Consider the following 288,358-nt stretch of genomic DNA (forward strand, 5'->3'; position numbering starts at 1 on the left):
TTTGTCCAAACATCACGCAAATTGGTACACAGTCTCTCTAGAGCCATTCAACGAAACCGGTCTTTCAGATTTCTCAGACTCCATCCTGATTGGTTCAGATTGGCTTCCAAAGTTCACAGGAGTGCTCAGTTTCAAACAAAATGCTGCAAATCATGAACACATCGCGTGATTTCCGTGAAATTGTGCACCCACATTCCCACTAGGCCGAGGACGAAATGCCACATGAACAATTTCAACTCAGACTCAAGGTGGTGCTATAACTGGCCCAAAAGTGTTTTTACCTCTAACTGCACGGATCTGTGGATAACTTTGTATGCCAACTCCCTAGAGGCCAAGGAAAAACCTTTGCCTGGAATTTTTCACATCTGCTCTTTATAGCGCCACCAGGAGGCCCACATATGTAAAACACATTTTCTATTATTACTCCTTCAGATTTTATCCAAATTTCACGCAAATCGGTATACACTATCTCCATAGTCATGTGATCAACACGGAGCGGCACCATTTCCCATCTTCCATCCTGATTGGCTAAGATTGGCTTCCAAAGCTCACACGATTCGTCCATTTCGAAAAAAGCCCACAAATCACAAACACAGTGTGCAATTTCCGATAAATTATACACGCACATTTTCACTAGGCCGAGGACGACATGCCACAATTTTTTCCTCAAAATCAGCCTCACGGTGGCGCTATAACAGGCCAATTCCTGATTTTAGCTATAACTGCATCGATCTGTATACAACTTATGTATGCACACATGGAAAAACATTGTACCTGCATCCCTCCAACACGAACCTCCGGCCCAAATCTTCCTCAACAGCCTGTTATAGCGCCACCATGAGGCCACAACCTGACCTGCCCTGGTGGAGACCTGTGCCGATTGGCACTTTGTCTAGTTTCAATATAATTTTATATTTTGCCCCTTGTTTTCAGCCATGGCTAGGCATTTGTCAACATTTAGGAAGCTGTCTGAAACACCTGTCCGTGCATGAAAGAACACCATCTCTTTGTCATTTGTAAATTGTAACGGTCAAGATTGCAATTCAGCAGTTCTTATAGCCCTAAACTTGCGGTGCGAGCGCAACGTATTGTAATTTCAGCCTCCGGCCCAACTCAGAGCCTCTGGTCCCTGCCTGCTTTGTCATGTTGAACATAAGGCGCAGCAGACCTGCTGCAACAGAAGCTAATAATGTTGAGCAGCTGTATGGCAAGTGGGGACGCTGACAGCTGGAGCTCCAGCACATTACCTGGTCTGCATGCAAATGGACCTCTGGTGGAGCCCACTCAGCCCAGACATGGCTGCATTGCAGAGGGTGCAGGGTGGACAGTATATGTGGTACTTCCCCTGGCTCATGGCCAGATGGAACAGAATTCCCCCCCAACGTACGTGCTTATCATACTGTCTGCATTCATGTGCAACGGCAGGTGCAAATTTGGGTTTAAGCTCACACGCACAGAAAGACATGGGTTACTGACATTTGAAGTACTAAAATACAAAATTTAAAACAAGTTATTTAAAGCTACTCATTTTTATATTTGATTCAAAATCAGCCCTTTCTGTATACTTTATGATGATTTTGTCATAAATTACACTCTAAAACAGTCATTCTGTAATACAATATATAAAACATCGATTCTGAGAGGGTTTACAGTATATAGGCTATATGATGATACCATATGCATGCAGGCAAACACTCCCAAATACACACACTCTCAAATCACTGTGCCAGACAAGCCCTGCAGTAACAGCAAGGTACCAAAGCAGAGCTCTGCTAGTACTGTACATTCCCTCATCCTTCCCTCTGTCTCCTAGTGTTCTGTTTTGCACAGTCTCTCTACGTTTAAGCACTGCTGTCCCAGAGAGTGCAATCGATACCAACCCTCCAAACAGACGGAACACATATCTGCTGCTGAGCCCACTGCAGCCCCGAGAACAGTACAAAAGCTCAGAGCTGGACCTACCAGTATCTGATCTGCTCTGACTATCTGATCTGCCCAGTATGTATAGGCTAGGGCCTATAGCCACTATAGGCTACATTCCACATGGCACAGTCAAAACAAATCCCTTGCCAGAGGTGCATTGATGTTTAGTCCACTGTCTGTTGAAACATGAGGATTAGGGAATTTGCTTACTGTGAAATTTGAAAGGACTTGCCCATAGACTCTTACTGTAAAATCAGAAAGGACTTGCCCATAGACTCTTACTGTGAAATCAGAATGGACTTGCCCATAGACTCTTACTGTGGAATCAGAATGGACTAACCCATAGACACTTACTGTGAAATCAGAAAGGACTTGCCCATAGACTCTTACTGTGAAATCAGAAAGGACTTGCCCATAGACTCTTACTGTGAAATCAGAAAGGATCAAATGACTTGCCCATAGACTCTTACTGTGAAATCAGAATGGACTTGCCCACAGACTCTTACTGTGAAATCAGAATGGACTTGCCCATACACTCCTGCTGAAGATGAGTTTGTTTGTAGCTCTAGTAGTCGTGTAAAGGTGTTTGCAAGGTCAAGAAGTCAGGGGATATCATTTTTGGTTTTGTGGTCAAGGGGAAGTGCGTTTTCTATTGATTTGCTGGGCGGCAGCCACAGTGAACTCTGCTGAATCCACAATATTTGTAGATGTTTGACAAGAATGAAGAAGATAGATATAAGCTCAGCTCTCTGTCTCTAATGCTGCATTCACATGGAATCAGGCAAAACGGCAAAACTTGCTGGACGGCACGGAACGGTATTAAAAAGATGAAATATTTTAGCATTGATGCCGTCTATCGTTACCGTCACCGGTTCTGGCTGCCGTGCCGTCCTGTTCTGTTTACTGTCCTGCTCCCGTCCACTAAAAAGACATCCGGTTTGCCGTCTACCTGATCCCATGTGAATGCAGCATTAGAGTTGTAACTATCGATTAATTTCGATTTATATCTTTGTCAAAACAAATATCATATTTCAATGCCCAAAAACTAAAAAGAATAACATGCCATTTCCCCCCTTTCTTTCTTGTTTTGTTCAAGCATCAACAAAACAAGGACACAATTGAGAAGCACAAACACTGTGACGTAAAACGTAAAACAAACTAAACTAAACAAAATACTGTTGATTATTTTTATTAACAATTGTTCTACTGATTACTTTTTCAATTAAGCAATACTTAAAAGATCAACAAATCCCATACAAACCACTTAAGCCCCATACGCCAGTAATGCCAGTGTTGTCCAAAAACAGCCAGTTAAACAGTGAAAATAACTAATGTACAAGCGCACAACATCTGATAATTTCACTATTTTACACAGTGGAACTTGCACCCCTAGTTTCTGTCTCTCTCTCTCTCTCTCTCTCTCTCTCTCTCTCTCTCTCTCTCTCTCTCTCTCTAAAGCCCTAGCATACTCCAGTTTTAGGTGATAAGGTGACCACCGAAAACTACAACATGACGTCACGCCACGGTGGTATAATGTGACTCACAACAACACATCTCTCTGTTTTTACTAACCACCGTTTCGGTTGTCACCTTATCACCTAAAACTGGAGTTTGAATAGGACGTATCTCTCTCTTTCCACAGCGCACACAGGGAGTGAGGGAGATGCACACGCCGTCTAAGGGCACTTGCACTTAGCAGCACCAACTCATACTCAGTGCACACATTTTGACCAGCACCAGCAGCAGTATACTGCCTCTCCCTTTGAAACATCATTCCCACGTGAACGCACACTCTGCAGCACAGTTTTGTGCTGAAGTGTCCCGATCTCAATAAAACATGAGTGGACATATCAGAAAATAACTTTGCTGCGTCCAGGTGGAGCTCTAATGGTATTGTGCTAGCCTATGTGTTTTATGAACCGGGATCAGCACCTATATATATATATATATATATATATATATATATATAGTCAGACCCCTGAGAATCACAGTCAGTGATTCCTCTCTGCAACATTTTCATGAGGGGGACTCTGAGAGAATAATGTTTGTGAGAGAAAAGCCTCCCAAGCTTAAGTGTGATGATGCGCTTATACTGTAGGTCACGTTTACAGCAAGCGTGGCAAAATGAAGGGCTGAGAGGAGGAAGGGGAAGGCGGTTTACCACTGAATGAAAAAGACAATTTTGCCGCTGCCAAAAGCCAATTACACGACACTGGTGGAGGGAGCTTCTGCATCAGGATTCTCTTTAAATCCTAACAGTTTTCTGAAAAACCTGTTTCTATGTCAGTGGTTCTCAAACCTTTTCATGTCAAGTAGGACCCGCAGAATTATATGTATTTGGCCACCGACCCCCATCTCAAAATATTTTGTATGGTATCACCAGTTGGTTTGGGAACCTAACTGTAAAATACAAATCTGAGATCCTTAGATTAGCCAAAATGGCAGGGAAGATCATGGGTATGTCTACACCTCCGATCACCCCTGGTCATCTTTGAGCAGGCCACCATTGGACAGGTTAAGAAAATTGTGTCTGACCCCTCCCACGTACTATACCCTGAGTATCGGCTAATGCCATCAGGTAGGAGGTACGAGGTCCATGCGTGCAAGTATAATGGGTACAAGCTTTCCTTTGTCCCTCTGTCAATCACACTCCATAACAGAGTCCTTGCAGAGGGCAGACAGGGTAGGGGTCGATGGTTTTGAGGTGATGTTCTTCCTCTTTTGCACTAGGTATGGTGGTGTGTGGTTTTCTAATGTTGTACCGGTCACTGTGTGCCTTTGTTGTATTGTGTATTGTATTGTATTGTATTGTCCGGGCAGAGGCCTATTTGGGGCGGTTCTGGACAACCGTGGGTCCGACTGACTCGACTGGCACTGCACCCCCTGCTGTGGTGTGGAATGCGCGTGTCGAATTTGAAGTTGGTGTGGCTAAGGGTTCTCGAGTTACGTGGATTTACACACAGACATACATACAGACAGAGACTTGGTGCATTTATAGATACCTGTAGATAGAAGATAGATAGATAGAAGATAGCAGATCTACAAGCTTGTAGTGCAGCACTTGTAGCTTGTAGTGCTGCTTTATTTATTTGAAAGCCTAGCAGTGTGTTGTGAATTAATATTGCCTGATATGTGGTGGTAAGTTGTAAATATCTGCAACCAGTCTATGTTGCTGTGTGGCCTACTGAAGTAGGATCTTCAATACTTCACATCATATACTGTATACTTTGTCATACGATGAAGGGGGAGAGGGGTGGGGAACGATCAGCAACCTCACAATGCATCATGATGCAATTTGTTGTGAGCCTTGTAGATCGATATATTAGAAAATTATTAAAAGTTTTTTTTAATCTAAATATTTTCACCTATCATGACTAGGAACGCCAGGTTTAAAGTGAATGAAATAACCACCGAAAATAACGCCCCCCAGTATTATTAATGGTGAGTACCGATATCAGAGAAAGGCTATTTCTTGGTTGTATGCAGCTCCCATGGTGCACTGATCCTTACGGCCATTTCTGCTGACTGGCTTTACAGACTGGGAGCGCTTTCAGTGCTGCTGCTGCTGCAATCCTTGGACTGAATTCAATCAAAACTGCATTGCAGCTTTGCAGCTGTCTGTCAACAATTAATGTTGTCCTATAGAGGGGTCACCTCTCCCAGCACAATGATGCAATCATACCTGTACACTGTACAGTATGTGTTTGAGCAGAGACTTTCTTTTTTTTTTACACATAAGTTGTATTGGTTTGATGACATATTACAGTCGCCTCTCACCACTAATATGATAGACATTTCACTATTGGTATTTACTTTAGTATAAACGAAGCACTGCATCAGGTGCTTATTTTGTTATGCAAATACCCCTTTCCTGGCACAGATTAGTGTCATATTATATTGATATCATGTTATCCTTGCACTCAATTTTGCACATTTCAGCATCGAAACTGCAATACTTCACTGCCAGTCATGTTGCATTTGAGAGTAAGCATTGCAGCTGGTCAGCAGCACTGTATCCACGCACGCACGCATGCACGCACGCACGCACGCACACGCGCCCACATACACACACACTCACACGCACACAGCCCCAGTAGATGTTGAGTCCTGCATGATGAGCATAGTAGTGGTTGTGAGTTGGCAGTGTGCTTCGTGGGCTGTGAGAAGAACTCCTGCATGGGTGTGAAGTGGTTACATAACGCAGCACTACCTTCGCCTGAGACCACGAGATATTGGTGTTAACGTCTGCTTAGTCCCGAATGGGCCGGAGGCTAACAGAGCTCTCCAGCTGATATTAGGTATATATCTCACACATTCTGTAGTGTGGTCTCAAAGGTATACAGGGAAACACATAAGAGACAACTTCAGATATTTTTTACATACTCTAGTCCATATCTAGCCAACAATGACAGTTTCTTAAAAAATATGAATTATGGAAATGGCTTAAAATGAGAAATGGTCCTCCATTAGTGCTGAAAAAGCAGATGTCCGGTTATGAATCATGATTCATGACATGATATACTTGCAATGCTTTGGGAGCCTCTCTACTGCTATTCACTGAAATTAAATGTACTATTGATATCCTTAGAAGTTAGAGAGCTTTGATGAGTTTACCTCCTTCCACGTCTGACACCACAAAGGCTTATAGTCCGACAGTCGGTGGTGGAGTGGGAAACTTGGTATATTGTCTTTTTTATTGGCCTAAAATATTGTCTATATATTATACATTCATGAATCCACCTGCTGACCGGCTGTCAGAATTGAGCAATCAAAAATATCAAACTTGAATCCATTCCAAGCATTAATTTTGCACAAAAAACGGCCATAGCCACTTGCCCAAATGTGCCCAAAATGTGCTGACCTCATCACATTTGTGATCACGGCTATGGCCGTTTTCAGCCCAAAAAGTGTTTTTTGTGCAAAACTAATGCTTGGAATGGATTCGGAATCATGAAAATCCCCTAGTTTGACATGTCAGATGCTACTTAAAGCCTTATATAGGATGTTAATGGCAGGACCACATATAAACCAATATAAAATAAATTGCTCAATGCTGACAGCTGGTCAGCAAGTGGATCAAGTGGATTCATGAATGTATGTATATTGACAATATTTTAGACCAATAAAAAAGACAAAATTTTGCACTTTAAACAAAAGAAGCCTGTTGGCTGCCGGACGATTATATTTACTGGATGTGTCCTGTATGTGAGGGTAGTGTGGGGAGATTTGCTGTTCATGCTGTACAATTTTTCCACATTATTTCCACAACTAAATAAATAATAATAAAAAGCCACATTGCTGCCTGTCACCCTCCATCAGCATGCCTGCAGCACTGTTTCTCAATTACGGTAGCAATCTACAGTAAATGGAAAAATCCCAAACAGCTAGACTTGAAAAGGCAGCCTATATCATATGGTACTGAGATGTAGGTGAAGCAGCTTTGATGCTTAACTCCGAGAGAGACTAAATATGACTTCAGTGGCAAATGAGACTATGTTGATCCTTTTTGATACATATAAGTTAGACTGCAGTTATTCTGTTACTAAGCAGGTATGACTGCTGCTGAGGTCAATATGCATTAATTCCCAGTGCTTTCCTGTGGCTCATGGAAATCACAATATGACTTCCTGAACATTGCGGTCAGAGGAGAACGTTGAAAGAAAATCTTGAAAGATGAAGAAAGATGTTTGATATAAAAATGGAGAGTTTGTGTTGGTGGGGAAGGAATGTTTGAGCTTCTCCCATGGAGCATTAGTGCCCTCTGGTGGAATAACACATTGACAACAGCACATGGATACACGTATTGTTCTCCTTAGCCACAGATATGTATGTTTTATGGACAGAGAATGGGGTGATATGCAGGCTGCATGCAACTCAGATATTAAAAACCACATGAACCACAATAAAGTGGACTGCAATCTAGCAGTGTGCACCTTGTTTTAAATTGACCAAAGATTCATGGAGTTTAGTTTGCCTCTATAGTTTATTCTCATTATTATGTAACAGTGTATGCTTCCTGCAACTTTGAAATGAAAGGCTTTGTGAAACAAGACTTTTTGTATTCAGATTTTATTTTACATTTATTTCGGGTGCATTTTAGTCACAACAGACTTTCTCATCTATCTATAAATGCACCAAGTCTGTGTGTGTGTGTACTGTTCCAATATAATCCACGTATAACTCGAGAACCGTTTCGCCCCGACTTCAAATTCGACACACACGTTCCACACCACCACAGGGAGTGTGTGTCAAGTCGGTCGGACCCACGGTTGTCCAGAACCACCCCAAAAAGGCCTCTGAACGGGCTCTGGACAGGGCCCCTGCCCAATGACCATATATGGAGCTGGCCTGCTCTGACATTCTGACATCTACATAGACTCCATATTTGGGTATACCTGACAGAGAACTCCATATATGGGCATAAAAGGGACACAGACATAATATCTGGGTGGGGCATGCATTTCCAACTTGCATCGTTCCAAGTAGGCCAGTGCCTAACGGGCACAGCTGTAGAGGGCAGGCTCCAATGGGCACCGCTCTAGTATTTAATCATTTCTGCATTTAAAAAAGGCATAAACTAACCACACTGTTGACGTAAGAAAAAGTCAAGATTTGAAGTGTTTATGCTATTTTTAAGCATGTTTTGTGCGTATAGTTTTTATACCATACAGCACAAAGGGTGTCACGTGGGCTTATGATACAGAACTTAAAGGACCACTTGACCACTTTTCAACCGGAATGTCAAAATATCCACCGTGGTGGCTGAGACCAGAGCCATTGAGTAATGGTTGAGACAAAGCAGTGAAGGGTCCTGAAAGATACATAATTTCAGTCTTACCCAATACCCAATCTTTCTGTTTTATACCTCATACTAAGCATTTAAAGTATGAGGTATAAAGTACAGCAGCCTTGTGTTAATAAAACAGAAATATTTGGTATTGGGTAAGACTTGCGTTATGTATCTTTCACTGCTTTGTCTCAACCATTACTGAATGGCTCTGGTCTCAGCCACAACGGTGGATATTTTGACATTCCGTTTTTCTTTTTTTTTGATGTTGCCACTACTGTTGGAGCAGCCATAAACTACACAGGTTCATCTCGATGTTCTGGGCATCGTAATGTTAGTGTTAGTAAAAAAGCAGGTAAAGGAGTAAAGTTTGAGGCAAACTAACATCAGTCACTCTGCCGTTGACTGTAGTGGAAGAGGTGCGCCTGGTGAGGGTTTTACCCCTGCAGCTACGCCGAGTCCGCCTACAGGAAATACGTAGGCTGCGACCATGAGACCCGCTACGGAATCGGTCTATAGGGGCGGGTGAAGTCTGGCTGTGCCAGGCTAGCAATCACGCAACCCGTTCAGAGAAAAGCTACTTGTGTTGGAAAATGTGGGAACCTTGAACATTTCTTTTTCCCGTTGTGCACCCGAAGGGCCTGTTTTCTTTTAAACGTCTTGTGACATCTAAAGCATTTATATGGCCTTTCCCCTGTATGGACCGCCATAAAGTGACTCTTCAGTTCACCATTTAACCTAAAAGCTTTGCTGCAAACATCACACACAAAGGGCCGCAGTCTGAGGTGCTTGGCTCGATGGTGAGAAATCAAATCTTTCTGTGTTTTGTAACACACACCACAGTCTTCACACTTGAATGGTCGCCCTTCTGTATGCTGAACCATGTGTAACTTGAGTTGAGCTGCAGTTGGCCAGCCCTTCCCACACGTATCACAGAGATATGAATATTTCCCAGTGTGTTTCAGTTGATGCCATTTGAGGTATGTCATCTGATTGAACTTCTTCCCACATGTTGGACATGGGTACCCACCGGTGTGTCTCACCATGTGTGCTTTCAGGCCATCTTTTCTGTTGAACTGTTTATCACAATAGGAGCAAATCCAAGGCTGTGGCTCTCTGTGGCTCTTCTGATGCAAATCTAAATGGGCCAAAGTCTTGAAGCTCTTCCTGCACGTTTCGCAGGTGTAGTTACACACGTCCTTGTGCTTATTCAGCAGCTCGAGCTTTGTGAAACAGAGCGTACAAGAGGAGCACTGGTACAGTTTCTGGTCTGCAGAGAATGTTCTATTCTCCTCTAGGTGGTTTTCGTGGGGTTGATCCGTGGACTGGAAATGACACGCAGCAATGACAAAATGATTTGGGTGGACCGGGTCGGCCCGTGTCTTTCTTTGGGGCTCGTCAGGGTCTGACGAGGCTTGGGATGAAGAGCTTGACGAGAAGGCTCGCCGTTGATTCCTTTTAGATGAGCTGCCCGAGGATTTCTCCTGTGCAAAGTCAGTTTTTGTTTGTGGGTGTGGATTTGACACCCTGCATTCATTTTCACAGTGTTTGTGCATTTCACGCTCACAGTCTTCATCGTGCTCAAAGTCTTTCCCACAGGTACACGGGTAAAGGCTCTGTTCGGTGTGACCTCTCATATGCTTTGTCAAGTCATGGCAACTAGTAAAGATCTCCCTACATATAGAGCATGTTTTGACACGGCTGCTTCTTTTATACATTGGTTCCTCTGATGGCTCATGAGATAATGAATGCTCAGGTAATGGATTCACTTGTTCAGTGGGTGAACACCCCTTGTCCTTTTCAAGAGGCTGGGATAAGGGATTGTGAGGTAAGGCTGCAGAACTCTTTAGATCTGTCCGTTTATCCATTTTATTCATGACAACACATGACTTCTGGTGTTTGTCGAAGCTCTTCGGGTAAGTGAAGGTCTTGTCACAGCCGCGACAAATTAGACTGTCATGTCCATTCGACGGCTCTATGTTTGGAATCATTGATGACTCATGGGTTGCAGCTGTGCTTGCCAACAAATGAAGGTCTTTCTCAGTTCTCATTAATATGATGGGCTCAACATCAGTCTGTGGTTGAGGATGCACATCAGTTTTCTCAAAAAGGCTACTTTGGCTGGTAGACTGCTTTAAGTCAGAGTGCTTTTTACCCATGATGCTGTTCATCAGGCAACATCCCTCAGCCATCTGATGCCTCTCAAGTGTGCTAAAGGAGCTAAAACCCTGGCTACAAACATGACACTTAAAGCTTGCAGATGCTGCTCCACTGACTTTGTCTGATTCGATATCACTAGAATCATTTTGATCATGTTGAGGCTCTGCTTCAACAGAATGATCTGGATCTTTATTTGAACCATGCCTCTCTTCACCTCCAACCACATTCCAAGTGGTCTCATGCCATTTCTCAACTGTTGTGGAATCGTCGTCAATAATTGGACATTGCCAACCTTCAGCGGCAGACATGGACACAGAATTGGCAGGTGTGTTACTTGTGCCAGTGTTCGCCTGCTGAAAGTGATGAGACAAGCTGGAAAGAATGCAGTCTTCACCAGATGATGCCTTCTGAAAGTGGTGAGACAGACTGGAAAGGATGCAGTCTTCACCAGATGATGACAAACCTGGAATAATAAGAAAAATTCAACAATTTAAGAAACAGATAACTAAGAAGAAAGGTAGTACTACAGCCTGACCGATGCCAGATTTTTGGGTCTGATGCTAATCCATCCTGATTTGGGATCAGTCCAGACCAGTGATTATGGATGTTTTGACCGATATTATCTTATAAGCAAAAGAAAATGTTAATAGAAATTATAAAATAACTTTGATTTTATTGAACCAGTTAAAAGGGAAATACCACTCATTTTCAACATTGAACAATGTCATTTATAAGTAATTTATATACCCTTAGAGCTGTTGTGTAGCCTAGATTCAGCCCCTGAATTGCAAGCCATGGCAATTTTAAAAATCACACTAGTGTGAAGTGAGAGGCGCTCTCATACATCATATGCATTCGGTGCTCATCCAATCAAATAATTTCCGTGGTACAAACACACAAAGCTGGCCATAGGAGGGGCTAGCGACCCTCACGAATATGTTCTGGCTCTGGTCCACAGCATTAGAAGGACCAAAAGACATGAGTAAAACTAAAAACATCTATTGGTTGGGGGTCAACCAATCGCCGAAGAGACTGCTGCTTTGGCAACGCTCGTCCCAGAAACGGCTGCAGTGGGAAGGGCTTTCAGTCTGAATAATGAAGTGAAACTAAATGAAAATTCAGTGTCAGGCTTTCTGAAAGAATCACACCCGTGTGAACTGAGTGGTGCAATTCCCCCCCACCTCTCTCATTAGCAGGCAGCAGGCACAGCACTATCCCTCTCTCTGTTTCTGGCGCCCCCTACTGGTACTAATAAGTCATATACTCGTGCTCATGGCCACATACGGACATTGCTGGTTGTAGGAGTGGTTGCACCACTCAAAAACTTCAGACCAGTCTGAAGTGAGTGGTCCAACAGTGCCCCCGTTGGTACTCTAAACATTGCCCCCTGTTGGTATTCAAAACATAGGGACATTGCTGTTCCTTGGAGTGGATGCACCACTCAAAAGACTCAAAAATAAAATAAAAGTCCCCACTACCCTTCTGTGTTGCCTAGTCTAGTCACCAGGAATGTGCTGTTTTTTTAATGCACTGAGTGGTCACTTCAGAGTGCACAGTGTGGCTTATTTACGAACGACCAGTTAAAACTGGTTGTTTTAACCAGTTAAAACACGGACCAAGGTAAATGATGAACACTTATTGTGTATGGTGTATGCTTGCTTGCCTTGCTAGCTTGGCTTTCGCCCCCGGGAAGTGGTGCATCAGATTATCGAACGACAACATTTCCAGTGTACTGAATAAACAAACGAGAAGAGGGCACATCAGTGTGAATTTCTGAACACACCCTAAAACTAAATAAAAATTCGCAAACTTAACCCTCAACACAGTAGTACCTTTAAGGACCAAATGCCCATGACGTTTGTGATGCTGAATAAGTGTATTCAACGGCTGTGGCTGGTTCAGGAACTCCACACTCTCCTTCAGGATAGAGGGGGAGAGGCTGAGCCAATCAGCTGTCTGTGAACACAACACATTGTTAAATCAGCTCTGAAAGCATGAGGCAGGCTTTGCATTTTTATCATTACTTTGACCGTGCAATGTCTTTTTTCAGCTATACGGTATCCAGTCTACTTCCATCACACCTTTGTGTGAGTAGGGTTACTGGCACAGTCGCCTCGGAAACCCAGACGTTTGTATTGGCACAGTGACACCTACCTGTTCAAGGTTTGGAACGGGAAACAGCTTCTGCAGGCTGGAGAGGAATTTCATCATCAGAGTCTCCAGGGCCGAGTCATATTTGGGACCAAACACTGTTGGGAAAATGTTCTAAAGAGGAACAAAGAGAAAGGTCCACATTCCATTCCACATTGAGTAGAGTAATAGAGCCATATTTCAACTTTTCTTTTAAATGGATGCCCTAGTTTATCGTACAACAGTATCACACTGCGCACATTGTGTATTTGTATTGTATGTAATGTTAAGAGGCTATCCTTTCAATAAATTCTAACCAAGTTCTGACCACAAAAGAAGCAAATGCAATGTTAGGTCGCATCCTGAGATAGCTTTTCTGCAAGAGCTATAATATGTGGAAGAGTGGAAGCAGACAGGTGTGCTAGAGGTTAGATATTGTCTGTACTCTGTAAGTAAAACAATTAAAAATAAAAATCATTAAAAAACAGCTTCAATCCCTGCAACAGCTATGCCATCAAAGTGTCCTAGCGCAAGAAAGTGACAGGTGGACTAAAAAGACACATGGAGGTGTGAAAATGTACAATAACAAAATAAATAGTTAATGATAATGTTAGCTGTTGCTATTGGATTAGTCGAACATGATTCAAATAATAATATTAGCATCATATAAAGCAGCATAGCATTGATTTCAGTCATTGTACTACTGTACAATGACGGTATTAGTACTGTATCTGAATATTCAAATGTATCATTCTGACCTGATAAAAAGCATCTCTTTGGCCTGGATGATCCACAAGAGAGTTAACAAGCTGAGAGAAGTTGGTCATCGATGTCTTGACCTCTAAATCAGAACTCTCTGATCTCTGAAAAAAAAAAGAAAAAAAAAGCAGAAATTAAATACCACATCAGTGAATTTAAAATAAATTAGTATAAATCCTCCTGGTCGATTTAAGTAGAATGTAAAAGTGTAAACTACGCTTTACTGTAGTAAAATTCACCAGGGACCTCTTTATTGGTCTTTGTGATGTGGGTTTTTATTCTGGTCAAATGAGTCTGGACGGTGTGAGGGCTGGGTAATTCATCAGTTCTGCACAGCTCCAGCACCACCTGTTGACACATTTATAAACAGGTAAAATTCCTCTCCACAGAGTTATGGGGTCCTTTAAATTAAGTTTGATTGAGAACCTGGTCTGGTCTCAAACCTTTGGAACCCAGAACATCGAGATGAACCTGTGTAGTTTATGGCTGCTCCAACAGTAGTGGCAACATAAAAAATTAAATAAAACGGAATGTCTAATATCCACCGCGGTGGCTGAGACCAGAGCCATTGAGTAATGGTTGAGACGAAGCAGGGAAAGATACATATCGCCAGTCTTACCCAATACCAAATCTTTCTGTTTTATGAACACAAGGCTGCTGTATTTTATACCTCATACTAAGCATTTAAAGTATGAGGTATAAAGTACACTGGCGTTATGTATCTTTCACTGCTTCGTCTCAACCATTACTCAATGGCTCTGGTCTCAGCCACCGCGGTGGATATTAGACATTCCGTTTTATTTTATTTTTTATGTTGCCATTACTGTTGGAGCAGCCATAAACTACACAGGTTCATCTCGATGTTCTGGGCATCTTTGTAATGTTAGTGTTAGTAAAAAAGCAGGTAAAGGAGTAAAGTTTGAGGCAAACTAACATCAGTCACTCTGCCGTTCACTGTAGTGGAAGAGGTGCGCCTGGTGAGGGTTTTATCCCCGCAGCTACGTCGAGTCCGCCTACAGGAAATACGTAGGCTGCGACCTAGCCCTGGAACATGACTGCCATGATAATTATCATGACAGTCATGCAGTAACTTTGCCCTGTTTTTTGCAGCCGCTGCATTTACAAGATTTCCGTATATTTAAACATTCAGATTTCAAATATAAAGTACTCACAAAGTTTCCCACGGGTGTTAGTTAGTAGCAGCGCGAGCGATTAGAATTGCTGCGTCCCGCGTTCTTTAATAAAATGCATTTTTGTCCGAGCTCTCCGGCTACTTTTTTCAAACGGGGTTCGTTTGGGAAATCCACAGTTGCACACCGAGAGCGCACTCGCCTATTAGTCTGTATTGGCAGGGCGGTCAGCATACCTATATCGAACACACCGAGTGCCACCATCCTCCCGACCGATAGGGGCGCGTAGTTGAAAGCCAATGGCAAAATAACACCTCGGATAAAAATGCTTTTTATTAAACAACGCGGGATGCAGAAATTCTAATCGCTCGCGCTGCTACTAACTAACACCCGTGGGAAACTTTGTGAGTACTTTATATTTGAAATGCGAATGTTTATATATTTTAATTATTTGTAAATGTAGCGTCTGCAAAGACCAGGGTGAAGTTACGTCATGACCCTCGTATGAATACGAGGGTCATGTTTACAGGGCTAGCTGCGACCATGAGACCAGCTACGGAATCGGTCTATATGTACCAAGGCTCAGTATGGGTGTAAGCACACTTGGGCTTCCATGCACGGCATTTTTAGACAGCTGGTGGATGGAAAGGAAGCTCCACCCACGCGGCAGAATGCCCCGACGGCCAGATTCCCGGAAACGATTGCCCCTGCTGCATTCTTCCACGTGCGTGGAACTTCATTTCCATCCACCAGCTGTCAGGAAGAGACAACTGCTCTGAGCAGAAAATTGCAGCGCCTAGACACCTAGGTGTGGAAACAGCTTTAGGCGTCTAGGCGCGGCAGTTTTCCGCTCGTGGCAGGCATCTCTTCCTGGTTTTTAGCCAAGGAAGCTTAGAGAAGGAAGTGTCATGGTCACGTGACTGTGCTGCGCCATGACACTTTCATGGGAGCCAAATCTCGCACCGATAGTTACATGAATACAAAGCAGTGAATGGAGCAAGCTTGACCAGCTCATAACGAAAATTATGTATGAACCATTGAGACCTGTGTAATCGGTTCAGGCATATAAAAGAAGACATATCACAGTTTGTTTTCTAATCACTTGCTTTTCAATGTGCACAGAGTGCACAGTACATCATTTTATTTGAGGATTTAAACAGCAACAGGTATCGTTTCTGTTCTGGGGGTATCGCGAGTGGACAGTCTCGCTAAGTGTGGAAACAGCTAGAGTGTGCCTGCGCTGACAAGTGATGTAATAATATAATTGACATTGTACTGAAGTGGAAAAGACAACAATATTTTCAGTGCAGTTTGACAACACCTCACTTTTGTTTTTAGGTTAGGCCACTAAGGCCAGGGTTAACCATTTTTGGCTTTGAAAATCTGTCTAGAGCCACACAAACATAATTAATTAATACATTCTGGAGGAAAAAAAAAAGAAAGCAAAAAAGATTCTTTCTTCATTCTTTAGCATCTCCATAACAGTAACTATTACTACCAGTATGTGGACAAGATCATATCATATGGAAAATTGCACAACATGCTTCAATGTCCACCACTGTATTTTCTTCACAGTAGCCTACTTGTAGACAGGGACGGTACTCATATAATGGACTATTGCCACCTGCATAAATGCTTAGTTACCCGTGCACGGAGGCCCATAACAAGCTGGGCTCCCTCCCTGTACGTCAACAGGTCGGGGACCGTTTCCAGCACGGTGCTAACAAACTCCTCCAGCATGCCATAGTGCATCACTGCTCCCTTCTTCACTATCTCCAGCAAAGCTGCAGACACGAGCTGCAGAGGCGGCACGATGAGGCGCAGAGAGGAGAGTGGAAGATGAAGGAGGGGCGAGCTGGAGGTCGGAGTTGATGAACGTCTGGGACTGGGAGACGATTCTTCCAGGTTCCCATAAATCCCATTATCCTCCTCCTGGACCAGGCTCCCAGTCTGAGTCTCCTGGTCCTCCACTACCTCCAGGCTCCCAGTCTCGGTACCGGTGTCGAGGGGCCGCGTGGCAGGAGGCGACCCGCCACCCCAGATCTCTGAACACAGCTCAAAGAACAAGTACACGTGACGTCCATTGCTCGTCTTCTTCTTTTTACGCCCAGCGTGCACCGCCGCCCTGTATTTAGTTCGGATGCTCTTTATCTTGGCGACGAGCTGGGGTTTTGATCTGGCGTTAAACACGTGAGGGAAATCCTCCCTGTTTGTTGTTGTCGGCTCCCTCGGATACTGTGCCACAAATGCGTCTATTATATCGCCATATTTGGAAAGGCAGGTCTCCCAGTCGACATTCTTCCGCAGTTTGGTCTTCTTGTAGTTGAGTATGATCCGAAGCAGAAGTTCTGCCTCGCTGTCAGTAAACACTGTTCGCAGACGCATAATAGAAATGTATTTTTTTGAGGAGAAATAATGGAGTCTCCCTAAACTCGCGTCGCCAGGCTTTAGTCTCCCCGATTTTCTTCAGCTGTTTTGCTTACGCTCTTTACGTCTGTACGCTCTGGCGCGGTGGCGCCGTACGCACGGCATCATTCTTTGTACACTGAGGTGGTGGTGGAAAGGAAAGCCTGGTGAGGCGAGGTTAATACAAACAGACCCAGAGTGACCACTAGATGGTAGCATTGCAACGGATACATTTCATAACCATCCATTAAAGATGTCAATGTTACTTTTTTCTTTCTTCTTTTTTCCCATAGGCCTACCATAACAAAAAATAGGTTCCTCCCAGATCATAATTGTATAATTATCCGCAATGGCCTACAACAAAATAGAATAAAAGGAGAGCCAAAACTATCACATTTTGCCATCTTGTTAATTTCCTTTCCAATTTGTGTGTGTGTGTGTGTGTGTGTGTGTGTGTGTGTGTGTGTGTGTGTGTGTGTGTGTGTGTGTGTGTGTGTGTGTGTGTGTGTGTGTGTGTGTGTGTGTGTGAATTCAATGCAACTTCAATGACAACAGATCAAGAGTTGTGAAATTTGAGAGACAGTGTCTTGGATGTGGCCAATTAAGCACTACAGTCACAGACACCCAATCATAGCAGCTGCATCAGCCAGACTGTATAGCAGCAAGCAAGTGTTGTGGGCAAATACTTGGATGCCAAACATCTTTCTGTAGATAGATGATGCATTGCTTACATTGACAGTATAGTCTAGCTATGCTGCCTGAGCTGCAAGATTATGAAATTGCACTTGCAGAAATCATCTGAAGAAATTAGATATTTTGCATCTTAATTTAAAAGTGTGTAAATGTGTATATTTTGTGGCTAACCAAGCCTATAACCTTTAACAGGTATTTTCATAGGCTGTCTCATAGTATTAGGCCAATTGTTATTTGTATGTGGGCTATAGCCTATATATTATTTGTATTTTCACTCATTCACCACAGGCCTTGTCAAATGTTCTCATTGTTTTAGCCAGAGCAACCTTTGCTCTGTTCTGTTCATCACTTCTAGGCTACATTGTCATACATGGATTTGTAGCCTACTAATTTACTCCACTAGGCTGTATAGCCTATATGGTGGATAAATAATGATCTTGAAAAACCATGGGGCCTAAACATTCATTACTTGCGCAAGCAGAGCGTGCAAGTAATGTTTTCGCCCGGTCTCCTTCGTCGTGACAGCTGTTCCGCATTTCGATGCTTACGCAGAAAAACATCAAATCTGTGCCTGTGTTGCTGGACCAAATGACCACAAATGACCATATCTCTTACGTCATCATTTAGAGCTAGTCATACGTATACTATATACATAATCAGTAAAAATAAAATAGCAAATTGTGCCTGATCTGCTGGGACCAGAGTACGTGGTGTGTATGTGTATGACTAGCTCTTAATGATGATGTAAGAAATATGGTCATTTGTGGTCATTTGGTCCCAGCAAACCAGGCACAGATTTGCTGTTTTCTTGCATAAACATCAAATGGCGGAACAGCTGTCACGGTTTTTGGCGCAAAGTAACCACAGTATACCGCTAATCAACTTACAACTACACACTTTATACAGTATAGAGTATAGAGTATATATGTATACGTATATAGTATATGCCTATATACTATATATATACTATATATATTTCTTATGTCATCATTTAGAGCTAGTCATACGTATACTATATACATAATCAGTAAAAAATAAAATAGCAAATTGTGCCTGATCTGCTGGGACCAGAGTACGTGGTGTGTATGTGTATGACTAGCTCTAAATGATGACGTAAGAAATATGGTCATTTCGTCATCATTGGTCCAGCAACACAGGCACAGATTTGATGTTTTTCTGCGTAAGCCTCAAATGGCGGAACAGCTGTCACGGTTTTTGGCGCAAAGTAACCACAGTATACCGCTAATCAACTTACAACTACACACTTTATACAGTATAGAGTATAGAGTATATATGTATACATATATAGTATATGCCTATATACTATATATATACTATATATATTTCTTACGTCATCATTTAGAGCTAGTCATACGTATACTATATACATAATCAGTAAAAAATAAAATAGCAAATTGTGCCTGATCTGCTGGGACCAGAGTACGTGGTGTGTATGTGTATGACTAGCTCTTAATAATGACGTAAGAAATATGGTCATTTGGTCCAGCAACACAGGCACAGATTTGATGTTTTTCTGCGTAAGCATCAAATGGCGGAACAGCTGTCACGGTTTTTGGCGCAAAGTAACCACAGTATACCGCTAATCAACTTACAACTACACACTTTATACACTCTATACTGTATAAAGTGTGTAGTTGTAAGTTGATTAGCGGTATACTGTGGTTACTTTGCGCTAAATGATGACGTAAGAAATATATATAGTATATATATAGTATATAGGCATATACTATATACGTATATACATATATACTCTATACTCTATACTATAGAGTATATATGTATATACGTATATAGTATATGCCTATATACTATATATATACTATATATATTTCTTACGTCATCATTTAGCTAGTCATACGTATACTATATACATAATCAGTAAAAAATAAAATAGCTAATTGACGTAAGAAATATGGTAATTTGTGGTCATTTGGTCCAGCAACACAGGCACAGATTTGATGTTTTTCTGCGTAAGCATCAAATGGCGGAACAGCTGTCACGGTTTTTGGCGCAAAGTAGCCACAGTATACCGCTAATCAACTTCACACTTTATACAGTATAGAGTATATATGTATACGTATATAGTATATGCCTATATACTATATATATTTCTTGAATCATACTTAATAATACTAGATGTTTATATGTATAAAGTAGGTAGCAAATAGTTACATCTAAACATTAATCATTTCAAACGTTCCTTCACAGAGATTTGACATTTTACAGCGGTCGAAAGGACTTGCGCGCTCTGCTTGCGCACTAGTTGGCCATTTATGGCCTACTAGTGTGCAACAAGCAAGTATGCACTCGACAGAGTGCAGTTCTAGTTTAATAATGTTTTTGTATGGCTGCCTTTTTAGTTCAATTATTATTATGTTACAATTAAGACCACAGGCACAGGGTACTCTGTGGGCTGTGGTTAATGACCAGTCATGTGCGTGCCTCTCAAAGGTGCTAGAAGGTGGTGGAAGATTAGCTAGGCTGTATAGCTCAATAAAGTTTGTACTGTAAGTGTAAAATATATTAACGAATGTTGCATGTTTAGTCTAAGATTTAGACTATCATAGATGTATTGATTTTGACATTTTCATATGTCAAAATCGCCTGCTCTGACATTCTGACATCTAAATAGACTCCATATTTGGGTATACCTGACAGAGAACTCCATATATGGGCATAAAAGGGACACAGGCATAATATCTGGGTGGGGCATGCATTTCCAATTTGCATCGTTCCAAGTAGGCCAGTGCATAACGGGCACCGCTGTTACTGTAGAGGGCAGGCTCCAACGGGCACCGCTCTAGTATTTAATAATTTCTGCATTTAAAAAGCCTAACTAATGGCCCAGGCCGTAGCGTAACGGTCTGGGCACCGGACTGGTGATCCAGTCGCGGTGTGCCGCGGGTTCGACTCCCGAACCCGACACGGCCTTTACCGCATGTCATCCCCCCATCTCTCTCCCGTTTCCTGTCAGCCTACTATCTGTCCCTTAAAAAATCAATAAAAGGCGTAAGCCGCAAAAAAAATATCTTAAAAAAAAAAAAAAAAAAAAAGCCTAACTAACTAACCACACTGTTGACGTAACAAAAAGTCAAGATTTGAAGTGCTATTTTTAAGCATGTTTTGTGCATATAGCTTTTATACCATACAGCAGCACAAAGGGTGTCACGTGGGCTTATGTTACAGACGTTTCCACACATCTTTTCCAATGAATTTCCAAAACCTTTACAGAATATTGAACCCAATTACTCCTATGTAACATGACCAAAAACAGACAGTGTAGCAAAAATAAAGCATATAATCTAGAATGGTATAATTCCATTCCAAATTCCCCAGGCATTGTGCATACTAGTTCAACTGATCATTGACGAATGACAATTCACGTGTTGCTTTCAGAGTTAGGTTGCACAGCAACCGGGGCAGCGGTGGCCGAACGGTTTGCGGAGCAGTCTTGATATCGGAAGGTCGCTAGTTCGTATCCCCAGACCGGCACGTTAAAATTACCATCGTTGAAATGCCCTTGAGCAAGGCATTGAACCCCTACCATGAAATGTTCTATGAGCAGGGCCTGGCTGTAAACAAGTTATTGAGCTTAGTCCAGTTACCCTGGGTAAACATGGTAACTTTGCTTTGCTTTGCTTAGCACAGGTTGGTGTCACGTGACAAAGGAACAGATCTACACACCAACTACACGTCACGCTGAAGAATGTTGTGAGCCTGTAGATCTGTTCTTTTTGTCACGTCCAGTACACATTAGGCTGCAATCACGCAACCCGTTCAGAGGAAAACTACTTATGTTACATATTTTGTTTTGGAAAATGTAATTACCGGTATTATTATTTTTGAGTGGTGCAACCATTCCCTTACGGAGCTATGTGTGTGGGTGGCTGGGTGCCTGGGACTGAGGACGAAAACAGCATGGTTGTTTTTCACCACTCAAACTAACACACGCACATATTAACTGTATATGATGATTTCTGGTGTGCCAGTACAGTACAGTGCAGTACAGAGTAGAGGGTACAGTAGTCAACTTTTTCAGACACGGGGTGGCACGCCGGAACCGGGCCAGCACCCGTTTTTTTTCCCTTTGTGCACCTGAAGGTGATATCTTCTTTTAAACGTCTTGTGACATCTAAAGCATTTATATGGCCTTTCCCCTGAATGGACCACCATAAAGTGCCTCTTCAGTTCACCATTTAACCTAAAAGCTTTGCTGCAAACTTCACACACAAAGGGCCGCAGCCTGAGGTGCTTAGCTCGACGGTGAGCCATCAACTCAATCTGTCTTTTGTAACACAAACCACAGTCTTCACACTTGAATGGTCGCCCTTCTGTATGCTTAACCATGTGTAACTTGAGTTGAGCTGCAGTTGGCCAGCCCTTTCCACACGTATCACAGAGATATGAATATTTCCCAGTGTGTTTCAGTTGATGCCATTTGAGGTATGTCATCTGATTGAACTTCTTCCCACATGTTGGACATGGGTACCCACCGGTGTGTCTCACCATGTGTGCTTTCAGGCCATCTTTTCTGTTGAACTGTTTATCACAATAGGAGCAAATCCAGGGCTGTGGCTCTCTGTGGCTCTTCTGATGCAAATCTAAATGGGCCAAAGTCTTGAAGCTCTTCCTGCACGTTTCGCAGGTGTAGTTACACACGTCCTTGTGCTTATTCAGCAGCTCGAGCTTTGTGAAACAGAGCGTACAAGAGGAGCACTGGTACAGTTTCTGGTTTTGATGGTGTCTCACCAGTTCACACAGCCTCCCGAAGGTTCTCTTACACAGAGGGCATGGGTATGAGCCTCTTGGTACTTTGTGTGATTGCCAGTAGTGTCTTCTCATAACCAAAATTTGCACAAAGTTCTTGTCACACATGGTACACATGATGACTCCACCAGGCTTTCTTTGGTGGTCCTCTGTGAGGTCTGCAGAGAATGTGGGCCTTCCATTCTCCTCTAGGTGCTTTTCATGGGGTTGATCCGTGGACTGGAAATTACACGCAGCAATGACAAAATTATTTGGGTGGACCGGGTCCGCCCGCGTCTTTCTTTGGGGCTCGTCAGGGTCTGACGAGGCTTGGGATGAAGAGCTTGACGAGAAGGCTCGCCGTTGATTCCTTTTAGATGAGCTGCCCGAGGATTTCTCCTGTGCAAAGTCCGTTTTTGTTTGTGTATGTGGATTTGACGCCCTGCATTCTTTTTCACAGTGTCGCTCACAGTCTTCATCGTGATCAAAGTCTTTCCCACAGGAACACGGGTCAGAGCTCTGTTCGATGTGACCTCTCATATGCTTTGTCAAGTCATGGCAACTAGTAAAGATCTCCCTACATATAGAGCATATTTTGTTACGGCTGCTTCTTTTATACATTGGCTCCTCTGATGGCTCAGGAGATAATGAATGCTCAGGTAATGGATTCACTTGTTCAGTGGGTGAACACCCCTTGTCCTTTTCAAGAGGCTTGGATAAGGGATTGTGAGGTAAGGCTGCAGAACTCTTTAGATCTGTCCGTTTATCCATTTTATTCATGACAACACATGACTTCTGGTGTTTGTCGAAGTTCTTCGGGTAAGTGAAGGTCTTGTCACAGTGGCGACAAATTAGACTGTCATGTCCATTCGACGGCTCTATGTTTGGAATCATTGATGATGACTCATAGGTTGCAGTGCTTGCCAACAAAGGAAGGTCTTTCTCAGTTCTCATTAATATGATGGTCTCAACATCAGTCTGTGGTTGAGGATGCACATCAGTTTTCTCAAAAAGGCTACTTTGGCTGGTAGACTGCTTTAAGTCAGAGTGCTCTTGTTTTTTACCCATGATGCTGTTCATCAGGCAACATCCCTCAGCCATCTGATGCCTCTCAAGTGTGCTAAAGGAGCTAAAACCCTGGCTACAAACATGACACTTAAAGCTTACAGATGCTGCTCCACTGACTTTGTCTGATTCGATATCACTAGAATAATTTTGATCATGTTGAGGCTCTGCTTCAACAGAATGATCTGGATCTTTATTTGAATCATGCCTCTCTTCACCTCCAACCACATTCCAAGTGGTCTCATGCCATTTCTCAACTATTGTGGAATCGTCGTCAATAATTGGACATTGCCAACCTTCAGCGGCAGACATGGACCCAGGTGTGTTACTTGTGCCAGTGTTCGCCTTCTGAAAGTGATGAGACAAACTGGAAAGGATGGAGTCTTCACCAGATGATGCCTTCTGAAAGTTGTGAGATAGGCTGGAAAGGATGCAGTCTTCACCAGATGATGACAACCCTGAAATAATTTGAGAAAAATCCAACAATTTAAAAAACAGATAACTAAGCAGAAAGATAGTACGTTAAAAATAACTTATTTCATTGAACCAGTTAAAAGGGAAATAACACTCATTTTCAACATTGAACAATGTCATTTATAAGTAATGTATATACCCTTAGAGCTGTTGTGTAGCCTAGATTCAGCCCCTGAATTGCAAGCCATGGCAATTAAAAGAAATTACACTTGTGTGAAGTGAGAGCTCTCATTATCATACATCACATTCGGTGCTCATCCAATCTAACTATTTTCAGCAGGCAGGACAAGTGTAAAATCAGTCATTACGACGCCATCAAGGCTTGCTATAATAATGTTTTGTCGACAAAACCAACTGTATTTATTCGACCAAAAATCGGACCAAAACTTAAACATTTCAGATGACAAAAATATGAATAATACGAAGTGAATTTTTATTCAAGAGACTATGACAGAGGGTGCTTTCGGATATGCGCACCGGGAATGTGCTCAGTTTTTTTAGTGCGCTGAGTGGTCACCTCACAGAGTGTGGCTTATTTACGAACGACCAGTTAAAACTGATTGTTTTAACCAATTAAAACATGGACCAAGGTGAATGATTTCATTGATTTGTATGGTGATGTACTAAATGCATGCCTTGCTAGCTTAGCTTCCGCCTCCGGGGAGTGCTCGAGACACCGCTGTGAGGCAATCACACTGAACAACCCCAACTTCTGAGTAGGGTTGGTCAGTGCGGGCACATCCGGGGGACCACACCACGCACCAGATTTTCGAATGACAACACACCCAGTGCACTGAATACATGAACAAGAAGAGGGCACATCAGTGCAAATTTCCGAATGCATCCTAAAACTAAATCAAAATTCGCTGTCAAAATTAACACTGACGTCAACACAGTAGTACCTTTAAGGACCAAATGCCCATGACGTTTGTGATGCTGAATAAGTGTATTCAATGGCTGTGGCTGGTTCAGGAACTCCACACACTCCTTCGGGATAGAGGGGGAGAGGCTGAGCCAATCAGCTGTCTGTGAACACAACACATTAAATCAGATCTGAAAGCATGAGGCAGGCTTTGCATTTTTATCATTACTTTGACCGTGCAATGTCTTTTTTCAGCTATACGGTATCCAGTCTACTTCCATCACACCTTTGTGTGAGTAGGGTTACTGGCACAGTCGCCTCGGAAACTCAGACGTTTGTATTGGCACAGTGACACCTACCTGTTCAAGGTTTGGAACAGGCAACAGCTTCTGCAGACTGGAGAGGAATTTCATCATCAGAGTCTCCAGGGCCGAGTCATATTTGGGACCAAACACTGTTGGGAAAATGTTCTAAAGAGGAACAAAGAGAAAGGTCCACATTCCATTCCACATTGAGTAGAGTAATAGAGCTCCTATAAAGGTCATATTTCAACTTTTTTTCTTAAATGGATGCCCTATTTTATCGTACAACAGTATCGCACTGCGCACATTGTGTATTGTATGTAATGTTAAGGGGCTATCCTTTCAATAAATTCTGACCACAAAAGAAGCAAAGATAGCTGACCTACAAGCTCTCAGTGCGTCGCATTGTGATGTGAAAGTGGTTAATTCTCTGTCTGTGGGTTTTATGTAATATTTAACCAATGAAACTAGAGCTTGTGACCAACTATATTGGATCAATTTTTTTTAATTCCTGAAAAGTAACAGTTTTAGACATACAGGTTTCCACCGGACAGCGGCGATATATGCATAAGGCCGTGCTATTCAGGCAACAAACTACAAAGTAGAAGGAAGTAAAGCCTGCACAATGAATGCTCTCAATACCCTTAAATTCATAAGCAATGTTAGGTCGCATCCTGAGATTGCTTTTCTGCAAGAGCTATAATATGAGTGGAAGCAGATATTGTCTGTAAGTAAAACAATAAAAAATAAAAAACAGTGCCTGAGGTGTGAAAATGTACAATAACAAAGAAAATAGTTAATGATAATGTTAGCTGTTGCTATTGGATTAGTCGAACATGATTCAAATAATAATATTAGCATCATATAAAGCAGTAGCCCTGTAAACATGACTCTCGTATTCATACGAGAGTCATGACGCAACTTCACCCTGGTTTTTGCAGACGCTACATTTACAAATAATTAAAATATATAAACATTCGCATTTCAAATATAAAGTACTCACAAAGTGTCCCACGGGTGTTAGTTAGTAGCAGCGCCAGCGATTAGAATTTCTGCATCCCGCGTTGTTTAATAAAAAGCATTTTTATCCGAGGTGTTATTTTGCCATTGGCTTTCAACTACGCGCCCCTATCGGTCGGGAGGAGGGTGGCACTCGGTGTGTTCGATATAGGTACGCTGACCGCCCTGCCAATACAGACTAATAGGCGAGTGCGCTCCCGGTGTGCAACTGCGAATTTTCCCAAACGAACCCCGTTTGAAAAAAGTAGCCGGAGAGCTCGGACAAAAATGCTTTTTATTAAAGAACGCGGGACGCAGCAATTCTAATCGCTCGCGCTGCTACTAACTAACACCCGTGGGACACTTTGTGAGTACTTTATATTTGAAATCTGAATGTTTTTATATACGGAAATCTTGTAAATGCAGCGACTGCAAAAAACAGGGCAAAGTTACTGCATGACTGTCATGATAATTATCATGGCAGTCATGTTCCAGGGCTAATAAAGCAGCATAGCATTTCAGTCATTGTACTACTGTACAATGACAGTATTAGTACTGTATCTGAATATTCAAATGTATCATTCTGACCTGATAAAAAGCATCTCTTTGGCCTGGATGATCCACAAGAGAGTTAACAAGCTGAAAGAAGTTGGTCATCGATGTCTTGACCTCTAAATCAGAACTCTCAGATATCTTAAAAAACAAAGCAGAAATTAATATCACAACAGTGAATTTAAATGAATTACGAGTATAAATATAATCAGGGGCGGCGGTGGCTCAGGGCTTTATGGGAACCGCAAGGTTGCCAGTTCGAACCGGGGCTCCCCTTAGTGTCGAAGCGTCCTTGAGCAAGACACTGAACCCCTAATGCTCCTGATGTGTGGTTGGTGCCTTGCATGGTTTCCTCTGCCATCGCCCATCGGTGTACGAATTGGTGAATTGATGCACAATCTATGTAGAGCGCCTTGGATAAAAGCGCTATATAAATGCACCATTTACAAATCCTCTGGGTCGTTTTTTATGTAAAACTGTGAAATGAACACTGCATTTTTACTGTAGAAAAGTGTGTATGTTGTGAGAATTCACCAGGGACCTCTTTATTGGTCTTTGTAATGTGGGTTTTTATTCTGGTCAAATGAGTCTGGACGGTGTGAGGGCTGGGTAATTCATCAGTTCTGCACAGCTCCAGCACCACCTGTTGACACAAATATAAACAGGTCAAATTCCTCTCTCCACAGAGTTATGGGGTCCTTTAAATGTTTTAAAGTGGAAAAGAGTGCAGTTTGATAACATCTCACTTCAGGGTTAGACCAGGGTTAACCCTAACCTTTCTTACCAATTTTTGGCCCAAAGGTTTTTTGAAAATCTGTCTAGAGCCACAAAACATGTTTGGGGCATTACATTGTTTATTTAGCATATAACTATCTGGAACCATATCATATGGTTATGGTATTTTCTTTACATTTTTCACACACTCCCTGGATGCCAACGATGATTTGAACCTCTGCCCCAAATTTTCCACAGCGGCCAGGACTCCCAGGAGTCAGACCGACTTTTGAAAAACACATTTTTTTATTATTACTCTGTCTGATATTTCATATTCCATCTTGGCTAACATTGGCTTTCAAAGTTTGCAGGATTGGCCCGTTTTGAACAAAAAGCCACAAATCATGAACGCAGCGTGCAATTTACGTGAACGGGCTTTCCTACTAGGCTGAGGAATATATCCCACCCTTTTCACATTGGCCTGTTATAGCGCCACCAATAGGTGGATTTGTGCAAAAAACATTTTTGGAACAAAATGCCTCAAATCATCCAAATGCCATCCGAAAGAAGAAATGGCACCATTTTCACATTGGCCTATTATAGCGCCACCAGGAGGCCACAACCTGCTCTGCCCTGGTGGACACCTGTGCCCCGAGGGGCATGCACTTTATCTAGTTACAAATGGGCCACTGCATTTTCTTTATACAGTAGTAGACAGTAGCCACCTGCATAAATGCTTAGTTACCCGTGCACGGAGGCCCATAACAAGCTGGGCTCCCTCCCTGTACGTCAACAGGTCAGGGACCGTTTCCAGCACGGTGCTAACAAACTCCTCCAGCATGCCATAGTGCATCACTGCTCCCTTCTTCACTATCTCCAGCAAAACTGCAGACACGAGCTGCAGAGGCGGCACGATGAGGCGCAGAGAGGAGAGTGGAAGATGAAGAAGGGGCGAGCTGGAGGTCGGAGTTGATGAACGTCTGGGACTGGGAGACGATTCTTCCAGGTTCCCATAAATCCCATTATCCTCCTCCTGGACCAGGCTCCCAGTCTGAGTCTCCTGGTCCCCCACTACCTCCAGGCTCCCAGTCTGAGTCTCCTGGTCCTCCAGGCTCCCAGTCTGAGTCTCCTGGTCCTCCACTACCTCCAGGCTGAGGCTCCCAGTCTGAATCTCCTGGTCCTCCACTACCTCCAGGCTGAGGCTCCCAGTCGGAGTCTCCTGGTCCCCCACTACCTCCAGGCTCCCAGTCTCGGTACCGGTGTCGAGGGGCCGCGTGGCATGAGGCGACCCGCCACCCCAGATATCTGAACACAGCTCAAAAAACAAGTACACATGGCCAACACGGCCCTTCTTACGCCCAGCGCCCAGCGATGCCCTGTATCTATTTCGGATGTACTTTATCTTGGCGACGAGCTGGGGTTTTGATCTGGCGTTAAACACGTGAGGGAAATCCTCCCTGTTTGTTGTTGTCGGCTCCCTCGGATACTGTGCCACAAATTCGTCTATTATATCGCCATATTTGGAAAGGCAGGTCTCCCAGTCGACATTCTCCCGCAGTTTGGTCTTCTTGTAATTGAGTATGATCCGAAGCAGAAGTTCTACCTCGCGGGCAGTAAACACAAATTGTGGCATAATTGAAAAGTATTTTGTGTCCCGTTTATAAATGGAGTTTGCAGCTGCTTACGCTCTCTTACGTCCGTACGCTACGCTCTGGCGCGGGCAATGCAAGCCTCAGCCTGGGACCACGCTGGCTGGCTAGTGGCATCCTTTGTTAGACTCAGAGTGACCACTAGATGGTAGCATTGCAACGGATACGTTTCATAGCCATCCATTAAAGATGTCAAGGTTACTTTTTGTCTTTTTTTTCTCCATATATCATAACAAAAAAAATCGGTTCCTCCCAGATCATAATTGTATAATTATCCGCAATGGCCTACAGCAAAATAGAATAAAGGAGAGCCAAAACTATCACATTTTTCCATCTTGTTCATTTCATTTCCAATTTGTGTGTGTGTGTGTGTGTGTGTGTGTGTGTGTGTGTGTGTGTGTGTGTGTGTGTGTGTGTGTGTGTGTGTGTGTGTGTGTGTGTGTGTGTGTGTGTGTGTGTGTGTGTGTGTGTGTGTGTGTGTGTGTGTGTGTGTGTGTGTGTGTGTGTGTGTGAGAGAGAGAGAGAGAGAGAGATGTGAAATTTGAGAGGTAGGCTTAGATGCGGCCAATTAAGCACTACAGTCACAGACACCCACCAAATCGTAGCATCAGCCAGAATGTATAGCAGCAAGCAAGTGATGTGGGCAAATACTTGGATGTCAAACATCTTTCTGTAGATAGATGATGCATTGCTTACCGTACATTGACATAGTTATATTAAAGTCTACTCGTGAATCAATTCACTAAGGGTTATGTCCATTCTTGGACGTAAGACAGAAGAAATCTTATACACTCACGTTCTAATGGTATTAGAACGGGCTTTACGTCATGACGCAGTGCAAGTCCCTCCCCCGAGGGTATAAGTGCCTGCGCTGCTGTCTGGACGTCATTCGTTTTCTTCTTCTGCGTTAAGACAGACGTCAGACAAGCTAAATCACTAAAGAAAGGCCCAACTTCCTTATATATCTCAACAGGACGAGTGGCCTCGGTTGCTCGGTACCACGAGGTGGAATTGGTGTTTTTTCTTAGTGTAAGCTACACTCGCGAAGAAAAAATAAGCTGTTTTTGTTTCCGTGATAGCCCTAGAAGCTCCGGACTAAACCAACAACTCAGCTTTCCAACGCAGGTAGGCAAAGCTAGGAGCAGCTAACCTGATAGCTAACGCTAGCCAGTTTGCAACAGGCTAACAGTTAGCATTCTATTGTCCAGGCGCTAGGAGCCCACAGAGACAATTTCCAACACAGGCAAAGCTAGGAACAGCTAACCTGATAACTAACGCTAGCCAGTTTGCAACAGGCTAACAATTAGCATTCTACTGTCCAGGAGCTAGAAGCCCACAGACAGTTTTCCAACACAGGTAAGTAAACTAGCAAAGCTAGTAGCGGCTAACCTGATAGCTAAAGCTAACCAGTTTGCAACAGGCTAACAATTGGCATCCTACTGTCGAGGCACTAGATGCCCACAGAGACAATTTCTTTCTTTGCTGTGAACGTAGAATTCCGCAAGAAAATGGCAGAAAAGACGACGAAGTCTCGAGCGGCGGCCCGCCGCCAACGTAGCGGGGCCGTTTTCCTGCCACAGAAGCAATGCCGAGTAGACCACTGTGGCAACGCTATGTCAAGGATGGACCCGCACGACACGTGCGTCTACTGTACATCATTTTTGTTCTGATTGTATTGATGTATTGTTGTATTGTTTGTTTTCTGCTTTGGCAATGTAAACGTTCTCTCAAACGTATGTTTTCTCATGACAATAAAGCCATTTGAAATGAATTGAAAATTGACTACAAGCAGGCCGAGGAGGCGCTGAGCGTCCCTGACCAATGCCAGAAATGTGTGGCCATAGACCACCACATTAAACTAAGGCGCGGAGACGTCGAGTTTCGTTCATTTTCCCAGTGTTCTTTTGCCCAGGCACGGCGTAGTGGCCACAGGCCTCACGCCGAGAGGACGTTAAGGTTAGCACCGGACTCGAATGTTCATACTGCTTTACCTCTAAGAGGAGATGCTGTTGCACCGCATTTTAAATAATGTGTCGCTGAATGCTTTGCCTCCCATGTTCCCTCCCTTGGTTCAGATACATGTGTGCAGAACGAATCAGCTGAATCATTGCCTGTACCCCTGTGTTAACATGCGGGATATGAGCCCACTGCCGCGCCGATCGTTAAAACGATCAGCGGCAGTGAGACAATACAACACGATGACAAAACCTCCAGCAGGTTTTGCCATCGTGGGACGTGGCCGCCACGCCAAAATTCTCAAAAGCATGATGGCAGAGCCTCTAACCAGAGGCACTGCCATCATGAGACGGGGCCACCACGCCAAAATTCTCAAAAGCGTGATGGCAGAGCCTCTAACCAGAGGCACTGCCGTCATGAGACGGGGCCACCACGCCGAAAATTTCAAAAGCATGATGGCAGAGCCTCTATTTAGAGGCACTGCCATCATGAGACGGGATCACCACGCCAAAATCTTTGGCACGGTGCCCTCCAAAGTGGCTAGAATGCGTAGCACACCCATGGGTGCTGAGCACTACAAAGTGGGCACAAGCCGCAATTCACTGCGGAACTACCCACGTTCGAGAAAGTAATATTCTCTCATGCGGGTGGGCAGGCGGCCGAGATCCTTCGGACCGAAATACTCTCCCTATTAGGCAAGAATGCCACTCGGGAAGTCCCCCTAAATCAACCGCTTTCCCAGACCCAAAGAACAGGGCGTTTTCAGCCTCGCTCAAACGGATCTACGACCACCTTGTGACCGTGGCAAGAGCCCTGAATGCCGATGCCCTCTTGCAGGGCTCCCTCACAGTGCTGACGGAGCTCATTGCTGTCGGTAAGAACAGCGGGAGGAATGCGGAGGGGCTGCGTCAACTACTACTAGAACCAGCCCCACCATATCGTCCGCCAACGGCGGGGTCCAGCAAGACCCGTGCGGAGCGAGGACAGGCTCGTGCTTAGCCTGCAGACAGAGCGGCAGCTGGCTGCGCTCGCAACCAGCCACGAGAGTACGTCCCCCAGAGGACTTCTCGTGGCAGAGGCTCTTACCGTGGATGGCGACGCGGACACGATAGATAGCATGAAAGAACTGCCCAAAGGTTCGAACCCGATTCCGATCGTAGAGGCCACGGGCCCCACGTCGGAACCGACGGTAAGGAGGAGGAAAATGTTAATGCCTACCGCAGAGCGGGAAAGAGACTACGAACATTTCTCTAGAACAAAAGTTGTTGCTGTGTTGAATGCCGCTGTAAAAATGCTGCTGTGCACAAACCACAAATGTACAAAATGTTTAATAAAGCGCTTGATTGCATCGATGCCTCTTATATTAAAAACAAAACACAATGAAACAACAACTTTGAACCCACATGACACGGGCATTATGAAATATGAGCCCACCGCAGAAAGAGTCACCAGGCCTCTCGACAGCGGTGGGACGGACGGTGCTTCGGCCTGTAGCGAGCAAAAGCTCGCCGTAGGCTGGAGACGTCACGACCGCAAAACGCTCCTCGCCAGCCCGATTAGGCGAGGAGAGGCTCCTAGGACAGGAGCACCGCGACAGTTACATCCCCAAGCCACTAGGGAATGCTGCCGCTCCACTAACAATGAACCCCATGCTAGAGAGCTCGTGTTTTTTCCAACAATGGAAGTTATGTGGCGCGTCCCCCTGGGTATTACTCACAGTGAAGACGGGTTACAGACTGCGATTTGCACAGTCACCACCCAAGTTCGAGAAGATAATTCTCTCTCAAGTGGGGGGGCAGGCAGCGGAAGTACTTCGGGCCGAGACCTTCAAATTACTAGCCAAAATAAATAAAATAGAAAAAAGCTGTCAGAGAGGTTCCCTTTTTTAGACCAACAACACGACTGTTTCTACAGCCGCTATTTTCTGGTCAAAAAAAGAAGGGGGGGGGGGACTACGATCTCCTGGATCTCAGAGCTCTCAACAAATACCTCAGAATTTTCAAATTCAAAATTCTGACAGCAGCGACCCTACTACGCTCTCTGCGCCAGGGCGACCGGTTCACCAGTATCGATCTCAAAGACGTTTTTTTCCATATCCCTATCTATCCACCACACAGGAAATTCCTGCGCTCTGGAGTCACTATCCCCCAGGGTATTCGTGAAATGCACTCAGGCGACACTAGCTCCTCTGTGTCGCCAAGGGGCTCGTACTGTCTCCTCTATCTCCTGCTGTGCGCAAGTTCGCCAGCAGAGGCGCTGCCTCACACGAAACTCGTGGTGGATCAGCTATCCTCCCTGGGTTTTTACTATAAATCATGCGAAGAGCACGATGACGCCTACCCAATGGATAGATTACATAGGCATAACGTTGAATTCTCTCTCCTTCTCAGCCAGGCTGAGCCAGGAGGGTGGAACTGTTTCTCAAATGTGTGACACTTTTTAGAATAGGGCACAGGGTGCCGTTCAGCATATTTCTACGAATGACAGGGCTCATGGCGTCCGCCATTTCACTAAATACGTCTAGGCAGACTACATATGAGGCCATTCCAAGAATGGATGCGGTCTCTACGTTTCATTTTTCGCACAGACGAAATGAAAGCCTGGGTATCGAGGCTAGTCTCTACGTATTCCTACCAACCGCCGACATCAGGAGTCAGAGTGACGGTGGGGTGCGTTCAGGCACTCAAATGGTGGGAAAACAGAGCCACGCTTACAAGAGGGCGTCCCTATGGGAATAAACACTTCCGGGAAAGTGGTTACTACGGACGCCAGCATGTCAGGGTGGGGTGCCACTCTCCACGAAATGGCAACCAGGGGGTGTGGGACGGCGCTCTGAGGAACGCCCACATCAATTACCCCGAACTGATGGCAGTATTACTGACACTGCGTCAGTTCAAACCATTTGTTCATGGCCGCCATGTCCTAGTAAGGACGGACAACACTACTACGATGTGTTATATCAACAAGCAGGGCGGACTCAAGTCCAAGACCCTGCATCTACTAGCCTACAGACTAGTCACGTGGTGCCACACACACCTCCCTTCGATCAGAGCCTGTCACGTCCCAGGGCTCCTGAATGCAGGAGTGGACCTGCTATCCAGGGGCTAGCTCCGCTACGCGGATTGGTCTCTCCACCAAGAGGTGGCCGCTCAGTTATGGGACAGGTTCTGGCATAGCCAAGGTGGACCTGTTTGAATCGGAAGAGAACACGAAGTGCCGTCTGTTCTTCTTCATCAAAGGGTGCTCGTCACTGGGACTGGATGCACTAACTCACAAGTGGCCGCGGGGCCTGTTTTTCCTCCCCTGTCACTAATACGACCCACCTTGGACAGAGTGAGAACTCAGGGCCTGGAGGTGGCTCTCATAGCTCCGGCATGGGGGTCTTGGAGGTCAGAGATATCCTCCCTCCTATACGACCAGGCGTGGCAGCTTCCACTGTGGAAGGATCTGCTCACATAGACTGGATAAGGGATTTTTCACCCTTGCCCTCAGACCCTTGATCTATGGGCCTGGCCCATGAAAGGAACAATTTAAGTGCTGAGGGGTTGCCCCCGAACATGATGGCCACAATTCAGGGGCTAGGGCCCAGTCCACTAGGAGACAATACAATATTGCCTGGAAGGGTTTCGAGCGATGGTGCGCAGCGGAACCAGACCAGGAATTACCATTCCAGGCCTCAGTGATAACGGTTCTGACCTTCCTACAGGGCTTGCTGGATGACGGATAGTCCCAATCATCAACCAAGGTCAATCTGGCAGCTATATCAGCATGTTATACTGGCATGGGAGATAAAGCCCTGGGTGAACACCCGCTCATACGACAGTACATGAGAGGGGTTCGGAAGGCCCGCCCGGTTACTCGGTATCTGATTCCTTCCTGGGACCTTTCCTTAGTGCTGAACGCTCTAACAAAGGCACCTTTCGAGCCACTGGACTCAGGAGGATGGAAATTCTTAACTTTAAAAGCCGTCCTTCTATTGGCTCTCACTACAGTTAAAAAAATATATATATATATATATATATATATATATATATATATATATATTTATATATATATATATATATATACTGCATGTATATATATAGATAGATATATATAGCGATCTACAGGCGCTCTTGGTGAGCCCTGATTGCACTATCTTTAGTGGGGATAGAATGCGGGTCACCAAACCCGGCCTTCATGCCCAAGAATTCCAACCTGGCTAGTGTTCCGGTGGACCTAAGGTCGTTCTATCCACCTCCATTTAGATGGAGGAGGACGAGAGGTTGTTTTGTCTATGTCCAGTGCGGGCCCTACGAGTGCACATGGACAGGGTGGCTCCCTTCAGGAAGGGCAGCCAGATGTTTGTGGCCTGGGGTGCTAGCGTAAAGGGAATGACGGTCACTAAGGTGCGGTCGTCCCGATGGATCGTGGAGGCCATACAGATGGCTTACTCCACGGCTGGAGTAGTGCCACCAGTGGGGTTAAGGGCACACTCCACCAGAGGTATTTCGGCATCCTGGGCGCTCTACAAAGGTATCTCGATACAGGATGCCTGTACGACGGCAAGTTGGCCCTCGCCTTCGACTTTTGCTAGGTTCTATAACCTGGATGTAACAGAACCAACTGTGGCACATGCGGTTGTGCAGGTTGCTTCCCGCTGAGGCATGTCCTTTAAGATATATATATATATATATATATAAATAAAGGAAGTGAGTATATAATATAGATGTATATGTACATATATATGTATATATGTAAATACATAAATGAATTAACAGTCGACCTAGCTCTATATACCTTGAAGCCTGTATATTAGCGACTAGGATAAGACTCTAAAGACTGAGGCCAGAACTCATGAGACGGTTGGGACCGTCGGTGGTTAGGCCTCGGGGCACGTAAGATGACGTGGTTCATCGGCTCCTTAAGGTAGGAACAGGGACCGTGTGGACAGGGGGTCCATTTGGTCCCACCTCTTATCAAGTCAAAGGGTCGGTGACCTTTTGACCTCAGAATGGTTGTCTCATAGGGGACGTGGCCGTCACGCCTGTGACGTCACAGTCCGGGGGGACACATGAGGACGGGTGCGTACTTCAGTGATTTGAAGGGAGTTTATTAGGTCTCCCATAGTGAATTGATTCACGAGTAGACTTTAATATAACTGGAGGTTATGCAATAACCATGGTTATATAAAGGATATGAGTGAATCAATTCACCAAATTGCCCTTCTAGCTTGTTAACGGCAGAAGGAGAAAGTATTACCGAATGACGTCCAGACAGCAGCGCAGGCACTTATACCCTCGGGGGAGGGACTTGCACTGCGTCATGACGTAAAGCCCGTTCTAATACCATTAGAACGTGAGTGTATAAGATTTCTTCTGTCTTACGTCCAAGAATGGACATAACCCTTAGTGAATTGATTCACTCATATCCTTTATATAACCATGGTTATTGCATAACCTCCAGTTTTATAGCCTATGAGCTATGCTGCCTGAGCTGCAGATTATGACATTTCTCTGTTCTGTTCATCACTTGGGGCGGCGGTGGCTCAGGGGTAGAGTGCCTGGATGGCAACCGCAAGGTTGCCAGTTCGAACCCGGGCTCCCCCAGAGTTACTGTCGAAGTGTCCTTGAGCAAGACACTGAACCCCTAATTGCTCCTGATGTGCTGGTTGGTACCTTGCATGGTTTCCGCTGCCATCGGTGTATGAATGTGTGTGTGAATGGGTGAATGTAATGCACAATCTCTGTAAAGCGCCTTGGATGAAGGCGCTATATAAATGCACCATTTACCACTTCTAGGCTACATTGTCATACATGGATTTGTAGCCTACTAATTTACTCCACTAGGCTGTATGGTGGATAAATAATGATCTTGAAACCATGGGGCCTAACCATTAATTCAATAATGTTATCCTCAATAAATAAATAAATATCAAATCAAAATGTATTTATAGAGCACATTTACAAAGACCAGAAGGTCAACCAAAGTGCTGTACACGATCATAAAACAAGCATACAATCAACACAAATACCATAGTAAAAACAACATCGAAGCAACACAAGTTGCGAACGCAGTGAGCCACTTACTATGACAGCAAGGGCTGAATGTCTGTCTGTGTGTGTGTCTGTGTGTGTGTGTGTCTGTCCCGCTGTTACACCACCCACCCGCCACCAGAGGGCGCAGCTGTAGCACACACACACACACACACACACACACACACACACACAGGGCGCAGCTGTAGCACACACACACACACACAACCACACACACACGAGCTGCGTTCGCTCCCCGCGTTTGCGCGTCTTACTTGTAACATGTACTAAAAGTTTGAAATTCAACTCCTGTGGGAAATTGAGTTATTAGCATAATATGTGACCATACCCATAACATCCTATATAAGGCCAAAAAGTCCAAATTTCATCATTCTTTAAGTAGCATGTGACATACTGTATGAAACTAGGGGTTTTTCATGATTCTGAATCCATTCCAAGTATTAGTTTTGCACAAAAAACACTCCTTGGGCTAAATTAGGCCATATCCACTTGTGACTTGTGACCTCATCACGTTTGTGATGACGGCTATGGCCGTTTTCCTCCCAAGGAGTGTTTTTTGTGCAAAACTAATGCTTGGAATGGATTCAGAATCATGAAAACCCCCTAGTTTCATATGTCACATGCTACTGAAAGAATGATGAAATTTGGACTTTTTGGCCTTATATAGGATGTTATGGGTATGGTCTCATATTATGCTAATAACTCAATTTCCAACAGGAGTTGAATTTCAAACTTTTAGTACATATTATTAGACACCTTTAGAAACACATTGGTGAAGAAATCTCTTGGTAACGATTTAGTTCCCAGATTGGTCAAATACCTGATAAAATGCCCTTACTATAAGGAGCAGGCAGACAGTTCCAGTAGGCGGGCCTATGTTTTTGATCAGCTGCTGTTGTATGGACGATCAACGATGCTTGCTTTCTTTTTATTATTATTATTATTATTATTATTATTAGGTAACCGGGTAACCACATGGTACCCTGTGGTTAATGACCAGTCAATGACAAACATAAAATCGAACGACACCCTCATCACTGACAAACTACTTAAACATCTTCTTTACAAACATTGCAACAACGCTGCTTACCAAACTGCCCTCCCACTCTGGGCGCTTTGGTGTGTAGAGCACATCAAAGCCTTCTACAAAAACCTAGGTGTTTTATGATTTTAAGCTGACAATGGTAACAACTGAGGAGGTACTTAAAAACAAGGCCATGACGATATTCCCCCAAATTTCTCAGAGACTCTGCAATCTCTATAGCTCCAATCATCACCCACATAATAAACCTCTCCATCAAACAGGGACAGGTCCCCCAAGATTTCAAACTGGCCAAAGTAACCCCCCTGCACAAGAAAGGGAGCAAATTAGACCCCGGCAACTATACCGCCCTATTTCTATTCTTGGCTCCATCTCGAAAGTGATGGAAAAAATAGTCTATGAGGTGGATGCTGGCAAAAATGCGGCATGGTCATGCTGGACAATTGGTTTTGATAGCACATCAGTGAGCTGGATGCAATCCTACCTGGAGGGGAGAGAACAGATGGTGGAGGTGAACGGAACACTGTCCCCCCTCCCCTCCCAGTGAGCTGTGGTGTTCCACAAGGAAGCATACTAGGGACTTTACTGTTTCTAATATATGTAAATGACATGACATCAGCTTGTGACTGCAACTTGTTCCTGTTCGCAGATGACTCAGCGCTGCTGGTTTCGGACAAGAACAAACTGCAGGTTGAAAAGGCCCTCAGCTCTGAACTTGGTAGAATCTGCACCTGGCTCGCTGATAACAAGCTACAGTATCTTTACACCTGGGAAAAACTGAATCCATTATTTTTGGATAAAATAGTAATCTCAGCAAGGCAGATGGCTTCTTGGTTAAGGTGGGTGACAAATACCAACAATATTATCACACGAAAAGATGAAATTACCTAGGTTCCATCATGGAGGCAAATATTTCCGGTGATAAAATGGCCACCAACGTAATCAAAAAAGTCAACCAAAGAACAAGATTCCTATACACGATCTCCTTACTGGTCAACAAAAACACCTTGAAGACCTTAACAGGAGCCCTCGTACAAGGTTTCTTCGACTATGCATGCACCTTAAAACAAGGCTCCAGACTTACCAAAACAAACTTGGTTCTATACTGGGCCTCACCCCCTGAACCCACCTCACCCCTGCCCACTTTGACAGGCTGGAAGGGTTGAGTAGGCTACAGCATCTCGCAATGGGTCTGTTCCACAAGATTCGATATACCACAAAGATACCCATGTACCTGCTAAATACTTCCTTAATGTCAATGAAGTCCACACCCACAACACCAGAGGCAGTTCAACAAACCATGTGCAACCCAGATTCGGCACAAACAAGGGACTAAATTAATTTCGCTCCTATGCCACAAAATTGTGGAACGCCCTACCAACTGTCATTAAGACTGTCGTGAATCCCATGACTCCTTCAAAACCGCTCTCAAAGGGCACTTACGATGGCTGCAATTCTAAACTGGCCCCCGTAAAATCTGAATCCCCCACCTACCCCCTTTTCCCCTCACTGTGGCCCCTTTTCCACCGGTTCAGTTATTTTTGGTTCCATAAAAACATACCTATATTAGATTGTTATCATCATGAAACTTCCCCAATTGAGTACTTACACGAAGACAATGATTTATTGTATTACAAATTTTACATTTTTAAATATGCAAATGAGGCATTGTGTAGGGAAATATGAAAAAGTTACTACTGTGGAAGGGTTATCATGTATTAATTTACGTGTATTGATCCTATAAACAATTTAATATAGGTCTAGTTTTTCCCACCAATTTTGGAGATCTGTCTCCAAAAAGAACTGAACCGGTTCCCATTGGGAACCAACCGGTGGAAAGGGGGTCTGAATATGTTTTTCCCCCCTTTATGATGATTTCCTGTTTTTGTACGTCTATAAATGTTATGATGAATGAATGCTTTATGGTGTCGTCCACTCACAGAACAGTTTTTGTATTGAGTTGTGCTTGAATGTATAGCCTACTGTATGTAGGCCTACTATAATTCTGCAAACTGTTAATAAATACTTCAATCAATCAAAGTCATATGTACGTGCCTCTCAAAGGTGCCAGAAGGTGGTGGAATATTAGCTAGGCTGTAGGCCTATATCCCAATAAAGTTGGTAGGCCTACTGTAAAATACATTAACGGTATTCTGGAGAATGCTGCATGTTTAGCCTAAGACTCTCGTAGATGTATTTTATCGATACAATACGAATACACTAGCCTAGCCTACTAGTCGAGAGTCTAAATGTTAGGATACTACTGCATGTTGTGCAGTTCTGCAAAATAGTACATAATACATAGTGTAGTGTAGGTAGCCGGCTACAATAAACCAAACAGACCAAATTTAACAACTCATTTGAAGTCGACCGTGTATTGGCCATTCTGGAGGAGCGCACAGTCCAGCCAATCACACGCGTTCTGCGTTTTGAGCACTAATCGCGGATTAGACTGCAGGTTTGAGATTCTGGGGGAGAGAGACAGTCAGAGACAGAGGCAGAGGCAGCCAGCCAGTCAGTCATTACTATTCAAACAAACAGTCACACATTTTAGCATCTCGTTGAGAGCTCGCAGTGCTGCTTGCTCACTCCACCACGCCATGCGCAATCTGCTGCTAGTCTAGTCACTGGAATCTCAGGTGCGAGTGTGGAAATAAATAGATGGGTGAGAAGAAATGGTGGAAGCTGGCTAAATCAGGTGGGAATCATTTGACGGACCCTTAAAATCTCGAAGAAGCTCGCCTCGCTCATCATCACCGTGTTGTGTGTGTGCGCACACCGCAGAGTAGAGACCAGACCGCGCGTCCGACCGTTTTCGCGTGTCCATGTACAAGACGGCCAGTTACCCCCCGGTGGATCCCGCACCCTCCTCCATCATGCACGGGACTTGGCTTACAACGGGGTGTAGTAGAGAATTACACACGCCCGTGGCGGTGGAGAGACCCAACAACAAGAAGAAAACGTTCAGCCTGGTCAAAATGATGTCTCTCAGCAGCAGCAGCGGCAGCAACAAGAAGAAGAAGCAGCAACAAAGCAAGCGCCAGCACCACAATAATAACATGCCGTTTACGATCCACTGTCACATCGGGAAAGAGATAAAGCACATTTGCAGCAACTGCAGCCGCGGGAACGATACACAGGATGGTGAGTGGAGCTGCTCGTTTGGCCCATATAGACCTGCAGTGTAGGCTGGTGGCTGTACCGCTGTTCATGATGCGCTTTCACATATTGCATCTGCAATGATATGATATAATGCACATTCATTTGACGATCAATCTTTGCGCCGTAGGATTGTGCTTCATGTGCTTTGACCTGTCGTTCTTTGTGGATTTATCTGGTGGTCTTGTGTGAATAGACTGTATAGAGACAATGAATGCAAATGCACACATACCACACACCAGGTGTAGGCTGGCCTGCCCAGGCATACTGTATAGCGTAGGCTACACAGCCACACCGAAGGAATTCCGTAGAGCGATATGGCTAGTAGCCTACATTGGATTGCCTGCTAAAAATAAACGACATCAGAGCTTTAGATTCGCTCTACTCTGCGAGCAATACTGGATCGAAATAATTTGTATTGTAGATTAATTTGTTCTGAAAGAGTAATGGCGTGGTTTCAGTTTCCATGATCGGGTCCTGATGTAGACTAAACGTGGGCAATAAAGATGAACAAGCTATTTAAATGGCATTTGACTAACATTCTCATATCGTATCATGAACACCATTTAACAATAATTCAGCCTTTTTCAAGGATCATTACATCACCCCCCCAGCCATCTTGGCCACCAAACAACAGGTGATTGCAATTGAACAATAACATGCAGTTACAAACAATGGGGATGTAGCTGTAGGCCTATTATGGAAAGTATTAGGCATACTGCTGCTTGTATACCACAATTTCTTACTGGCATGATGCATGAAATATAGTATCATCAATGACTGAATAACAACAACACAAATGTGTTTGATCTGATTCAGAATCGGACTGCTGCTGTTCATTGTAGTACAGCTGTTTTCTTTTACATGTTATAATTGACAATATTGTCAATTTATATTCTACTTAAAACAGATTTTGAAAGGCTGCTTTTGAGAAGGGCTGCAGGCTGTGCTACCTGGAATGTAAGCTTTGTGTCACCATTGCTCATGAAGCACTACTAGTTAGTAGGCCTACACCACTGAGATTTGCAGTAAGCAGCCAACATGTCAACATGTTTAAAAAAAAAAGGTAGAACGTTCCTTACCTAAAGCCCCCCCCCCCCCCCATTTGACTTATTTTGATGTAGCATTGCACTATGCACCAATTATTTGTTGTGGTAGGCCTAGCAGTCAAATCCATAGGGCAGATGTGGTCATTTTTGCCATCTTCTGCCATTTGTTGGTTTCCCTTTTGCTAGCCCAGCCAGGATACCAGGTGACACTATTGGGACATATGCTGTGATTTAGGCCTGTAAAAGCCTTAGATTGTTATTTCTGTGACTGCACGTCTTGGATTTATGCTGTAGCGAAGAAATGTATGTTGTGCTCGACTGCTAATGTACTCGAGAACATTACAACAAAAAACATGTCTAAATGTCTGAAGACTGCTGCTGGCTTTATTCATGCACTTCCTCTAAAGTGATGTTTGTGTGCTGTTATTTCTGTGTGCATCAAAGTCTCCAGTTTAATTGCCTCTTATGATCGTCCCTCCTGACTTAATATAATAAGTCCGCAAGCAATTCTAAACTGTTTTGATCAAATGGACTAATTGTGTCACTGTGAGATAACAGATGGATTTGTGGTTTTGTGTATTATTGGGGGGGGACTTGGACAGCATATATTATGTAGTTAATGAATTCACACCTAAGTTTGTATGAAAAATGTGTGACATTCTTTGCTTTTGATGTCATAAGCATGTGTATAATGTTAAAAAGCTGTGCATGGTAGTAGGGCTGCATGCCTGATGAAGGTCTGACGACCGAAACGTTGCTCAATAAAATCTAAACTCAAGTGAAGACAGTGTGCGGGATTCTTTTGCTCTACTTATCAGGGCTGCATGCCTAAAATAACAATATATATTATTAATCGTGATTATTGTTCAGGGGTTGACTCGGAGGCACTGGCCCGGCAAGTACAGGTCATGTTCTACTTGCCCAAAGGTCATGCCCACTTGACCGAAAAGTAAATTATAAGTGAATTAAATTATAAAATGAATTACCGTTCAATTGAACACAATGTTGTGTTAGTTTACGTGCACAAACAGTGAAAACGGCACATGATAGGTAAACAGTGCTGTTATTTTACATTGCACAGACCAGAACAGGGAGCACTCCATGTTCAGGTGTTTAAACAATATCTCGTGTTTATAGATAGTTGCATATCCTCTCAAGTTAGCACTTGACGGGTCGGGCAACCTGAAAGCAAACTCCACCTGTCCTTACATTTTATTTACCTGCCAGTAGCAGGTGGGCAACCCTTAGTATCAACACCTGTTGTTGTTACTGTCATTTCCTTAAAGCCTTTGTTGCTCATTGTGCTTATCGGTGCTATACTGTATTTGTGGTCAGTTAGTATGAAGGGCCTCTGAAGTTGTTGTGCCTCTCTGAGCTTGATGTGGAGATGGGTTGTAAATGTTCTGTTTATTAATCGTTTGTGTAAAGGTGAGGAGATGAGGGCAAAGTGCAATATAGCTGACCAAATAAGGTGTTTAAAATACATTTCCAAGTGAGTTTCATGATTACATAAGTGTGAAACACAATCATTCAGTGTTCAATTAACTTTGCATTTGCAACCCTACTTGGTGAATATTTAGAAAGTTGAAGGAAAATGTACCCCAAACAAGGTGCTTAAACTAAAGCTTCATTTATATAGTCCACCATCACACAACGGTCACTTACCCACAAAATGGTCTTTCTTGTCGCCAAGCGACACATCATACTTCAGAGTATATTTAAATTTAGCATTCTGTACATAGAGATAGCTGCCAAACTAGCACAAACAAACCAATCAGTGTGATCTAGCCTCACACAGCTCAGACTTTATGCAGCCTCTGTAGTCTCTGGAAGAGACGGCTTGCTTCTTTTTTCATTTATTTATTTTGTGGCCAAGCATTGGTGTCTCATTCCCTATCCATTCTCCTGCAAGACTACCATAACACATTTTGACATTCCTGACCTACATTTTGACGGCCCTTGTTTTTGATCTCCTTAACAGCTGAGGAAGTTGAGAGGTTGGCTGCCATGCGCTCCGAGTCCCTTGTCCCGGGGACCCACACTCCTCCCATCCGGCGTCGCAGCAAATTTGCCACTCTGGGACGTCTCCTGAAGCCCTGGAAGTGGAGGAAGAAGAAGAGTGAGAAGTTCAAGCAGACCTCTGCTGGTATGAAACTCCCATTTGGTAGTTCAAACAAAATTACACGGTAAAACCTTGAGTGTTAATATAACAGTCAAGAATGAATGTAACTGTGTGTGTGTGTGTGCGCTCCGCGAGCATATTGTTAACAAATGGCTCCTGAAATGACATGCCAGTGTGTGTGGTGAATTTTCCCTTGGCCAGTCAGGGGCAGAAAAGAGCTAGGTTTCAGACTTCAAGCTAATAGAAATTGTTACAAATTGACTGAGTGAAAGTGCAGTTTTTCTGTTTGGCTTTTTGAGCTTAAGGTCCCTTTACTCCTGGGGCCAGTGAAGGACATGCTCCCGGCGTTGGATATGGCTGCATGTATTTGTATTTTACGTGGTTGTTTATGGTGTCTGAGCTATTGTGGATGTCTGAACATACGGTAGGAGACGCTTTGGCACACTGACTGCACCTTTTTAGATGATGTCCAGAGCTGATAGTCACCCTCTGAATATTCATTGCAGGTATGTTACTTTGGTAGACTCTTTCAAATGTATCTTTATGTCCACCTGTTGGTGTTTTTCAGATTCACATTTTTATGTTGTAGAAAGAACAATCTATGGTGCACGTTCTTTACAAAACACCACCACCCGACGAGAAAACTAAAGGGGAATATTGCTTTTACTTAGGTGGGAACTTGTGTGAAAGTGACATACGCACACCTGAACCTGGATTGGACAGGACAGGCTTCGTTAATGCAGCATTGGTGTCTGCTGTGAGATTTAGATGAATCAGTATCTGTCTGACCTCATAGCGTTCGCCATCAGGCCACACTGACCACTACAGTGTGCCTTTCAGATTACTGGTCTTGTTCATTCGATCCCCAGTATGCCATGATAACGAATACTGTTATTTTCTAACAAAAGCAAGGAATGCTGCTTCTTTTCACCTTTTAATAATTGTTTTATATTTTGTATGGAGGGGGCCTGATATTGCCCTTTCCTCATGGTTTTTGACTGTTGCTTTCCCTCAAGGATATTTGGCACAAGCTTGTATTTCTGGCCCTACTCTCTTGCCCCTGGCCCTGCAATCCCTGTTGAGTAAGTGATATTTTTAGTATCCCTCATCCAAAACGCTGATGCTGATATTTCAGAACTCTTCTAAACGGCTGGCTGCTGTCCTTTTGATCATTCTTTTAAATCCACCAGGCGATGATTATGAAACTTTTTTCACCTCCAGTCTTCTTTTTTTTTTGTGAAGGACGAACCGATGAGAATAAAAGGTTTTGTATTTTCATTTTTTGAAACTGCTGTTAATCAGTGGAGGCCCATGGATGAGCTTAGAGCTCATCCATTGTTTTGTAGCTACCATGTTCAGCTCATGTACATTGTCCTAGCAAATCCTCTTTAATATCGGCATTATACATTTGTGACCTACACTCATCTCCCATTGGCTCTCTAGGCTTATGCTTTGTACTTCAAGAGCCTTTATTTGTATATTTTTGTATGGGTTGTGAAAATGTGTTTTTTTTGTTTGGTTGGAACAATGCACTTTTATTTTGGTAACTTTAAATTCTCCACTGGTACCGGTAATTGGTTCACTTTTGTTTGATCAAACTGAGGGGCCACGGTGGCCATGGCCTCCATGCAATTCCTGTCATGCTTAATACTGCAACTGCAGAACTTTAGTAATCATTTTTTTAACGTTATGGAACACTTTCTTTTGGTTTGCATATCATTTGATTTATAGCGTACCGTCAGTCATCTAAAGATCAGGGACCTGAGCTGTCCTGCAGTGTTGTTCATGCTCTTATCGCTGCAGTGGTTTATCTGGTGCCCTGATGTTGTTCATACTTCCTCTGCCAGTAGGGAGCAGACCAGCTGCTGGGCTGCCTATGCAGATGTTCATGCAGGTAATTGGACACTGAGCACAGTAGAGTAGAGGATTATGGATGGCGTGTTGTGATATTCCAGGCGGATAAAAGCTAGCTCCAAGGGACTTTACTCCTTATCTCAGGAAGATGGCAAGGTCTGGCACGTTATCGTGTCACATCCTGTCTGTCCACCATGCAGCTTACAGTGCAGTGTTGAAGGACCCCTACTAGTAGTGATCTGAGCATCTCCTAGTGGGTGTTCCTGCTGTCATTACCCTATGACCACGCTTTGAAGCGCATGTAAAATGAGTACCGTAAGTGTAAATGATGCTGCTGTGGTCCAGTAAACATTTTGAAGTGGAACTAGGAACCAGATTTCGGTGGTATGGCATAGGCCCTACCACCAAAATCTGGTGGTATGCCATACCACTGGAACCGGTTTTCCAAAAGATACAATATTTCCATGTTTTTGAACGACGTTCCTCCGCCCACTTTTCGACTATCGCCTCTTCGTCTCCTATCGGCAGTAGTTGCTGGGTCCCATAGAGTAGACTAGTAATAACGCACTTTGGAAAATACGCCAGGCTGTCGCCTGCTGTTAAAACTCACCGTCTGTGTTATAGCTTAGCTTTATCCCTCCTGGTTTCCCCATATAAACGGCAGACAGAATTGACAGGCTTCTTTTTTTTTCTTTCCTCCTAACACCAGTGTGCCCTTAATGTTGTATCTGTCAAAGTCTCATTGGTGCAACCACATCTAAAAAAAAAACTTCTTTCACTGATAATGAAAGTTTTAAATAATATTTTTTCTGAGACAAAGGCTGACTGAATAGATTTGGTAAAAGCCTCCACTTTGAGATACCAGGCCTTAGGGTTGGTTTGAGAGTGTTCAGTCTATCTGGGTCACTTCACAGTGGAATACGTCTCTAAAACCATGCTCATTGCAGTCTGTATTCAGTTATGCCAGTTTCATTTAATATGCTCTTAGCTTGGTCTCTCAGATGAATTGGTTATCGTCATCTTCGGTAAAGATCATGAGTGGCTGGAGTACATGATCAAGATTAGTGTAGTAGGGTAATTTTACTACTAAAATAATATGCAGTTAGGGAAATATCTACAAGCTCATATGAGCCTGTAGTTCTGGTGGTCACAATACCATACTGATCGTCTGGCATGTTTAGACCATTGTGTCCGACTCAGTCCCAATATATTTGACAATAGAGCGCCAATGTCCTGACGTCACTCGCTCATCCCCTGGTTCTGCCTGGTTCACAGAATTAATTTCTCTATGGAGAATAACATGGGGTCATCTTAAAATCCTTTCATGTAAGCATTGTGGTCCAAAAATAAACAAGCTGTCTCTGCGTTCTTGTCAGGGAGTTGTCTCTGTATCGTTTGCAACAGTCAGTCACTCATGATACAGTCTGTTTCTAGCGAAAATATAACTAATTCAGTAGCAGTAACAATAGCGTTTTCTCTCAGTCAGTTGATTCTTCTTATCCATATGAGTGAAACGGCAGGGGTGACATGTTTATTTTTCAAACGCATGCAGTTCTTATTTGAGGTGATCTAAAAATACCCCTATGGGGATTACAATGTAAATAAAAACTACATACATTCAGACTTCGGTGCTCCATCTATACTGCCCACCATTTCCCAAAGCATACTTTAGTGTAGATCAATGTTTCTCATACTCGTTGATTTTTCTTTCAGCTAATTACACCATACCATACCATTACACCTTACGTGTGTGTGTGTGTGTGTGTGTGTGTGTGTGTGTGTGTGTGTGTGTGTGTGTGTGTGTGTGTGTGTGTGTGTGTGTGTGTGTGTGTGTGTGTGTGTGTGCGCGCGCGCGCATTTGAATCAGTTAATTTCAGCATGCTAACTTGCTGAGTAATTCAACAAACTAAATATCATTCCATTCATTCTTTGTTAATTTTGTATTTATATGGAGTTATTTTCCTTCCTCCAATTTAGATGTTATGCCAATTCTCAATCTCATGCACACACAGTTGGCCGGTTCAAGACTTGTAGGTCAAGGCAAAGTCTGCTGTTATAGCGCCACCATGAGGATGATTGTAGTCTACCGAGAGTGTAAAATTCATGATTGTGCAAAACGTGTCCCTCTCACAAACTTTGAAAGCCAATCTGAAAAATATGACTACAGAGATAGGCCTGATGTGTGATGCAAATATAAATAAATATGCATTATGCAATAAATACTTGTAGATTACTACATGTTACTGAACATTACTGCTATGAGCCCTTTCTGCCCCATGATACGCTTGTATATTATATTTGTGGAAATTAATACTTTAGGAAAATCGCATTCATATTTTTTGGTTAGAATTTCAATTTCAATTCACCATATCCTGAGGTCTATATAAATGATGAGCCTCTGCTGGAATATTTTGGAACATATTGATGTTTCCTACTCAGCAGCTAATGCTTGGCCTGAAGCTGCTCTGAGATGACAACTTGAGCATGGAGAGTGATGCTGAACAACATCTGGTATCCTGGAGGAACTTGTAGTGGAGCATAGTGTTTGACATTTTATAACCTAAAAGCACAAAGTATCGTGACATTATGGACAGTTTTCTGGTGAGACTTTGCTTCAAATCTGAGAGCATTGGGTTTTAAATAATCCATGGTGTTTTTATGACTGAAGCACAAGGTCAGGCTGTCATAAGTCTAGGAGGAGGAGGTTTTAGCTTTGGGGACATCGACTATCTTGGGTCAGGGAAGGGCAGCACTATCTTGTGTCGGGGGAAGGGCGACACTCCAGGGTCCTACACATGTAACGCACGCACGCACACAAGCTGTGGTCTCCTTCTCCTTGAAGCAGGAGCCACTGGCCTGCAGGGAGATTGTTGTGCAGGGGTCTCGCTGATCCTAATTTCACAATCTTAATTGGGTCCTTTGCAGGGGTAGATTTTTAAATGACTAGCGTGACGTTTAACCACCTCCTCTCAGCCCAGCGACAGAAAATGAAATCTAAAGATGGCTACAGGCATCTAAAGATAGCTACAAGCAGTAGCTTTGGGACATGTCCGCTTGTACATAATGCATTACTATAGGAGGTGTAATTTTAGCTTTGCTCATATGGAGCGGCAGCCTTTTGATTGGAATGATCGGTGGATGTGATCTTTAACAATTTCATTCATTTAATTACGTTTAAATTCAGAGCTTAAAGGTTAAGTGAATGAAATATCCTATTCATTTTGCAGATGGTAATAGTACTCATTTCTACATTCCTCCACAGAATTGTAGGTCTAATTTGGCTGGTTACATTAATAATTCATAATGAATTTTAAAATATGATGAATATTCATGAGACTACTCTTAAGTTTATAACCATGTTGCCTAAGGCCTTTCTGTGTGGTCCTTACTGGGAATCTGCTGATGAAATCAAACGTTTTTCCTTTTCTTTCAGCTTTGGAAAGGAAGATGTCGGTGAGACAGAGCAGGGAGGAGTTGATCAAGAGAGGTGTGCTGAAGGAGATTTTTGAAAAAGGTAAGAATATGAAATGTTTGAGTTTCTTATTGCGACCGAAGGTTACAGTTAACTATGGAATCGTGCATTTCCCGTCAGTGTGTTGGTCGGGCACGTGACATCATCAGGGATATATGGGATTAATATTAAGCCCATATATGGAGATCCCTGATGTCATCAATATTGGCCAGCAACTACTACATCTGACCTCAAACCCTTAGATCTCCATATATGGAGCTGACCTGTTCAGACATTCCATATGTAAGTCATCTTACAGTTATGACTTTAAGCTGTGAGAGGAGAAGATATGCTGTTAAATTACACAGCCTTGAGTTAATCTATTAACATGTTTAACCCAGGGGGGCAGTCAGCCAGATATTTCGTGAAGCCTCATTTGAAATCGGTAGTTCATATAATGGCCTGTTGTGGCGCTGGACTGGACCCAAAAAGCCCCATAGCTCCATAGAGGCCCATGTATTTTGGCCCAACTTCACCTAGACTGTATTACCTTAATAAACATGGTCATGAATACTTTCTTCTTCCAGTCACTAGTTTAAAGTCTCATTTCTAATGTCATAATATTCTTTTTGGAAAATTATGGTCCCATTAATTAAAAAAATGACCATAAAGAAAAAAAAACATACCGTTACAGTATATGATCGGGATTCCCCTCCCACTCGAGTCAAAATAAAAACCAAAGGAGAAGAAGGGGGGAAGTCCCGCCTCGTTGTCTGGGCAGCCAATGGCCAGCTGGTCCAAAACGGAGCCAGCCAATGGCCAGCTGGTACCAAACGGATCTAGAAAGATGGCGACTTACATCAGGAATTACCATATTATTACAGGCTTCATTTTACGTTCATGTTAGACCCGGCGAACGCTTTGTCCATATTTTTTACAGTCTATGGTTTAACCACATGAACCCCTGGGGGACCCCACCCTGGTAAACTATGTATTTAGGGTTTAAATGTTTCAAGTGCTGCCAGTGGTTGGTGCAGATACAAGACTAAGACTTACTATTGGTCATCTAGAGATATGACTTCCAAGTTAAGTTTTAGAAACTATTTTGCCTGACGGGTTGTGGAGAAAGTTGTTCCAAGTCATATGCCTGTCAATCTGCCATCTGATAATGCTCTAAATGGAAGTGATGTGCGAGAGAGGGGCGGGGATTATAAATCCCATTATGGCAAAAAATATATAAATCTTTCATCTCATTGGCCACTGGAGTATAATCGGCTTTGAGCTGGCTGACACCCTTAACTGGCACGCAACACACCAGCCAAACCCTGTCTAGCACTGGATAGAATGAAAAGCAGCACACCAATCCTTCTACACGTTCCTGGGGGTCTTGATGTTCCGGGGACCCCCACACGGTAACTCTATCATTTCTCGACCGTTTCGGACGCGGGGCGGCTTGCCGGAACCGGGCCGTCACCCTGGCTGTGTTCCTGTGGGTCTGGAACTTCCAGGGACCCCCACACGGAGTTGCACCACTCACTTCACGCGGGTGTGATTTAAAAAAAAACCCAACCTTTTTCATTCAACTGGGTGAACGCCAAACCCAAATCCCAAATCAAATGGCACATGCCTTTTGGTTTGTTTCCATCAATCACAAATGTAGGGCTTGTCACCATAATTCCATCAGGCCTCCAAAACTACAGGAGGATACTGGTCTCTGTGTTGAAATGAGTCATGTCTTCTTTTTACCAATTGGATGCCTCAGGTGGCAACCAGAAAACAAGAAGCCTGTTGCTACTGCTGTCATGGTAGAATCAGTTGATGGAAAAATGCTCACACACATGCAGATGGCTGACAAATTAAAGGAAAAAGCTGAATAAATGACTGGAGAAACAAAACGATACCATACTGTATGGTTTCATACAGGTACTGCATGAGATGATAAACTTAATGAAACGTTTGACATCATGCTCTCTGACATGTTGACATGCTGAGCAGGCATTTTCCTGGCATGTCTTTGATCCATAGGACTTCTTAGGGAGGGTTGGGTCACTGCAAAGTTATTCTGATTGATCTCCTTTATCCTTTGATGAATCATTTATATCCTGGGAATGGTCTCTTTTTCAAGATGACAATGCCCCCATGCCTTATCCAGTACTAGGGTGCTATGGATTTTTTTGTTATCGCGGTACCGACAGTATGGTGGTATTGCGTTATTGAGTGATACCTCAAAAAGTAATATAATATATATATATATATATATATATATATATAATCATTATAATGATAATATAAGGGGCACAGTAAGTGACCTGCTCACTCCTCAATCATGCATTGAAGTAAGCATGAACTCAGTTCAGGGGTTTCCCCAGGCTGGCAGAGGGAGAGTAGTGGTCAGGATTACAGTTTAGGCAATTGCCAAAAATTTCACCAGTTTAATTTTTTTTCCACCTGCACCTTTGTAGTCGCTATTAGCAGTGGGCCGGTAATGCGTAAAGTTGTGTGTCCCGGGTGTGTTCTCACGGGTAGCACAGGCCTCTCCTAGAATCGGAGGGGCCACACCAGGTGCCACACTGCCATGCCATTAGACACTTTGAAAGTACACTCAGACCGTATTTCAACTGAATTCAATTAACAGCTGGAATGTGTGTAACTAATAGCATTTAGAGCATTTGTGGGGAAAGTGATTTGCCTTATTGAGTCATAATCAGACTAAAGAAAGAAAAGCAGGTGCGCTTCCTCTGGAAACCGCCCTTGGTTGAGGCAGTGGGTGCTCAGCTTTGAAAATAACTTGACTCATAAACCAACTAAGTGGAAAAAGCGGCACTCCAAAAGAAAAGATGCAAGACAGGCTCTGATGTAATTTTTCATGTTTATTTGAGAACACTGACTCGTTCGGCAAACGGCATTCTTCAATCAGAGCAGATTAAAAAGACTAACTTTCTTTTTATTGTTTCTCATCAGCAACTGTTGAATTCCGATCTTCAATGGATGGCAGGGTCTGCACTCAGGACCACCACTCTCTGAAGTCTTCTATGATTATGCCCAGCAAGAAGTCTTTTACATACCCAGGTGACTTTCAGGGTACCCCTGCCAAGCCCCCATTGTACCACAAACAGCCTCCTGCCCTCCCTCCAAAGCCTTTCTCCAGGAACCACAGCACAGGTGAGTTATCTATGTTCCTGAACACTCTCAAACAGTGGTGGAAGAATTAGCTGCACCCTGTTGCACTTTAAAGTCATGCATCCACCATTTTACTTCATATGCTTTGATTGTAATGATCTCAGCCACGCCGAAAGGCTGAAAAGCAGATGTTTTAGCGGCTAAAATATCTGCTTCCTGGATTAGCAGTAAACCGATATACAAGGACGAAAATTTGCCTCTGTCCTTTTGTGTCTGTGTACTGTGTGCTGCTAATCTTGGACACTGCTGGACTGATCAGCGTGAAACATTGCAACCTCCGCCCCAAATGTTTCAAATCGGCCTCATGGTTGTTTTACAAAGGACAGCTTGACATTTGTGCGTGTAACTCTTGAACTGTAGCTTGTAAAAAGAATACCAACGTTTTCAAATAATTGCAGTGGAGTAAACGGTCACATTACCTGTAGCATTACCTTGGCCTAGTTGGCTTGTTCCCACCACTCAAATCAACACTGAGCCCAGCTCAGCCCACTGAGTTTGTGTACTGGCCTCGTCATGTGGCCAGGGCCGTGCTTTGCTGTAGGCGAACTAGGAGGCCTCTTGGGGAACCAAACACTCAGGGGACTCCTTTTTTAATTTATATTTAGCTTTCTAATCCATACAGGGCTAATTTGGCGAAATATAATGGCCACATGATGTGGCTGTTGGGCAGAAACATCATATCTCCATATTTCATTTTTTTATTTCTATTCTTGTACATTAATGCCTAATGCCTTACTTCGTCATATTACAGTGTCAGTGAAAATGGTAATTTTATTAACCCATTAACTGCCCCATTTACCTGCTTTCTTGACAAAACAAACAAATCTACTATTACTTAGATTTACTTAGATTTAATATGCTGAGATGATTTACACTCTACAGCAAGCAAAGTTACCGTCGCGGAATATGAAGCAATACACTGTAAATACAAGCTTCAACTTACTGCGTCTATATTGCATGTGTCCTACTAATGTACACCAAAAGACACATTGAAATTATCTTAGAAAAGCTTTACAAACATAAAACAGCCAACAGTCGAGCCTAAACCTGTGACCCATAGAAAGGTGTTACCTTAGGTGCATTCGTTTTCACAGCAGACCCATAGACTCAGGAGACCTGCATGTGAATACAGGTTTGCCAATTTCATACGTGGTCGCATGACTGTGTCGCACACCTACAAGCTCACAATGCGTTGCTTATGAAACTAATAATGTTCATAAGTATTAAGCCATGGGGGGGGGGGCAGCGCAGTTAAATGCATGTAGGGGAAACACTAATGTAATGGTTCTAAACAAAACTGCAGAGTTTCCTGTAGTGCATCACTTGAAACGTTCTTCATCTCTCCTTGATGCTCTCTCTTTCTGCAGACTCTTTCCAGCCCATGAAGCTACCCTGCATGCTCGGCGGGAGGCTCTCTCCTCCTCTACCTCCCAAGAAGGTGATGATTTGTGTGCCTACGGGGGGGCGGGGAACCCCCTCTCCGTCCCCCAACCCCCTCAGCACCTTCGCCCAAAAGTGTCCGCCACCTCAGGGCGTGCCCCCGCACCACGGCGGCACCCTGTTGCCGTCCCAGCTCACGTGTCTGACCACGAGCCTCCGCCAGAGCCACGGCCACCCGCTTCAGCTCCAGTACGGCAGCATGCACCACCCCAGCCGCATCATCGAGGAGCTCAACAAAACCCTGGCGCTGTCCATGCAGAGGTTTGAAAGGTTGGTTACACGTAAATCTTAGTTATGACGTTTAATATAATACATTTGCAGAGGTCGCTTAAACCTAGCTGGAAAATATTAGTCATGAGTCATGACTGAGGGAGCTAAGCAGGATGGGATATGAATAAGCACACAAGAAGAGAACATGATGTTGAAGAAAGCGGATGGATCACTGGTACTTTGAACAGTGTCATCCTGTATCCCTGAGCCTGCAGCAGCCTGATAAAGCTGCACACATGATGGCGTCACAAACATAGTGTTGCTGTCGGGCAGAAATCTTGTATCTCTTCAACTGAACGTGTTTTTAAAGTGAAAGTGATTAAGTCTATCTGTGGCTTTTATAAATATTTTAACCAATGAGAAGTATTAAAAATGTTTGACTACATCATGGCTATTATATTGGATTCACTGGAGCACAAATTGTTTTGCCCATTTCCTGAAAAGTAACCGTTTTGGACATGCAAGATTTCTTCCCAATAGCCACTATTTATGTACTTCAGATGCTCTGAGAGTGAATGGGTATTGTTGTACAACAAAATGATCATACTGTACTTGACAGGCGGTGCGTGTCAAACCTCCAATATATTCTAACATTTACTCGGCTGTATACCTTACCTCTCACATTATCTCTTATTTCTGTTGGATGAGCTGACGGTTCTTGTGTCACTCTGTGCTGCAGGGTGATTTTAAAAATCCCCACAGATACATTATAGATATAAAAGTCTTGAACCTTTTAGAAAAGATGCTAGTATGATGCTCTGCTTCTGACAAACAAAGATCTGTGCTAGAACACTCGGTTCCGTAAAGCATGGCCTAGTTTTGTTTGTCTTTGAAGTGTTTTTTGCTTCTTTCTTTTTCTTTTTTTTTAAGGAAGGGACAGGGTAGGGTATTGAACATTATTTAATAAACCTAAACCATCACTTAACAATCGGTCTGAAATTGTCATTGGTTTAGCACTTGATATCATACTGATGTACATTTGAATGGTAGTGCTAAGCCGTAGTTTGTGTTATACAAGCTGTGTAAATAGTTTTTCCTGCTGTTCATCATAGTTAAAACTAAAAGGCTTGCAAGGGATTTTGTAGGATTTGTACAATTTTTTTTTAAATGTGTATTTGTGCTCTTCTTGTAGTTAAATACTGTATTGTGATCCCAATTCCCGCCACATACAGTAGCTCCTCCACAAAGGCACACGTTTCCATTCTCGTCTTCCTGGCCCTCTCAATACTTATTTAATGAGCTTGCATAGTTTCCCTGTGTCAATTTCTCAGCAGGGAATTGTGGGTATTCACGTTGTGATGCTCTCTGATAACATGGATTAAAACCCACTCCACTGGACTATTCATGTATTTAATATACCAGCAGCCTCTTGCCCCAATTAAAGTTAGTGTAAGTGATAGTGTTTTTTGAGTGGTGCAACCACTCCAAGGAACAGCAATGTCCGTGATGTTCACCTATGTGTTCACCTGCTATGTGTTGGTTAATGAGCACCAGTTTGAGTACCAGTAGGGGCGCTGTTTGCCAGAAACAGAGAGACACTGTTGCCTGCTAATGAGAGAGAGAGAGAGAGGGGGAGGGGGAGGGAGGGAGGGAGAGAGGGGGGGGAGTTGCACCACTCTGTTCACAGGGGTGTGATTCTTTTCTTTTTTGCCGCACCAGAATTCGAACAAGCCTTCACACCTGCAAAACAGAAAATAAATGTTCAAGTGTATTTCATTAACTCGTTAATAAGGCAGATGTTCCTCTTATCTTCCAGCTCTGCCTTACATGGTGGTGGACAGTGTGCTCTAATGGACAGGAGGGACATCCCGCCTGCGATCATAGACTGTGACGATGACAAGGAGAACATGCCAAACGAGAGCGACTACGAGGACCTGCCCAGCATGTATAAAGACGAAGAGGATGATGACACCGATGACGACGAAGATGATGACGACATATTTACAAGTAAGCCATATTACCAAGGGGTGGTCGTTTTGGTGGATTTCTATTTGACTACTTGAACCCCAGCATCCATAGTCTGGGCGGAAACATTAACCAAACATAGTTGAGCTACAAGCTCACAAGCTTGTGGCAAAGAGATTAGGTGTGGACGGAAAGAAGCTGTCCAAGTACAGTGACAACTCTCTACAGTTTACCAAGTCGAGTGGGTTTAAGTGGTCATTGTGACACAGCAAGATTATGTTGGCGGTATTTAAGCGGTCACTGCAGAATGATAGTTTTTAAGCTATCGAACGAGGAGTAATCACAGTAGCCTACTTTGTTCTCTAAAAACAACGTGTAATGCATGTGTATATCAGTCCTTGCTAATGCTCCCCCCCCCCCCCCCCCCCCCCATATCAAACAAATGTTTGGTCAAACCATGTGACTCCCATTGGAAGCATTCTGGTGGCCTAAAAAAGTTACCAAACATTTGATTGATATGTGTTTGATACGTGTGAATGAGGCATGAGAGTGTACAAATGGAACCAAATGATTGGAGTCCCAGAGCTAATTAAAATAAAACGGGGGTACGCAACATGCACATCAAACTTGGAGGTCTGTGGGAACAAGGCAGAGAATCACTGGTTTTGCAAATGTTGGTGTCCCTGCACCAAGCTCTCCCGCAGTGACTGTGATTGACTGTCCATTTTGTAGGTCGGTTGGCTGTGAAGGTGCTGAGGAAGGACTCTCTGGCCATCAAGCTGAGCAACCGTCCGTCCAAGAGAGATTTGGAGGAGAAGAACATCCTGCCCATGCAGACGGACGAGGAGAGGCTGGAGTCCAGGCAGCAGATAGGCACCAAACTCACACGGTGAGTGGGACGCATTTTCTCTCTCTCTCTCTCTCTCTCTCTCTCACACACACACACACACACACACACACACACACACACACACACACACACACACACACACACACACACACACACACATTGTTCATTTATCGGAAATGGTTGATCTACAAGCTCACAATGTTTCACGGATGTGTTAAAGAGGAATTCCGGACTAGCCGTTTTTGAATTCTGATGTAATCTGTACCACTTGTGTAACCAGTGCAACAATTGAGGCTTTTACTGTGCACCCGCTTGCACGTAATCTTTATTAAAAAATGTAGTTTTCTTGTAAGCCAATTGAATGTTACACTGCAGCCAACTGCTGCGCTGTAGTTTTGGAACAAGTGCTGCGCTCAAAGCCAAACAAGACCTGTTTTTGAACGGCGGTTTGATAATGGGCTGATGTTCCAGCTGACAGCACTGACTCTGATTGTGTCGGGCCAAAAGCAACTGCACTCGTCAACTTCTCACTGTCTGATAGCACTTTTACGTCATTTAAATGTTCCCCTTCCGTGTCCGATAACGATAAGCCCTCCATCTCGTTAAAGAGAGCCTCTGAAGATGGGAGCTGACCTAATTTCGGCGACGCATCATCTCTCTCTCTCCCTCCCACTCTTGCACACACTCTGAATCTTTCTCTCTCCCTCCCACTCTCTTTCTCTGTGTCTCTCTCTCTCTCTCTCTCTCTCTCTCTCTCTCTCTCTCTCGCTCTGTCTCTCTGTGTGTGTGTGTCTCTCTCTCTCTCTCCCCCTCCCACTGGCTGCCTTCCTCCCTCGCTCACTGAGTCACCACAGTTGATGTATGTGTGTGCCAAATTATCACCACTCGACTCCTCCACAAAACCGTTGCATATTTGCTTGTCCATACTGAGACACACACACACACACACACACACACAGTACAGTACAGTTATTGTACGTCACAAACAATTCAACAGTGCTTACACACGGACACAGAAAAAATCAACACATGCTTTCTGACAGTTTGTGAATTCAGTGGATCACATACTGTGCCTGTGGATCATATTTCTTCATCCACACTTTCCGCTTTCCTCGGTGCGTTCTCACCCTATGAGAGGAAAGATGAGCTAGGGACTCGGGAGGAGAGGACATGATGTGTAGAACCCATAGTGGGGCTATGGAGCGATATGGGTAAAATCACTATTTTAAAGATTTTTTTTGGGGCATTTTTTGCCTTTATTGATAAGGTACAATAATTAGACAGGCAAAGGCCGTCGGGCTCGGAAGTCGAACCCGTGGCACGGTAACCGTCCGGGCCAAATGTCACTATTTTTGACCAAATACTTCTATCCGTATTGTGATTATTTATTTATGCGAATATAGCATCTACAAGCTCACATGTTTTTTCACATTTCTGTTTTCTTTTGTATACAATAACCATTAAGTGATTTAAAACTTTACATTTAAAAAACAACACTTCGGATGACATCCAGACTCGTGCGATTTTGGATATCGTAATATGAGTCCTATAACCACAGCCCAGCCCTACCCCATAACTAATCCCATCAGCAGAAATAAATGGAAGGATAATGCGAATGGAGGCACGGGAAATGTGGTTGCTAGGAAGGGGAAGCGAGAGTGTCATTGGCACGCTAGCCTCTGTTCCCCCCACTGCGTCTGAAACGAGCTGTGTTCCCAGAAGGCCCGCCCGCCTGCCCGTCCGTCCGCCTGCCTGGCTGGCTGTCGTATTCCCAAAAAAGCCCTGCCCCACTCTCCTTTCTCCAGTGTCATCACCACCAGACACGTTCATTATTCACAATTTTGTACTATTTGTCCACCAGCACAGTCCTTGGTGTTCAGCCAATCAAAGCTGATCACGATAAATAAATCCTGCTGTAGGACGTTCTGACCTGTCCTCTTGTCCTTGTTGTCCCCCATGGGGAAACGCATGGAAATGTAACGTATTTACCATCCATCAAATGTTTTTTTTTATCATATTGGCCTTTTCATAAAAGCTTGTAATTCCTTGCATAATGCCATTATGGCCTGGGTCCTGTGACCTCGTACACACAGACTGCCGCTTTGTTGCATAATGAAGATGACAACCATGATTCGTATGGAGATTAAATTGGTGGAAATTGTTAATAGCCCATTTTGGGCGGGAGCCCCTTTTGGTTTTAGCATTATGTTATGCTTTAGCTATTGAAAAATAGCAGATCTACAAGCTCATAGCTGATCACGAGCTTGTAGGTCTGCTATTTTCAGAAAACTGTCAGGATGTAGAAGACATTTTTTTAATCTGATCTCAGGTCAAAATGGGTTAGGCAGGGGCAGTCGGTGTGTGTGCGTGGGTGTGTGCGTGTGTGCGTGCATGCATGCATGCACAGGGATGGACAGACATTGATCAGATGTTGTACAGCCTGTTTTGGGAAGCGAAGGACTCCCATGCAGTCCCCTCCCTCCCCATCTTGTTTCTCTCCTGAGTGGGTGCACTCGAGCAGGAAAAGGCATGATGGGAGCAAGGGCGAGACAAGCAACTCTTTATTCTGATTTATACTGTGGCGCGTGCTGATCTACAAGCTCACCGTATATTTTCTGAATTGGGGTGTGTGTGTGTGTGTGTCAGTGACACAGCAGTTAAAAACGTAATGGGTTAAGAAGATGAGTGTTAATTTGCGCAAAACACAACCAAATCAATGTTCTCAGGTTGGCACTAGTCACAAAATTATATATATATATTTTTTCTTTTTTACAGGCAATAAAAAGTAATGTCCAGTTTACATGAACATAACATATTTGTTTCCTTTGGGACTAACTGTCTATTTACATCGAACTGAAAATATGTCAGCCTGGCGCGAAATGTCAGTTTTGCTGACGGGCAGTCAGTCAAACTGTCTGTTGGATAACAGGTCTAGGATGGATGGTGTTATGCTAAAGAGAAGTGTCATTACAGGAAATGACTTTAACCGGCAAAGAAAAACGCTTAGGAAGATAAACCAGCCTAGCTTCCTCTGAAGTGCATGTGACCACAGAGGCAGCGACTCTGTGGATTATTTATGACCGTTTTCAAACTATTTATGACTGTTTAAACTATGCTAGCTGAGGGTTTCTGTTGGACGATGGCAATTGGCAGTGACATCACCATTGTACAGTAGGTTGATATTTATTGAAGTGACTTCTACTACCTGGCCCGGCTGACAGGGACCTGTTCTCTGAGGGGAACATTTTTCTATTTATTATTTGTTTTGTTTATCCATCATTTTTAGTGATGCAGCAAAGGGTTCAGCCGACCGGGAATTGAACTGGGGACTTTTGAGCCCAGTGGTATGCGCCCTAACAACTCTGCTATCGGGTCACCCCTATCTTTTTTTTTAAAATGTTTTCATCTGTTCTGGGGTAGTTATATTTGTCTAGCCTTGCTGATGGTGCATTATTGTCGTACAAGGCTGTGCTGACCATGGCTGTATGTCTGCTGACCATGATGGGTCTGCGATGTGTGTGTGCTGACCATGAGTGTGTTTTTCTGCAGGCGGTTGAGTCAGAGGCCCACGGCTGAAGAGCTGGAACAGCGGAACATCCTGAAACGTGAGTCGTTTGCTTTTCGTAGCTAAAGCCGCATCATTATGCTGCCAATGTCAATTTTCACGTGATCATAATGAATCGACCAGGTTTCTCTCCTTTTTTATTTATTTACAACCTCCTTTTTTGTGTTCAGTGCCTTGCTCAAGGGCACTTCAAATATTTGAGGCAGGCGAACAGCAGGGAAGCCCCCTGAAGAATCATATCCAAGCTTCTCAACCCAATCACAGTCAGTTCTGTAGCATGGAACTCTCTTCAGATTTTTGAGCGGTGCTAGTCGCTCCCAACAGTGACTTTGTGTGTGTGTGTGTGGGTCTGTCTGAGCATGACCTACACAGTATAGTGAGTAGGACTCAAGGAGGGGTCTTTACTAGCCTCCTGTTTAAGTCAACAACTGTGCTCCTGATTGGGACACACACACAGGCCAGGGAGGAGGGCTTTCACAATCTTGAGTGGGGGTGTCTTCTCTCACCAGTTACAGTACGAATTACGTATAGTTGCACCGCTCGGTTCACACGGGTGTGATTTTTAGTAAGCAGTTCCTCCTGTTTGATAGGCAGTGTCACTCCAGAGTGACATCCACACACACACGGTTAAACAAAAAGGTGGCTTCATTTTAACTTTTGCACTCGGTTACATTTACACTGGGGATGGTGCTACACGGGATTCTGTAGCTAGCTATATATTTAGCACAGACATTAGTGCATTCATTGTGACTGCTGAAGGCCTTGTTATTTGGGCCAGTGTCCTGGTCTTCCAGTAAGTTTTACTTTTTAACTCCACTCTAAGCTTGGGTTTTTTTTCCTTCTTCCTGGTAATTGGTTTGGAATCCACCCAGTACTAGGATCCTCTAGTGAAATGTAAGCATTTTGCCTGAGAAAGATCACGTTATTTGACCACAGCAAACTACGGAGTTGGATCACAGCAAACAGGGAGTTTGTCTGTCTAGATAAGTGATGTTAAAGCAAATTTGTCATTTTATTTTGGAGAACAAAATGTTATTTTTGTCCAATCTGTCTAACTTATATAGTCATACAATTGGGGTAGTTATATTTGTTTTCTCCGCTCTTCTATTGAGACAACCTTTTAGCTAAGTGGTAAACATCCAGCACTTGCACAGCAGACCAGGGTTCAAATCCGGGGTAGGTTACATAGTGCAGCTTTAACAATCATACAAGAAAAGGAAGTTTCGAAATAATTTAAGGCTTGTTCTAAAAGCAAGATGCAGAATCACATAACTGCATGTCTTCTTGTGCCATTTAAAAAGCTTTCAGACAGTTTGTTAAATTAATTATCTGGCTTCATTACAACTTACATGTTCATCTACATCTTAAAATATGAGTTGCAAACATGTCTTTGATCTTGCTGTAATGGGAGAATTGCTTTCCTTAATCCTTTTACATTGTCTACAGTGATATGCATAGATCTCTTGAATAATGCATACAAATCAGCATATATCTTGAATAATGCATACAAATCACGTGATGATGTGCTCAGTTTATTTGCGCGCTAACATTGATAATTGGCCTTTGGAGCTTGGCTTAGTGGTTCATTGTATCCATATGGATGTGTGAGTTTTGCTGTGATTATTGGTCTATTGTCATGGGGACGGATAACGAGATAGATGTATTGCATTTTAATCGATCATATTATGCAGATTAAGTTTATTATTCTTTCAAATATATTTTTATTGATTTTCGAAATTAAGATGACGTTTTTTAATTCTTGCCAGCCTTTAATGTTTTCCCAAGCAGCCACTAAGCTCATGTGCTGCATGCCGTACAACACCGTGCAAAGCTAGACATGTGTGTGTTTTTCTGCAGCACGCAATGAGCTGGAGGAGCTGGAGGAGAAGAGGGAGCTTAAACGAAGACTGTCGCGAAAGGTAAAGCCCCCAAAAATAGCTTGACAAAATTCCACAGCATCACAGGATCTGCACAGGTGAACCGCAGGCCAGCTCTCCGGGATTTTACAATGTGTTGTTTGGGTCACACATACTAGTGTTCACCTGGCAAACACGAACTCGGAGCAAATGAGTCATCTGAGATGAGAAGTGAAATCAGCGGCAGTCCTACTGTTTCAGCTCTTACATCTCCGCAGGGGGGGGGGGGGGGGGGGGTCATGTCCTCTGTGCCCTTGACTGTTCAGTGGGGTTGTGGCCAGGACTTCACCGCCCCATCTGGAGGTGTTGCGCATGTTCCTATCACCCTCAGTAAGCATGGTAGCACTTTGCACACACCTGAAGGCCATTGTGCCAGGAATTAGTTTGACCTTTTATTCCTCCTTAAGCTGGCAGCAAGTTCTCAGGGGATGAAATTGTCTATACTCTTTTGAAATTGTCTATATGGCTGCTCTGCTCGTGAGTGTTGTGGTTTGGACAGCGGGATCTTCTCCACTGTGTTTTCAATCAAACCCCTCCAAACGTGCTTTGACATTTGTCTGAGATTTTCGCCATTTCTGCCTACAGACGTGTGCTCTCCATTAATTAATTGCCATCTGGTTTCTGTTTGTAGTCCTTCGGCGGGATTACAGAGGCTTATGCCGCCTAACCTGATTACAGAAATAAAACAAATGAACGTAAATCACAGTGGATTTTCACATTGGTCTTTCTGCGGTGAGGTCTTTCAGCTCGTTAGGAAATGTTGGAGGTGCGAGAACTGCCAAAAAGGACGTAAGACATGTGGCCGAAATACAGTGGGTGCCCCTCACTTTACGTGTGTGACACAAACGAGTCCATTCAATTGCTTTCCAGACAGGGAGGGAGAGAGAGAGAGAGAGAGAGAGCGCGCGCGCGTGCATTCCATTAATAGTTTTCCGTTGTATCCTACTCACGGCCCTCTCGGAGACAGTCCACGTCCAAATCCAAGTTGATGTTCAATGCCTCCGTTGTTGCAAATTCCAAGCCATATTGTAGTATAGGCTAATCCGCAGTGAAATGATCATCCCCTGGGCTTGTCATCCCACTGTAATTGATCCACACAGTGTCTTTAGTCTTTTGAGTTTAACTAATAATGTGGCTTTTCGATCGAATTTTATCCAGTTCTTGATCAGGGGTTGTAGTCTCGTGCCTTGCTTTTAGGCTACAATTAATCGTGGAGATCCAAGAAGTTGCATCTATCACTAATAGGGATGCGTAAATGTGTCCAAAATGAAAATCGTGAAATGAAATTCAATATTAACGATTAGTCGTTTGAACCCTACAAATACAAAATTCTTCCCTCCTAAGCCAAAAAAGTTTGGGAACCCCTGATGTAGATGATCAACAATGATTTTAACTCTTGAGAGTTAATGAGGGTCCATTTGGTTACTAACTCCATCTTTTGGATGAGGACCACCTGGAACCCCCTCAAGGACTACTGGTGGTCCCTGGACCAGTGTTGAGCAAATTGATCACCATTAGCAACCCCAGCCTATAGACCTGATTAGGTTAATTCCCAACACCTGCTAAATCCTCCAAACATGTATCTTGATTGGAATCAATCTCCACTCACACTCAGTCACTCACACTCCTCTCAGTCATGCAGCTACACAGACACATCCCAGGCACACTTTGGTAGGCCTATAGTCCTGTCCTGTTTGGATGACTATTGCCTTTCCAACAGATTTTCATTAAAGAAAAACGATTATCGATTAATCGGACCCATCCCTAATCACTAATATATTTTGCAGGGTCACATGATCAACCAAGCACAGTCAGCTGGTGTCACTCAATGACATGACAGCAGATGCGGAGACCACCAAACGATCAAATGACCAAATAGGGTATGAGCGACCGAACGGAACCATATTCAGCACTAGGTAATATGCCTACAAGTTCACTTTAGCTCAGTCAGGGGAGTGAATGATGAGACAGTTCATCTTTTTTCCTGTTTGTAATTGTGTATGAGAGAACATGAAATGATAGATAGCTTACAGGGAGTGTCCTACACATTCAAAGATAAAGTTGACATGCATACAGACACATCATGGGTGTAGCTGTGCATAATTGATCAAATAAGCAAGACCATTGAGCACAAGATAAGATGAGTCCAGGAGGAGAGGGAGTGCCAGACTCGCACACAGTAACTCACCCCACAATAACGCATCTGCCCGCCCCGCCGTTCAACCCGTGGGACCTGACCTGAGTAGCCGACATGAGTACTGTATACGAGTATCAATTTAGACTGCAAATGGGATGGCCTGGCTGTTGTCTGTCTGTTGTAATGATTTGATTGTGTCGTTTTCAGCTAAGCCAGAGGCCCACCGTAGAGGAGTTGAGACAGGCCAAGATCCTCATCCAGTTCAGTGACTACGTGGACGTGTCCGAGTCTGAGGACTACGACCGACGGGCAGACAAGCCCTGGACCCGGCTCACCGCAGCCGACAAGGCCAGTACCACCAGTGGGACCCCAGAATATATTCACTTCATCATTTAGATTTAGTTGATTTCGTTGACTAAATTAAACTAAATTATAACTAGATAAAAACTAAGCAATGCTGACTAAAAACTAAATATAAATTAAATATATTGACAGTTTTGTCAACAAATAAAAGGTAGAAGCGTTGTGAGCTTGTAGATCGGCTATTTTCTGCATGTGACCCTACAATGCAATCAAGGAATTTTAGTCTAACTAAATCAACTGTAGATTTAGTCAACTAAAATCGTAACGATATAAACTAGACTAACGCTGAAACATTTCAATTCACTAAAATGTGACTAAAACTAAATCCAAGATTTGCTGTCAAAATCAACACTACAAAACACTTTACTAGTGTATCGTTGCCGTCGAGCACAAACCTTGTATCTCCATATCTCAGCTCTGTGGGTTCCCGCGAATGAATGCCCTGCTTCGTCATAGTATAAGATTGTCGCACAAAAGTAGTGAAAATAGCGGATCAAGCTTGTAGATCAGCTATTTGCACTATTTTTAAATGTTTTTAAAATAACAAAGGGAATGATTTTAAACATTCATGCTTTCCTGTCGGGTTCCTCACAGACCCTTGTTGCTGTTCTGAGGGACACGAACATCATGTACTACTAGTTTCTAACCATGTAGTAGTGAATGAATTCCATGGGGTATAGCCTACTGTCAAGATTATTCTTGGCTTGTTGTTAGTTGGTTCTTCACGTAGAATTATCCATCCCTACCCCCACTGTAGCTGATACCAAAATAGCAGCAATATTCTTCAGAATCAAGACATTCATAATCATAATGCAGAAGAATGGTCGTTGGGGGATTAGTTGCCCATTTATGGCATTTCCTCCTCAACCACGTTGTGTAAAGACCCCCGCCCCCCCCATTCCTCCAAGCAGTTATGTTGCTCACTATCCAATGATAATTAATTTATAATTATATAGCCCATTTCCAGACATAGTCACAAAGTGCTTTACAGAGCAGGGTAAAAGAAAGCAACATAATAAAAAGACAGAATAGCAGAATAGAATAGCAGGCCCAAAATGTAGACTAATAACATACACACATAATCAACGAGACAAACTTTGCAAGAGGAATTTAAGAAAAGGCAACGGTCCATGCTCTTAATGACTGACTCTTAATGAGCTCAAACACAGTCTCTGCTGTACACGTGACGTGCAGCCCAGAACATCACACCTGGGGACTGAAAACACGGAGAATCGGCAAAGGCTTACGCAACAGTCCTTTCGCCGCCCTTATATAAGGCCGTAATTGGACAGACAGTGCCCCAGGACCCTCTCCAACCTCGGTACAGCTCTGCTGACGTTGGCTCTGTTCCTACACTAGTCACATTTTGCCTGTGTATCATCTTAAGGCCGGCCTGGGTATCGGTTGTTTTCCGCTGGGGCAAGGCCTGGCTTTGTGACCGGGGCCTGCGATGTCCCCTTGAGTCATACGAAATTACAAATTGAATTGACGCAACCGGATAGATGCGGTTTGCACATGACATCACACAGACTTCAGGCTGTTAAAGAGACCTGAGCCACTGATTTGATAATTGGACGTTTGACTCTGTCTGCAAGGCATGAAATCAATCAATAACGTAATACTAATCAGATCTTCACTAAGTTCCAAGGTCATTTTCTAATCATCTGGGTGTGGGGATTAGAAATGAGTAGTGCTTATCATACTGAAGTGAGGGGCGCTCTTATCATCATACATCACATTACGTTTATTTTTTGAGGGGCACTAGCCCCTCCTATACACAGCTTTGTGTGTTTGTACCACGGTATGTGATGATTTGATTGGCTGAGTACGGAATGTGATGAAGTATGATAAGAGCGCCCCTCACTTCACATGAGAGATTTTATTGGCTTCTGGGGCACATCCTCCTTTTTGTGTTAAACAGGAACTCGGTAGATTCTCCTGCTAGCAGTCTTGACGGATGACCCTGACTATAACGATGAAAATAAATCTGTATTTTCACTATTTTAAGCTATGAAGTCTTCTTGGAATCTGTCAAGATACTTCGTATTCCAAGTTCTGCCATCCTTTTCATGTCGCTCAAGAACGTAGGTGATCATATCAAGTTTAATTTGTACCTTAAGGTGAAAATGTAGTCAGTCATTTTGAAGCCATTATTAATTTAAACTACTAAATTGACCAGTAAATGCGTGGGGTACCTGGTGGTTCAGCTAGTTGGTGAACGGCTGATTTTTAACAATTTAGTATGGCATTTCTTCTTTGGCTTGGTATGTGCATGCAAAATGTCACGGCGTTCATTATTTGAGGCATTTTGTTCCAAACGAACCACTTTAGAAGTCAATCTTCGCCAATTAGGATGGAATATGAAAAATCTGACAGATATGTCTTAATCACATGGAGAGGCTGTTAGAGATCCATCTCAATTTTTCTGTTCCGTTTCTCTGCAGGCTGCTATACGGAAGGAACTCAATGATTTCAAGAGCAACGAGATGGAAGTGCACGAATCAAGCCGACATTTAACCAGGTACTGCTCACTCGCATGCATCTGTTGGCAGCCATTAAATCTGAATCTATGCTCCATAGTACAATGGTGGAAGAAAAGGCACACCCATTTTCAACCTTATCCTCATCAAATTGTTCCGCACTAAAGCTCATTATAAGATTTCTGTCTACTTTCTCTACGTCTCAGAGCTGGGCTGTGATCATTCAAAAACCTTCCTGGCAAAGGAATGGCTATATGAAAATGCAGGTTCGATATTGCATGCAGCAATGATGGCCAGGAATGTATGTACTGTAGATAAACTATTTTGACATGTCCAGAATAGGGTTCACGTGACATACGGCTGGCTTACTGTAAATCAGGGATGGGCAACATTGAAAATGGAGATGGCCACTATAGTTCCACTCCAGAGGGCCACATTGCATAATACTGTACTGTTGTAGCAAAAATAGCAGATCTACAAGCTCAAAACGCGTTGCACTCTTTGATGTGTTTTGAGCATGTAGATCTGCTATTTTTTATATTTTTGAATTGGAATCCTGAAAAGCAAAATGTTTGTTTAATTTCAAATGCATTTAGTTATAGGTTGCTTGCGTTAACTTTATGAACTTAAATGCAATTACATTGGACATTAAAAAGACTAGACAGCTACTAATATAGACTGAAGTAATTAAAGCGCTTCATGTTTGGAATTGTAACAGCTGATATAAATAATATGTCAATGTTCGGATATTAACCTGCGGGGCCACATTAAGTGAAGGTGGGGGCTGCATGTGGCCTCCAGTTGCCCATGTATGCTGTAAATGACAAAGTTATCTCTTGAGATGAAGTACTCGTACAGTACATGATTTCTGTCCCCATGTTTCTCCTTAAGGTTTCACAGACCGTAGTCGACCACCACTGTCTCTAGCAACGCCGGACTGTCACTCTCCTCCACTGAGAACATTGAGTGCTGGCAGGCACAATAAGGCCATGTCTTCTGAAAATGCCTTTTTTCAAGACCCACACAGCTGAGTCGGTAGTACTACGCCCCCAAGATACAGACTCCCCTCTACTTCACACAGTAGCAGCACACGACGGCTCGGACTGACTCCCACCAGTCCCTCTGTGGAGTCCATAAACCCCTCACGCTGTGAGTCTAGTCTGTACTCTGTACCCTGCAGATGGGACAGCGGAGAAGGTTTTGGGGTTTTGAATTTGGCATTCTCTGGTGTGTCATGGGCTACCAATGCCCCTCTTCCATAATATGCGTTCCCTCAGTGACGCCCGTGGACTTGATTTCGACTCCTGCTCTCAGTGGACAGTACTACTAACTGCTGGTTGAAGCCTTCCCTTTACATGTGTTGTCGTTGGAGGTCCTCCGACACCGTGGTCCCAGTGGAATATGGACGTCTCAGTGAGCGGGTGCAGGATCGGCTTTGATGAACTCACTGTCGGCTAGAGATGCAACTTTGCTGGTCTCCTCGTGGACTTTTAGAAATGGCTTACAGGGACACGTGAAAGGGAGGGATCCAACACTCAAATCATGTGCAATATTTTCTCTCTGCTCTTCTTAGATCACAGTGCCCCCTGGAGGTCCCTCTGTATCATGACAACGTAGTCCTAATTAGTCACAACTCTTTCTTGCTTTATTGTGCAATTTCCCCACTTGTACCGACCAATGTTGATCTAATTGCTAACTGTGAATTTGGGAGTTAGGGCGATGTCTGCGCTCTCTCCAAAAATGTACATTTTGTTTATACCTAGGTAGACAAGTTGACATTTAAAGAAAACTGAATATGTTCAATTTCATGTCAGGATTTAGACATTTTTAAAAATGCAACAAGATTTATTCTGCATACAATGTGTGCAACAATTTACTGAATTTATTTTATTGTGTCATTTGTTTTTAATTGTGGGACTTTGATTTTAAATAGTTAACTTATGTCTTCAGGGGATGTCACAGCTCCGTGTGGCTTAAATATAAAATTAATAGAAGATCTTAGAACCAAGAGCTGGGCTCATCATATTGATATTCACATGGTTCTTTTTATTTTTTCCATCTTGTTTTGCAGCTATATAGAGAATTACCTTTACTCAACCTGTACATTGTATTTGCATACTGTACATTTTTCAACCATACTTGTTTTTTTTTTAGCTTTTGAATAAGCAATACTCCTCCTGTTGGTAGAGAAAAAGGTACAAGTTACTTTAGTAACTTAGTTTACTCTGCTTGTACACTATTCTATTTCTCACTTCAGGGTTTTTAATTTTCTTTTATATTTAATAAATTATTTAGAACAATGGTCTTTCACTATATTCTGCCGAAGGGCAACGAGGCTGACGGGCCAACTCTGTATGAGGAAACGCAGTCATGCATTCTCACGTCTGTTGGAAGTCAGTCACAGGTTTTGGTGGATTCATGGAGATGTGAGATTTTTGTTAATTTAATCTTTTGCTTTGTTTTTTGTTAATTTAATCTTTTGCTTTGTTTGTCTTTTTATATGTCCATTGTTTTTGAGGACTCTTATGCATCCAGTATTGTACACTGTAATATCCGTGTTAATTTATCTCTTGGGTGTACAAATGTAACAAAATTAACCCTTCCGGGTCCATTTGGTTACATTTGTATACCAAGTGTTAAATGAACACTGAGGATTTAACAGTGTAAGAGCTCTTATCTTTTTTTTCCTTGACATTACTGCTCATGTACCTTGATCACTTATCCTAGACCAGTGCCCTTGTGCTTATAGGCTTTATACAGATCCAAATGATTTTAAATTATTTAACACAATATACATTTATTTTCTTGTCATTAGACAATTACAAAATGGAAAGGTTCTGTTTGTCTTGACTGAAAGGAACAATGTATCCTCCCCACAATTTGAAGGACTCCAGCAGCAGAGGCTAGAATAGATGACCCAGTATACACTGATAAGTGGGACACAAAAGGTTTATGCACTTATGGTTTATATATATATGAACAAACGGGGGTTTTGATGAGACTTGGAACAGAATAGGTTTCACAGATTGTCCCAGTTTTTGTTAGTTCTCAGTTTCACTGGGTTATCTAATCTGAGTCCTTGAAAGATGAGGGGCTCCGTGCTAGAACCTGCTCCCTTTGGATTCCAGCATCATGTCATGTTTGGGAATTTGACACACTGTTAACTCTCGAACATAACATAAATGCAATTATCCAATCTAGGCCCTAGAGCGACATTTAAAATCTGTTGACATCTGTTGTTTGAGCCAGTGAGCCAAGCATGAGGTTATCATTTCGCTGGAATCAAGCAAAGGAAAATTAATTTCAGCAATAACCCGTTTCCTTTGTTAATTGGGGGGTTGACTGAATTTTAAAGTGATGTTCTTTTTTTTAGAATGCCATGTAAACGATGCAACATGTCTATTAAATTCCATTTCTGAATGCATCTGTATTGTGTTAATAATAAAATCACTAAAGTGAGAAAAGGTGGAACTTAAAACTAAAAAAAACAAGTGTATCTGTTATCATACTTTGTTGTGCTAAAACAATGACTAATGTCAGCCTCAGAATATGGAATGTTTATATTTTCACCAGGAATAATTTCAGATTCAAAGATCAATATTTGCAAATCTCATATACACTTGGTAACACCACTATACCCCTACAATTGCCAATAACAATCGTAGCGGTGGGCTGGGAGTTTCCACACAGTAAAAGGTACGTTTTTCAGTCCAAAATCAAGCTGTTGAAGTGATCCTCAATGGCGTCCTCCTTTTTTTTTATTGGTGCTTTACCAATGTAGAATTAAGCCACAGTTGGTAGTGCTGTCGCCTCACAGCTAGAAGGTCCTGGGTTCAATTCCCACTGGGGGTGTGTTCTCTCCTCCGCTTCCCCATCAGTGCCCATACCCAAGGTGGGTTTGGCAAAAGGGCCCTTCTGTGTGGAGTTTGCTTGTTCTCCTAGGGTTGTTGTCCCCTAGGGTAGGTACCCTCACAAAAAAAGAAAACTTGCTGTAATCCTGGTCTCTAAACTGCCTCCCCCTGGCTAGTCGGGGGGCCTGATGGAGGGGAAAGGAACAGGTTGGAATAACGTGTTCCTTCCACGCGCTACGTCCAACTGGGGAAACATTGAAGGAAGAATGAGGTCAGTAGAGCCCTAATACATCCTACATTTTAAAATGTTGGGAAAATCACACCTGTGTGAACTGAGCGGTGCAACTATACATTTATGGTTATAGTTACTGTACTCTACTGTGCTCTGTACTGTATTGTAGTGTACTGTACAGGGGTCCCCGGAACATCCAGACCCCCAGGAACGCGCCATGGGCCCGGTTCCGGCAAGCCTCCCCGTGTCCAAAACGGTTGAGAACGTCCAGACCCCCAGGAAGGAACGCGGTTCTGGCGAGCCTCCGCGCGTCCAAAACGGTCGAGAAATGACCGAGTTACCGTGTAGGGGTCCCCGGGGGGTGCCCGGAACATCCAATGGCCCAGGGCTCGTACTGTATGTACTCTGTGCTGTACAGTGTACTCTACTGGCCACTTTAGGTGTTGCAGCTTTCTGTGCTCAGACATACATACTGTACATACATACAACATGGTAAGTATTATAGTATGTATACATACATGCATACATACTGTACATACATGCATACAGTACATAGACACACACAGACATTTGGGACATGCATAGCTCCGTAATGAAATAACGGAGCTAAATAAAATAACTGTTTACTGCACACCAACTGGCTGAAATGCTACTTTACAAGTAGTATTCACCTGCTACAACACATCAAAGCCCGATTTGTAATTTGTTTGACCGAGCATTTAAGCATATTAACGTCACATTGGTCAATAGACCTTCTTGGAATGGTTCCTCCTTTGCTGACTTTGTAGAAAATGTAATGGACGGTTGTAGTGACATTTGATCTATCCTGTGTGCCAAACTGAGTTACATTTAAAAATCGCAGGCCTTTTGTGGTGGGTTTCACTTCAATCATGTTCTGTAGAGATTAGAAACGTTATCAGGAGGAATCATTGTCACATCCTGTATGCTGAACCCTATGCTCCAAGGCAACGGTTTGTAACGGTATCTTTGATCTACCGGTAGATCGAGGGACACTTTGAAAAACCCAGACAAATTATGTAGATAGATTTGTATTAATATGAAATGTGTTTGACTTATTTTGTGCATTATTCTTACAAGTAGCCTATAATATGATTATTTCCACCCAGAAAAGATCCCTGCTCCAAGGGGGGTCATGAATCATGATGTGGTCTACAGCCCAAAACGAATCATTCCCACTGGCTTACATCACTGAAAGGTAACTTTAGCTGTGAAAACTGTGCAATGTACTGTAATGCATATAGGACCTACAGCATTATTGCAAAAAAAAAAGAAAACATTACAGAACATGTTTCACATTGTAACTCCACACATTAAGTTACGTGTTGATCTGTCTCTGTGGAAAGGCTTAGATATGACAAACCAATATAGCCTACTCTTAAATTATACATTTCAGGGCACAAAACTGCCATCAGAAGAGGACATTTTTACTCACTGGCCAAACTTTACACAGATGCCAAACAAGCCCATGACCTTCATCTCAATGTTTGACAGGCAGAGGAAAAAGTTACTCATCAGTGGGCGTTTTTGATATAATAGGACAATGTTCCCCAATAAAGTATAGTTTTATTGATATTTTTATATGTTATTTTATGGTTTATAATATTAGCCTACTAATGGACTTTAGTACTTATTTTCTGTACTGATGATATAAGGATGATGTCGTCTCGTCTGATTTTTTGTACTGTCAACTTTGGGTGTTTTTTCCTGCACTTTTCATTGGCCGTGGTTTGTTGTACACATAAATGACCTGCTGTCACATAACCCATGAGGAAGGCCTTGACAGAAACATGTTAGCATGTATTTAGCACAATAAAGTTTGAAAATACACACATGAGCGTCATGTCCTTTTTTATTGAGTTCTGCCTGTTCTCATTTTGGGAGTTTTATTGTATTAGTATTTCTTTAGGCAGAGCACTCGGTGGAATGATTGGAAACACTTGATTTCTCTCCTTTTCTTGTGAATTTTAACTTTTAGGTAAACCATGTGAATTTTGCTCAGAAGTAGTCCAACTTATATTTTGCTTGCAATCAGTGACATTGGTAATATTCAAAAGCCTCTGGCATGCCCAGAGCAAATCCTGTGTGTGACACACACACACACACACACACACACACACACACACACACACACACACACACACACACACACACACACACACACACACACACACACACACACACACACACACACACACACACACACACAAAGCACTGAAGCAGCATATAGTGGTATACTTCATAGAGCACAGTTATATTTCTAGGATCAAGGCAAGCCGTGTGTGTGTGTGTGTGTGTTCTGAGTATATAATGCAATATATTTCCACACAATAACTGCCAGTCAGGTGAATTGGGCACATAGCCCTAATGGTATACTAGTCTCATTGTGCCAATAGGGCAATTGAGATGAGATGAGATGAGATATACTTTATTAATCCCAGAGGGGAAATTGAAGTGTTACAACAGCATAATGTGACGCATAAAAGCTAAAACTACTGGACAGACAGAAGAACACAAAACAGACACAAATGGACATAATCACACAAGACCAGGACCACCAATGACCATATGCCATTTGGGGGGAGGCCGTTTTTATGCATTCGCATTGTATAGTCTGATAGCAGACTATACAATGATCCACATGAATCCCAAGCCGTGCATATCCACGAAGCCGTGCATATCCACGGCTTGTCAATTGACAACGGCTTGACACTTATCCTTAAAAAAGTTACTTCAGGTTCAGAATAGTGGTCGATACTGTAGGCCTATTATATGCATTAAACAATATATATTCAGAATCCAATTAAACAGTAGGCCTATAACATGCAGTGGCATGATGTTAATGTGTATGAATAAACTAGTCACTATAGTTGACAAATACAAAAAAGGTTGAGCTACATCCAAAATACACTAGAAAGAACCGTTTAAATGCCTAAATAGCATACCGGTGGTTGATTAATTCATGTTTTAACCTTATATGATCCAGTTAGTTACCAATCAAACAAAGGGCGAGAAATGTATCAATCTGCCAGGCCTGCGCATCAGGTAGATTCGGTGCCTTTAGTATAGGCTACGTTGTAGCCACCATGCTGCTAAGATCATGGAATTCCACTAGATGGCGTAAAATACAACATAATAAAAGCACAAAATCTACCGGGCGGTCAGCATGGCCTTGTGAAATGGCGTCCTGATGAGATAGTGCTCGCCGACTGGGCCTCGATCGTCACCACCACTAGTCAAAAAATGACCATAATCGCGATTTTCGGTTAATTTTGAACACTTGAGACTGTACCGTATATATGTTTTAAGAGATGCGTATTGTACATTTAAATTGTATATTATGTGCACATTGACATTGGGCCATCAATAAAAAATACCTTAAAGTTGTAGTTCTACGTGTTCATAAACAACAGCTGAGGGATTCCTGTTTCTTTGTAACTTTTTCATTGTATATTATTATTCCATCAAGTGCGCGCAAAGGCCATGCACATACGCCTACGCATGGCCTTCCTTCCACAGGAGTGGGCTAGTAGAACAGATAAGGGTGTGCTTATGTGGCTACGCTACATTTGATTTTTTTTATCATAGAGTAGCATTTTATATAGCGTAGAAGACCTCTGTTTACGCCTCCACAAAAACACTGCCAGTGGTGCCAGATTGTGTGAGAGAAATAAGCATCCAGGGCACTAAAATAGCAGGGCACTAAAATAGCAGATATACAAGCTGCTTGTACAAACACATTTATGTGGGGGGTCCTTGACCGTGACCTTGACAAGGCATGGGAATGTGTGAGAATCACTGGTTTTAACGACATTAGGAAATAAGCACAAATCATACTTTAGAGTTTATAAAGAAGCCCAACAAGCAGCTTTACAGGAAAAAACACGCACAGATAATAACACTTATAATAAGCGGACATGGCAACGCTCGAGCACCGCCGCTGTCCATCGACAGACCATATCTGGGAAATGTAGTTTCCCCACTCGGTTGTCTTTGGAGAAAAGTCCATTGCGACACATGGCTTTTTAAACTACACGGCCCACAGTACTTTGCGTTGTTGTCAGTCAGCGCCCCCATCTTGTCTCTCCGCCCTCATGAATATATATCAGTGATGTATTTGCGTAACAGGTCGACCGACGTTCATTTCATATTCTAACTGTAGTGTTTTGGGTCTAAATGAGACGTACGGTAGCTCGTCGTCTCCGCCCTGATCTGTCCCACAACGCGGCCAGCCTCTTCTTCTCTTCTCGGCTGCATTTTCATCGCTTAAAATGTTTTGTGGAACAACAGTGGAAGAAGACACCCTGCAGCCAGGAAGGAGAACAAGGCACGGCGTGAATGACCAGTGGTGTGATAAGTAGACTCCACCGCCCGGCCAGTGAGTCGGCGGACATTTACTGTGTTGTGATCACCTCCTGCCTGGCTCTTAAATGTAGAGGTTGGATGTTTGGCCAAGTGCGCACCACCGTTATCTAGTCTGTCTCGGCGAGTACTTTTCATTTGCAAAGATGGAAAGTGCGCAGCAGGCTGTCGCGGCGGAGGATGGCGGGGTGTCGGATGGAAACGCCGCGACCAAGTTGAAGAAGAAGCCCGGCGGACTGTCGCTGGCCGCCCAGGGGACTCCCGGCGACGATGATGGCGGTGGGCATTTGGCAGGTTCCCGTCTGGAAATGAAGAATGGGAATAATAACATCTCTCACGCTGCCTCCTCCTCTATGGCGGGGTCTACCGCCGCTTTAAACAAAAGTACCGCCGGGACAGCTGCTTCTAATAATGGCCGGAGCTTAACCAGCAGCAACTCCAACTCTCTCCTGTTGAGACGAAGGCGGCTGAAGAGGAATCTCTCCGCCGCGGCTGCAACAACCACTGCCACCACCACCTCCTCAGCTGCTGTCACCGCCAAGATGAACTCGGCCCTCTCGTCTGCGTCTCTACACACTCGGAGTCTGGACAGGAAGACCCTGTTGAGGCAGCGGCAGAACATGCAGCTCCAGCCGTCGGACAGAGAGTGGATGCGCGCCGATCTCCACCGGGGCTCCATCCACGTCCACGACAGACTCACGCCCTCGTATCCTCCTCGACCGGTCCTCTGCACGATGGACACCACGGCCGGCGAGATGGCGCTGCGTCTGAGCAAACTCTGCAGTAAGTCGGGGTCAGCTTTGCGCACGTTTTGCAAAGATACTAGCCATATGACTGACCAAAATGGCAACTGTAATGTAAATTATAAATATAATGATGATAATCAATGCAAAGTGAATGGAGACGGAAGTATAAAATGCAACCATTTGAGTTCTTTGGAATCCACAGAATTCAGGACTGGCCTATCCGGCCAGCCAGGTGACAGATTGAGACTGCTGCTCATGGACAATGCAGATGACAGGCAAAAGCAACAGGACATCGATGGGAAACTTTTTACCCCAGACTCCGAGTCACAGGACAACATGACTTGTTCAACATCAGATCTAAATTCAAATTCTAACATGGATACCCACAACGATGACGACTCAGAGCAGAGGAACGGCATGGACAGTTACGGGTTAAATTCTGGCTCAGATGTGGAAAGCAGCAGTGCATTTGACGACCTCAGCTCCGGGGCCCGGCTCAGCGAGCACAGGGACTCTCTCAGCGACGACATGATCCTGGGCACGGATGCTTCCATCCTGAGCCCCACGTTTGACAGTGCTACAGACGGCCATGACACGTACGGCAGCTCCTCTGACGAATTGGAGCTCGATTGCCCCACGTCGTCGGGCACAAATATTGACCCCATTATTCCCCAACATCTCTCCAATGGCATCGACGCCAGCTACAAGCATTGCGACACCGTAGGACATTTAAACAACATGACAAATGATACGGGGCAGGTGAACAGACTGAAGCCTCCTCGCAGTCTGGGCAGACTGCCACCCAGCAGCAGTGCAAGCTCATTGTCAAGAGCCTGTTCAACAGGTAATACACCTGACATCCAAGACCACGACGGCTGTGAAGGCACTTTAAAATCAGGGTCGACTCCACCTGACCACAATGGAGATGCAGCATGTGACCCCTCCAGCCCCACACTTTACGTTCAGTTACACGGCGAAGCCGTCAGGAGGCTGGGGCAAGACGAGAGGCCTCTCCAGATCCAGAATGACTTTCTCTTTAAGCTGGGATTTAAGGACCCATGGCGAGTTCAAGAAGAAGGCATGAACACAGAGATTGGCTCCCTGTTACGGTTTTATGCAGGTAAATATGTTGCAATCACACCTATTCAGTTAACACACGTTCTGATACATACTCATTTGCCATATCTACAAGAAAAGGGCAAGCTCAAGCTCACAATGCATCACATGAAACTGCAACACATTCAGAGCTTGTAGATCTGCCATTTTCTGTGCACGACACAGCAGCACAACTGTGTACTCACTCAGGCTTAACAGTGTCTTGTTCCAGGTCATCCTAGGACCTGATAAGGCTTTCACTTTCACAAACCACATACATTGTTTATTTTGGACCATGGACCTTTGTATGATTTTGATGCATCTGTAACCAACAGTTAGCCTACTTTGGCTGTATCAGAGTAGAGAATGAGGCCAGTGCATTCATGCAGGTGCATAATGTGCTGCCAATGTACCAAAGCCACTGAAAACAAATACTTTACATTTCACTTCAGACAGTGAGAGTAATGTCCCACTGGACTAGCCTACTCTTCTCTTTTCTCACGAGGCCTGAATAGAAGAGGTTCACGCACAGCTTCCTCTTCCTGTTTGCTGTGAATGTCAACTAAGTAAGGCATGTGCAACAAAGAGAAAGCAATTTTTTGGATACACACAATAGGCAGTGGCACAATAAATGTGAAGAAAGTGCCATTATATGGCAGGCTTTGGCATAATAAATAAGGTTATTTATTATGCCAAAGCCTGCCATATAATGGCGGAGTGTCATGTTCAAGTGTAAGTATGCATGCTGGCATGAGGGGGTTAGAACAAGGTTATGCTCGCTTGGCCAGAGAGACCTACACTGCCTTGGGGACATCCTTTAGATTCTCAGTGCTTTTTCCCCCTTGCTTGTGGCCTTGGCCATTTGTGGTGGACCGAAACAGCACGTTGTGCTCCCATGGACACACATGACATCGCCACAAAAGCCATTGCCACAACTTATGGCGCTCAGACATGGGCCCTGTTCCGGCTATTGCCCCATTATCATCCTAATGAAAAGGCTGAATGCTCTGTGTGGGCGGATGGAGAGAGAGAGGGGTGGAGGTGGGCGGTTGAGGGGGAGGGATGACTGGGGGTGGAGGAGGGGGCGGGGGTGTCACCATAAACCCCAGCTCTGTGGACTTTGTGAATTTCTGGTCATTGAGATGCGGCACGGAGCCTGTCCTCTTGGCACCCAGCGCAGCGACTGTCACACTAGCTAACGGCCTGCCAAGCCCGGTTAGCATGCCCCCCTCCAGTCCAGAGCGCAGGAAGCTCTTTTTCATTTGCCACGCCGCTGCCTCCACCACTGCTGCTCTCGCTGCCACTGCTGAGCAAAGAGATCATGGCGTTACTTCGGGGGGGGGGGGGGGGGGAGTTGACGGTAGAGATGATTAGCAAAAACCCTTGTCTGTGTTGGGTGGATGGGCTCCTCCTGGGGAATGAATGCGGGTGTTTTAAATGTAAAGGTGAGCACTGAGCAGTTAATCTGTGGAGTGCCTGCGGTACTATACAGACAGATGCTGTCGGTCCGTCTGTCCCCTGGCTTCCTGTCCAGAGGAGCATGTCAAAGGCAGAGGTCACTCGCTCGTTCTTCAGAAGCGTAGAGGCCGTTGTCCCGGTTGACCTTTACTGTCATCACGTGCGCTCCGTGACCTATTGTGCTGTTGAAAGACTGTTGGTGGTTCGGAGAACTGTTGGCATGAATTAATTTAGATGGCCTCAGATTAGAGAGCGTTTATATGTAGAATGACCGTGTATACCTAGTAGTGTTGCACGATTCTTACTCAAATGTGAATCTCGATTTTTCCTCCACAAGAATTGAGATCATGATTTTCACACGATTCTCATTTTTACCATGAAAATATTGAAACTATAAGTTGCTGCAGGTACTACATTCAAAATGTAGCAACTGGAGCCAGCTACTGTTGCTTTAAGAGTACCTCAAATGAATTGGACAGCCAAATAGTGCTGCATGATTATTGCTCAAATTTAGAAATGAGATTTCATAGGTGTTTGAATCTAGATCTTGATCTTTTTTCGGGTTAATTGGGCAACTCTAATAGTGTGTGGGGCTTTATGTGATTTGCTGTCGTACTGTATATTCTGCATGTACGTACGCTTTGAACCAAAAGCAAATGTGCACGGTGCACTCAACAGGGCTGCATCCCGTGCACGCTTTTGCAGTCAGCTGAGTAGTGGCAGGCCAGGCAACGGGTGGCTCAGATGCTCCTCCGACCCTGGACATCACTCCACGAGTCCACGTCCCATGTGAGAGAGCTTAGTGTGGTCACCTGAGCCCCTCCACTCCCAGGCCGCTGAATTCTGCTTCACATTTGTAGTTGGCTGCAACACACATGACTTTTCAAAACACACAGACGGACACACACAGGCATTGCACGGTAAAATCCTAAGCGTTGATTTAAACCATTTGCATCTCTGAGCGTGTGCGAATGGAATCCTTTTATGGTTCCATTTTCACACTCGAGTTAATAAAAATAATACCAAACTGCACGGTTACAGGAGCAACGACTTATTCAAAGATGTTTCGCTACCTTCTTCAGGCATCGAAGTAAAATCAAGTTAAATGAATGGTCTTTATTTTACAGTGTGTAAAGTAGAAACAGTGCTGGGTGCCCTCGTGTCCCACCCCGCCCCCTCACAGCATGCAAGGAATGTACGCTGGCTCCTCCAGAATGTCAGGCATGTCTTTTTGGGGAGGAAGTGGAAGGAGGCGGGGTCTAGGTCGGGGCTAGGAGGAGGATGTATTTTTTGGGGGGGGGGCCCGGGGGGGGGGGGGGGGGGGGGGGGGGGATTCCACGCTAGCATGCGTGTCGCTGACACTTTAAATGCTAGTCCGTACATACAGTGAAGACAGAAAGAGGAGTGAACCAACCAGCCTCAGCTGACTTGCTGCCGGCCTCGCAGGCACAGCTGTCACTACTACTGTAGGTCTCTTGTCACACTGAAGGTCTTTGTGTGTTTTCTGTGCGTGTGCACGCAGAGAGGGCTCCGGTACAGGAAGTTCACTATGTAATCTCTCTCATTTATGGCGGTTCAATAGCTCAATACTATGCCCCATTCTGCAGTTTCACTTCTTCTAGATAATGTTAAGTAATCATAACTCCTTAAAGGTTACTTGTAAATTGAACGTGTCTTACTGTCGTTGCTTGAAATGTTAAATGTTTCTGTAATAAGATTATGTGACGTAATGTAGTTTGTGTAGGCTAATATAATGTAGACTGTGTCTATAACAAGCAAGATGAAGCATGCACCCTCTTGGCTCCTTTTTGTACTAACTGGGATCAAGGGGAGCATAAGAATGGAGAGGCAGTGACTGCTCAGCTGCAGTCAGTTTGTTGTGATGAATGCTGCCAAATGCTTTGGAAGGGTGCAGAGGCCAGTTTGATTTTCCCCGAGGTCAGGTCAAGCTTTGAGTTGAGCACACACTCCTCGGCGGCTAGATGAGAGGACCCAGTTGGGATTTGCGCGCACACACACACACACACACACACACACACACACACACACACACACACACACACACACACACACACACACACACGCACACGCACAGTACATACAGCAGGTTGCCCAGATCAAAAGGCCGCTGTGCTCTTTGACAGGCTCACAGGCTTCTCGGGGGTACCACACAGGAAACGCTTATAATGCTTGGCCAGCAAAAGAAAAACATGATTCTTAGTCCAGTCTATTGGAACAATTTAGCACAAAGAAATTAGAGTAATAGTAAGTAGTAAATAAATCAAAACAACTTGAAAGTGTGGTCACTAGTTCACACTGCAAGTTGTGGGTTTGCGGATGTCGGGACCCGGAAAAATAGTATCAGACTGAGGCCTTTCAACATGTATTTAAAATTTGGGGTTGATTGGTATGGTGTCTTGTTTTTAGGAAATGGCCTCTTCCACAAAATGTTTAGAATGAAATTCAATATGGCAGAAAATCTAGTTTATTTTTTTTCTAGACGGATGAGCGTGGCCTATATGAGTTATTGAGTTGTCACGATCCAAGAAATCCAGCGAAATATCGATTTTGATTCTACAACATACGACTTAAAGGTTACGATTAAAATTGTGACGCAATGTAAATGTGGGCTGTTATCTTTTTCTTTCTTTTTTTGTCCTGCATAGCCATTGACTGAACATTTCTACCACCTACACCTATACGGGAAGCCTCATTGTAGGAACTAGTGAAGCGAACACGATTTTGTATTCACTACTACATTATATGCAAGAGAAAAGACCAGCATATTAAACCCTAGCTCCCTCTGGCACTGGCCTTTAGGCTGAGGACCTATTATGCTTTACCAAACGCTAAATAATTAACTTTCATTAGCCTTCTCCTTAGCTTTGCAAATGCAAACACTCGCATTCAGGCACTTCCACCACGTTGGCTGCTTTCTGCAAGCTCTTTACTTGCACACTATTAAAGTTGAGATGGATTATGTTTTCTGAAGGCTGTTTCTTGTAAAACTAAATTGGTGTTTAGTTTTGGACGGCTTTATGACGGAAATTAATGACCACTGGCATACACTGACCTGAAAATGACTGCGGTAATACTCCTTTTCAATTCCACTCATTTTTAATAGACACGGTTTCTGTCAGAAACAAAGTCATGCATTCGGCATGGTGTGCCCAGTAGTGCCCAGCCAATTATGTCCTCGCTTGTTGTTTGCATCGTGTGCAAATTAAGGTGTGCTTGGTGTGACAGGTGCATCATGGGAAGTTATATTCACGCAGTACTGATGAAAAAATATATGATCAAACTTGTGCATCGATCGTGATGACAAAGTATGCTCATACTAGTGCCTGTTTGGAACTTGTATGCCCATTTCTCATCTGTCTGTCTCTCTGTCTATCTATACTTTTCCTGTAAAATGGTCGACAAGAAGGGCAGTACACGTAATCGGGTCGATTGTCCTGTCCATTTATTATTTATTCGTATTTGTGGAGGACTACATTCATGTGACATTCCTGACATAAGTTTACTTATGTTAGTTTACTTAGATATACTGTATAGGCCTATGTAATAGATCTTTTTGAAGACGATTGTCTTTTTATTTGCATTTTATGCTGCATTTTAGATAAGATAAGATAAGTGTAGAGAGACAGGAAACCTGGGACAGAGAGAGAGATGGGGGGGCAACATGCAAGACATGGCGGCAATTTGATTCAAACTCTGGTCCACGACATGACTCACCAGTCGCCGGCAGCACCCCGTATCTCTGCACCCTTCTGCCAGCTCACTGAAGATACTGCTCTGTGGCTGGTGTGACATGGTGACTTACAAAGGCTCTGCGGGGTTTTAAAGGCTTCATGAAATTCCCAGCTCCATGGCAGCCATTAAATTCAGCACAGTGATTCTTTCTCATATCAACCTTCTTCCAGCTCAAGGAGCAAGTATGCATTGATTAGGCCATGGAGACAGACACCCATTTGGTAATGTGTGTTTAATCTCTTGGAGTGGGACCCCAATCGAATCTACGCTGCTTGTGTTTGTCTTCCAATGACAAACACATTGTCATGCGTCTGTATTGCGCACCATGTGTGTCTCAGCACTACACTGTATTGTTCCTATATTTTTAAGGTGAAAGGAGGGCAGAATTTAACACCTTTTTGAGGGTCGCAACGTCTGTCTTTTGAAATTACAGTACGTCATATCATATGGCAGCCAAGTCTATATGGTTTGTTTAGAACACTTAAACAGAGCGTAGGCCAAGTCTATGGACTTTTAATGTTACCAACATCAACATTACCGGGCGCCCCTCACTTCACACAAGTGTGATTTTGTTTTTAATGCATGGCAACTGGCGAGTCGTGCGTTGTCTTGGTAACAATACAAGGAGCCCTCTGTGAATAATAAATTCTTAGTTATGGAGCCTTTTTGCACATCCAAAAGTCTATCGTCGTAGTCAGTCGCCCACAACATTTCAAAACCAAACGACTGGAGTATTGATTTCAGACGTACTGTAACTGCGTTAGCCAAATACCTGTCCCCCTGTCTTGAGAGATTGCGAGAAGTGAGACACTGTCTATGCTGCCTCATCATCACTCCTCACTTACGTTCTCGCCAAGCGGCTAATTGTCCTCCTAAAAGGCCCAATGGCTGAGTCATTATGTAATCAGATCTCACGTTTCCAGAGCTCCAATGTGTGACTGTGCGTGTGTCTGTGTTGCAGAACAAGGAGAACAGTAAAATAATAAAGTGTGGCAGTTAAAGAAGCTATCATCCGTGTTCTTCTCTGAGACTTCGCAACAAAACTGCAAAAGCTTTTCAACAACATGGGAGTGTGGAAAAAGCCTGTGTGTGTGGGAGCGTAGAGCCGGTCTTTGACTGTGGTCATGTACTGTGATACTGAGGTCGAGGTGGATGCAGATTTTTGGAAACTTTGGTGTGAGTGTGTGTGCACACTGCACAGTGAAAACCTCAGTGTTAACTTGAACTCTGACAGTGTTGGGGTGAGTTTTTAGTGTCTGTGCGTACTGTAACTCCTTAAAGGGACACTTCACCCTTTTTTCAAAAAAATATATGTTAATGACGTTTAGAAGCTTTAGAACACTTTCCTGGGGGTCTTTATGTGTGTAATATGTGGTTTTAGATATTTTAGATTGTAGCAGTGAGCCCAGTGTCTCTGATGTCACAGACACTGGGATCACTTACTTCCTGGACTACATGTGGTCTCAGTAAGACAGACCTCCCCTATCCACAAGGAGGAGCAGTGCACCAAAGTATTATGGGAATTGTAGTCCAGGAAGGAAGTGAGCCCAGTGTCCGTGACATCAGAGACACTGGGCTCACTGCTACAATCTAAAATATCTAAAACCACATATTACACACATAAAGACCCCCAGGAAAGTGTTCTAAAGCTCCTAAATGTCATTAACATATATTTTTTAGCAAAAAGGGTGAAGTGTCCCTTTAAGTCCACATTTTTTTATACTACTTTTTTATTACTACTTTGTTATAGTGCTGCACAATTAATCGAAAAACGATCACAATCTACTTCTAGATTCAGACTCTGAATGCACACGGCATGAGATCTAATTTCTAAATTTCGGCAAGAATCGTGTAGCAGTTGTAGGCTGGCCAATTCATTTTAGTTACTCTTATGTTTTTGCTACAAGAGAGAGACTTTACGAGAGGTTTAAGTCAAGCACTTTGATGTCTGTTTAAAGCCACAGTAGTTGGCTCCAGGTGCCACTTTTTTAATGTATAGTAGTAATTAATGTTCAGCAACTACAATCTTTTCATGGAAAAAATGAGAATCGTGTGAGAATCGTGATCTCAAATCTTCGTGCAGCACTAACCTTCGCCTATATTGAATGATGTCCAAGATATGCTTGTGTTTTTGACACGTCCTTCACCCTGACTTGGCTGACTACCCTCCCTGCATGCCTCTAAGACGACGTGCACACGCGCACAACGTGTGTTTGAGGAGGGTGGGCTTTTTTGGGAGGACTCCTGCATCTTTGCAGTGCAGGCCATGACTCTGCATTCTCTCCAGTATAGTAGACCCCCCACCACCCCTCTAGGCTTGGCACGTCTCTCTGCCTCCATCCTCTTCTCAGCTCCAGTATAGTGGACCCCCCACCACCCCTCTAGGCTTGGCACGTCTCTCTGCCTCCATCCTCTTCGTCTTCGCAGCTCTTGTAACAAGATAACAAAGATAAGACTTGTGTGTCACCCCCCCTCCTCACACCTTCTGACAGCTTACATTTATCTTCCCCTATCTCTTTATTTCTCTGACTGCAGCCTGCCTATTTCATCTTCTCTTATCTTTATTTCTCTGCAGCCTTCCCGTTTTATCTTCTCCTATCTTTATTTCTCTGCAGCCTTCCTATTTTATACATGCATACATACATACAACATACATACATACATGTCATACATACATACATGCATGCATACATGCATGCATGCATGCATGCATACATACATACATACATACATACATACATACTAACCAAATACATACATACACCAATTGGTGATCGGACAATGTTTGACATAATACGTTTGGAAACATTCAAATTTTCTGTATCGGCCGATCTTGAGAAAAACAATCGGTGATCGGTCCCAAAAAACCTGATCGGAGCACCTTTTAATTGGTGTTAACAGCAGCTACTCCCGTGCTATCGCTGTCCGCTGTCTTGTGTCTATGCTGTTAACGGCACCTCTTCCAGCAGGCCCAAAATATTGGCTTCAGCTCACCTTCATCATTCTCTCTTGCTCTCTTGTTTGGCTCTCTCTGGTGTGAGATGTGAGAAACTGGGAAGGCTGTGTGTGTGTGTGTGTGTGTGTGTGTGTGTGTGTGTGTGTGTGCCTGCCTGCCTGCCTGGCATTACAGTCGAGCTCGTTTGAGCTGAGGCCCTATTGGAAAGTGGGAGGACGGAGACGTCACCGGTATAGTAATAGTTGCTCCGGTATGGTAACCAGCTGAATCTAGGCCAGTGGTTGTTCCCAACCTTTTATGGACCAGGGCCCAGTTCAAAATCTCAAAAGCGTCTACGACGCGGCCCACCTATATGACCACTAAAAACACAGCAGCCATTCGGCTGCGGTGTTCGAAGTGGTCGGATGGGTGGGCCGTGTGCATTTCCAGATTTTCTTATTTATATACCGGTATTACTATTAAAATTTAGGCATTTAGCAGACACTCTTAATCCAGAGCAATTTACAGTAGGCAAGAACAACACACGGTAATACATCAAATACATAGAAATAGCCATCAAGAGTCATAAGCAAGCTAAGAACCTAACATGGGACTATACAGTACAATATCTGTACAGATGTCTACATAAATTGCTATCTAAATTTCATAAGTTTAGCCTTTGCATATGCCTGTAAGGTCGTCGAGGCTAGTGCAGGTGCTACGGGCTAACATGGAGTCTGAAGAGGTGAGTTTTCAGACTACGATTGAAGATTGTGAGATATATTATATAATACAAATGTGCCTTTTTATTTGATAGTACAGTACAGTGGAGATTGACAGGACACGGGGAGAGAGTCCGGGCCACGGTCCACAGGTTGGGAATCGCTGAATTGATGTAGGGCTAAAAGAATGTCATGCTGATATGTCATTCCTGCCTGCCGTCTCGTCCAGGGAAGAGTGCGGGGGGTTCGGTGTTGGGTTAGTGTGGTTGTGGCTGCCGGGCTGCCTGGGTATGTCCAATCATGGCATGCCTTCTCTCAAGCTGCCTGTCAAACTGCCCTTGGAGGAATTTGCTCTGGGAGGCGATGCCGCTGAGCATTGGAGGAGTCAGTGTGTGATGCTTTATGAGCATGGCGGTGAAGGTGTCTGTATGTCTTCTCCACGAGGAGGAGGAGGACAGCCCTGAGCGGAGCCCCAAACCGCTGCCTCTGGCCACATGGAGGGAGGGAGGGAGGGAGGGAGGCAAGGGGGCGGATTAGAACTAGGCCAGCGGGGGCTCATACTCTCCCCAGCTTTGATCACCAGTGACACAGCCTAATGCCAGACAACATCTGCAACTCTCAGCATTAAAAGCGGCCCGCGAACTCTCTGATTATTACGGAACATGCTGCCTGCCTGCCAGCCTGCTTTCTGCCTGCCTGCTCCAGAACAAGCACTGCATCAGTTTCCCAAAACGCAACATCCTTAAAGTAATTTGTTGTGCTGTGCCCCCGGGCCTGTGTGTGTTCCCTGTGAGAGGCCACTGCACATTTCACTTTTAAGCATTGCAAATTGGACGATATGTTATGTATATATTTCTTAACAGTGTCATCTGTTTACCATTATGGAGATGCATTTGTTTTGTATAGCAACCACTCGAAACAAGTGCATGAATGTGAAACATTCACCTTTTGAGTCATCCAAGACAAAGCTATAGATCAGTTTGTTTGGGTGGAGCCGCACTTGTTTTGATGGACTCTGCTCTAATACGGATTGGCAATAGTTCAAAGTTCAGCTTCTTCAAAGAATAGGCTTATATAACACAGCCAGGGTCTTCTTCTGCTTCCTTCCTGGCCCCGCTGTCTCTCTCTATAGAAAGTCTTTGAAAAAGCTGTGAGTCTGACTGTACTACAGGGAGAGAAGCCCATTACGTGCAGTGCAACACACGCTCGTTTCACAATGCCAACATGCATGGCTACTTAACCCATTTAGGCCTGAAAAAAAAATCTGAAATACCTATGTTTCTATAGGCCCATATCATTCAATATTTCATGTCAAGGACCCCAAAAATGATCTGTAATTGGCCTCCGACCACCATCTGAAAATATGTTGTTCCAGGGACCTCCCCAGAAGCAAAAACGTTTGTTCTGAATAAATATATTCCAAATTTGAGGCACATTTTCACGATCTTTCAAAAATAGCAGACCTACAATCTCGTAGCGCGCCACTCGGTGGCGCACTATGAGCTTGTAGATCTGCTATTTTTCAATAGCTAAATTATACCAATGTTTAACCCATTCTGACCTGAGATCAGATTCATACAAGGTTTCCACTGGACACACACTGGTCTGATTAAAGTGACAATGTTGTTCTTTTAGGAGCAGCGGTTATGAATCCATTCCAGTTTATCTTGCATGTTGTCAGTGATTGTACAATGGCGTCCTGATCGATGCTGCCTGCGTGCGTGCGTTCTCACACTATAGCTGTGACAAAGCCAGCTACATTGCTGCTGAGTCGCTGTCAGAGCGTTGCTGAAGCCACACTGTGATGCAAAGGCTAGGTAAATAGCACAGAGAACTGGTTAACGGCAAGATAAAGAATGCATTCTTTTTTTCTTCTCGTTCTGGAACGGAGCAGGAACTGTGAGGAGAGCGAAGAGGAGTGGAAGTGGTGAAACAAAAACATATTATTGATTGATTGCTTCACTGCGTCATCGCAGCACTGGGAAAAAAAAGTTGAAGCCGTGTCAACTTTCTTTTGGTAGCGTGACGTCATGGCGCCAACAGTTGGCCGTCATTTTGTAGCTTCACGACAGTGTCTTCCGCTGAAAATGACGTGTGGCCTGTTGCTTTGTCGCTGCTGCGTGAATGCGGCATCAGAGTGCGATGCTACAGTTTTTGAACTCCGGATGCATTCTGGGACGTAGTTAGTTTATGTATGGCGCACCGCCGTAAAGTAGCGTAGAATTGCATTGCACAAATAATATTCTTTGCGAGCTCTCGTGGGCCTCGTAAAATGTGGCGCCGGGCCAGATTTGGCCTGGCTGGCGGGCCTTGAGTTTGACACATGTGATCTAGGGTCCATCCTTCCCCTTTGCGAAGCCAAACTCGACTATTAACCGTTAATTTATTTCAGCTGTGCTACTTTGACAATTATACAGGCCACGAGAGAAAAGAGGAGCTGTCACCTGCTGAACTGAGAAGCTCGCTCTCTCATATTTCCCATCACTCATTTGTTGTTGGCCAGTGTTTTCTTTTTCTTTTGCCGTGTCGTTACTTCTATTTCAGGCCAGTTACTTCTCTTAACTCACAGCACTTGCTATAGCTACTCTCCCAGTCACTCTGGTTAAACTTCCCCTAATTCTCTCTCTCTCTCTCGCTGTCTCTCTCTCTCTCTCGCGTTCCCAAGCTCTCTCTCTCTCTCTCTCTCCCTCTCTCTCTCTCTCTCTCTCTCTCTCTCTCTCTCTCTCTCTCTCTCTCTCTCTCTCTCTCTCTCTCTCTCCTGTCTGTTCTATAACCCCCCCCCCCCCCCAGTGGCACCGCGTTCACATGGCCCTCGCATGTGACACGGAGACGAGCCAAAAACACCCCGGATGCCTCCTGCTCCGGCCCTCCACTGTTCCAGGACCTCGTTAAATTTTAAACAAAACAAAAGGGAAGGAAGGGAAAGGGGGCGAAAATGGAGAAGAAAGAAAGAGAGAAAGCGAAGCACGTGAGGCCGGGGGAATGTGCAGCAACATCACATTCTCATTCATTCAGTCCTCCGCTCCCCGTGCATCACCGAGGGAGCGCGGCCCTTTAACTCTCGCTTTGCCCCTCCTCTCTCTCGCTCACCCTCCCTCTCTCTCATGCAAAGCTGTCCTTTTCCTTTTCTTCCTCTCTCTCTCTCTCTCTCTCTCTCTCTCTGGACTGTGCAGGAAGTTAAACGAGCTTTTTCACCACAGAGCCTGGGTCTTGTTACTTCCAGGCTTGTCTAAATGTTGTCCTTTTGACCAAATGAAAGAGCGGCTAACCCCCTTTGGCTGTTGTTACCTCAGTGGGCAAACTTCCTCCTTCAATCCCTGCAGGCTAGTGTGGAGTTGGCCGGTGACCACAGCTCTCAAATCTAATCATTCTCCCCCCGCGCCACCACCACAGTCCCATCCATCACGGCGTGGAAGAATAACTGGCCGCTTATCTGTGATTATGCCGTGTGCACTTTTTTTTCTCTCCCCTTTTTATTGCTCATGCTTGTAACTCCCGTGACAGCTCTCTGAAACACTGTCTCCTTTGTGCGCTTTCATGTACAGCTCCTCACCGAGGGAACAAGTTGATGACCGCAACTTCCCCCTGACTTATTGTTTGATCTCAGTAAACCCAAAGTACAGTACAAAGTACATTCTTAGTGCGGTTCGACGTGAACTATGTGCATGCTTGCTTGCTCCCACTGTTTATTTGGTGGGATTTACATGCAACTATGCGAGCACTAAGAACACTCGATATTAGAGCCAGACCGATGACATATTTTTGGGTCCGATCCCGAATTTGGAGTCCTAGACAGACGGGTACAATGGGAACAACGGGTGTCGGGTATTGCATAACCGAGTGGGGCACGCAATCGTGTCCGTGCATTCATTCCCAACTTGCGTCGTTCCCGAGTAGTTTCATAACTCATGTAGCTCAATACAAACAAAAAAAGAATAACCAGGTAATGAGCATGTGTTTTTATTTTGTCATTCACACAGCTTTTCTCTAGACTGGAGTAGACAAGGGAGCTCACTGGACAATACTGCTTCTAGAATCTCTTTAATTATTATCTCTGGTCTAATTTTGTAAAGCTGTCATTTCTTACTCTTTCAAAGTCTGTTGACAGCGAGAGAGGAGTGAGTGACTGAGGGCAGAGTCGATGCATATAAAGGCGGTCCAAAAATAGCTCCTCCATGGCTTGGAGGGGAATCTATAAGTATGGATTAAGTAATACCCCTGTGTGTGTGTGTGTGTGTGCGCATCCTCCCTGCTAGCCCAGTCAGTGTCTGTATCTATCTATCTATGGCCCGACCTCCTCTGTGCATGTGACTCTTCTCTCTCTATCTGTCCTGCTAAGACTTCACATGATTGTGCAGTCAGTCGAACCCGTATCGGCACACTATCGTCTTGGCCTTTGACCCCCGAGTCATCTGTCCCTGCTAGGCTGCGCCGTTGTTTGGCCCCGAGTCGTTGATTAACAGTGGTGGGGGAAAAAAGTACTCAAATGTTTTACTTACTTACCCATTTTCACCTGAGATCAGATTCTAAAAATGTCTTCTACATCCTGACAGTTTTCTGAAAAAGCTGTTTCGTTCTTCGATTTAAAAAAATCACACCCGTGTGAACTGAGTGGTGCAATTCCCCCCCCCCCCCCCCCCTCTCTCTCTCTCTCTCTCTCTCTCTGTCTCTCTCTCTCTCTCTCTCTCATTAGCAGGCAGCAGGCACATCACTATCCCTCTCTGTTTCTGGCGCCCCCTACTGGTACTAATAAGTCACATACTCGTGCTCATGACCACTGATACATATATACATGGATACGCACGGGCTACATAGATACGCACAGACATTGCTGGTTGTAGGAGTGGTTGCCCCACTCAAAAAATAGCAGACCTACAAGCTTGTAGCACGCCACTCGGTGGCGCGCTATGAGCTTGTAGATCTGCTATTTTTTCAATAGCTAAAGCATAACACAATGCTAACACCAAAAGGGGTTCCTGCCCAAAATGGGTTAAGTTAAAGTATCAATAATGCAATATAAGAGTACTCCGTTACAAGTCAAAGTCTGGAATTCAAAATGTACTAACTAAAAAGTACAAAATAATTTGTTCAGTGAGTAGTGGCCGATCTACAAGCTCACAATCTGTTGCATCGTGGCGCATTGTGAGCTTGTAGATCGGCTTTTTTCAAATGGCCAAAAAATATATAGCGCTTAAGTGGAACTGTATGTTTTGTAATAATAATCCAAATCTACAAAGTAATTGGTAACTAAAGTGTTCCAATACATGTAGTGGAGTAAAAGCCCAAAATCTGGATCTGAGATGCAGTGGAGTAGAAGTAAAAGTACTGGAAATTGGAAACACTCAAGTAATGTACAAATACCTCAAAAGTACTGTACTTGATTAATCACTTAAACACTGCATACAGAGGTCTATTTCGTTTTCCTCTACACCAAATATCTTCGCTGAAAATAGCTGATCTATAAAACCTTTTAGAGCATGTAGATCAGCTATTTTCACCGAATAATGTGTGCCGTTCCCAGAATACTAGGGAATCAGGGTCACAGGGAATCGGCTAGGGTTCATTGGTGTGGTTAAGAAAATGCATTCCTCTGGATGTAACAGAATGACATGCTTACATACACAACGTTTATCACATTATGCGAGGACAGGGGCCAGGAGTTTAACTTAAACTTAATTTATATATAAATAAATTATACACTGCGTGTCGCTTGCCAACACAAGCTGAACTAACAGTAGAATATCTGTACAATGAAACTGTCTATGAGTATGCTATACAGTATATACACTATAGACAGAGTGCTATGTCTACATAAAATGCTATCTAAATTACATAAGTTTAGCCTTTTGCATACGCATGTAAGGTCGTGCAAGTGTTACGGGCTAAGATGGAGTCTGAAGAGGTGAGTTTTCAGACTACGTCGTCACACGAACACACTGGGCTCAATAAGAGCACAATCCACTGGCGTAGAAAGAGTTCTTCACACACGCACACGCACACGCACACGCACACACACACACACACACTGTGATTTCAACCATGGCTGCTAGGATGACGCAATAATGTAGTTGTCCCCAACTGTCCCCATTATGTCAGCATTACGCATGGCAGGGACACTGACCTGTAGCTTCTGCTGTCTGTGAGTGTAAAGCAGTGGTTCCCAAAGTGGGGTCCGGGGACCCCCAGGGGTCCTTGAGGGAGTTCCAGGGGGTCCCCAGCTAAATGAGAGTTTGGAACCAAATGGACCCTTATGGGTCTGTAACTCTTGACAGTGTACAAATGGACCCGTTGGGGTCCATTTGGTTCCATTTGTACACTATCGGTATCAGAGTTATATATTAACATTGATTTTACAATATAAATTTGCGGTCCCAGAGATAGAAATGCCATTAAATAGGGTCTGTAGACTAATGCATGTCAAACTGGGGGTCCTTAAAATTTAAAGCGGGTTGAGAATCTCTGCTAGAGCCGTTAAACTCTTCTCATATGGGGGTTCCCTTTTCAAATGGCGGTCCGTGGGCTAATTGGTGTCAATTTGGGGGTCCTTGACAAGTTTGGGAACCACTGGTATAAAAGGACTGATCATGGACAGTCGGACAGAATGGAAGGGAGGAGGGCAGCTGAAGACAGAATGGAAGGGAGGAGGGCAGCACAAGAAAATAATGGCAGTGATGACGGGGAAGTGAATTTAGAGTTGGTCCTCGGCATATTGCGAGGAAGGCTGCGAGTGTGTGGCAGACAGTCGGGGGAAGAGACGCAGAGGGAGGGAGCCAAGCGGACAAACGCTCTGAATACGAATTGTCTCCCAACTCCATTTTCTGTCACCGGCAGGCATTATTAATGCACCGGTGCAAATGAACAGGGAAACCCGGGGTGACAAACAGGCGGGGGTCACTACGAGGTAATTAATCATTCACTGTTGTGCACGCACGCACACACACAGATAATTACAGATACAAAAACACATGCACAGATGTTTTACTGATACACACACACACACATAGACACGGTACACCAGATGCACACTTGTCATAATGATGCCTTTCCAATTAGTGGTTTTGTCTCTCCACTTTAGCCTGATTATCGGAGGGAGTCTGCCTGCTCCCATATCAGCAGTGCAGCACTCGCCCGTCTTCATCATCCCTCCAGTCTCACATTTCAACCTCCCCTGGTGCGCTGCTGTCCAGGGGGTCTTCCTCTATAGTCTAGGCCAAGCAAAACCTCTCTGTCTGCGCTGGGGAGTTAGTATGGTACTACAGTTGCAGACATTAACTCCATCTCTCTCTCTCTCTCTCTCTCTCTCTCTCTCTCTCACTGTCTTGTGACCCATCTGACCCCCCCCCCCCCCCCCCCCCCCCCATAAGCAATATACCGCTTCAGTTGCCATAGTTTATATTGGCTCTATAGAGCAGCGGTTCCCAAACGTTTTAGCCCGTGATCCAAAATAGACATTTGATGTCTCCCCAAACAGATTCGAGCCATGTTGTGAGCTTGCAGATTATAGGCTATTTTCACTAGTTCTTAAACATTAATTGTTGTGATTTATGGAATTTATTTGATTGTTCTTTTCTTTTCTTCATGAAATTCCTGGAAAATCATTGAATTTGTTTTGAATTCATGGACATCTTTTGCTTTTTGGGGAATGCTATTTCATAAAATACAAAAATAATAATAATATATATATATATATATATATTAATTCAAAACAATAAATAAAGGGACCCACAAATGGGCCCCAACCCACTGTTTGAGAAGCACTGCTCTATAGAGTGCTAGAGAGCCAAGATAGAGCTGCCGCACGCAGAGCGTTAATGACTGCTGCTGAGTGACAGAATGTGGATGCTAGACGCAGTGACACAGGGCCACTGACGAAGAGATACCACACCGGCATGCTGTAGCAGCCTACAGTGCAACAAGATGTCTTCTCCACCATGTATGTTGGCGAAGAGATAACCGCCATGCTGTAGCAAACCTACTATATCATGCAACAAGATGTCTTCTCCACCATGTATGTCGGCTGAGAAGCTGTGTGCATTTTAAACAACTAGGACTGTTTTGAGAACTACTAGAAAACCCCCAAATCCGTACGTAATTACACTGAAATCCTCCCCATTAACCGCCCTATAGTTTTAGACTGACGGAGGGGCGCCGTCTCGAGCCGTCTTGAGCAACGAGAGCCAGCACCGTTCGAATCCCGACTCCTCCTGTCCACATGTCGAAGTGTCCTTGGGCAAGACACTGAACCCTACATTGCCTCCAATGAGTCGGTCGGTGTGAGCTTGCCACCAAAAACTGTAAATGTGGGAAGTGAGGACGGTGGCGTCGACTGTTCGCCACTTCACCTCCCAATGTATGAATGAATGAACCATTGAAAAGCGCTATAATATTGCCATTCATTATAAAGTGAGCGAATTGCAGTGGCGAACGTTGCAAAGTTCGATTGAGCCGACTCAGCCCCGTCGGAGTTGCTACCTGATAGACACAGAATCGTAAATAACAGTAGTGGAATATTTATGGATTTCAGTGACTTGTTTATAGTCCCCGTCACTGTCAACCGCTACTCTGCATGTGGAGGTACATGCTATCCCTCTCGGTTCTGAGCACCTGTGTATATAGGAGTCACTGCTGCAGAGACGGAGAATCCCAGTCTCTCATTTTCTCTCGTTAGGTGCACACACGGCACACACACGGCTTTCCTTTATCCTAGAAATATAACTGTGCTCTATGAAGTATACCACTCACTCTTCCTCTCCAGCTCTTAATTGCTCCTTATGCTGCTTTGTGTCCATAGCTGATATTCCCCAGATGCTGCAAACATGCAGACGCTAATGAGTCCATAAGGACTGTTGTGTAGATGAGATCTCGCTGTCGGAGTGTATAGGGCTTTCTGAAGCTAGTGGCCTCTTCTTTAGCACATATAGGTGTTGACTGTTGAGAGATGCCTGTTGAATGTATACTTTTTAAAGGGGTGTGTGTGTGTGTGTGTGTGTGTGTGTGTGTGTGTGATTTGATAAGTACCTTACCTTTATTAAATACTGATGCCACTCAGCACCATATCACATCACACATGCTTCATTAAAACTTAAAAAAATAAAAAATACACAAGACCCCTCCCACACTAGCCCACGTTGCATCAAAAGTCTCTAAATTGTCCACTGTCCTGTAATAGGCCTGTTCAAGCCTGAGGTGGGCTGCCACCAGTCCTTGCATCACTTGTACAGGGTCCACAGACCCCCCCCCCCCCCCCCCCCCACCACCTGGGTTTTGTTTTTCCTGCTTGTCCAGATGGCCGGCTTAGCAACCCCTGACATAAAGTTCATAAGCACACGGACACTTCAATTCTCAGTAATTTGGAACCACTACAAATAAACTAAAACCTTCCCCAAACCCCAGAATCGAATAATCTAAATAAATCCCTTAACCTGGTACACTGACTGTATGAACAGATAAAGTTGAACAGATAAAAGGTTCCTCCTGATTACAGAAAACACAACGCCACCCCCATGACTATAGGGTCGAGGTGAGCTCTGTTCGGGCACTATCCTCCACTGGAGGTCAGCTGCCCGTTTTTCTACGGGCCGCTTGTACAGCAGCCTTTCGAGGGACTTGACTGTGCCAAAGAACTCTGACCACCTCGACACTTTATTCCCTTCCAAAAAGCATATGTGAGAGAGAGAGAGAGCACAAGCGTGCATATAGGAGCGTATACGAGAGAGAGAGAGAGAGAGAGCACAAGCGTGCATATAGGAGCGTATACGAGAGAGAGAGAGCACAAGCGTGCATACTGTATGGGTAGTGCCAGTGGTGTAAAGTAACTTAAGTACATTTACCTAAATACTGTACTTAAAGGACCACTTCGCCTATTTTCCTCCACAAGAATTGCGATCACGATTCTCACAGGAAACATAAGAGTATAACTTCAATGAATTGGACAGCCAACGGGTGCTGCACGATTCTTCACAAAATGAAATTTCATACGTGCCTGAATCTAGATCTTGATCTAGATTTTTCGATTAATTGTGTAGTACCTTGGGTTGGTACGAACAGAGGAGCTATGAGAGCCCAGTAATGTGAACGCTGCATCATTCATGAGCACGATGTGCACCACACCACCCACCCTCTCTCTCTCTCTCTGACTCTGCCTGGACAGCAGTGACCCCGTAGCTGTCAGCGCAGCGTCCTTCAGCTGCATGGCGGCAGCGTTCACACAGAGGCCACACACTGCAGGGAGAGACCGCTGGGCTGGCTGTGTGTGCTGGGCTGGGCTGGGCTGAGCTTGGAGGTGGTCTAGGTCTGTAAGACAGGCATTTGAGCCCTCAGACCCAAACCTTTTGAATATTTTGTTGTCGTTGGATAGGATTTTGTTCCGTGCTGTGTTGATGTTGGTACCGTTAGGAGAGAGAACAGGCAAATGGTGATCAAAATAAAAATTATTCTATATTATCTAATTGTGTAGACGTCTTGTAAATTAAATAATGCAGACGTTTAACAATAATTTAACTCTTGAGAGGGTTAAATGAAACCAAATGGACCTGTACGGGTCCGTTGGGTTTCATGTTACGCTCTCAAGAGTTAAAGATCTATAAGAGTCCATTTGGTTACCAACTCTCTCCATAATTTAGCTGGGGACGAGAGGAGAGAAAATACTGTGTTGACGTGTTTTGACCATTGACTACTGTACATTTCACAGTACACTGACTATGATATTAGTGCCCATCATTTGCCAAAGCACAATCTTGGAAGCCAGCAGGGGTGAAAAGCAAAACAAAAATACATTTAAAAAAAGCATACAAATGGTTTATATGATTTCCGAAGAAACCACTGGACGCAGGCGGTCACAGTGGGGAAAATCAACTTGCAAAGACTTAAACCCATTTTGACCTGAGATCAGATTCTAAAAATGTCTTCTACATCCTGACCGTTTTCCTGAAAAAGCTATGTCAGTCGTTCTTCGATCTTTCAAAAATAGCAGACCTACAAGCTAAGCCTATGAGCTTGTAGATCTGCTATTTTTCAATAGCTAAAGCATAACGTAATGCTAACACCAAAAGGGGTTCCTGCCCCAAAATGGGTTAAAATTAGCTTGAGATAGTTAATCCAGCACACTTTTCTGTTTTTACGTTTATGTATGGTCTGTGGTTATGGATGATATAATGTTCAAGCTGTGCAGAGACACTGGTATGGCCCTTCTAAGGCGGAGATGTGACATGGGGGATTATGTGAGCAAGGAATAATTACATGATCGTCAAATCGCAATTTTTTGAGATGGTCATAATTATCTTTGCATATTCTTTTTATAATCATGCCATAATCGCACCATAATCGAGTCATAATTGTTCCACGTTGAAAATGTTCCATTTTCGAAAATAGTGGAAATCTACCATAGTAGATTATTTATTTTGATTTCTGTTCATAAGGTAAAGAGAAATGTAATTTTTTGTTTATATGTTTTCAATGTGAAACACATTTAAATATGTTAATCGCATTCATTTGCATTTTCGTAAGACAAAATTAATCAAGCAGAATGTGTGACGGCCCTATTTGGGACAAGACATTGGGGAATAGCAGGGGAGGCTGCCGGAGAAGTTTTGGGTTGCTGTTGAGACATTTGTCCCACACAACCGCCGACATTCATTCATGTAAAATATGCATATGCACAGCCCGAGGTGTTACTTAAAACCCGGAGGGGTCAGGCAGCCTTGACCTGTGTCTGAGTGTGTATGCAAGGAGGGAGAACAAGCGCTCGGAAGATACATTACATAAGCGGGCGCTCTGGCTCTCCTGCCAGTTCGTTCATTATCGCACAGCAGTAGCTCAGTCCCTCACTCGTACGTGTGCACGTGTGTTTCAGTTCTGTGTGCAAAAGCGGAGCTTCCGTCTCTGCCTCAAATTGAGTGCAACCACCCTTCACGGCCGGCTGGTTATGTAGTATTGTCCAACATTGCAATTTACAATTTAGGCATTTAGCAGACGCCCCTGATCCGGAGCGATTTACAGAGTCAGCAAGTTAAACACAAGGTACTGTAGTACATCGAATGCATTGAGACGGTGTAGTCATTGCCTCTGTGATCTAGGATCATATAGGTAATCAGTCTAAACATTTGAATATCAAAAATGTAATAATATGTACAATAAAACTATACAAAGTAGGATGCCAGGTCAACAAATGAACATGTCAAACATTTTTGTTAACGTTTGCACTTTGCATAAGACTGATTGGCCTTCAATGCTATATGGCAAGTGCTACGGGCTAAGGTTGAGTCTGAAGAGGTGACTTTCAGATTACGGCAGAGAATTGGGAGTGAGTCTGCTCTCTCTGGGACTGGGGAGTTTGTGCCACACTTTGGGAGGAAGAATGGAGAAGTGTCTGGGACATGTGGAGCGGTGTCCAATGTCCATCCTTTTGCAGACAAATGACTATATTATGACATTCCAATGAAGGGAGAGATCAAGTCATTGCAAAATGCAAATGAAACGTTTTATTGAATAAAAGGCGATGCCATTTTGGCAATTAGACTCCGTTAACAGTTAACGTATAGCGTATACGATTAGCTTCTAATAGGGAGAAACCCCCACCCCCCCATGTGCAGTGCCTTCCTAATTTCTTGTAGAAAAATAAACCTCTTGGTTGTACAGTATATGCATAGTTCATTATATAGATATTCCACTGTAGGGTTCTTAGCATGCGTATGATTCATGATGACAATTTTTATGTATTTGATGTAATTCCAATGGTCTTTTGTCCCTGCTTACTGTAAATCGCTCTGGATTGAGAGTGTCTGCTAAATGCCTAAATTGTTGTACGTCTGTACAGCCTGAAAATAAATCACACCCGTGTGAACTGAGTGGTGCAACTCCCCTCTCCCCCCCTCTCTCCCTCTCTCCCCCTCCTCTCCTCTCCTCTCTCTCTCTCTCTCTCTCTCTCTCTCTCTCTCATTAGCAGGCAACAGTGCAGCACTAATACTATCTCTCTCTCTCTGTTTCTGGCACAACAGCGCCCCTACTGGTACTCATAGTCATTGGCTCATTAACGTCACATAGGTGGACACGGACATTGCTGTTCCTTGGAGTGGTTGCACCACTCAATAAGCTAAGAGAGACCCTGCGGTTGTGCTGTTTGTGAAACTAGCTGTAAATATCTGAAAACCCCTTGTATTGGAAATATCGGTAAGATATGAGAGACCCTACGGCTGTGCCGTCTGTAAATAAGCTAAGAGAGACCCAACGAGTGTGCTGTTTGTCAATAAGCTAAGAGGGACCCAACGAGTGTGCTGTTTGTGAAACAAGCTTCTAAATGTCTGAAACTGTACTTTCTTGTGGTTAAAGCGCTCAAGCTTTCTTCTGTCCTGCCTTGGTCTCCTTTACCACACCCACCTCCTTCTCTCTCTCTCTTCTTCCCTTTCTTGGAAAATAATTTCACCCACGTTTTTGTACTGTCACTGTGATGTGACAATAAAGACGATTCTGATCATCTCGACACTAGGCGATTCAGACGAGGTGGACTCGGTGATGGGGGTGGGTCGCTTGTCTGATGCCGAGGAGAGGATGACAAGTGTCAGAGGCGGTGATACGTAAAGGCGGAATCGAATCGATTAGCTGACTGCAGATTGGCCAGAAATGCTCACACTCCAAGCCGTGAATGACAGGATGTTTGTGAAGCATCCCCGCCGATAAAGAGTGTGGGAGAGAGGGAGATCTTTCCTTATTGAGTTTACGCTCAGAGCTACGTTGTTGCTCTCCGCAGAGAATGTGATGAATGCAAAGCTTAATACCCTGGGTTATGGATTTGACCTTGGATAACCTTAGTCTGTATTGGCTAAATATGAGGGGCATTAGAGAACATAATTGACCCGACCAGGCAGTGGAAATCAAATTCCTTTGCGCTACAGAAAAACCAAAGGGCAAACTGCCCAGCATTATTATCACTCTAAACTAAGTTTTTCATAACTGATGCAAGGCTCTGTAAGACTGTGTGTGCTGCCTTGGATGCTCCAGAACAGGTTCTCAACCTATTTCATCTCAAGGATCTTTATATCCACGCATTAGACCAGGGGTTTTCAACCTTTTCCATATCAAGGTCCATTATTTATTCATCGTTTGAGCCACGCACGGACCACCATTTGATTTCATTTAGCCTCTCAGACCCAAGAATTTAGAATATTTTGTTCATTTCCATGCTGTATTGATGTGGTACCATAAAGAGAGATAACAGGCAAACTCTCTGAGAACGTAAATCTCTCTCTCTGAGAGCGTAAAATGATTTTATTTCTGGGACGCCAATCTACACTGTGAAATCCTGAGTGTTAGTTTAACGCTCTGTGGACCCATAGGATAGGCGTCAATTTGGACCCCTGGTGGTCTCCAAAACCAACGTTGAGTGAGAATCAATGAAGTAGACTACGGCTTGCTATGGCCAATGGTTTGTCTGTGTCGCACACCATAGCACACCCTATTTATTATACTTTATTTATACAAGTTCTAAGCTACAGGCTCGTTTCCGTTTTCTCGTATGTATCACTTAACCACTTAAATCCTCTGGACATTGGTCTGCTCTGGTTTTCCTTCTAATCTACACCAAACATCTTCTCCAGAAACAGCAGGTCGACAGGCTGACAACGCAGAGCATCGCGACGTGTCGTAGAGCTTGTAGACCGGCTGTTTTTTAGCGACATGGAGTAACGGGGGCGGCGCTAACGTTAAAGTGGTTAATATTGTGTGCCTGAGAAGACTTACTGTAGTTTGCGTGCTTGTGTGTTCAGATTCTGTGCCACACTTAATGCACTGGCTTATACAGCTGGATGCCTTTGGCTCCTCACATTATAGCTTCAGAGCAGTGGTTCTCAACCTGTGGGGTCGGGGCCCACTGGTGGGCCGTGAGGACATTGCAAGCGGGCCCTCAACATGGCAACAGGCAAAATGGTAATATAACTTAAAATAATGTTTAAAGAAAAAAAAAACATCCTGGTATGTTTTATTTAAGTATACTGTGTTAGTTCCGTCGAGCCAAGCCAGAATACAGCCTATAATCCACCCCTCCCCCTCCCCCCATACCCACCAGATTGATGCGTGGGCCATGAGCATTTCTATTTTTTACAATTTATTTATACATTTTCAGGTTTAAAGACAAGACATACTGTACATACATTCACATCACATACACATATACACAAAAACCCTCCCCACCCCCACCCCCCCATTCGAAGGAAAGAAAAACAAAACTTACACATACAATAGATCACAGTTAAGAGTTATGTAAAATAAAATAAAATACTCCTAACTCCTGTGCATACATACTTCAGCCTGTTAATGATAGGTGAGGAAAAAAAACGGTTGCCACATTCTGTCGAATACTGCCGTTTTAAGAGAAACGTCATATCTTATCTTTTCCATTTGCAAGCAGGTTGGTCAATTCCGCTAGCCATGCATTTAAAGAGGGTACTTCCACTCCTTTCCAACGGGTCAGAATATTTATTTTTGCGATAACCATGCCATATTGTATAGCTTCATGTTGGTATTCTGAGATCCACTCAGAATAGCACAGTAGGGGTCTGGGGGGATAACACAGTCATACACGTCTGAGAAAAACGTCAAGATGTCACTCCAAATGTTATTAGTTTGGGGCACGACCAAAAAAAGATGTCCTAATGAGCCCTCTGTCATGTTACATTTTGAGCATAGTGGAGAAACGGAGGGATAAAATGAGTGTAGCTTAGTGCAGGAATACCTTAAATTGGATCAATTGATGTCTGGAGTTTATGGAGCAACTGTGTATGATGGTTGAGAAACACTGCTTTAGAACCGTGGTTCCCAAACATTTTAGCTTAAGACCCAAAAGAGAGATTAGACGTTTTCCCGGGACCCACACTAGTGACAATAGCAGATGTACAAACAAGCGTACATCAGCGTTGCTTCGCACTGTGCTGTGAGCTTGTAGATCGGCTATTTTCACTAGTTCTTAAACGTTTATTATCTAATTTATGGAATTTCGTCGATTTCTCTTCATATTTTTCATTTCTTCATCAAATTACTGGGAAAAAAATATAGCATTTTGTTTTTAGTTATTGAAAATGTTTTTTGATCAATTTGATTAAAATTATAATAATTAAAAACAAAATGTAGGAAACAAAAATAAAGGGAGCCATGATGGTCAAATGGTCTCGACCCACTGCTTTAGAGCAGTGGTTCCCAAAGTGGGGTCTGGGGACCCTGGGGTCCTTGAGGGAGTTCCAGGGTGTCTCCATCTAAATGATAGATTGGGGTCCTTGAAATGAAAATGGTTGAAAATCACTGCTAGAGCCGGGGGGGGGGGGGGGTCCGCAGGCTAATTAGTGTCAATTTTGGGGTCATTGACATAAAAAGGTTTTGGAACCACTGGACTTGAGACTCCCTCTGCTTCAGCTGATACGATATCTCTAATATCGATCAGTCCGTCTTATCTGTCCGTCTACATTCCTTCCTTCTTATATACATTCTTTCTTTTCCCATCTGGCATTCCTGCTAGGTCTGGGGCGGTATGGGATTTTTATTACCACGGTTATTGCCGTTTTTTGGGAATAATAAGAGGGCTAATTAAAGTTACAGGTATGGTGTGTGCGATATTAATTGTGAGATTACCATAATGACGGTAATCATTAAGGACCACTTTTGAACCTATCTTCATATAATAGGTCCTCACTAATAATCATGATAAAATTGCACGTTTTTTTCTACTCGGTCTGTGTCACATAGGAGGCCTAATCTAATTGAATACCCCTGCCATAAAGCATTACACTTGTTTACAAAAGGGTCCACCATTTTCAATTCATCATATCATTTTGTACACTATGCACTTCTATAAAGCCAAAAACAGGAAATCATCATAAAGGAGGTAAAAAGGGGGAAAAACGTATACAGTGAGGGGGGGAAAGGGGTGGGTGGAGTCAAGGGATTTACATCTTAATGACAGTTGGTAGGGCGTTCCACATTTTTGTGGCATAGGAGTGAAATGAATTTAGGTGGACCCTCTTGTAAACAAGTGTCCACTCACAGTTAACAGTCTTTGTATTGAGTTGTGCTTGAAATGTAGTAATTCTGCAAACTGTTAATAAATATTTTAATCAATCAATCCTTGTTTGTGCCGAATCTGGGTTGCACATGGTTTTTTAAACTCCCTCTGGTGTTGTGTTGCTGGCATGATTAGACTGACTGAGCGTCACTGTTTATTATGATACACTTTTCATTTCATTAAAAAAAAAAAAATCATTTCATAAAATATATATATATATTTTTTAAACCGCGGTAATGAACCCGATACCGCGGTATGCATTACATACCGGCGGTATTGCGGTTATTGCACCCAGCCCTAATTCCTGCCATTTCTGCTTTTCCTTTCAACCACCTCTCCCATTATGTCTCATCTGCAACACCTGGTAGCGTTCATGCTTCATGTACTGCAACATGCAAATAAGAAGCCTCGTATTTAGTTTATTTATTTATTTACGTATTTCACACACATGCACGCACGTGTGCGCGCACGTACACACACAAGCGCTCGACGCTCGCTCACCCACAAACATTATTAATAATTCACTTGCGGCTCTTTGCACATTTCAGCCTCAGAATTCCATCCAGATTCACGTTCCACACATTTTCCATCAATTTGTTCACAATGTGCACTGACGGGCACAGTACATAGACACACATGTACACATACCGGTACGCACACGTGTATTCACAAAATGCTTATCGTCCACTGCACACCAAAAATTCACATTCACACACGCACACGCTTGCACACACACGGAGCACAAAATGACTGCTGTACAATGCCATGGCGTGTGTGTGTGTGTGCATGCGTGTGTAATCTCTTTGGCTCGGCGGGAGCTGATCAAAGGGCTCGTGTTTCCAATGCAAGGTTTCGTAACACGCACTTATTACATAACGCCGGCACAGACGGGGTCTAGAAACACTATAGAGGAGAGAAGATGGGGGTGGAGTGGAGAGGAACACACACACACACACACACACACACACACACACACACACACACACACACACACACACACACACACACACACACACACACACACACACACACACACACACACACACACACACACACACACACACACACACATCTATCTATCTACGTCACCATCCCACTGTTTCACTGGCAGAGAGGAACCACTGGGAGAGAAGCATCCACTACGCTGTCATGTCTTGAGAGGCTTGATTTAAACATTTAAGCCTGAGGACGATTTTACAAACGTCTTCTAATTCATGACAGTTTTCTGAAAAACCCGTGTTTCTATGTCAGTCGTATAACAAAAATATATGTAATTGGCCACCGACCCCCCCCCCCCCCCCCCATCTGAAAATATGTTGTTCCAGGGACCTAACCAGAAGCAGCGATTTGAGTTAAAAACATTGAAACGTCTGAAAGAATATATATTCAAAGATTTGCGCCACGTTTTCACGATTTTTCATACATGACAGATCTACAAGCTCAGCTTTCTAGATCTGCTATTTTCCAATAGCTAAAGTCTAACATAATGCTTAAAACACCAAAAGGGGTTCCCCATCCAAAATGGGTTAATTGAGAGAGAGTGGACAAAATATCAGACACTAGTGCTGCACGATTCTTGCTCAAATGTGAATTTTCCTCCGCAAGAATTGAGATCACGACTTTCACACGATTCTCATTTTGTCCACGACAATATTTATTGCCTTTTAGTCTTTCTAGTTGCTGAACATTATACTACATTCAAAATGTGGCATCTGGACGGAGCCAACTCCTGTGGCTTTAAAAGGACAACATCAAAGTGCTTGACTTAAACCTCTCGTAAAGTCTCTCTCGTAACAAAAAAAAAAATTGGATAGCCAACTAGTGCTGCACGATTCTTGCTCAAAATTTAAAAATAAAATATGATGGCATAGGTGTCTGAATCTATAGATTGCGATCTTTTTCTGATTAATTGTGCAGCACTTTAAGACATGTTGTATTGTTTATATCTTGTGGACTCGCAGAGTTACAGATGGATGAATTAACACTGCTCCTCCCCACACTGAACCGCCAACTGTTTGACATTTTTTCCCTGTTGTTCGTGTTAATTATTTACCTCTGAGAGAGAGAGTGTGTAAAATGGACCCAAATGGGGTCCAACATTTATTTTTAGAGTCAAATTGACACCGGAGAATGCATTGTGTGTACAACACTTGATGTGATTGATGGTCAGTCTATGGTCAGTTATTTAACTATGTGAGCTAAATGATAATGTTAATAGGAGTTTTATACACACACACACGCACGCATGCGCGCGCACACACACACTACACTCAGCTGTATGTATAATGCATAGCTGTACTCAGCATGACTTCCAAGCCACTCATGATGTACATCTTACAGAACTTCCTCATTCTGTCAGTGTAGTAGTGCTAGTAGTGCTGGGATTTATATACGAGAGAGGTGTGAATAGGGTGTTCATTCGTCCTGTTTCCCTGAGAGTGTGAGTGTGTGTGTGTGTGTGTGTGTGTGTGTGACTGTGTGTGTGTGTGTGTGTGTGTTTGTGTGACTGTGTGTGTGTGTGTGGCACTGTATTGAAGATTCTGACCTTCAAATGTACATAATTTTTGTTTTGATTGTATTGTTGTATTGTTCTTTCTGCTTTGGCAATGTAAACGTATGTTTTCTCATGCCAATAAAGCCCTTTGAATTGAATTGAATTGTGTTTATTCAACTAAATGTTTAATGTTTAAACAGTGCTGCACTGCAGCCTGCACCTACTACTAAACCTTCTATATGTCAATCATTTTCATGTCAAGGACCCCCAAGATTTTATGTAATTGGCCGCCGACCCCCATCTGAAAGTATGTTGTTCCATGGACACCCCAGAAGCAAAGATTTGAGTTAAAAACTTGGCTGTGAAAGAATATACATTAAAAGATTTGCGCCACATTTTCACATTTTCAGACCTACAAGCTCGTGTATTTATCATATTTATGAATGGGTCAATGCATGCACATGCACATGCTTGACCGTGCATGTTTATGTGCATGTTACATTGAGATGCACAGGCAGATCTGACACACCAAAGGCCCGACATGCGGAAATCACCTGTCGCTCCCGAACATTCGTTGGTCCGACATGCGCTGCTCCGTGCTTGCGCTTATGTACACATACAAGCTTGTAGATCTGCTATTTTTGAAAATAGTAGATCTCTGGGGGGTCCCTGGAACACCATACTTCCAGATGGGGGTCCGCGGCGAAATTCAGATCATTCTGGGAGTCCTTGACGCGAAAAAGGTTGAGTACCACTGACATAGAAACGGGTTTGTAAGAAAACCGTGAGGATTTAGAAGACATTTAGTAGAATCAGCCTCGGGTCTAGATGGGTTAAGCCCCTGATATCGTCCTTTACCTCAATCTGAGCCCTAAAGCCACTAAAGATCGCGTGCACGTGTGTGTGCACAGCGTTTTATGATTTTCGATGACGTCACACCATGGGAGCCCTCGGAGGCTAGCGACGGATGCTAAACAAAAAAAAAGATGACTGCAGTAGACGATATGCTTTGGAGGCAGAGGCTTCAGTCATGGAGCTGGAATTGAACACACACACACACACACACACACACACACACACACACACACACACACACACACACACACACACACGTGTAGTGCGGGGAGCAGGTGAAGCACAGAATATGGCAGGTGCCAACAATTAAATTATTAAACAAGTTGTTTAAACATGAATTATTATTGTATTGTAGCATTGAAGGCAAATTAATAAAGACCTATGTTGTAATTCACTCTGCGGCCAATTTGCAGCCATGCATTATGCACACACATAGTTTATTTGGTTTACTTTTCTGCACAGATTCATCAAAAGTAACGTTAATAAAGATGTTTTAAAATGCCAGTGAAAGTCATCCTTCCACACTTCCCCTAGTGCAGTGGTTTTCAACCATTTTCATATCAAGGCCCATTATTCTTTTCGGCATTTGAGCCACGGACCACCGTTTTATTGATATTTAGCCTCTCAGACCTAATATATTGTTGTTGTCATTGGATAAGACTTTGTCCACATTTCCATGCATGTATTGATGTTGTACCATTAGGAGAGATGGAGGCAAACGTCAATCAAAATAACCTTAATCCGTCTAACTCTTGACTGTCTTGAGAGTGTAAAACTGGTCCATTTGGTTTCATGTTACGCTCTCAAGAGTTTAAGATCTATAAGGTTCCATTTGGTTACCAACTCTCCATCATTTAGCTGGGGACCACCTGGGACCACCTCAAGGACCACTGGTTGAAAACCACTGCCCTGGTGTCTGCTAAAAGCCAGAGTCCTCCATGCTGCCCCCCGCAGGCACCGCCTGGTACTGCTCTCACGTTAGAGTTGTAAAACACAGTAATGGTTTGATGGGGGACATATCGTGACCTCGTTTAGATTCAGTCCATAGAGTGTGTGTGTGTGCTGTGGAACCCGAGCGCAGTGTCATTGTGGTGTGTGTGTGTGCATGCATGCGTATATATGTGCGCATGCACGTGCACGCCTGTGTGTGCATGCTGTGATGGCGTCCTTCTCGGTGACAACCCTAAAGAGAGATGACTTATAAGAGCCCCAGCGCATCCATCAGGCTGTTAATTATGCAGCTTGCTCCCGTCTCCGTGGTCGGAGGAACATTTCATGGTCACTTCTTGTGTCATGGCGGCGGTTCGTCCCTCAGCCCCGCTGTCTGTCCCGGTCTCCCCACCACTCCTCGCTGCGTGCGTCCTCCTATGTGAGAGGACAAAACCTGAGCGGGGCGCCGCGAGTTGTTTAGAAGCAGAGGACGCAATCATGCACACAGTCGGTGTCATTTGGTTGACAATGGGAGCACAAAGGAACATCGTCACTCAGCTCCAGGGAACGAGAGCAGTCTCCGCACGCATGCACACATATACACACACAGACACACACACACAGGCAGGGGTGCCGTCTCCTCCCTCCCATGTATGAATCTGAGCAGGTGCAATTAAAAATCTACATGTGTCTCACACTCCCACTGTGTAGAATAACAACTCGAGAACCGTTCGTCCCACTGACTTCAAAGTCGACACAGTCGGTTCCACGCCACCACAGGGAGTGCAATGCCCGGCCTTGAGTCGGTCGGACCCACGGTTGTTCCAAAACCGCCACCACCTGCCCATGCTCCATTTATGGAGCTGGCCTGTTCTGTCACCATATTTGGGCATGCTTGACCAAGAACTCCATACTCGGGCATAATCCACGTAACTCGAGAACCGTTCGCCCCACCGACTTCAAATTTGACACCACGGGGAGTGCAGTAGTGCCCAGTATCGAGTCGGTAGGATACACGGTTGTCCAGAACCACCACAAAAGGCTCTGGTCAGGCTCTGCCAGTGGACCTAATGAGCCTAAGTCTCTCTAAATTCCATGACGTCACATTGAGATTACTATTAGGTAACACACTTCATATTTGTGCATGCCTGACACAGAACTCCATATACTGTATAGGAATAAAGGGACACAGAGAGACAGATACAGAAATCTTCATATATGGGCATAAAGGGGACACAGACAGATAGGTCAAACGGGTACTCTGACACGGGTACAGCGGGTATTGCATAGCCGGGTGATGCACCGAATCTGTGCTCTACAGCGGAGCACTGGTCTTATTGAATTAATGTTTGCAAGGCGACTCCACAGCCTGAAGGTCATTTCAGATGATGAGCGATTAATGTGCCCAGTAATTAATTTTCAATGTGACCTGTTTTTTTGAGTGGTGCAACCACTCCAAGGAACAGCAATGTCCGTGTTCACCTATGTGCCGGTTAATGAGCACCAGTATATGACTATGAGCACCAGTAGGGGTGCTGTTGTGCCAGAAACGGAGAGAGGGACAGTGCTGCACTGTTGCCTGCTAATGAGAGAGAGAGAGAGAGAGAGAGAGGAGGGGGGGGGGAAAGAGGGGAGTTGCACAACTCAGTTCATACAGGTGTGATTCTTTTTTGTTGTCAAGGGGCGACAACGCAAGCGTATATACGTGGGTGTGGTCCCGTACATTTGTCGCACGTGTGCTCGTTTCATGCACACGCCCCGCGACTGAATAGATCTGGATTCTGTTGAGCTTTTTGAGTGGTGCAACCACTCCTACAACCAGCAATGTCCGTGTGCACCTATGTGTTCACCTATGTATGAGCACCAGTAGGGGCGCTGTTGTGCCATGCAGAAACAGAGAGAGAGACAGTGCTGCACTGTTGCCTGCTAATGAAAGAGAGAGAGAGGAGGGGGGCGAGAGAGGGGAGTTGCACCACTCGGTTCACACAGGTGTGATTTTTTTTTCACGCTTGCGTTGTCGTGTCCCTCTTGAGCAGACTACGTTGATCCAGGCGGCAACGTCTGCGTCTGAAAGTACCTTTTAAATCAGACTCAAGAGTCTGATTTAAAGATTCAAGAATCTATATACTGTATCTATATACTACGCACGCACACAACACAACAGACATTCAGGTACAGTACTCAGTAGGATCATTGCGTGAGTAAAATAGGCTCTCCCTCAAAGCAGTGCCAACTCGGATCAGATCAGATTCTAAAAATGTCTTCTACATCCTGACAGTTTTCTGAAAAAGCTATGTTTCTATGTCAGTCGTTCTTCGATAAAAAAAAAATAGCAGACCTACAAGGTCGTAGCGCGCCACTCGGTGAGCTTGTAGATCTTCTATTTTTCAATAGCTAAAGCATGACATGATGCCAACACCAACACGGGGCGGCGGTGGCTCAGGGGTAGAGTGCCTGGATGGTAACCGTAAGGTTGCCAGTTCGAACCCGGGCTCCCCCAGAGTTACTGTCGAAGTGTCCTTGAGCAAGACACTGAACCCCTAATTGCTCCCGATGTGCTAGTTGGTGCCTTGCATGGTTTCCGCTGCCATCGGTGTATGAATGGGTGAATGTAATGCACAATCTCTGTAAAGCGCCTTGGATAAAGGCGCTATATAAATGCACCATTTACCATTTAACACCAAAAGGGGTTCCCGCCCCAAGATGGGTTAAACCATTATTTTATACTTTAGCTGTTGAAGAATAGCAGATATACTGTACAAGCTAGATCTGGAACAACATATTTTCAGATGTGGGTCGGTGGCTAATTACATATCATTTTTTGTTCTTGACATGAAATTTGAGCACCACTGACATAGAAACATAGGTTTTTCAGAGACACACCGGTATGCAAATACATACCTGTTCAGTAAATATTTTTATTTCACTGAACTGAACTGAACATTACTGTGTATACTGTATACATAGTACCGGTAGTACACAATCTAAAGAATATATGTCACGCACAGTCCGAGTAGGCTGTGATGCCCGACAGCGAGTCCCTGTTTCGATTCCTTTTCCTGCTGCATGTCTCTCCCTGACTTTCTCTCCCTGTGTCCTGTCTTTATAAGCAACCCCCCGTCGAAATAAAAGTAGAAAAGAATGACACTGATTTTATACACCTATCACATTCCATTTGTTGAAAGCTACAGTTGCAGCGAAGGAACACCCGCTGAAAGGCCCCCCACGGACTCATTTGTAGGAGAACATCTGGGAACTTAGTAGAAGATCTAACATCTGGGAACTTTTAAAGGGGATGCTCAGAGGATTAGGAAGGTACTAATCAACGGATTACACTTCTTTCACAAAACCGTGAAAGTGTGGATTTATTGGGTTTAAAAGGGCGCGAGCGAGGCCCCCCACAGACAATCTCCCACCTCGTTTCCACACCTCCGAAGCGTGTTGACAGTTCATGCGTGCTCTCGTGCACCTCTCCGATGCGTGTTGACAGTTTACGCATGCTCTCGTGCACCCAACACATTATCGGCCTGCCCTACAGAGAGTGCTGTGGTGGTCGCACGCTGAAAATGGCACACCTGCGAGCTTGTGTCACACGGTCTGAGCTTGCAGATCTGCTATATCTGCGGCGTGCGGCACATTGTGTGATGAAGCATAAGTTTGGGCTTAATGGAGGTTGTGACAGCAGATGGGCTTGGATAATTGTACTGCCGTGGCTTGGCTTTGGCCCGGCTTGGCTGACTGTATTGAACAGCCTGTCACCCGTTATGGCTCTCACCGCCACCTCTGCCAGGGACGGCTAGCTAGCTACTCTACCTGAGTACACAGCCAGGCTGAGTGTGTGTGTGTGTGTGTGTGTGTGTGTGTGTGTGTGTGTGTGTGTGTGTGCGACTTTCTGTCTGAACGCACTGCACGCAAAGAGGAAGAACGTGAGAAAGAAGATAAGAAAGAAAGACAAGTGAAATGAGGAAATGGGGCTGATTTAAGTTTGATTCAATGAGACTTCAAGGAAGTTGGCTGCACGGGGGCCCCGGTTATACTATTATGTACGAAGATGTGCATTTTTAGGCAGATGTGGTTTGACATTATGTGCGTGTGTGTGTGTGTGTGCGCGTGCGCTCTAACAGAAGGACAGTGCTATTTATGGACCAGCGTAACAGCTGGCCTCGCTCTTGCGTTCCCAGCCTCACATCTCTCCGTGTCTCTCCATTGAATTCCTTTCCTTCCCACTTGCATCTTCATTCATCGCCACCTCAAACATATATAGTAAATACTAATTTCATGAATATATAAATAATATAATATTATTGTCTCCACCAGCCGAAGGCATGGGGAGAGTATGTTTTGCACTCCGTCCGTCCGTCCGTGTGTCCGTGTGTCCGTCCGTCCGTGACCAGCTAATCTCAGCCACCGTTAACCCGGTCGATGCCAAATTTTGCACACACACTCCCTGGATGCCAACCATGAACCTCTGCCCCAAACTTTCCAGAACGGCCTGTTATAGCGCCACCAGGAGGCCGCTTTGTGCAAAACAGGTTTTTGCACAGCACACCTACAGATTTTGTCCAAACATCACGCAAATTGGTACACAGTCTCTCTAGAGCCATTCAACCAAACCGGTTTTTCATATTTCTCACACTCCATCCTGATTGGTTAAGATTGGCTTCCAAAGTTCACAGGAGTGCTCAGTTTCAAACAAAATGCTGCAAATCATGAACACATCGCGTGATTTCCGTGAAATTGTGCACCCACATTCCCACTAGGCCGAGGACAAAATGCCACATGAACAATTTCAACTCAGCCTCAAGGTGGCGCTATAACTGGCCGAAAAGTGTTTTTACCTCTAACTGCACGGATCTGTGGATAACCTGGTGGAGACCTGTGCCCAGAAGGGCACTTTTTCTAGTTATAGCTCTTTCCCTTCCCCCCTTTACTGTATATGTTTCTTTTCCCTTTTAACGTCCTTACATGATTTCCTTTTTTTCATATGGAAGTGTATACTTGTACGTCTCTAAATGATGAATGAATGATGAATTGAAAATGGTGGACCCTGTTGTAAACGAGTGTAATGCTTTATCAGTGTGTCGTCCACAGTTACAGATGTAGCGAGTTTTTATTTCTTTGTATTGAGGGCTTTTTTTGGTGCTATCCCTTTTAGACTAAGGACTCCATCTTGCGCCACCCTTATCCCTTATCCCTAAACGTATTTGCCATGTCTTTACTATTTTGAAAAACATTTTAAAATAGTTCAACTAGCCGATCTACATCGAGACATTGTGAGCTTGTAGATCGGCTATTTGAACTATTTAAAAAAAAAAAAAAATGGTAAAAAATGGCAAATTAGTTTAGGGATAAGGGTTGAGGGGTGGCGCAAGACACAAGACTCTGTTGCTGTTTCTGTCTTAACCCATTTCGACACACCCCAACCTCTCATCTGTCATCTGTCCACAGAAATGTAACATTACATGTGCCAGCATACACGCATACAGAAAACTCACACACACACACGGATACGTACATACGTATGTTTCCGAGTGTATGCATGAATGCATTTGTATGCTCGCCTTGGTATACTCGTGCTCTGCTGTGCCTAGTTATGTGGGTCATCGGTGCCCTACGGTAAGGTATACCCAGTCCTGTAGTGGAGGTGCACTGATGTCAGGTTGCATTGAGCACACGTGTGGGGCTGACGAACAGGGAAAGTGGCCTGGTTTGTTGTAACGCGGAGCAGAGAGAGAGCCTCATTGGCTCTCCTAAAGCGGCCAGTGGAGAGAAAGTTAATGCCCGATTCGCTCGCGGAAATAGCCGATGTACAAGCCCACGCCGGGTTGCGTTGTAATGCGTTGTGAAAGTTGTAGAGCCGTGTTTTTTGATGCGCAACGCTAGTGTGTGACTAAGTATAACTGTAAGGCTTTAACCTTGTGTTCTGACCCGGATGCCTGTCTTGCACACATGGCCTTTTGTGAATGGACTGCGTGAGGCTGCAGGTTGTTCCAAGGCGTGCTTTACTGTAGTATAGTCGAAAGTTTGCTGGTTCAGGACAATACAGCGATCCCATGCAAGGGCACCCAACTCCCATGTGTACAATACAAGCCTGTTCGCAAGGACGGACACTGCATGGATCGGAAACTAGCCAGCATTTGCTAAAAATACTATGGTCTGCAATAAGCAGTTGTTTGCATTGTCCTTCGTGCAAAGACAAGACCACGAATCTAAAGCTGTAAAAATATTACAGATTGAGAGAGAGAGATAATATTAAATATAGCTGAAAGCAGCGATAAGAGGGGCCAAGGAATGCAGCAATAAGGCACTCCTCTGCTGCACATGGAAAGAACATTCCACTCCTGTGCGTGGGCTCCCGACTTTAATAAACGATAAACAAAACTACTTTGCTACTCGCTCACCGAAAAACAAAGGCTATTTTGTGTTGTTGAAACTTGAAAGTCTATTCTCCAGGGTGGGAATCCTCTCAGGACCTTCTTTGCATAATATGCTTTTTGGGGGCTTTGTTGTGTTAAGGTTAGGTTTTACATAGTTTTACCGAGGTCAGGGTTAGGGTTAAGGTTAGGTTTATAGGTATAGTTTTACTGAGGTTAGGTTAGGATCAGCTATTTAAAATACTCATGTTTAATTGGTCTTCTTTCTCTCAGCTTCAGTGTTCTATGTTATTTGTTATTTGAATAAAATGTAATCAATTAAAAATCACACTTGTGTGAAGTGAGGGGAAGCTTTCATCATAATGATCACCATGTGTGATGATGAAGTCACCTTAAAGCATCATAACAAGTCCTAGACTAGGCTGCCACATGACGTCACGGGGGCATGCTGATTTTTGGTAGGGCCTGTTAATTTTGGTTGGGGCGAGCATGAATAAGACAAACATTAAAAGTCCATAGACTTGGCATCAAGCAATGACATCTCAACGTCATCATCACAACCATGTAACCTTTTATAATGACTTGCCCTACGTACAAATGTTATTCAGCAAGGATCACGAGCATCAGAAACAGACTCCTCTACAACTTCCTTTCGTTGAGAGAAACATGGACGACTGTAACTTTTGTAAGAAGTGAGCCGAGTTGGCGAAAGTAGCAATAATCCTGGAAGGAGAAAATGATCATCTGGAGATGAGGTGCGATTAAAAATCAAACGGAGTAAGGACAAACTACGTCAACTGATGGAAGCAGAAATCGAAGCAGACATCTCTCCTGAATTGCTCACCGAAGGCGATAGTAGCATGCCCGACAGTTATAAGCAGTGATTTGTGTGAAACGTTTCACTGGCTGACACATCTGAATGGAAGGCAAAATAAGTACTTGCATGGTGCTGTGGTAGTTGGACACGAGGGGCCCTATCTTGCATCAGAGGCACTAAATCTGTAATTTGGCGATTTAGCATTGCCAGAGGCGTTCCAGTAAAGATTGCTATCTTGTACCCCAGCCTAAATCCCTAACACATCTCTGCTACCTGTTACATTATGCATTGCAATAATGAAACCAATTACGTGCCACATGCCATTGCCTTTAAGAGAAGACTGCAATCCATTATCCATTTCCCATTATCCCCAGTGCAATATTGCCTTACGCTATGGCCCATGGCGAAACACTTGCCTGACCTTACAGGTGTATGCATAGGCTCCATTTATGTAACTTAATATAACATTTTATGTAGACATGGCACTATACGCATAGTTTAAATATATAGATATTCCACTGTTAGGTTCTTAGCTTTTTCATGAGACTATTTTTTATGTATTCAATGTATGGCCATGTTTATTTTGTTCTTGCTTTCTGTAAATCACTCTGGATTAAGAGTGTCTGCCTACATTTGTGAATTGCATGTATGTATTAGCGGCAGAAGAAGAATTTTCATAAACTGCAATATTCATTGTCTCATAAAAGCTTAATTTTTAAACTTAAAAACAAAAAACCCAACATTTTAATTGGATATTGGTCTAAAGTTTGTGCGTAGAAACATTTGCATGAGTAGATAGATTTGACCTGTTAACAGCTTTCATATCATTCAAAATGGTGTGAGATCTAAGGGCAAGGCTTGTTTTGAACTAGTATTTATTGTACACTTATTGTACTTGATTATGATCACTATCATTTGGCAGGTTCTCACACGAATTTAAATGTAATCCAGGTTCTTTTGGACCGAGAATGCATGACGCCGACAATGTTGTCCTGTCTGTGTCCGCTAATTGTACCCAGCCATCCAAAATCAGTGTTTAATTAGCCGCCACCTGTTTGAGAATGGTTGCCAATGGGCTTGGATTGTGTCCCGTCTGGAACCATCCAGTATTGTAGGTTTCACACTTCTCACATGTGAGTGAGGCGGGGCAGTGCAGTGCTAGCCTGGCTTTGGCCAGACACACAGCATGGATTCACTGACCACTATGTGTCTGGACTTCGGCCCAGAGTGTATGCGGAAGCCGGGGAAATCAGAAAGCGATCTGGGCCAATCAGTGACTGCGTTTCAACTGCTGTCCGTACAACAGTGAAAAGCAGCCTCTTGATTGGTCCATGCAGCGGTACATTCAAAGCAATGGCTTTCCACAGAAACGCTAAAAACTAGGGTAGGTACCCTCACAAAAACATGCAGTAATCCTGGTCTCTAAACTGCCTCCCCCTGGCCAGCCGGGGCGCCTGATGGAGGGGAATGGAACTGGTTGGAATAACGTGTTCCTTCCACACGCTACGTCCAACCAGGGAAACTCCCCCCTGTCAGGTGTAAAGGAGCAACTTGGACACTCAGGCATGAAGGAAGCATGAGTTCAAGTCCGTTGCTCTCCCCAGGTTGGCGGAGGGTGTGTAGAGCCCAGGATCACATTAGATAATTAACACGGGTGAAAAATGGGTTACAAAATCGTGGGATAAAAATTATTAGAAAAAAAAAAGAAACGCTAAAAACTGTTCTTTCAGATATAGACTCATATATGTATCCGACATAACACGCTTACGTAGAAAGGTAGAAAGGTAGAAAATACCTTGTTGTTTTCTGTGCAGTATCTTTAAAGCACTAGCACTGGGATGACATCAGCTCTTTTTGCTACGCTGATTATTACAGTACACGCTTCTTCTACTTTGGTATTTGACTGGCCTCGCAATCCCCGTCCTTGTGGCGGGAGGGAACTTTTCAAGCTGCCTATGGGACAAAGTCCATGACATGATACCGGGGGGAGGAAGCGAGAGTGAATCCAACGTTATCAGTCTGGCTAAAGCGGCTAGTACAGTACATGGATAAATCATGCATTTCCTGGTTCCCGTGTTATGTGCACTGTATAGGAAACGTAACTATATGTTTCAGCATGGGAGCAGGCATTAATTTCCCTCACGTACTGCTCCGCACAGCACGGCGATAGAAAATGTCTGCGGCTTATCGGTGGGAGAGAAAGATGTGGCGTTGTGATAGCATGCTGAGCATATCAAATAAAGAATTAGTTGCCTTTGCACGTTTGGGGTCTCACTGTGTGTGATTCTTTATTTCATACATTTACGTAGTCAGTCACTGCAGGGAATTCAGTTCAGACCTGAATATGTAAAGGAAAACGAGGGCCTTTCCTCATACCAAGGGCCGTCATTAGAGGAATCCACACGAGGTCAAATGCGTTAATTAATCCATCTGTAACTCTGGGAGTGATCGAGATAAAGGAAGGCTGAGGATTGTACTCTGTACACGACGTGGATTTATTTTTTTGGAACCGAGCGCGGAAAGGGAAACGGGTCTTTTCCTGATCTCGGGGGGGGGGGGGGGGGGGGGGGAAAGGGAAGGAAGCCATCCTTAGAAACGGCGAAAGCAACACGCGCCCCACACTCCATACGCTCACTGCCCACTCCTTCTCTCACACATGTCATGCACACGCACACACACGCACACACACACGCACGTGCACCGTACCTCCTGGTTCTCCTACTCCCACAGCGGTCTGGGAATAGACGAACGAACGCACTGCTTCAGCGGTGCACACCTACCTCGCCATGCCTTCCCGTTATTTTTAAACACACATCCTTATCGTCTCTGTCGGGGTGGAAACCTCGCATGTTCAAAACTGTTACTTTTCACACAAAAAGAACGATCCAAATGGTTGTAGATCTACAAGCTCAAGCTACGTTTTGAGCTTGTATATCTTCTACTTTCGATGTTTTTGCACGACACTAGTGATCAAGTAGACTAGTATTGATTTTCTGGGGGGGGGGGGGAGAGTTGGAATACGGACGGAGAAGAGAGGATTTTGCCTTTCGGACAAGGTGACTAATATCTATCTATTCCATACTGTAGGTTACAGGGTGGACACGGTGACTAATATCTATCTATTCCATACTGTAGGTTACACGGTGGACACGGTGACTAATATCTATCTATTCCATACTGTAGGTTACAGGGTGGACACGGTGACTAATATCTATCTATTCCATACTGTAGGTTACAGGGTGGACACGGTGACTAATATCTATCTATTCCATACTGTAGGTTACAGGGTGGACACGGTGACTAATATCTATTTATTCCATACTGTAGGTTACAGGGTGGACACGGTGACTAATATCTATCTATTCCATACTGTAGGTTACAGGGTGGACACGGTGACTAATATCTATCTATTCCATACTGTAGGTTACAGGGTGGACACGGTGACTAATATCTATCTATTCCATACTGTAGGTTACAGGGTGGACACGGTGACTAATATCTATCTATTCCATACTGTAGGTTACAGGGTGGACACGGTGACTAATATCTATCTATTCCATACTGTAGGTTACAGGGTGGACACGGTGACTAATATCTATCTATTCCATACTGTAGGTTACAGGGTGGACACGGTGACTAATATCTATCTATTCCATACTGTAGGTTACAGGGTGGACACGGTGACTAATATCTATCTATTCCATACTGTAGGTTACAGGGTGGACACGGTGACTAATATCTATCTATTCCATACTGTAGGTTACAGGGTGGACACGGTGACTAATATCTATTTATTCCATACTGTAGGTTACAGGGTGGACACGGTGACTAATATCTATCTATTCCATACTGTAGGTTACAGGGTGGACACGGTGACTAATATCTATCTATTCCATACTGTAGGTTACAGGGTGGACACGGTGACTAATATCTCTGCAACACTGAATATCTGACTGCAGCATGCAGGGCCTTCACCGGTGGCTGAATGTATAGTAGCTCATCCACCGACTTGATTCCGGCATGGGAGACCTATTTTCCACTGTTAGCCAACGTATCCAATATGGATAAAGGGGTTAAAATGATTGTGATGCTGTATTGATCGAACTCAGCCTATCGACTCGTTCCGCAGGCGTGCCATGTTGGGGCGGCAGTGGCCGGGAAGAACGGCCGGATGGGAAAACAGTAAGGTTCCCAGTTCGAATCCTGTGGGCTCCCCCAGAGTTAGTGTCCAAGTGTCCTTGAGCAAGACCCTGAACCCCCTAATTGCTACCGATGAGCAGGTTGGTGCCTTGCATGGTTTCCCTCTGCCATCGGTGTCTGAATGTGTGTGTGAATGGGGTGAATGTAATGCACATTCTATGTAAAGCGCTTTTGGATAAAAGCACTATATAAATGTACCATTTACCATTAAAGACGGTAACACACATCCTCAGGTGTAATATTGCTTAACCCATTTCTTTCTTGAAATTAATCAAAGTGTGGGTCCTTGAAACACACCTCCTCAACCCCCCCCCCCCCCCCCCCCCCCCATGTGTAAACAGGAAGCTCACGTGCGAGTCCCACCCATCATCTATAGTAGTAGTTGTCTCAGTGGGCGTTCCACACTGTCCAGGCCCTGCATGTCCATGATGTGTGGGACCCCCCCCCCGCCCCTCCCTCCCCCCCACCCAGCCCATACAGAGACAGTTGGCTTATGTTTTCTCTCTGTCTGCGTGACCCACTTCGGCCCCTATGCGTATTGTTCTCCTCCTCCTCCCAAACGTCCGTTCCTGTTTTGGTCTTTAAGTAATATTCTGACAGAGGGACAATTAGACGGATGCGCGCTCCTGGGAGTGGTTCATCAATGTCACTGTCACAGCTTCTAGCAGAAGGAAATCTGTACGTGGGTTTGTGGGTGTGTGTGTTTGCGTGCGCGTGTGTGTGTGCAGTGTGCATGTGAGAAACAAAAGGAGAAAGTAGAGGGAGGGAGGGTGTGTGTTTGTGTCTGTGAGCATGTTCCAAAGGAAGGAAGGCCTAAAAATAGTAAGAATGAGACCATGTGACATATTGAGGCTAAAAGCTTGTGAATAATTTGGCTAATGTAAAATGTTCCCATCTTCTGATGCTCAGCTGTGGAAGACTGTGCTGCTCATCAGGGGTTGTGTGTACAGTCGGTGTGATACAGGTGGCTGTTTGAGCGTTCGTCAGGGTTTGTATGTACTCTGTAAGTATAGTTTGATACTGGTCGCTGTTTGAGCGTACTGGCAAGCATTCAACTGTGCACACGTGTTCTTGCACATTCAGCATTCAATTCAATTCAAAGGAGCTTTTTTGGCATGAGAAAACATACGTTTACATTGCCAAAGCAAGTGTCAAAATATAATAAAAACAGTTGGAAATAGGGAAAGTATAGGGAGGTACAGTCAGCATTCAGCTAGTCTGATGTCCGTTTGCAAACTAAGTTACACCAGTGGTTCTCAAAGTGGGGTCTTTTCCCACAGAGAAATGTTCATCTGCCTTTCCCCATCCTAACTATTAGGAGCCGTGGCTGCCATTGAAATTGCACTCGGGAGAACAGTTGGGGGTTAATGTTATGCTCATAGATACTTCGTCACAAGCCGGGCCTTGAACCGGAGACCTTCCAATGGGTTATACATTATGTCAAGGACCCCATAACTGAGAGTCTGAGAGTGCACAAACGGAACCAAATGGACCCTTATGCATGGGTCCATTTGGTTCCAATTGTACACTCTCAGAGTTACACCCTCAAGGACACTTACGTTTGGAACCCACTCAAGAAGACTTTGAGATCCACTGGTGTAGCAGAGTGTTTCCACTAGTGAGCCAACATGCACAATAGCAGCACCCTTGACTAGTTTGACCAGAATGGAACAGAGCCTTCATTAGTATCATCAGTAACACCTGTGAAGGAAGTACGTGTATATGCATAGAGCCCATTCCCAGATGGGCTAGTCTCTCTACCCACTCAGGCTGCCCCCAGTTGAGCCTAGGCTATAAGCTACCTTGGTATCTAATGTGTGGAACTCTGGTCTGGAGGATGTTAAACTATATGCTAAGCGTGTTGTTGGCTGAAGGCAGTGTGCATCGCATGAGTGAGTGAGGTAGAGTACAGTAGTCTGCCAAGTTAGTGTTACAGTCGGCGTGTAAAAGTCCTGAGTTAAATTATTCAGCAGTAAAAGGGCATGTTCACCCACCACGCTAGCACTTATACAGACAGTACTTACTCTAGCGCTATCTTCACTGTCTCTCCCTTTGCCCCTCTATCTTTCACTCTGATCTGTTTTTTTCTTTTTGGAGTCCGATGAAATATGTACAGTATGAGACAGTTGCAAGAAGGATGTTTGTTACTTGTTAGACATTCTCAGCAGCCGTCTGTCGCAGGGAAACGTCACAATCCAAGCCATATATACAGTAGCTTTTCCTGATCGGGAAGGCAAACCAGGTGGTATATATTAAACTAATATAGATACTGGAAAGGCTGAAGCTTTTAGAGAGGAAAGGAGAGAGACCTACAGATGGAAGGAGGAATAAAGAAAGACTGCGAGAAAGAGCAGAGCGTAGGGCTGCCACAGTTATTACATAATCGTCTACTCGCAATTATTTGAGATAGTCACAATTATTTTTGCATAATCGCCATAATAATTTATTTAAGTTATTTGTCATATGCATTATGCCCTGTGCAATTTTTCATCACGAGACCTTAAAGGCAATCTGAAATTATTTGTTTTATTCATATGTTGTTCAATATTCAACGCCAGAAAAACCACAATTAAAACGTTAATCGCGATTATTTGTTTGGCTATTAATCGTCAACTTTGTAATCGTGAGAGCCCTAGCAGAGCGAGCGTTGCCAGATCGGATCCGGGGACGGGGAGAGGCTTTCTGCGTAGGTGGAGGTAGACCGGGAACATGTGGATGTTTAGACAGAGCGATAAGGCAGCCAGGGCTGACAGTAAGCCGATAAGCAACGACTGACTGTCGGGTTTGGCAGGCCGACAGGGGAGGGGAGGGGAGGGAGAGAACGGGCCACGGAGCGGAGGACAGGCAGGCGTGGATGGATGCAGAGAATAAAGGCGTTCTCGCAGAGCTGTGAGAGAGAAAAGTTTCTTGGAGTGGTGGTGTGTGTGTGCCTGCAGTGCCTGGCATTGAATCCCAACAGAAACTCTTCAATGCAACGAATGGGGGGGAAAGTAGGACAATTCGAGGCGCTTCCTTCCTGATTATATTTAGACCCTGTGTGAACACAGCATTGTTTTGACACGGTCCGCAGAGCTGGCCTGTTAAACCACTCCAGTTATAGTTCCACTTTTTGACTCTGTTCTGAATGTTAAGGCATTGAGGCATTCATTGTGAAATTAGCTTTCAGATGGGCTATTTTCACTGAGTATAAGACAGAGCTAAGTGGCTGATCGGACTAATCGATTTAGGCTATTATTATCTGCTTCTTGATTCAATTCAATTGACCTCATGAGCAAGATTATGTTGCTTATTAGTTCTAGATCGGTTTCAATGTCTGTTAATCAACCAGCCCTATTATTTGCTTTATATGCTTCACCACAAGGCAACCAAGACACTGTGTTGTCTGCAGTGAAGCATTAGCAAGACACTGTTGTCTTCAGTGAAGCATTAGCAAGACACTGTCTGTTGTCTGCAGTGAAGCATTAGCAAGACACTGTCTGTTGTTCGCAGTGAAGCATTAAGGTCATTACACACTGGCGAATTGGCGACGCGATTTATTCGTGCGAATAATTTGCATTTTTTGGATCGCTTATTCACATTGCGTCGCTAATTCGCCAGTGTGTAATGACCTTTAGGAAGACACTGTCTGTTGTCTGCAGTGAAGCATTAGCAAGAGAAGACCATGTCTGTTGTCTGCAGTGAAGCATTAGCAAGACACTGTCTGTTGTCTGCAGTGAAGCATTAGCAAGAGAAGACCATGTCTGTTGTCTGCAGTGAAGCATTAGCAAGACACTGTCTGTTGTCTGCAGTGAAGCATTAGCAAGAGAAGACCATGTCTGTTGTCTGCAGTGAAGCATTAAGCAAAGCTATCTATAATGTGTAATATGTCTCTGTTATCGCCACTGTTGGGCAGAATTGTCTGTCTCTATAGAGTAAGACAACTTGAACTTTTTGTATTTCTTTTTTCCGTAAATGAATGCCCAACTTCCTCATACTACACTACAGCATCACACAAAAAAGTAGCAGATCCGTTAGCAGAACAGTTTTGAGCTTGTGGATCTGCTACTTTTGTTATTTTTTTATTTGAATCCTGAAGGCCGATTCTAAATACTGAGTTTTCAGAAAAACGTATCAGTGGTGCTTAAACTTTTTCATGTCAAGGACCCCCAGAATTATCTGTATTTGGCCGCCGACCCCCAGCAGATTTTTTCCCCAGAAGCAAATATTTGAGTTCAAAGCAGTGAAAGAATAATATATTCAACGATTTGTGCCACATTTTCACGATTCTTCAAGTAGGAGATCTACAAGCTCGCAGATCTGCAGCTATTTTTCCAACAGACTGAAGTTTAAAAAAATGGTTGAAGTGGTAAAAAGCTAAGGTGACACAGATGCGTTTCCCAGTCTTAAATGTGTTAACACACAGCACACATTGACCGTACACTAAACGTCTCTCCTCCTTTCTCTCCTTCCAGGAAAGCCTCACAGCATCGAGAGCTCGGAGCGGGTTCAGCTGTCGGGCACGTACAACGTGCGCAAAGGGAAGCTCCAGCTGCCCGTGAACCGCTGGACCAGACGCCAGGTCATCCTGTGTGGCACGTGCCTCATCGTGTCCTCCGTCAAGGAGAGCCAGACGGGCAAGATGCACGTCCTGCCGCTGATTGGAGGAAAGGTATGCATGGGTCCCAAAAAGGGATGGGATTGGCCGGTAGAACCAATCACAGAGCGTGATTTATACTATTCTCTGCCTACCAGGTTGCAACTTGAACGGGGCTGAGTCGGCTAAGCGAACTTCGCAATGTTCGACACGGTAACTCGTTGCGCTTCAGCGCACTCAGTGCGAGCTTGTAAACCTTTTCAGATGGGGGTCTGCTGCGGCCAAATACATCCTTGACTTGAAGAAGTCTGAAGAACCACTGTATGCATCCTAAAAAAAGGATCCCAACCCTATAACAATGACCTCTATTCCTGCGTGCCATCCCGCCAGCGAGCAAGCGAGCGTGCGTCCTCATCCTCCTCATCAACGGCGTGTCCTGCTTTGCTCAACTTTGGCGAGTGCAATGGAGTCGTCATCGGGCCACCGTGAAATCAGCATGGTGCTTTGCTCCTTCATGTCCCCCTTCATGTGTCTGTCACTGTGCTCCCAATTATGCATGGAAGACTTTGATTTTCTGCTTCTTATCTGGGATTATCACATGAGCCCTTTGTGTCGCCCCCTAATGGATCTCTCGCTCCGTAGAGGCTCGTTCTGTCCCGGGCTAGCCTGAACGAACTCTCATCTTTAGTTAGGAAGAAAGTCCTCTGGTAAATGACTTTTATCTGGTTATAACTAAGGCTGTAATAGCTCTGGTGTATCTGCGACGTGGTCACTGGATAAGCGCTGATAGGGGTCTGTCTGTCTGTCTGTCTGTCTGTCTGTCTGTCTGTCTGTCTGTCTGTCTGTCTGTCTGTCTGTCTGTCTGTCTCCGACTGTGACACAATGAATGAACACTTCATATTCTGCCACACCCACTATTCAAACACCAGCACAGGCCATGACCTCTAGTCCTCCTTTCATCTATTCTTGTGTGTGTGTGTGTGCGTGCGTGCGCGAGAGTGAGTGTGTGCCTACAGTCATTGTACGGCTGTACGCACACGTGTGAAAAGTATCAGCTCACACGAGTGTGAGTGTGTGTGTTAGCATACAGTACATGCATGAATGCATGTTTATGTGAGCATAATGCTATAAGTGTGTTGTTCCGCATGCGTATCACCCCTCTGTTCAGGACGGTGCAGTGTGTGTGTGTGTATGCGCGCACTACTCGCTCATGTCATGCACATGTGATCTGTTTGATGCGTGCAGTATGCTGTGTGCAGTTAGTATGCAATATCTATGCGCATGTGCATGCGTGGATGAACATGCTAGATTACGCACGAGGGAGAGGGTGTTTTTGCGGTTGACCGGACACGGTCGGTCGGTATAGCCTCGTGGCCCATGAATGTGATGCATGCGGCGTAAACGTCAGGACTGGAGATATCGACGTCACTAAACTGAAGCTATTTTTACATTAGAACTGTGTGCCCACTGCCCAGCCTGATAAGATGTCTGATTTGTTTGTTTGTTACATGTGTTCAGACAGTCCTGCAGACAGACAGTGGTCCGTTGCATATCGTTGGCTGTCGCACAGAAACCCCTTTTCTCCATATTTTGCACCGGAAGGGAAATTCTTGGCCGAATACCGAATATAGGACACAGTTGGCCGAATACCGAATATAGGACACAGTTGGCTGAAAAGCGAATATCTGAATATGATTAATATTATATATCTTTTTTCCTACCATTGCTGTCATGGCCGTACCTTAAAGCTACCCGATTTATGGCAAAACTTAATAATCACTATTATGGGTTCATAAAAAAATTATTCAGCTCTTTTGAATGCATTCATTGCATACACTATTCGGTGATATATTTTCTGCCTATTCTGGCCGAAACCGAATAGGCCGAAAAGGCATTTTTAGCCATTTTCTGCTGAATATTGTCTGCAGACGAATATTCGGTGAATCACTAATTTTAAACGTTTTGTGGCATTTATTGTCTCCACCAGGCCGAAGGCATGTGGGGAGAGTATGTTTTGCACTCCGTCCGTCCGCGTGTCCGTCCGTCCGTTTGTGTGTCCGTTTGTGTGTCCGTGTGTCCGTGAACAGCTAATCTCGGCCACCGTTAACCCGGTCGATGCCATATTTTGCACACACACTCCCTGGATGCCAACCATGAACCTCTGCCACAAACTTTCCAGAACGGCCTGTTATAGCGCCACCAGGAGGCCGCTTTGTGCAAAACAAGTTTTTCGATGCCATATTTTGCACACACACTCCCTGGATGCCAACCATGAACCTCTGCCCCAAACTTTCCAGAACGGCCTGTTATAGCGCCACCAGGAGGCCGCTTTGTGCAAAACAAGTTTTTGCACAGTACACCTACAGATTTTGTCCAAACATCACGCAAATTGGTACACAGTCTCTCTAGAGCCATTCAACGAAACGGGTCTTTCAGATTTATCAGACTCCATCCTGATTGGTTAAGATTGGCTTCCAAAGTTCACAGGAGTGCTCAGTTTCAAACAAAATGCTGCAAATCATGAACACATCGCGTGATTTCCGTGAAATTGTGCACCCACATTCCCACTAGGCCGAGGACGAAATGCCACATGAACAATTTCAACTCAGCCTCAAGGTGGCGCTATAACTGGCCGAAAAGTGTTTTTACCTCTAACTGCACGGATCTGTGGATAACCTGGTGGAGACCTGTGCCCGGAAGGGCACTTTTTCTAGTTTTGTAATGAAAAAGGTTGAGACTGACATACTGGTTGAGACTGACATAATGTATTCTAACAATTGTGTGTGTGTGTGTGTGTGTGTGTGTGTGTGTGTGTGTGTGTGTGTGTGTGTGTGTGTGTGTGTGTGTGCGTGTGCGTGTGCGTGTGCGTGCGTGCGTGCGTGCGTGCGGTTCCTTAGGTGGAGGAGGTGAAGAAGCACAGCCACTGTTTGGCCTTCAGCTCGGCAGGACCTCAGAGTCAGACCTACTACGTCAGCTTTGACAGCTTCACTGAACACCTGCGCTGGCACCGGCACGCTGCCAAGGTCTGTACATACATACATACTACTACTACACATACTGTATACTACACATACTGTGTATACTACATATATACTGTAGTCTGAAAACCCACCTCTTCAGACTCCACCATGGCCCGTAGCACTTGCCCTAGCCTAGCCCCTTAGATAGAACTTTATGTAGACTTGGATAGTATTTTAGACAGACTTATTATAGCTCGTTACGTAGACAGCACTAGAATTGCATTTTATTTAGTCATAGCACTGTATAGTACACATGCATATTGTATAATATATAATATAGTATAGTATGTATAGTTGACATAGATACTCCACTGTTACGTTCTTAGTTTATACATGATTCATGATAACTACTTTTTATATATGTGATGTATGCCATGCTTTTGTTTTTGCTTAATGTAAGTCGCTCTGGATCAAGAGCGTCTGCTAAATGCCTAAATTGTACAGTAATTGTAAATTGTATACTACTACAGATATACTACACGTATACTACGTGTGTGTGTGTGTGTGTGCGTGTGTGCGCGCGTGCACCTGTACACTACAATTTCTGTTCCATTGAACTACATATGCCTCCACTCTAAGCGATCGTTTTCAAGGGGAAGCTCAGGGGACTTGATGTTCTCCCTAAACCAAACACACTAGAGACCAACAACGTATCCTCTCGGTAAAGCGTGCAGTTTTGGGCCATTCGTCAATTAAATAAACATGTTTACATCCTTGAAGCACGAGGCTCATTTCGAGCGCTGGTGCGAGTGCCTGATGTTTAGATCCCATAGCCTGAGGGGTTGAACGTGTTGCCACAGCAACCAAACAACCAGGCTATGTTTCGGTTCAGTGAACTGACGTCCGTATTGTTACCTACATCTTATCATTATAATAATTATAATAATTATCTTTATTTGTATAGCTACCTTTCAAAACAGTGTTACAAAGTGCTTTACAGAAGACTCAATTACATACCACAAATCAAAACACACACGAATGAGGCAATAACAAGCATAACGTGACAGAGGAATTAGGAGTTAGGCAGTGGGGATGGTTATGGCTCTAGACTGGATTACGGAATTAAAGGTAGGGTAAGTGATGGTGTTTTTTTTGTTAAAGGTTTAAATCACTATATTCTGATAGTAATCATTGCTATAGAGTGTTTGTTCAGTAACAGGGGTCTCCCTGTCTCGCCAGCTTCTTTAATTAATAGAAAATACATTTTCAGCCAATCAGGAGAAAGTAGCTCAATTTATTTTATAATGTTCCAGTTCCAATTTTGCCTGCTCATTTCTTTGTGTCATCACACACAACCCGTATCCTGAGTCTTCCTGACTGTGTTCTCTATCCTGATTGGATAAAATAGGTATCCCGTCCTGAAAATGCATTTTCCATTTCATAAAAAGCTGGAGAGACTGTTAGTGAACAAACACTCTATAGCAATATCGGTCAAGTACTTTCACAATATTGAGCTTTTTAACACTTTTTCTTAACCAAAGAAAATCACTTACCCTACCTTTTAATGGAGTCAGTCAAAAGTACTGTTGTTACTAACGTTCATGTGCTCCCTAAAACCTAACTCAACTTAAACAACACTGATCGGTTGGCACTTTTAATTTCGTTGTACATGTTACAACTTACAATGACAATAAAGATCTGTCTTACGACAGCACCACTTGATTTTGAACAACAGATTTTCAAGTGGAAATCTGTTGTTTTTGGTGAGCAACTCCACCGTGCGACAAAGTCTAATTTACTGTCGCCTTCAACCTGCGCATGGGTCAGCTTAAACTGTAAATCAGACCACGCCTGACTGACTGTGGCTGAAATATGAAAATATCACACTCATGTGCTCCGATGCCCCGAAGAGCGCTAAATCTTAAACGGCCATGCATTGAAGTGTGCTGTCCTGTACATACTTTACTGCTATACACCCACTAATATATCACCCTGTCCAAGTCTCCCAGGGTGCGTAAAATCCATGCAAACGCATGCACACCACTCACACAGCTCTCTCTCTCTCTCTCTCTCTCTCCTTTCTTTCTCCCATTTTAAGTCAAGTAGGCCATACATAGCCAGAAAGCCTATTTTCTAAATATTATCAGGGACATGGATGTCACTTGTGCCCAAGGGGACACTCAGAATAGAACCTTGGAGATGAGGTGCCACGTGTGCCACCGTCACGGGCAAATCTGGAGCTATAACTGTGCTCTGAAAGGCCGGGGTAATGGTACCGCATTCTCCACCTACAGTAGGAGGTTGAAGAGTTTCACTGTCATTTCAACATGTCAGCAAACTTTCCCTTGACTTCTGCTTACTGGCTAATCCTAAAAAGATTGGCCAGGAGTGATCTCTTTACCTCTAAGGCCACACGAGACACACACACACACAAAACCTGCAAGGTCTCCTGCCACTCGAGCTAATCCCATTTAACCCAGACCTGGAATGCATCTGTGTCACCTTAGCTTTTAACCACTTTTACCATTATTTTAAACTTTTGCTGTTGAACAATAGCAGATATGCAAGCTCATAGCGCGGCAACGAGTGCCACGCTATGAACTTGTAGATCTGCTATTTTAGAAAATCTGAAAATGTGTGCAAATCTTTGAAAATTATATCCTTTCACAGCCATCGTTTTTTACTCAAATATTTTCTTCAGAAAGCGGTCAGGATTTAGAAGACATTTAGTAGAATCTAGTCTCAGGTCTTAATGCCGGGTTATGGGTGGGCCACACGAGACACACACACTGAACCTGAAAGGTCTCCACGAGACACACACACACTAACCCTGCAAGGTCTCCCGGCACTCAAGCTAATCCCATTTAACCCCACGGTGACCAGGAGGCGTCCTGATTTGGCTGCTGGGATTCTCCCAGTTTCCAGCTGGGCGTGTCCTGTCCAGAGTCACGACGAATAGTTTCCTTTTCCCCCCCAACATTCACTGCCAAATTGTGCTTCGGTTGAAAGTTTGCAGACACTAGGTGTGCTAAATTAATGGTCCACCATCCTGATAAGGACAGCGGGTGAAAAATAAAAATGTGATAAAAAAAATTGTTCAAAAGCAGCAAAAATAGTGAGATCTACAAGTTCATGACGCATTGTGAAATTGCTATTTTAGTAAATCGGGATTTAAGTGATTAACTCAATCTGTGCCAATGTTGAGATTTCTCGTGTCTAGGTACATTACCCATCTGTGCCAGTGACGAGATTCTCGACATGTATTGATTACTATTGATTCCGAAAGACATCGCTGACATTTGAATTGTTTCCCCTCCGTCCACATCCGTTGTAAGCGCAATCTTTAGCGGCGCTTTTCTCTGAATTGAGGCTTAGATTCAGGTGTTTGAACAGAATGCCAATGTTAGAGCTCAATAAAAAAAAAACTGCGCTACCTCGTGGTTGCAATATCAACGCTTCTGATGACAGTGAAAGTAGAAACTTTAACTTTAACTTGATCTCCCCTCTCCTCTAGATGGTCTCCCAGAGGATCCACTCTGTGGACCTGTCCTGCTGCAGCCTGGAGCAGCTCCCTCCCAACCTGTTCTACAGCCTGGACCTCACCCACCTCAACCTCAAACACAACTTCCTGCCCGCCGCCGACCAGCGGCTGCAGCAGCTGCAGAGGTACGTACGCACGTACGGCGCCAAATGTCACTCCCGACAGGCTCTAATCAGAGAATACCAGCACACACGGAACTGTCCGTTAAAGACACTTTGTTGTTTCATTATAGGTATAGGTATGGTATGCTGCAAACAGACAGCACAACAACCAACGCTTCACGTTTCGGCGTGGAGACTTCGTCAGCGTTGATACAACGCTGACGCTGACTGATTTAAAAGTGTCTTCCCTGACCATGCACCCGACAAAATGATCAAAGAGATGGAAACAAATTGGAGTCGTGCATGCTTCCTTTCAATTAGAGAACAGGCTGCCACTACTAGTCTGACTCCTACAAAGAAGGAAGCGATCACTGAGGCCAGAGAGAGAGAGAGAGAGAGAGAGAGGCTAAAGATGATGACAAAGGATGTGGGGTTCAGACAGAGGGGGCACGGGGCGGTTGTTAATGATTAATGAGAGAGTCTAGGGGTGAGGAGGAAGAGTGACTCGGCTTAGCGGCAGACATGCAGAGGTTTGTGTGGGGAGATAAGCTGGCCTGCGCTCGGGACAAGACTTCACATGGTTTAGCAAAGCTCACCTTTGGCCATAAGATGGATCGGGGACTTGGCTGTGTTGCGGGACAGAGCTGGCTCTGATGGGGCTGCAAGGCTTAACTGGACTTGGCAGTTCAGGGATAACTGTGGCCCTGGAGACACAGCCATGCAGGTTATCTTAGCCCTGTGGGCTGTAGAACCAAACAGAGTCTGAAATGGTACGGTTTTTCTCTCCCCATTTTTCCATTTTTCTTGTACATTTGTGTTGTTAAATAACCTTGCGTCACCAGGCTGCTAGTCGTCACTTCTTTTGGGCTTGGTTTCTTGAACCCGGCTGCTTATTTCTCTGCAGTCGGCGGTGGGCCCTAGATCTGACACCGTGAGGACCACAGCCACAGGCCCCTATAGATCTGACACCTTGAGTAGGACCACAGCCACAGGCCCCTATAGACCTGACACCGTGAGTAGGTCCACAGCCACAGGCCCCTATAGACCTGACACCGTGAGTAGGACCACAGCCACAGGCCCCTATAGATGTGACACCGTGAGTAGGACCACAGCCACAGGCCCCTATAGACCTGACACCGTGAGTAAGACCACAGCCACAGGCCCCTATAGACCTGACACCGTGAGGACCACAGCCACAGGCCCCTATAGACCTGACACCGTGAGGACCACAGCCACAGGCCCCTATAGATCTGACACCGTGAGTAGGACCACAGCCACAGGCCCCTATAGACCTGACACCGTGAGTAAGACCACAGCCACAGGCCCCTATAGACCTGACACCGTGAGGACCACAGCCACAGGCCCCTATAGATCTGACACTGTGTGTAGGATCACAGCCACAGGCCCCTATAGACCTGACACCGTGAGGACCACAGCCACAGGCCCATATAGACCTGACACCGTGAGGACCACAGCCACAGGCCCCTATAGACCTGACACTGTGAGTAGGACCACAGCCACAGGCCCCTATAGACCTGACACCGTGAGTAGGACCACAGCCACAGGCCCCTATAGACCTGACACCGTGAGGACCACAGCCACAGGCCCCTATAGACCTGACACCGTGAGTAGGACCACAGCCACAGGCCCCTATAGACCTGACACTGTGAGTAGGACCACAGCCACAGGCCCCTAATTTCAAATGCATAGGTTACTACTAGTCATTAAGCTAATATATTGACGAGTCATGTTTGGAATTGTAACAGCTGAAATCAATAATATATATTCAGACATTAACCTGGGGGGCCACATTAAGTGAAGCGCACGTAGGCCACAGATAGAAGACCTGACACTGTGTGTAGGACAGGACAGGCCAGCCAAGGAGCCTGACCAGGGCTGCACGAGGCTGGGCTAAACGAGTCCCGAGGTCTGGGGCTGCTGGGCAGAGCCTGGAAGGAAGGCTAGACAAGATGATGTGACTGTGGGGAAGCTTTTAATATGCCTGGCCTCCCTCACTGTCTCTGTGGGCACCATCTGCTGCATGCTTATCACGGGCCCAGATTGAAGACCCCAAGACGTACGCGTGTGTGCGTGTGTGTGTGCGTGTGTGTGCGTGTGTTGTGCATTGCTTGTCAGAGCGCTTCTTTCTCAAAATTCGATTGGAAATGCTGTGAGTTTGGGTGGGCATTGTGTACTTGTATGTGTGTGAGTGCGTTGTGCATGGCTTGTCACAGCTCTTCTTTCTCAAAATTCGGTTGGAAATGTTCAGCGTGTGTGTGTGTGTGTGTGTGTGTGTGTGTGTGTGTGTGTGTGTGTGTGTGATTTTGGGGTCAGTGCATTCAATCCTAGTATAGTGGCTCTCTGTTATCATGGAAAGATGACTGCACTGATGGTGTGTGCGTGTGCACGTGCGCGCGTGTGAGTGAGAATGTAATCCATGTCTATGTGTGTTAGTGTTTGAACACTGTGACGGATGGATGGATGGGGGGGGGGGGGGGGGTTATGTACTGTGTGTGTGTGTGTACTGCATGTCTGTGTGTGTGCGTCTGCATGTACTGTATGTGTGGGTACAGCACAGGGCTTTCGAGATGTTTGCAACACTGCTGTGATCATTATTATGTGACTCACAACACTTTGATGTGCTGCGGTCGGAGGTAATTACATACCAGAGCCGAAGACAAAGGAAACACCATAGAAAGGCGACAAGTGACTATACCGTAGCGTACAGCCTGGGATCCACACCATGAGACGGAATGCTTGAAGAACGTGACGGTTCAGTGGAGACACAGCACCCCTGCTGGCCGTACCGACACATCTGTTGGGAGCTCATCCATATTTGACCAAGCGCAAACCCCCCCCCCCAAAAAAAAATGAGGCCAGTAGCGAGTATGAATGTGATACTTCATTGATTCATACTTGGGATTTTGATTCTGATGACAGCTGGTAGAAACAGCGCTACTTGATTACTAGTGCTAACCTTGTCTGGGTTAGAGTGTGTGTGTGTGTGTGTGTGTGTGTGTGTGTGTGTGTGTGTGTGTGTGTGTGTGTGTGTGTGTGTGTGTGTGTGTGTGTGTGTGTGTGTGTGTGTGTGTGTGTGTGTGTGTGTGTGTGTGTGTGTGTGTGTGTGTGTGTGTGTGTGTGTGTGTGTGTGTGTGTGTGTGTGTGTGTGTGTGTGTGTGTGTGTGTGTGTGTGTGTGTGTGTGTGTACACAGGTCATATGTCTTAGTGTTTTTCCTGTTGGGATGGATGGATGTAATGTCTAGTGTCTATTATTTTCTATTCCTCTCCTTGCCTTTATCTGTCTTTCTCCGGGCATATATCTATGGGTTAATTTATATGTTGTCATATGACAAGTTTCAAGTGAAAACTGTGCATATATAAATATTATATAGTAAAACATTGTAATATAGTATAGCTTATGTGTATAGTATGAATGTTATATACATTACAAAACGATGAGCGAGCCCACTAATATGTGGCTATAGTATAGATATTGCGTAGTATAAATTATTCTGATACTGTATATACTGTGTACAGTATATTAGATAATATACTGCCTAATGCCTATAGTAGAAATTATGCTTACCCGAGGTGGGGTTGGCGAAAGGGCCTTTCTGTGTGGAGTTTGCATGTTCTCCACGTGTCCCCTAGGGTAGGTACCCTCACAAAAACATGCAGTAATCCTGGTCTCTAAAACTGCCTCCCCCTGGCCAGCCTGGCGCCTGATGGAGGGGAAAGGAACTGGTCGGAATAATGTGTTCCTTCCACACGCTACGTCCGGCCAGGGAAATTCCCCCCCGTCAGGTGAAAAGAAGCAGCTTGGACTCATCATGCATAGAAGGAGGCATGAGGTCAGTCCCCTGGCCCCCCCCAGGTTGGCAGAGGAAGTGTAGCGCCCAGGATTGCATTAGATAATTGGCACTGGGTGAAAAAACTGGGTTGCAAAATCATGGGATTAAATTTATAGAGAAAGAATAGTATACATAGTATATAATATCAGGGGTTTTCAACTGATTGTGAACCAGGGACCACCACCCTGACTAAGAATCAACCTGGGGAGTCGGGACCACCGTTGTTTTAGGTGGGGGGATATGGGCTTGAAATGAAATATTGACTGTTGGAAGGGTTTCATTAATTTGTACAGAGATTCAGAGCATGGTGCCTACTAGGCAGGGCTCAAAGTATGCCGACTGCACTTGCAATATGAACACTTTTGTAAAAGTGTAATAAAAGTGTTCGTGTTGCAAGTGCAGTCATTATGTACTTTTTGTGCATTTTCGAAATACGTTAACGTGCAAACAAAACTTTGTAAAGGACAAAAGGACGACGCAGATGGGACAAGCAAGGGGACAACTGCAGAGAGGGACAGACACGGACGGAGAGAGAGAGAGAGAGAGAGAGAGAGACATGGGCAGGGAGGGAGAGAGACATGGGCAGGGAGGGAGCGTGTGTTTCCGAGAGGGGAAAATAGAAAGTCCTCTGCCTCAGACCAATGTCAGTGACGAATGACCGAATTCTAAGCATGGGGAGGTAACGGGAATACAAGGAGAGGAAGGAACGGAATGAGTGAATGAATGAGTAGATAAAAGGAGAGAGATGTGAGAGAGGTGGCGGAGGGAGGGAGAGAGAGAGAGAAAGGGTGGGTGGGTTTAGGCTGCTGAGAATTACTCAGCAGATTGCAGGGACCCTCTCCTCCCCTGCCTCCCACCTCGCACACAATACACACACACACACACACACACACACACACACACACACACACACACACACACAGATATTTGTCTATGCTTACAGTGTTAGTTTCACTCTGAGAGTATAAATAATAAATTGATATAGCCCGGTAGAATTAAATTGTCAGAATGAGATGAGAAAGGAGCTTTTTTCCGAACCCTCACAGCTCGTCTTGAACAGCCCTTGAACCTTACCTTGCCCTCTGTTTACATAATATTTGTGTGGTGTGTGTGTGTGTGTGTGTGTGTGTGTGTGCGCGCTCGCGTGTGTTGTAGTAGTAGTAGTAGTAGGACGTCATGTGCAGACCCCTCTGAGGATCACGTGCTCTGCCACTGAACCCTGAAGCCTGTTTTTATTTTTATTTTTTGTACTTACGTGTGACATACACCTGAAATAGCAGATCTACAAGCTCAACGACGCGCCCCTCGCAGGCAACTACAGTAACCAAGTACAAACTTGGCCCAAATGGCCCATAGCACTTACCCTAACCCCTTAGATAGCATTTCTGTTGGCTTAGATAGCATTTGACACAGACTTATAGCATGTTATGTAGACAGCACTATAATTGTATTGTATATAGTCATAGCACGCCATAGTACATATGTATAGCATAGTAGTAAATATGTATAGTTTATATGTATAGTGTATGTATAGTTTCATTATATAGATATTCCACTGTTACTTTCTTAGCTTACGCATGTTTCATGATAAATGTTTTTATGTGATGTATTCCCATGCTTTTGTTCTTGCTTAAATGTAAATCGCTCTGGATTAAGAGCGTCTGCTAAATGCCTAAATTGTAAATTGTAAACTTGGGCTTAGAGCACGTACCACTGGTACCGCTGGTGTTTGGACCGACAACACGGCCGTTGCTGCCCCGCTTGTTTGCTCAACAGTCATACGTGGAGGTTTATTTATGTCGTGACGTGGGGCCGTGTTTGTGTACGTGGACAGTGTGACAGTATTACGCCTTCAGCCCACATACCAGACATACTGTAGCTGTTGCAAAAGAGATACAGTACCTGTCTGTCCGCTATGGCATTGTGGCATTCCTGTTTCATAAGTTTTAGGCAGATTTTTTAGGCTGTGAGACATTGGAGTATTGCCAACGGCATGCTAACTTATTGCGTATACTCATGTATTCATGAGTATATACTATTCTTTTGCAATATTAATGATGACAACACACAGCTACACCTCATTCTCTCCTCTCCTCTCCTCTCCTCTCCTCTCCTCTCCTCTCCTCTCCTCTCCTCTCCTCTCCTCTCCTCTCCTCTCAGGTTCTCTCGTCTGCGGAGCCTCAACCTCTCCAACAACCACCTGGGTCAGTTCCCTCTGGCCATCTGTGACATCCCAACCCTGACCGAGGTCAACCTGAGCTGCAACTACTTGGCCTCCATCCCCAGCTCTGTGGGAGCCATGACCAAGTGAGTAACGTCAAAACATCCACGACCCCGCGGGGGTTGTTTCTGGAAAGATCTCCTCTCCTCGGTGTCTTTGAGCTAATATAGCCTGTGGCTGCATGCAACTAACGGTAGAAATTACACTGCACAACATAAATAACCAGCAGTGGTGTGAGGTTGTAAAAACCACCGCATGTGATATTCTGGTGACCATTAATAGGTTTCAAAACAGTGGTTGGAATAGTTAATATGATTAGTGCATTAGTGAATGAATTAATGAATTAAAAGAAAATTTGTGTCATGCCACTTTGGCCCATCCCATATGGGATTGATTTAACAAAATAAATGGAAAACAACTGATATTACAGTCCTTCCTGTTCACAATAGGTCTTGCCTTTATTACATCCAACATAAATGAACATATACGTACAGTATTTGAACAAAATAAGAACAAATAAGACTGTCATTTTACATGTAAATGGCCCTCCTCCTTAACCAGGCCTTTTCAAGAAATGAGGCAAATGGAAAAAATGTCATGTTGAAATGGACATTTCAGTTTCTCCGAGTCATCCAACCGCACATCATTTATTTAAAAAAAAAGATTCTGCCTGATAGAGTTGTAGAATGGGCAATAAAAAAACAAAATGCATTTATTTATTTTAAAATTTCTTAAGATATAGAACTACACGATCTATCCTCTTAGATACTTAGTTACTTAGAATTGTTCGATTGTAGCATTTACGAGTGGCAGTATAAGCACTTTCAGCAGGTATGTCTGGTGGTAAACATTTGCCTTGCAAAAGAGAGTGGCGCAAAACGCAAGCGAAACCAAGATAAGGGAAGGTAGACGCTGTGCTGCGGGTTACCAACCTGCTTTAATCTGCGAGAATGATCTGGAATGAATGGATGTGTGTGAATTCCTGAAGAGACCTGTAGGGCCTTCATGCTATTACTGCCACCTGCTGGCCATGAACGTATTACGCCCAAGGCATGATTAACCCATTTAGACCTGACCATCGAAAGTCTCCTGAAAGAATAATATATTCAAAGATTTGTGCCGCATTTTCACGATTTTTCAAAAATAGCAGACCTACAAGCTCGTATCGCGCCACTCGGTGGCGCGCTATGAGCTTGTAGATCTGCTATTTTTCAATAGCTAAAGTATAACATTAATGCCTAGTTAAAACACCAAAAGGGGTTCCCGCCCAGAATGGGTTTTAATATTCTTGAACTAAGTTTGGGCAATTTTTGGGAAATTATTACGGAACGAAGGTCAACCCAAAGCATGCACGTGAAAAGACATAAAAACGAAACCTGCCAACTCGTGTTGATTTTGACAGCACATTTTGATTTAGTTTTAGTCATTTTTGAATCATCACCCGGAATGTACGTATTTTGGCATGCCTTGATGGCGTCGTTAACCCATTCTGACCGGGCACCCATTTTGGTGTTGGCATCATGTTATGCTTTAGCTATTGAAAAATAGCAGATCTACAAGCTCATAGCGCGCCACCGAGTGGCGCGCTACGAGCTTGTAGGTCTGCTATTTTTCTCAGGTCAGAATGGGTTCATCAGACCAGTGTGTGTCCGGCGGAAACCTCGTATGAATCTGATCTCAGGTCAGAATGGGTTAATGGCTGATCTCACACTTGCTGACAATAGCTGATCTACAAGCTCACAGCGTGTCGTGCTATTTGATTACGCGTTGTGAGCTTGTAGATCTGCTATTTTTTTTTAGCATGCAACCAAGCATAACATGACTTGTCTTTTAGTCATACTGGACCTCTTCTCCACTAGTCCCCCTCCTTAACATTTAGTCTAGTCTAATTTGTTTGACGAAATTGTCATTTCTGTTTTACTCTGTGTAAAAAGGTAGTCGGGGAACATGTTCCGTCATAGTTCTATGGTGCGTTCACACGCATGCAAAGATACAGTCTACCATTCACTGTCAATGTACAAAGATACAAAGCGTCAAATATGCTGTGAATACTTGTATCTTCTGATCTTTGCAGCTGCACCGTGTGTAAACAAACAAGTCGACGAAATCAACCCCACTGCCAACTTGTCCACCCCTCATCCTCTCTTCTCTCTCCTCTCCCTGTCCACTATACAGCCTGCAGACCTTTCTGCTGGACGGTAACTGCCTGGGCTCCCTGCCCAGTGAGCTGGGCTCCCTGCAGAGGCTGGGCTACCTGGGCCTGTCCTTCAACCAGTTCAGCGCCGTGCCACAGGTCCTGGAGAGGCTGGCCAACATGGAGAAGCTCTGCATGGCCGGCAACAGCCTGGAGACCCTCGCCCTGCAGAGCTTCCGGCTGCTCCGAGTCAAGCACATAGACCTACGGTACGTACGGTTTTGGACACCCATTCTGACCTGAGATCAGATTCTAAAAATGTCTGTTTGAAAATGACAGTTTTCTGAAAAAGCTATGTTTCTATGTCAGTCGTTCTTCGATTTTTCAAAAATAGCCAGACCTACAATCTCGTAGCGCGCATAAAGTAATGCTAACACCAAAAGGGGTTCCCGCCTAAAATGGGTTAAGGCATTTAGCAGACGCTCTTAATCCAGAGCGATTTACGGTAAGCAAGAACAACACATGATAATATATTAATAGTAGAAATAGTCATCAGACAAGGATCATAACCAACATGTCTAACAGTAGAATATATGTACAGTGAAGCTATGAGTATACACTATAGAGTGCTATGTCTACATACAATGCTATCTAAATCTACATAAGTTGAATTGAGCCTTTGCATATGCCTGTAAGGTCGTCGAGGCTAGTGCAAGTGCTACGGGCCAAGATGGGGTCTGAAGAGGTGCGTTTTACAAAATACGGCAGAAGTTTGGGAGTGAGTCACATAAACCGCTCGTCTTTTAATTATTTTGTACTCTGAGGCCAGTGGTTTTGAATCTTGTTGTTGCACACCCTGGACTTGTCTCGACACACCACTGTCTTTTGGGCTATGGTGATTCCGCTCATTTCCCCCATTTATGTTTCAACTGGTACTAAACCACACCACGCTTTGTAGATTTAAAAGTTCAAACCCACCATAGTGGCGGTTTACAGGGTTTGAGGGGAGTTATACTATACTGTATGTAGCAGCATACATAACACTGGTTCTTTCTCAAGACAGAACACAGTGTTACAAATACAGTTACAGTACCAGTCATGCCAAGAAAAAAACCCACTGTGTGACATGTGTTAAACCCCTCTAATGACCAAGGCCTAAACACTGAGCGGAAGACATAACTGGACGGCTAAACAACGTTTCGGCACGGAATCGAGGAAATCATTGGCCTGTGGTTGTTCCATCAGCTGTCTCCCCCCCCCCTCCCCCCCAGCTTTGGAAAGTGCAGGGCCAGTGTGACTTGGCAGTATCTCGTTAGTTAATACATCACCGGCTTGTCTCCCCCGTTCGCTCGGTGACTGCATGCAGTCTCGTGCCGCTATGCGGCGTCACACCGCTCTCGACCTCATTGGAGTTTCAAAGGTCACACTTGGGGGAACACGATGGTGGTGTTTTACTGTGGGAACAGCATCAGGTTCATCAGATTTGAAAGGGGAAAAAAACCCATATCCCACCTGTATTACTATTATTTATTTAAGATATTTCTTGGGGGATTTTGCCTTTTATTGATAGGGTACAGTAATGTTTGGGCAGGAAAGGGGGAGAGAGATGGGGGGGGGGGTGTGTGGGGGGGGGGGGAATACATGCTCTGAGTCGGGACTCGAACCCGCGACACACCGTCAGGCTGGATTACCGGCCCAGGTGCCTGGACCGCGGTCCAGGACCCCCGTTCTGCATTGGAAAAAAAGGAAGACATTAAAATGTGCAATTTGTCAAATGTGTCTGCTTGTAATCCGTTCACGAGTTGGCTGTTGTGTAGGATGATTCATTATGATTATGATTGATTCTTTATTTGTGGAGGAATAGTCCCGTATACAGTATGTCTCTGTTGTTATGGACCCTTGACAATTATGTAATTATAAAGGACTATTAATCATTCTGTTACTCGTTCAAAACATTTCATACGGGCAATTTATTATCCTTTACGAAACAGACGATTCGAATCAGCGACCCCCTCTATTCAATCACTTAAAGCACGAATCCCGTTCATCATCAGTCATCCTCTGTTGCCTTCTCTAAAGGAAAGGCCACAGAGCCGCTTGTTCACTAGAGTGCAGATCAGTGGTTCCTAAACGTCTTGTTCACTAGAGTGCAGATCAGTGGTTCCTAAACGTCTTGTTCACTAGAGTGCAGATCAGTGGTTCCTAAACGTCTTGTTCACTAGAGTGTAGATCAGTGGTTCCTAAACGTCTTGTTCACTAGAGTGCAGATCAGTGGTTCTCAAACATCTTGTTCACTAGAGTGTAGATCAGTGGTTCTCAAACGTCTTGTTCACTAGAGTGTAGATCAGTGGTTCCTAAACGTCTTGTTCACTAGAGTGCAGATCAGTGGTTCTCAAACATCTTGTTCACTAGAGTGTAGATCAGTGGTTCTCAAACATCTTGTTCACTAGAGTGTAGATCAGTGGTTCTCCAACATCTTGTTCACTAGAGTGCAGATCAGTGGTTCTCAAACATCTTGTTCACTAGAGTGTAGATCAGTGGTTCTCAAACATCTTGTTCACTAGAGTGCAGATCAGTGGTTCTCAAACATCTTGTTCACTAGAGTGTAGATCAGTGGTTCCTAAACGTCTTGTTCACTAGAGTGCAGATCAGTGGTTCCTAAACGTCTTGTTCACTAGAGTGCAGATCATTGGTTCTCAAACATCTTGTTCACTAGAGTGCAGATCAGTGGTTCCTAAACGTCTTGTTCACTAGAGTGTAGATCAGTGGTTCTCAAACATCTTGTTCACTAGAGTGCAGATCAGTGGTTCCTAAACGTCTTGTTCACTAGAGTGCAGATCAGTGGTTCCTAAACGTCTTGTTCACTAGAGTGCAGATCAGTGGTTCCTAAACGTCTTGTTCACTAGAGTGTAGATCAGTGGTTCCTAAACGTCTTGTTCACTAGAGTGCAGATCAGTGGTTCCCAAACATCTTGTTCACTAGAGTGCAGATCAGTGGTTCTCAAACATCTTGTTCACTAGAGTGCAGATCAGTGGTTCTCAAACATCTTGTTCACTAGAGTGTAGATCAGTGGTTCCTAAACGTCTTGTTCACTAGAGTGCAGATCAGTGGTTCTCAAACATCTTGTTCACTAGAGTGCAGATCAGTGGTTCCTAAACGTCTTGTTCACTAGAGTGCAGATCAGTGGTTCTCAAACATCTTGTTCACTAGAGTGTAGATCAGTGGTTCTCAAACATCTTGTTCACTAGAGTGCAGATCAGTGGTTCTCAAACATCTTGTTCACTAGAGTGTAGATCAGTGGTTCCCAAACATCTTGTTCACTAGAGTGCAGATCAGTGGTTCCTAAACGTCTTGTTCACTAGAGTGTAGATCAGTGGTTCCTAAACGTCTTGTTCACTAGAGTGCAGATCAGTGGTTCCTAAACGTCTTGTTCACTAGAGTGCAGATCAGTGGTTCCTAAACGTCTTGTTCACTAGAGTGCAGATCAGTGGTTCTCAAACATCTTGTTCACTAGAGTGCAGATCATTGGTTCTCAAACATCTTGTTCACTAGAGTGCAGATCAGTGGTTCCTAAACGTCTTGTTCACTAGAGTGTAGATCAGTGGTTCTCAAACATCTTGTTCACTAGAGTGTAGATCAGTGGTTCCTAAACATCTTGTTCACTAGAGTGCAGATCAGTGGTTCTCAAACATCTTGTTCACTAGAGTGCAGATCAGTGGTTCTCAAACATCTTGTTCACTAGAGTGCAGATCAGTGGTTCTCAAACATCTTGTTCACTAGAGTGCAGATCAGTGGTTCTCAAACATCTTGTTCACTAGAGTGCAGATCAGTGGTTCTCAAACATCTTGTTCACTAGAGTGCAGATCAGTGGTTCTCAAACATCTTGTTCACTAGAGTGCAGATCAGTGGTTCCTAAACATCTTGTTCACTAGAGTGCAGATCAGTGGTTCTCAAACATCTTGTTCACTAGAGTGCAGATCAGTGGTTCCTAAACGTCTTGTTCACTAGAGTGCAGATCAGTGGTTCCTAAACGTCTTGTTCACTAGAGTGTAGATCAGTGGTTCCTAAACGTCTTGTTCACTAGAGTGCAGATCAGTGGTTCCCAAACATCTTGTTCACTAGAGTGCAGATCAGTGGTTCTCAAACATCTTGTTCACTAGAGTGTAGATCAGTGGTTCCTAAACGTCTTGTTCACTAGAGTGCAGATCAGTGGTTCCTAAACGTCTTGTTCACTAGAGTGCAGATCAGTGGTTCTCAAACATCTTGTTCACTAGAGTGCAGATCAGTGGTTCTCAAACGTCTTGTTCACTTGAGTGTAGATAAGTGGTTCTCAAACATCTTGTTCACTAGAGTGTAGATCAGTGGTTCTCAAACATCTTGTTCACTAGAGTGTAGATCAGTGGTTCTCAAACATCTTGTTCACTAGAGTGCAGATCAGTGGTTCTCAAACGTCTTGTTCACTTGAGTGTAGATAAGTGGTTCTCAAACGTCTTGTTCACTAGAGTGCAGATCAGTGGTTCTCAAACGTCTTGTTCACTAGTGTAGATCAGTGGTTCTCAAACATCTTGTTCACTAGAGTGTAGATCAGTGGTTCTCAAACATCTTGTTCACTAGAGTGTAGATCAGTGGTTCTCAAACATCTTGTTCACTAGAGTGCAGATCAGTGGTTCCTAAACGTCTTGTTCACTAGAGTGTAGATCAGTGGTTCCTAAACGTCTTGTTCACTAGAGTGCAGATCAGTGGTTCCTAAACGTCTTGTTCACTAGAGTGCAGATCAGTGGTTCCCAAACATCTTGTTCACTAGAGTGCAGATCAGTGGTTCTCAAACGTCTTGTTCACTAGAGTGCAGATCAGTGGTTCTCAAACATCTTGTTCACTAGAGTGCAGATCAGTGGTTCTCAAACGTCTTGTTCACTAGAGTGCAGATCAGTGGTTCCCAAACGTCTTGTTCACTAGAGTGTAGATCAGTGGTTCCCAAACGTTTTGTTCACTAGAGTGCAGATCAGTGGTTCCTAAACGTCTTGTTCACTAGAGTGCAGATCAGTGGTTCCCAAACATCTTGTTCACTAGAGTGTAGATCAGTGGTTCCTAAACGTCTTGTTCACTAGAGTGCAGATCAGTGGTTCCTAAACGTCTTGTTCACTAGAGTGTAGATCAGTGGTTCTCAAACATCTTGTTCACTAGAGTGTAGATCAGTGGTTCTCAAACATCTTGTTCACTAGAGTGTAGATCAGTGGTTCCTAAACGTCTTGTTCACTAGAGTGCAGATCAGTGGTTCTCAAACATCTTGTTCACTAGAGTGTAGATAAGTGGTTCTCAAACATCTTGTTCACTAGAGTGCAGATCAGTGGTTCTCAAACATCTTGTTCACTAGAGTGCAGATCAGTGGTTCTCAAACGTCTTGTTCACTAGAGTGCAGATCAGTGGTTCCTAAACGTCTTGTTCACTAGAGTGTAGATCAGTGGTTCCCAAACGTCTTGTTCACTAGAGTGTAGATCAGTGGTTCCTAAACGTCTTGTTCACTAGAGTGCAGATCAGTGGTTCTCAAACATCTTGTTCACTAGAGTGTAGATCAGTGGTTCTCAAACATCTTGTTCACTAGAGTGTAGATCAGTGGTTCCTAAACGTCTTGTTCACTAGAGTGCAGATCAGTGGTTCCCAAACATCTTGTTCACTAGAGTGTAGATCAGTGGTTCCTAAACGTCTTGTTCACTAGAGTGCAGATCAGTGGTTCTCAAACGTCTTGTTCACTAGAGTGTAGATCAGTGGTTCTCAAACATTTTGTTCACTAGAGTGTAGATCAGTGGTTCCTAAACGTCTTGTTCACTAGAGTGTAGATCAGTGGTTCCTAAACGTCTTGTTCACTAGAGTGCAGATCAGTGGTTCCCAAATGCCTTATATGCTGTGACCCAAAAGAGAACTTTGATGTCTTGTGAAACTTGTGACAATAGCCGATCTACAAGTAAAGCTCGCAACGCGTCTCTTTGTGCCGTGTTGTGAGCTTCCAGAATGGCTATTTTCCGTTCCACTTTAGTTTTTTATAATGTATGTAATTCCTTAGATTTTTCTTTTATTTCTTCATGAAAATACTGAAAACATCAGTTTTTTAAATTCATGATATTTTGGCGCTTTTTTGGGGGGAATGTTTTTTGAAAATGTTTTGAAATAATAATAATAAAAAACAGAATGTAGGAAACAAAACTTAAACAATGTGTCTGTGCCTCGAACCATGTGTTTGGAAACCGAAACATTGTTCGAAAAATGCCTCGTTAAAAAAAGGTAGGTCTTTAGTCCTCTCTTAGAAGAGTCAATCGACTACGGCGCTCTCAGTTGGGCAGGATTGACAGTTCAGGGGCCGCCGTGCCGAGTGGCCTGGTCTGGTTGACCCACCGTGCGTAGGTTCCACGGGGCTAAAAGGAAAGGCCACATCCCCTGTGGCAGTTCAGTCTGTGGCAGAAACGGATGAAGTGACCGGTGTCCTCTTCTCTGCCCCGTCTGTCAGGCTGAATAAGATCAGCCGCATGGTGCCGGACGAGCCCGACCTGCTGAGGCACGTGACCCAGCTGGACGTGAGGGACAACCGTCTGGAGGAGCTGGACGCCTCCGTCCTCCCCCGGCTGGAGACGCTGCACTGCGAGAGGAACCGCATCTGCAGCCTCAAGGCCAAGGGCGGCCTGCTCAAAGGCATCTACGCCTCATACAACGGTAAGGCCTGTTCAAGGCATTTTACGCCCCACACAGCCGCGAGTTAAGGCCTATTCAGACTCCGGTTTTGGAGAGGTGGCCACCTTTTCGGCGGTCACCTCTTCCCCCCAAAACGGTGGTTTTGATGCCGGCACTCACAGTCCATCACCGTGCTCATATCTCCTAACCTCCTTGGCCAACACTTCCTCAAATTCGTCCATTGTTTTCCCTCTGCTATCTCTCTACTGCCTATCTACCTCTATTCTATTCCTTTCTGGTCCCTTTCTGTTCCTTTCCTATTCTATATAGTCTCTCTCTCTCTCTCTCTCTCTCTCTTTCTGTCACTGTCTCTATTATTTCAGTCCTTGGTTCTCTTGTTCTTCCGCTGCTCTGTCACGAGTTTGTTTGTTTGTACGTTGGGAGCCCACCCAACTTATAGACCAAAAGCATTGCCCGGAATGAGTCTCGGTGACCACCGATTTGGTGGTTAGTATAAACAAATAGAAGGGCTGGGGAGAGCGGTGGTTTGCCGTTTCTCTTCACCGCATCTCAGTGACGTCATGTTGTAGTTTTTGGTGATAGCGGTGGTCACCTCATCACCGAAAACTGGAGTATATGAATAGGCCTTTACCCCCAACACCCTTCTCTCTCTAAACACCGTCACGAGTCTCCTCTTGCACATTCATTCATTGACGGCATTCCTCTTTCACAGTCAGCCGCTCTCGGTTCATCATTCCGCCCTAGCGTTTGACTGTTCATTGTCTGTGTGCTTTTTGTCCGTCCTATACACGCACAGCTCCGTTGTCTCCCTCCCGTCTGTCCTTGAGTGTTAGGTTAATGTGTTTGTCTTTCTCTCTCCCTGCAGAGCTACGAGAACTGGACGTGAGTCCTGTGCCGTCCAATCTGAGCTACATGGACATCTCAAGGTGAACAATGGCGCACTCACGCACACACATTAAAAGAAGAAAACCAGCTGCCTTATGAAACATATACGTGTATATGGAACCTTGTGGGTCCATTTTAAACCCTTTCTGAGTAAAATCGGCACTCTGGGATATTCACTCACTTTGTGAACAAATTCAACGTTCTGATTCCGAGCAACACCTCGTTGAACTGAGAGGCTCGTCTGACCTGTGACCTCTTGAGTGACCGTTAAATTATTGAGCTATAAACTTTGACACTTTGTAACGTGGCTCTATCTGTCATGGACAGGAACCGCATGGAGTCGGTGCCGGACTGGGCGTGCGACAGCAAGAAGCTGGAAGTTCTGGACATCAGCCACAACCTCATCCACGAGCTCCCCGCCAGGTGAGTACCTCAGTCACAGCTAGTGATATTCTGCAGCCGAATGGAAAATGGAAAAAAAACTGTGAGGTTGGGGTTCGTTCCCCGGCCGGGTCATACCAAAGACGGTCGGGGTCGGCATCAAGGGCCGGATTGGGGGGTTAGATCAACCACAAATGATTCCTGAGCGTGGCAGGGCGCGAGCCCCCTTCCCCTCCGCTGGCTCCGATGTCTATTTATACAGACACCATTGAATAGAGCTGATCTACAATTTCACAATGTGGCACAAACTTGACCAACAACTTTCATTTCGGTGTCTCTTTCCCTCTGTCTCCTCTCTCTCTCTCTCTCTCTCTCTCTCTCTCTCTCTCTCTCTCTCTCTCTGTAAGGGAAATGCCACATTATCTCTGCCTGCCCTTTGCTGGCCTGTCATATATCCCACACAGAGCCCCATAAATCACCTAGCCTCTCCTCTCCCTCCCCTTCCCCTCATGTAGCCTCTCAGAAGGTCACCGGAGATGCTGTGCATTTCCTCATTGTCACACCTGTCGCTGATGCTCACCTGTGTGCTGGGTTTCACCCCCCAACCCCCACCTCTCAGTATCTTGAGTCCGGCGGTGTTCCTCGATATCCTTCTATTGTCTTTCTTAGTTTTATCTTTCTCTCTCTGTATTTCTCCACCTCTCTCTTCTCTGTCTCTGTCTCTCGTGTTGGTCCCTTCATTCCGTGCAGATCTATTTTTTTTAGCCCAGTAAGTGTCAGGATGATGAATCGCAGCTGCAGGCTCAACTAGAGGCGCATCCCCCCCCCCTCCCCCATCCCCCCCTCCCATGCTATCCTCGCCTGTTGCGACCCAGTTCACTAACAGTCGGCTCTTCAACGAGCCAAATTTCCCACATTCATCACACTACTACCTCCCCTTATGTCTCTCTCTCTCTCTCTCTCTCTCTCTCTCTCTCTCTCTCTCTCTCGCTGTCAGCGGCCTGGATGTCTCTTTCCTTCTCCTTTACACGCACGCACGCACACGCACACACACACACACACACACACACACACACACACACACACACGCTGCTGCTGCTGCACTATAGCTAGCGGCTACAGTGACTGGTTGGTTGCACGTGTTCTGGCAGTGATGCGTCTCTCCCTCTTTCTCTGTGTTCCTCCGTTTGTGTGTGTGTGTGTGTGTGCGCGCGCGTGTGTGCGTGTGTGTGTGTGTCATGCTGCAGGTTGCTGTGCAGCAGCAGTCTGAGGAAGCTGAATGCAGGACACAACCTCCTGCAGAAGCTTCCTGAAAGGGTTGAGCGCCCTCTGCTGGAGGTGCTGGACGTGCAGCACAACCAACTGACGGAGCTGCCCTGCAACCTGTTCCTCAAATCCTACAGGTCAGTGGTTCTGTTCCTCGAGTCCTATTGGTCAGTGGTTCTGTTCCTCAAATCCTACAGGTCAGTGGTTCTGTTCCTCGAGTCCTATTGGTCAGTGGTTCTGTTCCTCAAGTCCTATTGGTCAGTGGTTCTGTTCCTCAAGTCCTATTGGTCAGTGGTTCTGTTCCTCAAGTCCTATTGGTCAGTGGTTCTGTTCCTCAAGTCCTATTGGTCAGTGGTTCTCAACCCTTTTCATGTCAAGGACCGCCAAATTGACACTCATTAGCCCACGGACCCCCCATAAGAGAACATTTGTACGGCTCAAGCAGTGATTCTCAACCATTTGTATTTCAAGGACCGCCAGTGTGACATGCATTATAGCCTACGGATCCCGATTTAATGGCATTTTTATATCCGGGACCGCAATTTATATTGTAAAATCAATGTTAACTCATTTAGGCCTGACGTCGAAATTAAAAATAATAAGTCTTCTGAAAGAATATATATTCAAAGATCTGTGCCGCAAACCCGTCGTTTATTCTGCATTTGAGCCACGTACGGGCCACCATTTGATTGCATTTTAGTCAGTCAGACCCAAAACGAAATCATATTTTGTTGTCGTCCTTGGGTATGGTTTTGTCCACAATTCCATCCCTTCTGTATTGATGTTGGCATCATTATGAGAGATAACAGGCCAAACCTCTTGATTGTGCAGCCTTTTTAAATGAAGTAATGCAGATGTTTAACAAGTTAACTCCTGAGAGCGTCAATGCTTCTGCATGATAAAGTACTTTTACTTTTGAAGATGGAAGGCTGCTCACACACTTCTCTGTAGCTTGACCCATTTTGGGACGGGAACCCCTTTTGGTGTTAGCATTATGCTATGCTTCAGCTTTTGAAAAATAGCAGATCTACAAGCTCATAGCGTGCCACCGAGTGGCGCGCTACAAGCTCGTGGTCTGCTATTTTTGAAAAATCAAAGAACCACTGACACAGAAACATAGCTTTTTCAGAAAACTGTCAGGAAGTAGAAGACATTTTTAGAATCTGATCTCAGGTCAGAATGGGTCAAGTAACGGAGGAAAAACGAACTCAATGATGAAACCTGAACCTGACGGCTTCTTCTTCTTCCTCTTCCCTCTTCCAGCTTGCGGTGCCTGAACGCCTCGGCCAATAAGCTGGAGCACCTGCCTCCGTCCAGCCTGTCCGAGGAGAGCCACAGCGTCCTGCAGGAGCTCTACCTGACCAACAACCGGCTGACGGACAAGTGTGTCCCCATGCTGACGGGACACACACACCTCAGGGTGCTGCACATGGCCTACAACCACCTGCAGACCTTCCCGGCCAGGTTGACACATTAAACAATTATTTTATACTTTTTAGCTATTGAAAAAATAGCACATCTTTAAAAATGTAATATATTATGTTCTTTCACAGTGAACATTTTTTAACTCAAATCTTTGCTTCGGAGGGGGGCGGTCCCTGGAACAAAATAGTTTGAGATGCGTGGTCGTCAGGCAATTACATTTCATTTTGGCGCGTCCTTGACGTGAAAAAGGTTGAGCACCACTGACATAGAAACACATACGCTTTTCAGAAAGCTGTTATAGGATCTAGGAGACGGTCTCAATCGTCGAATCGGTCTCAATGGTCGTCGACCATGTAAATGCAACATCTCTGCGTCGACCATTGTAAACTAATGCAACATCTCCATTCTGGTTGGAGGCCAGTGTGTTGCATACAGTATCCTTCCCACTCTCTCTCTCTCTCTCTCTCTCTCTCTCTCTCTCTCTCTCTCTGCCCTCAGTTTCCTGTCCCTGCTGTCTTATCTAAATATAGCATTAAGTAAATCTCTGAACTGAATGACTCAGTCGTTATTGTACGTCACTCACTGACTTTGCTGCTGTCTGTAGACCCCAATGGACAACACATTTAACACAACTCCCCCCCTCTCTCTCTCTCTCTCTCTCTCTCTATGTTTTCTCTCTGTCTATCTCTCTCTCTCCTCCCTCTCAGTAAAATGGCCAAGCTGGAGGAACTTGAGGAGGTGGACCTGAGTGGGAACATGTTGAAGACGGTGCCCACGACCATCATGAACTGCAGGCGCATGCACACGCTCATCGCTCACTCCAACGCCATCGAGGTCTTTCCCGAGGTCATGCAACTCGCCGAGATGAAAGTAAGCTAATGGACGTTGCCAAATCAATCTCTCTCTCTCTGTGTGTGTGTGTGTGTGTGTGTGTGTGTGTGTGTGTGTGTGTGTGTGTGTGTGTGTGTGTGTGTGTGTGTGTGTGTGTGTGTGTGTGTGTGTGTGTGTGTGTGTGTGTGTGTGTGTGTGTGTGTGTGTGTGTGTGTGTGTGTGTGTGTGTGTGTGTGTGTGTGTGTGTGTGTGTGTGTGTGTGTGTGTGTGTGTGTGTGCGCGCGCTCGCGCATAATTAGCACAGTGTTTCAGAGACTCTGCCTGAAGCCTGATATCTTCTCTGGCCATGGGGGGATTTCCTCTTATTAGGCTAGTGGTTAACATGTTTGGCTTTAGTATCCCTCCCCAGGTGTTACACATACGTTCTTGTGTTTACAATTACAATATTACATGTGTATTTTCCCCATAATGTCTATGTTTAGTTCACATAAAAAAATTCACCCACTCCACCCATCCTTCCAGCTAATGTTGACCCACTGGCCAAATTTCACCCTATTCACTTTGTAATAATCTCTCTTGACAAATGAACCCTCCTCTCTCTCTCTCTCTCTCTCTCTCTCTCTGGTGTCTGTCAGTGTGTGGATCTGAGCTGCAATGAACTGAGTGAGATCACGCTGCCAGAGAACCTGCCTCCCAAACTGCAGGAGTTGGACCTGACCGGCAACCCTCGCCTCAGCCTGGACCACAAGACCCTGGAGCAGCTCAAGTTAGTTTCTATAGTTTCTATTCATGTCTGTTCCCATGATGTAACCCACCTGTGTTTCCTTTTGAGTTGAATACTATACTAGGGATTTCCTGATCACCTTTTTTTTTGTCGATAACGATTTTTCCCTATCCGATATTTATATTTTGTATATAACACTTATGCCATATCACAATAGTACAATATTCCAAATCACAGACAATATCCAATCTAATATAATATATAATATAATGTCCCGCTCACGTTTTTTTTTGCTCCTGATACGATTCCGATCATTTGAAAATGCCGTGATCGGCCCCGATTTCCCATCATGTGATCAGATCGGCACAACCCTAAATACTACATACTACACCATACTATACAGTACAACATCTCTTGGCTACATCTACAAGCTCATGCGACATGTTGTGAGCTTGTAGATCTGCTATGTTCAGTGAACGTGTGTTTCACGTGGCTCCCCCCTCAATCTACACCTACGTCTGTCCCATGATCCAAATGGAGCATGACATATTCTTTGTAAACCACACCCCTTTCCTTTCCCATGGTCCAAATGGAGCATGATGTGTTCTTTATAAACCACACCCCTTTCCTTTCTCATTCTGTTTCACAGTAATATGACAGTAACATGACGTGTTCTTAATGTAAACCACACCCCTTTCCTTTCTCATTCTGCTTCACAGTAATATGACAGTAACATGACGTGTTCTTAATGTAAACCACACCCCTTTCCTTTCTCATTCTGTTTCACAGTAATATGACAGTAACATGACGTGTTCTTTGTAAACCACACCCCTTTCCTTTCTCATTCTGTCTCCCAGTAATATCCGCTGTTTCCGCATCGATCCGCCCCCGACCTTCTCGTCCAATGAGGCATCCGGCGGGCCTGCCGTGTGGAGTCATGGTTACACGGAGGCCTCGGGGGTCAAGAACAAGTAGGTTTCATCATGCAGTGATGTCATGTTCTTAGTAGAGCCTGACCAATATGTGTCTGCTGTGCTGTATGTACCCACATATGTACTGTATTATGTCTCTACGTCTCTACAGAAGGGCTTCTCAACTTGGGGGTCACGACAATTATTTTGGGGCGTCCTCTTTTCTTCTCTTTTCTTTCTATAAGACACAGACTGAGTAGAAAAAAATCGTGCCATTTTATCATGATTATTAGTGAGGACCTCTTATATGAAGATAGTTTGAAAAGTGGTGAAGTGGTCCTTTAAGGTGATCGTAATTTGTATTGGGGGCGGGGCGGGGGCCGCAAGACATGGCCAAAGCCAAAAGCGTGGGGAACCCCTGCTCTACAGTACATCAAATATACAGATACAAAATGTTTAGAGCGCTTTTCTAGGTACTGATGTTTACAAAACAAAAGAAATAACTATTAGAGAAACAGAGTAAAGACTGTCATAACTATATAATATATCTGACCTGCAGTATGCTATCCTGCAGTAGTAAACTCACTACTCCAAACTTACTATTTCTACTGTATGTCCCACTTGCAGGGGAATGTAGGTCACTAAGCTAGAGATAAGATTCATCGTGCAGCACATACTTTTGATATTGCTACATGTTATCATTGTCTTTATACGTTCAGTAAAACCATTGGCTATTCATGGGTTTCAAATGTAGTCCTCCTGTCTACACCTGCCATGTTGGGGACCACCTCATTACTTAGTTTGCACCTCAGGTTCAGGTTTATTTGTCATGTGTACAATACAGAGTATAAATACAATGAAATTTATTTTGCTCAGAGCACTCTCAGTCTTACATACACAAGACATAAACAAACATCTATAGTGCAAGAAAAAGACAAACAAAAACAGAAAAAAAGTGCAAGTGAAGTGACAAAACAGTGCAATACAGTTCAAGGTCAGCTGTTGTTGCAGCAGCCTGACTGCCTGGGGGTAGAAACTGTTACTGAGACGGGTGGTGCAAGATTTGATGCTCTGGTCGCGTTTTTGTCACCTGTTTGGTCCTCAACATGGCAGGTGTAGGACTACATTTGAAACCCACGGATATACTGTACTGCAGTGGTTCCCAAACCTTTTAGCCTGTGACCCAAAAGAGAAATATGCAGCAAGGGTTGTCGGGATTCGGGACTCGAACCCGCGTCACACTGTCAGGCTGGATTACCAGCCTAGGTGCCGGGACCGCTCGGCCGGCCCAGGCCCAGTTCAATCACTTTAACTCTATTTTATACTTCAGCTATGTTTCGTCTACAAGCCTAAACTCACTATTTGTGAAAATAATCTTGAAAGATCTTTACCTGGCTGATGCAATATTTTCAAATGGGGGTCTAGCACACATGTGGGTGGTACTGTACTTCTAGACATGAAAATGTTTGTCAAGTGAGACATAGGCATGAGAGTGTTCCCATGGTTACTACTGTAGCGTGTGGATACAGGAGTGTGATCAGTCCGTGGGCAGATGCATGTGAGAAACAGTGTGAGGGGCACTTCATTGTGTTCAGCCTCTTTTTGTCCCCCCTTTTTCTTTTTGTGAGTCAGGTTTTTAGCCCCCGCAATGCCCATGAATGAGTGGCTTAATGGCACCTTGTCAATTATTTAACCCATTAAGACCTGAGACCAGATTCTACAAAGTGTCTTCTAAATCCTGAGGTTTTTGGAAAAACGTATCTGCGGTTCTCAAACGTTTTCATGTCATGGACCTCCAGAAGTATCTGTATTTGGCCACGGACACCCCCATCTGAAAATATGTTGTTCCAGGGACCCCTCCCCCAGAAGCAAATATATGAGTTAAAATGTTTGCTATGAAAGAATATAATATGATTTGCATGTGTGGGGGGGATCGACGGCAAAACGTTTATGAGCATTCTTCCTAATCTTTCAAACCCATATTTGGTTCTATGACACCAATATATTTCAAAAGAAAGAAGAGAGTCTCTACTTTCATCAGGAAATAAAAGTGTGTTTCTGCCATACAAAAACTTTTTTTTTTTAATCGATCCTATAGCTTTTTCGGCTTGGTTTTTAGCTTTGATCACTTTTTTCAGAGCTATGAACTTTGTGGAAAAATAGACCCCTTGGTTGTACAGCTATAGAAACAAGCATTCTAAATGTCTGAAACCATGCATTTTTCTTTAACCTTTTTGTGATAAAAGCGCTCAAACTTTCTTCTCTCCCTCTCTTCTTCCCTTCCTTTGTTTTCTTGGAAAAAATATCACGATGGGAACAGTGCACAAAAACAAATTTCACCCACCTTTTTTACTTGTAAAACTGTGGTGCGACAATAAAGATGAATCTGATTCCAAACTCACGGGTTGCGGAAGAGCCGCCTCTATCATAAACCACTGACATTCTCTGACGTTGTGTTGTGTAACTTGTGTTGTGTCTCTCTCCATGGCTGCAGGCTGTGCGTGGCGGCCCTGTCGGTGAGCAGCTTCCTGGGCAGCCGCGAGGCTCTGTACGGCGTGTTCGACGGGGACCGGAACGTGGAGGTTCCCTACCTGCTGCAGTGCACCATGAACGACGTGCTCGCCGAAGAGCTGCACAAGACCAAGAGCGAGCAGGAGTACATGACCAACACCTTCCTGGTCATGCAGAGGTTAGTACTAGTACCATAAGTACATGACCAACACCTTCCTGGTCATGCAGAGGTTAGTACTAGTACCATAAGTACATGACCAACACCTTCCTGGTCATGGAGAGGTTAGTACTAGTACCATAAGTACATGACCAACACCTTCCTGGTCAGGTAGAGGTTAGTACTAGTACCATAAGTACATGACCAACACCTTCCTGGTCAGGTAGAGGTTAGTACTAGTACCATAAGTACATGACCAACACCTTCCTGGTCAGGTAGAGGTTAGTACTAGTACCATAAGTACATGACCAACACCTTCCTGGTCATGCAGAGGTTAGTACTAGTACCATAAGTACATGACCAACACCTTCCTGGTCAGGTAGAGGTTAGTACTAGTACCATAAGTACATGACCAACACCTTCCTGGTCAGGTAGAGGTTAGTACTAGTACCATACGTACATGACCAACACCTTCCTGGTCATGCAGAGGTTAGTACTAGTACCATAAGTACATGACCAACACCTTCCTGGTCAGGTAGAGGTTAGTACTAGTACCATAAGTACTTGACCAACGCATTCCTGGTCATGTAGAGGTTGGTGGTGCAGTGGTGGAATAATAAGTCCTCGCATGTTTCACTTAAACGGATAGCTAATTCAACCAAAAATAAACATCTTGAATTCATGGATATATTTTTTTTTTTGTCGCATTCCTAAACCAATACATTGATGACCAGCTGTGGATCCAAATGGAGACACAAATAGCATCCTTTACCTAAGTGGTAATAGTAAATCCAAAATTCCAAATGCCTTTTTCTTTGAACCATTATGGAACCAAAAGCGGGGAATAGATAAGCGCAATGGATAATAAAAATCCTAACTCTACCCATCCCTGTTCATACCGCACTAGTACTTTATTTTCCTAAACTTTTCCTGCATCCTCATCACTTCTTCTCGTCTCTCTCTGTGCCACTTCCCCCCCCCCCCCCCCCCCCCCCCCCCCCATGTCCTCTGTGACTCCTCCTCCGTCGCCACATGGCAGGAAGCTGGGAACAGCCGGGCAGAAGCTGGGGGGCTCGGCGGCGCTGTGCCACATCAGGCACGACCCCACCGACCCCGGCGGCTGCTTCACGCTCACGGCCGCCAACGTGGGCAAGTGCCAGGCCGTCCTGTGTCGGGACGGCAAGCCGCAGGCGCTGTCGCTGCTGCACAACGTCGGGCTGGAGGAGGAGTACCTCAGGGTCCGACAGCACAAGGCCATCATCACTGAGGTATGGGGTGTGTGTGTGTGTGTGTGTGTGTGTGCGCGCGTGTTGATTTCGTAGACAAAATATGTTCGTCGGCTACCTTTTTTCCCTGGCGAAAACTAAATAAAACCTAAGTTATGATGACTAAGATTAAGGGCCCTATATTTTATATCTTGAAAAAAACATTTTAAAATAGTTCAACTAGCCGATCTACATCGACACGTTGTGAGCTTGTAGATCGGCTATTTGAACTATTTTAAAAGGCTTTTCAAAATGGTAAAAAATGGCAAGTAAGTTTATACAGTGGGTTTAAATCTGTTAACAATTTTGTCAACATATCAGTGGCGGCCCATCCACAGGGGCTGCTACTGATGTGAATAAACATGAGAAATGAAGTCTCTCCTATCAAAAGACCTGCTACTGTAGTCTCCTTCTCCTGGCTGCTATTTTCTGGCTCACCCTTGGCATTTCAACATAAAGATTCTTGTTGGTAACACGTGCACTCTTGCTGATGTTAAGTACTGCAAAAGTGCTTTGAAACAGTCAATCTAAAAGCAAGACATTTAGATGTCAGATGACTAATAAATAGATCTCATGCACCGAAAATACCCAATCTGCAAGCTCACAAGTGCTTGGCTATTTTCTGTGTAAAACAATGACAACATTAAATAATGTTTTAGTAAAATCACTGTCCTGAGTGTTTGTCCTTGGTTGTGCGTGTGACGGATGCCGTCAATATTTAATATTTAAGGAAGTATACACGAGAGAACGCTATCTACCCAGAACATCAGACAATAAGTCGCTGTCCAAATATTTACTTGCCATTCATTGGCAGTGGCCGGTCAAAACAGCCCGGGACAACGCTCTACACACCCCTGACTCTTCTCCCTTCTGGCTCCAATATGGAATGAACTTCCCATTGCAATCAGAACTGCAGACACACTCCCACTCTTCCGCTGTAGACTGGAAACTCACCTCTTCAGACTCCATCTTAACCCACACCACTTGCCGTAGCACTTGCACTAGCCTCAACAACCTTACAGGCGTATGCAAAGGCTAAAGTTATGTATTGTTCAGACATACTGTAGCACTCTTACTCTATAGTGTATACTCATAGTTTCAGATACAGTACAGATATTATACTGATAGATGGATGTTAGGCTCTTAGCTTGTATGTATTTGATGTATTCCAATTTGTTCTCGCTTACTGTAAATCGCTCTGGATTAAGAGCCTCTGATTAAATGCCTGAAAATTGTACATCATGAACATTTTAAATAGAATATTTCATGTAGAAATGCGTGTGTAAGCGTTCTCTGCATTCCCCATCACGACGTTGTGTGCGTGCATGGTTCGGTCAGTGACGTCCTTTCCTCTCCTCCGTCCTTCGCCAACAGGACAACAAGGTGAACGGCGTGACCGACTCCACGCGCATCATGGGCTACTCCTTCCTGTACCCGTCGGTGCTGCCGCGGCCCTACGTGCGGACGGTCGCCCTCACGCCGCGGGACGAGTTCTTCATCCTGGGCAGCCGGGGCCTGTGGGACGCCGTGTCGCCCGCCGAGGCCGTGGAGGCCGTCCGCAACGTGCCCGACGGCCTGGCCGCCGCCAAGAAGCTGTGCACGCTGGCGCAGGGCTACGGCTGCACGGACAGCCTCAGCGCCGTGGTGGTCCAGCTCAGCGTGAGCGAGGACTGCTGCTCCTGCTGCTGCTCGGAGCCCGGCGGCCCCCAGCCGCCCCCCAGCCCCGGGGGGTCCTCCTACCCCTCCTCTGCGTCCAGCATCAAGGAGCGGCCCCCCCTCGGGGGGGACGGCGGCTCCTCCCTGCCCGTGCCCCCCGGCCCCTCCTCCTGCAGTGAGATCAGCAGCGAGATCAGCGCCAGCGAGATGAGCAGCGAGGTGGGCTCCACGGCCTCGTCCGACGAGCCCCCGCAGAGCTCCCTGGCGCTACTGCACGAGCAGGCCCACCAGCAGCAGCAGCAGCACCTCCACCTGCACCACCAGGCCCCCGCCCCGCACCACCAGCAGGCCCACCACGCCAGCAACGGCGGCGGCACGCAGCCCTGCCAGTACCCGTACCCCTCGGCCTCGGAGCTGCCCTCCTCCGCCCTCCGCGGCTGCTGCACCCTCCACCCGAGCTCCTTCCAGAGACAATTGTCCAGCGCCACCTTCTCCAGCGCGCTGTCCGAAGACAACGGGCTGGACAGCGAGGACGAGGAGCCCATCGCCGGGGTCTTCTCCAACGGGAGCCGCGTGGAGGTGGAGGCGGACATCCACTGCCTCAGGGGGGCGGGGGCGGGAGGGGCGGAGTCCTCTGCCTCTTCGGCGGCGGCCCAAGCGCCGCCACCACCACCATCATCATCAGCCCCGGATCGTAGCCTTCTGCCACCACCCCCCCCGCCCCCGCCCTGCACCCCCGAGACCCCCCCGGAGGAGGGTGCAGTGGACACGACCCCCCCCGCCCCACCGGGGGAGGAGGGGGCAGAGGGCCTGGCGGAGGAGCGTGAGGCCCTCGGCCCCCTCCCCCACCGAGGCGTCGGCGTCGGCGGCGCCGGGGGGGAAGGGGGGGGGAAGGGCAGGGGGACGACGAGGGGCAACGGGTCGGTGGCGCCGCAGGAGAGGAGCCACAACCTCATCGAGGTGGCCCTGGACGCACCCTCCCGGAAGCCCGGCGGGGGCTACTTCGCGGCGCCGGCGCAGCCCGACCCGGACGACCAGTTCATCGTGCCTCCCGAGCTGGAGGAGGAGGTGAAGGAGATCATGAAGCAGCATAATCAGCAGAAACAGCAGAATAATAAGCCTCCCGGTGGCGCCGATCAGCCCGCCGACTGTTATGACACGCCCCTCTGAGCAGCGGGGAGGTGGGGGGGGAATCAGCCCTCAACTGCTTCTGACATACACACTAGGTAGGGGCGAGGCTTCCCTCACGTTGAGGCACCGAACGAGGAAGCCTGCACGGGTGTCTTTCTGACAGAATTACCAGCCTGGTAACTGTCTTTCTGACAGAATTACAAGCCTGGTAACTGTCTTTCTGACAGAATTTCCAGCCTGGTAACTGTCTTTCTGACAGAATTACCAGCCTGGTAACTGTCTTTCTGACAGAATTACCAGTCTGGTAACTGTCTTTCTGACAGAATTTCCAGCCTGGTAACTGTCTTTCTGACAGAATTACCAGCCTGGTAACTGTCTTTCTGACAGAATTACCAGCCTGGTAACTGTCTTTCTGACAGAATTACCAGTCTGGTAACTGCCTTTCTGACAGAATTGCCATCTCAGTGATGCAAATAGCCTGCATCCTGGATCCTTAAGACTCACTAAATTGAGAAAGGACGCAATCATGTCACCCCTCCGGGGGTCCTGGGATGCAATACTGTACTCGGTACTGTACTCTAACGTCGTTGAAGTAGAACTCATATAATGTCCCTGGGACCCATCTAGAAAACCACCCCCGGGTCCCGGGACCCATTACATTGAAATTACATCACTGCCTCACTGATTAATCCATTTCTGATCCAGTGTGATAAATGTCTTTCCTGACAGCGCCTACATGAAAACACCCCACTCATGTAAAAAGAAAGAAAGTCCCCACCCAGTAGGGGGAGGGGCAGGGGAGGGAAGCCCTCCCCACCCACTCCCCATATTTCTGTCAGAAGCCGCTGAGGGCTGATTTTACCCGTGTGCTCCCTCCGGAGGCCGTCGCGACGAGCACGGCGCGCCACGCCGCAACGCAACAACACCGCTATACCGTCAAACTGTACCACTCTGGCCCCCTTTTCCACTGGTTGAACCGGTTCAGTTATTTTTTCCCTGCCTGATATTGAACCAGTTCAGAGTATTTCCACTGAAGTTTAATTAGTTCAGAACCCTAGAAGTTGGTTCGCAACTGGAACCAAACAAAATGTCCACCGGTTCCGTGAAAGCATCATGGTTCCAAGAATCTAGAACGGAACTAGAAAGTTATTTTCGTGGAAAAATCGGCCTTTGATCTCTGCAGTATGCAGACACACAAATGGACGAGATTCCTCCACGGGTCCATAAAAACTAAAAAGATATATATGTCTGGTCCTATTCTAGACTGTCCACAGCCTTCCAGCACTCTTCTTAACGACCTCGTCACTGGAGTGCCACCATGCGTCGAAACCTGCTCCGTAACCCGTTAGATTTTATTATTTTTTATTTTAAACTACTTCTAAGCTAGAGCAAGCAAATGAGCCCTTTAATGATACCCCAAGGTCACAACCTTCTCACAGACTGGAAAGTTTTTTTTATTTTTATTTTGTAGACCACCAACCAACCAAGTATGTAATATTCAACACTATATAGTCTCTCTGCAATTGTGTTAAGCCTGATTTATGCTTTGTTGTACACTGGTGTCACATGCCAAACAAATAGTTAGAGAAAGTTAACCAAATTTGTGACAATTTACGAAATAAAAAAACGGCCATAGCCACTTTTCCAAATGCCATGACTCATGACATTTCTGATAACGGCTATGTCCGTTTTTAGCCCAAGGAGTGTTTTTCGTGCAGAACAAATGCTTGCAATGGATTCAGAATCATGAAAAACCCCTAGTTTGACCCGTCACATGCTACTTAAAGCATGATGACATTTTTGTAAATGTTGCCTGCATATAGGTTGTTAATGGTGCCCCGACTTTCAGCAACTGTCACAAACTTTCCCATGGGAGTTGGGTTGGAACAAATTGAGAGGTGATAGTAGACACCTTTATGAACACATTGAAGAAAGCTTTTGGTAAGCATTTATTTTGCAGATTGGTCACAAATGTGTCTAACCTTCACCAACTAATAGCTGATATACAGTAGCTCACAATGCAGCACATTGTGAGCTCGTAGATGGGCTGTTTTCGGCACACAACACCGTCGTACAACGGAGTATACATTAAGCATTAGCCTGCCACACAACACCTGTTGATATGGATAACGATTCCATGGTTTGTTAGGTAGTTTTATCTTTTTTTTTTAAGAATCTATCATATCTTTTAATGTGAAGAAAGTTGCTGAGAGAACTTTTTAAAAACAGTCACGTAATCTTTTTATTATCTATGAACTGTCGAATGGTACACACGCCAGTAATACCACGCTTAACTGTTGTAGATAGGGCACTTATCAACAAAGAAAAAATACTGTCTTTCTTCAGTAAAATCATGGCTATCGGCCTATAAAACAGCATAGAAATTTTTTGTAGAAATTTTAAAGACTAACTCCTAGGAGTTGCATACTGTACTCTTTATGGTGACTTAGTCACTTTTTACTAATCTTCTCTGAGAGAAATGGTGATTTTTGTTTTGTTTTGTTTTCCAATGATTGTAAATAAGAGAAACGTTATATACTGAGTCTTTTAAAGGAACTGTGTACACCTGTGTGTCGGTGAATGGTTTTTAGTGGTAGGGAGAGTGTGTGGTTCACTTTGGGGTTTCGCTGTTGTGGAGATGTCACCCTCCTTTATCTTATACTGTAGAAGCAGAAATACTCTCTCACACACTCAGACACACACACACACACACACACACACACGTACTGTACACACACAGAGACACATTCAATCTTGTACACACAACCGCAGTTCAAACACCAAAACATTGCACAACACAACGGTATAATTATTACTAATGTAGTACGGCTCGCTACCCTTTTTGTCCAGTCGTGAAGTCCTGTAGTCATAACTATATCTGATGTACGTACATTCACACGCACAGACTGTCGCATGCAACCTCGTCGCATGCACATGCACACGCGCACACTGAAAATGTGTACTGTACTGTATGTGCAACACACACACACACACACACACACACACACACGTGCAAACACACAATATTCGAGTCCCACCTCCCTCCTACAGTAACTGTTCTCACCGGCATGACTGTGTCAAGTTCAGTAATACAAACAAAGTATATTCACAACACAGATGTTCCTGTCTTTGGTATAATAAATCTTAAATTTGTGAATATAAACACAATGCTGTCCTTGTTATTCATAATGACAAAGTCAGTTATGCCTCGGGGTCCCCCAAGAATGAAGTTACTAATGTTGTTCTGCCTGGAGAGGGAAGTCTGGAGCTCTCTGGAGCTGTTGCCCCCGCGACCCGACTACTGATAAGCGGTTTAAGATGGATGGATAGATGGAAGCCAGTGTTTCCCAAACATTGGGTAGAGAAGTAAATATCAGAGGGAAGGGAAAATGGCAAATTTACAAGTTACATTACGGGTCACATCACAAGACGTTGAGAGCTTGCAGATCGGCTATTTTCACTATTATTGAACTTATTGTTAGAACCCGGGGACACCGCTCTTGAGGGGAAACCCTGGTAGTACTGACTATTAAGAATAAAACCACAATATAATTTATTATTTACTGTAAATGTGATATATATTTTACTTTATAATCCGAGTATACAGTATAATGCACACATTATTTTTTTACATTGGACAACCAGAGGGGGGCGATATTTTTTAATATTACAGCCTGCCACATTCATTCAGTCAATTTCAGTGCAAACAAGTACAGTAGGCTATGCCTACACGTGAATATGTGAACATTCAATATTGGTGTCATTGAAGCAAATTATTTAAATCCAAAAAATATATGAACATCCAATGGGAAAACACAGCTTCACTGTCACCATAATCAATGTTTCCTATACCCACAGAAATGTGCAAGATGCTTCTGAATGTGCCAAGGAGATCACCCCTAAGTAAGAGGTTTTCAACCAGTGGTCCGGGGACCACAAGTGGTCCTTGAAGTGGTTCCAGGTGGTCCCCAGCTAAATGATGGAGAGTTGGTAACCAAATGGACCCTTATTAGATCTCTTGAGATTGTAAAATAAAACGAAATTTCGTTTCATTTGACACTCAAGAGTTAAATTATTGTTAAACATCTGCATTACTGCATTACAAGAAGTCTACACAATTAGAGAATGTAGAATAATTATTTTTATCAATGTTTATCAACTAATTGTACCAACATCATCAGTAGGTTATACTGTAGCATGGAATTGTGGACACAATCTTATCCAAACAAACGTCTGAGAGGCTAAATGTCATAAAACAGTGGTCCGTCGCTCAAATGCTGAATAAATAATGGACCTTGATATGAAAAGGACTGACGTCCTTACAGGCGTATGCATAGGCTCAACTTATGTAACTTAGATAGCATTTTATGTAGACATGGCACTCTATAGTGTATATGCAGTTTCATTATAGATATTCCACTTTTAGGTTGGGTTACTCTTAGCTTACATATGATTCATGATGACTGTTATTATGCATTTGATGTATTAACATGTTTTTGTTCTTGCTTACTGTAAGTCGCTCTGGAACCCATTTAGACCTGAGGCCAGGTCTGTGTCACATTATTCAGTATACCACTTTAACCATTAATTTATTTATATATATATATATATATTTATATATATATATATATATATATATATATTATTTTTTTAACTGTTAATGGGTGAAGAGCGTACTGTTGTAAATTGTGCGTCTAGAATTTACTTATGGCATCTGCGTTGCCCAGGGTGATCCCTGCGGCGGCGTCACCACCGCGCAACTTCTTGTACTTCTTCTTCACACAGACGACGCTGACCGCGGTGACGACCAGCATGACGGCCAGCACGGACACCGAGGCGGCCACGGCCGTGGTGGTCACGTCCATGCCGTCACCCTTGTGCTGACACCTGTCCCCATAGTACCACCAGTCGTCTCCCACAGCACACCTGGTGGACGGAGGGAGGAATAGAACCACAAATCATTAGAAATGAGAAATTATAAAACCAGTGGTGGGAAAAAGTACTCAATATACTCGCATTCTTTACTTATAAATCTATGACAATCACGAGATATCTCGTAGTAAGCTATTAAACCTTCCCTTGCCAATGACAAGAAGACAAGATTTGATAATGGTATTAATCCAGAATTAATAATAATAATTTTACCGAATTTTAGCTTCCGTCGCTATAGCCACTGCTTGCTTCCATGGTAGAAGCAGCCGAAATCTCAAAACTCTGTGCACGTGGGCGATTGCGCTCGCACGCAGTCTTCAGTGGCTTTAGAGCTCAGACTGAGCTGACGATGTTTAGAGCTTAATAAAACATTAATTCGACATCCCGGTTAGCAAATTAATGTTTCAGATGACAGAGGGTCTGAGCACACTTTAGATTGATTGATTGATTGATTGATTGAAATATTTATTAACAGTTTGCAGAATTACAGTACATTTCAAGCACAAACTCAATACAAAGACTGTTAACTGTGAGTGGACAACCCAATTAAGCATTACAGTACACTTGTTTACAAGAGGGTCCACCATGTTCAATTCATCAAAACATTTAGAGACGTACAAATAGACACTTCTATATACCGGTAGTTAAAGAACAGAACAGGAATTCATCATAAAGGAAGCAAAAAGGGAAAAGAAACATTATACAGTGAGGGGATAAAGGGGGGGGGGCGGTGATGGGGGATTCAGATTTTACGGGGGCCAGTTTCGAATTGCAGCCGTCCGTAGGTGCCCTTTGAGAGCGGTTTTGAAGGAGTCAAGGGATTCACATGTCTTAATGACTGTTGGTAGGGCGTTCCACATTTTGGTGGCATATAGGAGTGAAAATAATTTAGTCCCTTGTTTGTGCCGAATCTGGGTTGTACATGGTTTGTTGCACTCCCTCTGGTGTTGTGGGTGTGGACTTCGTTTACATTAAGGAAGTATTTAGACGGGTACATGGGTATCTTGGTTCCATGCGTGGACAGAAGAAGCTGTGTTTTGAGTCATTTCCGTTTTTTTTAGACGGCTGGTGGATGGAAATGAAGCTCCACCCACACGGCAGGTTGCCGCGTCGGCCAGATTCCCGGAAAAGAGGGTGGAGCTTCATTTCCATCCACCAGCTGTCTAAAAAGCCGGAAATGACGTAAAACACAGCTTCTTCTGTCCGCGCATGGAAGTTCAAGTGTGCTAGAAAATGGCTGATTATCACTTCCGGTTCAAACTGCCGGATCACGGTTCTTCTTCTCTGCTTTGTTCGTGTATTCCGCTGGCACTGGCTCCACACTCAGGCATAATCTCAAATAATTGTAGTGGAGTAAAAGTATACAATATTTGCCTCTGAGATGTACAAATACCTCAAAATTCTACTTAAGTACACTACTTCCACCACTGAAAAAGACAACAGCCTGGTGTTTGGCATTTGATGAGTCAACAGTCTGTCTCGAGAGACTATTATTGTCCAAACCTTTCAAAAATAGCTCTGCGACACTCTGCGAGGACTTAAATCATTACATTATTAACACCCAGCTCATCTACAAAGCTAAAGGCATGACGAGACTCCCACCGAGGGAATACGATAGTCAATGTTTAGGCCTGTCACACGCAGTCCCGCCCCCTTTCATGACGACGACAAGCCCAGGAAATAATTCCCCATTCATTTGACCCCATAGTCATTTCAAAAAGTATTTATTTAAAGATCTGTAAGCTTCGGACAAAGCCAACTCAGATCATGACAAATCGTGACAATAAACACATTTGTTTTGGGCCGAACAAATAATTAGAAGGAAAAGAAACGGCAGGGTACACTTGTTTTTGTTGTTTTTCTTCTTTTGTAATTATTTGTTTGGCCCAAAATGTGTTTATTGTCATGATTTGTCACGATCTGAGTTGGCTTTGTTTCGAGGCTTACAGATCTTTAAATAAATACTTTTTGAAATGTCTATGGAAAAAATGCATGGGGAATTATTTCCTGGGCCTGTCGTCGTCATGAAAGGGAGCGGGACTGCTCTATAGACTCCAATGCATTCCGTAAACTTCCGGTGTCTATGTAGAAGACTGGATTGGACTGGCCCCATGAATTGAACGTAGTTGTCGTAACTCTGTCTTACTCTATGGCTCTGACTCAATCAATCAAGTTGTCACTGTTGACATAAAGGTACATAGACTTGCGTGTTGGCAATAGAAAAGTGCTCACCTGCAAGCAGCGTTGCCCTCAACCTCCACACAGACTCCGTCATTCTGGCACTCTACAAGGGAGCAAGGTTCAGGGAGTGGTGTAGTTGGCGTGGGGATGGAGGTAGTAGGCCCGGTGGTAGTAGGCCCGGTGGTGGTGCTGGGTGACGCGGTTGTCATGGGTAACGTGAGATGAGACACATCTGGAGAGAGAGGGGTGGAGGAAAGAGTTACTGTGTGCACTGTGTAGTGACGTGGAAGTGCTCGTTGAGGTCAGGTGAAGTGGATTTGTGAATCTGTAATGCAATCATGTTTCACTGGCGGTGAATGGTTAAATTGCTGGAACACTTGGTGTTAATTGTATATTAACATTATGGCGCTGCACTGCATGGCAAATTAATGTCGTATGGCAGCATGACTGTTTTTTATAGACGAAGTAGGGGACAGAATGATTACAGAAATTGTTTCGCAATTTGGCCTTTTCCTTATATTACATGCATGTAATATAACATTTTTGTATTACAGGCATGTAATGTAACCAAAATGCAAATGGGATTGACATTCAAAATGGTAAATGCGGCAAATGGTAAATCCCTCAGTACCCGCATATCTGACTAATTACCTCCAAAAATGAGAGACAGAAAAAGCCAGACAAATATCTTAAAAGAAAATGCAGATCACTGGCTTCCTTTAAAACAGTCACGTTCCTGGGGTTCTGGATGTTACGGGGACCCCCACACGGTAACTATGTATGTCATTTCACGACCTTTTCCGACGTGGGGCGGCTCGCCGGAACCGGGCCGGCACCCTGGCAGAGTTCCTGGGGGTCTGGAACTTCCGGGGAACCCCACACGGAGTTGCACCACTCACTTCACATGGGTGTGATTTTCCCTACTCCCTACTTTTCCTAATTTATTAATTGAATACTTGAATGGAAACAAGACCGCAACAAGGACTTATTTTGGTGTAAATCCTTTTAGACCGCGCCTGACTGTCACCCTGTTGCTGTTTGCAATTAGTCTAATAAAGTATTCAATTTATTTGAATTGAACATTTGTGAGAGGGAGGATGACTGATTTAAGCAGTCACACCTGGCCTGAGTCAAACTAGAACTGGACTCAGAGCTGGGTGTGGCTGCGCACCTGTTGTGCATGGACTTGATCAAGGCACAACAGGTTAAAGCAGTCATCTCCACAAACACTCGAGAGAGCCTCTGTCCGGACAGTGAGAGCCATCTGCTCTCCTGTGTAAACTGACATTGTGAATTTGTGATGCTTTCAAATGGTTATGCCCTGGCTTAAGAGGAATAAAACAGCCTTCTTGAGAACAACTGCCTGTGGCTGTGTCGTGTCCTTCCTGGCCCTGGGTAGTGACTACACTGTCACAACGTTTTTCTTCTCATACCTTCCATGGATAGGAGGAAGATGGCGTCTCCACCCTTGATGAAGTCCCTGCTCTTGGCTCTGAGATGGGTGAGGTACACCGGTGTTCCTTCTCCTGGCCCTCGGAAATACCTGCTCCCGTCTTCGCCAGTCACCTCCGTACCGACCTTGCGAGGGTCATCCCAGTACAACAGGTCAGAGTCTATAGATGTAAAAAACAATACCAACATTAACTGATATATCACTGACTTGGGAGTTTAAACATCCCAACTGGACAGAATAGTGCAATGTCTGGTTCCCAAACGTTTTGTGAAAACATCAGATCTACAAGCTCACAACGCGGAGTAAAGCGACGCGTTGTGAGCTCATAGATCGGCTATTTTCACTACTTTAATCATTTGTTTTCTAATTTATGGAATTTCTTAGACTTTTCTTTTATTTATTCATGAAATTACATTGAAAACAATCATTGAATTTGTTTTTAATTCATGATTTATTTTTCTTTCTTTCTTTTTTTCTTAATTTTTTTATAAAATTAATTTAAAAAAAAACAATTAGGAATTTTTTTTATAAAGGGACCTATGAAAATGTGTCCGTGACCCACAAATGGTCCTGACCCAGTGTTTGGGAACCAGTGGAACATAGAGCATATGATGAATCCTTATAATGCTTCAGTTTAGAGAGGTTTCTGTACTTGTTATTTTCTTGGTGGGGTCTGTGGTGACACTGCGCTGGTTGGACATGCGCAGCTGGATGTGTGGGTTCTGGTCCATGAGCATCATGGTGATCTGCTTCCACGGGCACGGATACGGATACGGCCCCGGCGTGTCGTCAGCCCTGGCCGTCAGGTGGGCGTAGGCCGAAAGCTCGCCGGGGTACCCCGCCTTTCCGCTCGGGTACAGGCCCATCTGGAAGGTGTAGCCCTCCTTGGAGCGGAACGGAGGACTGTAGATCTTCGTGTCTGGCGGAGTGTTCTCCATGACGCTGCTGAAGTTCTTCACGCGCCAGACGTGTTCTGGACAGCGGGTCTCGGAGAGGTTGATGTCGTCCAGGGACAGCCCCCCTACGGAGGGACCTGGGGTCCCTTTAATTCCCTGGAACACCACTCTGAACTTCTTCGTCGCGTCCAAACTCACGTGGTGCAACTGCCACTGATCCTGTGGCGGACCTGTGACAGAAGAATCCGCCATTAACCTGATTTAAACTGTGTCGTATGCGGTAGAATGGGCTCTATGCACGCAGAATAACTCTTCCTACTTCCGGGCCCCTTCCCTACTTACTTCACAGGTGTTACCGATGATTCTAATTAAGGCCCTGTTTCATTTAGTGTACAGTGGTTCTCAAACATTGTAATTTCAATGACCCCCATAACTGTCAGTTACATTGTCCTGAAAATGTCACAGGATCACAACACATCGTGTTCTCCTATTTTCCTCTGCAGTAAGCAGACATTGTGCTTTACCAATGAAATGGCACAATAACAAATTCTGTGAAAAGTATACAGTGGTATATTCACCATCTATTGTCTTTATAAAGCGCAGGGCTCCGTAGGGGTTGAGGCTGTCGTACTCTCGCACCCAGATATGCAGGACGTCAGCAGCGCCCCCACTGTTGTAGTAGAAGAACTGCAGGCACTGGTAACCTCGTTTGGGGTAGAGCAGCCTGGTCTCAAGTTCAGCTGTGTAATTGAGGCTGGAGTTGCGAGTGTTAAAGTGCATGAAATAGCCAGAGCCTGCAGATAACGACACAGTTTTATCTCCATTAGTATCCGTACAGTACGTGGTCAATTGTTTCACAATTAAACACACTGTACTTTGAATGCAGGGTAAGAGTGGAATTGATAACAATAACACTGGTGGGAAGTAACTAAAGTATATCTCAAGTGCTCAAGTGTTGTACTTAACACTAGCATGTCTGAACTAAATTCACTCCTACTCAGTCAGCTGAAAGGTCAGGACCGTGTTTTTCGTGCGATTTGATTGGCCACTCTCTCCCCCACTCGTCTAATGATCTTCACACCTCCCGACAGCTGGAGACGGCATTGTTCAAGCCTGCATTCCATTTCCAACTAATTAGATCATATATGTTTGGCTGGTTAACTTGGAATTTGTTTACTATTTTGATAAGATAATAGGAATAGGAATACAATGATTATTATCCATGATAAGGGATGTTATCGAATGCTCGGTTAGACTCACTCGACCGACATTTCCTTTCCATGGAGCGAGAATGCTTGCCGATGCGACTCTAAATAAAAATGACGATTCTAAATCATTCTAACGAGATAGACCTACAGAACCTCTAAATGTTGTGTCAGTCAAAAGAACAGTTCTGCCCGTAGTCTGTAAACTTTTTCTGCAAGCGACGTGGAACTGAATTCAATTCTGCCTGCACGCACGCAAGGATCAATCTTTCTTTTTTTTTCCTCTCTTATAAATAAATTCTTCTTCTAAATGTTACAACTAACTAATTCCTCATGTGTATACAAAAAGTAGGCTACTCACAACATGTAACGATGTCTTTCAATTCTCCCAAAACGGAAAAAAAAATATGGTGTGTTGACTGACTGGCATATTGTTTCCACCAAGCGCATAGCTCAATAGATATAAATAAATGTTGACTATACACGCCATCTTTATAGCATAAATGTGTAAGGTGGCGACTATAAAAATAAATCAATTCGGAGTGCACGCTAAAACCGAGCCTGCTGTGGATGTTCCACAGCCTATTCTGTAATATAAATATCACGGATCATGTTTTCTTTTCTTTTCTCCAGGCCGTTTTCAATATAGGCCTATCCCGCAGAAGGCAACCTGTTTGCCGAAACGTTGGAATTAATAATAACGTTTATAGCATCGTGACGAGCTGTGCGACCTCTTTCCTTTCTTAGTCAAAGGCTGTTTTCAATTAAATTACTTAGTAAACAAATTCCAAGTTAACCAGCCAATTATGATCTAATTAGTTGGAAATGGAATGCAGGCTGTCGGGAGGTGTGAAACTTCACTGCTTGCGGGGGAGAAGGGGTGACGGCGGTCAGTTTGACCGAAAAAGCCAGACCTACTAGGTATAAGTATGCCTAAAATCATATTTACAAAACGTTTCAGATCGGAAAAAAGATCATTTCAATCGAATATTTAGACAAAGTCATGCAAGGGGAACTTTCTCAGGACGTCATGGGCAAAGAAAATCCACTTCAAAATCAGTCAGAAAGACTGGGTGGGGGTGAAAGTAACATTTACTTATTTATGTACTGTACTGTACTGCAATTTTGAGGTATTTGTACTTTCCTTGAGTACATCAAATTTTCAGTACTTAAGTTCTACTCCACTACATTTCAGAGGCAAATGTTGTACTTTTACTCCACTACATAACTATTTTAAAACTTTAGTTACTTTGTAGATTGATTTTGATTACAAAACATACATTAACCACTTCAGCCCTATACATTTTGGCCATTTGAAAATGGCTGATCTACAAGCTCACAATGCGTCGCATCAACGACACATTGTGAGGTTTTTTTTCCCACATTTGAAAACATGAAATGGGACATTCTGCGTAACGAGTACTTTCTACTTTTGGTACCTTTTTTTTATGCCAATGCTTTTGTACTTTTACTCGTGTACATTTTGAATGACGGACTTTCACTTGTATAACATGGGAGTAGTTCTACATTGCACTACTGATACTTTTTGTTTTGTCTGCCTTTATTGATAGTTTCAAGTGAAGCTAGACAGGAAAGAGGGAGAGGGAGAATGGGAGAATGGGAGAGACATACAGCAAAGGTCGTCATGAAAGGGACTCGAACACGCGACACGCTGTCAGGCCAGAGCCTATATGTGGCATGCGCCTGGACCACTAGGCCAGCGGGCGCCGATACTTCACCACTGCAGGGTATTCTCACCAGAGCATTGGCCCATGTTGGAGTAGTCAGTGCTGGGGCCGCCAGCAGCTTGTGATACTCTGGTCCATGGTGCAAACACTGATGCAGGTGTAGCCTGCACCATGCCACAGATGTTCTCCAGCTCAAAGTCACAGGAGTCTAGGAACGTGGCGCTTTTGGCTACATATACAGCACACACACACACACACACACACACACACACACACACACACACACACACACTTTTCACGTGTCTCACCGCAACAACAGGCATAATAGAACTTTGACCTATTGTAAATGTCCATGCATGGATCTATTTCCATGCAAGCAAGCATGCAGTTCATGAATAATTTCATTAGCAGTTGGCAATGCATTAGTTGCTATTAAAGTTACTGACAGAGGGAACCAAAGACAAGACCACTGGAATGAAACCCAAACGTTCAAGGACAACATCATATAGAATTATAGATTATGTTGATTAAAAAAATAGCAGATATACAAGCTCGTAGCTCATTTTGAGATCGACCATTCCCAACATTTTTTAAATGTTTTTAAACGTTTAGCTTATAATGACATGCCCAAAATAGGGGACGATCATTGATTGAATATGTTATTACATTATTGTATCTTATAATTGTATCTTATAATCAATCAAATCGAATTAAAATTAAACGTTTAGCTTATGACATGCCCCAAATGGGGGCCGATCATTGATTGAATATGTTATTACATTATTGTATCTTATAATTGTATCTTATATAATCAATCAAATCGACTATACTTCGAATAGACTCGGGACGGGGTCTTACTGCAGTTGTAGAGGCGGCTCAGCTTGAGCAGGTCATAGTCGCTGAACTCCATGCGCTGGCCGATCACGTCGCTGAAGGCGGCGATTTTTGTAACGATGGTGGGCTCGGTGCCGTTGCGGAAGGCGTTCTTACTGTAGTGCATCATGGAGCCATAGTCGTAGGGCACGCCCAGGGAGCTGCTGGTGGTGTCGTTGTAGGTGTTGAAGTTGTGTTCTCTACCTGTGTAACGCAAGAGCAGAGCATTACTCCCGGGCCGCGTCGGGAAGGAAACCTTAACCCATTTTGACCTGAGATCAGATTCTAAAAATGTCTTCTACATCCTGACAGTTTTCTGAAAAAGCTATGTTTCTATGTCAGTCGTTCTTATAGCAGACCTACATAGCAGACCTACAAGCTCGTAGCGCGCCACTCGGTGGCGCGCGCTATGAGCTTGTAGATCTGCTATTTCTCAATAGCTAAAGCATAACATGATGTTAACACCAAAATGGGGTTCATTGTCGCAAACTCTTCTCCCTTCTGGCTCCAAAACTATGGAATGAACTTCCCATTGCAATCAGAACGGCAAACTCACTCCCAATCCTCCGCCGTAGTCTGAAAACCCACCTCCTCAGACCCCATCTTGGCCCGTAGCACTTGCCGTAGCGCTTGCACTAGCAGCCTCGACGACTTTACAGGCAGAGGTTAACCTGTTACAGTTTATTATAATCCTAATGAAGAATACATTAATCAATCCACTTTGCTATCCATTTTATTAGCTTTAGTTAAGCTGCTCTTTATCTTGTTTTTATCAGCCATGCCAGTACACTACACTGCACATTAATCATACTAATCACTGCACACTTCAGATAAAGGAGATTAGTTTATTCATTATTTAGTGGCTATGCCTGTGAGAATGTGTTCTCACAAGCAAGTGAGAGAAGGGAATCGATAACATTGGAGGAATATTTTGACTGCTAGGGGAGGCATATGTTGAAGGCACATTACACATTTGTGTAGACATGGATATCATGGAGGTCATTGTGAACTCATCAGAAACTTTTTTTATTGTCATATCACAGGTTTACAGCCAGGTGTAAAGAAGGGGTGCATATCTTTGGTCCGACACCTAACAGTCTGCCGCGCAATAGTCCGACATCTAACCCTAACCGCAAGTGGAAGCCATGGGTGAGTCTTAACCGGCCATGCTGGAGCCATAGGTAGGTGATCACATATGTTGGAGCCACGGGTGAGTCTTAACCGGCCACGTATGTCGGACTATTGGTACGTCGGATTAACATATGCAACATTTGTTTTTGAGTGGTGCAACCACTCCAAAGAACAGCAATGTCCGTGTTCACCTATGTGTTGGTTCACCTATGTATGTGTTCATGAGCACCAGTATGACTGACTACCAGTAGGGGCGCTGTTGTGCCAGAAACAGAGAGAGAGAGAGAGATAGTATTAGTGCTGCACTGTTGCCTGCTAATGAGAGAGGAGAGGAGGGGGAGGGGACTTGCACCACTCAGTTCACACGGGTGTGATTTTTGTATAAGCTCGATATGTAGTTTCAGGAAAGAAGAATGGAGGGAGGGGGCGGGGGCAGATAGAGGGAGATCACAAGGAGAAAAACATAGGCGTTTTGGATTATCAGTGACCACTCTTTAAGGGTTCAGATCAGATGTCAGATGTATACAGTAGGCAATACCTTCTGAGATGCGGTCCCACATGATAGTGACGTAGTCATCGCGGTCCGACCTGGACTGCTCATGCCAGAAACCCAGAGCATGAAGGAACTCGTGTTCGATGGTTGCAATGCGATCACATCCGCTCCCTATGGACAACCTCTGCTTCCCAACGTGCCGGTTACCCACAGAGGAAAAACATCTTGGGATGAAGTAACAAGAATTCCATGAAAACCAGCACACATAGGCCAAGCATCAACTTTCTCAAGAACATTCTTATTTCTCCCAATTTAGTCGTTGCCAGTGCCAATTCCCCATGTGGCCCCTGTTGCTGCTGTCCCCATTGTTGGCCTAGGGCTACTACAGACGAATCCATGGAGCAGTAGAGTACAGTACCCCTCCGTAGATTCGTCTATTAGTCTACCATGCACCTTTTATTGTGGATCACATTGCTTTTATATTTAATTTGTCTCTGTCATCAGGTATAGTCCCCAATGTTTGTCCCACTGCACAAAGGTGGTGAGGGTGACCGTAATGATCCCAATAACTACTAACGAGTCTTTAGTAAATAACCAGTTAAAACCATACCATGGAGACATAATCTATCGTCATGCAGCTGCCTCCACACTCAAGCCTCTGGACTCAGTTTACCACTCAGCTCTGAGGTTTATTACTGGTGACAGCTACGATACTCATCATTGTACCTTGTATGATAATGTGAGCTGGTCTTCTCTGACTGAAAGACGCAATAATCACTGGCACCTCTTCATATAAAGCCCTGGTCTGAAAATTATATATTTCATCCATGTTACATCAGAAACCTAGTCGCATTGTAACTTGCTCCAGTGATTGGCTCCTGGTCCCTTTTGCCAACTCTGAACTTGGAAAGGCTGCTTTCAGCATCGGTGCACCTGATTCTGGGAATCTCTTGCAACAAGAACTTCAACTTAAAACCCTAGCTGGCATCAATTGGTCATTTTAGGAATGTACTCAATAACCGTCCATCAGCTGTATGTTGCTGTTTTAACTGACTGCTGAATATATCATTGTTTTAATCTTGGCATCATTGTAAATGAGGGGTTCCTTCCGCTGTTAGCTCAGAGAAGAGTTTCCGTGGCAATTGGTATCCCTGGCCCTGCATAGGGTGAAATGGGTCGAGCTCTCCAAAAGCAGTGGCGAAAACCCTTTTCGCAGTATCGTATCCAAAAAGTAAAGGTATTTCTAAAGAGCTACAGATGATAAACTTAGGAGTGGAAAGTAGAATTTTAGAGCGGGGTGAAACAAACGCTTAAATCAGGCTAAAATTGCTTATTTAGCCAGTCAGTCAGCCCCCATCCCAGATGCATGCGCAGTACTGCTTCCTTAAGTTTGCATTGGGAAAACATGGTACTGCCTAACAACTATATATGCACAAAAACGAATTACAACCACTTTTTTGCTTGTGACCTGACAATAAAGATTCTGATTCTGATTCTTCATAAGCTTTGTAAGCGGTTGCTCTAAAAAAAAAGTTACTTTCCATTACCCTAAGTTACATGCAAGATAGTTTTCATTATTTATTTATTTAATTAATCTGAAGAAACTTTTTGGATACAATACTGCTATAATGGTTTTTGCCACTGCTGGAGTCCTCGCCTCGACCCATTTCGCCCTACCTTGCCACGGAACCTCTTCTCCAGGGTTGGGAAGTAACTGTAATCAGAGTAAAAAATAACGTAACTGTAACGTCTTAGAGTACATGTGTAATCTGGATTACAGTAACGGGGGTGTTGTAACGGGGGTTACATGAGGATTACATTCTCCCCTTCCCCTCATTAATTTTGCAAACAAGTTATAAATTATTATAACACCAAACGGAATGGATTGGAGTTGAACGCAGCGCGCACCTCTCTGACTCTGTAAAATCCTCACAGTTCAGGCTGCTGCTGCGTCAGGGCGGTGTTGCCAATTTGCGAGAGAAATAAGCAACCAGGTCTATGAAAACAAGCCCAAAAGAAGCGACTATAAAAGGCCACACGAGCACTTCAAAGCTATATATATCGTCCATTAAACAATGTGCATATTTATATATGTTGGCTATTTGAAAATAGACGATCTACAAGCTCACAACCGTTCTACCATTATTTACAAGCAACTTCAGAAAAATAAGCCCAATGTGGCATATAATAATCAGACCAGGCAACACTGCAGAGATACTAGATAGGAGAGCATAATGATATATTGGATTGGGGATAAATAATGGGTAGCGCAGTCTTCTCTTTTAGGTCAAATACAATGAGGCTTTTTATTTAAAGAGTAGCCGGGTATAAATATAATTATATAGGGCTGAGTTCTTTTGTAGACTATATAAATTAGTATTTACTGTCTAGTCAATGTTTTAAACTCCATGTCTATCTAAATGAGTGTCAGCCAGGAATGTCAAAAATAGTTTTTATTTGCCACTTTGACCACACATGGATGGAGTTGTTGGTTGTCAAAGTTGTTGGTTGTCAAAGTTGTTGGTGGTTGTCAATCAAACAATCAAAATGGTTCTGTAGGTCAAGATGCATTTTTCTTATGATCTGTTATAAGTTGACACAATGACTCTACAGTAATGTAACTGTTCAGAGAGGTCAAATTCTTAACAATTAAATGACCTTAACCATATTTCAGTTGTCCTTATCTTAATTTCATAGGATCAACATTCTTTTCTATCAATGGTAAAACTTGTATTATCTAATTAAATTGAGTTTTACTTAAAAGTAATCCAAAAGGTTCCAAACGAGGTTAATAGTCAAGTCCAGTTCCCCTCACCGCTGGACACTCTGGTGAGGGCAGCAGAGAAATGGACTTTGAACAAGCATGCTATCTGGCTAGTCGGAGAAGTATAGGTTCAGCTAAATTATACATTCATTTCACAAGGCCGCTCCACCTTAAGTGCCTCAGGAAATCACTCATAACCCAGGGCCACCTGATTATTAAACGCCACATGTGGGAGCACTGTAGGTCCAATCAACCTCAGAGGGTCTCAAATTATTAACACTGTACATTTGTGCTGTGGATTGATTTTTCACTCAAGCACAATTTACTGAAACTATCTATCCGTCCATCCATGATCAGTCAGTCACAGCCACAGTTCTTCTTTTTATTCCCAAAACTAGATTCTATAGTGCAGTGATCAGGACATAAATCCCCCGCCAGCCCAGCATCCCATCCGTGAACACCAGCAACTGATGATTGTTGGAGCGTCCAGGGACACCACAGCCTGTCTTGAACGAAAATAACTTCTACAGTATTTCAAAGATATGAAAATCAGCATGAAAAGGATTATGGGTATGTCTTATTGTCTTACTTACCCTCCCCCTTTAAAGATGGAAATGTAGTTTGCTTCCCCAGTCCAGGGCTTGAAGTCAATACAAGTCTTAAGCCGATACTGTTCAAAGGCCTTCAGAATAACACCTTTTGCGTTGATCTCTGCAGAGAAGGGAGAATATATTAGATATGCCTTTCACGCCCCATGGATCATTTCATAACAATGGGATATATGTACAAGTTAAATCTAAACTAAATCCCTGTAAACCTATCTATGCTTGCTCAAAGTTCAATGTTTTTCCACTTCCACAATCCACATGAGGCACTTAAATGTGCGGACTATAAATAATTGTATATATAAATATACAGTATACATACAATACAAAAACCTTAAATGCATTAGTGCATTGTATTTGTAAAATGTTACCTAAATCAGGTGATTTAAAAGCAAAAGGCCAAAGTGCTGGACACTAAACGCTGGGAGGGTTGTCAGTCATATAAAATGATGATGAAATTATGTACACATCATATGAACACTTGTGGTGTGTTCACACGAGCAGACGCAAAGATACAGTCTACCATTCATTGTCAATGGAAGCCAGCGACATAATGATGCAAAGACAAAATGATGCATGTAGCTGCTCCAAATGATACTCCCATTCCTCTTTGCCTCTGCCCATGTGAACGCAACATAAGACAACATCATATAGAGACATAGACTATGAACAGATGGCATCATATACTGTGCAGGATTGCACTTAATCACTTCTTAAACCCGCTAGTCTTAGTGAAACAGGCTGAGTTCCAACTGTACTTCTGTAGTAGATCTTTTTTTCTTTTCTTTTTTTTTGCTAATGGTCACCCCCCCCCCCCCCCCTGAATAGGGATGCTGGGAACTGGGATTCAAGTGGTTAAAACATGTGTGAAGTGATCATCGTATATCATCACATGGTAACATGTCGATTTGCTCAGACACATAATGACGTACTTTCTCCATTCATTGTCAATGGGAATTTAATGTTTGTGTAAGACGAAAATCTACACTAATAGACATGAGGTAGCAAGCCATTTTTATGTATTCTTACCCAGGTCATCCTCCATGTAGTATGGAACGGTCTTTGGCCACCTGTACTCATCACCTATTATGGAATTTCTCATTTGCTTCTGCAGCGGTCATCATCAGAGACAATCAAACATACTGTATATATTAGTCATAATTAGCCAAGGTGACTCTTATTTAATGGCATGTACAGCTTAATGCTAACTCAGAGCCACTTCACGTACCTCGTCAAGCACAATGTCACCCTCCACGAGATTCAAGCCTGCCTCTACAGAGACCGAGAACATCCCGTGTCAGTTTAATATTTCAAGGAGAATGGAAAGAGAATTATAAAATGACAGCATTAACAGATGTTGACAAACCTTCATTGATGTCAAAAATGTCACGGTCTCTTCCGCCATCCACATCATATTCTGTAGAAGAAAAGAAAAACCGTAAACACTCAAATGATGTGCAGAATGATGCAGGAACAAAATCCTGGGTGTTAATTTTTACAATCTTTGAATTACTGTAACACTCAATATTTTACTGAATGGCTTGTGTATTTCCAGCAAACACTTACCTAATACTTTTGATGTGGGCTGAATGAAATGGGAATGATGAGAATTACTTATTGGCACAAAACAAAATCAATTTAAATACTGCAGGCAAAGATCACAATTATAATACAAGTTATATCATCTATTTGTCTAATCATCTCATCAGAAACTGTAAACTGTACTATATCTACAAGAGAAAAACAATTTCTCACCAAGCAGAGTATGGTGCCACAAAGGAAATACACTAAGTGAAAAATAAACTCGTATTTTGGCTTCCTTCCCCACATAGTTGTGCTCTAAATGTCCTTCAACATGGGACAGTTGAAGTGTCTGTGTCTTGCAAACACCTTGTAAACCTTGTTAAACGTAATTTCAGAAAGGTGCAAGGAAAAGGATTAAAGTACATATCAGCAAACAATAATTGACAGAGCTGTAAAGACTTAGCTATAAATCAACTGCAATCCACTCTGACCGAATATTTACACGGGAATGCAGATCAGGGGTCATAGATAGATAGATAGATGGATAGATGGATAGAATAGTTTATTGGCAGTTTAATCAATTAAAATAATGTCATCAATTTAGAAAACGTCAACGTGGACTATACACAAAGCTTTTTGTATTTCTTCATGGGTTTATGAAGTGACAGTACTTCATTAGACCCCTTGGTATGGTTATGTGCAATGATGTCTTGCCTTTGTATTTAGCCTTTCTTCCTGGAGGCTGAAACCTTGACAGTCAAATGTGCCAATGAAAAAAACAGTGATATAGTGACATCACAAATCACAATATCATCCCCTCCCCTAACCCCTCCCCCTTTATCATACAACAACAGCTGTGGATGCGGCTTCACTTCAGGTGGATCACCACCCATCACCACCCACCAGGCAAACCAGGCATACTTGATGAACTGGCGGGTGTGTCCACATCATTTTAAGACTCCTTTATTATTATATATAATAATAATACCTGATGATCATGTTTAGGGTGGAAAAGAATCACGGCACTCTCCTTTATGTATGTCCGTACATGGATAGATGTGTCTGTGACAAAGACTTGGTCATGCCGGTGGCAAATTTTAGATTTACTTTTTTAAACACCATTATGATGTTCTTATTTTGATCATAAACACAATTACTGTATGTCAAGTCTCTGACCTCCATATGGCAATTATTTTTTTGCATATGCAAATAATTAATTTATAATAATAATATTTCATTTACAACTAGACAAAGTGCCAATCGGCACAGGTCTCCACCAGGGCAGGTCAGGTTGTGGCCTCATGGTGGCGCTATAACAGGCTGTTGAGGAAGATTTGGGCCGGAGGTTCGTGTTGGAGGGATGCAGGTACAATGTTTTTCCATGTGTGCATACATAAGTTGTATACAGATCGATGCAGTTCTAGCTAAAAACAGGAATTGGCCTGTTATAGCGCCACCGTGAGGCTGATTTTGAGGAAAAAATTGTGGCATGTCGTCCTCGGCCTAGTGAAAATGTGCGTGTATAATTTAACGGAAATTGCACACTGTGTTTGTGATTTGTGGCCTTTTTTCGAAGTGGACGAATCGTGTGAGCTTTGGAAGCCAATCTTAGCCAATCAGGATGGAAGATGGGAAATGGTGCCGCTCCGTGTTGATCACATGACTATGGAGATAGTGTATACCGATTTGCGTGACATTTGGATAAAATCTGAAGGAGTAATAATAGAAAATGTGTTTTACATATGTCGGCCTCCTGGTGGCGCTATAAAGAGCAGATGTGAAAAATTCCAGGCAAAGGTTTTTCCTTGGCCTCTAGGGAGTTGGCATACAAAGTTATCCACAGATCCGTGCAGTTAGAGGTAAAAGCACTTTTCGGCCAGTTATAGCGCCACCTTGAGGCTGAGTTGAAATTGTTCATGTGGCATTTTGTCCTCGGCCTAGTGGGAATGTGGGTGCACAATTTCACGGAAATCACGCGATGTGTTCATGATTTGCAGCATTTTGTTTGAAACTGAGCACTCCTGTGAACTTTGGAAGCCAATCTTAACCAATCAGGATGGAGTCTGAGAAATCTGAAAGAGCGGTTTCGTTGAATGGCTCTAGAGAGACTGTGTACCAATTTGCGTGATGTTTGGACAAAATCTGTAGGTGTACTGTGCAAAAACTTGTTTTGCACAAAGCGGCCTCCTGGTGGCGCTATAACAGGCCGTTCTGGAAAGTTTGGGGCAGAGGTTCATCGTTGGCATCCAGGGAGTGTGTGTGCAAAATTTGGCATCAACCGGGTTAACGGTGGCCGAGATTAGCTGCTCACGGACACACGGATGGACGGACACACAAACGGACGGACGGACACACAAACGGACGGACGGACACACGGACGGACGGAGTGCAAAACATACTCTCCCCACATGCCTTCGGCCTGGTGGAGACAATAATTCTGCTGCTAAAGCTCATTAAGGAGTGGGCCAACTGAGCCCCCCCCCCTCCTGCCAGAACAGTAGTGATTGTGGGTGAAATATGCAATCGAGAACATCAGGTGCATTGTTTAGTAAAGGATTGAGAACATCAGGTGCATTGTTTAGTAAAGGATTGAGAACATCAGGTGCATTGTTTAGTAAAGGATTCATTTTAATTTTAACCCAGCTGTTCTGTCATCCACTGATAGGCGCACCGATGCAAGACCGGTTGTTTACGTCTTTACCAACAGTCTGAGAAGATAATAGACAAATTAAAAAGATAATGAGTAGGCTGTTCACTTCAAAAAAGCTACGGCATAAATACGTATTTCTATGACACAAACATAGAGATGCAGATGGAAAGAGGTCAGGTGTTGTTTAATACAATCAGATAGGACTTTTCTGTTTGGATGCATATACATACGAAACAACAATACAAACAGCAGCAAGGCAATATACAGCAAGCTAGGATATTGCTGTTTGGAACATAATGAATTCATATTCTGTGTTATCTCTAAGGGTTCCCATGACTGATCGGACTGGTCAGAACTGAACTGACATACTTTAGGAAGATAAGATGGCCATTGAGGCTGTGATTAACATTTAATTTGCACAATAAAGAAAAAAGTGATCTGTGATGGTGTTTGATATGTCATCTAGATCAGAGGATGGTGTGATGTCAGAGGCATACAGTATGCTGACTGCCAGTCTCAATATATACATAGAGTGCATAGTCAATGATGTCACAGCAGGCAAAGGCGGGTGTTTTCAATGAAGATGCCGTATTAAAATGCAGTTTGAAGTTACAAACGTGTTTGAAAGTTACATGTCAGCCTGAAATCTAAGAAGAAACATCATTTCTGGAAGATACTGGATTTGTTTTATTATTATTTTATTATACCATACAATCGTACATTACTATTATGACAAGACCACCTGTTTTTCTTTATTTGCCATTTAGTTTATTCATTTATGACCTTTCATATGTATGATGCAATTATTATGCAATTAAGTCCTTTTTTAATGAGTCACACATTAGCTGTGACTACATTAATTATAGCTGCTGCACCTCAATTGGCCAGGGACAGGCAATTTGAGGAGAAAAAGGAGAAAGTGGAAAATAGCAAGAGGAGGAAGACAAATGAGAAATACAAGAGGGTAATAATTATGTATCTCTAATTCACAGTACAGTACAAAGCCTGATCTTTTTATTCTGCGTTGCCCTGCAGTGCTTCAACTCACACGAAACAAGGTGGATTCTTTATCACTGCAACCAGCTTTATTCTTTTATTAAATGGAGTGCTGAAGAGCTTTTGGAAGTGATCTATTTTATATTAAAACTATTTAGCACAACCAAGAATTGTGTCTTATAACATCCAATAGGTGAGAAATAGACCAGTAGAATAGATTCACTTCGCATTTAGGGCTATACGTTGTTGCAATTTTAGTCAGCTTCCAGTAGTATAAATTGTTACTGTATAATTACATCATCTTTGCTTTATTCATCGTGGAGTTGTCTGTCTGGAGAGCAGTGATTTATTGGCTGTTGCTCGGGGTTCCTTCACTCAGCCACTGCTCATTTGCATAATGTTTAAATGTTCTCAACTTTTCTTTGGATCGCAGTGGTCTTGTCAGCAGGTGTCTCAAGTTTATCAAGTTGCATGATACCGTCAATGATACCGTCATGATTCTGACATGATTCTGACATGATTCTGACATGATTCTGACATGATACTGACATGATTCTGACATGATACTGACATGATTCTTACATGATACTGACATGATTCTGACATGATACCGTCAATGATACCGACATGATTCTGACATGATACTGACATGATACTGACATGATACTGACATGATACTGACATAATTCTGACATGATACCGTCAATGATACCGACATGATTCTGACATGATACTGACATGATACTGACATGATTCTGACATGATACCATCAATGATACCGACATGATTCTGACATGATACTGACATGATTCTGACATGATACTGACATGATACTGACATGATTCTGACATGATACTGGCATGATACTGACATGATACTGACATGATACTGACATGATATTGTCAATGATACAGACATGATACTGACATGATTCTTACATGATACTGTCAATGATACAGACATGATACTGTCAATGATACAGACATACTGACATGATACTGACCATGACACTGACTATGATACAGACATGATACTGTCAATGATACAGACATGATATTGACCATGATACTGACCATGATACTACTGGCATGTGGCATGATACTCTTACATCCAGTTGGAGTGCGTTCCACAACATCTATGCAAAAGCACAAGGCTTAAGAAGACATTTGGTCTTGAGCAGGGGACAGTATAAAGCCCTTAGCTGCCCTAAACGTGGGCAGATGACCATGGAGGGCTCATGTGGTCACAAGGACCTTGACCTGGATCATAAAATGCACAGGGAACCTGACTGTGCAAGGAGGACAGAATGGGAATGATGCGACATGACCTTCTGAATCTATAGTAAATGATGTCACAGCAACAAAGGCGGGTGTTTTTTTTTGTGTCAAATATGTTTTTATTGAACAGATTATAAATTGTTAAATATTATGATATGAAATAATAAAAAAAGATTATGAAACAAAATGAAAAAAAGAAAAGAAAAACGAGACAAAAAAGAGAAAGAAAACCCTTAACCCTCCCACCCATACTGCTCAGTGACACTGCATACTATATAATAAGATGATAGAAAGCTCATGGAAAACATCTGAAAAGAAAATGGCGTACAGTCAAAGGCGGGTGTTTTCGATGAAGATGCAGTATTAAAATGCAGTTTGAAGTTACAAACGTGTTTGAAAGTGAAATATCCCTTTAGGTTTAAAAGCTCTGGCATGTTTAAAAGTAAAATGTATATGGAACATTCTTGTATCGGCTAGTAATGATGAGTGCCATAGCAGGGAGCATGTATAAAGCGAATAGAACGGGGCACTATTGAACACTTGAACGCAGCAGGAGGTTGATCACCACAGGATAGAGTATACCAGACTCTGATGTGTGTATCTGTAGTATAGGGCCAGAGAAGCTCCTATCTGGAAGATAAGAGGAAAATAAATCTGTCCCACGCACTCACTCAGAATGCATGGGATTCACACTATCAAAGGCTCAGGCTGCACTAAGATCTATACTGTAGCAGCACGGGGATATATAGAGCCGTCATCAACCCACACCAGAGGACGTTATTATGTCATTTTTGAAACCCTGAAAAGAGCTGTTGCCGTGATGCTCAAAATAAAAAAAACATCAGTATACTGAATGATTGGCCACATTTCCTTTCTAGTATCTTGGGAATAAAAGGAAGCTTGGTCTGTAATTCTGATGTAGAGATGGGTCCAGGCAGCACTCCAAGTTAGTCCAGGTTACTCCAGGTTTTTTTTTTTAGGATAGGCGACTGACGTCAGTCACCTACTTACGACCGTTGCTCAGTGGTGGAAAAAGTTGCCAGTACTTTTTCTCAAGTAAAAGTATCAATACTACAAAATAGAAATACAAGTAAAAGTTTGGAATGTGCTTGAGTAACAGCACAAAAGTATTGGCATCAAAATGTACTTAAAGTACCAAAAGTAAAGTATTCATTGTGCGGGGGAATGTCACATATTTCAAGTTTTCAAATGTTAATATTTCAAATTGAAAGTAGCAGATGGCCATATCGTTATTCATCACTGTGTAGTATGACGTTAGCCTACGTTCTGTTATTGCATGTAAAGTCCAACCATATATCTCGATGCTACATGTTTGTCATGATTGGATGAAATTGGTATACCGAAGAGCTGTAGAGACGGGGAGGGGAAAGGAGAAGGACCTGGACCGCCCTTCTGAAAAAGTCAATTCATATTTAAAAGTTATGAATTGAATGGAGATTCAATTAACCGTGAGACTTTACTGTTGCCCAATCCATTCAACGGCCCTATAGATCTGTCCAACCCACTGTACATCAGCAACATTACTCATATAATAATAATGCTGGATAACAACAAGGTGGTGTTAGGGAGAATGTAGTCTCTCGAGACGGTGCTCTTTTCCCTTTTTTTGTTTTTGTAGATGGGTTCCCACAGAGGATGTTATGCAATAACATTCTCTAACTAGAAAAAGTGCCCTTCTGGGCACAGGTCTCCACCTGCAGGAGGATAGGAATGTTTAGGAGTAATATAAACATGTTTTTTGTTTGTTTGTTCCAATCTTTGCCAATCAGGATGGAATATGGGAAATGGTGCAGATCCGTGTTGATCGCACGCATGCACAATCCACCTGTTGGTGGCGCTATAACAGGCCAATGTGAAATGGGTGGGCTATATTCCTCAGCCTATAGTAGGAAAGTGTGTGAAAGATTTCACGTCAAATTGCACGCTGCGTTCATGATTTGAGGCTTTTTGTTCAAAACAGGCCAATCCTGCAAAATTTGAAAGCCAATGTTAGCCAATTAGGATGGAATATGAAATATCAGACACATCCGTCTTGAGCACATGACTATGGAGATACTGTGTAACGATTTGCGGGATCTTTGGACAAAATCCGGAGGAGTAATATCCAAAAATGTGTTTTACAAAAGTCGGCCTCCTGGTGGCGCTCTAAAAGCCAGATGTGAACTAGAGAGACTGTGTACCAATTTGCGCGATGTTTGGACAAAATCTGTAGGTGTACTGTGCAAAAACTTGTTTTGCACAAAGCGGCCTCCTGGTGGCGCTATAACAGGCCGTTCTGGAAATTTTGGGGCATAGGTTCATCGTTGGCATCCAGGGAGTGTGTGTGCAAAATTTGGCATCGACCGGGTTAACGGTGCCGGAGATTAGCTGCACACGGACGGACGGACGGAGTGCAAAACATACTCTCCCCCCCATGCCTTCGGCCTGGTGGAGACAATTAGGTCTATGCTGGTTTATTTCATCATAGTTTGGTTCTTGACTCTGCTGCTATGCGGCTATATGACACCTGGTTGAATTTCCCTCTTTTATCTCTTCTCTTCCAATTCCCTCACATCCCCTCCTCCCCTCTCCTCGTGTGTGTGTGTGTGTGTGTGTGTGTGTGTGTGTGTGTGTGTGTGTGTGTGTGTGTGTGTGTGTGTGTGTGTGTGTGTGTGTGTGTGTGTGTGTGTGTGTGTGTGTGTGTGTGTGTGTGTGTGTGTGTGTGTGTGTGTGTGTGTGTGTGTGTGTGTGTGTGTGTGTGTGTGTGTGTGTGTGTGTGTGTGTGTGAGAAAAATCAGTTGTACCCATCCTGACGTCATGGATTGATCAAAGCAACGTGTAGTCCGTCCATGCATTCAGGAGTCCAGCCATGTTTGCAATCAACCGCTCACACAACCCTCGGCAGAGTAGAAGCAAGGTAGCCTAATTGGACCGACTGTTGCACTGGACTAGAGTATAGACTGTCGAGACATCAGAATAGGCTACTACTACTACTTCTGTCTTCTAGTCTACTACTACTACTATAATTATAACAAGGTAAGAGATACATTTTAAACTTTGAAATGTTCCATCTTGAGTTTAAAGGGCCATGCTTGTCTTGTGGAAATTTATAATCTTGTGTTGTTGTCAGTGTGATGATGTCAATGTTGAGCAATAGCACTTGTTGAGAGTGGACGTACAGTTTCTCATTCATCTCTGGTGATGATGTGGAGCTACCAGAGTTATAATCCATTCACTGTACTTGCAGTGTTACCATTTAATGGTGTTAAAAACATTTGTGTTATTATTATGAATATTAAAAAACAAATCATTGTAACATAATTGTCAGTCTGTGCATACAAATTAATTATTAAAATGATTTATAGTCCTAACTTGGTAACACTTTAGAATAACTATCCGTTATAACTAGTTCATAGATAATTCATAAACTATTATTTAATGAGTTATTAATGAGTTGCTAAGCATTTGATAATAGTTAGTTAAGGATTAATAAATATATATAATATATAATAAATAGTTAATAGATCATTCATAAACTGTTAGTTAATGAGTCATTCATGATTTGTTAAGCATTTGTTAATAGTTCATTGTTAATAGTTCATAATTTGTTAATAGTAAAAGGGATTCATAACGATGTCTAATAACTATTTAATAGATCATTAATAAAGCATTAGTCAAAGAGTTATTAATGTCTATATTTATTAACGGTTAGTTACACCTGGTGGTTACCCCCAAACTATCAGTGAACTTATCAACGGTATGCTAATTACTCATAATGAAGTTATAAATACTTAATGATTATAAACAAGCCATTAGTAAATCACTTACTAATGGCTAGTAAGTGATTTACTTACTAATAACGTCCCAATGGCATAATGTTAACTATTAACAAATACTTGACTCATGTTGGTAAATGAGGAATAGTTGCAACTTGCAACGTATTCTAACTTACACTTTTTACGGATCGGAAATGGTTGGTACAGAAATGACATTTTTGTATCTAAACCTTGTTCCACCAATTAGCTTTTCTGGATGCTATAGTACTGTTCCCACGGAGGATGTTATGCAATAACATTCTCTAATTAGGTCTATGCTGTTAAACACTGAGATGCACTTTGGTGTAAAAGCTTTTTTTTTTACTGCATGTGTCTATATAGGCTGTCTGTCCTTGCACACACTACTCAAGGCTGCCATTGCAGTATACATGCCATTGCAGTATACAGGCCACATACCAATGTGGCCTACAACGGCTTTTGCACTTCTTTATTGATATATTGAATAAAGAGAAAATGTTCCCTGTTTCATCTGTGGTATTTCTTTTGTGAGATATAGCATCCCGAAAAGCTAGTGGGTGGAACAAGGTTGAGATACAAAAATGTGACACAAGTCATTTCTGTACCAACCATTTCCGATCCATAAAAGGTAGAAGTTAGGTATACGTTGCAACTATTCCTCATTTACCAACATGAGTTAAGTATTTGTTAATAGTTAACATATGCTATTTGGGACGTTATTCTAAAGTTGCAACTATTCCTCATTTATTAACATGAGTAAATGAGGAATTGTCGCAACTTTATAATAACGTCCAGATAACATAAATTAACTATTAGCAAATGCTTAACTAGCCATTAGTAAGTTATTTAGTAATGGCTTGATCATAATCATCAAATATTATAAATGATTAGCATAGTGTTGATAAGTTCACTAATAGTTTGGGATAACTATTAGGCATGGTTATATAACTCCTTAATTGTTAACAAATATTTAAAAATACATTAATAACTCTTTAACTAATGCTTTATGAACAATCTATTAAGTAGTTATTAGACCGTTAACTAACTATTATCAAATGCTTAACAACTCATTAATAACTCAATAAATAACAGTTTATGAATGATCTATTAACTATTTATAACGGATAGTTATTCTAAAGTGTTACCCAGAGTAAAAACAAGACAGTAGAGCATAGCAATATAAAACAATGAAAAGAGACAATAAAATATAAAACGGAGCATAATTAGCACAGAGCAGGTAATCAGGTGCAGGTAAATCAGGTGCAGTTAAAGGCGAGGGAGAACAGATGAGTTTTGAGGAGGGATTTAAAAGCCCCAATTGACTCGGCAGATCTAATATGGAGGGGCAGCATGTTCCAGAGTTTGGGGCCCGCAGCCGCAAAAGCACGATCACCCCTGCTCCTCTTACTGGTCGTGAGCTCAACCAGCAGCAGCTTGTCCGCAGACCTTAATGCTCTAGATGGGGCGTAGGGCACAATAGGTCAGAGACGTAGGAGGGAGAGTCGAGAGAGACCGTGAAGTGATTTAAAAACAAATACAAGCACATTCAAATCTATTCTGAACTTAACAGGGAGCCAATGGAGAGCGGCCAAAACTGGGGTGATGTGGTCTCGTTCTTTGGTTCCGGTGAGAAGACGGGCATGCAGCTGAATCGGAGCGGGAGCAAAAAAACATTGGGACATCCCTAGTTGCGACTGTAGGTAGCAGTTTACTATGAAAACCTGCAAAACCTGTTAGTCAGTCAGTCCGTCCATCACGACACCATCAGTCCGTCACGCCTCATGAAACACTCCATATATGGCAATCTGCATATATGAAGATCACGACACTGACTACATCAAAATCAGGGATAGCCATACATGGAGAAGACTGGATCATCACCTAGATCTGCATATGTGGAGCTGGCCAGCAACTCTACATCTGACCTCAAGTCTCAAACCCTTAGATCTCCATATGGAGCTGACCTGTTCTGACATTCCATATGTTGGGAAGTGGAGTTGCGTGGAGTTGCGGAGGCCCTCTAAACGAAATGAAACACAGACGAATCAAGGGCGTGCGAGCGCATTTTAGGTCACTTTAGGTCCTACAGTGACCTAACAGGCTGCGCTGCAGCCAGGATGGCTGAGAGCGGCTGCTGTGCACAACATTATTATGTCACAAAGCAACATGATTATATAGGCTGTTACCTTGTTAAAAGATAATCGTGTATCTTCGAAATTAAATATATGATTTCTTTTTTTTTTAACAAAAAGAAAACTGCTGGCCCAGAGCGGCCTGGACTGGACTGGCCGTTCGGGAGTTGTCCCGAATTTCCCAATGGCCAGCAGCACGTCTCTGGTTATTTATTTTCCATAGAGAATTTTGAGCATATGATATATGCCGTATTTGGTCATACTGTATGTGGCATATGCTAATTTGAGGATTTCTTCCCGCACCCTTGATGCTTAGTGCATCAAGCAGGCAGGCATGCGTGAGCCAATTAAATTACAACACTCACATTTCAGCCTCCTCGCCTCCTCCGTCCTCAAGTGTTACTGTAACTGTTACAGTACGGTGGAAATGGTCCAAAAGAGAGAGCTGGGTGGGGAGACAATTGTTTTCTTTTTCTTTTTCTTGACTGTCTGTTTGAAATAGATATAGCAATTTAATTTGCAACTTGGCCTTTTGTGGAACACACTTTATACTAATTAATGATATAGTTTGCATAAGGAACAACGTATACAGGTAGGTTTAGACTTTAGACCATTTTACACCCACAGCAGCACAAAGTGCCACATCTGGGGGAAAGAAATAATAATTCAAGTGTGAAATGTGAAGTGTGGAAGTGGAATTTCATGCATGGACTTGCCTTGCAACATTACATTACAGAAAATAATTAACATAATACATAATGAAATAAAACAAATTGAAAGATGTCAGTCACCATGCAGAACCAAGAACGTAGCAGCCTATGTTTTCAATGAGTCAACTCTGGTTAACCCATTGAGACCAGATTCTACAAATGTCTTCTAAACGAAATCATGACAGTTTTCTGAAAAACCTGTTTCTATGTCAGTGGTTCTCAAATTTAACGTCAAGGAGCCAAATTCTATGTATTTGGCCGCCGACCACACTCAGAAAATATGTTGTTCCAAGGACCCAGCATGCAAGCAATAATCTGTGAGTGTATACTTACCATTACGTGTCCTGATCAATCAGAACATCCTTGATTATTCTATGAATTAAGCAGGCGCGCAAATCCCACTGAGTGCCGTGTCAAACCCCCAAAACTTGCGATTATGGTGTGGGGTCAGACTAATGAGCTGTCAACCATGCAGTACCACGCTACCACCATGCAGTACCACGCTACCCAACCATGCAGTACCACGCTACCCAACCATGCAGTACCACGCTACCACCATGCAGTACCACGCTACCACCATGCAGTACCACGCTACAACCATGCAGTACCACGCTACCACCATGCAGTACCACGCTACAACCATGCAGTACCACGCTACAACCATGCAGTACCACGCTACAACCATGCAGTACCACGCTACAACCATGCAGTACCACGCTACCACCATGCAGTACCACGCTACCCAACCATGCAGTACCACGCTACCACCATGCAGTACCACGCTACAACCATGCAGTACCACGCTACAACCATGCAGTACCACGCTACAACCATGCAGTACCACGCTACCACCATGCAGTACCACGCTACCCAACCATGCAGTACCACGCTACCCAACCATGCAGTACCACGCTACCACCATGCAGTACCACGCTACCACCATGCAGTACCACGCTACCACCATGCAGTACCACGCTACCCAACCATGCAGTACCACGCTACAACCATGCAGTACCACGCTACAACCATGCAGTACCACGCTACCACCATGCAGTACCACGCTACCACCATGCAGTACCACGCTACAACCATGCAGTACCACGCTACCACCATGCAGTACCACGCTACCACCATGCAGTACCACGCTACAACCATGCAGTACCACGCTACCCAACCATGCAGTACCACGCTACAACCATGCAGTACCACGCTACCACCATGCAGTACCACGCTACCCAACCATGCAGTACCACGCTACAACCATGCAGTACCACGCTACCACCATGCAGTACCACGCTACCACCATGCAGTACCACGCTACCACCATGCAGTACCACGCTACCACCATGCAGTACCACGCTACAACCATGCAGTACCACGCTACAACCATGCAGTACCACGCTACCACCATGCAGTACCACGCTACCCAACCATGCAGTACCACGCTACAACCATGCAGTACCACGCTACCACCATGCAGTACCACGCTACCCAACCATGCAGTACCACGCTACCACCATGCAGTACCACGCTACCACCATGCAGTACCACGCTACCACCATGCAGTACCACGCTACCCAACCATGCAGTACCACGCTACCCAACCATGCAGTACCACGCTACCCAACCATGCAGTACCACGCTACAACCATGCAGTACCACGCTACCCAACCATGCAGTACCACGCTACCCAACCATGCAGTACCACGCTACAACCATGCAGTACCACGCTACCACCATGCAGTACCACGCTACCCAACCATGCAGTACCACGCTACCCAACCATGCAGTACCACGCTACCACCATGCAGTACCACGCTACCCAACCATGCAGTACCACGCTACAACCATGCAGTACCACGCTACCACCATGCAGTACCACGCTACCACCATGCAGTACCACGCTACCCAACCATGCAGTACCACGCTACAACCATGCAGTACCACGCTACCCAACCATGCAGTACCACGCTACAACCATGCAGTACCACGCTACAACCATGCAGTACCACGCTACCACCATGCAGTACCACGCTACAACCATGCAGTACCACGCTACCACCATGCAGTACCACGCTACCACCATGCAGTACCACGCTACAACCATGCAGTACCACGCTACCCAACCATGCAGTACCACGCTACAACCATGCAGTACCACGCTACCACCATGCAGTACCACGCTACCCAACCATGCAGTACCACGCTACAACCATGCAGTACCACGCTACCACCATGCAGTACCACGCTACCACCATGCAGTACCACGCTACCACCATGCAGTACCACGCTACCACCATGCAGTACCACGCTACAACCATGCAGTACCACGCTACAACCATGCAGTACCACGCTACCACCATGCAGTACCACGCTACCCAACCATGCAGTACCACGCTACAACCATGCAGTACCACGCTACCACCATGCAGTACCACGCTACCCAACCATGCAGTACCACGCTACAACCATGCAGTACCACGCTACCACCATGCAGTACCACGCTACCACCATGCAGTACCACGCTACCCAACCATGCAGTACCACGCTACCCAACCATGCAGTACCACGCTACCCAACCATGCAGTACCACGCTACAACCATGCAGTACCACGCTACCCAACCATGCAGTACCACGCTACCCAACCATGCAGTACCACGCTACAACCATGCAGTACCACGCTACCACCATGCAGTACCACGCTACCCAACCATGCAGTACCACGCTACCCAACCATGCAGTACCACGCTACCACCATGCAGTACCACGCTACCCAACCATGCAGTACCACGCTACAACCATGCAGTACCACGCTACCACCATGCAGTACCACGCTACCACCATGCAGTACCACGCTACCCAACCATGCAGTACCACGCTACAACCATGCAGTACCACGCTACCACCATGCAGTACCACGCTACAACCATGCAGTACCACGCTACAACCATGCAGTACCACGCTACCACCATGCAGTACCACGCTACAACCATGCAGTACCATGCTACCCAACATAATATTTAACCATGCAGTACCACGCTACCCAACATAATATTTAACCATGCAGTACCACGCTACCCAACATAATATTTAACCATGCAGTACCACGCTACCCAACCATGCAGTACCACGCTACCCAACATAATATTTAACCATGCAGTACCACGCTACCCAACATAACATTTAACCATGCAGTACCACGCTACCCAACATAATATTTAACAACCATGCAGTACCACGCTACCCAACATAATATTTAACAACCATGCAGTACCACGCTACCCAACATAATATTTAACCATGCAGTACCACGCTACCCAACATAATATAACCATGCAGTACCACGCTACCCAACATAACCATGCAGTACCACGCTACCCAACATAATATTTAACCATGCAGTACCACGCTACCCAACATCATATTTAACCATGCAGTACCACGCTACCCAACATCATATTTAACAACCATGCAGTACCACGCTACCCAACATAATATTTAACCATGCAGTACCACGCTACCCAACATCATATTTAACCATGCAGTACCACGCTACCCAACATCATATTTAACAACCATGCAGTACCACACTACCCAACATAATATTTAACCATGCAGTACCACGCTACCCAACATAATATATAACAAATGATGTTTTAGTAATATTATTGTTCCTGCTGTCAACCATGCAGTACCACGCTACCCAACATAATATTTAACAAATAATGATGTTTTAGTAATATTATTGTTCCTGCTGTCAACCAGGTTAAAGAAATCACAGATTGAGGCTTCACATGATCATGATCTAAAATAATAACCCAAAATAGACGATCTACAAACTTAAGAGGGAAATCAGTTGTGGCGACTGAAATAACTTTAATTTTATAAAGCTGCCTTCATTATTTAATTATTATTATTATAGTTATTAAAATGATTAAACTCCCCATTTAGCATTATAAGACTAGACTGACTGTTATGTCACTACAGTAGTTGCAATATGCATACAGTAGGACAATACACTCACACCAACCTAGCTTAATTAGACTTATTTAACTGCTTTTGTTTAACTGATCTGTTGCAGATGGGTCTGTTTGCGGATGACGTGGCGTTCCATTCCAACATACCTGCAGAAGCAGACATAACAGTGGCCATCATCTACTCAATATTTGGTAGGTGAGCGAGAGCATCTAAAATTGTCACTGGTCCCATTCATCCACAAATTAATAAAAGATAATATGTAGTCCACAACATCGTGAGATACTCAGGTGGTGCAGTGGTATAGTGCCTGCCTGGGAAGAGTGATAATTGTCACAACGGGCTCCTACGGGCTGGGGTGGCACCTGTCAGCTGTCACTGTCAGCAGGATGTGTGTTGGTCGGGAGGAGTAGGACGAAGGTTACTTACTGTATATGTCCTCCCGGTGGGAGCTCAGGTGAGTCAGTTAGGATACGATACACGGAAGGAAAAAAAAGAAGGAAAAAAATGGTGCTTCAGTCAGTGGCTGGGAATGTTGTGGTGCTATAGCACCTCAGCAGTAGCCTGGCGCAGCCACACTTCACCCTCCACCTCAGCAGTTCTTCAGTGGTTCTTTGCATGGCTTTGTTGCCCTAACGGTTCTTCAGTGGCACCATTTAGCAATTGTGCTAAATGGCACCTTTAAAGATTGATGCTATATAGCACCACAACTGGTTCCCCTATGATTACGAGCCAAAGAACCGCTTTTGGTGCTATATAGCACCGTTTGTTTTTAGTGTGGAAGCAGTGACAACACAGAAAATGTGGGTGGGGGGGAATCAGTTGGCATAAAGACTAAATTGGGGAGAAAGGGGGGTAAAAAGCAACACATGTGAACCAATGATGATGTGAAGCTGTGCATTTCTGTGCATGCATGTATAGGCCTACTGTAAATGTGAGCAAATAATATTTTCTCCACCTCCATCTCTATACAAAATAATATACACACAGGCACAGGCCGAAATTAATATAGGGCCGAAGTGGTTCTACATTGTATTGTAAATCTACCAAGACAAAAACATGCAGTAATCCTGAATGATGAGGGGACTTTTGCAGGGCAACAGCAGTATATATAGCTGCAGCGCAGTGCGCATTGATTCAACGTCAAACTGGTGTACTCTTTCCAGACTGAGTAGCGAGTGACAATGACAAAAAACAGATCCACGGAACGCAGCGAATCAGGCTGGGACCCTGCAGGCTACTTGGACTCCTCATGAGTTGAAGAACCAGGCATGATATGAGGTCAGTCCGTTGTCTAGTAGTAGTGTAGCGTCCAGGATTAACGGGGGAAAATCAATCTACCAAGTAACTAGAAACACAAGTTTTCAAATAATTGCAGTGGAGTAAAAGTATAATCTTTGCCTCTGAGATGTAGTGGAGTAGAAGTATTGGAAATACTCCAGTAATGTAAAAAAAAATACCTCAAATACCTTTTACTTTTACTACAGTAATTACTGTACAGTACTTGCTTAACGTATACTGTACACACTGGTTGCGACTGTGGCTCTCACAGCAGGGAATGGATGAATGAATGAATGGTGTGTTATGTCGTCCTGCAGGCGTGTGCTCGGTGTTGGGCAACGGCACGCTGCTCTACGTCTCCTACAAGAAGAAGCACCAGCTGAAGCCCCCCGAGTTGTTCATCATCAACCTATCCATCAGCGACATGGGCCTGACGCTTTGTCTCTACCCTATGGCCATCACCTCCAGCCTCTACCACAGGTACTTAACACAAAGACATGGGCCTGACGCTGTGTCTCAATAGCCATCACCTCCAGCATCTACCACAGGTACTAAACACAAAGACATAGTCCTGACCTTAGAGTATATATGAATAGAGACGGCACCCGGAGGAAACCCTGAGGCGAAATGGACATAGTGGCCTGAATTTGGTATTGCAGTGTGGGCCCAAACGCATGAGCGCTGTGAGTGAACGCTAATAGTGGTATAGGGCACCTTTTTGAGCTACAACCCTGTTTCGGCAGCATTCTCAAACCTACGGCACTTTTGAGCTACTGCCCCCTGGTTCGGCAGCGTTCTCAGCCCCAAGGCACTATGGGGGCGTGGCCTAACCCATTTCTGATGACGTCATCAGATTGTTTGAGTGCACTTTTAGTTTTGTCAGTTAGGGTCAACGTAATTCTAGTTCCGCTTTCTCATTTCCTCTATGTGGTTTCCTCTTGTGTTGTACAGGAAACAGATGGTCTTACAGTTGAGTGTGTCTGCCCTGTTGTGTGCATGTGCGAACATGATACTTTGTGAACTAACATCACTTGTTATTTTCAGTTCCTATTTTAGTTCCTCATTTCTGGGCTACTATTCTTATCTATACCTCGCAGTCAGACTGGCCGATTGATTCTGTGTGTGTGAATATGATACTTCCTCTTATGTGCAGGGGGGCCATTTGTAGCCCACAAACAGTATGTATGGTGTGTGTGTGTGTGTGTGTGTGTGTGTGTGTGTGTGTGTGTGTGTGTGTGTGAGTGGGTGTGTGTGTGGGGACAGGACTACGTCTGCAAGGGAGGCTTGCATGCCTCCAGTCAGCTGAGCACTATGTGTCCCCCTCAATACTAAACTCATAGAAGTACATTTTCACAGTAAAGGCACGCCTCCATGTGTCGCCAACCAAACTGAACCTATCAATATGGTATCCCATTAATCATGACCCTCTCTGTCTGCCTTCATTGGTTTGCTTTTCGGCATGCCTGTATCAACTATGATCTTATGAGCTCTGTAAATCAGAGGGTTAAATCACTAAAAGACGATTGATTGGTGATTGATTCCAGACATTTATACTTTACAAATGGGAAAGTTCTGATGTGTTAGTAAACACATGAATATAGTGCTTTTGTATCCATGATTTACTATCGATGTCGGTAATATGACAGACTGAAGTAATGTTTGCTGTGAATAAGTTCATGTTTTACGTATATTCTATACATTTATGGATGGTTCGGACTCAAGCACTGAGACACAGTATGTTTCGAGTGTGTGTGTGTGTGTGTGTGTGTGTGTGTGTGTGAGTGTGTTTGTGTACGGTATGTGGTGTACGGTGTTTGTGTTTGGGTGTGTGTGTGTGTGTGTGTGTGTGTGTGTACGGTGTTTATGTTTGTGTATGTGTTTGTGTGTATGTGTGCGGGTGTTTGTGTTTGTGTGTGTGTTTGTGTTTGTGTGTTTGTGTGTTTGTGTGCGTGTGTGTGTTTGATGTACGGTGTTTGTGTACGGTATGTGACGTACGGTGTTTGTGTACGGTATGTGATGTACTGTGTGTGTGTGTGTGTGTGTGTGTGTGTGTGTGTGTGTGTGTGTGTGTGTGTGTGTGTGTGTGTGTGTGTGTGTGTGTGTGTGTGTGTGTGTGTGTGTGTGTGGTATGTGGTATGTGGTGTACGGTGTGTGTGTATGGGTGTGTGTATGTGTTTGTGTATGTGGTGTACGGTGTTTGTGTACGGTATGTGATGTACGGTGTTTGTGTACGGTATGTGATGTACGGTATGTGGTGTACGGTGTGTGTGTGTGTGTGTGTGTGGTGTACGGTGTGGGGTGTACGGTGTGTGTGTGTGTATGGTGTACGGTGTGTGTGTATGGTGTGTGGTGTACGGTGTGTGGTGTACGGTGTGTGTGTGTGTGTGTGTGTGTGTGTGTGTGTGTGTGTGTGTGTGTGTGTGTGTGTGTGTGTGTGTGTGTGTGTGTGTGTGTGTGTGTGTGTGTGTGTGTGTGTGTGTGTGTGTGTGTGTGTGTGTGTGTGTGTGTGTTCGTTCAGGCATGCCCAGGCATGTCTGTGGCACTCTGAGCTGTGAGGTTGGGGATAATACTGAGTGATGTACGGTTAGTTAGGTCAATGTATACAATACGCAATACAGTATAACTATCAGAACCTGTGATTACTCACACAGGATACAAGGATACAGTAAAAAAATTCAGTAAAAGTGTAAAATGTAGTGTTTTCTAATGCGGTTAGTTATAGTTATTATTTTGAAATATCGATCGTGGCATTTTTTAAATAACCCCCAACATTATGATCCAGGTCTATGGGGTAGGACTTGGGATGCTATACATCTAGATAGTGTCCTCAAGGCCCTTCACTGATGGACTGATGTTAGGTTATTTGCTAGCGTATGATTCTTGATGACAAATTTGTATGTATTTGATGTATTACCATGTCTAAAAGTAATTGTCTCTCCCCACATTTTGTTCTCTCGTATTATATTATGGTATGTTTAGTACATAATTCACCCAATACCATTTTTATCAATTATAAAGCAAATCTTACTTTTTGACTTTTTATCAAACAAAGGACCATGGGGATTGGGTTTATTCACGGATGTATTCTATCAAAAAGACTAATTAGATACTCTAAGTAAGCCACATACATATATCAGTGGTGTCCATATGAGTTCATCAACCACTGTCCTAGTGGTTTTTGTTCAAATCAGGTTCAATACTGCAAAACTGTTTATAGCACAACCATGGATTACCAATTTTATGGGTCTAAACGGATTTTATGATCTATACTTTTCAATATTTTGTGATTTACAAGTTAATACAAAATAGTAAGCTACATGTTTAAAGTATATCATATTGACGTAACCTGTATAATTTCCTGTCAATCAACATTAGCATACACTCCTACTAGTTTTAAGTATATCCGTAGGGTATACTTAGATTGTATCATACAGCTCAGCAGATAAATAACCTTGAAAGAGCTAAAAGCATTGAAAGGATTCCAAGAAAAGTACAGTTTTACTATGGACCAATTACACGTTTTCTTAAGAAGAATGTATAGATGGTTGAACCGTGAATGATTTCACATAAATTACACACTGTTCATGATTTTAGTTTTTTTTTAAATTCAAAACTGGGACAATTCTGCAAACTTGGTAAACAATTAGGCTGGAATATGAAATATAGGTTGACTATAGATGACTATAGAGATAAGGTGTAGCGATTTGCGGGGAGTAATATAAAATGTGTTTTACCAAAGTCAGCCTCATGGCATGGCTATAGCAGGCTGATCTGAGCAATTTTGGGGGAGATGTCTGTGCACTAATAGCCCATATATTGCATATAGCTCCTCATAGATTCTTTAGTATGTGAAGTCAGCCTACGCTATTAACATTACTATCTTTTGATAAAACATGAAACAGTTTTCCCCGTTTAGGTTAGGATAAAGTTGGAGGCTGCACTATGGTGTCCCCTCCGTCAAATCTACCCCCATATGTAAATTTACACATACACTTTGAGCACTTTGATATTATAACTTTGTGATTCATCCTTCATGCTGTCTTAATGTTTTGTTTTAATGTAGCCTATGACTTGTATTATTTTGGTATGTGGTGGTGTGTTTTGTGAATTTTGCATGCTTCATGTTGTCTTAATGTTTTGTTTTAATGTATGACTTGTATTATTTTGGTGTGTTGTGTGGTGCTTTGTGAATTTTGTATGCTTCATGTTGTATTATTTTGGTGTGTTGTGTGGTGCTTTGTGAATTTTGTATGTTTCATGTTGTCTTAATGTTTTGTTTTAATGTATGACTTGTATTATTTTGGTATGTGGTGGTGTGCTTTGTGAATTTTGCATGCTTCATGTTGTCTTAATGTCTTGTTTTTATGTATGGCTTGTATTATTTTGGTGTGTTGTGTTGTGCTTTGTGAATTTTGTATGTTTCATGTTGTCTTAATGTTTTGTTTAATGTATGTCTTGTATTATGGTATGTGGTGGTGTGTTTTGTGAATTTTGTATGATTCAGGTTGTCTTAATGTTTTGTTTTAATGTATGACTTGTATTATTTTGGTGTGTGGTGATGTGTTTTGTGAATTTTGTATGCTTCATGTTGTCTTAATGTTTTGTTTAATGTATGACTTGTATTATTTTTGGTATGTGGTGTTGTGTTTTGTGAATTTTGTATGCTTCATGTTGTCTTAATGTTTTGTTTAATGTATGTCTTGTATTATTTTTGGTATGTTGTGTTGTGTTTTTCTTTAATTTTGTATGCTACATGGTGTCTTAATGTTTTGTTTAATGTATGTATTGTATTATTTTGGTGTGTTGTGTTGTGTTCTATCAGTTTGACCATCTGTTTGACCATCTGTTTGTGATTACAGACGTCTCCACCAAAATGGGGAAGTGAAACTAACTCGAAAGAGGAAGTACTACAAACTGTAGTAGTTGCAACTGTCAATCTGAAAGTGCCATCAAACAGAAGAAATCTGATGACGTCATCAAGTTAGGCTAGGCCCTGCCCATAGTGCCTTAGGTTTGAGAATGCTGAAAAACCACTTCCGGTCTTCAAAAGAGATTTTTTCTTTTTTTTACAACAGGTCAATTTGAATGGCATTGTTTTCAAATTGTAAAAAAAAACATAATGTGTCTCAGTGCTTGAGTCCGAACCATCCATAAATCTATAGAATATACGTAACACATTAACTTTATTCGCAGCAAACACTACTTCAGTCTATCATAGTACCGACATCGTTAGTAAATCATGGATACAAAAGCACTATATTCATGTGTTTACTAACACATCAGAACTTTCCCGATTCATTTGTAAAGTATAAATGTCTGGAATCAATCACCAATCAATCGTCTTTTAGTGATTTAACCCTCTGATTTACAGAGCTCATAGGATCATAGTTGATACAGGCATACCGAAAAGCAAACCAATGAAGGCAGACAGAGAGGGTCATGATTAATGGGATACCATATTGATAGGTTCAGTTTGGTTGGCGACACATGGAGGCGTGCCTTTACTGTGAAAATGTACTTCTATGAGTTTAGTATTGAGGGGGACACATAGTGCTCAGCTGACTGGAGGCATGCAAGCCTCCCTTGCAGACGTAGTCCTGTCCCCACACACACACACACCCACTCACACACACACACACACACACACACACACACACACACACACACACACACACACACACACACCCCCATACATACTGTTTGTGGGCTACAAATGGCCCCCCTGCACATAAGAGGAAGTATCATATTCACACACACAGAATCAATCGGCCAGTCTGACTGCGAGGTATAGATAAGAATAGTAGCCCAGAAATGAGGAACTAAAATAGGAACTGAAAATAACAAGTGATGTTAGTTCACAAAGTATCGTGTTCGCACATGCATACAACAGGGCAGACACACTCAACTGTAAGACCATCTGTTTCCTGTACAACACAAGAGGAAACCACATAGAGGAAATGAGAAAGCGGAACTTAACTTAAGTGCCTTAGGTTTGAGAATGCTGCCGAAACAGGGTTGTAGCTCAAAAGTGCCTTCGGGCTGAGAATGCTGCCGAAACACTTCCTGTCTTCAAAAAGGGTGCCTTTATTAACTACTAACGCTGTTTCATACGTGAATGCACGTGAACGCGTGCTGCAATGATGGTGTTTTTGGGCCCAATCCATCCCAGAATGCACTCTGTTCCTACTCGGAAGGAGGAGTGAAATCGCCTCATGCGCTTTAGAGCAACGTAATGCAAGTGGGAGGAGAATTCGGGTACCGTCTCTATCCATATATACTCTAAGGTGACAGTCCTGATGCTGTCTCTACCCTATGGCCATCACCTCCAGCGTAGTTAAATTACCTCCAGCATCTACCACAAAGGTAGTTTATAACCTGCAGCATCTACCACAGGTAGTGGTAACTAGTAACTATAGTATAACTAAAGTTGGAACATACTAATTGGAAATACTCAAGTAAAGGACAAATACCTTAAAATTGTACTTAAGTATAGTACTTAAGTAAATGTACTAGGTGTACTTTAGTTTCCACCACTGCCCTCTATCCCATGGCAATAACCACCACAGGTAGTTTATCGCTCGCAGCACCAACACAGACAACAATAAGGGCTTTAAACAGAAAAGCGTGACTGCCTAGAACAGTGGACTGTATGCTTTCTGTATGTGATTCACGTGACAGAATGGTGTGATGCAATTTGAGATTGAGTGTAGTCCTCGCTTTTGTGGTGCAAAATTCAAAGGTTCATTCAACTATATGGTTGTTTGACAATATGGCTGGCCGTTAGTTCACAGGTGTTCCGTCTCCCCCACCCCATCTCATATGGATCTTTTCTTCTCCTTTCTGCTGCCTATACCTCCCCCATCCTCTCCATCCTCTCCATCCTCCTACGCAGGTGGCTGTATGGGGAAGCGGTGTGCTACATGTACGCCTTTTGCGGCGTGCTCTTCGGCATCTGCAGTCTGACCACTCTGACCTTGCTGAGCATGGTGTGCTTTGTGAAAGTGTGCTGTCCGCTCTATGGTGAGTCTTCAAAGAACACTGAACCGACAAAGGGACTCTTACAGTTACGTCCTTCGAAGCGGCTGATTATTTTATTAATCGATGTGAGGAAATTAAACGATTGCCCCCTCTGAGCCGTTCCTTCACAGTAGCCTTTCTTCGAAGCCCACGCTCAGTAATTGCACAGTCTGTGATGTGGTCTAATGTGGTGCAATTACAAGGCTTTTCTTTGTGACCCCTGAACGCTGTGTTTTCCCAGGAAATGCCACAGTCTGTCCCAACTCTTGGATGTTGTACTGTAGTGTAGAGACCCCCTCCCCCCTCAACCCACTTATCTGAAATCCATTATTTGTGAACCATTTTATTGCAGTGGTTTTCAACCCTTTTCATGTCAAGGCTCATTATTTATTCTGCATTTGAGCCACAGACCACCATTAGATTACATTTAGCCTCTCGGACCCAAATACTAATGAATATTATTTTGTTATCGTTGGATAAGACTGGGTCCACAATTCCATGTTGCATTGATGTGGTAGCATAGGAGAGATATAACAGGCAAATCTATCAAGTAACAATTCTTCTACATTCTCAAATTGTGTAGACTTCTTGTAAATTAAGAAATGCAAAATGTTTAACAATAATGTAATTTTTGAGAGAGTTGGGTCCATTCGGTTACCAACTCTGCATCATTTAGCTGGGGACCACCTGGAACCCCCGACCACCTGGAACCCCCGACTCCCCGGACCACTGGTTGAAAACCACTGATGTATTAGAATATGGTTTCCCCAGGATTCCCATGCAGGATATGGCACAATGTTGGATGTTGTATTATAAACTAGAGCCCCCCTCAACCCACTTATCTGAAATGCGTTATTCATGAACCGTCGTTCGTCTCGGGCATATACTTTATCGTGGCTGACGGTTGGAAATTGGGATGTCCCGATCACGTTTTTTTGCTCCCGATCCGATTCCAATCATTTGATTTTGAGTATGTCTGCCGATTTTCCCCGTTCCGATATTTATATTTTTATAGGACACTTATGCCATATCACAATAGTACAATATCAAAAATCACAGACGATGTCCAGTCTGGGATATAATATTGATACTAGGGATGTCCCAATCACGTCAAAAAATATGTGGGTACAAGGTTTCTGTCCAATGGCAACAATATCTTTCATCTAAACTACAGCGCTGACTGAAAAGCTCAAACCTTTGATTTGATCTATTCAAAATGTCTTGTAACATCTAATCAAATCTCTGTTCCCAAGGAAACCGGTTCAGTTCGCTCCACGGCCGCCTGCTTGTTGCCTGTGCCTGGGCGTACGCCCTGTTGTTCGCCTGCTCCCCCTTGGCCCACTGGGGCCAGTACGGCCCCGAGCCCTACGGCACGGCCTGCTGCATCGACTGGCGCTTCTCCAATCAGCACGACGACGCTCGCTCCTACACGGTGGCACTGTTCGTCTTCTGCTACGCCCTCCCGTGCTGCGTCATCGTGGTGTCCTACGTGGGCATTCTGGCCACGGTGCGTGCCTCCCGCAACGCCATGGAGCGGCACGTGTCCCGGCCGACGCACATGAGCGACGTACAGACAATTATCACCAAGGTGAGGAAACGGCCGCATTGCCTCCCTACATAATAACACGCATATTATTGGTTATTCCATTATAGTTTGCTGTGCTCTGAAGTTACGACGTCAGGCACAATTATAATTGGATTCACATTCCACAGAAGATGACATTCCAGTTGAACCCACATAGCGTTCCATTATTTCTTCTCTTCCACCCGTCAAGGAATACATAATTAATTCTTAATCAATCCCATACCTAATAGATGCGTAGAATGTATAGTGTTGTCTCATAATGTTTTTTCCCCCCTCTTTGGGTGCAGTACTTAGACAGTTTTTGGTTTAGACTAGTCATTGGTTAGACCAGTCATTCTTTTTCCTTTTCATTGTATTGTTTTTGACTCCATCTCTCTCCCTCTTTCACATTCTATCTTTCCCTCTCTCCGTCTCTTTTCCTTCCACTCTCACAACCTTCTCTCATCATCATTACTGCTTTGTGTAATCAGCCCCCCAGAGGCGCATTATTAAACTCATTTTCATTATTGCAGCCACTAACATAGTTACTAGTCAGCAGCCATCATCAGCAGTAAACCCAGGTCATGCTCGTGCTAATCAAACACTCAGTTGCAAATGTTATTACTGGCACAATTCGAGTCTATCCAAGGACCGTCTCCAATGCAAATATATTATAAATGGGCCCTGGGGTCAGAGTAAACTCATTTTATGGATTTAAAGGGACACAGAGGGGTTATGCAATGCAGGGGATAATCGAATGACCATTCAAATGGGAAGGAATGAGTGTTGCATATTGAACTGTCTACTTAGAAACACGAGCCCGCTGTCGAGCACCGTAGCTTCTCAAAGAAACTGCCAGTGACCCCAATATATCTTCAGTGATGGAGATTGTCATTAGCAGGTATTGGCTCTGGATGCTGCTATGCATTATACATTGTGATGGATGTGAAGCCATAATGCTCATCATTTCATATCCATGGCCATAATCAATGCAAGAATGTGTTACCAAAACCTTGTTCTCGCCATGTAATCACCTGAGTAGCACAGAGCAATATTATTCACCTCTAAGCTTAATCTAGTGATCAATATATAGTCGGGCGATGTATGCACTATGCTCTAAATGGACCAAATGGACCTTTCATTTTGTTACACAATTGTACACTCGTGAAAAGTATCAAATGGGGGCCCGTCCGTGGCCCAATGTATATGAAAAGGCTGAGAATCAATGCTCTACTTTGACTTTCTCTTCTCCAGCTGAGTGTTGCCGTCTGCATTGGGTTCTTTGCTGCGTGGAGCCCCTACGCCGTGGTGTCCATGTGGGCCGCTTTTGGACACATCGAGAGCATCCCTCCTATGGCCTTTGCCATGCCAGCTATGATTGCCAAGTCCTCTACCATCTACAACCCACTCATCTATCTCATGCTGAGGCCCACCTTCCGCAAGGTGATGTGCAGGGACCTGGGTAGCCTCCGGCGTGCCTGTCTGAGAGGCTGCCTCTGCGCACAGGGCCCTGGGAGGTGCCATTCCAAGCCAGTGAATAGGGTCGACCTCTGCATGATCTGCCATGGACAGCCCGACCAATCCTGCTCCACCGACTCGTCCGCCCGGCCTGCTCTAGTGGACTCGAGGGCCGGCAGCGGTTGTGAGAAGTGCAGCCAGGCGTGTCGGCGTTTTGCTCAGTACGCCCAGGGTAACAATGTCACTAACCTCGCAGTCAGTACTGCTATGCCAAAGGCTGAAATAACTCACATGATGGAGCCACAAACAAAGAAGCAAAATACACAGCAAGTCTGTCACAAGACGTCCATGCGAGCAGCTATGCTTGGCGAAAGACGTTTAGAAATGGACAATCTTCAGGTCAACCTACAGATGGTACCAGGTCATGCCAAAGTGGCTTGGCCCTAAACCTTCCCTCATTTCATACTGTTTAGTTTATCTCTGGACAATATTTTTATTTGTTATTGTACAGTGTATTTTGGTATCATTCCAATCTGGGAAAACATGGCAAAAATGGGGGGAAAAAAAGAAAAAAGGAATCCTTTGAATTTGCCTCTGGAGGCCCCGCTTAATTCCTCATGTAGAGACCGCATGTCGGCCCGTTGACTCTCCTTCAGCCCTCCTCTTCCGAAGGTGCTCCTATGTTTACATTCATAATAACAACTCCACGCGTTGAGTTGCCGACAGATTCAGCTGCGGTGCTCTTGAATTGTCTATATTTTGGTCAACAACTTTTTGTTGTTCTGGCTTTTTAATTTCTGTTTTAACTTATATGGGACAGTGGATTCAGGATTATAGCAAACATATTTACAGCAATATCGGATTTCATTATACTATGAAATGTAGGCCAATTAACCGCATGATTGTATAATTTCACATACAAAATAATCTATGCATCAGGCCAAACCCAAAGGTAACGTGCTGTGCAAAATATACTACTATAAGTGTACGGACACACCACACTGTTATTCTTCTACCTATGAGTGCAGATTCTGCCAATGCATTTCAATGAGAATGGAGTGTTTTGTTTTTTGTTTTTTTCCCCCCAGAAATCGTAAGCCATTTCAGGTGGGGAGCGACTGACAAAGACATTGTTGTCTGGATCAGCAACCGGTCTGCTCCAGGTCTTCTGAGGGGCGCGGGACCCGTAGCTCACCACAATCCAGGTGTTGACGCCGGCATGTACACGAAACGAGCATGCACGCGACATGAAAATTCGCTTCCGTAGTCGCCCCTCAACTTCTCCACGCGTCCAAAATATAAATGCACGCTTCTCATTGGAAATGAATTACTAGGCGTCAGTTGCTCCCTGTCTGAAAAGGCTTTAATTTATAGTTTTATATACATACTGTGTATATATATATATATATATATATAATCCTGCCAGAACCAACTTATTAAAACCTCAATTCTGCCTCAGGGAATCACAGAGAACAATGGAAGAGGTATAGCATTGCCATCACAGGGATGTTGTGGACTGATTCATATTGGCCCAATCCCAACGTACACCCACTGGACTTGAACACGGACATGCTGCAGACTTTAAGGCTTAGATGTATGCAGACTTATGAGAGTGTTTACGTGCGGTAGCAAGGGCTCGGTATGAAATGATTATTTATGGTACCTCTGACATCTCGCAGAACAACGATTCTGATAATCGTTTTGGTTTTTATTACTATGCTTCAGTGCATATACCAGCTCAGTGGCCTTGTGGTTGGAGTGTCCGCCCTGAGACTGGGTCGGGTCGGGTCATACCAAAGACTCTAAAAATGGGACCAAGTGCCTCCCTGCTTGACACTCAGCATCAAGGTTTGGATTGGGGGTAAGTCCCTGCGACATACTAGCGTCATGTCCAGGGGGTGTACTTGTACATCAAGCTGCCTCACGCTACAGAAACAGGAGATAGGCTCCTGCCCTATGGGCCTCATGGCTCGGCAAGGCTACTTCAGTGCATACATTGAATTATATTGTGTACTCACAGAATACTATGAGGCAATACAAATGCCATAACCACTGGCATGTGACGTAGTATATAGTGACATAGACACATTTTTATATTAATATAATTCTTTAATAGCAAAAATCTAAAAGCTCTTTATGTGTATATAAGCTAGTAAATTAGCTATTTTCACATGATTTTCTGTGCTACGAGGATAAAATAGGGCTTAAGTGGTTGGTTAACAAGTGCACGAGTAAAGCAATCAAATTAAATCAATCTCTCTAGTGTGTACATGCATATCTATTATCTAACACATAATAGCCTTCATACAACGGCCCTGGAAGCTCTTCATTTTCCAATGAAAGGGTTTGAATTGAAAGGATTTGCTCTCATAATGGGGCTCCAATTATGATCAACTACATTAAGGGTGTACTGTGGGATTGGGCTATTGTTACTGGATGGTCATGGTAAGGTTTTGAATTCAGGAAGACCATGTAGTGGTCCTTCATCATAGCCATATTATAAGATCACAGCATAAAAGCCAGCCCATTTCAGAGGCTATGTTGTGCTTGCTTTATTATGCCAGGCAACTTGTTTACACTTTACAAATGCAGGTATTCAGTTTTTGTATATTTGTTTAAATGTTTGCTCATCATGGGACATCACTGTCTTTCTGTCTTGAAATAAATGTTTGAATTATTATTACTATAAATGTATTATGTACAGTAGGCTAGCTCCTTTAGTCAACTGGGTGAGAAACAAACTGTCATGTGGCTGTAGCTTGGGTTAAAAAAACATTTGTGTTGTCTGTTATTGTATGTAAAATACATAAAGGGCATGTGATTTACTAATAAAGTCTTAGATCTATACACTGACAGAATCTCAAAGCTGTCCATTGTCTGCCAGCCATAGAATATTTCTACTTGCATCCATATAGTGGTCCAGGCGCATGCCACATAATAGCCTATAGGCTCTGGCCTGACACAGTATTGTGTGTTGGAGTCCTGTTCATGGTGACCTTTGCTGCATATCTCTCCCTCTTTCCTGTCGGTCTTCACTGTAACTATCAAAGGCACAAAAGCCAAAAACAAATCTTAAAAATATAAGATAATTGTCTATGCCTCATGGTCCTATAACAGACTGAGTCGTGTTGACTCCACCTATCTGCGTAATACTTTGTATGCACACTGACACTCCCTAGAGGCCAAGGAAAGACGTCTGTCCTGGTTCAAATAAAACTATTGTTTAATGTCCTCACAAGAGTATAGTAGTCTATTATAATTCTTATTTTCGTGTCTTGTCATGAAGACCAAAACCTAGCCCAAAATCGTTTTTGAAAAAAATAAATGTAGCTACAAGCAGCGATAAGGCGGGACCAAGCAGGACGGTAATAAGCAATAAGAACAATATGCAGTCAGTTTGGATTGGGGGGGTTCTTGAAGACTCATACTGTACACTGACTTGGCAGTGCCCAGATTTGAACCCATGATCTTGTTGTCCAAAGGCAAGAGCTCTACCAACTCCGCTAAAGCTGCCTGGGTTGGGGGGGAAGAAGAAACTGTGGGGGAGGAGGAAGGGGAGCTGTTGATCGAAAGGTCACCGGTTAGATTCCCAACCAGACGGCTCAAACCCAAAGTTTTACCAAGTGTAATGAGTCTTTCAAATAGCATTTAATTTGTTATACAACTAGGTCAGTGTTGGGAATGGCTGCAGCCAAGAGTCATTTTATTTTGTTAAATACTTTAACTGTAGTGATATTTTAACTGTATGATGATGAACAGCTGAATTATTGAAGTGCGTGCCAGATTATACAGTGTGTGTGTGTGTGTGTGTGTGTGTGTGTGTGTGTGTGTGTGTGTGTGTGTGTGTGTGTGTGTGCATGCGTGCATGCGTGCGTGCGTGACACGGATTGAAATATATGCATATAACTATATACACACACTATATTATAATTATGTGTTATACACACATGCATCTATATAGATGAGAAGTCCTGCATACAGTAGGTATTCAACAGGAACAACTTGCATCCGAGAAAATGATAATACCTGTACCTGTATGATGCTCTGAGGGCGTGAAGTAAGACGTCTTGAGTGTACAGGGTTTGATGACGGCCCAGGACCGGGCCTTAATAAAAAGTTTTAAAATAGTAAAAATGGCAATTAGGTTTAGGGATAACAAGTGGGTAAGGGGTGGCACAAGATAGGGCCCTATAGAGTATAGATAAAGAAAAGTCCTCCATGCTTCAGCCAGCAGAAGGTAGAAGGGTTCGTCGGTGCTCAACAGGGACAACAAATATTCAAAAAACGATGGGCTATAACCCATCATTTTTTTCATTTTTTTCAAATCCTCAAAAATGATGAAAAACGGCGTGCTATAGTATGCCGTACGGTATGGGCTATAGCCCATGTTCAAAAATGATGAAAAACGAGGTTAATTATTTTTTTCAAAATTTCAAAAAACGATGGGCTATAACCCATGTTTTTTGAAATTTTTCATGTTTTAAAAATCCTCAAAAATGATGGAAAAACGGCGTGCTATAGTATGCACTTTGAGATTCTTACGAATGTAAAGTGCGTTATAAATAAAATCCATTATTATTATTATGCCGTACGGTATGGGCTATAGCCCATATTCAAAAATGATGAAAAACAAGGTTAATTTTTTTTTCCAATTTTTCAAAAAACGATGGGCTATAACCCATGTTTTTTTGTTTTTTTTTAATCCTCAAAATTGATGAAAAACAGCGTGCTATAGTATACTGTACGGTATGGGCTATAGCCCATGGTCAAAATTTATGAAAAACGAGGAAATCCTTTTGTCATCCATACAAAATGATGAAAAACGAGGATAATTGTTTTTTCAAAAATTCAAAAAATGATGGGCTATAACCCATCATTTTTTTCACTTTTTTCAAATCCTCAAAAATGATGAAAAACGGCGTGCTATAGTATGCCGTACGGTATGGGCTATAGCCCATGTTCAAAAATGATGAAAAACTAGGTTAATTCTTTTTTTCAAAATTTCAAAAAACGATGGGCTATAACCCATGTTTTTTGAAATTTTTCATTTTTTTCAAATCCTCAAAAATGATGGAAAAACGGCGTGCTATAGTATGCCGTACGGTATGGGCTATAACCCATATTCAAAAATGATGAAAAACGAGGTTAATTCTTTTTCCAAATTTTCAAAAAACGATGGGCTATAACCCATGTTTTTTGAATTTTAGATTTTTTTTCAAATCCTTAAAAATCCTTAAAAATGATGAAAAACGGCGTGCTATAGTATGCCGTACGGTAGGGGCTATAGCCCATGTTAAAAAATTATGAAAAACGAGGATAATTTTTTTTTTCAAAATTTCAAAAAACGATGGGCTATAACCCATGTTTTTTGAATTTTTGATTTTTTTTCAAATCCTCAAAAATGATGAAAAACGGCGTGCTATAGTATGCCGTACGGTAGGGGCTATAGCCCATGTTCAAAAATGATGAAAAACGAGGATAACATTTTTTTCAAAATTTCAAAAAACGATGGGCTATAACCCATGTTTTTTTAATTTTTAATTTTTTTTCAAATCCTCAAAAATGATGAAAAACGGCATGCTATAGTATGCCGTACGGTAGGGGCTATAGCCCATGTTCAAAAATGATGAAAAACGAGCATGACACTTTTTTTCAAAAATTAAAAAAACGATGGGCTATAACCCATGTTTTTTTTTTTTTTTTTTTTTTTTTTTTCAAATCCTCAAAAATGATGAAAAACGGCGTGCTATAGTATGCCGTACGGTAGGGGCTATAGCCCATGTTCAAAAATGATGAAAAACGAGGATAACATTTTTTTCAAAATTTCAAAAAACGATGAGCTATAACCCATGTTTTTGAATATATATTTTTTTTTTCAAATCCTCAAAAATGATGAAAAACGGCGTGCTATAGTATGCCGTACGGTAGGGGCTATAGCCCATGTTCAAAAATGATGAAAAACGAGGATAACATTTTTTTCAAAAATTCAAAAAACGATGGGCTATAACCCATGTTTTTTTAATTTTAATTTTTTTTTCAAATCCTCAAAAATGATGAAAAACGGCGTGCTATAGTATGCCGTACGGTAGGGGCTATAGCCCATGTTCAAAAATGATGAAAAACGAGCATGACACTTTTTTTCAAAAATTAAAAAAACGATGGGCTATAACCCATGTTTTTTGTTTGTTTTTTTTTTGTTTTTTTCAAATCCTCAAAAATGATGAAAAACGGCGTGCTATAGTATGCCGTACGGTAGGGGCTATAGCCCATGTTCAAAAATGATGAAAAACGAGGATAACATTTTTTTCAAAATTTCAAAAAACGATGAGCTATAACCCATGTTTTTGATTTTTTTTTTTCTTTTTTCAAATCCTCAAAAATGATGAAAAACGGCGTGCTATAGTATGCCGTACGGTAGGGGCTATAGCCCATGTTCAAAAATGATGAAAAACGAGGTTAATTCTTTTTTTCAAAATTTGAAAAAACGATGGGCTATAACCCATGTTTTTTGAAATTTTTCATGTTTTAAAAATCCTCAAAAATGATGGAAAAACGGCGTGCTATAGTATGCCGTACGGTATGGGCTATAGCCCATATTCAAAAATGATGAAAAACAAGGTTAATTTTTTTTTCCAATTTTTAAAAAAACGATGGGCTATAACCCATGTTTTTTTTGTTTTTTTTTAATCCTCAAAATTGATGAAAAACAGCGTGCTATAGTATACTGTACGGTATGGGCTATAGCCCATGGTCAAAATTTATGAAAAACGAGGATTAAAAAAAAATTCAAAAATTCAAAAAACGGTGGGCTATAACCAATGTTTTTTTTCAAATCCTCAAAAATGATGAAAAACGGCGTGCTATAGTATGCCGTACAATATGGGCTATAGCCCATATCCTCGCGGTGTATAGCGGTGTATGAGAATGGGTGTTGCGGAGGATGAGATTCCTCTCATCCTCCGCAACACCCATTCTCATACACCGCTATACACTCATCCCCAATGCATTCTCTATGGCAATAGCACAAACTTTGGCATGCTACTAGTCCTACATACTTACACCTAGCAACCCCATTCTAGCCTACTTAGGTTCCTCTTACGGTGGACATGTTTGCCTGAAAAGGAATCTTTGAAATGTTTCATAGTTTTAGAAATATAGTGCTTTCAAATTTACAATGGGGCTCAATGGCAGACATTGGCACGTCAAAAATCACTTTCACCTAGAAACTCCATTCACACTTTTTATTATTCAGCTTACTGTGGAAACTTTTTACTTTGAAATTTTTTATAGTTTCTGAGTTATTTAACTTAAACGCCCAAATGCATTCTAGTCTGTGGCAATAGCACAAACTTTGGCATGCTACTAGTCATCCATACAAAATGATGAAAAACGAGGATAATTGTTTTTTCAAAAATTCAAAAAACGATGGGCTATAACCCATCATTTTTTTCACTTTTTTCAAATCCTCAAAAATGATGAAAAACGGCGTGCTATAGTATGCCGTACGGTATGGGCTATAGCCCATGTTCAAAAATGATGAAAAACTAGGTTAATTCTTTTTTTCAAAATTTCAAAAAACGATGGGCTATAACCCATGTTTTTTCAAATTTTTCATTTTTTTCAAATCCTCAAAAATGATGGAAAAACGGCGTGCTATAGTATGCCGTACGGTATGGGCTATAACCCATATTCAAAAATGATGAAAAACGAGGTTAATTTTTTTTCCAAATTTTCAAAAAACGATGGGCTATAACCCATGTTTTTTGAATTTTAGATTCTTTTTCAAATCCTTAAAAATCCTTAAAAATGATGAAAAACGGCGTGCTATAGTATGCCGTACGGTAGGGGCTATAGCCCATGTTAAAAAATGATGAAAAACGAGGATAATTTTTTTTTCAAAATTTCAAAAAACGATGGGCTATAACCCATGTTTTTTGAATTTTTGATTTTTTTTCAAATCCTCAAAAATGATGAAAAACGGCGTGCTATAGTATGCCGTACGGTAGGGGCTATAGCCCATGTTCAAAAATGATGAAAAACGAGGATTTCTTTTTTTTATAATAAAAAAAACGATGGGCTATAACCCATGTTTTTGAAATTTTTATTTTTTTCAAATCCTCAAAAATGATGAAAAACGGCGTGCTATAGTATGCCGTACGGTAGGGGTTATAGCCCATGTTCAAAAATGATGAAAAACGAGGATAACATTTTTTTCAAAAATTCAAAAAACGATGGGCTATAACCCATGTTTTTTGAATTTTAGATTTTTTTTCAAATCTTCAAAATTGATGAAAAACGGCGTGCTATAGTATGCCATACGGTAGGGGCTATAGCCCATGTTCAAAAATGATGAAAAACGAGGATAACATTTTTTTCAAAAATTCAAAAAACGATGGGCTATAACCCATGTTTTTTAATTTTTAATTTTTTTTCAAATCCTCAAAAATGATGAAAAACGGCGTGCTATAGTATGCCGTACGGTAGGGGCTATAGCCCATGTTCAAAAATGATGAAAAACGAGGATAACATTTTTTTCAAAATTTCAAAAAACGATGGGCTATATAACCCATGTTTTTTGAATTTTAGATTTTTTTTCAAATCCTCAAAAATGATGAAAAACGGCGTGCTATAGTATGCCGTACGGTAGGGGCTATAGCCCATGTTCAAAAATGATGAAAAACGAGGATAACATTTTTTTCAAAAATTCAAAAAACGATGGGCTATAACCCATGTTTTTGAATTTCTTTTTCTTTTCAAATCCTCAAAAATGATGAAAAACGGCGTGCTATAGTATGCCGTACGGTAGGGGCTATAGCCCATGTTCAAAAATGATGAAAAACGAGGATAACATTTTTTTTTTAATTCAAAAAATGATGGGCTATAACCCATGTTTTTGAATTTTAGATTTTTTTTTAAATCCTTAAAAATCCTTAAAAATGATGAAAAACGGCGTGCTATAGTATGCCGTACGGTAGGGGCTATAGCCCATGTTCAAAAATGATGAAAAACGAGGATAACATTTTTTTCAAAATTTCAAAAAACGATGGGCTATAACCCATGTTTTTGAATTTTAGATTTTTTTTCAAATCCTCAAAAATGATGAAAAACGGCGTGCTATAGTATTCCGTACGGTAGGGGCTATAGCCCATGTTCAAAAATGATGAAAAAAGAGGATTTTTTTTTTTTCAAAATTTCAAAAAACGATGGGCTATAACCCATGTTTTTTGATATATATATATTTTTCAAATCCTCAAAAATGATGAAAAACGGCGTGCTATAGTATGCCGTACGGTAGGGGCTATAGCCCATGTTCAAAAATGATGAAAAACGAGGATAATATTTTTTTCAAAAATTCAAAAAACGATGGGCTATAACCCATGTTTTTGATTTTTTTTTTTTTTTTTCAAATCCTCAAAAATGATGAAAAACGGCGTGCTATAGTATGCCGTACGGTAGGGGCTATAGCCCATGTTCAAAAATGATGAAAAACGAGGATAACATTTTTTTCAAAATTTCAAAAAACGATGGGCTATAACCCATGTTTTTTTAATTTTTAATTTTTTTTCAAATCCTCAAAAATGATGAAAAACGGCGTGCTATAGTATGCCGTACGGTAGGGGCTATAGCCCATGTTCAAAAATGATGAAAAACGAGCATGACACTTTTTTTCAAAAATTAAAAAAACGATGGGCTATAACCCATGTTTTTTTTTTTTTTTTTTTTTTTTTTTTTTCAAATCCTCAAAAATGATGAAAAACGGCGTGCTATAGTATGCCGTACGGTAGGGGCTATAGCCCATGTTCAAAAATGATGAAAAACGAGGATAACATTTTTTTCAAAATTTCAAAAAACGATGAGCTATAACCCATGTTTTTTTTTGTTTTTTTTTTTTCAAATCCTCAAAAATGATGAAAAACGGCGTGCTATAGTATGCCGTACGGTAGGGGCTATAGCCCATGTTCAAAAATGATGAAAAACGAGCATGACACTTTTTTTCAAAAATTAAAAAAAACGATGGGCTATAACCCATGTTTTTTTTTTTTTTTTTTTTTTTTCAAATCCTCAAAAATGATGAAAAACGGCGTGCTATAGTATGCCGTACGGTAGGGGCTATAGCCCATGTTCAAAAATGATGAAAAACTAGGATAACATTTTTTTCAAAATTTCAAAAAACGATGGGCTATAACCCATGTTTTTTTTTTTTTTTTTTTTTCAAATCCTCAAAAATGATGAAAAACGGCGTGCTATAGTATGCCGTACGGTAGGGGCTATAGCCCATGTTCAAAAATGATGAAAAACGAGGATAACATTTTTTTCAAAAATTCAAAAAACGATGGGCTATAACCCATGTTTTTGAATTTTAGATTTTTTTTTCAAATCCTCAAAAATGATGAAAAACGGCGTGCTATAGTATGCCGTACGGTAGGGGCTATAGCCCATGTTCAAAAATGATGAAAAACGAGGATAAATCTTTTTTTCAAAATTTCAAAAAACGATGGGCTATAACCCATGTTTTTTTTTGTTTCTTTTTTTTTCAAATCCTCAAAAATGATGAAAAACGGCGTGCTATAGTATGCCGTACGGTAGGGGCTATAGCCCATGTTAAAAGATTATGAAAAACGAGGATAATTTTTTTTTCAAAAATTCAAAAAACGATGGGCTATAACCCATGTTTTTAAATTTTTGATTTTTTTTCAAATCCTCAAAAATGATGAAAAACGGCGTGCTATAGTATGCCGTACGGTAGGGGCTATAGCCCATGTTCAAAAATGATGAAAAACGAGAATAACATTTTTTTCAAAAATTCAAAAAACGATGGGCTATAACCCATGTTTTTTTAATTTTTTAATTTTTTTCAAATCCTTAAAAATGATGAAAAACGGCGTGCTATAGTATGCCGTACGGTAGGGGCTATAGCCCATGTTAAAAAATGATGAAAAACGAGGATATTTTTTTTTTCAAAATTTCAAAAAACGATGGGCTATAACCCATGTTTTTTGAATTTTTGATTTTTTTTCAAATCCTCAAAAATGATGAAAAACGGCGTGCTATAGTATGCCGTACGGTAGGGGCTATAGCCCATGTTCAAAAATGATGAAAAACGAGGATTTCTTTTTTTTATAATAAAAAAAACGATGGGCTATAACCCATGTTTTTGAAATTTTTATTTTTTTCAAATCCTCAAAAATGATGAAAAACGGCGTGCTATAGTATGCCGTACGGTAGGGGTTATAGCCCATGTTCAAAAATGATGAAAAACGAGGATAACATTTTTTTCAAAAATTCAAAAAACGATGGGCTATAACCCATGTTTTTTGAATTTTAGATTTTTTTTCAAATCTTCAAAATTGATGAAAAACGGCGTGCTATAGTATGCCATACGGTAGGGGCTATAGCCCATGTTCAAAAATGATGAAAAACGAGGATAACATTTTTTTCAAAAATTCAAAAAACGATGGGCTATAACCCATGTTTTTTAATTTTTAATTTTTTTTCAAATCCTCAAAAATGATGAAAAACGGCGTGCTATAGTATGCCGTACGGTAGGGGCTATAGCCCATGTTCAAAAATGATGAAAAACGAGGATAATTTTTTTTTCAAAATTTCAAAAAACGATGGGCTATATAACCCATGTTTTTTGAATTTTAGATTTTTTTTCAAATCCTCAAAAATGATGAAAAACGGCGTGCTATAGTATGCCGTACGGTAGGGGCTATAGCCCATGTTCAAAAATGATGAAAAACGAGGATAACATTTTTTTCAAAAATTCAAAAAACGATGGGCTATAACCCATGTTTTTGAATTTCTTTTTCTTTTCAAATCCTCAAAAATGATGAAAAACGGCGTGCTATAGTATGCCGTACGGTAGGGGCTATAGCCCATGTTCAAAAATGATGAAAAACGAGGATAACATTTTTTTTTTAATTCAAAAAACGATGGGCTATAACCCATGTTTTTGAATTTTAGATTTTTTTTTAAATCCTTAAAAATCCTTAAAAATGATGAAAAACGGCGTGCTATAGTATGCCGTACGGTAGGGGCTATAGCCCATGTTCAAAAATGATGAAAAACGAGGATAACATTTTTTTCAAAATTTCAAAAAACGATGGGCTATAACCCATGTTTTTGAATTTTAGATTTTTTTTCAAATCCTCAAAAATGATGAAAAACGGCGTGCTATAGTATTCCGTACGGTAGGGGCTATAGCCCATGTTCAAAAATGATGAAAAAAGAGGATTTTTTTTTTTTCAAAATTTCAAAAAACGATGGGCTATAACCCATGTTTTTTTATATATATATATTTTTCAAATCCTCAAAAATGATGAAAAACGGCGTGCTATAGTATGCCGTACGGTAGGGGCTATAGCCCATGTTCAAAAATGATGAAAAACGAGGATAATATTTTTTTCAAAAATTCAAAAAACGATGGGCTATAACCCATGTTTTTGATTTTTTTTTTTTTTTTTTTAATCCTCAAAAATGATGAAAAACGGCGTGCTATAGTATGCCGTACGGTAGGGGCTATAGCCCATGTTCAAAAATGATGAAAAACGAGGATAACATTTTTTTCAAAAATTCAAAAAACGATGGGCTATAACCCATGTTTTTGAATTTTAGATTTTTTTTTCAAATCCTCAAAAATGATGAAAAACGGCGTGCTATAGTATGCCGTACGGTAGGGGCTATAGCCCATGTTCAAAAATGATGAAAAACGAGGATAAATCTTTTTTTCAAAATTTCAAAAAACGATGGGCTATAACCCATGTTTTTTTTTGTTTCTTTTTTTTTCAAATCCTCAAAAATGATGAAAAACGGCGTGCTATAGTATGCCGTACGGTAGGGGCTATAGCCCATGTTAAAAGATTATGAAAAACGAGGATAATTTTTTTTTCAAAAATTCAAAAAACGATGGGCTATAACCCATGTTTTTAAATTTTTGATTTTTTTTCAAATCCTCAAAAATGATGAAAAACGGCGTGCTATAGTATGCCGTACGGTAGGGGCTATAGCCCATGTTCAAAAATGATGAAAAACGAGAATAACATTTTTTTCAAAAATTCAAAAAACGATGGGCTATAACCCATGTTTTTTTAATTTTTTAATTTTTTTCAAATCCTTAAAAATGATGAAAAACGGCGTGCTATAGTATGCCGTACGGTAGGGGCTATAGCCCATGTTAAAAAATGATGAAAAACGAGGATATTTTTTTTTTCAAAATTTCAAAAAACGATGGGCTATAACCCATGTTTTTTGAATTTTTGATTTTTTTTCAAATCCTCAAAAATGATGAAAAACGGCGTGCTATAGTATGCCGTACGGTAGGGGCTATAGCCCATGTTCAAAAATGATGAAAAACGAGGATTTCTTTTTTTATAATAAAAAAAACGATGGGCTATAACCCATGTTTTTGAAATTTTTATTTTTTTCAAATCCTCAAAAATGATGAAAAACGGCGTGCTATAGTATGCCGTACGGTAGGGGTTATAGCCCATGTTCAAAAATGATGAAAAACGAGGATAACATTTTTTTCAAAAATTCAAAAAACGATGGGCTATAACCCATGTTTTTTGAATTTTAGATTTTTTTTCAAATCTTCAAAATTGATGAAAAACGGCGTGCTATAGTATGCCATACGGTAGGGGCTATAGCCCATGTTCAAAAATGATGAAAAACGAGGATAACATTTTTTTCAAAAATTCAAAAAACGATGGGCTATAACCCATGTTTTTTAATTTTTAATTTTTTTTCAAATCCTCAAAAATGATGAAAAACGGCGTGCTATAGTATGCCGTACGGTAGGGGCTATAGCCCATGTTCAAAAATGATGAAAAACGAGGATAATTTTTTTTTCAAAATTTCAAAAAACGATGGGCTATATAACCCATGTTTTTTGAATTTTAGATTTTTTTTCAAATCCTCAAAAATGATGAAAAACGGCGTGCTATAGTATGCCGTACGGTAGGGGCTATAGCCCATGTTCAAAAATGATGAAAAACGAGGATAACATTTTTTTCAAAAATTCAAAAAACGATGGGCTATAACCCATGTTTTTGAATTTCTTTTTCTTTTCAAATCCTCAAAAATGATGAAAAACGGCGTGCTATAGTATGCCGTACGGTAGGGGCTATAGCCCATGTTCAAAAATGATGAAAAACGAGGATAACATTTTTTTTTTAATTCAAAAAACGATGGGCTATAACCCATGTTTTTGAATTTTAGATTTTTTTTTAAATCCTTAAAAATCCTTAAAAATGATGAAAAACGGCGTGCTATAGTATGCCGTACGGTAGGGGCTATAGCCCATGTTCAAAAATGATGAAAAACGAGGATAACATTTTTTTCAAAATTTCAAAAAACGATGGGCTATAACCCATGTTTTTGAATTTTAGATTTTTTTTCAAATCCTCAAAAATGATGAAAAACGGCGTGCTATAGTATTCCGTACGGTAGGGGCTATAGCCCATGTTCAAAAATGATGAAAAAAGAGGATTTTTTTTTTTTCAAAATTTCAAAAAACGATGGGCTATAACCCATGTTTTTTGATATATATATATTTTTCAAATCCTCAAAAATGATGAAAAACGGCGTGCTATAGTATGCCGTACGGTAGGGGCTATAGCCCATGTTCAAAAATGATGAAAAACGAGGATAATATTTTTTTCAAAAATTCAAAAAACGATGGGCTATAACCCATGTTTTTGATTTTTTTTTTTTTTTTTTTAATCCTCAAAAATGATGAAAAACGGCGTGCTATAGTATGCCGTACGGTAGGGGCTATAGCCCATGTTCAAAAATGATGAAAAACGAGGATAACATTTTTTTCAAAATTTCAAAAAACGATGGGCTATAACCCATGTTTTTTTAATTTTTAATTTTTTTTCAAATCCTCAAAAATGATGAAAAACGGCGTGCTATAGTATGCCGTACGGTAGGGGCTATAGCCCATGTTCAAAAATGATGAAAAACGAGCATGACACTTTTTTTCAAAAATTAAAAAAACGATGGGCTATAACCCATGTTTTTTTTTTTTTTTTTTTTTTTTTTTTTCAAATCCTCAAAAATGATGAAAAACGGCGTGCTATAGTATGCCGTACGGTAGGGGCTATAGCCCATGTTCAAAAATGATGAAAAACGAGGATAACATTTTTTTCAAAATTTCAAAAAACGATGAGCTATAACCCATGTTTTTTTTTTTTTTTTTTTTTTCAAATCCTCAAAAATGATGAAAAACGGCGTGCTATAGTATGCCGTACGGTAGGGGCTATAGCCCATGTTCAAAAATGATGAAAAACGAGCATGACACTTTTTTTCAAAAATTAAAAAAAACGATGGGCTATAACCCATGTTTTGTTTTTTTTGTTTTTTTTTTCAAATCCTCAAAAATGATGAAAAACGGCGTGCTATAGTATGCCGTACGGTAGGGGCTATAGCCCATGTTCAAAAATGATGAAAAACGAGGATAACATTTCTTTCAAAATTTCAAAAAACGATGGGCTATAACCCATGTTTTTTTTTGTTTTTTTTTTTCAAATCCTCAAAAATGATGAAAAACGGCGTGCTATAGTATGCCGTACGGTAGGGGCTATAGCCCATGTTAAAATATTATGAAAAACGAGGATAACGTTTTTTTCAAAAATTCAAAAAACGATGGGCTATAACCCATGTTTTTGAATTTTTGATTTTTTTTCAAATCCTCAAAAATGATGAAAAACGGCGTGCTATAGTATGCCGTACGGTAGGGGCTATAGCCCATGTTCAAAAATGATGAAAAACGAGGATAACATTTTTTTCAAAAATTCAAAAAACGATGGGCTATAACCCATGTTTTTGAATTTTAGATTTTTTTTTCAAATCCTCAAAAATGATGAAAAACGGCGTGCTATAGTATGCCGTACGGTAGGGGCTATAGCCCATGTTCAAAAATGATGAAAAACGAGGATAAATCTTTTTTTCAAAATTTCAAAAAACGATGGGCTATAACCCATGTTTTTTTTTGTTTCTTTTTTTTTCAAATCCTCAAAAATGATGAAAAACGGCGTGCTATAGTATGCCGTACGGTAGGGGCTATAGCCCATGTTAAAAGATTATGAAAAACGAGGATAATTTTTTTTTCAAAAATTCAAAAAACGATGGGCTATAACCCATGTTTTTAAATTTTTGATTTTTTTTCAAATCCTCAAAAATGATGAAAAACGGCGTGCTATAGTATGCCGTACGGTAGGGGCTATAGCCCATGTTCAAAAATGATGAAAAACGAGAATAACATTTTTTTCAAAAATTCAAAAAACGATGGGCTATAACCCATGTTTTTTTAATTTTTTAATTTTTTTCAAATCCTCAAAAATGATGAAAAACGGCGTGCTATAGTATGCCGTACGGTAGGGGCTATAGCCCATGTTCAAAAATGATGAAAAACGAGCATGACACTTTTTTTCAAAAATTAAAAAAACGATGGGCTATAACCCATGTTTTTTGATTTCTTTTTTTTTTTCAAATCCTCAAAAATGATGAAAAACGGCATGCTATAGTATGCCGTACGGTAGGGGCTATAGCCCATGTTAAAAAATGATGAAAAACGAGGATAACATTTTTTTCAAAATTTCAAAAAACGATGGGCTATAACCCATGTTTTTCTTTTTTTTTTTTTTTTTCAAATCCTCAAAAATGATGAAAAACGGCGTGCTATAGTATGCCGTACGGTAGGGGCTATAGCCCATGTTAAAAGATTATGAAAAACGAGGATAACATTTTTTTCAAAGATTCAAAAAACGATGGGCTATAACCCATGTTTTTGAATTTTTGATTTTTTTTTCAAATCCTCAAAAATGATGAAAAACGGCGTGCTATAGTATTCCGTACGGTAGGGGCTATAGCCCATGTTCAAAAATGATGAAAAACGAGGATAACATTTTTTTCAAAATTTCAAAAAACGATGGGCTAAAACCCATGTTTTTTGATTTTTTTTTTTTTTCCAAATCCTCAAAAATGATGAAAAACGGCGTGCTATAGTATGCCGTACGGTAGGGGCTATAGCCCATGTTCAAAAATGATGAAAAACGAGGATAACATTTTTTTCAAAAATTCAAAAAACGATGGGCTATAACCCATGTTTTTGAATTTTAGATTTTTTTTTCAAATCCTCAAAAATGATGAAAAACGGCGTGCTATAGTATGCTGTACGGTAGGGGCTATAGCCCATGTTCAAAAATGATGAAAAACGAGGATAACATTTTTTTCAAAATTTCAAAAAACTATGGGCTATGACCCATTTATTTTAATTAAAAAAAAAATTCAAATCCTCAAAAATGATGAAAAACGGCGTGCTATAGTATGCCGTACGGTAGGGGCTATAGCCCATGTTCAAAAATGATGAAAAACGAGGATAACATTTTTTTCAAAAATTCAAAAAACGATGGGCTATAACCCATGTTTTTGAATTTTAGATTTTTTTTTCAAATCCTCAAAAATGATGAAAAACTGCGTGCTATAGTATGCCGTACGGTAGGGGCTATAGCCCATGTTCAAAAATGATGAAAAACGAGGATAACATTTTTTTCAAAATTTCAAAAAACGATGGGCTATAACCCATGTTTTTTAAATTTAAAAAAAAAATTCAAATCCTCAAAAATGATGAAAAACGGCTTGCTATAGTATGCCGTACGGTAGGGGTATAGCCCATGTTCAAAAATGATGAAAAACGAGCATGACACTTTTTTTCAAAAATTAAAAAAACGATGGGCTATAACCCATGTTTTTTTTTGTTTTGTTTTTTTCAAATCCTCAAAAATGATGAAAAACGACGTGCTATAGTATGCCGTACGGTAGGGGCTATAGCCCATGTTCAAAAATGATGAAAAACGAGGATAACATTTCTTTCAAAATTTCAAAAAACGATGGGCTATAACCCATGTTTTTTTTTTTTTTTTTTTTTTTTAATCCTCAAAAATGATGAAAAACGGCATGCTATAGTATGCCGTACGGTAGGGGCTATAGCCCATGTTAAAAGATTATGAAAAACGAGGATAACATTTTTTTCAAAAATTCAAAAAACGATGGGCTATAACCCATGTTTTTGAATTTTTTATTTTTTTTCAAATCCTCAAAAATGATGAAAAACGGCGTGCTATAGTATTCCGTACGGTAGGGGCTATAGCCCATGTTCAAAAATGATGAAAAACGAGGATAACATTTTTTTCAAAATTTCAAAAAACAATGGGCTATAACCCATGTTTTTTTTTTTTTTTAATCCTCAAAAATGATGAAAAACGGCGTGCTATAGTATGCCGTACGGTAGGGGCTATAGCCCATGTTCAAAAATGATGAAAAACGAGGATAACATTTTTTTCAAAATTTCAAAAAACGATGGGCTATAACCCATGTTTTTTGATTTTTTTTTTTTTTTCAAATCCTCAAAAATGATGAAAAACGGCGTGCTATAGAGTATGCCGTACGGTAGGGGCTATAGCCCATGTTAAAAGATTATGAAAAACGAGGATTTTTTTTTTTTCAAAAATTAAAAAAACGATGGGCTATAACCCATGTTTTTAAATTTTTGATTTTTTTTCAAATCCTCAAAAATGATGAAAAACGGCGTGCTATAGTATGCCGTACGGTAGGGGCTATAGCCCATGTTCAAAAATGATGAAAAACGAGAATAACAATTTTGTCAAAAATTCAAAAAACGATGGGCTATAACCCATGTTTTTTTTTGTTTTGTTTTTTTCAAATCCTCAAAAATGATGAAAAACGGCGTGCTATAGTATGCCGTACGGTAGGGGCTATAGCCCATGTTCAAAAATGATGAAAAACGAGGATAACATTTCTTTCAAAATTTCAAAAAACGATGGGCTATAACCCATGTTTTTTTTTTTTTTTTTTTTTTTTTAATCCTCAAAAATGATGAAAAACGGCATGCTATAGTATGCCGTACGGTAGGGGCTATAGCCCATGTTAAAAGATTATGAAAAACGAGGATAACATTTTTTTCAAAAATTCAAAAAACGATGGGCTATAACCCATGTTTTTAAATTTTTGATTTTTTTTCAAATCCTCAAAAATGATGAAAAACGGCGTGCTATAGTATGCCGTACGGTAGGGGCTATAGCCCATGTTCAAAAATGATGAAAAACGAGAATAACATTTTTTTCAAAAATTCAAAAAACGATGGGCTATAACCCATGTTTTTTTAATTTTTTAATTTTTTTCAAATCCTCAAAAATGATGAAAAACGGCGTGCTATAGTATGCCGTACGGTAGGGGCTATAGCCCATGTTCAAAAATGATGAAAAACGAGCATGACACTTTTTTTCAAAAATTAAAAAAACGATGGGCTATAACCCATGTTTTTTGATTTCTTTTTTTTTTTTAAATCCTCAAAAATGATGAAAAACGGCATGCTATAGTATGCCGTACGGTAGGGGCTATAGCCCATGTTAAAAAATGATGAAAAACGAGGATAACATTTTTTTCAAAATTTCAAAAAACGATGGGCTATAACCCATGTTTTTCTTTTTTTTTTTTTTTTTCAAATCCTCAAAAATGATGAAAAACGGCGTGCTATAGTATGCCGTACGGTAGGGGCTATAGCCCATGTTAAAAGATTATGAAAAACGAGGATAACATTTTTTTCAAAGATTCAAAAAACGATGGGCTATAACCCATGTTTTTGAATTTTTGATTTTTTTTTCAAATCCTCAAAAATGATGAAAAACGGCGTGCTATAGTATTCCGTACGGTAGGGGCTATAGCCCATGTTCAAAAATGATGAAAAACGAGGATAACATTTTTTTCAAAATTTCAAAAAACGATGGGCTAAAACCCATGTTTTTTGATTTTTTTTTTTTTCCAAATCCTCAAAAATGATGAAAAACGGCGTGCTATAGTATGCCGTACGGTAGGGGCTATAGCCCATGTTCAAAAATGATGAAAAACGAGGATAACATTTTTTTCAAAAATTCAAAAAACGATGGGCTATAACCCATGTTTTTGAATTTTAGATTTTTTTTTCAAATCCTCAAAAATGATGAAAAACGGCGTGCTATAGTATGCTGTACGGTAGGGGCTATAGCCCATGTTCAAAAATGATGAAAAACGAGGATAACATTTTTTTCAAAAATTCAAAAAACGATGGGCTATAACCCATGTTTTTGAATTTTAGATTTTTTTTTCAAATCCTCAAAAATGATGAAAAACGGCGTGCTATAGTATGCCGTACGGTAGGGGCTATAGCCCATGTTCAAAAATGATGAAAAACGAGGATAACATTTTTTTCAAAAATTCAAAAAACGATGGGCTATAACCCATGTTTTTGAATTTTAGATTTTTTTTTCAAATCCTCAAAAATGATGAAAAACTGCGTGCTATAGTATGCCGTACGGTAGGGGCTATAGCCCATGTTCAAAAATGATGAAAAACGAGGATAACATTTTTTTCAAAATTTCAAAAAACGATGGGCTATAACCCATGTTTTTTAAATTTAAAAAAAAAATTCAAATCCTCAAAAATGATGAAAAACGGCTTGCTATAGTATGCCGTACGGTAGGGGTATAGCCCATGTTCAAAAATGATGAAAAACGAGCATGACACTTTTTTTCAAAAATTAAAAAAACGATGGGCTATAACCCATGTTTTTTTTTGTTTTGTTTTTTTCAAATCCTCAAAAATGATGAAAAACGACGTGCTATAGTATGCCGTACGGTAGGGGCTATAGCCCATGTTCAAAAATGATGAAAAACGAGGATAACATTTCTTTCAAAATTTCAAAAAACGATGGGCTATAACCCATGTTTTTTTTTTTTTTTTTTTTTTTTTAATCCTCAAAAATGATGAAAAACGGCATGCTATAGTATGCCGTACGGTAGGGGCTATAGCCCATGTTAAAAGATTATGAAAAACGAGGATAACATTTTTTTCAAAAATTCAAAAAACGATGGGCTATAACCCATGTTTTTGAATTTTTTATTTTTTTTCAAATCCTCAAAAATGATGAAAAACGGCGTGCTATAGTATTCCGTACGGTAGGGGCTATAGCCCATGTTCAAAAATGATGAAAAACGAGGATAACATTTTTTTCAAAATTTCAAAAAACAATGGGCTATAACCCATGTTTTTTTTTTTTTTTAATCCTCAAAAATGATGAAAAACGGCGTGCTATAGTATGCCGTACGGTAGGGGCTATAGCCCATGTTCAAAAATGATGAAAAACGAGGATAACATTTTTTTCAAAATTTCAAAAAACGATGGGCTATAACCCATGTTTTTTGATTTTTTTTTTTTTTTCAAATCCTCAAAAATGATGAAAAACGGCGTGCTATAGAGTATGCCGTACGGTAGGGGCTATAGCCCATGTTAAAAGATTATGAAAAACGAGGATTTTTTTTTTTTCAAAAATTAAAAAAACGATGGGCTATAACCCATGTTTTTAAATTTTTGATTTTTTTTCAAATCCTCAAAAATGATGAAAAACGGCGTGCTATAGTATGCCGTACGGTAGGGGCTATAGCCCATGTTCAAAAATGATGAAAAACGAGAATAACAATTTTGTCAAAAATTCAAAAAACGATGGGCTATAACCCATGTTTTTTTTTGTTTTGTTTTTTTCAAATCCTCAAAAATGATGAAAAACGGCGTGCTATAGTATGCCGTACGGTAGGGGCTATAGCCCATGTTCAAAAATGATGAAAAACGAGGATAACATTTCTTTCAAAATTTCAAAAAACGATGGGCTATAACCCATGTTTTTTTTTTTTTTTTTTTTTTTTTAATCCTCAAAAATGATGAAAAACGGCATGCTATAGTATGCCGTACGGTAGGGGCTATAGCCCATGTTAAAAGATTATGAAAAACGAGGATAACATTTTTTTCAAAAATTCAAAAAACGATGGGCTATAACCCATGTTTTTGAATTTTTGATTTTTTTTCAAATCCTCAAAAATGATGAAAAACGGCGTGCTATAGTATTCCGTACGGTAGGGGCTATAGCCCATGTTCAAAAATGATGAAAAACGAGGATAACATTTTTTTCAAAATTTCAAAAAACAATGGGCTATAACCCATGTTTTTTTTTTTTTTTAATCCTCAAAAATGATGAAAAACGGCATGCTATAGTATGCCGTACGGTAGGGGCTATAGCCCATGTTCAAAAATGATGAAAAACGAGGATAACATTTTTTTCAAAATTTCAAAAAACGATGGGCTATAACCCATGTTTTTTGATTTTTTTTTTTTTTTCAAATCCTCAAAAATGATGAAAAACGGCGTGCTATAGAGTATGCCGTACGGTAGGGGCTATAGCCCATGTTAAAAGATTATGAAAAACGAGGAATTTTTTTTTTTCAAAAATTAAAAAAACGATGGGCTATAACCCATGTTTTTAAATTTTTGATTTTTTTTCAAATCCTCAAAAATGATGAAAAACGGCGTGCTATAGTATGCCGTACGGTAGGGGCTATAGCCCATGTTCAAAAATGATGAAAAACGAGAATAACATTTTTTTCAAAAATTCAAAAAACGATGGGCTATAACCCATGTTTTTTTAATTTTTTAATTTTTTTCAAATCCTCAAAAATGATGAAAAACGGCGTGCTATAGTATGCCGTACGGTAGGGGCTATAGCCCATGTTCAAAAATGATGAAAAACGAGCATGACACTTTTTTTCAAAAATTAAAAAAACGATGGGCTATAACCCATGTTTTTTGATTTTTATTTTTTTTTCAAATCCTCAAAAATGATGAAAAACGGCATGCTATAGTATGCCGTACGGTAGGGGCTATAGCCCATGTTCAAAAATGATGAAAAACGAGGATAATTTTTTTTTCAAAATTTCAAAAAACGATGGGCTATAACCCATGTTTTTTTTTTTTTTTTTTTTTTTTTTAATCCTCAAAAATGATGAAAAACGGCGTGCTATAGTATGCCGTACGGTAGGGGCTATAGCCCATGTTAAAAGATTATGAAAAACGAGGATAATTTTTTTTTCAAAAATTCAAAAAACGATGGGCTATAACCCATGTTTTTGAATTTTTGATTTTTTTTTCAAATCCTCAAAAATGATGAAAAACGGCGTGCTATAGTATTCCGTACGGTAGGGGCTATAGCCCATGTTCAAAAATGATGAAAAACGAGGATAACATTTTTTTCAAAATTTCAAAAAACGATGGGCTATAACCCATGTTTTTTGATTTTTTTTTTTTTCCAAATCCTCAAAAATGATGAAAAACGGCGTGCTATAGTATGCCGTACGGTAGGGGCTATAGCCCATGTTCAAAAATGATGAAAAACGAGGATAACATTTTTTTCAAAAATTCAAAAAACGATGGGCTATAACCCATGTTTTTGAATTTTAGATTTTTTTTTCAAATCCTCAAAAATGATGAAAAACGGCGTGCTATAGTATGCTGTACGGTAGGGGCTATAGCCCATGTTCAAAAATGATGAAAAACGAGGATAACATTTTTTTCAAAATTTCAAAAAACTATGGGCTATGACCCATTTTTTTTAATTAAAAAAAATAATTCAAATCCTCAAAAATGATGAAAAACGGCGTGCTATAGTATGCCGTACGGTAGGGGCTATAGCCCATGTTCAAAAATGATGAAAAACGAGGATAACATTTTTTTCAAAAATTCAAAAAACGATGGGCTATAACCCATGTTTTTGAATTTTAGATTTTTTTTTCAAATCCTCAAAAATGATGAAAAACGGCGTGCTATAGTATGCCGTACGGTAGGGGCTATAGCCCATGTTCAAAAATGATGAAAAACGAGGATAACATTTTTTTCAAAATTTCAAAAAACGATGGGCTATAACCCATGTTTTTTAAATTTAAAAAAAAAAATCAAATCCTCAAAAATGATGAAAAACGGCTTGCTATAGTATGCCGTACGGTAGGGGCTATAGCCCATGTTCAAAAATGATGAAAAACGAGCATGACACTTTTTTTCAAAAATTAAAAAGACGATGGGCTATAACCCATGTTTTTGAATTTTTTTTTTTTTTTCAAATCCTCAAAAATGATGAAAAACGGCGTGCTATAGTATTCCGTACGGTAGGGGCTATAGCCCATGTTCAAAAATGATGAAAAACGAGGATAACATTTTTTTCAAAATTTCAAAAAACAATAGGCTATAACCCATGTTTTTTTTTTTTTTAATCCTCAAAAATGATGAAAAACGGCGTGCTATAGTATGCCGTACGGTAGGGGCTATAGCCCATGTTCAAAAATGATGAAAAACGAGGATAACATTTTTTTCAAAAATTCAAAAAACGATGGGCTATAACCCATGTTTTTTTTTTTTTTTTCAAATCCTCAAAAATGATGAAAAACGGCGTGCTATAGTATGCCGTACGGTAGGGGCTATAGCCCATGTTAAAAGATTATGAAAAACGAGGATAACATTTTTTTCAAAAATTCAAAAAACGATGGGCTATAACCCATGTTTTTGAATTTTTTAATTTTTTTCAAATCCTCAAAAATGATGAAAAACGGCGTGCTATAGTATTCCGTACGGTAGGGGCTATAGCCCATGTTCAAAAATGATGAAAAACGAGGATAACATTTTTTTCAAAATTTTAAAAAACGATGGGCTATAACCCATGTTTTTTGAATTTTTATTTTTTTCAAATCCTCAAAAATGATGAAAAACGGCGTGCTATAGTATGCCGTACGGTAGGGGCTATAGCCCATGTTCAAAAATGATGAAAAACGAGGATAACATTTTTTTCAAAAATTCAAAAAACGATGGGCTATAACCCATGTTTTTGAATTTTAGATTTTTTTTTCAAATCCTCAAAAATGATGAAAAACGGCGTGCTATAGTATGCCGTACGGTAGGGGCTATAGCCCATGTTCAAAAATGATGAAAAACGAGGATAACATTTTTTTCAAAATTTCAAAAAACGATGGGCTATGACCCATGTTTTTTGAAAAAAAAAAAAAATTCAAATCCTCAAAAATGATGAAAAACGGCGTGCTATAGTATGCCGTACGGTAGGGGCTATAGCCCATGTTCAGAAATGATGAAAAACGAGCATGACACTTTTTTTCAAAAATTAAAAAAACGATGGGCTATAACCCATGTTTTTTGATTATTTTTTTTTTTTCAAATCCTCAAAAATGATGAAAAACGGCGTGCTATAGTATTCCGTACGGTAGGGGCTATAGCCCATGTTCAAAAATGATGAAAAACGAGGATAACATTTTTCTCAAAATTTCAAAAAACGATGGGCTATAACCCATGTTTTTCTTTTTTTTTTTTTTTTTTCAAATCCTCAAAAATGATGAAAAACGGCGTGCTATAGTATGCCGTACGGTAGGGGCTATAGCCCATGTTAAAAGATTATGAAAAACGAGGATAACATTTTTTTCAAAAATTCAAAAAACGATGGGCTATAACCCATGTTTTTGAATTTTTGAATTTTTTTCAAATCCTCAAAAATGATGAAAAACGGCGTGCTATAGTATGCCGTACGGTAGGGGCTATAGCCCATGTTAAAAAATGATGAAAAACGAGGATAACATTTTTTTCAAAATTTCAAAAAACGATGGGCTATAACCCATGTTTTTTTAATTTTTAATTTTTTTTCAAATCCTCAAAAATGATGAAAAACGGCTTGCTATAGTATGCCGTACGGTAGGGGCTATAGCCCATGTTCAAAAATGATGAAAAACGAGCATGACACTTTTTTTCAAAAATTAAAAAAACGATGGGCTATAACCCATGTTTTTTTTTTTGGTTTTTTTTTCAAATCCTCAAAAATGATGAAAAACGGCGTGCTATAGTATGCCGTACAGTAGGGGCTATAGCCCATGTTCAAAAATGATGAAAAACGAGGATAACATTTCTTTCAAAATTTCAAAAAACGATGGGCTATAACCCATGTTTTTTTTTTTTTTTTTTTTTTTTTAATCCTCAAAAATGATGAAAAACGGCATGCTATAGTATGCCGTACGGTAGGGGCTATAGCCCATGTTAAAAGATTATGAAAAACGAGGATAACATTTTTTTCAAAAATTAAAAAAACGATGGGCTATAACCCATGTTTTTGAATTTTTGATTTTTTTTCAAATCCTCAAAAATGATGAAAAACGGCGTGCTATAGTATTCCGTACGGTAGGGGCTATAGCCCATGTTCAAAAATGATGAAAAACGAGGATAACATTTTTTTCAAAATTTCAAAAAACAATGGGCTATAACCCATGTTTTTTTTTTTTTTTAATCCTCAAAAATGATGAAAAACGGCGTGCTATAGTATGCCGTACGGTAGGGGCTATAGCCCATGTTCAAAAATGATGAAAAACGAGGATAACATTTTTTTCAAAAATTCAAAAAACGATGGGCTATAACCCATGTTTTTCTTTTTCTTTTTTTTTTTTTCAAATCCTCAAAAATGATGAAAAACGGCGTGCTATAGTATGCCGTACGGTAGGGGCTATAGCCCATGTTAAAAGATTATGAAAAACGAGGATAACATTTTTTTCAAAATTTTTAAAAACGATGGGCTATAACCCATGTTTTTTGAATTTTTATTTTTTTCAAATCCTCAAAAATGATGAAAAACGGCGTGCTATAGTATGCCGTACGGTAGGGGCTATAGCCCATGTTCAAAAATGATGAAAAACGAGGATAACATTTTTTTCAAAAATTAAAAACACGATGGGCTATAACCCATGTTTTTGAATTTTAGATTTTTTTTTCAAATCCTCAAAAATGATGAAAAACGGCGTGCTATAGTATGCCGTACGGTAGGGGCTATAGCCCATGTTAAAAGATTATGAAAAACGAGGATAACATTTTTTTCAAAAATTCAAAAAACGATGGGCTATAACCCATGTTTTTGAATTTTTGATTTTTTTTTCAAATCCTCAAAAATGATGAAAAACGGCGTGCTATAGTATTCCGTACGGTAGGGGCTATAGCCCATGTTCAAAAATGATGAAAAACGAGGATAACATTTTTTTCAAAATTTCAAAAAACAATGGGCTATAACCCATGTTTTTTTTTTTTTTTTATCCTCAAAAATGATGAAAAACGGCGTGCTATAGTATGCCGTACGGTAGGGGCTATAGCCCATGTTCAAAAATGATGAAAAACGAGGATAACATTTTTTTCAAAAATTCAAAAAACGATGGGCTATAACCCATGTTTTTCTTTTTTTTTTTTTTTTTTCAAATCCTCAAAAATGATGAAAAACGGCGTGCTATAGTATGCCGTACGGTAGGGGCTATAGCCCATGTTAAAAGATTATGAAAAACGAGGATAACATTTTTTTCAAAAATTCAAAAAACGATGGGCTATAACCCATGTTTTTGAATTTTTTAATTTTTTTCAAATCCTCAAAAATGATGAAAAACGGCGTGCTATAGTATTCCGTACGGTAGGGGCTATAGCCCATGTTCAAAAATGATGAAAAACGAGGATAACATTTTTTTCAAAATTTTAAAAAACGATGGGCTATAACCCATGTTTTTTGAATTTTTATTTTTTTCAAATCCTCAAAAATGATGAAAAACGGCGTGCTATAGTATGCCGTACGGTAGGGGCTATAGCCCATGTTCAAAAATGATGAAAAACGAGGATAACATTTTTTTTAAAAATTCAAAAAACGATGGGCTATAACCCATGTTTTTGAATTTTAGATTTTTTTTTCAAATCCTCAAAAATGATGAAAAACGGCGTGCTATAGTATGCCGTACGGTAGGGGCTATAGCCCATGTTCAAAAATGATGAAAAACGAGGATAACATTTTTTTCAAAAATTCAAAAAACGATGGGCTATAACCCATGTTTTTCTTTTTTTTTTTTTTTTTTCAAATCCTCAAAAATGATGAAAAACGGCGTGCTATAGTATGCCGTACGGTAGGGGCTATAGCCCATGTTCAAAAATGATGAAAAACGAGGATAACATTTTTTTCAAAAATTCAAAAAACGATGGGCTATAACCCATGTTTTTGAATTTTAGATTTTTTTTTCAAATCCTCAAAAATGATGAAAAACGGCGTGCTATAGTATGCCGTACGGTAGGGGCTATAGCCCATGTTCAGAAATGATGAAAAACGAGCATGACACTTTTTTTCAAAAATTAAAAAAACGATGGGCTATAACCCATGTTTTTTGATTTTTTTTTTTTTTTCAAATCCTCAAAAATGATGAAAAACGGCGTGCTATAGTATGCCGTACGGTAGGGGCTATAGCCCATGTTCAAAAATGATGAAAAACGAGGATAACATTTTTTTCAAAAATTCAAAAAACGATGGGCTATAACCCATGTTTTTGAATTTTAGATTTTTTTTTCAAATCCTCAAAAATGATGAAAAACGGCGTGCTATAGTATGCCGTACGGTAGGGGCTATAGCCCATGTTCAAAAATGATGAAAAACGAGGATAACATTTTTTTCAACATTTCAAAAAACGATGGGCTATAACCCATGTTTTTTTGTTTTTTTTAATTTTTTTCAAATCCTCAAAAATGATGAAAAACGCCGTGCTATAGTATGCCGTACGGTAGGGGCTATAGCCCATGTTCAAAAATGATGAAAAACGAGGATAACATTTTTTTCAAAAATTCAAAAAACGATGGGCTATAACCCATGTTTTTCTTTTTTTTTTTTTTTTTTCAAATCCTCAAAAATGATGAAAAACGGCGTGCTATAGTATGCCGTACGGTAGGGGCTATAGCCCATGTTCAAAAATGATGAAAAACGAGCATGACACTTTTTTTCAAAAATTAAAAAAACGATGGGCTATAACCCATGTTTTTTGATTTTTTTTTTTTTTCAAATCCTCAAAAATGATGAAAAACGGCATGCTATAGTATGCCGTACGGTAGGGGCTATAGCCCATGTTAAAAGATTATGAAAAACGAGGATAACATTTTTTTCAAAAATTCAAAAAACGATGGGCTATAACCCATGTTTTTGAATTTTTGATTTTTTTTTCAAATCCTCAAAAATGATGAAAAACGGCGTGCTATAGTATGCCGTACGGTAGGGGCTATAGCCCATGTTCAAAAATGATGAAAAACGAGGATAACATTTTTTTCAAAATTTCAAAAAACGATGGGCTATAACCCATGTTTTTTGATTTTTTTTTTTTTCCAAATCCTCAAAAATGATGAAAAACGGCGTGCTATAGTATGCCGTACGGTAGGGGCTATAGCCCATGTTCAAAAATGATGAAAAACGAGGATAACATTTTTTTCAAAAATTCAAAAAACGATGGGCTATAACCCATGTTTTTGAATTTTAGATTTTTTTTTCAAATCCTCAAAAATGATGAAAAACGGCGTGCTATAGTATGCTGTACGGTAGGGGCTATAGCCCATGTTCAAAAATGATGAAAAACGAGGATAACATTTTTTTCAAAATTTCAAAAAACTATGGGCTATGACCCATTTATTTTAATAAAAAAAAAAAAATTAAATCCTCAAAAATGATGAAAAACGGCGTGCTATAGTATGCCGTACGGTAGGGGCTATAGCCCATGTTCAAAAATGATGAAAAACGAGGATAACATTTTTTTCAAAAATTCAAAAAACGATGGGCTATAACCCATGTTTTTGAATTTTAGATTTTTTTTTCAAATCCTCAAAAATGATGAAAAACGGCGTGCTATAGTATGCCGTACGGTAGGGGCTATAGCCCATGTTCAAAAATGATGAAAAACGAGGATAACATTTTTTTCAAAATTTCAAAAAACGATGGGCTATAACCCATGTTTTTTAAATTTTTTATTTTTTTTCAAATCCTCAAAAATGATGAAAAACGGCTTGCTATAGTATGCCGTACGGTAGGGGTATAGCCCATGTTCAAAAATGATGAAAAACGAGCATGACACTTTTTTTCAAAAATTAAAAAAACGATGGGCTATAACCCATGTTTTTTTTTGTTTTGTTTTTTTCAAATCCTCAAAAATGATGAAAAACGGCGTGCTATAGTATGCCGTACGGTAGGGGCTATAGCCCATGTTCAAAAATGATGAAAAACGAGGATAACATTTCTTTCAAAATTTCAAAAAACGATGGGCTATAACCCATGTTTTTTTTTTGTTTTTTTTTTTTCAAATCCTCAAAAATGATGAAAAACGGCATGCTATAGTATGCCGTACGGTAGGGGCTATAGCCCATGTTAAAAGATTATGAAAAACGAGGATAACATTTTTTTCAAAAATTCAAAAAACGATGGGCTATAACCCATGTTTTTGAATTTTTGATTTTTTTTCAAATCCTCAAAAATGATGAAAAACGGCGTGCTATAGTATTCCGTACGGTAGGGGCTATAGCCCATGTTCAAAAATGATGAAAAACGAGGATAACATTTTTGTCAAAATTTCAAAAAACAATGGGCTATAACCCATGTTTTTTTTTTTTTGTAATCCTCAAAAATGATGAAAAACGGCGTGCTATAGTATGCCGTACGGTAGGGGCTATAGCCCATGTTCAAAAATGATGAAAAACGAGGATAACATTTTTTTCAAAATTTCAAAAAACGATGGGCTATAACCCATGTTTTTTTTTTGTTTTTTTTTTCAAATCCTCAAAAATGATGAAAAACGGCGTGCTATAGAGTATGCCGTACGGTAGGGGCTATAGCCCATGTTAAAAGATTATGAAAAACGAGGATTTTTTTTTTTTCAAAAATTCAAAAAACGATGGGCTATAACCCATGTTTTTAAATTTTTGATTTTTTTTCAAATCCTCAAAAATGATGAAAAACGGCGTGCTATAGTATGCCGTACGGTAGGGGCTATAGCCCATGTTCAAAAATGATGAAAAACGAGAATAACATTTTTTTCAAAAATTCAAAAAACGATGGGCTATAACCCATGTTTTTCTTCTTTTTTTTTTTTTTTCAAATCCTCAAAAATGATGAAAAACGGCGTGCTATAGTATGCCGTACGGTAGGGGCTATAGCCCATGTTAAAAGATTATGAAAAACGAGGATAACATTTTTTTCAAAAATTCAAAAAACGATGGGCTATAACCCATGTTTTTGAATTTTTGATTTTTTTTTCAAATCCTCAAAAATGATGAAAAACGGCGTGCTATAGTATTCCGTACGGTAGGGGCTATAGCCCATGTTCAAAAATGATGAAAAACGAGGATAACATTTTTTTCAAAATTTCAAAAAACGATGGGCTATAACCCATGTTTTTTGATTTTTTTTTTTTTCCAAATCCTCAAAAATGATGAAAAACGGCGTGCTATAGTATGCCGTACGGTAGGGGCTATAGCCCATGTTCAAAAATGATGAAAAACGAGGATAACATTTTTTTCAAAAATTCAAAAAACGATGGGCTATAACCCATGTTTTTGAATTTTAGATTTTTTTTTCAAATCCTCAAAAATGATGAAAAACGGCGTGCTATAGTATGCTGTACGGTAGGGGCTATAGCCCATGTTCAAAAATGATGAAAAACGAGGATAACATTTTTTTCAAAATTTCAAAAAACTATGGGCTATGGCCCATTTTTTTTAATTAAAAAAAAAAATTCAAATCCTCAAAAATGATGAAAAACGGCGTGCTATAGTATGCCGTACGGTAGGGGCTATAGCCCATGTTCAAAAATGATGAAAAACGAGGATAACATTTTTTTCAAAAATTCAAAAAACGATGGGCTATAACCCATGTTTTTGAATTTTAGATTTTTTTTTCAAATCCTCAAAAATGATGAAAAACGGCGTGCTATAGTATGCCGTACGGTAGGGGCTATAGCCCATGTTCAAAAATGATGAAAAACGAGGATAACATTTTTTTCAAAATTTCAAAAAACGATGGGCTATAACCCATGTTTTTTAAATTTAAAAAAAAAATTCAAATCCTCAAAAATGATGAAAAACGGCTTGCTATAGTATGCCGTACGGTAGGGGCTATAGCCCATGTTCAAAAATGATGAAAAACGAGCATGACACTTTTTTTCAAAAATTAAAAAAACGATGGGCTATAACCCATGTTTTTGAATTTTTTATTTTTTTTCAAATCCTCAAAAATGATGAAAAACGGCATGCTATAGTATGCCGTACGGTAGGGGCTATAGCCCATGTTAAAAGATTATGAAAAACGAGGATAACATTTTTTTCAAAAATTCAAAAAACGATGGGCTATAACCCATGTTTTTGAATTTTTGATTTTTTTTCAAATCCTCAAAAATGATGAAAAACGGCGTGCTATAGTATTCCGTACGGTAGGGGCTATAGCCCATGTTCAAAAATGATGAAAAACGAGGATAACATTTTTTTCAAAATTTCAAAAAACAATAGGCTATAACCCATGTTTTTTTTTTTTTTTAATCCTCAAAAATGATGAAAAACGGCGTGCTATAGTATGCCGTACGGTAGGGGCTATAGCCCATGTTCAAAAATGATGAAAAACGAGGATAACATTTTTTTCAAAAATTCAAAAAACGATGGGCTATAACCCATGTTTTTCTTTTTTTTTTTTTTTTTTCAAATCCTCAAAAATGATGAAAAACGGCGTGCTATAGTATGCCGTACGGTAGGGGCTATAGCCCATGTTAAAAGATTATGAAAAACGAGGATAACATTTTTTTCAAAAATTCAAAAAACGATGGGCTATAACCCATGTTTTTGAATTTTTGAATTTTTTTCAAATCCTCAAAAATGATGAAAAACGGCGTGCTATAGTATTCCGTACGGTAGGGGCTATAGCCCATGTTCAAAAATGATGAAAAACGAGGATAACATTTTTTTCAAAATTTTAAAAAACGATGGGCTATAACCCATGTTTTTTGAATTTTTATTTTTTTCAAATCCTCAAAAATGATGAAAAACGGCGTGCTATAGTATGCCGTACGGTAGGGGCTATAGCCCATGTTCAAAAATGATGAAAAACGAGGATAACATTTTTTTCAAAAATTCAAAAAACGATGGGCTATAACCCATGTTTTTGAATTTTAGATTTTTTTTTCAAATCCTCAAAAATGATGAAAAACGGCGTGCTATAGTATGCCGTACGGTAGGGGCTATAGCCCATGTTAAAAGATTATGAAAAACGAGGATAACATTTTTTTCAAAAATTCAAAAAACGATGGGCTATAACCCATGTTTTTGAATTTTAGATTTTTTTTCAAATCCTCAAAAATGATGAAAAACGGCGTGCTATAGTATTCCGTACGGTAGGGGCTATAGCCCATGTTCAAAAATGATGAAAAACGAGGATAACATTTTTTTCAAAATTTCAAAAAACGATGGGCTATGACCCATGTTTTTTGAAAAAAAAAAAAAATTCAAATCCTCAAAAATGATGAAAAACGGCGTGCTATAGTATGCCGTACGGTAGGGGCTATAGCCCATGTTCAGAAATGATGAAAAACGAGCATGACACTTTTTTTCAAAAATTAAAAAAACGATGGGCTATAACCCATGTTTTTTGATTTTTTTTTTTTTTTCAAATCCTCAAAAATGATGAAAAACGGCGTGCTATAGTATGCCGTACGGTAGGGGCTATAGCCCATGTTCAAAAATGATGAAAAACGAGGATAACATTTTTTTCAAAAATTCAAAAAACGATGGGCTATAACCCATGTTTTTCTTTTCTTTTTTTTTTTTTTCAAATCCTCAAAAATGATGAAAAACGGCGTGCTATAGTATGCCGTACGGTAGGGGCTATAGCCCATGTTAAAAGATTATGAAAAACGAGGATAACATTTTTTTCAAAAATTCAAAAAACGATGGGCTATAACCCATGTTTTTGAATTTTTGAATTTTTTTCAAATCCTCAAAAATGATGAAAAACGGCGTGCTATAGTATTCCGTACGGTAGGGGCTATAGCCCATGTTCAAAAATGATGAAAAACGAGGATAACATTTTTTTCAAAATTTTAAAAAACGATGGGCTATAACCCATGTTTTTTGAATTTTTATTTTTTTCAAATCCTCAAAAATGATGAAAAACGGCGTGCTATAGTATGCCGTACGGTAGGGGCTATAGCCCATGTTCAAAAATGATGAAAAACGAGGTTAACATTTTTTTCAAAAATTCAAAAAACGATGGGCTATAACCCATGTTTTTGAATTTTAGATTTTTTTTTCAAATCCTCAAAAATGATGAAAAACGGCGTGCTATAGTATGCCGTACGGTAGGGGCTATAGCCCATGTTAAAAGATTATGAAAAACGAGGATAACATTTTTTTCAAAAATTAAAAAAACGATGGGCTATAACCCATGTTTTTGAATTTTTTAATTTTTTTCAAATCCTCAAAAATGATGAAAAACGGCGTGCTATAGTATTCCGTACGGTAGGGGCTATAGCCCATGTTCAAAAATGATGAAAAACGAGGATAACATTTTTTTCAAAATTTCAAAAAACAATGGGCTATAACCCATGTTTTTTTTTTTTTTTTATCCTCAAAAATGATGAAAAACGGCATGCTATAGTATGCCGTACGGTAGGGGCTATAGCCCATGTTAAAAGATTATGAAAAACGAGGATAACATTTTTTTCAAAAATTCAAAAAACGATGGGCTATAACCCATGTTTTTGAATTTTAGATTTTTTTTTCAAATCCTCAAAAATGATGAAAAACGGCGTGCTATAGTATGCCGTACGGTAGGGGCTATAGCCCATGTTCAAAAATGATGAAAAACGAGGATAACATTTTTTTCAAAATTTCAAAAAACGATGGGCTATAACCCATGTTTTTTAAATTAAAAAAAAAAATTCAAATCCTCAAAAATGATGAAAAACCGCTTGCTATAGTATGCCGTACAGTAGGGGCTATAGCCCATGTTCAAAAATGATGAAAAACGAGCATGACACTTTTTTTCAAAAATTAAAAAAACGATGGGCTATAACCCATGTTTTTGAATTTTTTATTTTTTTTCAAATCCTCAAAAATGATGAAAAACGGCATGCTATAGTATGCCGTACGGTAGGGGCTATAGCCCATGTTAAAAGATTATGAAAAACGAGGATAACATTTTTTTCAAAAATTCAAAAAACGATGGGCTATAACCCATGTTTTTGAATTTTTGATTTTTTTTCAAATCCTCAAAAATGATGAAAAACGGCGTGCTATAGTATTCCGTACGGTAGGGGCTATAGCCCATGTTCAAAAATGATGAAAAACGAGGATAACATTTTTTTCAAAATTTCAAAAAACAATAGGCTATAACCCATGTTTTTTTTTTTTTTTAATCCTCAAAAATGATGAAAAACGGCGTGCTATAGTATGCCGTACGGTAGGGGCTATAGCCCATGTTCAAAAATGATGAAAAACGAGGATAACATTTTTTTCAAAAATTCAAAAAACGATGGGCTATAACCCATGTTTTTCTTTTTTTTTTTTTTTTTTCAAATCCTCAAAAATGATGAAAAACGGCGTGCTATAGTATGCCGTACGGTAGGGGCTATAGCCCATGTTAAAAGATTATGAAAAACGAGGATAACATTTTTTTCAAAAATTCAAAAAACGATGGGCTATAACCCATGTTTTTGAATTTTTGAATTTTTTTCAAATCCTCAAAAATGATGAAAAACGGCGTGCTATAGTATTCCGTACGGTAGGGGCTATAGCCCATGTTCAAAAATGATGAAAAACGAGGATAACATTTTTTTCAAAATTTTAAAAAACGATGGGCTATAACCCATGTTTTTTGAATTTTTATTTTTTTCAAATCCTCAAAAATGATGAAAAACGGCGTGCTATAGTATGCCGTACGGTAGGGGCTATAGCCCATGTTCAAAAATGATGAAAAACGAGGATAACATTTTTTTCAAAAATTCAAAAAACGATGGGCTATAACCCATGTTTTTGAATTTTAGATTTTTTTTTCAAATCCTCAAAAATGATGAAAAACGGCGTGCTATAGTATGCCGTACGGTAGGGGCTATAGCCCATGTTAAAAGATTATGAAAAACGAGGATAACATTTTTTTCAAAAATTCAAAAAACGATGGGCTATAACCCATGTTTTTGAATTTTAGATTTTTTTTCAAATCCTCAAAAATGATGAAAAACGGCGTGCTATAGTATTCCGTACGGTAGGGGCTATAGCCCATGTTCAAAAATGATGAAAAACGAGGATAACATTTTTTTCAAAATTTCAAAAAACGATGGGCTATGACCCATGTTTTTTGAAAAAAAAAAAAAATTCAAATCCTCAAAAATGATGAAAAACGGCGTGCTATAGTATGCCGTACGGTAGGGGCTATAGCCCATGTTCAGAAATGATGAAAAACGAGCATGACACTTTTTTTCAAAAATTAAAAAAACGATGGGCTATAACCCATGTTTTTTGATTTTTTTTTTTTTTTCAAATCCTCAAAAATGATGAAAAACGGCGTGCTATAGTATGCCGTACGGTAGGGGCTATAGCCCATGTTCAAAAATGATGAAAAACGAGGATAACATTTTTTTCAAAAATTCAAAAAACGATGGGCTATAACCCATGTTTTTCTTTTCTTTTTTTTTTTTTTCAAATCCTCAAAAATGATGAAAAACGGCGTGCTATAGTATGCCGTACGGTAGGGGCTATAGCCCATGTTAAAAGATTATGAAAAACGAGGATAACATTTTTTTCAAAAATTCAAAAAACGATGGGCTATAACCCATGTTTTTGAATTTTTGAATTTTTTTCAAATCCTCAAAAATGATGAAAAACGGCGTGCTATAGTATTCCGTACGGTAGGGGCTATAGCCCATGTTCAAAAATGATGAAAAACGAGGATAACATTTTTTTCAAAATTTTAAAAAACGATGGGCTATAACCCATGTTTTTTGAATTTTTATTTTTTTCAAATCCTCAAAAATGATGAAAAACGGCGTGCTATAGTATGCCGTACGGTAGGGGCTATAGCCCATGTTCAAAAATGATGAAAAACGAGGTTAACATTTTTTTCAAAAATTCAAAAAACGATGGGCTATAACCCATGTTTTTGAATTTTAGATTTTTTTTTCAAATCCTCAAAAATGATGAAAAACGGCGTGCTATAGTATGCCGTACGGTAGGGGCTATAGCCCATGTTAAAAGATTATGAAAAACGAGGATAACATTTTTTTCAAAAATTAAAAAAACGATGGGCTATAACCCATGTTTTTGAATTTTTTAATTTTTTTCAAATCCTCAAAAATGATGAAAAACGGCGTGCTATAGTATTCCGTACGGTAGGGGCTATAGCCCATGTTCAAAAATGATGAAAAACGAGGATAACATTTTTTTCAAAATTTCAAAAAACAATGGGCTATAACCCATGTTTTTTTTTTTTTTTTATCCTCAAAAATGATGAAAAACGGCATGCTATAGTATGCCGTACGGTAGGGGCTATAGCCCATGTTAAAAGATTATGAAAAACGAGGATAACATTTTTTTCAAAAATTCAAAAAACGATGGGCTATAACCCATGTTTTTGAATTTTTGATTTTTTTTCAAATCCTCAAAAATGATGAAAAACGGCATGCTATAGTATTCCGTACGGTAGGGGCTATAGCCCATGTTCAAAAATGATGAAAAACGAGGATAACATTTTTTTCAAAATTTAAAAAAACAATGGGCTATAACCCATGTTTTTTTTTTTTTTTAATCCTCAAAAATGATGAAAAACGGCGTGCTATAGTATGCCGTACGGTAGGGGCTATAGCCCATGTTCAAAAATGATGAAAAACGAGGATAACATTTTTTTCAAAAATTCAAAAAACGATGGGCTATAACCCATGTTTTTCTTTTTTTTTTCTTCTTTTCAAATCCTCAAAAATGATGAAAAACGGCGTGCTATAGTATGCCGTACGGTAGGGGCTATAGCCCATGTTAAAAGATTATGAAAAACGAGGATAACATTTTTTTCAAAAATTCAAAAAACGATGGGCTATAACCCATGTTTTTGAATTTTTGAATTTTTTTCAAATCCTCAAAAATGATGAAAAACGGCGTGCTATAGTATTCCGTACGGTAGGGGCTATAGCCCATGTTCAAAAATGATGAAAAACGAGGATAACATTTTTTTCAAAATTTTAAAAAACGATGGGCTATAACCCATGTTTTTTGAATTTTTATTTTTTTCAAATCCTCAAAAATGATGAAAAACGGCGTGCTATAGTATGCCGTACGGTAGGGGCTATAGCCCATGTTCAAAAATGATGAAAAACGAGGATAACATTTTTTTCAAAAATTCAAAAAACGATGGGCTATAACCCATGTTTTTGAATTTTAGATTTTTTTTTCAAATCCTCAAAAATGATGAAAAACGGCGTGCTATAGTATGCCGTACGGTAGGGGCTATAGCCCATGTTCAAAAATGATGAAAAACGAGGATAATATTTTTTTCAAAAATTCAAAAAACGATGGGCTATAACCCATGTTTTTGAATTTTAGATTTTTTTTTTCAAATCCTCAAAAATGATGAAAAACGGCGTGCTATAGTATGCCGTACGGTAGGGGCTATAGCCCATGTTCAAAAATGATGAAAAACGAGGATAACATTTTTTTCAAAATTTCAAAAAACGATGGGCTATGACCCATGTTTTTTGAAAAAAAAAAAAAATTCAAATCCTCAAAAATGATGAAAAACGGCGTGCTATAGTATGCCGTACGGTAGGGGCTATAGCCCATGTTCAGAAATGATGAAAAACGAGCATGACACTTTTTTTCAAAAATTAAAAAAACGATGGGCTATAACCCATGTTTTTTGATTTTTTTTTTTTTTTCAAATCCTCAAAAATGATGAAAAACGGCGTGCTATAGTATGCCGTACGGTAGGGGCTATAGCCCATGTTCAAAAATGATGAAAAACGAGGATAACATTTTTTTCAAAAATTCAAAAAACGATGGGCTATAACCCATGTTTTTCTTTTCTTTTTTTTTTTTTTCAAATCCTCAAAAATGATGAAAAACGGCGTGCTATAGTATGCCGTACGGTAGGGGCTATAGCCCATGTTAAAAGATTATGAAAAACGAGGATAACATTTTTTTCAAAAATTCAAAAAACGATGGGCTATAACCCATGTTTTTGAATTTTTGAATTTTTTTCAAATCCTCAAAAATGATGAAAAACGGCGTGCTATAGTATTCCGTACGGTAGGGGCTATAGCCCATGTTCAAAAATGATGAAAAACGAGGATAACATTTTTTTCAAAATTTTAAAAAACGATGGGCTATAACCCATGTTTTTTGAATTTTTATTTTTTTCAAATCCTCAAAAATGATGAAAAACGGCGTGCTATAGTATGCCGTACGGTAGGGGCTATAGCCCATGTTCAAAAATGATGAAAAACGAGGTTAACATTTTTTTCAAAAATTCAAAAAACGATGGGCTATAACCCATGTTTTTGAATTTTAGATTTTTTTTTCAAATCCTCAAAAATGATGAAAAACGGCGTGCTATAGTATGCCGTACGGTAGGGGCTATAGCCCATGTTAAAAGATTATGAAAAACGAGGATAACATTTTTTTCAAAAATTAAAAAAACGATGGGCTATAACCCATGTTTTTGAATTTTTTAATTTTTTTCAAATCCTCAAAAATGATGAAAAACGGCGTGCTATAGTATTCCGTACGGTAGGGGCTATAGCCCATGTTCAAAAATGATGAAAAACGAGGATAACATTTTTTTCAAAATTTCAAAAAACAATGGGCTATAACCCATGTTTTTTTTTTTTTTTTATCCTCAAAAATGATGAAAAACGGCATGCTATAGTATGCCGTACGGTAGGGGCTATAGCCCATGTTAAAAGATTATGAAAAACGAGGATAACATTTTTTTCAAAAATTCAAAAAACGATGGGCTATAACCCATGTTTTTGAATTTTTGATTTTTTTTCAAATCCTCAAAAATGATGAAAAACGGCATGCTATAGTATTCCGTACGGTAGGGGCTATAGCCCATGTTCAAAAATGATGAAAAACGAGGATAACATTTTTTTCAAAATTTAAAAAAACAATGGGCTATAACCCATGTTTTTTTTTTTTTTTAATCCTCAAAAATGATGAAAAACGGCGTGCTATAGTATGCCGTACGGTAGGGGCTATAGCCCATGTTCAAAAATGATGAAAAACGAGGATAACATTTTTTTCAAAAATTCAAAAAACGATGGGCTATAACCCATGTTTTTCTTTTTTTTTTCTTCTTTTCAAATCCTCAAAAATGATGAAAAACGGCGTGCTATAGTATGCCGTACGGTAGGGGCTATAGCCCATGTTAAAAGATTATGAAAAACGAGGATAACATTTTTTTCAAAAATTCAAAAAACGATGGGCTATAACCCATGTTTTTGAATTTTTGAATTTTTTTCAAATCCTCAAAAATGATGAAAAACGGCGTGCTATAGTATTCCGTACGGTAGGGGCTATAGCCCATGTTCAAAAATGATGAAAAACGAGGATAACATTTTTTTCAAAATTTTAAAAAACGATGGGCTATAACCCATGTTTTTTGAATTTTTATTTTTTTCAAATCCTCAAAAATGATGAAAAACGGCGTGCTATAGTATGCCGTACGGTAGGGGCTATAGCCCATGTTCAAAAATGATGAAAAACGAGGATAACATTTTTTTCAAAAATTCAAAAAACGATGGGCTATAACCCATGTTTTTGAATTTTAGATTTTTTTTTCAAATCCTCAAAAATGATGAAAAACGGCGTGCTATAGTATGCCGTACGGTAGGGGCTATAGCCCATGTTCAAAAATGATGAAAAACGAGGATAATATTTTTTTCAAAAATTCAAAAAACGATGGGCTATAACCCATGTTTTTGAATTTTAGATTTTTTTTTTCAAATCCTCAAAAATGATGAAAAACGGCGTGCTATAGTATGCCGTACGGTAGGGGCTATAGCCCATGTTCAAAAATGATGAAAAACGAGGATAACATTTTTTTCAAAATTTCAAAAAACGATGGGCTATGACCCATGTTTTTTGAAAAAAAAAAAAAATTCAAATCCTCAAAAATGATGAAAAACGGCGTGCTATAGTATGCCGTACGGTAGGGGCTATAGCCCATGTTCAGAAATGATGAAAAACGAGCATGACACTTTTTTTCAAAAATTAAAAAAACGATGGGCTATAACCCATGTTTTTTGATTTTTTTTTTTTTTTCAAATCCTCAAAAATGATGAAAAACGGCGTGCTATAGTATGCCGTACGGTAGGGGCTATAGCCCATGTTCAAAAATGATGAAAAACGAGGATAACATTTTTTTCAAAAATTCAAAAAACGATGGGCTATAACCCATGTTTTTCTTTTCTTTTTTTTTTTTTCAAATCCTCAAAAATGATGAAAAACGGCGTGCTATAGTATGCCGTACGGTAGGGGCTATAGCCCATGTTAAAAGATTATGAAAAACGAGGATAACATTTTTTTCAAAAATTCAAAAAACGATGGGCTATAACCCATGTTTTTGAATTTTTGAATTTTTTTCAAATCCTCAAAAATGATGAAAAACGGCGTGCTATAGTATTCCGTACGGTAGGGGCTATAGCCCATGTTCAAAAATGATGAAAAACGAGGATAACATTTTTTTCAAAATTTTAAAAAACGATGGGCTATAACCCATGTTTTTTGAATTTTTATTTTTTTCAAATCCTCAAAAATGATGAAAAACGGCGTGCTATAGTATGCCGTACGGTAGGGGCTATAGCCCATGTTCAAAAATGATGAAAAACGAGGTTAACATTTTTTTCAAAAATTCAAAAAACGATGGGCTATAACCCATGTTTTTGAATTTTAGATTTTTTTTTCAAATCCTCAAAAATGATGAAAAACGGCGTGCTATAGTATGCCGTACGGTAGGGGCTATAGCCCATGTTAAAAGATTATGAAAAACGAGGATAACATTTTTTTCAAAAATTAAAAAAACGATGGGCTATAACCCATGTTTTTGAATTTTTTAATTTTTTTCAAATCCTCAAAAATGATGAAAAACGGCGTGCTATAGTATTCCGTACGGTAGGGGCTATAGCCCATGTTCAAAAATGATGAAAAACGAGGATAACATTTTTTTCAAAATTTCAAAAAACAATGGGCTATAACCCATGTTTTTTTTTTTTTTTTATCCTCAAAAATGATGAAAAACGGCATGCTATAGTATGCCGTACGGTAGGGGCTATAGCCCATGTTAAAAGATTATGAAAAACGAGGATAACATTTTTTTCAAAAATTCAAAAAACGATGGGCTATAACCCATGTTTTTGAATTTTTGATTTTTTTTCAAATCCTCAAAAATGATGAAAAACGGCATGCTATAGTATTCCGTACGGTAGGGGCTATAGCCCATGTTCAAAAATGATGAAAAACGAGGATAACATTTTTTTCAAAATTTAAAAAAACAATGGGCTATAACCCATGTTTTTTTTTTTTTTTAATCCTCAAAAATGATGAAAAACGGCGTGCTATAGTATGCCGTACGGTAGGGGCTATAGCCCATGTTCAAAAATGATGAAAAACGAGGATAACATTTTTTTCAAAAATTCAAAAAACGATGGGCTATAACCCATGTTTTTCTTTTTTTTTTCTTCTTTTCAAATCCTCAAAAATGATGAAAAACGGCGTGCTATAGTATGCCGTACGGTAGGGGCTATAGCCCATGTTAAAAGATTATGAAAAACGAGGATAACATTTTTTTCAAAAATTCAAAAAACGATGGGCTATAACCCATGTTTTTGAATTTTTGAATTTTTTTCAAATCCTCAAAAATGATGAAAAACGGCGTGCTATAGTATTCCGTACGGTAGGGGCTATAGCCCATGTTCAAAAATGATGAAAAACGAGGATAACATTTTTTTCAAAATTTTAAAAAACGATGGGCTATAACCCATGTTTTTTGAATTTTTATTTTTTTCAAATCCTCAAAAATGATGAAAAACGGCGTGCTATAGTATGCCGTACGGTAGGGGCTATAGCCCATGTTCAAAAATGATGAAAAACGAGGATAACATTTTTTTCAAAAATTCAAAAAACGATGGGCTATAACCCATGTTTTTGAATTTTAGATTTTTTTTTCAAATCCTCAAAAATGATGAAAAACGGCGTGCTATAGTATGCCGTACGGTAGGGGCTATAGCCCATGTTCAAAAATGATGAAAAACGAGGATAATATTTTTTTCAAAAATTCAAAAAACGATGGGCTATAACCCATGTTTTTGAATTTTAGATTTTTTTTTTCAAATCCTCAAAAATGATGAAAAACGGCGTGCTATAGTATGCCGTACGGTAGGGGCTATAGCCCATGTTCAAAAATGATGAAAAACGAGGATAACATTTTTTTCAAAATTTCAAAAAACGATGGGCTATGACCCATGTTTTTTGAAAAAATAAATAAAATTCAAATCCTCAAAAATGATGAAAAACGGCGTGCTATAGTATGCCGTACGGTAGGGGCTATAGCCCATGTTCAAAAATGATGAAAAATGAGGATAACATTTTTTTCAAAATTTCAAAAAACGATGGGCTATGACCCATGTTTTTTGAAAAAATAAATAAAATTCAAATCCTCAAAAATGATGAAAAACGGCGTGCTATAGTATGCCGTACGGTAGGGGCTATAGCCCATGTTCAGAAATGATGAAAAACGAGCATGACACTTTTTTTCAAAAATTAAAAAAACGATGGGCTATAACCCATGTTTTTTGATTTTTTTTTTTTTTTCAAATCCTCAAAAATGATGAAAAACGGCGTGCTATAGTATGCCGTACGGTAGGGGCTATAGCCCATGTTCAAAAATGATGAAAAACGAGGATAACATTTTTTTCAAAAATTCAAAAAACGATGGGCTATAACCCATGTTTTTCTTCTTTTTTTTTTTTTTTTCAAATCCTCAAAAATGATGAAAAACGGCGTGCTATAGTATGCCGTACGGTAGGGGCTATAGCCCATGTTAAAAGATTATGAAAAACGAGGATAACATTTTTTTCAAAAATTCAAAAAACGATGGGCTACAACCCATGTTTTTGAATTTTTGAATTTTTTTCAAATCCTCAAAAATGATGAAAAACGGCGTGCTATAGTATTCCGTACGGTAGGGGCTATAGCCCATGTTCAAAAATGATGAAAAACGAGGATAACATTTTTTTCAAAATTTTAAAAAACGATGGGCTATAACCCATGTTTTTTTAATTTAATTTTTTTTCAAATCCTCAAAAATGATGAAAAACGGCGTGCTATAGTATGCCGTACGGTAGGGGCTATAGCCCATGTTCAAAAATGATGAAAAACGAGGATAATTTTTTTTTCAAAAATTCAAAAAACGATGGGCTATAACCCATGTTTTTGAATTTTAGATTTTTTTTTCAAATCCTCAAAAATGATGAAAAACGGCGTGCTATAGTATGCCGTACGGTAGGGGCTATAGCCCATGTTCAAAAATGATGAAAAACGAGGATAACATTTTTTTCAAAATTTCAAAAAACGATGGGCTATGACCATAGACTGTAAAAAATATGGACAAAGCGTTCCCCGGGTCTAACATGAACGTAAAATGAAGCCTGTAATAATAATGCTAATTCCTGATGTAAGTCGCCATCTTTGGTACCAGCTGGCCATTGGCTGGCTCCGTTTTGTATACCAGCTGGTCATTGGCTGCCCAGACAACGAGGCGGGACTTCCCCCCTTCTTCTCCGTTGGTTTTTATTTTGACTCGAGTGGGAGGGGAATCCCGATCATAGACTGTAATGGTAGCCACGCCCCTCAGAACATACGCGATGGTTTTTTTCTTTATGGTCATTTTTTTAATTAATGGGACCATAATTTTCCAAAAAGAATATTATGACATTAGAAATGAGACTTTAAACTAGTGACTGGAAGAAGAAAGTATTCATGACCATGTTTATTAAGGTAATACAGTCTAGGTGAAGTTGGGCCAAAATACATGGGCCTCTATGGAGCTATGGGGCTTTTTGGGTCCGGTCCAGCGCCACAACAGGCCATTATATGAACTACCGATTTCAAATGAGGCTTCACGAAATATCTGGCTGACTGCCCCCCTGGCTATGACCCATGTTTTTTGAATAAAAAAAAAAATTCAAATCCTCAAAAATGATGAAAAACGGCGTGCTATAGTATGCCGTACGGTAGGGGCTATAGCCCATGTTCAGAAATGATGAAAAACGAGCATGACACTTTTTTTCAAAAATTAAAAAAACGATGGGCTATAACCCATGTTTTTTGATTTTTTTTTTTTTTTCAAATCCTCAAAAATGATGAAAAACGGCGTGCTATAGTATGCCGTACGGTAGGGGCTATAGCCCATGTTCAAAAATGATGAAAAACGAGGATAACATTTTTTTCAAAAATTCAAAAAACGATGGGCTATAACCCATGTTTTTGAATTTTAGATTTTTTTTTCAAATCCTCAAAAATGATGAAAAACGGCGTGCTATAGTATGCCGTACGGTAGGGGCTATAGCCCATGTTCAAAAATGATGAAAAACGAGGATAACATTTTTTTCAAAATTTCAAAAAACGATGGGCTATAACCCATGTTTTTTAAATTTTTAAATTTTTTTCAAATCCTCAAAAATGATGAAAAACGGCTTGCTATAGTATGCCGTACGGTAGGGGCTATAGCCCATGTTCAAAAATGATGAAAAACGAGCATGACACTTTTTTTCAAAAATTAAAAAAACGATGGGCTATAACCCATGTTTTTTTTTTTTTTTTTTTTTCAAATCCTCAAAAATGATGAAAAACGGCGTGCTATAGTATGCCGTACGGTAGGGGCTATAGCCCATGTTCAAAAATGATGAAAAACGAGGATAACATTTCTTTCAAAATTTCAAAAAACGATGGGCTATAACCCATGTTTTTTTTTTTTTTTTTTTTTTTTAATCCTCAAAAATGATGAAAAACGGCATGCTATAGTATGCCGTACGGTAGGGGCTATAGCCCATGTTAAAAGATTATGAAAAACGAGGATAACATTTTTTTCAAAAATTCAAAAAACGATGGGCTATAACCCATGTTTTTGAATTTTTGATTTTTTTTCAAATCCTCAAAAATGATGAAAAACGGCGTGCTATAGTATTCCGTACGGTAGGGGCTATAGCCCATGTTCAAAAATGATGAAAAACGAGGATAACATTTTTTTCAAAAATTCAAAAAACGATGGGCTATAACCCATGTTTTTCTTTTTTTTTTTTTTTTTTCAAATCCTCAAAAATGATGAAAAACGGCGTGCTATAGTATGCCGTACGGTAGGGGCTATAGCCCATGTTAAAAGATTATGAAAAACGAGGATAACATTTTTTTCAAAAATTCAAAAAACGATGGGCTATAACCCATGTTTTTGAATTTTTGAATTTTTTTCAAATCCTCAAAAATGATGAAAAACGGCGTGCTATAGTATTCCGTACGGTAGGGGCTATAGCCCATGTTCAGAAATGATGAAAAACGAGCATGACACTTTTTTTCAAAAATTAAAAAAACGATGGGCTATAACCCATGTTTTTTGATTTTTTTTTTTTTTTCAAATCCTCAAAAATGATGAAAAACGGCGTGCTATAGTATGCCGTACGGTAGGGGCTATAGCCCATGTTCAAAAATGATGAAAAACGAGGATAACATTTTTTTCAAAAATTCAAAAAACGATGGGCTATAACCCATGTTTTTGAATTTTAGATTTTTTTTTCAAATCCTCAAAAATGATGAAAAACGGCGTGCTATAGTATGCCGTACGGTAGGGGCTATAGCCCATGTTCAAAAATGATGAAAAACGAGGATAACATTTTTTTCAACATTTCAAAAAACGATGGGCTATAACCCATGTTTTTTTGTTTTTTTTAATTTTTTTCAAATCCTCAAAAATGATGAAAAACGGCTTGCTATAGTATGCCGTACGGTAGGGGCTATAGCCCATGTTCAAAAATGATGAAAAACGAGCATGACACTTTTTTTCAAAAATTAAAAAAACGATGGGCTATAACCCATGTTTTTGAATTTTTTTTTTTTTTCAAATCCTCAAAAATGATGAAAAACGGTGTGCTATAGTATTCCGTACGGTAGGGGCTATAGCCCATGTTCAAAAATGATGAAAAACGAGGATAACATTTTTTTCAAAATTTCAAAAAACGATGGGCTATAACCCATGTTTTTTTTTTTTTTTTTTTTTCAAATCCTCAAAAATGATGAAAAACGGCGTGCTATAGTATGCCGTACGGTAGGGGCTATAGCCCATGTTCAAAAATGATGAAAAACGAGGATAACATTTTTTTCAAAAATTAAAAAAACGATGGGCTATAACCCATGTTTTTGAATTTTAGATTTTTTTTTCAAATCCTCAAAAATGATGAAAAACGGCGTGCTATAGTATGCCGTACGGTAGGGGCTATAGCCCATGTTCAAAAATGATGAAAAACGAGGATAACATTTTTTTCAAAATTTCAAAAAACGATGGGCTATAACCCATGTTCTTTTTTTTTCTTTTTTTTTCTCAAATCCTCAAAAATGATGAAAAACGGCGTGCTATAGTATGCCGTACGGTAGGGGCTATAGCCCATGTTAAAAGATTATGAAAAACGAGGATAACATTTTTTTCAAAAATTAAAAAAACGATGGGCTATAACCCATGTTTTTGAATTTTTGATTTTTTTTCAAATCCTCAAAAATGATAAAAAACGGCGTGCTATAGTATGCCGTACGGTAGGGGCTATAGCCCATGTTCAAAAATGATGAAAAACGAGGATAACATTTTTTTCAAAAATTTAAAAAACGATGGGCTATAACCCATGTTTTTGAATTTTTGATTTTTTTTCAAATCCTCAAAAATCATGAAAAACAGCGTGCTATAGTATGCCGTACGGTAGGGGCTATAGCCCATGTTCAAAAATGATGAAAAACGAGCATGACACTTTTTTTCAAAAATTAAAAAAACGATGGGCTATAACCCATGTTTTTTGATTTTTTTTTTTTTTTCAAATCCTCAAAAATGATGAAAAACGGCGTGCTGTAGTATGCCGTACGGTAGGGGCTATAGCCCATGTTCAAAAATGATGAAAAACGAGGATAACATTTTTTTCAAAAATTCAAAAAACGATGGGCTATAACCCATGTTTTTTTAATTAAAAAAAAAATTAAAATCCTCAAAAATGATGAAAAACGGCGTGCTATAGTATGCCGTACGGTAGGGGCTATAGCCCATGTTCAGAAATGATGAAAAACGAGCATGACACTTTTTTTCAAAAATTAAAAAAACGATGGGCTATAACCCATGTTTTTTGATTTTTTTTTTTTTTTCAAATCCTCAAAAATGATGAAAAACGGCGTGCTATAGTATGCCGTACGGTAGGGGCTATAGCCCATGTTCAAAAATGATGAAAAACGAGGATAACATTTTTTTCAAAAATTCAAAAAACGATGGGCTATATATAACCCATGTTTTTGAATTTTAGATTTTTTTTTCAAATCCTCAAAAATGATGAAAAACGGCGTGCTATAGTATTCCGTACGGTAGGGGCTATAGCCCATGTTCAAAAATGATGAAAAACGAGGATAACATTTTTTTCAAAATTTAAAAAAACGAGCATGACACTTTTTTTCAAAAATTAAAAAAACGATGGGCTATAACCCATGTTTTTTGATTTTTTTTTTTTTTTCAAATCCTCAAAAATGATGAAAAACGGCGTGCTATAGTATGCCGTACGGTAGGGGCTATAGCCCATGTTCAAAAATGATGAAAAACGAGGATAACATTTTTTTCAAAAATTCAAAAAACGATGGGCTATAACCCATGTTTTTGAATTTTAGATTTTTTTTTCAAATCCTCAAAAATGATGAAAAACGGCGTGCTATAGTATGCCGTACGGTAGGGGCTATAGCCCATGTTCAAAAATGATGAAAAACGAGGATAACATTTTTTTCAACATTTCAAAAAACGATGGGCTATAACCCATGTTTTTTTGTTTTTTTTAATTTTTTTCAAATCCTCAAAAATGATGAAAAACGGCTTGCTATAGTATGCCGTACGGTAGGGGCTATAGCCCATGTTCAAAAATGATGAAAAACGAGCATGACACTTTTTTTCAAAAATTAAAAAAACGATGGGCTATAACCCATGTTTTTGAATTTTTTATTTTTTTTCAAATCCTCAAAAATGATGAAAAACGGTGTGCTATAGTATTCCGTACGGTAGGGGCTATAGCCCATGTTCAAAAATGATGAAAAACGAGGATAACATTTTTTTCAAAATTTCAAAAAACGATGGGCTATAACCCATGTTTTTGTTTTTTTTTTTTTTTCAAATCCTCAAAAATGATGAAAAACGGCGTGCTATAGTATGCCGTACGGTAGGGGCTATAGCCCATGTTCAGAAATGATGAAAAACGAGCATGACACTTTTTTTCAAAAATTAAAAAAACGATGGGCTATAACCCATGTTTTTTGATTTTTTTTTTTTTTTCAAATCCTCAAAAATGATGAAAAACGGCGTGCTATAGTATGCCGTACGGTAGGGGCTATAGCCCATGTTCAAAAATGATGAAAAACGAGGATAACATTTTTTTCAAAAATTCAAAAAACGATGGGCTATATATAACCCATGTTTTTGAATTTTAGATTTTTTTTTCAAATCCTCAAAAATGATGAAAAACGGCGTGCTATAGTATTCCGTACGGTAGGGGCTATAGCCCATGTTCAAAAATGATGAAAAACGAGGATAACATTTTTTTCAAAATTTAAAAAAACGAGCATGACACTTTTTTTCAAAAATTAAAAAAACGATGGGCTATAACCCATGTTTTTTGATTTTTTTTTTTTTTTCAAATCCTCAAAAATGATGAAAAACGGCGTGCTATAGTATGCCGTACGGTAGGGGCTATAGCCCATGTTCAAAAATGATGAAAAACGAGGATAACATTTTTTTCAAAAATTCAAAAAACGATGGGCTATAACCCATGTTTTTGAATTTTAGATTTTTTTTTCAAATCCTCAAAAATGATGAAAAACGGCGTGCTATAGTATGCCGTACGGTAGGGGCTATAGCCCATGTTCAAAAATGATGAAAAACGAGGATAACATTTTTTTCAACATTTCAAAAAACGATGGGCTATAACCCATGTTTTTTTGTTTTTTTTAATTTTTTTCAAATCCTCAAAAATGATGAAAAACGGCTTGCTATAGTATGCCGTACGGTAGGGGCTATAGCCCATGTTCAAAAATGATGAAAAACGAGCATGACACTTTTTTTCAAAAATTAAAAAAACGATGGGCTATAACCCATGTTTTTGAATTTTTTATTTTTTTTCAAATCCTCAAAAATGATGAAAAACGGTGTGCTATAGTATTCCGTACGGTAGGGGCTATAGCCCATGTTCAAAAATGATGAAAAACGAGGATAACATTTTTTTCAAAATTTCAAAAAACGATGGGCTATAACCCATGTTTTTTTTTTTTTTTTTTTTTCAAATCCTCAAAAATGATGAAAAACGGCGTGCTATAGTATGCCGTACGGTAGGGGCTATAGCCCATGTTCAAAAATGATGAAAAACGAGGATAACATTTTTTTCAAAAATTAAAAAAACGATGGGCTATAACCCATGTTTTTGAATTTTAGATTTTTTTTTCAAATCCTCAAAAATGATGAAAAACGGCGTGCTATAGTATGCCGTACGGTAGGGGCTATAGCCCATGTTCAAAAATGATGAAAAACGAGGATAACATTTTTTTCAAAATTTCAAAAAACGATGGGCTATAACCCATGTTCTTTTTTTTTCTTTTTTTTTCTCAAATCCTCAAAAATGATGAAAAACGGCGTGCTATAGTATGCCGTACGGTAGGGGCTATAGCCCATGTTAAAAGATTATGAAAAACGAGGATAACATTTTTTTCAAAAATTAAAAAAACGATGGGCTATAACCCATGTTTTTGAATTTTTGATTTTTTTTCAAATCCTCAAAAATGATGAAAAACGGCGTGCTATAGTATGCCGTACGGTAGGGGCTATAGCCCATGTTCAAAAATGATGAAAAACGAGGATAACATTTTTTTCAAAAATTTAAAAAACGATGGGCTATAACCCATGTTTTTGAATTTTTGATTTTTTTTCAAATCCTCAAAAATCATGAAAAACAGCGTGCTATAGTATGCCGTACGGTAGGGGCTATAGCCCATGTTCAAAAATGATGAAAAACGAGGATAACATTTTTTTCAAAATTTCAAAAAACGATGGGCTATAACCCATGTTTTTTTAATTTTTAAATTTTTTTCAAATCCTCAAAAATGATGAAAAACGGCTTGCTATAGTATGCCGTACGGTAGGGGCTATAGCCCATGTTCAAAAATGATGAAAAACGAGCATGACACTTTTTTTCAAAAATTAAAAAAACGATGGGCTATAACCCATGTTTTTTTTGTTTTTTTTTTTTCAAATCCTCAAAAATGATGAAAAACGGCGTGCTATAGTATGCCGTACGGTAGGGGCTATAGCCCATGTTCAAAAATGATGAAAAACGAGGATAACATTTCTTTCAAAATTTCAAAAAACGATGGGCTATAACCCATGTTTTTTTTTTTTTTTTTTTTTTTTTAATCCTCAAAAATGATGAAAAACGGCATGCTATAGTATGCCGTACGGTAGGGGCTATAGCCCATGTTAAAAGATTATGAAAAACGAGGATAACATTTTTTTCAAAAATTCAAAAAACGATGGGCTATAACCCATGTTTTTGAATTTTTGATTTTTTTTCAAATCCTCAAAAATGATGAAAAACGGCGTGCTATAGTATTCCGTACGGTAGGGGCTATAGCCCATGTTCAAAAATGATGAAAAACGAGGATAACATTTTTTTCAAAAATTCAAAAAACGATGGGCTATAACCCATGTTTTTCTTTTTTTTTTTTTTTTTTCAAATCCTCAAAAATGATGAAAAACGGCGTGCTATAGTATGCCGTACGGTAGGGGCTATAGCCCATGTTAAAAGATTATGAAAAACGAGGATAACATTTTTTTCAAAAATTCAAAAAACGATGGGCTATAACCCATGTTTTTGAATTTTTGAATTTTTTTCAAATCCTCAAAAATGATGAAAAACGGCGTGCTATAGTATTCCGTACGGTAGGGGCTATAGCCCATGTTCAGAAATGATGAAAAACGAGCATGACACTTTTTTTCAAAAATTAAAAAAACGATGGGCTATAACCCATGTTTTTTGATTATTTTTTTTTTTTCAAATCCTCAAAAATGATGAAAAACGGCGTGCTATAGTATGCCGTACGGTAGGGGCTATAGCCCATGTTCAAAAATGATGAAAAACGAGGATAACATTTTTTTCAAAAATTCAAAAAACGATGGGCTATAACCCATGTTTTTGAATTTTAGATTTTTTTTTCAAATCCTCAAAAATGATGAAAAACGGCGTGCTATAGTATGCCGTACGGTAGGGGCTATAGCCCATGTTCAAAAATGATGAAAAACGAGGATAACATTTTTTTCAACATTTCAAAAAACGATGGGCTATAACCCATGTTTTTTTGTTTTTTTTAATTTTTTTCAAATCCTCAAAAATGATGAAAAACGGCTTGCTATAGTATGCCGTACGGTAGGGGCTATAGCCCATGTTCAAAAATGATGAAAAACGAGCATGACACTTTTTTTCAAAAATTAAAAAAACGATGGGCTATAACCCATGTTTTTGAATTTTTTATTTTTTTTCAAATCCTCAAAAATGATGAAAAACGGTGTGCTATAGTATTCCGTACGGTAGGGGCTATAGCCCATGTTCAAAAATGATGAAAAACGAGGATAACATTTTTTTCAAAATTTCAAAAAACGATGGGCTATAACCCATGTTTTTTTTTTTTTTTTTTTTTCAAATCCTCAAAAATGATGAAAAACGGCGTGCTATAGTATGCCGTACGGTAGGGGCTATAGCCCATGTTCAAAAATGATGAAAAACGAGGATAACATTTTTTTCAAAAATTAAAAAAACGATGGGCTATAACCCATGTTTTTGAATTTTAGATTTTTTTTTCAAATCCTCAAAAATGATGAAAAACGGCGTGCTATAGTATGCCGTACGGTAGGGGCTATAGCCCATGTTCAAAAATGATGAAAAACGAGGATAACATTTTTTTCAAAATTTCAAAAAACGATGGGCTATAACCCATGTTCTTTTTTTTTCTTTTTTTTTCTCAAATCCTCAAAAATGATGAAAAACGGCGTGCTATAGTATGCCGTACGGTAGGGGCTATAGCCCATGTTAAAAGATTATGAAAAACGAGGATAACATTTTTTTCAAAAATTAAAAAAACGATGGGCTATAACCCATGTTTTTGAATTTTTGATTTTTTTTCAAATCCTCAAAAATGATAAAAAACGGCGTGCTATAGTATGCCGTACGGTAGGGGCTATAGCCCATGTTCAAAAATGATGAAAAACGAGGATAACATTTTTTTCAAAAATTTAAAAAACGATGGGCTATAACCCATGTTTTTGAATTTTTGATTTTTTTTCAAATCCTCAAAAATCATGAAAAACAGCGTGCTATAGTATGCCGTACGGTAGGGGCTATAGCCCATGTTCAAAAATGATGAAAAACGAGCATGACACTTTTTTTCAAAAATTAAAAAAACGATGGGCTATAACCCATGTTTTTTGATTTTTTTTTTTTTTTCAAATCCTCAAAAATGATGAAAAACGGCGTGCTGTAGTATGCCGTACGGTAGGGGCTATAGCCCATGTTCAAAAATGATGAAAAACGAGGATAACATTTTTTTCAAAAATTCAAAAAACGATGGGCTATAACCCATGTTTTTTTAATTAAAAAAAAAATTAAAATCCTCAAAAATGATGAAAAACGGCGTGCTATAGTATGCCGTACGGTAGGGGCTATAGCCCATGTTCAGAAATGATGAAAAACGAGCATGACACTTTTTTTCAAAAATTAAAAAAACGATGGGCTATAACCCATGTTTTTTGATTTTTTTTTTTTTTTCAAATCCTCAAAAATGATGAAAAACGGCGTGCTATAGTATGCCGTACGGTAGGGGCTATAGCCCATGTTCAAAAATGATGAAAAACGAGGATAACATTTTTTTCAAAAATTCAAAAAACGATGGGCTATATATAACCCATGTTTTTGAATTTTAGATTTTTTTTTCAAATCCTCAAAAATGATGAAAAACGGCGTGCTATAGTATTCCGTACGGTAGGGGCTATAGCCCATGTTCAAAAATGATGAAAAACGAGGATAACATTTTTTTCAAAATTTAAAAAAACGAGCATGACACTTTTTTTCAAAAATTAAAAAAACGATGGGCTATAACCCATGTTTTTTGATTTTTTTTTTTTTTTCAAATCCTCAAAAATGATGAAAAACGGCGTGCTATAGTATGCCGTACGGTAGGGGCTATAGCCCATGTTCAAAAATGATGAAAAACGAGGATAACATTTTTTTCAAAAATTCAAAAAACGATGGGCTATAACCCATGTTTTTGAATTTTAGATTTTTTTTTCAAATCCTCAAAAATGATGAAAAACGGCGTGCTATAGTATGCCGTACGGTAGGGGCTATAGCCCATGTTCAAAAATGATGAAAAACGAGGATAACATTTTTTTCAACATTTCAAAAAACGATGGGCTATAACCCATGTTTTTTTGTTTTTTTTTATTTTTTTCAAATCCTCAAAAATGATGAAAAACGGCTTGCTATAGTATGCCGTACGGTAGGGGCTATAGCCCATGTTCAAAAATGATGAAAAACGAGCATGACACTTTTTTTCAAAAATTAAAAAAACGATGGGCTATAACCCATGTTTTTGAATTTTTTATTTTTTTTCAAATCCTCAAAAATGATGAAAAACGGTGTGCTATAGTATTCCGTACGGTAGGGGCTATAGCCCATGTTCAAAAATGATGAAAAACGAGGATAACATTTTTTTCAAAATTTAAAAAAACGATGGGCTATAACCCATGTTTTTTTTTTTTTTTTTTTTTCAAATCCTCAAAAATGATGAAAAACGGCGTGCTATAGTATGCCGTACGGTAGGGGCTATAGCCCATGTTCAAAAATGATGAAAAACGAGGATAACATTTTTTTCAAAAATTAAAAAAACGATGGGCTATAACCCATGTTTTTGAATTTTAGATTTTTTTTTCAAATCCTCAAAAATGATGAAAAACGGCGTGCTATAGTATGCCGTACGGTAGGGGCTATAGCCCATGTTCAAAAATGATGAAAAACGAGGATAACATTTTTTTCAAAATTTCAAAAAACGATGGGCTATAACCCATGTTCTTTTTTTTTCTTTTTTTTTCTCAAATCCTCAAAAATGATGAAAAACGGCGTGCTATAGTATGCCGTACGGTAGGGGCTATAGCCCATGTTAAAAGATTATGAAAAACGAGGATAACATTTTTTTCAAAAATTAAAAAAACGATGGGCTATAACCCATGTTTTTGAATTTTTGATTTTTTTTCAAATCCTCAAAAATGATGAAAAACGGCGTGCTATAGTATGCCGTACGGTAGGGGCTATAGCCCATGTTCAAAAATGATGAAAAACGAGGATAACATTTTTTTCAAAAATTTAAAAAACGATGGGCTATAACCCATGTTTTTGAATTTTTGATTTTTTTTCAAATCCTCAAAAATCATGAAAAACAGCGTGCTATAGTATGCCGTACGGTAGGGGCTATAGCCCATGTTCAAAAATGATGAAAAACGAGCATGACACTTTTTTTCAAAAATTAAAAAAACGATGGGCTATAACCCATGTTTTTTGATTTTTTTTTTGTTTTCAAATCCTCAAAAATGATGAAAAACGGCGTGCTATAGTATGCCGTACGGTAGGGGCTATAGCCCATGTTCAAAAATGATGAAAAACGAGGATAACATTTTTTTCAAAAATTCAAAAAACGATGGGCTATAACCCATGTTTTTCTTTTTTTTTTCAAATCCTCAAAAATGATGAAAAACGGCGTGCTATAGTATGCCGTACGGTAGGGGCTATAGCCCATTTTAAAAGATTATGAAAAACGAGGATAACATTTTTTTCAAAAAGTCAAAAAACGATGGGCTATAACCCATGTTTTTGAATTTTTGAATTTTTTTCAAATCCTCAAAAATGATGAAAAACGGCGTGCTATAGTATTCCGTACGGTAGGGGCTATAGCCCATGTTCAAAAATGATGAAAAACGAGGATAACATTTTTTTCAAAATTTTAAAAAACGATGGGCTATAACCCATGTTTTTTTAATTTTAATTTTTTTCAAATCCTCAAAAATGATGAAAAACGGCGTGCTATAGTATGCCGTACGGTAGGGGCTATAGCCCATGTTCAAAAATGATGAAAAACGAGGATAACATTTTTTTCAAAAATTCAAAAAACGATGGGCTATAACCCATGTTTTTGAATTTTAGATTTTTTTTTCAAATCCTCAAAAATGATGAAAAACGGCGTGCTATAGTATGCCGTACGGTAGGGGCTATAGCCCATGTTCAAAAATGATGAAAAACGAGGATAACATTTTTTTCAAAATTTCAAAAAACGATGGGCTATGACCCATGTTTTTTGAATTAAAAAAAAAAATTAAAATCCTCAAAAATGATGAAAAACGGCGTGCTATAGTATGCCGTACGGTAGGGGCTATAGCCCATGTTCAGAAATGATGAAAAACGAGCATGACACTTTTTTTCAAAAATTAAAAAAACGATGGGCTATAACCCATGTTTTTTGATTTTTTTTTTTTTTTCAAATCCTCAAAAATGATGAAAAACGGCGTGCTATAGTATGCCGTACAGTAGGGGCTATAGCCCATGTTCAAAAATGATGAAAAACGAGGATAACATTTTTTTCAAAAATTCAAAAAACGATGGGCTATAACCCATGTTTTTGAATTTTAGATTTTTTTTTCAAATCCTCAAAAATGATGAAAAACGGCGTGCTATAGTATGCCGTACGGTAGGGGCTATAGCCCATGTTCAAAAATGATGAAAAACGAGGATAACATTTTTTTCAAAAATTTAAAAAACGATGGGCTATAACCCATGTTTTTGAATTTTTGATTTTTTTTCAAATCCTCAAAAATCATGAAAAACAGCGTGCTATAGTATGCCGTACGGTAGGGGCTATAGCCCATGTTCAAAAATGATGAAAAACGAGCATGACACTTTTTTTCAAAAATTAAAAAAACGATGGGCTATAACCCATGTTTTTTGATTTTTTTTTTTTTTTCAAATCCTCAAAAATGATGAAAAACGGCGTGCTGTAGTATGCCGTACGGTAGGGGCTATAGCCCATGTTCAAAAATGATGAAAAACGAGGATAACATTTTTTTCAAAAATTCAAAAAACGATGGGCTATAACCCATGTTTTTCTTTTTTTTTTTTTTTTTTCAAATCCTCAAAAATGATGAAAAACGGCGTGCTATAGTATGCCGTACGGTAGGGGCTATAGCCCATTTTAAAAGATTATGAAAAACGAGGATAACATTTTTTTCAAAAAGTCAAAAAACGATGGGCTATAACCCATGTTTTTGAATTTTTGAAAATTTTTCAAATCCTCAAAAATGATGAAAAACGGCGTGCTATAGTATGCCGTACGGTAGGGGCTATAGCCCATGTTCAAAAATGATGAAAAACGAGGATAACATTTTTTTCAAAAATTTAAAAAACGATGGGCTATAACCCATGTTTTTGAATTTTTGATTTTTTTTCAAATCCTCAAAAATCATGAAAAACAGCGTGCTATAGTATGCCGTACGGTAGGGGCTATAGCCCATGTTCAAAAATGATGAAAAACGAGCATGACACTTTTTTTCAAAAATTAAAAAAACGATGGGCTATAACCCATGTTTTTTGATTTTTTTTTTATTTTCAAATCCTCAAAAATGATGAAAAACGGCGTGCTGTAGTATGCCGTACGGTAGGGGCTATAGCCCATGTTCAAAAATGATGAAAAACGAGGATAACATTTTTTTCAAAAATTCAAAAAACGATGGGCTATAACCCATGTTTTTCTTTTTTTTTTTTTTTTTTCAAATCCTCAAAAATGATGAAAAACGGCGTGCTATAGTATGCCGTACGGTAGGGGCTATAGCCCATTTTAAAAGATTATGAAAAACGAGGATAACATTTTTTTCAAAAAGTCAAAAAACGATGGGCTATAACCCATGTTTTTGAATTTTTGAAATTTTTTCAAATCCTCAAAAATGATGAAAAACGGCGTGCTATAGTATTCCGTACGGTAGGGGCTATAGCCCATGTTCAAAAATGATGAAAAACGAGGATAACATTTTTTTCAAAATTTTCAAAAACGATGGGCTATAACCCATGTTTTTTGAATTTTTATTTTTTTCAAATCCTCAAAAATGATGAAAAACGGCGTGCTATAGTATGCCGTACGGTAGGGGCTATAGCCCATGTTCAAAAATGATGAAAAACGAGGATAACATTTTTTTCAAAAATTCAAAAAACGATGGGCCATAACCCATGTTTTTGAATTTTAGATTTTTTTTTCAAATCCTCAAAAATGATGAAAAACGGCGTGCTATAGTATGCCGTACGGTAGGGGCTATAGCCCATGTTCAAAAATGATGAAAAACGAGGATAACATTTTTTTCAAAATTTCAAAAAACGATGGGCTATAACCCATGTTTTTTTTTTTTTTTTTTTTTCAAATCCTCAAAAATGATGAAAAACGGCGTGCTATAGTATTCCGTACGGTAGGGGCTATAGCCCATGTTCAAAAATGATGAAAAACGAGGATAACATTTTTTTCAAAATTTCAAAAAACGATGGGCTATAACCCATGTTTTTTTTTTTTTTTTTTTTTTTAATCCTCAAAAATGATGAAAAACGGCGTGCTATAGAATTCCGTACGGTAGGGGCTATAGCCCATGTTCAAAAATGATGAAAAACGAGGATAACATTTTTTTCAAAATTTCAAAAAACGATGGGCTATAACCCATGTTTTATTCTTTTTATTTTTTCAAATCCTCAAAAATGTTGAAAAACGGCGTGCTATAGTATGCCGTACGGTAGGGGCTATAGCCCATGTTCAAAAATGATGAAAAACGAGGATAACATTTTTTTCAAAAATTCAAAAAACTATGGGTTATAACCCATGTTTTTGAATTTTAGATTTTTTTTCAAATCCTCAAAAATGATGAAAAACGGCGTGCTATAGTATGCCGTAAGATAGGGGCTATAGCCCATGTTCAAAAATGATGAAAAACGAGGATAACATTTTTTTCAAAAATTCAAAAAACGATGGGCTATAACCCATGATTTTGAATTTTAGATTTTTTTTTCAAATCCTCAAAAATGATGAAAAACGGCGTGCTGTAGTATGCCGTACGGTAGGGGCTATAGCCCATGTTCAAAAATGATGAAAAACGAGGATAACATTTTTTTCAAAATTTCAAAAAACGATGGGCTATAACCCATGTTTTTTTTATTTTTTTATTTTTTTCAAATCCTCAAAAATGATGAAAAACGGCTTGCTATAGTATGCCGTACGGTAGGGGCTATAGCCCATGTTCAAAAATGATGAAAAACGAGCATGACACTTTTTTTTTAAAATTAAAAAAACGATGGGCTATAACCCATGTTTTTTTTTTTTTTTTTTTTTTTCAAATCCTCAAAGATGATGAAAAACTGCGTGCTATAGTATGCCGTACGGTAGGGGCTATAGCCCATGTTAAAAGATTATGAAAAACGAGGATAACATTTTTTTTTTAAATTCAAAAAACGATGGGCTATAACCCATGTTTTTGAATTTTTTATTTTTTTTCAAATCCTCAAAAATGATGAAAAACGGCGTGCTATAGTATTCCGTACGGTAGGGGCTATAGCCCATGTTCAAAAATGATGAAAAACGAGGATAACATTTTTTTCAAAATTTCAAAAAACGATGGGCTATAACCCATGTTTTTTTTTTTTTTTTTTTTTTTTTTAATCCTCAAAAATGATGAAAAACGGCGTGCTATAGTATGCCGTACGGTAGGGGCTATAGCCCATGTTCAAAAATGATGAAAAACGAGGATAACATTTTTTTCAAAAATAAAAAAAACGATGGGCTATAACCCATGTTTTTGAATTTTAGATTTTTTTTTCAAATCCTCAAAAATGATGAAAAACGGCGTGCTATAGTATTCCGTACGGTAGGGGCTATAGCCCATGTTCAAAAATGATGAAAAACGAGGATAACATTTTTTTCAAAAATTCAAAAAACTATGGGTTATAACCCATGTTTTTGAATTTTAGATTTTTTTTCAAATCCTCAAAAATGATGAAAAACGGCGTGCTATAGTATGCCGTAAGATAGGGGCTATAGCCCATGTTCAAAAATGATGAAAAACGAGGATAACATTTTTTTCAAAAATTCAAAAAACGATGGGCTATAACCCATGATTTTGAATTTTAGATTTTTTGTTCAAATCCTCAAAAATGATGAAAAACGGCGTGCTGTAGTATGCCGTACGGTAGGGGCTATAGCCCATGTTCAAAAATGATGAAAAACGAGGATAACATTTTTTTCAAAATTTCAAAAAACGATGGGCTATAACCCATGTTTTTTGTATTTTTTTTTTTTTTTCAAATCCTCAAAAATGATGAAAAACGGCTTGCTATAGTATGCCGTACGGTAGGGGCTATAGCCCATGTTCAAAAATGATGAAAAACGAGCATGACACTTTTTTTTAAAAATTAAAAAAACGATGGGCTATAACCCATGTTTTTTTTTTTTTTTTTTTTTTTCAAATCCTCAAAGATGATGAAAAACTGCGTGCTATAGTATGCCGTACGGTAGGGGCTATAGCCCATGTTAAAAGATTATGAAAAACGAGGATAACATTTTTTTCAAAAATTCAAAAAACGATGGGCTATAACCCATGTTTTTGAATTTTTTATTTTTTTTCAAATCCTCAAAAATGATGAAAAACGGCGTGCTATAGTATTCCGTACGGTAGGGGCTATAGCCCATGTTCAAAAATGATGAAAAACGAGGATAACATTTTTTTCAAAATTTCAAAAAACGATGGGCTATAACCCATGTTTTTTTTTTTTTTTTTTTTTTTTTTAATCCTCAAAAATGATGAAAAACGGCGTGCTATAGTATGCCGTACGGTAGGGGCTATAGCCCATGTTCAAAAATGATGAAAAACGAGGATAACATTTTTTTCAAAAATAAAAAAAACGATGGGCTATAACCCATGTTTTTGAATTTTAGATTTTTTTTTCAAATCCTCAAAAATGATGAAAAACGGCGTGCTATAGTATTCCGTACGGTAGGGGCTATAGCCCATGTTCAAAAATGATGAAAAACGAGGATAACATTTTTTTCAAAATTTCAAAAAACGATGGGCTATAACCCATGTTTTTTTTTTTTTTTTTTTTTCAAATCCTCAAAAATGATGAAAAACGGCGTGCTATAGTATGCCGTACGGTAGGGGCTATAGCCCATGTTCAAAAATGATGAAAAACGAGGATAACATTTTTTTCAAAAATTCAAAAAACGATGGGCTATAACCCATGTTTTTGAATTTTAGATTTTTTTTTCAAATCCTCAAAAATGATGAAAAACGGCGTGCTATAGTATGCCGTACGGTAGGGGCTATAGCCCATGTTAAAAAATGATGAAAAACGAGGATAACATCTTTTTTCAAAATTTCAAAAAACGATGGGCTATAACCCATGTTTTTTTTTTTTAGTTTTTTTTTTAAATCCTCAAAAATGATGAAAAACGGCGTGCTATAGTATTCCGTACGGTAGGGGCTATAGCCCATGTTCAAAAATGATGAAAAACGAGGATAACATTTTTTTCAAAAATTCAAAAAACGATGGGCTATAACCCATGTTTTTTTTTTTTTTTTTTTTTTAATCCTCAAAAATGATGAAAAACGGCGTGCTATAGAATTCCGTACGGTAGGGGCTATAGCCCATGTTCAAAAATGATGAAAAACGAGGATAACATTTTTTTCAAAATTTCAAAAAACGATGGGCTATTACCCATGTTTTATTCTTTTTATTTTTTCAAATCCTCAAAAATGTTGAAAAACGGCGTGCTATAGTATGCCGTACGGTAGGGGCTATAGCCCATGTTCAAAAATGATGAAAAACGAGGATAACATTTTTTTCAAAAATTCAAAAACTATGGGTTATAACCCATGTTTTTGAATTTTAGATTTTTTTTCAAATCCTCAAAAATGATGAAAAACGGCGTGCTATAGTATGCCGTACGGTAGGGGCTATAGCCCATGTTAAAAAATGATGAAAAACGAGGATAACATTTTTTTCAAAAATTCAAAAAACGATGGGCTATAACCCATGATTTTGAATTTTAGATTTTTTTTTCAAATCCTCAAAAATGATGAAAAACGGCGTGCTGTAGTATGCCGTACGGTAGGGGCTATAGCCCATGTTCAAAAATGATGAAAAACGAGGATAACATTTTTTTCAAAATTTCAAAAAACGATGGGCTATAACCCATGTTTTTTTTATTTTTTTATTTTTTTCAAATCCTCAAAAATGATGAAAAACGGCTTGCTATAGTATGCCGTACGGTAGGGGCTATAGCCCATGTTCAAAAATGATGAAAAACGAGCATGACACTTTTTTTCAAAAATTAAAAAAACGATGGGCTATAAACCATGTTTTTTTTTTTTTTTTTTTTTTTCAAATCCTCAAAAATGATGAAAAACGGCGTGCTATAGTATTCCGTACGGTAGGGGCTATAGCCCATGTTCAAAAATGATGAAAAACGAGGATAACATTTTTTTCAAAATTTCAAAGAACGATGGGCTATAACCCATGATTTTGAATTTTAGATTTTTTTTTTTTAATCCTCAAAAATGATGAAAAACGGCGTGCTATAGTATGCCGTACGGTAGGGGCTATAGCCCATGTTCAAAAATGATGAAAAACGAGGATAACATTTTTTTCTAAAATAAAAAAAACGATGGGCTATAACCCATGTTTTTGAATTTTAGATTTTTTTTTCAAATCCTCAAAAATGATGAAAAACGGCGTGCTATAGTATTCCGTACGGTAGGGGCTATAGCCCATGTTCAAAAATGATGAAAAACGAGGATAACATTTTTTTCAAAATTTCAAAAAACGATGGGCTATAACCCATGTTTTTTTTTTTTTTTTTTTTTTCAAATCCTCAAAAATGATGAAAAACGGCGTGCTATAGTATGCCGTACGGTAGGGGCTATAGCCCATGTTAAAAGATTATGAAAAACGAGGATAACATTTTTTTCAAAAATTCAAAAAACGATGGGCTATAACCCATGTTTTTGAATTTTTTATTTTTTTTCAAATCCTCAAAAATGATGAAAAACGGCGTGCTATAGTATTCCGTACGGTAGGGGCTATAGCCCATGTTCAAAAATGATGAAAAACGAGGATAACATTTTTTTCAAAATTTTCAAAAACGATGGGCTATAACCCATGTTTTTTGAATTTTTATTTTTTTCAAATCCTCAAAAATGATGAAAAACGGCGTGCTATAGTATGCCGTACGGTAGGGGCTATAGCCCATGTTCAAAAATGATGAAAAACGAGGATAACATTTTTTTCAAAAATTCAAAAAACGATGGGCCATAACCCATGTTTTTGAATTTTAGATTTTTTTTTCAAATCCTCAAAAATGATGAAAAACGGCGTGCTATAGTATGCCGTACGGTAGGGGCTATAGCCCATGTTCAAAAATGATGAAAAACGAGGATAACATTTTTTTCAAAATTTCAAAAAACGATGGGCTATAACCCATGTTTTTTTTTTGTTTTTTTTTCAAATCCTCAAAAATGATGAAAAACGGCGTGCTATAGTATTCCGTACGGTAGGGGCTATAGCCCATGTTCAAAAATGATGAAAAACGAGGATAACATTTTTTTCAAAATTTCAAAAAACGATGGGCTATAACCCATGTTTTTTTTTTTTTTTTTTTTTTTTAATCCTCAAAAATGATGAAAAACGGCGTGCTATAGAATTCCGTACGGTAGGGGCTATAGCCCATGTTCAAAAATGATGAAAAACGAGGATAACATTTTTTTCAAAATTTCAAAAAACGATGGGCTATAACCCATGTTTTATTCTTTTTATTTTTTCAAATCCTCAAAAATGTTGAAAAACGGCGTGCTATAGTATGCCGTACGGTAGGGGCTATAGCCCATGTTCAAAAATGATGAAAAACGAGGATAACATTTTTTTCAAAAATTCAAAAAACTATGGGTTATAACCCATGTTTTTGAATTTTAGATTTTTTTTCAAATCCTCAAAAATGATGAAAAACGGCGTGCTATAGTATGCCGTAAGATAGGGGCTATAGCCCATGTTCAAAAATGATGAAAAACGAGGATAACATTTTTTTCAAAAATTCAAAAAACGATGGGCTATAACCCATGATTTTGAATTTTAGATTTTTTTTTCAAATCCTCAAAAATGATGAAAAACGGCGTGCTGTAGTATGCCGTACGGTAGGGGCTATAGCCCATGTTCAAAAATGATGAAAAACGAGGATAACATTTTTTTCAAAATTTCAAAAAACGATGGGCTATAACCCATGTTTTTTTTATTTTTTTATTTTTTTCAAATCCTCAAAAATGATGAAAAACGGCGTGCTATAGTATTCCGTACGGTAGGGGCTATAGCCCATGTTCAAAAATGATGAAAAACGAGGATAACATTTTTTTCAAAATTTTCAAAAACGATGGGCTATAACCCATGTTTTTTGAATTTTTATTTTTTTCAAATCCTCAAAAATGATGAAAAACGGCGTGCTATAGTATGCCGTACGGTAGGGGCTATAGCCCATGTTCAAAAATGATGAAAAACGAGGATAACATTTTTTTCAAAAATTCAAAAAACGATGGGCCATAACCCATGTTTTTGAATTTTAGATTTTTTTTTCAAATCCTCAAAAATGATGAAAAACGGCGTGCTATAGTATGCCGTACGGTAGGGGCTATAGCCCATGTTCAAAAATGATGAAAAACGAGGATAACATTTTTTTCAAAATTTCAAAAAACGATGGGCTATAACCCATGTTTTTTTTTTGTTTTTTTTTCAAATCCTCAAAAATGATGAAAAACGGCGTGCTATAGTATTCCGTACGGTAGGGGCTATAGCCCATGTTCAAAAATGATGAAAAACGAGGATAACATTTTTTTCAAAATTTCAAAAAACGATGGGCTATAACCCATGTTTTTTTTTTTTTTTTTTTTTTTTAATCCTCAAAAATGATGAAAAACGGCGTGCTATAGAATTCCGTACGGTAGGGGCTATAGCCCATGTTCAAAAATGATGAAAAACGAGGATAACATTTTTTTCAAAATTTCAAAAAACGATGGGCTATAACCCATGTTTTATTCTTTTTATTTTTTCAAATCCTCAAAAATGTTGAAAAACGGCGTGCTATAGTATGCCGTACGGTAGGGGCTATAGCCCATGTTCAAAAATGATGAAAAACGAGGATAACATTTTTTTCAAAAATTCAAAAAACTATGGGTTATAACCCATGTTTTTGAATTTTAGATTTTTTTTCAAATCCTCAAAAATGATGAAAAACGGCGTGCTATAGTATGCCGTAAGATAGGGGCTATAGCCCATGTTCAAAAATGATGAAAAACGAGGATAACATTTTTTTCAAAAATTCAAAAAACGATGGGCTATAACCCATGATTTTGAATTTTAGATTTTTTTTTCAAATCCTCAAAAATGATGAAAAACGGCGTGCTGTAGTATGCCGTACGGTAGGGGCTATAGCCCATGTTCAAAAATGATGAAAAACGAGGATAACATTTTTTTCAAAATTTCAAAAAACGATGGGCTATAACCCATGTTTTTTTTATTTTTTTATTTTTTTCAAATCCTCAAAAATGATGAAAAACGGCTTGCTATAGTATGCCGTACGGTAGGGGCTATAGCCCATGTTCAAAAATGATGAAAAACGAGCATGACACTTTTTTTTAAAAATTAAAAAAACGATGGGCTATAACCCATGTTTTTTTTTTTTTTTTTTTTTTTCAAATCCTCAAAGATGATGAAAAACTGCGTGCTATAGTATGCCGTACGGTAGGGGCTATAGCCCATGTTAAAAGATTATGAAAAACGAGGATAACATTTTTTTTTTAAATTCAAAAAACGATGGGCTATAACCCATGTTTTTGAATTTTTTATTTTTTTTCAAATCCTCAAAAATGATGAAAAACGGCGTGCTATAGTATTCCGTACGGTAGGGGCTATAGCCCATGTTCAAAAATGATGAAAAACGAGGATAACATTTTTTTCAAAATTTCAAAAAACGATGGGCTATAACCCATGTTTTTTTTTTTTTTTTTTTTTTTTTTAATCCTCAAAAATGATGAAAAACGGCGTGCTATAGTATGCCATACGGTAGGGGCTATAGCCCATGTTCAAAAATGATGAAAAACGAGGATAACATTTTTTTCAAAAATAAAAAAAACGATGGGCTATAACCCATGTTTTTGAATTTTAGATTTTTTTTTCAAATCCTCAAAAATGATGAAAAACGGCGTGCTATAGTATTCCGTACGGTAGGGGCTATAGCCCATGTTCAAAAATGATGAAAAACGAGGATAACATTTTTTTCAAAAATTCAAAAAACTATGGGTTATAACCCATGTTTTTGAATTTTAGATTTTTTTTCAAATCCTCAAAAATGATGAAAAACGGCGTGCTATAGTATGCCGTAAGATAGGGGCTATAGCCCATGTTCAAAAATGATGAAAAACGAGGATAACATTTTTTTCAAAAATTCAAAAAACGATGGGCTATAACCCATGATTTTGAATTTTAGATTTTTTGTTCAAATCCTCAAAAATGATGAAAAACGGCGTGCTGTAGTATGCCGTACGGTAGGGGCTATAGCCCATGTTCAAAAATGATGAAAAACGAGGATAACATTTTTTTCAAAATTTCAAAAAACGATGGGCTATAACCCATGTTTTTTGTATTTTTTTTTTTTTTTCAAATCCTCAAAAATGATGAAAAACGGCTTGCTATAGTATGCCGTACGGTAGGGGCTATAGCCCATGTTCAAAAATGATGAAAAACGAGCATGACACTTTTTTTAAAAATTAAAAAAACGATGGGCTATAACCCATGTTTTTTTTTTTTTTTTTTTTTTTCAAATCCTCAAAGATGATGAAAAACTGCGTGCTATAGTATGCCGTACGGTAGGGGCTATAGCCCATGTTAAAAGATTATGAAAAACGAGGATAACATTTTTTTCAAAAATTCAAAAAACGATGGGCTATAACCCATGTTTTTGAATTTTTTATTTTTTTTCAAATCCTCAAAAATGATGAAAAACGGCGTGCTATAGTATTCCGTACGGTAGGGGCTATAGCCCATGTTCAAAAATGATGAAAAACGAGGATAACATTTTTTTCAAAATTTCAAAAAACGATGGGCTATAACCCATGTTTTTTTTTTTTTTTTTTTTTTTTTTTAATCCTCAAAAATGATGAAAAACGGCGTGCTATAGTATGCCGTACGGTAGGGGCTATAGCCCATGTTCAAAAATGATGAAAAACGAGGATAACATTTTTTTCAAAAATAAAAAAAACGATGGGCTATAACCCATGTTTTTGAATTTTAGATTTTTTTTTCAAATCCTCAAAAATGATGAAAAACGGCGTGCTATAGTATTCCGTACGGTAGGGGCTATAGCCCATGTTCAAAAATGATGAAAAACGAGGATAACATTTTTTTCAAAATTTCAAAAAACGATGGGCTATAACCCATGTTTTTTTTTTTTTTTTTTTTTCAAATCCTCAAAAATGATGAAAAACGGCGTGCTATAGTATGCCGTACGGTAGGGGCTATAGCCCATGTTCAAAAATGATGAAAAACGAGGATAACATTTTTTTCAAAAATTCAAAAAACGATGGGCTATAACCCATGTTTTTGAATTTTAGATTTTTTTTTCAAATCCTCAAAAATGATGAAAAACGGCGTGCTATAGTATGCCGTACGGTAGGGGCTATAGCCCATGTTAAAAAATGATGAAAAACGAGGATAACATCTTTTTTCAAAATTTCAAAAAACGATGGGCTATAACCCATGTTTTTTTTTTTTAGTTTTTTTTTTAAATCCTCAAAAATGATGAAAAACGGCGTGCTATAGTATTCCGTACGGTAGGGGCTATAGCCCATGTTCAAAAATGATGAAAAACGAGGATAACATTTTTTTCAAAAATTCAAAAAACGATGGGCTATAACCCATGTTTTTTTTTTTTTTTTTTTTTTAATCCTCAAAAATGATGAAAAACGGCGTGCTATAGAATTCCGTACGGTAGGGGCTATAGCCCATGTTCAAAAATGATGAAAAACGAGGATAACATTTTTTTCAAAATTTCAAAAAACGATGGGCTATTACCCATGTTTTATTCTTTTTATTTTTTCAAATCCTCAAAAATGTTGAAAAACGGCGTGCTATAGTATGCCGTACGGTAGGGGCTATAGCCCATGTTCAAAAATGATGAAAAACGAGGATAACATTTTTTTCAAAAATTCAAAAACTATGGGTTATAACCCATGTTTTTGAATTTTAGATTTTTTTTCAAATCCTCAAAAATGATGAAAAACGGCGTGCTATAGTATGCCGTACGGTAGGGGCTATAGCCCATGTTAAAAAATGATGAAAAACGAGGATAACATTTTTTTCAAAAATTCAAAAAACGATGGGCTATAACCCATGTTTTTTTTTTTGTTTTTTTTTCAAATCCTCAAAAATGATGAAAAACGGCGTGCTATAGTATTCCGTACGGTAGGGGCTATAGCCCATGTTCAAAAATGATGAAAAACGAGGATAACATTTTTTTCAAAATTTCAAAAAACGATGGGCTATAACCCATGTTTTTTTTTTTTTTTTTTTTTTTAATCCTCAAAAATGATGAAAAACGGCGTGCTATAGAATTCCGTACGGTAGGGGCTATAGCCCATGTTCAAAAATGATGAAAAACGAGGATAACATTTTTTTCAAAATTTCAAAAAACGATGGGCTATAACCCATGTTTTATTCTTTTTATTTTTTCAAATCCTCAAAAATGTTGAAAAACGGCGTGCTATAGTATGCCGTACGGTAGGGGCTATAGCCCATGTTCAAAAATGATGAAAAACGAGGATAACATTTTTTTCAAAAATTCAAAAAACTATGGGTTATAACCCATGTTTTTGAATTTTAGATTTTTTTTCAAATCCTCAAAAATGATGAAAAACGGCGTGCTATAGTATGCCGTAAGATAGGGGCTATAGCCCATGTTCAAAAATGATGAAAAACGAGGATAACATTTTTTTCAAAAATTCAAAAAACGATGGGCTATAACCCATGATTTTGAATTTTAGATTTTTTTTTCAAATCCTCAAAAATGATGAAAAACGGCGTGCTGTAGTATGCCGTACGGTAGGGGCTATAGCCCATGTTCAAAAATGATGAAAAACGAGGATAACATTTTTTTCAAAATTTCAAAAAACGATGGGCTATAACCCATGTTTTTTTTATTTTTTTATTTTTTTCAAATCCTCAAAAATGATGAAAAACGGCGTGCTATAGTATTCCGTACGGTAGGGGCTATAGCCCATGTTCAAAAATGATGAAAAACGAGGATAACATTTTTTTCAAAATTTTCAAAAACGATGGGCTATAACCCATGTTTTTTGAATTTTTATTTTTTTCAAATCCTCAAAAATGATGAAAAACGGCGTGCTATAGTATGCCGTACGGTAGGGGCTATAGCCCATGTTCAAAAATGATGAAAAACGAGGATAACATTTTTTTCAAAAATTCAAAAAACGATGGGCCATAACCCATGTTTTTGAATTTTAGATTTTTTTTTCAAATCCTCAAAAATGATGAAAAACGGCGTGCTATAGTATGCCGTACGGTAGGGGCTATAGCCCATGTTCAAAAATGATGAAAAACGAGGATAACATTTTTTTCAAAATTTCAAAAAACGATGGGCTATAACCCATGTTTTTTTTTTGTTTTTTTTTCAAATCCTCAAAAATGATGAAAAACGGCGTGCTATAGTATTCCGTACGGTAGGGGCTATAGCCCATGTTCAAAAATGATGAAAAACGAGGATAACATTTTTTTCAAAATTTCAAAAAACGATGGGCTATAACCCATGTTTTTTTTTTTTTTTTTTTTTTTAATCCTCAAAAATGATGAAAAACGGCGTGCTATAGAATTCCGTACGGTAGGGGCTATAGCCCATGTTCAAAAATGATGAAAAACGAGGATAACATTTTTTTCAAAATTTCAAAAAACGATGGGCTATAACCCATGTTTTATTCTTTTTATTTTTTCAAATCCTCAAAAATGTTGAAAAACGGCGTGCTATAGTATGCCGTACGGTAGGGGCTATAGCCCATGTTCAAAAATGATGAAAAACGAGGATAACATTTTTTTCAAAAATTCAAAAAACTATGGGTTATAACCCATGTTTTTGAATTTTAGATTTTTTTTCAAATCCTCAAAAATGATGAAAAACGGCGTGCTATAGTATGCCGTAAGATAGGGGCTATAGCCCATGTTCAAAAATGATGAAAAACGAGGATAACATTTTTTTCAAAAATTCAAAAAACGATGGGCTATAACCCATGATTTTGAATTTTAGATTTTTTTTTCAAATCCTCAAAAATGATGAAAAACGGCGTGCTGTAGTATGCCGTACGGTAGGGGCTATAGCCCATGTTCAAAAATGATGAAAAACGAGGATAACATTTTTTTCAAAATTTCAAAAAACGATGGGCTATAACCCATGTTTTTTTTATTTTTTTATTTTTTTCAAATCCTCAAAAATGATGAAAAACGGCTTGCTATAGTATGCCGTACGGTAGGGGCTATAGCCCATGTTCAAAAATGATGAAAAACGAGCATGACACTTTTTTTTAAAAATTAAAAAAACGATGGGCTATAACCCATGTTTTTTTTTTTTTTTTTTTTTTTCAAATCCTCAAAGATGATGAAAAACTGCGTGCTATAGTATGCCGTACGGTAGGGGCTATAGCCCATGTTAAAAGATTATGAAAAACGAGGATAACATTTTTTTTTTAAATTCAAAAAACGATGGGCTATAACCCATGTTTTTGAATTTTTTATTTTTTTTCAAATCCTCAAAAATGATGAAAAACGGCGTGCTATAGTATTCCGTACGGTAGGGGCTATAGCCCATGTTCAAAAATGATGAAAAACGAGGATAACATTTTTTTCAAAATTTCAAAAAACGATGGGCTATAACCCATGTTTTTTTTTTTTTTTTTTTTTTTTTTAATCCTCAAAAATGATGAAAAACGGCGTGCTATAGTATGCCATACGGTAGGGGCTATAGCCCATGTTCAAAAATGATGAAAAACGAGGATAACATTTTTTTCAAAAATAAAAAAAACGATGGGCTATAACCCATGTTTTTGAATTTTAGATTTTTTTTTCAAATCCTCAAAAATGATGAAAAACGGCGTGCTATAGTATTCCGTACGGTAGGGGCTATAGCCCATGTTCAAAAATGATGAAAAACGAGGATAACATTTTTTTCAAAAATTCAAAAAACTATGGGTTATAACCCATGTTTTTGAATTTTAGATTTTTTTTCAAATCCTCAAAAATGATGAAAAACGGCGTGCTATAGTATGCCGTAAGATAGGGGCTATAGCCCATGTTCAAAAATGATGAAAAACGAGGATAACATTTTTTTCAAAAATTCAAAAAACGATGGGCTATAACCCATGATTTTGAATTTTAGATTTTTTGTTCAAATCCTCAAAAATGATGAAAAACGGCGTGCTGTAGTATGCCGTACGGTAGGGGCTATAGCCCATGTTCAAAAATGATGAAAAACGAGGATAACATTTTTTTCAAAATTTCAAAAAACGATGGGCTATAACCCATGTTTTTTGTATTTTTTTTTTTTTTTCAAATCCTCAAAAATGATGAAAAACGGCTTGCTATAGTATGCCGTACGGTAGGGGCTATAGCCCATGTTCAAAAATGATGAAAAACGAGCATGACACTTTTTTTAAAAAATTAAAAAAACGATGGGCTATAACCCATGTTTTTTTTTTTTTTTTTTTTTTTCAAATCCTCAAAGATGATGAAAAACTGCGTGCTATAGTATGCCGTACGGTAGGGGCTATAGCCCATGTTAAAAGATTATGAAAAACGAGGATAACATTTTTTTCAAAAATTCAAAAAACGATGGGCTATAACCCATGTTTTTGAATTTTTTATTTTTTTTCAAATCCTCAAAAATGATGAAAAACGGCGTGCTATAGTATTCCGTACGGTAGGGGCTATAGCCCATGTTCAAAAATGATGAAAAACGAGGATAACATTTTTTTCAAAATTTCAAAAAACGATGGGCTATAACCCATGTTTTTTTTTTTTTTTTTTTTTTTTTTTAATCCTCAAAAATGATGAAAAACGGCGTGCTATAGTATGCCGTACGGTAGGGGCTATAGCCCATGTTCAAAAATGATGAAAAACGAGGATAACATTTTTTTCAAAAATAAAAAAAACGATGGGCTATAACCCATGTTTTTGAATTTTAGATTTTTTTTTCAAATCCTCAAAAATGATGAAAAACGGCGTGCTATAGTATTCCGTACGGTAGGGGCTATAGCCCATGTTCAAAAATGATGAAAAACGAGGATAACATTTTTTTCAAAATTTCAAAAAACGATGGGCTATAACCCATGTTTTTTTTTTTTTTTTTTTTTCAAATCCTCAAAAATGATGAAAAACGGCGTGCTATAGTATGCCGTACGGTAGGGGCTATAGCCCATGTTCAAAAATGATGAAAAACGAGGATAACATTTTTTTCAAAAATTCAAAAAACGATGGGCTATAACCCATGTTTTTGAATTTTAGATTTTTTTTTCAAATCCTCAAAAATGATGAAAAACGGCGTGCTATAGTATGCCGTACGGTAGGGGCTATAGCCCATGTTAAAAAATGATGAAAAACGAGGATAACATCTTTTTTCAAAATTTCAAAAAACGATGGGCTATAACCCATGTTTTTTTTTTTTAGTTTTTTTTTTAAATCCTCAAAAATGATGAAAAACGGCGTGCTATAGTATTCCGTACGGTAGGGGCTATAGCCCATGTTCAAAAATGATGAAAAACGAGGATAACATTTTTTTCAAAAATTCAAAAAACGATGGGCTATAACCCATGTTTTTTTTTTTTTTTTTTTTTTAATCCTCAAAAATGATGAAAAACGGCGTGCTATAGAATTCCGTACGGTAGGGGCTATAGCCCATGTTCAAAAATGATGAAAAACGAGGATAACATTTTTTTCAAAATTTCAAAAAACGATGGGCTATTACCCATGTTTTATTCTTTTTATTTTTTCAAATCCTCAAAAATGTTGAAAAACGGCGTGCTATAGTATGCCGTACGGTAGGGGCTATAGCCCATGTTCAAAAATGATGAAAAACGAGGATAACATTTTTTTCAAAAATTCAAAAACTATGGGTTATAACCCATGTTTTTGAATTTTAGATTTTTTTTCAAATCCTCAAAAATGATGAAAAACGGCGTGCTATAGTATGCCGTACGGTAGGGGCTATAGCCCATGTTAAAAAATGATGAAAAACGAGGATAACATTTTTTTCAAAAATTCAAAAAACGATGGGCTATAACCCATGATTTTGAATTTTAGATTTTTTTTTCAAATCCTCAAAAATGATGAAAAACGGCGTGCTGTAGTATGCCGTACGGTAGGGGCTATAGCCCATGTTCAAAAATGATGAAAAACGAGGATAACATTTTTTTCAAAATTTCAAAAAACGATGGGCTATAACCCATGTTTTTTTTATTTTTTTATTTTTTTCAAATCCTCAAAAATGATGAAAAACGGCTTGCTATAGTATGCCGTACGGTAGGGGCTATAGCCCATGTTCAAAAATGATGAAAAACGAGCATGACACTTTTTTTCAAAAATTAAAAAAACGATGGGCTATAAACCATGTTTTTTTTTTTTTTTTTTTTTTTCAAATCCTCAAAAATGATGAAAAACGGCGTGCTATAGTATTCCGTACGGTAGGGGCTATAGCCCATGTTCAAAAATGATGAAAAACGAGGATAACATTTTTTTCAAAATTTCAAAAAACGATGGGCTATAACCCATGATTTTGAATTTTAGATTTTTTTTTTTTAATCCTCAAAAATGATGAAAAACGGCGTGCTATAGTATGCCGTACGGTAGGGGCTATAGCCCATGTTCAAAAATGATGAAAAACGAGGATAACATTTTTTTCAAAATTTCAAAAAACGATGGGCTATAACCCATGTTTTTTTTTTTTTTTTTTTTTCAAATCCTCAAAAATGATGAAAAACGGCGTGCTATAGTATGCCGTACGGTAGGGGCTATAGCCCATGTTCAAAAATGATGAAAAACGAGGATAACATTTTTTTCAAAAATTCAAAAAACGATGGGCTATAACCCATGTTTTTGAATTTTAGATTTTTTTTTCAAATCCTCAAAAATGATGAAAAACGGCGTGCTATAGTATGCCGTACGGTAGGGGCTATAGCCCATGTTAAAAAATGATGAAAAACGAGGATAACATCTTTTTTCAAAATTTCAAAAAACGATGGGCTATAACCCATGTTTTTTTTTTTTAGTTTTTTTTTTAAATCCTCAAAAATGATGAAAAACGGCGTGCTATAGTATTCCGTACGGTAGGGGCTATAGCCCATGTTCAAAAATGATGAAAAACGAGGATAACATTTTTTTCAAAAATTCAAAAAACGATGGGCTATAACCCATGTTTTTTTTTTTTTTTTTTTTTTTTATCCTCAAAAATGATGAAAAACGGCGTGCTATAGAATTCCGTACGGTAGGGGCTATAGCCCATGTTCAAAAATGATGAAAAACGAGGATAACATTTTTTTCAAAATTTCAAAAAACGATGGGCTATTACCCATGTTTTATTCTTTTTATTTTTTCAAATCCTCAAAAATGTTGAAAAACGGCGTGCTATAGTATGCCGTACGGTAGGGGCTATAGCCCATGTTCAAAAATGATGAAAAACGAGGATAACATTTTTTTCAAAAATTCAAAAACTATGGGTTATAACCCATGTTTTTGAATTTTAGATTTTTTTTCAAATCCTCAAAAATGATGAAAAACGGCGTGCTATAGTATGCCGTACGGTAGGGGCTATAGCCCATGTTAAAAAATGATGAAAAACGAGGATAACATTTTTTTCAAAAATTCAAAAAACGATGGGCTATAACCCATGATTTTGAATTTTAGATTTTTTTTTTTTAATCCTCAAAAATGATGAAAAACGGCTTGCTATAGTATGCCGTACGGTAGGGGCTATAGCCCATGTTCAAAAATGATGAAAAACGAGCATGACACTTTTTTTCAAAAATTAAAAAAACGATGGGCTATAAACCATGTTTTTTTTTTTTTTTTTTTTTTTTAAATCCTCAAAAATGATGAAAAACGGCGTGCTATAGTATTCCGTACGGTAGGGGCTATAGCCCATGTTCAAAAATGATGAAAAACGAGGATAACATTTTTTTCAAAATTTCAAAAAACGATGGGCTATAACCCATGATTTTGAATTTTAGATTTTTTTTTTTTAATCCTCAAAAATGATGAAAAACGGCGTGCTATAGTATGCCGTACGGTAGGGGCTATAGCCCATGTTCAAAAATGATGAAAAACGAGGATAACATTTTTTTCTAAAATAAAAAAAACGATGGGCTATAACCCATGTTTTTGAATTTTAGATTTTTTTTTCAAATCCTCAAAAATGATGAAAAACGGCGTGCTATAGTATTCCGTACGGTAGGGGCTATAGCCCATGTTCAAAAATGATGAAAAACGAGGATAACATTTTTTTCAAAATTTCAAAAAACGATGGGCTATAACCCATGTTTTTTTTTTTTTTTTTTTTTTCAAATCCTCAAAAATGATGAAAAACGGCGTGCTATAGTATGCCGTACGGTAGGGGCTATAGCCCATGTTAAAAGATTATGAAAAACGAGGATAACATTTTTTTCAAAAATTCAAAAAACGATGGGCTATAACCCATGTTTTTGAATTTTTTATTTTTTTTCAAATCCTCAAAAATGATGAAAAACGGCGTGCTATAGTATTCCGTACGGTAGGGGCTATAGCCCATGTTCAAAAATGATGAAAAACGAGGATAACATTTTTTTCAAAATTTCAAAAAACGATGGGCTATAACCCATGTTTTTTTTTTGTTTTTTTTTTCAAATCCTCAAAAATGATGAAAAACGGCGTGCTATAGTATGCCGTAAGGTAGGGGCTATAGCCCATGTTCAAAAATGATGAAAAACGAGGATAACATTTTTTTCAAAGATTCAAAAAACGATGGGCTATAACCCATGTTTTTGAATTTTAGATTTTTTTTTCAAATCCTCAAAAATGATGAAAAACGGCGTGCTATAGTATGCCGTACGGTAGGGGCTATAGCCCATGTTAAAAAATGATGAAAAACGAGGATAACATTTTTTTCAAAATTTCAAAAAACGATGGGCTATAACCCATGTTTTTTTTTGTTTTTTTTTTTTCAAATCCTCAAAAATGATGAAAAACAGCGTGCTATAGTATTCCGTACGGTAGGGGCTATAGCCCATGTTCAAAAATGATGAAAAACGAGGATAACATTTTTTTCAAAATTTCAAAAAACGATGGGCTATAACCCATGTTTTTTTTTTTTTTTTTTTTTTTAATCCTCAAAAATGATGAAAAACGGCGTGCTATAGAATTCCGTACGGTAGGGGCTATAGCCCATGTTCAAAAATGATGAAAAACGAGGATAACATTTTTTTCAAAATTTCAAAAAACGATGGGCTATTACCCATGTTTTATTCTTTTTATTTTTTCAAATCCTCAAAAATGTTGAAAAACGGCGTGCTATAGTATGCCGTACGGTAGGGGCTATAGCCCATGTTCAAAAATTATGAAAAACGAGGATAACATTTTTTTCAAAAATTCAAAAACTATGGGTTATAACCCATGTTTTTTTTATTTTTTTATTTTTTTCAAATCCTCAAAAATGATGAAAAACGGCGTGCTATAGTATGCCGTACGGTAGGGGCTATAGCCCATGTTCAAAAATGATGAAAAACGAGCATGACACTTTTTTTCAAAATTTCAAAAAACAATGGGCTATAACCCATGTTTTATTTTTTTATTTTTTCAAATCCTCAAAAATGATGAAAAACGGCGTGCTATAGTATGCCGTACGGTAGGGGCTATAGCCCATGTTCAAAAATGATGAAAAACGAGGATAACATTTTTTTCAAAAATTCAAAAAACTATGGGTTATAACCCATGTTTTTGAATTTTAGATTTTTTTTCAAATCCTCAAAAATGATGAAAAACGGCGTGCTATAGTATGCCGTACGGTAGGGGCTATAGCCCATGTTCAAAAATGATGAAAAACGAGGATAACATTTTTTTCAAAATTTAAAAAAACGATGGGCTATGACCCATGTTTTTTTAATTTTTAAATTTTTTTCAAATCCTCAAAAATGATGAAAAACGGCGTGCTATAGTATGCCGTACGGTAGGGGCTATAGCCCATGTTCAAAAATGATGAAAAACGAGCATGAAACTTTTTTTCAAAAATTAAAAAAACGATGGGCTATAACCCATGTTTTTTGATTTTTTTTTTTTTTTCAAATCCTCAAAGATGATGAAAAACGGCGTGCTATAGTATGCCGTACGGTAGGGGCTATAGCCCATGTTCAAAAATGATGAAAAAAGAGCATGACACTTTTTTTCAAAAATTAAAAAAACGATGGGCTATAACCCATGTTTTTGGAAATTTTTCATTTTTTTCAAATCCTCAAAAATGATGAAAAACGGCGTGCTATAGTATGCCGTATGGTAGGGGCTATAGCCCATGTTCAAAAATGATGAAAAACGAGGTTAATTTTCTTTTCAAAATTTCAAAAAACGATGGGCTATAACCCATGTTTTTTGAAATTTTTCATTTTTTTCAAATCCTCAAAAATGATGAAAAACGGCATGCTATAGTATGCCGTACGGTATGGGCTATAGCCCATGATGAAAAACGAGGTAAATTTCTTTTTTCAAAATTTCAAAAAACGATGGGCTATAACCCATGTTTTTGAAATGTTCCATTTTTTTCAAATCCTCAAAAATGATGAAAAACGGCATGCTATAGTATGCCGTACGGTATGGGCTATAGCCCATGTTCAAAAATGATGAAAAACTAGGTTAAGTTTATTTTTCAAAATTTCAAAAAACGATGGGCTATAACCCATGTTTTTTGAAATTTTTCATTTTTTTCAAATCCTCAAAAATTATGAAAAACGGCGTGCTATAGTATGCCGTACGGTATGGGCTATAGCCCATGTTCAAAAATGATGAAAAACGAGGTTAAGTTTATTTTTCAAAATTTCAAAAAACGATGGGCTATAACCCATGTTTTTAACGTTTTACGTTTTACGTTTTACATTTTACGTTTTACGTTTTTACGTTTTTACGTTTTACGTTTTACGTTTTACGTTTTTACAGTTTTACGTTTTACGTTTTACGTTTTAAGTTTTGACGTTTTCACGTTTTCACGTTTTCACGTTTTACGTTTTTACGTTTTTACGTTTTTCTTTTTTTTACGTTTTTACGTTTTTACGTTTTTACGTTTTACGTTTTACGTTTTAAGTTTTACGTTTTTACGTTTTTACGTTTTTACGTTTTACGTTTTTACGTTTTACGTTTTACGTTTTTACGTTTTACGTTTTACGTTTTACGTTTTACGTTTTACGTTTTACGTTTTTACGTTTTTACGTTTTACGTTTTACGTTTTACGTTTTTAAATGATGAAAAACGGCGTGCTATAGTATGCCGTACGTTATGGGCTATAGCCGATGTTCAAAAATGATGAAAAACGAGGATAATTCTTTTTTCAAAAATTAAAAAAATGATGGGCTATAACCCATGTTTTTTTTTTTTTTTTTTTTCTAATCCTCAAAAATGATGAAAAGCGGCGTGCTATAGTATGCCGTACGGTATGGGCTATAGCCCATGGTCAAAATTTATGAAAAACGAGGATATATATTTTTTTTTAATTCAAAAAACGATGGGCTATAACCCATGTTTTTTTTGTTTGTTTTTTCAAATCCTCAAAAATGATGAAAAACGGCGTGCTATAGTATGCCGTACGGTATGGGCTATAGCCCATGGTCAAAATTTATGAAAAACGAGGATATATATATTTTTTTAATTCAAAAAACGATGGGCTATAACCCATGTTTTTTTTGTTTGTTTTTTCAAATCCTCAAAAATGATGAAAAACGGCGTGCTATAGTATGCCGTACGGTATGGGCTATAGCCCATGGTCAAAATTTATGAAAAACGAGGATTTAAAAAAAATTCAAAAATTCAAAAAACGATGGGCTATAACCCATGTTTTTTTTGTTTTTTTTATCCTCAAAAATTATGAAAAACGGCGTGCTATAGTATGCCGTACAATATCGGCTATAGCCCATATCCTCGCGGTGTATAGCAGTGTATGAGAATGGGTGTTGCGGAGGATGAGAGGAATGATCCCCAATGCATTCTCTATGGCAATAGCACAAACTTTGGCATGCTACTAGTCCTACATACTTACACCTAGCAACCCCATTCTAGCCTACTTAGGTTCATCTTACGGTGGACATGTTTGCCTGAAAAGGAATCTTTTAAATGTTTCATAGTTTTAGAAATATAGTGCTTTCAAATTTGAGACATTTAACATGGGGCTCAATGGCAGCTCTATAGGCACGTCAAAAGTCACTTTCACCTAGAAACTCCATTCACACTTTTTATTATTCAGCTTACTGTGGAGACACATGCTGGAACTTTTTTTATTTTGAAATGTTTTGTAGTTTAGGGCAATAGCACAAACTTTGGCATGCTACTAGTCCTACATACTTAAACCTAGCAACCCCATTCTAGCCTACTTAGATTCATCTTACGGTGGACATGTTTGCCTGAAAAGGAATCTTTGAAATGTTTCATAGATTTAGTAATATAGTGCTTTCAAATTTAAGAAATCTACAATAAGGCTCAATGGGACATATTAGCACCAAAAAATTACTTTCACATAGAAACTTCATTCACACTTTTTATTATTCAGCTTACTGTGGACACATGCTGGAACTTTATGCTTTGGCATGCTATAGTATGCCGTCCGAGACCATGGGTCCATGGTCAAAAATGATGAAAAACGAGGATTTGAAAAAAAGACGAAAATCACTCCGAGACCATGGGCTATAGTCCATGGTTTCATTTTTTTCAAATCCTCAAAAATGACGAAAAACAGCATGCTATAGTATGCTGTCTGAGGCCATGGGCTGAACTTTAGTAGCGTGCCAAAGTTTGTGTCATGTGTCCACAGTAAGCTGAATTATTAAAAGTGTGAATGGAGTTTCTAGGTGAAAGTGATCTTTTTGACATGCCAAAATCTGCCATTGAGCCCCATTATACATTTCTCAAATTTGAAAGCGCTATACAAATACAACATTTTTTCAGCCACCTTAGGTGGTACAAAATCTGGATCGGACCCTGGACTAGGTGGGCCGCAAAGTGCGCAAACTCTTTCAAGATTTTCAAGTGTACCCTGATCTAGAAAACATTGAGAATGATACTGTTGCATATTTTATTTTACAATCAGTCCAAAACGGTAATGCTGAGAATTATACTGTTGCATATTTTATTTTACAATCAGTCCAAAACGGTAATGCTGAGGCTAAATTAAGGCACAGAACAAACGTGTGGGAAAATAACCAATCTATATTGTAAATTTACTGTACATTGTTAGGCTACTTTCTATATTTACACATTTTCAAATATGTTATTTCCTCCAATAACTTAAGTACATCATGTATGTACAGTTTTAATATAACAACTGCACTGAAACAAACAAAAACATCTACAGAACATACTATATTTTCCACTTTCAAATTTTGTATTTATATAAAATTGTTTTTGAGAACAATTAAACCGCCTCTTATTCCAAACAGTATATTTGGAGGACACCAAAGAACATTACCTTTGTCTTTTCAACTTAAAAGTGTTGATATTTACTGGCCTGCCTAACGTGACAGGCTACAAGCTCGTAGACCGGCTATTCTCGGTGCACAACTGTGCGCAACCAAGTAAATCAGGGGTTAGTGTCACTCGTCTGTCTACCCGGACCTAGTACCTACTAAGCATACTGATGCTATACCACAGAATCTGCATTAAGGTAGGGTATGTGATATTTATTTATATTCTGATAGTAATCATTGTTATACGTTATATAGAATGTTTTTCAGAGTCTTTATGTCTCTCCAGCCCTTTAGAAAACAGAAAATGCATCTTCAGCTGGGGATACCAATTTTATCCAATCAGGAGGGAGAGAGAGTTCACACGGGATAAAGAATAAACAAGTGAAATTGGAAGTGATGATAAAATTGGAAATCGATAAAAATGAAGCTGATAAATGGGTATCCATTGGATTTATTGGTTGAAATTTGGCCACGCACCTGGAAAATGTATATTATGTTTATTAAAGAGCAGGCTCTTTAAAAGGTTACTGAACAAATACTATAGACCAAAACGGGTCAGAAGCGGGTCTCATGGTCGCAGGCAACGTATTTCCTGTAGGCGGAGACGACATATCTGCGACATATCTACAGTGAATGGAAAAGTGACTGATGTTAGTCTGCCTCAAACGCTACTCTTTTACTTGATTTTTTACTAAAACTAACATTACAACGACTACAACTGTGTAGTTTATGGCTGCTCCAACAGTAGTGGCAACATAAAAAATAAAAAAACAGAATGTCAAACTATCTACCGCGGTGGCTGAGACCAGAGCCATAGAGTAATGGTTGAGACAAAGCAGTACTTTAAATGCTTAGTATGAAGTATAAAGTACAGCAGCCTTGTGTTCCTAAAACAGAATGATTGGGTATTGGGTAATATCTTTTAGGACCTTTCAGAGCTTTGTCTCAACCATTACTCATTACTCTATGGCTCTGGTCTCAGCCACCGCAGTAGATATTTTGACATTCGTTTTGTTGTTGCCACTACTGTTGGAGCAGCCATAAACTACACAGGTTCATCCCTGTGTTCTGGGCATCTTTGTAATGTTAGTGTTAGTAAAAAGCAGGTAAAAGAGTAACGTTTGAGGCAGACTAACATCAGTCAATTTTCCATTCACTTTCCATTCACCGCAGATATGTCGTCTCCGCCTACAGGAAATACGTTGCCTGCGACCATGATACCAGTTTCTGAATCGGTCTATAGCAACAATTACTATCAGAATATAGTGCCTTAAGTTTCAACCAAAACATTTGGTTGCCGACAAGAGTAGTTTTGTTTTGGAAAATAAGCTCAAGGGTTCCAATAACTGTTACTGGATATACGTGTGTATACTGAATGTCTTGGTCAAAGTGTCTTATGCCTGATTAGAGAGGCACCACTCTCCTGATGCTCTCTGCCTACATATGGGACAGTTGGGCTGGCTGTGGCAGGCAGGGCCTCATGCCTGATAGAGAGGCACCACTCGCCTGATGCTCTGCCTACACATGGGACAGTTGGGCTGTGGCAGGGCCTGGTAGCAGCTGAAGCAGCAGCA

The 288,358-nt window shown here is 40.8% G+C and overlaps 5 protein-coding genes across 5 annotated transcripts in view; 3 read left to right on the forward strand and 2 right to left on the reverse strand.

Moving 5' to 3' along the window:
• Positions 1-41,120: 41,120 nt before the first annotated feature.
• On the forward strand, positions 41,121-71,535 carry LOC310870418 (phosphatase and actin regulator 1). The gene is made up of 12 exons (XM_083781640.1): positions 41,121-41,549; positions 44,595-44,759; positions 50,023-50,103; positions 53,002-53,202; positions 54,588-54,930; positions 56,687-56,877; positions 57,568-57,724; positions 61,235-61,290; positions 63,108-63,169; positions 65,511-65,651; positions 68,111-68,187; positions 69,038-71,535. Exons 1-12 carry the CDS (start codon positions 41,231-41,233, stop codon positions 69,051-69,053), a joined length of 1,809 nt encoding a protein of 602 aa, XP_083637766.1. The 5' UTR covers positions 41,121-41,230; the 3' UTR covers positions 69,054-71,535.
• A 4,831-nt stretch (positions 71,536-76,366) lies between these two features.
• Positions 76,367-159,533, forward strand: phlpp1 (PH domain and leucine rich repeat protein phosphatase 1). The gene is made up of 17 exons (XM_083781203.1): positions 76,367-78,475; positions 124,484-124,680; positions 127,503-127,628; positions 131,080-131,231; positions 137,219-137,365; positions 139,455-139,682; positions 145,916-146,118; positions 146,963-147,023; positions 147,310-147,405; positions 148,611-148,766; positions 149,893-150,093; positions 150,762-150,924; positions 151,521-151,651; positions 152,467-152,580; positions 155,015-155,209; positions 156,228-156,456; positions 157,828-159,533. The coding sequence occupies exons 1-17, from the start codon at positions 76,756-76,758 to the stop codon at positions 159,277-159,279; spliced, it is 5,571 nt and encodes a 1,856-aa protein (XP_083637329.1). The 5' UTR covers positions 76,367-76,755; the 3' UTR covers positions 159,280-159,533.
• A 4,401-nt stretch (positions 159,534-163,934) lies between these two features.
• On the reverse strand, positions 163,935-179,904 carry mep1bb (meprin A subunit beta b; the record flags this gene model as incomplete). Its single annotated transcript, XM_083782709.1, has 13 exons — positions 163,935-164,166; positions 166,405-166,585; positions 167,787-167,966; positions 168,459-168,932; positions 169,281-169,496; positions 171,666-171,824; positions 172,454-172,672; positions 174,138-174,316; positions 177,450-177,567; positions 178,491-178,569; positions 178,690-178,733; positions 178,828-178,878; positions 179,889-179,904. 13 exons carry the CDS (start codon positions 179,902-179,904, stop codon positions 163,935-163,937), a joined length of 2,148 nt encoding a protein of 715 aa, XP_083638835.1.
• Positions 179,905-194,626: 14,722 nt separating this feature from the next.
• LOC310871220 (opsin-5-like) lies at positions 194,627-206,287 on the forward strand (the record flags this gene model as incomplete). Its single annotated transcript, XM_083782710.1, has 5 exons — positions 194,627-194,714; positions 196,119-196,281; positions 202,694-202,821; positions 204,072-204,406; positions 205,637-206,287. 5 exons carry the CDS (start codon positions 194,627-194,629, stop codon positions 206,285-206,287), a joined length of 1,365 nt encoding a protein of 454 aa, XP_083638836.1.
• Positions 206,288-286,420: 80,133 nt separating this feature from the next.
• The window catches only part of mul2 (mitochondrial E3 ubiquitin protein ligase 2), a 17,750-nt gene continuing 15,812 nt past the window's right edge, over positions 286,421-288,358 (reverse strand). The window contains exon 6 of the mRNA XM_083781583.1: positions 286,421-288,358. This exon is cut by the window's right edge and continues 402 nt beyond it. Within this exon, the coding sequence (XP_083637709.1) occupies positions 288,263-288,358 (96 nt within the window). The 3' untranslated portion in view covers positions 286,421-288,262.

The sequence above is a fragment of the Protomyctophum parallelum genome (assembly GCF_964188405.1).
Source record: "Protomyctophum parallelum genome assembly, chromosome: 14".
NCBI lineage: Eukaryota > Metazoa > Chordata > Actinopteri > Myctophiformes > Myctophidae > Protomyctophum > Protomyctophum parallelum.

What these genes read in the sequence shown, in the direction of transcription:
- phlpp1 (XM_083781203.1), top strand. Translation starts at nt 76,756, where the DNA reads ATGGAAAGTGCGCAGCAGGCTGTCGCGGCGGAGGATGGCGGGGTGTCG. An exon ending in CCTGTTACGGTTTTATGCAG is followed by an intron (nt 78,476 to 124,483) that starts GTAAATATGTTG and finishes CTCTCCTTCCAG; the next exon opens with GAAAGCCTCACAGCATCGAG. An exon ending in TGCCGCTGATTGGAGGAAAG is followed by an intron (nt 124,681 to 127,502) that starts GTATGCATGGGT and finishes GCGGTTCCTTAG; the next exon opens with GTGGAGGAGGTGAAGAAGCA.
- LOC310870418 (XM_083781640.1), top strand. Translation starts at nt 41,231, where the DNA reads ATGTACAAGACGGCCAGTTACCCCCCGGTGGATCCCGCACCCTCCTCC. An exon ending in ATAGGCACCAAACTCACACG is followed by an intron (nt 57,725 to 61,234) that starts GTGAGTGGGACG and finishes GTTTTTCTGCAG; the next exon opens with GCGGTTGAGTCAGAGGCCCA. An exon ending in GGCTCACCGCAGCCGACAAG is followed by an intron (nt 65,652 to 68,110) that starts GCCAGTACCACC and finishes GTTTCTCTGCAG; the next exon opens with GCTGCTATACGGAAGGAACT.